Genomic DNA, 288358 nt, shown 5'->3' on the forward strand with positions numbered 1-288358 from the left:
TTGTTATGGGCTATCTTGCATATCACCATCATAATTGTGATGTCTAACTTGTAGGTCAAATGTCAGAATGCAGCCCACAGTGGGTGTGATGACATATGCATGCATCATACAGCTATATTAGATGGGATGATTACTTTGGCTTGAATGCATGCAAGAATGTGAAAGAACACTTCTAAGGAATGTTTGTGGTACTATATGTATCGCGTATTTAATGGGCATTCATGGCAAGCATTGAAAGTAAGTTCAGACAGTGTAAGAGAAAGATAATTTGAGGTGTTATAGGTGGTCAGTGTATTAATTAATGAAGGGGAAATGAATCGTCTTACCTTGCCTGAGCTGGTAAGGTCATTAAACATCTTCCTAAATTGCCTCCAGTTATGAAGTATTTGTTCATATCAATCCCACTGGTTGCCATTTCTTGCCATTCTAGTTGGGCAGTTTGCCTGAGTGTCGTGTGGCACTTCATCTCAAAGAAAGCCCACCTCCAATGCCTCACTTTCTCTCAGACTTTTTATGGCTTCAGGTAAGTTTGCCTTTCAAATCACAAAGCCCCCCCCCCCCCCACCCCCCACTTTTCAGTAGCTGCAGGTCTTTAAATCCTAGCAATTTCAGCAACAAACTGTTTCCTAGCCAGGAGCAAATGAACTCCCAATCAACAATATTTTCCACACTGGAAGCTCCCTGAGATTATGCAAATGATGTTTGCCCCAAAAATACACATGGGGTTAGTACCCTACCCCTACATGTCGGCTGGCTGCTCTTCTCTCACAGCCCCGCTTCTGGTTGGGCTTACCTCCAGTCAGAAAATCTCGACACTTGTGTTTTACATGGTACAATGCTCCTGGTTTTTTAAAGCAGCATTTAATATCAGCAATGCCTTGGGAAATATACTAGTATTTATAAATAAAAACACAAATGATTTGTAATACAAGCAAATGGTTCTGTGACTGACATTTCATATCTGTGAAGTATGTGATAATTCTGCTTTGGACATATCCAAATTCGATAAATATCAAAGTGCCCTTTACAATAATTTTATCCTGAGATTAAAATTGTTTTTGCATTAAACAGAAATAAGTCCGTGATCTACAAGTTTTCTTTTCCTGACAGAAATTGTACATTTCCTGAGGTAAATTGTGGCAAGCAGGATAATTGGAGTTCTTTCAGATATCATCAACCAACTAGATCCAGCTAAATGCCAGGGACATGACAATAATAGAGTGAAATAAGCCTGTCATGAATCTTATCTATTAAATGTCTCACTCTGGGCTGGTTTGCCTGTTTTAATTGTTTCTTTCAAAATGTGTAACATTCTCCAGCTGAGATAAACTGTGCATTTGCTGTGAGTTTGAGCACAGTCCTCTCGCAGCTGGAAACTTTATTCATAAAAACAGGCCGTGGTAAATAACAAATAGCAAGCATTTCGTTCTACAGGCCGGAATATACTGCTGTAGCATTTCAGTGATAACGGACAAGTTCTTTATTTTAAATTAAAGCACCAGATTTAGAAATGTACTATCCTAGCTACTAAATGATGACATATAATTTCAAAATTATACTATTTTAACATAATTAAAATAATTTCTAAAGTATACATCAGGGCTGATTCCCTGATCAGGTGCTTCTGGTCAGGGATGGTGATTGCAGAGTGGAAGATTACAGGCCAGGAATAGCAGGACTTGTGGCCTCATTATTTCCCAATCAGCATTCCTTGCAGGCACCACTCCTGGGAGTGCCCAATCAGGGAATTTACCCCATCATCCCTTGATTCCTGTTACTCCAATTCAGCCTTTTTCAGATTCATTTTAACCGAGACCCACCACCTGATTCCTCAACTCAATTCTAACGCAGTTCCTGACAACCAAAAGTCCCTATGCTCAATAATGCTGTTAACCTGTTCCTATCTTTTAAGCGTTGTTTTACAGTACTTTTAAAACTGTTTGTCATCACACCCCTCCTTATTAAAAGACCTTCTCCCCTTCTAACCTGCCCTTTCTCTGAGATCCACAAATGCACTATTGCCACCTAATTATGCCCTTGCTACTCCCACAATTCCATTCCCTCCAATCCAGATTCTGACCAGCCCACACGACTGCAACCGACCTGGTCAAAGACACCAATGACAGCTTGTGTGATTACTCCTATAGCTCACCGTCCCTCCTTGACTTCGCTGTGAAATTTGATACTGATAACCAGGCATTCGCCTCCATGGTCTCTCTTTCACAATCTATAGTATTACTTTCTCATGATCCCACTCCTACCTATCTCAATGCAACAATTACAACTTGTCCATGGTTTCTCTTAGCATGCCGCACAATCACTTCTGATAAGCTCCAAGGCTCAATCTTGGGTCCCTCCGATTCATCATCATCTGCACGTTATTACTCAGTGACATTATCTGCAGAAAAAGGGTCAGTTTCTCATATAGACAGATGGCATCAAACTCTCTTTTTCTGCTTCTAATGTTGACTTCAGGGCTGCTGTTGTACTATCTGACTGCCTGTTATCAAGCTCTAGATGAGTCATAACTTCCTACAGTTCAACATTGCAAAACTGTTTGGCTTATACCAGTACCTACATGGCTCAGGAAACAACTCCATCACCCTCCCTGGCTGCTTGCTGTCTCCCACGCAAAGCTCCTGTACACCATTCAACCCTCTGCTCGCTCAGCTACACTGACTCTCAGTAGCCTAGTGAATCAACTTCAAGGTCCTTGTACTCATTTACAAATACCTCCATGGTCTCACCCCACCAAGTTGGGTAATCTTTTCCAGCCCTACATCCCAGCGTGCATCTTCTGTTCCTTTGCTCCAGATTACTGCTTGTTCCCTGGCCCATCTGTTTCACCATTGGAGTCTAAGCTTTCAGTCACCATTGCCTGCCTGTGGTATCCTCTCTCAAAACAACATTGGCTTGCTGTCTTCAAAAAGCCGCTTAAAAACACATCTGTTTAACCATATCTTCCCTCTCCCCTCTCAAATTCCCTTTCTTGTACTCAATGTACAGCTCCCACCCCTCATCCTCACCTAAGGTGCTCTGGGACGGTCTTTATGAGGAGCACAATATAAATGTTGCTGAATTTTGTTAATTTTTTTCTGGTTTGCAATATCTTTTAAACTGACAGCGTGTTTTGAGATCAAGGGCATTTGTAATGTTCAGGACATACTGTTTTACAGTCACCAGTGCTTCTTAAACTGTTTCTAGCTGCTCACTAAACAATTTTCTCCCATTCTATCATTTTCAAGTAATTTCCTTCAAAGACCAATAGATTACCGAAGTGGGTTGTTACCTTGAAAAATGGCAGTTTGTTCTAAAGTACTTATCCACAGTTACTGCTGATCTTTCATAAGATGTCAGAGTTTCTTCTCCTGATGGAGCTTAGTACGTTTTGAAGTATTTTGAAAGAACAGTGCCTGAAGTTTCCACTATAACTGACACCAATTAGTTCTGCCTCTTGTAGTGCCATACTTTTGACAAATAGGACTAAAGAAGAAACATAAGTTGACTCTTTTTAACATCTCCGATAATTCCAGTCTTCCAATAGAGCTCACTGCTGTTTTGCTATTTCTTTGTAAATTAATGATCTATTTTCAAATCTATTTCAGTGGCATATTTATCTTAGTTAAGATCAACACTTCTAAATGTCTAACCACCTTCAGCACAGCAAGGAATTATTTGACAATATCAATATAGAGATGTTATTTTCACATGAATACAGTCTGCTTGTATATGAGTGGTTAGGATCTGGAATGCACTGCCCGAGGGGATGGTGGAGGCAGATTCAATCATGGCTTTCAAAAGGAAATTGGATAAGAACGTGAAAGGAAAAAATTTGCAGGGCTACGGGGAAAGGACGAAGGAGTGGGACTAGCTGGATTGCTCTTGCATACAGCCGGCACGGACTCGATGGACCGAATGGCCTCCTTCCATGCTGTAACCTTTCTATGATTTATGCTTTTAATTCAAAGTTGCTTAATTCAAATTACCTGCTGATTCAAATCTCTGTCTCGTGCAATGGTGCAGTCTTGAATCTTTCCAAGGTCCTTTTATGGTACCCATGCCAGCTCTCAGCTGGTGAAAGATTAACTGAAGCCTACCGAGGGTGTGTAGAAAGGAAGAATTTAATTTATATAGTGCCTTTCATGACCTCAGGATATCCCAAAGTGTTTCATAGCCAATTAATAACATATTGAAGTAGAATCACTGTTGCAATATAGGGAGACGGGGCAGCTGAATTGCATACAGCAAGATGCTGCAAATAGCAATGAGATAAATGATCAAATATTCCGTTATAGTGATGTTGGTTAATGGATAAATGTAGGCCAGGTCACTGATTGAACTCCCCTGCTCTTTTTCAAATAGTGCCATCGGATCTCTTATGTCTAACTGAGTGCAGGCTTGGTTTAATGTCTCATCCAAAAGAGGCCACACTCCCTCGCTACTGCAATGAAGCGGATTGATTATGTGCTCAAGGCACGCCCCCACGATGGCAGGTGGAAGATTCTCCCCGCGTCTTTTCCCCACCCCCCTCCCTCCCCACTGCAATTTTGTTGGGTTTCTAAAATGAGTTTCCTGGTCTAACCAGGTTCAGCCCCACATTCCCTCAGGAGGAAATCAGGCTTTCTATCCTTTCAATTTTAGGGGTCATAGAATCTTCAAGAAAATTTTATATCAAGTCAACTTATTGGGGTAGCATCACGCACGATATTCTGACACTAACGTTGCTTTAAACCAAAAGTAATGATGAGGAATTTGAGACAAAATACTGCAAGCTTTCACCTCGTTGTTTTCAATAGGAAGGGCTGCACTATTTCTTGGGTTTTTTTCTATCTAGTTCCTTCCCTCTCCTCCTGAAGGTGTTGACTCCTTACGACAGTATAGTTGCACCAGTTACACTCAAGTGGCCATTCTTCATTTCAGAGTCCAAAGTGAGTGACAGCAGTCTATTCAATTCTGGGGAAGGGGGGAGGGGGGACAGTCAGACCCAGTCACAATCTCACTTGAAGTAACCCAGAAGCACTGACGTCAATGGTGGAGTTCTGGAAGCACTGAGTTCAATGATAAAGCCCCAACCAGTGAGGCTGAAATCAGTTGCCTCAGCACTGACCAGGTATCAAACCTGCCACCTTATTCATAGAATCATAGAATGATACAGCACAGAAGGAGGCCATTCAGCCCATCATGCCTATGCTGGCTCTTTGAAAGAGCTATCCAATTAGTCCCATTCCCCTGAATTTTTTTCCCCTTCAAGTATTTATCCAATTCCCTTTTGAAAGTTACTATTGAATCTGCTTCCATCACCCTTTCAAGCAGTGCATTCCAGATCATTACAACTCGCTGCATTTTTAAAAAAATCCTCATCTCACCTCAGGTTCTTTTGCCAATTACCTTAAATCTGTGTCCTTCTGCCACTGGAAACAATTTCTCCTTATTCACTCTATCAAAACCTTCTTGATGCATATGATTAACTGACTTGACCATTGAGGCATTGTGGGAGCCCAGGACTGCCCTTTCTAAAAGGAAATTACTACAAATGAGCAAAAGGGTCAGACATCAAAAACTGCAATGAGACAATTCTGTGAGATATTATTGCTTTAAAAACATAATCAGTTCTTTTTAAAACTGGAAGCAGCATTTGTTTCTAAGAGTAAAGATGACATAAAATCCAATATTATAACTCTATCCTTTGAAAGATTGTATGTATTGAAAAGAAAATCCAGCTGTGTACATCATTAGTCACTATGTACAATTAATGAAAAAATATTACAATAAATTATCATTTAAAAGGTAGATGATTTTTACTGGCAACAGTAATTTTCAAGAATAGAAGGGCTGAGGGTAAGTTTTTGAAGGGAGTGATGGCAGCAGTTTTGAAAGGGAGGACAGTACATGGAGAGGGGACAATTTAAAATGTCAACTAGCCAGGGCGCTATGAATGAAGTTTAGTGGGAATGGGTCAAGAGGGCAGGAGGATGGGGCCCATGTACAAGATGAGCTCGGAGAGGGTATGGAGAAAGATAGAAGAGAAACTAGAAAGAACAGTGTGTTCAAGGCTAGGGTGTGTGGAGCCTGGGGAGAAGTTTGGTTTGTTGGGCAAGGGGAAGCAGCAGAGGCAGTGAATGGATGGTTTCAATCTTAGTAACAAATTCACAAGCTCCTCATGTGTGTTGGAGGTGAGGGTGGAGAGGGCAGAGGTTTTAAGAGGATGGTTGGTAGTAGAGAAAATAACATACGAGCGTACAAAAATGCCTGATAGCAACAGATCAGCTGGTCCATGTAACCAGTGTCATATAGTTGTGATGTCTTATGCATCATGATGCAGGCACTCCATACTCACCCGGAGCCATGTAATCTCCTGGAAGAGGCAAAAAAAAAGATTAAAAACCCAAGCCAATTGGGGAAAAAAATCTGGAAAATTCCTCTCCAACCCTTTCAGGTGATCGTAATTAGTCCAGGAGACAACATTGACCCTGCCTTATATTACAGGTGTAAACAATTTTACAACACCAAGTTATAGTCCAACGATTTTATTTTTAATCCCACAAGCTTTCGGGGGCTTTCCCCTTCCTCAGGCGGTGTGGAAAAGGTAAGCACTTCTTGTATACATAGAACGACATAAACTTACAGCACAGAAACAGGCCATTTGGCCCAATTGGTCCATGCCGTGTTTATGCTCCACACGAGCCTCCTCCCACCCTTCTTCATCTAACCATATCAGCATAACCATCTATTTCTTTCTCCCTGATATGTTTATCTAGCTTCCCCTTAAATGCATCATGTATGACGTGAAGCTTTACTCTTCCCTATTGGCTGCTGGATAGAAATCCGCTTTCTCCTGGGTCAAATTCTATTTCTCCATTGGCTTCTGAGCTTTATTGTCACCTTCACCACCGCTCTCTACTCAGACTGTATTTTCTGCTGGACTGTTTCTTTTCCAGGACCTGGCTTGCTGCTGCGGGTTCAGTTTTCTGCTCCTCTGCTGGGACTTTTCCCTTTACGCTGAGCTGGAAGGGGGTGAAAAATAATGATGTCATGGTGAAATCGCTGAAGATGAGGAATCAGTGCGGAGGCTGGGGGAGGATATCTCGGGGAGAAACACAGAAGGATGGAACTGGGTTGGGGGGTGGTGGTGTTATCTTGTGCATCCCAAGAGAAAAAAAAACTTGCATTGATATAGCGCCTTTCATAATCTCAGGATATCCCAAAGTGCTTTACAGCCAGTCAAGTACCTTTAAAGTGGAATCACTGTTGTGATATGGGGAAACACCGTGTCCAATTTGTGTACAGGAAGGATCCACAAGCAGCAATGAGATAAATGACCAGATAATCTGTTCTAGTAATGTTGGATGAGGGATAAATATTGGCAAGGACACTGGGAAGAACTCATATTTGTTCTTTGAAGCCTCTCCGCCGACTGTACTTTTCCGTACCTGCCCTGCTCAAATTCTCACGGTGGTGGTATAGCCCTTATCACTAAATCACATCTTGATCTCTCTCCTACTCTTCTGTTATCTCTTCCTTCGAGCACTTCACCTGTTCTACCTTTTTCGACTCTCTTTTAAAATCCTTAGTGCCTAATGCCACCAAACCCACCCCCTCCCCCCTCCCAAAACCACCAGTTCCATCCTCCTGTGTTTCTCCCTAAGATATCGTCCCTCAGCTTCGGCACTGACTCCTCATCTTCAGTGATTTCACCATGACATCGTTATTTTTCACCCCCTCCCAGCTCAACGTAGAGGGAAAGGTCCCAGCAGAGGAGCCGAAAACTGAACTCGTGCCAGCAAGCCAGGTCCTGGAAAAGAAACAGTCCAGCAGAGAATACAGTCTGAGTAGAGAGCGGTGGTGAAGGTGACAATAAAGCTCAGAAGCCAATGGAGAAATAGAATTTGACCCAGGAGAAAGCAGATTTCTATCCAACACCCAATGCAGCAGAGTAAAGCTGAGAGGCCAGCAATGCATTGAAGCACTGTCCTTAAGCCTAGCAATCTTCAGGGCATTTTTGCTCCCATCTCTAGTATGGACACTATAACAATCTAACAAATCTATTAGATGATTGTCCACCCAACGCGTTCACCAGTAACTGACTTTTATCTCATGGAGGTTGGAATATAGAAGTAAGGAAGTTGTATAGAGTCTTGGTCAGACCCCATCTGGAATACCATGTTCAGTTTTGAGTGCCGCACCTCAGATAGGATATATTGGCCTTGGAGTGGGTACAGTGCAGATTCAGCAGAATAATACCACGGTTTAAAGAGTTAAATTATGAGTACAGGTTGCATAAACTAGGTTTGTATTCCCTTGGGTTTGGAAGGTTGAGGGGTGATCTAATCCAGGCGTTTAAAATGATAAAGGGATACGTTAGGGTTGATAGAGATTTCTCTGGTGAAGGAATCCAGAAAAGGGGACATAATCTTAAAATTAGAGCTAGGCCTTTTAGAAGTGAAATCAGAAAACACTGTTTCATACAAAGAGCAGTGGAAATCTGGAACTCTGTCCCCCAAAAAGATGTTGAGTCAATTGAAATTTTTAAGAATGCGATCGATAGGTTTTTGATAGTTGAGGACATCGAGGCGTATGGAACAAAGCCGGGTAAATTGGGTTGAGGTGCAGATCAGCCATGATCGAGTGCCTGAATGGCCTACACCTCTTCCTATGCTCCTACAAGTGCCTGCTGATGGGTATGTGTTCTTATAATTGTCTGCTGACTGGTACATGTGCCTGCTGACCCACATAATCTAGACCAATCAATGGCCTATCTCACCAGGGCATCTCAGTGACAAAGAGAAAATAGAAGCAGTCTGCTGAATTGGATGACTTTGGGTCAAGCAGCAGCCTCCTCCTCATTGAAGTTTCTGGTCACATGCACTCATTTTGCCACACCTTTCTGGTTAAATAACCAGAGCCCATCTGTTGAACTATACCTAAAAAGTGTTTGGGTGTGATACCAAACACTTCTTCTTCAGGACCACCAATTTCCTTTTAGTTTGTTCTCAACCTCAGGATACATTCAACATGGTCTTCTTTGGAATGGAATGGAGGATGCATCTTCTATAAAGTCAGACATAATTGAGTGAATTATTAATCTCCCATTATAAAACTTTTAATAATTTCCAATTTATTTCTTTTATTTCATTTCCTCACGTGACTGTGCTAACTCATACTGGGGTGTAGTTGCATGGTCACTGACAGCTGTATAGTATCTCACCAGAGTACCCATTTTTAATGTATGATCTTAGACGGAGATCACCACCAGGCTATTCAACCACAAAGGACATCAGAATTGAGCTCGGTCCCATTATTACCTGTCATCCTCAAACACACATACACACTTTCCAGCAGAGGTCACTGGATGACAATTAGGAGTGGAACCTGAATTTCTCCCCCCTCCCCAGCCCTCACCCTGCCCCAGGCCATAGACATTGAGGCCAATTATATCACCCAACTGCTGCTGACTTAGGAATCTCTGATCTTGTATGCCTTCGTTTACACAGGATGATACCATTTACTCACTCAGCCATCAAGGGTGTTCTGTTTTTAGTCTGGACAGGAAAGAGGAGCAAGGCCATCTATAAGATAATGGGAAATTGTGTTCTGCATGGCATGAAACACGAAAGAAAGAATGTGCATTATATAGTGCCTTCCACGATCTCAGGACGTCCCAAAGCGCTTTACAGCCGATGAAGTACTTTTGAAGTGTAGTCACTGTTGTAATGTAGGAAACATGCCAGAAATAGTCAACAGATATTATAAGATATCTTCAGATGTGTCTAGACAATAACATCAAGAAATGACGTATGATATGATGTGCTTGTTTGTACATAGGGATGCAGAGATGTACAGCTGAGTCTCTGGGTAAGTCCTAAGCAAGTAATCACTGTCATAGCACCTAAAGAAGACGTGTGAGGGTATAAGTAAACAAAACACACAGGAATGACGAGCAGGCTGCCTACTGTCAGAGCTCCTTTATCCACAAGCCAACCATCAATGACTTCACTTATGTTAAATATCTCAACCAACTGGGAGTTTGCTGGGATATAGAAATCTTGATATGGGTCCAGAAACTTGGCAGTGATCACCAGTGGCTGGTATTCTTCTGTTTTGCAGTGTGTTCCACCTGAAGTTTCACAAAGTGGAAATACGTTCTGCTAAGGCAAGTATATTTTGGTCATTTCTTAACCATTTGTTTTAATTTTTTCCCTGCTGTCACATAGGTTCTCTTGGCCTTTGTGCCAAGTGTTACAAATATATTTTTTCCCCCCAGCACTATTACTGACGCCTTTGGGAAACCTATATATGATATATATACATTTGGAAGAAGCAGAAGAAGACCTACAGAGGAGTACCAGGCAGTTAGGATGTGCTCTGGGCCTGCTGCTGAGGTTCTGACACTGCATCTGTGGTCACAGACAATTAGTGCAGGCAAAGGCTCCTATTCTCAAAGGAAGCTGGCACAGACTGCTTAATCAAAGTTGGAGTCTTCCTGGTCTGTAAATGCCACACCATGCAATGCATGTACCTACTGAGACATAAGAGGAACTCTGTTATCCCCCCAAAATACTTCCTTTATTTATCATAATATGCTATGATCACTTGTCAAGAAAATGCATCCACTCTCTACACCTAATAGATCTTGCATCTGTCATTTGGAGGAATACAAGAGGAAGCCAAGATAATGTACTGCCCAATTAACTACCTTTACTCAATGCTATAAATACCAAGCTTCAGTTTCTGTGGCACCAAAGCTAAATTTGGGAATTCAGCATGTTGGGAATTGTAGGCATAAATCTAATTGTTACCAATGTGTGCCACAACATATTGGCCATGATGTGGAGATGCCGGTGATGGACTGGGGTGGACAAATGTAAGGAATCTTACAACACCAGGTTATAGTCCAACTGTTGGACTATAACCTGGTGTTGTAAGATTGCTTACAACATATTGGAGCATACAGACTACAACGTTCTTCCATCTTGATGGGGAAAAAAAGTTGGAAATAGTATGCGGAGAAGATCTGTGGTAACTTTGTGAAAGAATGCCTCAAATTTGTGGCAAAGCTGTCTTTTGATGCATGCCATGTGATTTTATGTGAATTCAGGACTGAAAATAGCTTTCTGTCACAATTCTGAAGCTGCTGCATATTGCTTTGAAAAAACACACATTTCAATTCCTGCATTGCATTTCCTAATTGAAAAATCTCACTCACCACAGATCAATTTATGCGCCCCTTAGATGAGAAAGCAGCAGGGATCATTGCTAGGGTGAACGAAGTGTAATACACTCAAATATTTTCTGTGACATAGTAAAGAAGGCTTGTTCTCATTATCCTACTGGATCTGCCTGAGCATTAGCTCAGAAAGCAGCAGCTCCCTACGCATGACCTTCTGCAACTTGGCCTTATTTCCCTAGAAACGAGTAGTATGTGGACAGACACGATAGTCTCATTATCATATAATTCTGCCTGACAGCAACAATGAACTCAATACAATAATTAGATATGCAATTGCATGGACCACTGACTTAATATGCAATAGAAATGCAGTACAAGTATAGAAACTGCCTAACTTCATAATGTTTTATACCAGATTTTCAATATGAAATACTTTGTTAAACTAACTTTTACTAATAAAAATGGCTCAGTTGATAAAAACACTGTCCATTGTGGGACTGAGTCATGCAGATTAGAAAGAAAATGAGTTAGCTGCTCTCAGCAGGGGTGATGGTGGGGTTCCACAATTGACCTTTGTGTTGCTGGCTGGGGGAGGGGAAAAATAATCAGCCTGGGTTCCTGTTCCTAATGGCTATCCAGTACCCCTGCTGGATAATGCATATGTTTAAATGTCAGGTGAGGTCAGGATCTGGCTCAACTGTGTTGCCTCCACCACAACCCTCCTCATGGTTGAACAGCTTGCCAACACTCAGGACTGGATTTTCATCTACTTCACCGCCCAATTTTGGGTTGGGTAAGTTAGAAAATGGGGTGTTGATGCAAAACACTGCCCCTAACCAGGCCATTCGAGATTTTCCATTGAATGCTTTTAATGCTTACTGCCAACATTATCTCATTCCATTGTGCCGGTACCATTCCTTTTGTAAACCGCCTTTCCATTCCCTTATTTGGCCCACTATAAACCCTACAGAGGAGTCTGAAAACTTGAGGGCACTGAATGCTCTGACCTGCTTATTTTGGTCTCCCAAGTCATTGCTCCTAGATTTTAATATACTTAAATGATGCAGCTGCACCAGGTTCCCCAACTCATGAGGCAAGCTCCCAATACATGGTGCTAATGGTGCTAATAGTGCTGGGCATCCACCCTGATCCTGCAAAATCCTGTGGGTTATGTGGTCAGGCAGAAGTCCCGCCCCAACACACTTCGAACAGGAACCATGCCAAATTGGAAAATCCAGGTCTCACTGTTCAGGTTCACACCTGAAGTGTGGACACTTGGGTGATGTACCATGGGGCTGACAGTATAAATCACTGTCTTCGGGAAAGAAATAAACAAACAAATAACACACTGCAATTATGAAAATGAAATTACACAAAGGTTACTAGCCAGAAAATAATGTACATGATGTAAATATTTTTTTATTATTCGGTCATGGGATGTGGGCATCGCTGGCAAGGCCAGCATTTAATGCCCATCCCTAACTGACCTTGAGAAGGTGGTGGTGAGCCGCCTTCTTGAATCGCTGCAGTCCATGTGTGAAGGTTCTCCCACAGTGCTGTTAGGTAGGGAGTTCCAGGATTTTGACCCAGCGACGATGAAGGAACGGCGATATATTTCCAAGTCGGGATGGTGTGTGACTTGGATGGGAACGTGCAGGTGGTGTTATTCCCATGTGCCTGCTGCCCTTGTCCTTCTAGGTGGTAGAGGTCGTGGGTTTGGGAGGTGCTGTCGAAGAAGCCTTGGCAAGTTGCTGCAGTGCATCCTGTGGATGGTACACACTGCAACCATTGTGCGTCGATGGTGGAGGGAGTGAATATTTAGGGTGGTGGATGGGGTGCCTATCAAGCGGGCTGCTTTGTCCTGGATGGTGTCGAGCTTCTTGGGTGTTGTTGGAGCTGCACTCATCCAGGCAAGTGGAGAGTATTCCATCACACTCCTGACTTGTGCCTTGTAGATGGTGCAAAGGCTTTGGGGAGTCAGGAGATGAGTCACTCGCTGCAGAATACCCAACCTCTGACCTGCTCTTGTAGCCACATTATTTATGCGGCTGATCCAGTTAAGTTTCTGGTCAATAGTGACCCCCAGGATGTTGCTGGTGGGGGATTCGGTGATGGTAATGCCGTTGAATGTCAAAGGAAGATGGTTAGATTCTCTCTTGTTGGAGATGGTCATTGCCTCGCACTTGTCTGGCGCAAATGTAACTTGCCACTTATCAGCCCAAGCCTGGATGTTGTCCAGGTCTTGCTGCATGCGGGCACGGACTGCTTCATTATCTGAGGGGTTGCGAATGGAACTGAACACTGTGCAATCATCAGCGAACATCCCCATTTCTGACCTTATGATGGAGGGAAGGTCATTGATGAAGCAGTTGAAGATGGTTGGGCCTAGGATGCTGCCCTGAGGAACTCCTGCAGCAATGTCCTGGGGCTGAGATGATTGGCCTCCAACAACCACTACCATCTTCCTTTGTGCTAGGTATGACTCCAGCCACTGAAGAGTTTTCCCCCTGATTCCCATTGACTTCAATTTTACTGGGGCTCCTTGGTGCCACACTCGGTCAAATGCTGCCTTGATGTCAAGGGCAGTTACTCTCACCTCACCTCTGGCATTCAGCTCTTTTGTCCGTGTTTGGACCAAGGCTGTAATGAGGTCTGGAGCAGAGTAGTCCTGGCAGAACCCCAACTGAGCATCGGTGAGCAGGTTATTGGTAAGTGCCACTTGATAGCACTGTCGATGAGACCTTCCATCACTTTGCTGATGATTAAGTCGGCTGATGGGGCGGTAATTGGCTGGATTGGATTTGTCCTGCTTTTTGTGGACAGGACATACCTGGGCAATTTTCCAAATTGTCGGGTAGATGCCAGTGTTGTAGCTGTACTGGACCAGTTTGGCTAGAGGCGCAGCTAGTTCTGGAGCACAAGTCTTCAGCACTACAGCCAGGATGTTGTCGGGCCCATAGCCTTTGTTGTATCCAGTGCACTCAGCCGTTTCTTGGTATCACGTGGAGCGAATTAAATTGGCTGAAGACTGGCTCCTGTGATGGTGGGGATACTGGGAGGAGGCCGAGGTGGATCATCCACTCGGCACTTCTGGCTGAAGATGGTTGCAAATACTTCAGCCTTGTCTTTTGCACTCACGTGCTGGTCTCTGCCATCATTGAGGATGGGGATGTTTACAGATCCTTCTCCTCCCGTTAGTTGTTTAACTGTCCACCACCATTCACGACTGGATGTGGCAGGACTGCAGAGCTTTGATCTGATTGGTTGTGGAATCGCTTAGCTCTGTCTATAGCATGTTGCTTCCACTGTTTAGCATGCATGTAGTCCTGTGTTGTAGCTTCATCAGGTTGGCACTTCATTTTTAGGTACACCTGGTGCTGCTCCTGGCATGCTCTTCTGTACTCCTCATTGAACCAGGGTTGATCCCCTGGCTTGTTGTTAATGGTAGAGTGAGGAATATGCTGGGCCATGAGGTCACAGATTGTGCTGGAATACAAATCTGCTGCTTCTGATGGCCCACAGCGCCTCATGGATGCCCAGTTTTGAGCTGTTAGATCTGTTCTGAATCTATCCCATTTAGCACGGTATTAATGCCACACTACACGTTGGATTGTGTCCTCAGTGCGAAGACAGGGCTTCGTCTCCACGAGGACTGTGCAGTGGTCACTCCTCCTAATACTGTCATGGACAGATGCATTTGCGACAGGTAGATTGGTGAGGACGAAGTCAAGTAGGTTTTTCCCTCGTGTTGGTTCGCTCACCACCTGCCACAGGCCCAGTCTGGCAATTATATCCTTCAGGACTCGGCCAGCTTGGTCAGTAGTGGTGCTACCGAGCTATTCTTGATGGACATTGAAATCCCCCACCCAGAGTACATTCTGTGCCCTTGCTACCCTCAGTGCTTCCTCCAAGTGGTGTTCAACATGGAGGAGGACTGATTCATCAGCCGAGGGAGGGCGGTAGGTGGTAATCAGCAGGAGGTTTCCTTGCCCATGTTTGACCTGATGCCATGAGATTTCATGAGGTCCAGAGTCAATGTTGAGGACTCCCAGGGCCACTCCCTCCTGACTGTATATCACTGTACCGCCACCTCTGGTGGTCCTGTCCTGCTGGTGGGACAGGACATACCCAGGGATGGTGATGGAAGTGTCTGGGATGTTGGCTGAAAGGTATGATTCTGTGAGTATGTCTATGTCATGCTGTTGCTTGACTAGTCTGTGGGACAGCTCTCCCAAATTTTGGCACAAGTCCCCAGATGTTAGTGAGGAGGACTTTGCATGGTTGACTGGGCTTGGTTTGTCTTTGTCGTGTCCAGTGCCTAGGGGTCCAATGCCGGGTGGTCCGTCCAGTTTTATAATATTGTAAAGTGTTCACATGGTTAAAGTAGATGTGGATTTGAAAAGGAATCTAACTTCATTCAAATGAAGAATGATAGTAATAAAATAGCATATTAAAAATTTAATTTTATTTTCTCATTAAAATTATTAAAAATTACATTATATTTGAATGTCTGGAAAAAATGTTATGCAGTTGAAATCCTTTTAAAATTAAATATTTACATTATCAGGCAGAAATTTCATGTCTATGAAAAGTCTTACATTAATGAGTCATTGCCTACTTTCACTCAAATTTTGCCCATTGGGAAATATTTGAAATTAATCCTTTATCTTGTATTATGTTGCCTTGGATATTTCCATGTCTAAGATGTGCATTTTTTTAATAATTCGATAATAATTATTGCTTTTTCAGCACACTTATTTATCAGAAGGTACAGCTTTCTACAACACAATGATTAAGTACAAAACCCACAGAGATTTTGTATAAAATATATTTCTCTCGAGTGATTTCCTTATTTCAATCCTTATTAACCTGCAGTTCCTATACATTTTTCTTTCGTTCATGGGATGTGGGTGTCGCTGGCAAGGCTAGCATTTATTGCCCATCCCTAATTGTCGTTGGTGATGAGCTGACGCCTTGAACCGCTGCAGTCCATGTGGTGAAGGTTCTCCCACAGTGCTGTTAGGAAGGGAGTTCCAGGATTTGGACCCAGTGACGATGAAGAAACGGCGATTTATTTCCAAGTCGGGATGGTGTGTGACTTGGAGGGGAACGTGCAGGTGATGTTGTTCCCATGTACCTGCTGCCCTTGTCCTTCTAGGTGGTAGAGGCCGCGGGTTTGGGAAGCACTGTCGAAGAAGCCTTGGCGAGTTGCTGCAGTGCATCCTGTAGATGGTACACACTGCAGCCACGGTGCACCGGTGGTGAAGGGAATGAATGTTTAGGGTGGTGGATGGGGTGCCAATCAAGCGGGCTGCTTTGTCCTGGATGGTGTTGAGCTTCTTGAGTGTTGTTGGAGCTGCATTCATCCAGGCAAGTGGAGAGTATTCCATCACACTCCTGACTTGTGCCTTGTAGATGGTGGAAAGGCTTTGGGGAGTCAGGAGGTGAGTCACTGGATGCAGAATACCCAGCCTCTGACCTGTTCTTGGAGCCACAGTATTTATGTGGCTGGTCCAGTTAAGTTTCTGGTCAATGGTGACCCCCAGGATGTTGATGGTGGGGGATTCGGCGATGGTAATGCCGTTGAATGTCAAGGGGAGGCGGCTAGACTCTCCCTTGTTGGAAATGGTCATTGCCTGGCACTTGTTTGGCGTGAATGTTACTTGCCACTTATCAGCCCAAGCCTGGATATTGTCCAGGTCTTGCTGCATGCAGGCACGGTCTGCTTTACTATCTGAGGGGTTGCGATTGGAACTGAACACTGTGCAATCATCAGCAAACATCCCCATTTCTGACCTTATGATGGAGGGAAGGTCATTGATGAAGCAGCTGAAGATGGTTGGGCCAAGGACACTTCCCTGAGGAACTCCTGCAGCAATGTCCTGGGGCTGAGATGATTGGCCTCCAAATACCACTACCATCTTCCTTTGTGCTAGGTATGACTGCAGCCACCGGAGAGTTTTCCCCCTGATTCCCATTGACTTCAATTTTACTAGGGCTCCTTGGTGCCACACTTGGTCAAATGCTGCCTTGATGTCAAAGGCAGTAACTCTCACCTCACCTCTGGAATTCAGCTCTTTTGTCCATGTTTGGACCAAGGCTGTAATGAGGTCTGGAGCCGAGTGGTCCTGGCGGAACCCCAACTGAGCATCGGTGAGCAGGTTATTGGTGAGTAAGTGCCGCTTGATAGCACTGTCGACGACACCTTCCATCACTTTGCTGATGATTGAGAGTGGACTGATCGGGCGGTAATTGGCCGGATTGAATTTGTCCTGCTCTTTGTGGACAGGACATATCTGGGCAATTTTCCACATTGTTGGGTAGATGCCAGTGTTGTAACTGTACTTGAACAGCCGGGATATTGTCGGGCCCCATAACCTTTGTTGTATCATGAAGGGGTGTAGCATGTTTAAATGAGTTGCATGTTGGCAAATAGAAAACATTTTTTCTTTGTATCTCCATAGTAGTATAGTATGAAACTAATATAGCAGCAGTCCCTGAACTCCAAAAGTAATCCACCGTGAGAAGCACTTCAGACATTTTCACATAAGGCACAATATAAATGCAAGTATTATTCTAGTTAAATTCCAATAATCAATGTAAACATGATGAAGTAAAAACATTAAAGAGGTTATTAGTGATTATTTTGAGTTTCTCTCCTGGGGATGTAATTTGTACCATTATTGAAGAGCAGTGAGTGAGTAAATTTAGGCAGACACTGTTCATGAAGGTAAATGCAGAGCTGGTTCTGCTTTCTATCTGTCTGTCTGCAATAAATTTATTTCAGGGGAAGAGATGAAGTGTCATTATCTCCTGCAATACTTGTATGAAAGTCGCATCAATATGACCCAATACATTCCTGTGAAAATCTTAACAAACTGATAGACAGGAGCACCCGTGGAAAACAACATTGCTAGGGAATCAGACATGCTTCCAATACTTGAATAATCAAGACCGAACATGTCATGTGTTGCGTAATCCTAAACTATCCACAAGGCCAAGAAATAGGTCGTTTTTTAGTTTTCATATTTGTGGATGTCGATTAACATAAAAGTGATTGTGGATTTAGCAAAAATGTGAAATTACATACAAAATCCAAAATAGACAAGTGAGATATTTATTTAGATCCAGCTTCATGAGACGTAAACTCACAAGTAAGTGATGAAAATAACCTTCAGTAGTCAAATATGATCATAATTTCACACTTATTAAGTATTTGATTTCTACTGCAAGTGAACACTCTTTTAACTAAACTGTAATTATCTCTATGGGTGTGGCACTTAGCCACACATACCAGGAAGGTTCAAGATTCCATCCCTGTTCTGTGCTGAGTTAGCTGATATTAGCTGGGGTGGCAATGGGAATGCTACAATTGAATCCTGCCCCCAGGCTAGGGAGGGATAAAATCACTTCTGATTGTTATGTGACCCTCCCCCCACCCTTTTTGGAAGTGCACATGTGTAGAGATTAGATAAAGACAGGATTGTTCCAGTTGTAATGTCCCCAAGCTTGAAAGCCCCGCAGTACTCACTGTAGCAGCTCATATTATGCTGAGGTTTCAAGGAGCTGCCAATGATCATGGTCACAGAACCATACTCTACCTACCATTGTCAAGGATAACCCCAGGCTCCTTTTTTCTATGACCAACCACCTCCTTAAACCCGTCTCCCCTCCCATCTTCATCTTAAATGCCAAATTTGAAGAGTTGATGGATTTCTTCATAAGAACAGGAGTAGGCCATTCATCCCCTGAAGCCTGTTCGGCAATTCAATTAGATCATGGCTGATCTGTACCTCAACTCGTATTACCCATCTTTGTTCCATATCCGTTGATACCCTTACCCAACAAAAATCTATCTATCTCTGTCTCATCACCAAGATCAGGACTACAGCTACCTCTACTGTGTCCTCCCCTTCCTCTTTCCACATAGTCCAGCCCAAACTGGATCCCACCCATTCAAGCCCTGAACCCGACTTTACAAGCTTATTTTCTCTGAGAACCGCTCCCTCAATTCCCTTCCCATTCAACTTCTCTTTCCTGCACTCTGCACTAGCTGACATTGTCAATAGTTTCCTGTCTTCAGGCATTCTATCTCTTCCTTTCAAAACTGCCATCATCACCACCCACCCCCCACCCCCACCACCAAAAAAAACCCTTTAACCTTGACCCTTTTATACTTGTCAATTGCCGCCCTATCTTCAAGCTCACTTTCCTCTCCAAGGTCCTTGAATGTGTAGTCACCTCTCAATTCCAAGCCAACTCTAGCAGTTCCACCCTTCGCAACAGCGCTAACCAAAGTCATGAACAATTTGCTACCTGTTTGTAACCATGGTGTTCTTTCCCTTCTTTATCTCCTCAACCTCTTCAAAGAATTTGACATGGTCGGCATGCCATCCTCTTCCAGTGTTTCTCCTCAATCATCCAGCTTTGTGGAACTGCCTTTGCATGGTTCCATTCATAACTATCCAAATCAGCCTCAGTATGTTTTTATTTTGCCTCTGGCAGCAGCCCTAACATAATATTTTAATATAAGTTTCACTATCATCCATTTGCTTCTAATATAATCCAAAAGGCTGTCAATTATTTCTTGAGTCACCAATGTAATATTTTCAATCACAAAAACAAGTATCTAACTGTAATGTATTCAGGGGGGAAAAAAGCTTTCATCTATGGATTTACAGACCTGCACCTGCTTCTGTTCTATTTAAGAAGGAAAAACATATCAGTCTTTGCTAAGGGGAAAAAATTGATTTTACAAATAATTGCAGAGCGCAAGACAAATAGAGGGGAGGCTACAGACCCATCATCTACAAATATAGGCTTCTATGAGCATTACAGAGCTCGGAATTTTTGAATTACTTATTTGAATTTTGCTTTCTTTAACGAGAAATAAATATTTTGTTTGTAATAGGGCCTTTTGTTGCAAAATATCCTCAAATAACTCAGTGGCAAATTTACGGAGGCAGGGAATAGCAGCTACCAGCTTGAGCGCAGGGTGACCGAAGGGGCAATCGCGTTCCTCAAAAGCACTGATAGGAAGGAGAGAGCCCTCCAGCTGCAGGGGAGCCATGTTGCCTTGGCTCTGACACGCACAGAAGTCAGTGTATCAACATGCCACTGGATGAGTTAAAGAGCCCCTTGTTTTGATTCTGAGGCAGCAATTCGCCCCAAGACTGCATCTGAGGATGGACAAGCTGCATCATTCTAATCTTGCCCCTTTCCTTCCTACAGGTCCACAGAGGTGTGATGAGCTGAGGGGAGAGGTTGATGTGGGGTATCCAGAAACTAGCTTGATCCATTCAAATCTATATCCATGAAAGAAGCTGTAGTATAATTTAGGCAGTATCCTCTCCATATGTGTTAAGTTGTTGAGTATTAGATGTGTTCCAGAAGTGGAGAATCCATACTTTGTGAGCAAACAAGTTGTGAGTGAGGTAGGTGTCCTTCACTGGTCAAACATGGCTTTCAACGTCTTTATTTTGTTTATAGGACCAGTGCATGATTTTTGTATTTACAAAATGTAAAAGATGGTTAGTATGGTATTCACCAATTGGAGCGCTGACATACGGTGCAGCATATTGAAGCGCAATGAGTAGTACCACCGTAATAGGAGACACGGGTTTGATTTCTCACTTTGTCAGCTCCTGAAATCACCTTTCCCTCAGGTGAAAGAAAAACCAGAGGGAGGGTTATTCTCTAGGATAGTCCTCTGTGCCTCCTGCTGGCTGTCTCAGAGGGGAAGGCGTGTTGACGCTCGGGGCTGAGACACTTCATTCGAACACAGTACTAGTGGAGGAGTCTGCTTCCCTTGGTATTGGCCTGTTTTAATTGTCTTTGAATGGCCAGCAGAACCCACCCTATTTTGCCGACTTCTCCCTGTTTCATTTCTGACCTGATCTACATACTTCCAATCCATCTTCTCATCTCTTCCTTGGAGTTGTCTCCCATTGCCGTAGCTATTCACACTTTCTTTGCCTATCTAATGTCTTTACACATAAAAATACAAAGAAGTTACAACATGGAAACAGGCCATTCGGTCCAACTGAAGGTGACATTTAACCTACACACAAGCAAGTAGTTCTAATCAGGAGTTTATAGTCTTGTGAAAATATTTGAATAATGTGACTAAAAAGAAAGTAATGTTATGAATGCAGTTTTGGTCCAGCATTGTGGTCTTTGTGGTGTTCTGAAAAGTTGAGTGTAGTAATTTTAAAATCATCAGTTGACATTTGGTTGTCAAAGAGATAGTTTGTATATCTGAAACATTGATTTGTCTTTTCTGTCTACAGTTGTGGACAGACCTGCTGTGTATTTCCAGCATTTACAGTTTTTGTTTTTTTATTAGGATTGTGTTTTATTAGGATGTGTATATAGGACTGAGATGAGGAGAAATTTCTTCACTCAGAGGGTGGTGAACCTGTGGAATTCTCTACCACAGAAGGCTGTGGAGGTCAAGCCATTGAATATATTTAAGAAGGAGATAGATAGATAGATAGATTTCTAGACACAAAAGGCATCAAGAGATATGGGGAGAGAGGGGAATATGGTATTGAGATAGAGGATCAGCCATGATCATATTGAATGGCGGAGCAAGCTCGAAGGGCCAAATGGCCTACTCCTGCCTCTATTTTCTATGTTTCTATGTGCGTGCACTTATGTGTGGGGAGGTGGCCGGGTGTGAGGTGGAGAAGGGGAGTGGGGTGGTGGTGGTGGTGGTGGTATTATGATATGGCCTGACAGTAAGGTTGGTTTGGTCCTTTTTTATTTTAATTCACTGATGGTGAAGTTTTCTTTTGGTACAATTAATCAGTATGCTTTCGTTAATCATTATAACGTAATCACCATGGTTGTTGCTCGTGCTTACTAATATGGATGATAACTTTTTTAACCAAGAAAGTAGTCCCAGTGAGATTTCTTGTCTCATGTTGCATCAATGATTGTTCTGCATAAGGAACATATCATGGATTGCATCCTGCTCTGGACCACATATATGGTATCGTATTTATACACACAAGATAACGGGCATTTTCTGATTTCATGATCACATAGGAACCAATTTAGGGGCAACAGGTGGCAGCTCTGTGATAATATTTTAAGATTTCTGGTGGAATTTTTCCCACCAATCCCTGTACTTCCATGAATATTGTGCTTTAATCTGCTTGAAACTTGCGCCCCTTACGCCCAGGAGTTTACCTTTTACTGTGCAATGTCTCGTCATACAATAACATGACTCAAGGCTGTAACAATGAACCCCCTTCTTGTATGATCTGGATATAATCCCACATGTGCTGCCTCATTCATTTCTCCAATCTTCTGAAAGGCAGACTGACCAACACTTTAGTGAGACAAGGACAAATGTAAATCAATGAGCTGATTTATTTTGACAAGTAATAAATGAACATGCAGAGTAACATTTGTAGTATATCTCACCTTAATACCGTAATGCCCCTCATAACATGGAAAATAACAAATAAGCCACATAGTGGGCTAAATGTAATATTCTTGCCAGTAATTCCTCTGAGCATGACCAGCTCTAGCTTAATGAGGACAGGCTGAATCCTCCCCAGTCTGTCTCCTTCACCAGCTCTTCAAACCTGACATAGCCCACGTGCTCTCCTGTCTTTTCCCAAGCTGGAAACCCCACCTTCATCAAAGAAAGAGGCAAAACGCGACGGTGACCAGTGACACCGACAACGCGCTCCAACTCCAGGAACCTGGGAGCAGCAACACCCAGCTCCAAGGCACCGGGAGCAGTGACACAACCAGCCAACCCCGACTGATCAATGTGTATGCCAAGCTCCTCAGGAGTGAGCGGATGGAGATCTTCCAGTACCTCCCAATACCGCTGGTGACCTCCAGACTGATCGTTCTCGCCAGAAACTTCAACTGCATCGTCGATGCGGCTGGACGATCCAGCAGAGGCGGCAGTATACTGGACACCACGTCCGAGCTCCTGATAGAGGCGGTGAAAGACGCAAAGCTTCGCGACCGGGAGCAGCAACGTGGAGACCAAGGTCCCCCAACTCCGGGCAACCAGGAGCAGCATGGTGGATGTGGAGAGCGAACCTCTGACATCGGACAAGGAGCCGGACCTGGTTGTGGATCTGCCGGACACACCACCCCACGAGACCCCGCCGTCAACCCCAGAGCGAGGACCCTCCCCTCAATGGAGGACAGGCCTCCTTCCTCAGCCCAAGGACTGTCCAGAAGTTCCTACACACCACATAAATGCAGAAACTGGACACAGGGTCCCAAATGGACGGTAGCGTAGACCCCAGACTGATGCAATAGTAAGACCTGAATGTTTCTGTTTTCTTTGTATTTTAAAATGGATTTAAAAATTGGGTCCATAAACGTGCGTAGCATCAAATCGACTACACGATGTGCTGCTACCCTGGACTACCTGTCCAGGGCCAAGAGGGACCTGCTGTTCTTGCAGGAGTGCAGGATCCTGCACCTCAGCAACTACAGGCAGTGGTCACGCATGTGGACCCGTGGGAAGTCAATCTGGTCGGGAGGCAACGATAATCGTTCCTCAGACCTGGGGATTCTGCTGCAAGGTGGTCAATTCACCATCATTGAGGTTAAGGAGGTGGTAGTGGGCCGCCTGCTCATAGTAGACATTCTGTATAAGCATGCCCCGCTCCGACTGATCAATGCGTGCGCCAAGCCCCTCAGGAGTGAGCGGATGGAGATCTTCCAGCACCTCCCAATACTGCTGGCGATCTCCAGGCTGATTGTTCTTGCCAGAAACTTCAACTGCATCATCGATGCGGCTGGACGATCCAGCAGAGGCGATAGTATACTGGACACCACGTCCGAACTCCTGATAGAGGCGGTGAAAGACGCAAAGCTTTGCGATGTCTTCAGCAACCCTGCAGATGGAGCACCGCAGAGATACATCTGGTCCAGGCCAGATGGGTCCATCCATTCCAGGACAGACTTTCTTTTTGTGTTCCCAACGCTCAAGTCAGATCCACCGACATCCAGCTGGTGTTCTTCTCTGACCGCTGCCTATCGCTGGACGACCAGAAGGCGGGCAGTGGGATATGGAAACTAGACGTGAGACTGTTGACCCTGGAGAATATCGAGGAACTAAAGAGGGATTACACAAGTTGGAGAACCATGAAACCCCTCTGCGACTCCACGGTGCACTGGTGGGAAGCGATCAAGGCCAACATCAAGAGGTTCTTCATCCTCAAAGGTGTTCAGAAGGTGAGAGAGAGACAGAGGGAAGTGTCACATCTCCAGAAAAGCATGCAGGATCTGCTGCAGCTGCAGTCGATAGGGGTCGATGTCAGGGAGGAACTCCGAGAGGTGAAGGTTCAGCAAGCCTTGCTCTTCGCCTCCTGAGGCCTCAAAGATCATCTTCCGGTCCAGATTCCACTCCGTGGAGCAGAGCAAGAAGTGCTCGCGCTTCTTCTTCCAGAAGCTGCACAGAGAGACCTCTGTGATCATCAGCTTGAAAGAGGAAGACATCCTTGCAGGCCGACATACTGAGGATCAGCAAATCCTTTTATGCCGGGCTGTACGACGCGAAGCCCACAGACAGCATAGCCTCCCAGTCTTTCCTGTCCTGTATCTGTAGCGCTGTCCTAATCAACGGATGGGAGTCAAAGTGCTTTCCGATCAGATCTGGAGTCAGGCAGGGCAGTGCTTTCTCCGCGGTCTTGTTTGTATGTTGTATCAGGAAGGACGTGGGTATCGGGGGTGACGATCCCAGGCAGTGGAGGCTCTCAGGTTAAGGCTTCCCTGTACATGGACGACGTCACCGTTTTCTGCTCCGATCAGCGGTCGGTCCACACACTGATGGGCATCTGCGACCACTTCGAGCTGGCCTCGGGGGCCAGAGTGAACCGAAATAAAAGCGAGGCCATGTTCTTTGGCAGGTGGAAGATCCGATCCTTTGTCCCCTTCACCGACTACCTGAAGGTGCTGGGGATCTGGTTCGGGGGACACCTGGCCTTCACATAGAACTGGGAGGAGTGGATCTCCAAGGCCAAACAGAAGCTTGGTATGTCGGTGGGGCGATCCCTCTCCATAACCGACAGGAACCTGGTGATAAAGTGCGAGGTACTCGCGATGTTGCTCTACATGGCCAGGGTCTGGCCCATTCCTCACAACTCAGCCGTCACAGTCACCGGAGCTATCTTCCACCTTGTCTGGAGGTCCAAGGTAGAACGTGTCCGCAGTACCACCATGTACAAGCCCCCAAACAAAGGGGAGAAGAGCGTTCCCAGTGCCGCTCTGACCCTGATGGCCAACTTTATGCGTGGCTGCATCAAGATATGTGTAAAGCCCCAGTATGCAAACACCAAATGTCACTACATTCTGGGTTTCTACCTGACCAACACACTGAGAGGGCTGGGCAAATACATGACAGATGCAGTATAATGTAGATAAATGTGAAGTTATCCACTTCAGAAGGAAAAACAGAAAGGCAGAGTATTATTTAAATGGTGATAGATTGGGGAATGTTGATGTACAAAGGGACCTGAGTGTCCTTGTACACCAGTCACTAAAAGCAAACATGCAGGTGCAGCAAGCAGTTAGGAAGGCAAATGGTATGTTGGCCTTCATTGCAAGAGGATTTGAGTACAGGAGCAAGGATGTCTTATAGCAATTATACAGGGCCTTGGTGAGACCACAACTGGAGTATTGTGCGCAGTTTTGGTTTTCTTACCTAAGAAAGGATATACTTGCCATAAAGGGAGTGCAGCGAAGGTTCACCAGACTGATTCCTGGGATGGCAGGACTGTCATATGAGGAGAGATTGGGTCGACTCGGCCTGGATTCACTCGAGTTTAGAAGAATGAGAGGGGATCTCATTGAAACGTATGAAATTCTGACAGGGCTAGACAGACTGGATGCAGGGAGGATGTTTCCCCTAGCTGGGGGGTTCCAGAAGGAGGGGTCACAGTCTCAAGATACGGGATAGGACATTTAGGACTGAAATGAGGAGAAATTTCTTCACTCAGGGTGGTGAACCTGTGGAATTCTCTAGCGCTGAAGGCTGTGGAGACCAAGTCACTGAATATATTTAAGAAGGAGCTAGATAGATTTCTAGACACAAAGGGCATCAAGGATATGGAAAGAGAGCAGGAATAGGGTATTGAGATAGAGGATCAGCCATGATCATACTGAATGGCAGAGCAGGCTCGAAGGGCCGAATGGCCTACTCCTGCTCCTATTTTCTATGTTTCTATGTTTCCATGTCTGGCCACACTGACCGAGCAGGTGCATGACCTCCCATCCAGCTGGACCGTATCCCCCCACCTGTCCCAGGTGGAAAAGTTCTTGAGGAGGAACCCTATCGACCACAAGGCCGTCAGACAGTGGTTGATACGAAACATTCTCAGATTCCTGCAATGACCTGAGAGGGTGGACTCGATCGGCTTCATCCCCGACCGGACGGTCGATGCCATTTGGCAGAACGTATCATTGTGGGAACTGACCAACAGGCACCAGGATGTAGCCTGGATGGCGGTCCATCCAACACGCACGGAACCTCAGTGCCACCGTGAGCTGCCCTCAAGGCTGTGGCGGGGAGGAGACCGTCTTCCACCTCCTGATGGGCTGTCCTTTTGTGTAGAGGGTGTGGAGAGCGATGTGTTGGTATCTGTCCCAGTTCATCCCTAATAGTTCAGTAACACAGGACGCTGTGCTCGATGGACTGTTCCCCGGGATGCACACCGAGACAGATGTCACTTTCAGCTGGAAGAACTCTGTGAAGGAGGCCCTCTGGTCTGCCCAAAACATACTGGTCTTCCAGTGTTGCCAACTGGCACACTCCAAGATCCAGGAGTACGTGCTGCAGGATGCACTGAAGCGAGGTGCAACTTACGCAAAGACTCTACGGGGAAAGGCCACCATTTAAGCCCTCCCGCCATTGTATACTGAGGGGCTAGAATCAGGGAAAAAACCCCTCGGGCAGAATATAAAATGATAAATGAACTTAAAGAAACGTACTGCATCTGTAACCGGTAACGACTGTAATGCAATGAGGCACCCTAGGGTGCCATGAACTGTATGTACAAGGTATGGTGTGTAACTGCATTGATTGTACCAGGACTGTTGATTTGTACTATATGTACCATTGCAAATTATATGACCTGTATTGTATTGTTTGAAGCGTGACTTGAATTGCATTGTATGTACCTTTACAAATTTTATGAATAAAGTTTATTTTCATATATTAAAAAAAAGCTGGAGAGAAAACTATGGGTTTAACCTCTGACCCTTTCCCAGTTCTCAGCAGCTGGGGATTGGTCAGTAGGATTGCCTATTGAACTGGCGACTCCTCCCATCCCACTCCCCTCCCCCACCGCCTGGGTGAGGATTGTTTGAAACTAGCTCTTGCTGAATTCAAGTGAATAGACCAGCCTTGCATAATGGAAATTCTAAATACGTTTCATTGTCTAAACTTGAAGTGCCAGATGCATCATTTCATGAACTGGTGCATCCGACTCTAATACATACCTTCTAGCACTTCTGCTCAGTGACTTTAAAGTTTTGAGAGCTAAATTTAACTTAATAATAGCATTTTACTGTTAATCATACCACAATCCTTCCACGACAAGTCAGAAATTCCAAAATGTGATGAGGGGGAAACCAAACACATTGATTAAAATTTTGAAATATTTGTAGATTAAAATAAATGTTTTCAGAATGTACAATATATACAGTATTGGCTCCAATGTCTCTTCTGCCCCATAATGAAAACATTTAATTTTTATCACTGAAATTTATTTTTTTCTCTCCTGTTTATAAACTCTTTTGAATAAAGGCATTGAATAATTGCTTTTCCTTGAAGCCAAAAGCATTTTCCAAAGTTTTTAGACTCAGGGAATTAAACTGTCCCTGTAATGATGAATAGAGGAACATATAATTTTCAACTTGCAACGAGTTACGTCCTGGAGAGATCTTGTTCTACCAATCTCCAGTTTAAAAATGTCAAGGCCTACTCAGCGGCAGGTTGGATCTGAACTCAAAAGCATGCTGCACATTATTCCTGCTCCCACAATGTTGAACACAAATCAGCCTATGCAGGCACAATACTGCTTGTCACTAATTGTAAAACTGTCAAGTCTCATGTATTAGTCATGCGCTTTGAGACTATCTAATGCACTTGGGTATAAATTTTTAATGTTGTTGCAAAACCCTGGCATAAAAAAGTTGTTGAAACAATCCAGTCAGCAGTATAGGAAAAAGATCGGAATGTCTCTGATCCACTGATATGCTCAACATTAGAGAACAGGAGGAGCCAACACTGCAAAATACAACATATACCATTACACTTACCAACATTTGTGTGGGAAAGCAAATAATCATTTTTCTTGGATGGTGTTGCAAAAATAAAATATACTGTTTTTTTTTAAAAAAAACGCAAAACATGCATTACAAATATTCCTGTAAAATTTGCTAGATATTCTGAGAAAACTTTTTTGAGTATAGTTTAAATAATGACAACAACTTGCATTTATATAGCACCTGTAACATTAGAAAATTCCTAAGGCACTTGACGTCGGTGTGAGGAAACGGACACCGATCCAAAGAAGGAGAAGTTAGGTGATCAAGCCAGGGTATCTTCAACCTCCTCCTATCAAGATTTGTTAAGTACAATATATATTAGTTTACTGATACGGTAGCATAAAAATGCGAGGTGGAATTTGAATGGGGGAAATTCCAGCTCAGTTTTAAGGGAATAAATACACTTTGAATTTCAAAGACTAGTTTTATCAGGCCTTAATGAAAATGAATGATTGTGTGATTTCCATGCAACAACCGTGGGCCTAAAGCTAATTAAAGCCTTCAGCTGTTGCCTCACCCTTATTCCAACATAGAAACTGCTGGACTATTTTGGTAAATTATCTGCTATCTGACCCAGGGGCACTGAATCTCAATATTGCCTTATGGTTTAAAACTATATATTTAGCACACAATAGTTTGCACAGTTTAGGAATATACTTAGAACGCATATTATGCTAGTTTGAATTATATCTATTAAGTGGGCTGGAATGGAAACCTTAAGCTACTAAAGTACTGGACTGTATGAATATACTTAAATCATCTTTCTGTTCCAGAATACTGCCTGTGTGCTTATTGATGGAGTCTTCTGTATCGTTTTTAATTTAGCAATGTTCAGTTTAAAGTTATTCAAGAGATAAACACATCGTGGGTCAAAATTTACTTCTGTACAGAAGTAAATTTTGCTGCTAATGTTGATGCTGAGTCCTCTTCTGAAAACTTACTTTATTTGGTGGCACAAGACAGAAGATAACACCAACAAATATAATCTCATCGCATAATTTAAATATATCTCTGCACACTGGGCTTAGAGTGGTAGACAGCAATGGCTTTCCAAAGCACAGAAAGTTTAATGGTTCCTTTCCTGTCTGAGAGTAATTTTCAGAAATAATAATTTAATATGAAAGAAACAAAGAAAGACTTGCATTTGTATAGCACCTTTCACGACCTCAGGACATCCCAAAGCGCATTACAGCCAATAAAGTACTTTTAAAGTGTAGTTACTGTCGTAATGTAGGAAACACGGCAGCCAATTTGCGCACAGCAAGGTCCCGCAAACAGTAATGTGATAATGACCAGATGATCTGTTTTTTAGGTGTTGGTTGAGGGATAAATATTGGCCAAGACACCAGGGAAAACTCACATGTTGGTCAAAATAGTGCCATGGGAACTTTTACATTCATCTGAAAAGGCAGATGGAGCTTCGTTTTAACGTCTCATCCAAAAGACAGTACCTCCGACAGTACAGCAATTACTTAGTACTGCACTGGAGTGTCAGCCTAGATAGACAAGGAAAGACCTGTATGCTTCACCAGAATTGCGGATTTCCTATAGCTCCAGGGCACTATTAATTGCACACACATTGCCCTGCGTACTAGATATGAAGACCCCAGATTATTTGTGAATAGTATGGGCTGCCATACATTGAATGTTCAGCTGATGTGTGACCATAGGCAGCATTCATGCAGGTCTGTGTTCAGTTTCCTGGTAGTATCATAATGGGTACAGCAAAGGAGGAGGCCATTCAGCCCATCGTGCCTTGCCGGCTCTTCGAAAGAGTCCCATTCCCCTGCTCTTTCCCCATAGCCCTGGTGAATTTTTTCCCTTCAAGTATTTATCTAATTTCCTTTTGAAAGTTACTATTGAATGTGCTTCCACCATCCTTTCAGGCAATGCATTCCAGATCATTACAACTCGCTGAGTAAAAAAATATTTCCTCATGTCGCCTCTGGCTCTTTTCGGATCACCTTAAATTTATGTCCTTTGGTTACCGATCCTTCTGCCACTAGAAACAGTCTGTCAAAACAATTCATGATCTTGAACATCTCTATCAAATCTCCCCTTAACCTTCTCTGTTCTAAGGAGAACAAATCCAGCTTCTCCAGTCTCTCCACATAACTGAAGTCCCTCATCCCGGATACCATTCTCGTAAATCTCTTCTGCACCCTCTCGCAGGCCTTGTCATCCTTCGTAAAGTGTGTGTCCAGAATTTAACACAATACTCCAGCTGAGGCTTAACCAGTGTTTTATAAAGGTTTAGCTTAACTTCCTTGCATTTGTTCTCTATGCCTCTATTAATAAAACCCAGGATCTCATATACTTTTTTAACAGCCTTCTCAACTTGTCCAGCCACCTGCAAAGATTTGTGTATGTGTACCCCCAGGTCTCTCTGTTCCTGCACCCCCTTTAAAATTGTACTATTTCGTTTATATTGCCTCTCCTCATTCTTCCTACCAAAATGCATCACTTCACACTTCTCTGTGTCAAATTTCATCTGCCATGCGTCTGCCCATTTCACCAGTCTGTCTATGTCCTCCTGAAGTCTGTTACTATCCTTCACATTGTTTACTACATTTCCGAGTTTTATGTCATCTGCAACCTTAGAAATTATACCCTCTATACCCAAGTCCAGGTCATTAATATATATCAAAAATAGTGGTCCTAATACTGACTCCTGGGGAACACCACTGTATACTTCCCTCCGATCTGAAAAACAACCATTCATCACTACTCTCTGCTTTCTGCCCCCTAGCTAATTTTGTATCCACGCTGCCACTGTCCCTTTAATCCCATGAGCTTTAATTTTGCTAACAAGTCTATTATGTGGTACTTTATCAAATGCCTTTTGAAAGTCCATAGACACAACATCAACCGCGCTACCCTCATCAACCCTCTCCGTTACTTCATCAAAGAACTCAATCAAGTTAGTCAATCACTATTAACAAATCCGTGCTGACTTTCCTTTATTAGTCCATACTTTTCCAAGTGCCAATTCATTTTGTCCCGGATTATTGTCTCTAAAAGTTTCCCCACCACCGATGTTAGGCTGACTGGCCTGTAATTACCGGATTTATCCGTCTCCCCTTTTTTGAACAAGGTTGTAACATTTGCAATCCTCCAGTCCTCAGGCACCACTCCCATGTCTAAGGAGGATTGGGAGATTGTAGCCAGAGCCTCGGCAATTTCCACTCTTACTTCCCTCAGTAACCAAGAATGTGTCCCATCTGGAGCCAGTGACTTTTCTACTTTGAGAACTGCCAATCTTCTAAGTACCTCCTCTTTATCTATTTTTATCCGAACCAATATCGCTATTACCTCCTCCTTTACAACAACAATGGCTGCATCCTCTCCTCCAGTGAAGACGGATGTGAAGTATTCATTTAGTAGCTCAGCCATGCCCTCTGCCTCCACAAGAAGATCTTTTTTGTCCGTGATTGGTCCCATCCTTCCTTTGACTACCCTTTTACTATTTATCTGTTCATAAAAGACTTTTGGGCTCCCTTTTATGTTACCTACTAATATATTCTCATACTCTCTTTGCCCTTCTTATTTCTTTTTTTTGATCTCCTCTGTACTTTCTGTATTCAGCCTGGTTCTCTACAGTATTATGAACTTTGCATTCATCATAAGCCTCCTTTTTCTGTTTCATTTTAATCTCTATATCTTTAGTCATCCAGGGAGCTCTAGCTTTGGATGCCCTTCCTTTCCCCCTCGCATGGATGTGTCTACTCCGTACCTGAACTAACTCCTCCTTGAAGGCCTCCCATTGTTCAATTACTGTTTTGCCCACCAATCTTTGATTCCAATCCACCTGGAACAGATCCCTGTTTAACTCACTGAAATTTGCCCTTCTCCAGTTATGCATTTTCACATTTGATTGTTCCTTGTCCTTTTCCATAACTATTCTAAACCTAATGATATAATGATCACTGTTCCCCAAATGCTCCCCCACTGAAACATGTTCCACCTGCCCCACTTCATTCCCCAGAACTAGATCCAGCACTGTTTCCTTCCTGGTTGGGCTAGAAACACATTGTTCCAGAAAGTTCTTTTGAACACATTTCAGGAATTCCTCCCCCTCTTTGCCCTTTGCACTGTTATTATTCTAGTCTATATTGGGATAATTGAAGTCCCCAATCTACTCAATCGTTCTTGCATCTTTCCGTAATTTGCCAACAAAATTGCTCTTCTTTCTCTTTCCCGCTATTTGGTGGCCTATATTATATACCCAGTAGCGTAATAGCTCCTCTATTGTTCCTTAATTCTAACCAAATAGATTCTGTCTTTGACCCCTCAACTACATCATCCCTTTCCAGTGCTATAATAGTTTTTTTGATCAATACTGCCACCTGCCCCCCTCCTCCTTTCTTTCCTTCCCAATCTTTCCTGACTACCTTGTAGCCAGGAATATCAAGTACCTAACTCTCCCCTTCTTCGAGCCAGGTCTCTGTTATTGCCACTATATCATCGTCCCATGTGGCGACTTGAGCCTGCAGCTCACCAACCTTATTTACCACGTTACTTACATTTATGCGTATGCACTCCAATCTAATTTTCGACTGCCTCGCATCTCCCTGCCATGTAATCATGATTAATCCTCCGCCAGTTCTCAATCCCCACTCCCCCCATTCTCTTCCACCCAGACTTTCGGTTGTCAGGCATTAAAAAATATTTGCCTTGGCACCTCCTGCCATCTGAAGGGATGACCTGGTCACTTCCTCTATCACCACCTCCAAAGCAGTATCAGAAAAGCAGGGCACCCTTCCTGCAGCACCTCTGTCTGCCATTTCGCTTGCACAACTTTAAATTAGTTGACAGCAGCCAAATCACACATCCCCTTTAAGAGGCGCAGGCTGCCTTTAAATGACATCACTGATGCCCAATTTTCCGACCCCACCACAATTGACGAGCTGCCAATAAACTGCGCAAGTAGCGATGGCAGCTCGTCAATCTTAAACAAATGAGGCACGGGCTCCAATTCCTCACGTGCCTCTCCCTCATGTGGTCGGACGCGCATTCAGACCACGCTGCCTCTTTTGAGCTGGAAACTAGCAGGGGTGCAATTTCTCCTCCTTTCTTCTGTGAACACCTTGGAAAATTCAGTTCTTTAAATGGCGACTGACTTTAAAGTGGATGGATCTGAGATTATAAAGTAAACTGAATTTAGTAAAACACTGCTATGGTGTGTACTTTACGATATGAATAGGTTATGCAACAGCAGTTGCTCATGCACAACTGTCATGTCTCAGAGATTAGACTCACATATTTTAAACTGTGTCATGGCAAAACATGAAAGGTTAAAAACAACAGTTTTCAGTATAGGTCATGTCAGAAATTGAAGACTACCACTGTGAAGGTAATTAGAGGTTTTGCTTTCTTGTGTGGAAGTACACCCACCAGGACCACATAAGAACAGAAGAAATAGGAGTAGGAGTAGGCCATATGACCCCTCGAGCCTGCTCCGCCATTCAATAAGATCATGGCTGATCTTCAACCTCAACTCCACTTTCCCGTCCTGTCCCCATATTCCTTGATTCCCTTAGTGTCCAAATATTCATCAATCTCAGTTTTGAATATATTCAATGACTGAGCATCCACAGCCCTCTCGGGTTGAGAATTCCAAAGATTCACAACCATCAGAGTAAAGAAATTTTTCGTCATCTCGGTCCTAAATGGCCCACCCCTTATCCTGAGACTATGACCCCTAGTTCTAGACTCTCCAGCCAGGAGAAACAACCTCTCAGCATCTACCCTGTCAAGCCCTCTCAGAAGTTTGCATATATCAATGAGATCACCTTTCGTTCTTCTGAACTCCAGAGAATATAGGCCCATTCTACTCAATAGGACAACCCTCTCGTCCCAAGAATCAATCTAATACATATAAGAAAATTGTCTGCTGTCCGTGATTTTCCATTATGCTCCTGTTGGGTGCAGTTCCCCACAAGGTGTAAGGAAGCAGGTGGGCAGTAGACTGTTTAGGGCCTACTAGAGACCAAAAAGGTAACCTATGTGTGGAGGTGAACGATGTGGATATGGTTCTTTATGAATACTTTGCGTCTGTCTTCACAAAAGAGGGGGACGATGCAAAGATTGTAGTTAAGGAGTAGTGTGAAATATTGGATGGGATAAATACAATGTGAGAGGAAGTAATAAGGGGTTTAGCATCTTTGAAAGCAGATAAATCGCCAGGCCCAAATGAAATGTATCCCAAGCTGTTAAAAGAAGCAAGGGAGGAAATAGCAGAGGATCTGACCATCATTTTCTAATCCTCTCTGCTACAGGTGTGGTGCCGGAGGATTGGAGGACTGCTACCGTTGTACCATTGTTTAAAAAGGGAGAAAAGGATAGATCTAGTAATTAAAGGCAAGTTAGTCTAACTTTGGTGGTGTGCAAATTATTGGAATCATTTAGAAAGGCACAGATTAATCAAGGACAGTCAACATGGATTTGTTAAGGGAAGGTCGTGTCTGATTAACTTGATTTAATTTTTTGAGGCGGTAACAAGGAGGATCGATGAGGGTAGTGTATTTGATGTAGTCTACATGGATTTTAGCAAGGCTTTTGACAAGGTCCCACATGGCAGATTCGTCAAAAAAGTAAAAGTAAATGGTCGACGGGTGTTTTTGTGACTGGAAGGATGTTTCCAGTGGGGTTCAGCAGGGTTCAGTATTAGATCCCTTGCCTTTTGTGGTATATATTAATGTTTTAGACTTAAATGTGGGGGGCATGATTAAGAAGTTTGCAGATGGTATAAAAATGAGGAAAGCTGTAGACTGCAGGAAGATATCAATGGACTGGTCAGGTGGGCAGAGAAGTGCCAAATGGAATTCAATCCAGAGAAGTGTGAGGTAATGCATTTGGCGAGGTCAAACAAGGCAAGGGAGCACACAATAAATGGAAGGATACTGAGAGGCGTAAAGGAAGAGAGGGACCTTGGAGTGCATGTCCGCAGATCCCCAAAGGTAGCAGGACAGGTAATTTTTTAAAATTTCTTCATGGGATGTGGGCATCACTGGCGAGGCCAGCATTTATTGCCCATCCCTAATTGCCCTTGAGAAGGTGGTGGTGAGCTGCCTTCTTGAACCGCTGCAGTCTGTGTGGTGAAGATTCTCCCACAGTGCTGTTAGGAAGGGAGTTCCAGGATTTTGACCCATCCATGATGAAGGAACGGCGATATATTTCCAAGTCGGGATGGTGTGTGACTTGGAGGGGAACGTGCAGGTGGTGTTGTTCCCATGTGCCTGCTGCCCTTGTCCGTCTAGGAACATAGGAATATAGGAACAGGAGTAGGCCATTCAGCCCCTCGTGCCTGCACCGCCATTTGATAAGATCATGGCTGATCTGTGATCGAGCTCCATATACCTGCCTTTGGCCCATATCCCTTAATACCTTTGGTTGTCAAAAAGCTATCTATCTCAGATTTAAATTTAGCAATTGAGCTAGTATCAATTGCCGTTTGGGGAAGAGAGTTCCAAACTTCTACTACCCTTTGTGTGTAGAAATGTTTTCTAATCTTGCTCCTGAAAGGTCTGGCTCTAATTTTTAGACTGTGCCCCCTACTCCTAGAATCCCCAACCAGCGGAAATAGTTTTTCTCTATCCACCCTATCTGTTCCCCTTAATATCTTATAAACTTCGATTAGATCACCCCTTAACCTTCTAAACTCTAGAGAATACAACCCCAATTTGTGTAATCTCTCCTCGTAACTTAACCCTTGAAGTCCGGGTATCATTCTAGTAATCCTGCGCTGCACTCCCTCCAAGGCCAATATGTCCTTCCGAAGGTGCGGTGCCCAGAACTGCTCGCAGTACTCCAGGTGCGGTCTAACCAGGGTTTTGTATAGCTGCAGCATAACTTCTGCCCCCTTGTACTCCAGTCCTCAAGATATAAAGGCCAGCATTCCATTAGACTTCTTGATTATTTTCTGCACCTGTTCATGACACTTCAATGATCTATGTACCTGAACCCTAAGTCCCTTTGGACATCCACAGTTTTTAACTTTTTACCAGGTGGTAGAGGTCACGGGTTTGGGAGGTGCTGTCGAAGAAGCCTTGGCGAGTTGTTGCAGTGCATCCTGTGGATGGTACACACTGCAGCCACGGTGCGCTGGTGGTGAAGAGAGTGAATGTTTAGGGTGGTGGATGGGGTGCCAATCAAGCGGGCTGCTTTGTCCTGGATGGTGTTGAGCTTCTTGAGTGTTGTTGGAGCTGCACTCATCCAGGCAAGTGGAGATTATTCCATCACACTCCTGACTTGTGCCTTGTAGATGGTGGAAAGGCTTTGGGGAGTCAGGAGGTGAGTCACTCGCCGCAGAATACCCAGCCTCTGACCTGCTCTTGTAGCCACAGTATTTATGTGGCTGGTCCAGTTAAGTTTCTGGTCAATGGTGAACCCCAGGATGTTGATGGTGGGGGATTCGGCGATGGTAATGCTGTTGAATGTCAAGGGGAGGTGGTTAGATTCTCTCTTGTTGGAGATGGTCTTTGCCTGGCACTTGTCTGGTGCGAATGTTACTTGCCACTTATCAGCCCAAGCCTGGATGTTGTCCAGGTCTTGCTGCATGCAGGCACGGACTGCTTCATTATCTGAGGGGTTGCGAATGGAACTGAACGCTGTGCAATCATCAGCGAACATCCCCATTTCTGACCTTATGATGAAAATAAGGTGGTTAAGAAGGCTTACAGTATACTTTCCTTTATTAGCTGAGGCATAGAATGTAAGAGCAGGGAGGTTATGCTAGAACTATATAAAACACTAGTTAGGCCACAGCTTGAGTACAGTGTATGGTTCTGGTCATCACATTACAGGAAAGATATCATTGCACTAGAGAGGGTACAGAGAAGATTTACGAGCATGTTGCCAGGACTGGGGAATTTTAGCTCTGTGGAAAGATTGGATAGGTTGGGGTTGTTTTCTTTGGAACAGAAGAGGCTGAGGGATGATTTAATTGAGGTGTATAAAATTATGAGGGGCCTAGATAGAGTGGACAAGAAGGACCTATTTCCCTTAGCAGAGAGGTCAATAACCAGGGGGCACAGATTTAAAGTAATTGGTAAATGGATTAGAGGGGAGCTGAGGAAAAACTTTTTCACCCAGAGGGTGATGGGGGCCTGGAACTCACTACCTGAAAGGATGATAGAGATAGAAACCCTCATCACATTTAAAAAGTACTTGGATGTGCACTTGAAGTGCCATAACCTACAAAACTACGGACCAAGTGCTGGAAAGTGGGATGAGGCTGGGTAGCTCTTTCTCGACCGGCACAGACACGATGGGCTGAATGGCCTCCTTTTGTGCCATAAATTTTCTATGTTTCTATGTTACCATGTCATACTCAGTGGAAGAGATGTAAAAATACTGAAAAGCTTTTTTTTGTATTGAGGTGTCAGTGGGGTTCTTGACGGTGAGGAGCCTGATGCACATTAATATTACAGAATCTTTCCAAAAAGACATATGGTTGGGACCTCTCCACCATTTGATTAAAGATTATGGAGATGAAATTCCACATCCATGCATTGAGGAAGCAGAAGGCTTGTGCTGATCCATGGTGCAGGCTTCATTATGAGGCTGGAAAAAGATGCAAGTGAAGGTATTCCTTCCAGCCCTGGCTTTTTCACTGGTTTGGGCTGGGAGTATATTACCATGAGGTTACACCCTTCTAACAAGGCCCACAGAAGTTGGCAGCAGTGCACAGGCATCAGAAAACACTTCCTGCTTTTCGTGAAGCTGTTTGTGCAGTGACTTGGTAATCGTTTTTTGCACTTTGAATTCCTTTTATTGCATTTGTTTAAGTGCATTGTGGGTTTTTTTGCATCATACTTCAAATTATACTTTGTAAAATACTTTATTTTCTCCCTTTATCATCTACCAGTCAGAGGAATTTCACTGTGGTATGCAAAAGCACCTGTTGGTAAGATGGGCACTCCTTTTCAAATTCCTCTTGCCCTGAGGGAGCTTGAGGACAATGAGGCTTCCTAGAGGATTCTTCAAAAGAAGGTTTGCCTTTGCCTGAGGTGGATGCCCAGGCCCACCATTATCCAGGTAGACGGGTCCACAGTCCCTGCTGGAGCACCTTGAGCAGGTCAATGGAGATGTGCCTTCAGTAAATACGCTTGATGAGGGATACCTTTCTGTAGGTTGTGATTGTGCTCTCAATTTGGAATATGGTTGCACCAGCAGAAAAATCATCTGGAGAGGTTGGAGTTGAAGAAGCACATGCACAAAGTGACAGGCATGTACACAACCTGCACATCAACCTGGATGTCAGTGCGTGACTGTGCTTCATGCAGCTAGGTTGCTCTGGAATGACTTGAGGAGTTATGGCACTGTAAAGGTAAATGTGGCAAGGTTTTTAATTCTACATTGTATCTTGAAAGTGTGACCTCCTCAGGAATGGGGATGATGAGATGTAAAGAACCAACTATAAGGTTGTGTGAGGCCTTGGTGTGGATGAGGAATACACACGAAACAGGCGATACTTTGCAGGAAGTAATCTTTGGGCTGTCCACAAGATGCATGGCCCTGTTGGCTACTGTTTCCTTGCCAGATTGTTGTTAAGTGTGTTGTCATCTCCTCTATCAATTTCTGAGTCTTGCATGTAGCGTGTACAGTTTTCAGCCTTCTACCCATGAATTGTGCTTTTGTCTCCTCCAGAGAGAGTACGGAACTACACCCACCAGGAGCACGTATCGGAAGTGACTTTTTCTCAGGGGAGGTCAGGAAGGAACTTACTGTTCTCTAAAATAGGGAATTAACAGGTTGTGTGGGAGGAAAGTCCTAGCTACAACACTGGCGTCTACCCGACAATGTGGAAAATTGCCCAGGTATGTCCTGTCCACAAAAAGCAGGACAAATCCAATCCGGCCAATTACCACCCCATCAGTCTACTCTCAATCATCGGCAAAGTGATGGACGGTGTCGTCGACAGTGCTATCAAGCGGCACTTACTCACCAATAACCTGCTCACCGTTGCTCAGTTTGGGTTCCGCCAGGACCACTCGGCTCCAGACCTCATTACAGCCTTGGTCCAAATATGGACAGAAGAGCTGAATTCCAGAGGTGAGGTGAGTGACTGTCCTTGACATCAAGGCAGCATTTGACCATCTGTGGCATCAAGGAGCCCTAGTAAAATTGAAGTCAATGGGAATCAGGGGGAAAACTCTCCATTGGCTGGAGTCATACCTAGCACAAAAGAAGATGGTAGTGGTTGTTGGAGGCCAATCATCTGAGCCCCAGGACATTGCTGCAGAAGTTCCTCAGGGCAGTGTCCTTGGCCCAACCATCATCAGCTGCTTCATGAATGACCTTTCCTCCATCATAAGGTCAGAAATGGGGATGTTCGCTGATGATTGCAGTGTTCAGTTCCATTCGCAACCCCTCAGATAATGAAGCAGTCCGAACCCGCATGCAGCACGACCTAGACAACATCCAGGCTTGGGCTGATAAGTAGCAAGTAACATTCGGGCCAGACATGCACCAGGCAATGACCATCTCCAATAAGGGAGAGTCTAACCACCTCCCCTTGACATTCAACGGCATTACCATCGCCGAATCCCCCACCATCAACATCCTGGGGGTTACCATTGACCAGAAACTTAACTGGACCAGCCACATAAATACTGTGGCTACAAGAGCAGGTCAGAGGCTGGGTATTCTGTGGCCAGTGACTCACCTCCTGATTCCCCAAAGCCTTTCCACCATCTGTAAGGCACAAGTCAGGAGTGTGATGGAATAATCTCCACTTGCCTGGATGAGTGCATCTCCAACAACACTCAAGAAGCTCGACACCATCCAGGACAAAGTAGCCCACTTGGCTGACACCCATCCACCACCCTAAACATTCATTCTCTTCACCACCGGCGCACCGTGGCTGCAGTGTGTACAGGAGGCACTGCAGCAACTCGCCAAGGCTTCTTCGACAGCACCTCCCAAACCCGTGACCTCTACCACCTAGAAGGACAATGGCAGCAGGCACATGGGAACACCACCACCTGCACGTTGCCCTCCAAGTCACACACCATTCCGACTTGAAAATATATCGCCGTTCCTTCATCGTGGCTGGGTCAAAATCCTGGAACTCCCTTCCTAACAGCACTGTGGGGAAACCTTCACTACACGGACTGCAGTGGTTCAAGAAGGCGTTTCACCACCACCTTCTCAAGAGCAATTAGTGATGGGCAATAAATGCTGGCCTTGCCAGCAACGCCCACATCCCATGAACAAATATAAAAAAATTATAATGGGCTCTGGAGGAAATGGGCTTGATGGAATGAATAACCTTTTCACACTCTGCATTTTCTTATGTTGTTCGGAAAATACCACAAAATGAAAATGATTGGTCATTGCAATAGTTCCCTGGGATCTTCCTCTAACAAAGTAACACAACATACTACATGTCAATGCTCAGAGTGTCCATTTCAGTGCACAAGAGAATAAAAGACCTAAAGTTTATAACTTTTTAATATTTTTTCAAGTTACTATTCAAATCAGATAACAGTAACAAACTCGCCTCTGTTAGCATAGCATGTGAAAATTGTAGTGTCCAATAGACGTTATAGAGTTGATTTTAACTCTCCCCGCCTAGCGGGAACAGGGCAGTAGCATTGTTAAAATTGCATTGGGAGACTTACCACCCTATTCCTGCTTGCTTCCCACCTGCTGCCATTTTAACCATGCAGTTCTTTTAGGTGCCCATCGTAAGCAGGCGGGAGCGTCTTGAAAACATGCAAATTGGGGTCCTAAGATGTCATTAGGACCTTTGTGATTTTAACGAGCAAAAAACGGAAGTCCTGCCTAGCAGCGAACGCGCTATGTAAAACCTAATGGGATTGGTTTCCATAGAGCCACTGGCCATGATATTTATAAGGGCACTCACCGGCGAGCACTCAGATCATAGGAACATGATTTTAACTTGGAGCTGGGAACTCAACGGGTGGGAAGATTTTCGTGTGGGAAACCCAGAAATCAAGTGGGTGTGTCGGAATCTGTGATCGCAACTCATTGGAGGTAATTATTTTTGCTTCCAGGTTTCCCGCGCGACAGCCAGCCAGTTTGACAAGCTGGCTGCCAGTCTCAAGGGAAAGCAGCCGGGAATCAGCGAGGAGGGAGGGGGGAGAGATTGTGGACCATGGAGGACATCGGGGCCGTCTGATGCCGTGGAGGATAGCGGGAGGATGGTCTGCCATCGGGGGGTCTCCCATCGGGGGTGTGGGGGGGGGTGGTCGGTTGATCGTGGGGGGATCGGCCGATTGCGGGGTAAGTTTTTTTTTACAATGTTTCTCTTCATTCAAAGTAATTAGAAGGATCAAATATTCTACACATATTCAAAAAGTTCTCCAATATTTCTCTGAATAATATTCAGCTTCAATTGGCAATCATACAAAATGTGCATATTTGGAAATCTGCAAAGAATACTTTTTGAGATTAATTAAGAATAATTCTTGCTACAATATTCCCAGCTTTTGGTATTTGGAAATGAAGACCTACCATAAAATAACAAATTGCTAATTTGAGCACATGAGCATTTCAATTAAATCATTGGTTGTTTCGGTAATTATATAATTTCTTTTTGAATTTTAAAGTCTGCTGAAAAGATGATTTTGCATTCCATATCTATTTCTATCTAGATTTCAGCAACTAGCTGACAATATTTTAACACTGTAAACAATCTGTATACAGAAACAATGACTAAATCGTTTCCTTTATATTAAAGTCATGTACGAGCGATATAGAGAAATTAAAACGATGCATCTCAGGTGCTCAGAGCTAACAATTGACATAACAAAAGGTACTCCATGCTACATCACACCTGCTGGTTTCAAAAGATCATTTATTTAAAAACACACACAAACAGGTCCAATCTCTTAAGGAAAAGGCAAAGCTCAAAACAATCAATCACCGATGATGTCTGCAAAGTGAATTTTTAGTCTCACATTTTATGGTTACCATAATGACAATATCTCTGCATATATTTTGCATAAGTTACAAATCTTTTACCTACTTCTGTTCTGACATTAATCATCAGCATGGTTCCACCAACAGTTTCAGTTTCTAATGTTTTGTGTAATATAAAAGGGAGTTTTCCACTGCTTGGCATTTCCTCTACACTGTGTCATTCAGTTTATGATTCTTCCCATGGTTTCAGTATGCCAAAATTCTAAAACTAGAGTTTCTATCACCTCTGAGACAATGCGATGATGAGAGGCAGCAGCAGAATTGCAAAGCAAGGTCCTAGGACCAGTACACCTCTACATTCTCTTGCATTTTCTTCAGCATGGAATGGATTACAGGCGTCCGGCCGTCTTCTGATTTTCTGAGATCTGAGGTGATCACATTTCAGGGAGTCATTATTTCTATAGGATCCATTGTAATTGGTCCAATAGTGCATTCGCAGCTGGCATCTAACACTTTCATGAAGAGGTTACTGGTTGGAATTTGCTGGATCACAAATGACTTGTGTGGCAGCCTTCACAGTTGATTGCTCCTGTAGTTTCCTTTTTGGTTCGTTCAGACACAAAGGCTGGATATTCAGTGTCACGTGGCTGGAGAACTTGCTTAGGTCTCTGTGCTCATGGATCCGGCCCTTCTCGCCTCCTTTTCATTGGCGAGATTGAGAGGCCATGGGAAACCTGTGCAGGTAAAGTAAAATTTGTTTCACATTTAGAAACAACAAAAAATTAAGTACCTCAACTATTAAAATTAGGTAAATTGCCCCTTTAACAATCTGCCGGCCGGCATTAAGTAGGGATGGGACTTCCGGGTTTTGGATGTGCGTGCGCATCCAAATGCGCCTGGGTTAAATCCGGAAGTGGGCGTGTTGGAGCCGGGTTGCGGTCGCGCTTCAAAAAGCTGCTTTTTTACTTCCCACCCACCCGTTCTTTGGGGTTAAAATTACCCCCAGGTATCTGTTTGCTATCGCGATTTTTGGATTTCCACAGGAGCGCTTGCCTTTGAAATTGCATTTTCCTAAATTTATTCTGCTGTCACACCCTCAGTAAGCACACAGCTTATGGTGGTTATCATTCTTAATGCTTTAGTACAGTCCTCAAGAGTTTTACACTGTGTAATTGTGCAACTATCTTGCAATCCAGAGAGGACTGCACTTGGAGGCGGAACAGCAAAATGATCTCCCCATATCAGGCAAAGGCGAAGAGGGGGTGCCAGTACAACACCTTGCAGGCAGAGATGCCTGGGATGAGTTGATTGTGCAGCGCTTTTTCTGACTTGTGCATTCCCCTCAAATGTTCCACAATCCGCTCCTGCATTAACAGTTCCTCATTTACCAGTCCTTCAACCCTGCAATAAAGAACACTGAGACCACTGAACCAAATTTCATATATATGACATCCTAACAATGAAAAGTTATTACCTTCTATGAAACTACACTGCAGCCAAAAGTACAGAATTAAAAAAGGTGAATTATTTAATGGCTCAAACAATAATAGTCTTAACATCATTTGTCACCTACGTGCCAACCCATAATGTGTTTTCTCAATTTTTTTTGAATCCCCGTATTCCTACGAGGTGCTCCCTCAGTGACTTCAGCATAGCTGGTGGAAGGCTGCTATTGCTGAAATGAGGACCCTTGAGATGCTCGTGTCCGGTGACCTATGGGAGCTTGAGCTATAGATGGCCCAACTGCAGACTGCAGAGCCTTGGCTGCTGCTGGGGCAGTCTGGCCTAGCCGGCTTTCTTGCACCATGATGGGCATTGGTTGAGGGGGTGGCCAAGGAGCAGACGCACTGTCATCCTGAGAGAAGGCAACATGTGCCACTCCCATTCTGCCATTGCCACTTCCATGGGGCTGCTGCTCATCAATCCCACTGATCTTCAAAAGAGCAGATGTCAAGAAATCAGTGACGCCTTTAAAGCCCCTATCCAAGTGGTCCTTCAGCTTATTTTTATCCAAAGTGTGGTAAGAATGTGGAACTTGCTACCACATGGAGTAGTTGAGGTGAATAACATAGATGCATTTAAGAAGAAGCTAGTCAAGCACAAGTGGGAGAAAGGAATAGTAAGATAGGCTGATAGAGTTAGATGTAGAGTGATGGGTGAAGGCTCATGTGGAGAATAAACGTTGGCATAGACCAGTTGGGCCGAATGGCCTGTTTCTGCACTATAAACTCTATATAACTATGTAACTATTCAAGGTGGTGCAGATGTTAGGGCCCAAAGTCTGAATGGCAGCTGTTTGAGCTTCAAATAAAGCTGCAAAAGCTGATGACAGGCTCAGCTGCAGTGTCCATGGAGGTGACTACAGAGACAGGTGACCATAGACAGCAGAGTGCTGATGCCCTGCGAAAGAACGAAAGAACGTCACACAAGCTGAAAGCGGACTCCTCCAAACTTTCTGACATGGTATGGCAACTCCTTGGCAGGCATTCCAATAGATTGTAGAATAGCACGTGTACCGAAAGGAGATTTCTTTTAAAAGCTGTGACCTTAGTTCAGGATCTTTATCCTCCTCAGCAGAGTTTGGAGGCAAGCTTGCCTTCTAACAAACCATCTCCTGGGCTGTCCTTTCCATTACTCCCTGCTCCTGTTCACTCGGGCTGAGTGTTTCACCAAATTCTGACCCCTCTAACTCACTTTCTAATCCACCTATGGTACTAACCTCTACCCTGGTGCTTGGGAAGGAAGGAGCACAAAATGATGTTTCTTCTGGAACTTTGCCCACCTCCAAATCCTCTTCCATGGGGTCCTGATGCTGAGAAGGATTTAGAGAAAAAGGAAAGGGACAAGAATTAGCATGGCACTGACAGGCTAGACAGTAGCAGATGGCAAACTTCACTATGTAGCATTAACTTGTCAAGGCATCTTACTGTGCAATTGCTCGAGACCAATGGAAGGGTACAAGTAATAGGTAGTCACCCTGCTTAGTGCCGCCCCATCCTTACAATCTCTGATGCTCTTCGCTCTGCAGAGATACCTGCTCCATCTATGTGAAGACCTGGATACTAGCTAGTCCTCTCCCGCCCGGTCTTGCTCCTCTCCTTTGCATTATGATCCATTTTGTTCTGCAGAAAGAGGGAGAGAGTTAGTGAGTGGATGTTGATAAGCGATGTGCTGATATGTGGGGCTGCTTCATATAGTGTGTATGCTGAGAGGAAGACGAAGCAAGTTGAAAGCAGGGTGGGGAAGTGTTCAATGAAATGAAAGTAGCTGGACTGTGAAGTGAGAAAACAGTCATCAGAGGTGATCAATGTTCGGCATTTGGTACCAGGTCAGAACAAAATGGTGTTAATGCCTGTTTGTGAAGGCAGCAAGCAACCAGTGTGTGTGTTATTGGAATGAAAAAAACAGGTGGTCCTCCTGATTGGTGTAGAAGGATATGTTGCAAGGAAAGGAAGTGTTTAGAGTGCTAGGGGAAGGAGGGGGTGGGGAGTACTGTTGCCAGGTGTAATGCAGAGAAATGGAGATATAGAATCATAGAATGGTTACAGCACAGAAGAAGCAGAAGAAGGCCATTAGGCCCATCAAGCCTATGCCGGCTTTTTGTAAGACCAATCCAGTTAATCCTATTCCCTGCTCTTTCCCCGTAGCGCTGCAAATTTTCTCCCTTCAAGTATTTATCCAATTCCTTTTTGAAAGCCACGATTGAATCTGCTTCCACCACCCTTTCAGGCAGCACATTCCAGATCATAACTACTCGCTGCGTAAAAAGGTTTTCCTCATGTCGTCTTTGATTCTTTTGCCAATCACCTTAAATCTGTGTCCTCTGGTTCTCGATCCTTCCACCAATGGGAACAGTTTCTCTTTATTTACTTTATCTAAACCCGTCATGATTTTGAACACTTCGATCAAATCTCCTCTTAACCTTCTCTGCTCTAAGGAGAACAACCCCAGCTTCTCCAGTCTATCCACATAACTGAAGTCCCTCATCCCTGGAACCATCCTAGTAAATCTTTTCTGCACCCTCTCTAAGGTCTTCACATCCTTCCTAGAGTGTGGTACCCAGAATTGGACACAATACTCCAGTTGTGGCTGAACCAGTGTTTTATAAAGGTTCATCATAACTTCCTTACTTTTGTACTTTATGCCTCTATTTACAAAGCCCAGGATCCTGTATGCTTTTTTAACCACTTTCTCAACCTGTCCTGTCACCTTCAAAGATTTGTGCACATATACCCCCAGGTCTCTCTGTTCCTGCATCTCCTTTAAAATTGTACCATTTAGTTATATTGCCTCTCCTCATTCTTCCTGCGAAAATGTATCACTTCGCACTTTTCTACATAAAATTTCATCTGTCATGTGTCTGCCCATTCCACCAGCTGTCTATGTCCTCTTGACGTCTATTACTATCCGCCTCACTGTTTACACATCCAAGTTTTGTGTCACCTGCAAATTTTGAAATTGTGCCCTGTACACCCAAGTCCAAGTCATTAATATATATAATCAAAAAAAGCAGCGGTCCTAATACCGACCCCTGGGGAACACCACTGTATACCTTCCTCCAGTCTGAAAAACAACTGTTCACCACTACTCTCTGTTTCCTGTCACTTAGCCAGTTTCGTATCAATGCTGCCACTGTTCCTTTTATTCTATGGGCTTCAATTTTGTTGATAAGCCTATTATGTGGCACTTTATCAAACAACTTTTGAAAGTCCATATGCACAACATATATGAAGACCTGTACTCACCCTTGCTGCTCTGGTCAGGTCATTGAAGTGTATTTTGCATTGAATCTAGGTCTTCAGGGTGATGTTTTGAGAATTCACTACCTCTGCCTCCTCTCGCTGATGTTTTGGTAGCTTCTTTCCATCAGATGGAAACAGAATATCCCCCCATGCCCTCACCTTCTCAACAAGAGCCTGGGGCCGCTTCCAATATTCAGATCCTTCCAGAGAAGCCACAGATGATTTTCAGCGATGTGAGTGCACCTTCCCTTTCAGAGGTACATTCACACTTTAAATAACAGGCCTGCAGGAAATCCCACCCTACAAGTGGCCATATACTGATTATGCCTTGCCCCTCCCAAAATCGCTGCAAGTCAAAGTTCACCCTTATATAATGATTTTAAAAGTAATTCACTGCTCTGACCTGTAGGAGCTACAGCTCAATACCAACTGATTACCGTAAGTAAACATCCTCAACATGGTAAAACAAGAGATCGTTAATATAATTCTAAATGTTGAAAAAGATTATTAAGATAATTTGAGTGTGGAAACTTGCCAAGACCTCTTATTATGATCCGGCACAATTTCTGCACAAGATGATTTGTTTAAACAAGGAATTCCTGTTGTGAACATCAAAAGGGCCTCTTGCAGTAAAATGTGATTTTGCTTTTGGGAGACATTACTTCCCTCAGCACAAACTAACTCCAATTAAGTTACAAATTCAAGGAAGCTTTGTAGCTTTGACTAATGCACTGTAGCTTTGAAGAGAGTTACATTTAATGTTGGGATTTTAAAAGCATAGAAAAAAGCACACAAGTTAAAAGAAGAGAAGGCTGAAACAATAGGTAGTAATGAGCTAGCTTTGATATTGTTTCTCTATAGACTGTAAATATTAAGTAATTTATTAGCTTGTGTTGGCAACTGAAATACACCTGACAGTCATTGTATTGGAAATTTTTGATCTTTTTTGTGGCTGTGAACAACATGATGGAAGAGAGACTCAAGAACACAGGCAGGCAGAGATGTTTTTTAAAATGAAAGCTGTGAGGGCTTTCTCTGAGACTAAGTTCAGAAATACTGGGGAACAGTTGGAAGTCACCTTGTTTAAGTCAAATAAGATAACTCCCTGATGTTGAGAAGACTGGTGTGTTTTTTATTTTGTAACTTTATGCCAAACTAAGTTGTATTGTTTACATTAAGTGAGTATGCTCATAACGGCTGTTCTATATGTTCACTTTACTGTGAAATTAAACCGTTTATTTATTTATATCAGGCCTTGTCTCACCAAGTGTTTTCTTGGTCTGCCTTCGGAGATTGAAGAAGAATCTGTGCGAAAGACATGAACACTCAACTTAGATCACAAGGGGATGTGATTGTTACATTCCTGGGTCACAGTATTGTGCAAGTAGATAAGAACATAATAACATAAGAAATAGGAGCAGGAGTAGGCCATAAGGCCCCTCGAGCCTGTTCTGCCATTCAATAAGATCATGGCTGATCTTCTACCTCAATTCCACTTTCCCACCCTGTCCCCATATCTCTTGATTCCCTTAGTGTCCAAATATCCATCGATTTCAGTCTTGAATATACTCAATGACTGAGCATCCACAGCCTCTGGGGTAGAGAATTCCAAAGATTCACAACTCTCTGAGTGAAGAAATTTTTCCTCATCTCGGTCCTAAATGGCCGACCATTTATCTTCAGACTATGACCCCTAGTTCTAGACTCTCCAGCCAGGGGAAACAGCCTCTCAGCATCTATCCTGTCAAGCCCTCTAAGAATTCCATACGTTTCAATGAGATCACCTCTCATTCTTCTAAACTCCAGAGAACATAGGCTCATTCTACTCAATCTCTCCTCATAGGACAACCCCCTCATCCCAGGAATCAATCTAGTGAACCTTCGTTGCATCCCCTCTAAGGCAAGTATATCCTTCCTTAGGTAAGGAGTCCAAAACTGTACACAGTACTCCAGGTATGGTCTCATCAGAGCCCTATATAATTGCAGCAGGACATCCTTACTCTTGTACTCCAAACCCCTTGCAATAAAGGTTAACATGCCATTGGCTTCCTAATTGCTTGCTGTATCTGCATGTTAACTTTCTGTGATTCATGTATAGGGCCACCTAAATCCCTCTGACTACCAACATTGATTAGTCTCTCACCTTATAAAAAATATTCTGCTTTTCTATTCTTCCTACCAAAGTGGATAATTTCACATTATACTCCATCTGCCACCTTCTCGCCCATTCACTTAACCTATCTATGTCCCTTTGCGGACTCTTTGTGTCCTCCTCACAGCTTACTTCCCAACCTAGCTTTGTATCATCAGCAAACTTGGATACATTACACTCGGGTCCCCTCATCTAAGTCATTGATATAGATTGTAAACAGCTGAGGCACAAGCACTGATCCTTGTGGCACCCCACTAGTTACAAACTGCCAACCTGTTTATTCCTACTCTTTGTTTTCTGTCCGTTAACCAATCCTCTATCTATGCTAATATATTACCCCAATCCCATGAGCCCTAATATTGTGTAACAACCTCATATGTGGCACCTTATCGCCTTTTGAAATTCCAAATATACCAAAGCCACTAGTTCCCCCTTATCTACCATGCTAGTTACATCCTCAAAAAACTCTAATAGATTTGTCAAACACGATTTCCCTTTCATAAAACCATGTTGAATCTGTCTAATCATATTATGATTTTCTAAGTGCCCTGTTACTAAGTCCTTAATAATAGATTCTACCATTTTCCCTACTACTGATGCCAGGCTCAGTGGCCAGTAGTTCCCTGTTTTCTCTCAATCTCCTTTCTTGAATAGCGGGGTTACATTTGCTACCTTCCAATCCATGGGGACTGTTCTAGAATATAGGGAATTCTGGAAGATCAAAACCAATGCATTCACTATCTCTGCAACCACCTCTTTTAAAACCCTAGAATGTAGGCCATCAGGTCCAGGGGATTTGTCGGCTTTTAGTCCCATTAATTTCTCTAATGCTTTTTCTTTTTTTTAATTCGTTCATGGGATGTAGGCATTGTTGGCAAGGCCAGCATTTATTGCCCATCCCTAATTGCCCTTGAGAAAGTGATGGTGAGCCGCCTTCTTGAACTGCTGCAATCCGTGTGGTGAAGGTTCTCCCACAGTGCTGTTAGGTAGGGAGTTCCAGAATTTTGACCCAGCGACAATGAAGGAATATTTACTAATATTTACTAATGTTAATTGTTTTAAGTTCCTCACTCTCATTATACCCTTGGTTCTCCATTATTTCCAGTATGTAATAGGGCAGTGTGGGTCCACATCCTTAAAAATAATATATTCAAACCATTAACAGCAGCAATTGATGGCACTGAATCCTAGAAGATATCTATGCCAAATCTGAATTTGTAACAGTGCTTTAAATTCAAACTTGTTGTCAACATGCTGGCTGTTCTTTTCTGTCATTGAATGCTTAGCAGTGTAGAGCAGATATATTTCCTGCCACATTAAGCTCCTTGTCTACCTTCTAATGGCTTTTTTCTGTTTTGGGGCATTTTGATGTTTGCAGCAATGTATCAATTAATGCCTCTGGTAGAACTTTCTCCTGATGTTTTACTAACTTGCTGGTACAGTACCTGGCTCTCTACCACTTTTTGATCTAGTGTTCTGGTTGAACATGTTTATTTTAAAGGTCAGTGGTCCCTGATGGTATTCTTCACTATGGGTCTTGCCCATATACTTCAGTTTCTCAATTTAAAAATTGGAAATGTAAATACTTGCATATTCATATCATTGGCATATTATGTTACTTATATAACATGCCCAGTAATTTCAGCAATGCACAATTTCAGCATAGTAATCATTATCTAGGCTCTTGAGTAGAACCAAATGTAGAAAACGGTCCCATTGCAAATGTAATGTAACAGGCCAGTTATACTACAGGTGCCTGTAGAATCTGATGCACTGCTGTCAAACTTTGATTCTGCTTGAAAGACTTGGATTTATATGGCACTTTAAAAAGTCTCAGATACATCTCATCACTTCACATACAATGAATCACTTTGAAGTTCAGTAACTGCTGTTACGTTGGCAAACAGAGCAGCCATTTTATGCACAAACAAAATCCCACAAATAGAAAATGTTAAGAGTGACCAGTTAATCTGTTTTTTTGCTGGTATTGGTTGAGGGAAGAATGTTGGTTAGAGTACAAGGAGCAAACCCTGCTCTTTTTCAAGTAATGTCTGGGGATTCAACCTCCATCTACACCTCCAGAACAAACAGACCAGGCCTAGATTTGCAATCTTAAAATATGGACTGCTGCCAGTTCTGCTCAGTAACACAGGAGCTCTGTGCATGTGTGCAAACATGCCTGCATAGAGTCTTGCTTGCCAGCCAGGTAATTTGTACAATGAGACAGAGCTGACATCCTCTCTGGACCTTAACATTTTACTTTATTTTTAAAGATACACTACTGGGATGGCAAAGACTTGAAGGCTGAGATCTGACTGGCTCATGGTGGCCAGGGTTTTGGCCATCATTTTCGCCCTTGTAAGCTGCCCCACAGTATAAATAGAGTAACTATACCAAAAGAACAAAATCTCAAAAACATAAAACTGCTTTAAAAGTCTGTCAGGCTGCCATTAAGTTCAAGGCAGAAGAGTTTTGAGGTTTGTCTCAGAATATCACGTGGCACACACGTGCCGTGAGAGCCCTTTGCCCGTACTTTTAATAGCTTACTGCACTTTGGGATGGTACCCATAGACTGGAAGGAGGCTAGTGTAGTACCCATCCTTAAAAAAAGGAGGCGAGACGGACCCGGGTAACTGTAGGCCCATTAGTTTGACATCAGTAATAGGAAAGATGCTTGAGGAAATAATTGGAGATGTAATATATGTGGACAGGACAAATGCTCAACATACATACACCCTTCAGGGAAAAGCATTAAAGCAGGTGGAGAAAAAAAGAGATCTGGGCATTCTAGTGCATAGATCTCTAAAGGTTCATGAGCAATGCCGTGGAGCGATAGCTTGAGTGAGTAGGGTGTTGGGGTGCATTTATAGGACAATTGACTATAAGACAAAGCATATTATGTTGTACTTGTACAAGACCTTGGTCAGGCCTCAGTTAGAATACTGTGTCCAGTTTTGGTCTTCTCACATAGTGGGTGATATTGAGGCTTTGGATAGGGTGCAGAGGAGGGTCACAAGACTAATTCCCAGTGTAAAGCATCATAGTTATCAAGATAGGCTAAAAGAACTGGGACTCCACACTTTAGAGAACGTAGACTTAGGAGTGATCTGATCAAGGTTTATAAGATGATGAAGGGAATAGGTTGTGTTTGAGTTGACAGTTTTTTCCAATTAAATAGGTTAGGGAGGGCCAAGGGTCACAATTTTAAGTTGTATAAGGCCAGATCTAGATTAGATATGTGGAGATCGTTCTTTTCCAAAGAATAGTGGACCTCTGGAACAGGCTGGCGGCTTGTGCGGTGGACGCTGATTCACTGAATTCATTCAAGCGAGAGCTGGACCTGTTTCTGGCTGGAGCGGAGATCACCTCTTACAAAAGGTAGGTAATGCATAGAATTATCAGGGCTAGAGTGATCTCCTGACTAATTTTGATCGCCTAAGTGGGGGGTCGGAGAGGAATTTCCTAGATTTTCTCCCCCCAAATTGGCCTGAGTTTTTATCTGTTTTTTTTGCTTTTCCCAGGAGATCACATAGTTTTGTGTGGGGTGGGGAGTGTACACCATTGTGTTGGACAGACTGGATAGACCAGAGGGTCTTTTCCTGTCCAACATTGTTCGTATCATCAGCCATGTTGAGCTGATTTTTGAAGAGGAAGTGATGAAGGTTGCCCTTGCAAACACTCCATTTGTCATTTGCTTGATACAAGTGTGCACTGCTGATTGGGTGGTCTGGCAGACTCTTGTAAAGGTCCAGTAGCATAAAAGCTCAATGTTGTGGTAAACTTCACTCCTGTGGGAAGAGCCATCCTTTTCTAGATTAATTGTGTGATACCTTTCCTGTGAAGAAGAGGCAGCAAAGACAGATCTGCTCTCATGTCCAGCTAGGTGTGTGTGGGGTTGTAAATTTGGATTTTGTGATAATGAATGCCGACTTCCACCCCCATAGCATTGCCAGTCTCCGCCCCTGCCTCAGCCTATCTACTGCTGAAACCCTCATCCATACTTTTATTACTTCCAGGTTTGACTATTCCAATGCTCTCGCAGCCTGCCTCCTTTAAGACATTCCTTAAAACCTACCTCTGACCAAGCTTTTAGTCAGCCCTCCTAATATTTCATTCAGTTTTTGTCTGATTATGCTCCTGTGAAGCACCTTGGGATGTTTTCCTACATTAAAGGTGCTATATAAATGCAAGTTGTTGTTGTAGTGATGGGTGTGGATATAATAGCTTGGATGTTGTTGCAATTGTAACTGTTGTCCACTCCTGAACTTGTTTTCCTCATCTAGGTCATGTAGTGCCATTGGAACCATGAAAGGAATTCCTATCCTCACCATTTCGTTTGCTGCAAATATGGGTGTGCTCAACAAAGTGGGCGGAACTGCCAAAAACACATGAAATTCAGCAAGGAATAATTTGCATAATTCCGAGCCTCTAATAAAGCTTCTGGTCATTCACAGGTCAGGCTCGGGGGCATGGGCCTGATGGTCAGATTTTACAATCGCTTCTTGCCACTAGCACAGTCTCACAAAATTGCTCCTATAAGGTGAACCTCACAGTAATTAAGTTACAAAGTCTGATTTCATGTCTGCATAAACATACTTTGCTATATTTGCAGGAAACAACATAATTAAAATATTACCATGAGAAATATACATCACATCTGAAAGTTTCACATGTGCAAATGTATGTCACATTTGTGCCTAATTGGCTCAAATATTATATTCATAAAAAAGGAACACACCACAGTTGACTGAACCATATTGATTACCCAAAATATTACTGAGTAGGTGAACCAATGAAATTACTTAAATAATTTATTTACACTTGTCAGCTGCCATTTTCCTTCATCACTCAGGTCAATGTATACAGCTAAAAATGACATAAAAAGAAATATAATGGCTCGGATTTTGCTCTGAGCCAGCCGTTCGTTAGAAATGCACTTGGCCACAGACTTTCTATGGGCTTTTGCACAGCAAGTTACTGTAAATTAGAGATCCAAACAGCACTGGTACTTTCTACAGGGCATCTGGGACCTGTGTGAACAAGGCAAACAGCTGTGTATCTCCTTAACCAATCAGATTGAAGAATTGTTAATGAGCAGCGCAGAGTCTGAACCAGGAAGTGTCAGTTAGAATAGTGAATTCAATGTCAAATTAGGTACAGAAAACAAAATAAAGAGAGGGAATAAAAGATTGGATTAAGAGAGAGAGATAAAAGAGACAAAAAAAAGTTTTTAAAAATATATTTTAAAAAAAATCTCCAACAATAATTAAAAGCTGAAGGAATGAGACTCCACGCTTGTAAAAGTTAATTTTCAGTGCCAAAGAGGTTGTATGGTAGTAATTAAGACTTAACACGCATTAAAAGGGTACTTATGCTGGAATGGACAAGCCCTAACTTTTTTTGGCGAGTTTAGTCTGTATCTATCAGGTAAGTACAGGAACTTCACGCCATTTAATACATTTGAATGGTGAGTCAGACGGTGAGATGCCGTTTTCGCGCAGCTTTTGGAGGAGCAGGACATCTCAGACAGCAACTTCCAGATTTCCACATTTAGCTGTGCATGTGCGGTCGCCAGAAGTTGCTATTTGATTTGCACATAAATAACAGTGAATGCTTTTAGCCTCATGGTCATTTTTATAGCAAAATCCGGCTCATTAAGAATTACACAAAAATCAGCAAACTTAAAATGAAAATTGATCAATTGAATTTAGAAATAGTTGTACGAAAATGTTCCTATTTTGTGTCTGAGCTGTGGGAAGTAGAACAAGAAATAAATGTTTCATAATGTAAATAACTATGAAGATGTTTTGGGGAGGGAAGAACAAAAAATTACTTCCATCATAAGCAAGTCTTGTAAAATGGTGCGTCGTGTCACGAATATTGTATCCATGAAGCCTGTTTCTTTCAGCATTAGTAAACTGTGTAACTCGTAAATTTGCTAATCGGGTTCTAAAGAGATATGTTGGCTGCCATACCATGAACCAGTAGGGTGATAGTGTGATACAGGCAGTGGGGGTATATTATGAATTTAAAAATAAAGTCAAAAGAAATGTTATATTTAAAGTAAATTAGAAAGGGCAGCCTAGAGGCCTTAGGTGTAGATGAAATGGAGACTAGCAGGAATAAGTAGGAATCCAGTTTATTAGTTTTGGAGGGGAGGCAGGAGAGTAAAAGCCAGAAAGACCCTAGAAAAGCAGGAAAAATTACATTTATCATATTTTTAAAAACCATAAAAGAAATCAAGAAAAATTAAAACTTCATTGAAGAGAAAGCAAGCTGGTGGACAGAGTCTCTGAAAATTTCCAAAAAGCTGGGGAACTGGAGCTTTTGAAGCTCTTTATTAAATGGTTGAAGTGTGCAGCTGCAGCTATGTCTGTGTGACAGGTAGCTTTATAATGGAAATTCTATTGAGGTGCCACCCAGAGGCATGACACAACAGTGATGCACAAATAAGGAGTGCGTGCCACTGTTTCTAGTGATAGGAAATGTTTTGGCTGCAGTGACTATGGTAAGAACAGTTCATTCTACCAGCTTACCCATGAGCAATGCCATGGGCGATCTATCCCTAAAGTTATAAGTTCTGATAAGATATCATACTGGAAATATTCATTTAACTTTTTCTTTTAGATGCTGACCAACTTGGTTTGCATTTCAACAATTTTTGTTTTTAATTTCTGGTATTCAAAATTGTTGTTTCAATTTCCAATTAGTTTTTAAGTAACGGTGGTAGTTCTGGAATCTACATTAATGGTGAAAAGAAATTTTCCTATAACAAATGTTGACAGTTTTGTTGTAATAGGAATAGTAATTCATTGCATTTTGTGCAATGGTGCCAGAGAGAACGTTGCCAACGCTCCATATGAAGAAGCCATGGTTGAGTTGTTCAGGATGAAGAGTTTAGAAGGTATTGGAACTGTGGAGGTTAGAGAAAGAGGCAGAACTAGCATATTAAACATTACAGTGCGTGGAATAATGATACAGTACCCAATTAGATAAATGTGCTTACGTACTTAGAAGTACGATCTGTTCTTTTCGCAGAACAAATGGACCAGCTGCACCCAAAGAAAGTAGATACGTTGATAAGGAAGCACAGGATGAGGAAGGAATAGCAGTGGTGGGAATTGATGAGGGGCCAGTTGGTACAGGGTAGAAGCGCAGTATGCTGGGCCCATATTGAGTTGTATGAGGATACAAACCTTAGCATGGAAGCTGGTAGAGCAGCAGTATGGTAGTCAGCAGTTGCTTGTCTCCTTTTGTGTAGACATTGAAAGGTGGTCTTGGTTAAATGAGGGAAATCTAATATCAGGACATATTGAAATTTTCCACCAGCGATGCTATGGAACATTGGTTGTCTGTGCTGCAGTCTATTATTGAGCATGTGGCAACATCAGTGGTGTCTGCCGTGCAAACCTCACATATGCAAACTATGAGCACAGTATCAGTTATTTCTTATGAATGCAGCAAAGACTTTGAAATCGGAATTCCAGGGCTAGCTTCAATTCACTTAGAGAATGTTTTCAGGCAACAATAACAGAGCGATTCCAAAGCCTGATTCATTCCAAAACATTATGAGAGGGCACCATGAGAAGATGCTCTCCAGAAGTGGCCTGTGTATGTAAGCACAGGAGCAGCTGATTGACACACAGGTTAGTGACAATTCTGTGCTTTCACTTAGCCCTGCAGTGGGCACTGCCTCTGAAATCACTGAGCCAACAGCAACAGGAACCCCTAGCACATAGGCAGGTCCATTAAGAGTGAATTACAGATACTGTAGAGCTAGAGAATATTCTGTAGCCATTTCAAATTGCCAAATGGAACCAACTGCCAGTGGTTTAACTCGGGGAGCACTTAATAATAGGCACATCCACAATTAACAAGAGGTTCATGACACTTGGGCCAGACAAGGTAGCAAAGCATACATAAGCATTGCATAACTTAGTAAAATTAATAATTTTTTTTATTGTCTTGCAGTCTGCCATTCTTTCAATCTGCACAAAATAAAGCATCAGTGGCCATATTTTCTGCTGATAAAATCCATGTAAATGAACGTTAATATAGGTGGAAAACCAAGATAAAAGCAGCAGCATACCTCCCGAATTTCCACTATTTCCATCTTTAACCACACCTGCTATTTCCATATCAACTTTCAGTCATGTCAAAATAGTATTAGTTTATACCAACATTCTATGTGTTCAATCTGAACTCAGGACAATTAATGGATTCTCACACTGACAGGTGCATTTTCTGATGGAAATTCTACAATTGTGTACTGTGCTTAGTAACTAACCAGGAGCTATCCTTTTGTCAAAACAGCTTTTCAGCAGAGAGCTGGCTGAAGCAATGAGTAGCAGATTTGGAGAATGCAGGGCATGTTACTATTGATATTGTTGATCTTACCTTGCAGCATTGGAAGAGCATCACATAATTTATGTCATTGCCATTAAAGTAATAGTTGTTTTTCATTCAGAACTTTGATAATTTGTCACTTATGACATCAGGCAAGTCATTCCTTTTATGGAGAAGACAGATATATTTAACAAATGGAGTTGTAAGTTTCAACTTCTTGCATTTGAGAATGAAATAGCTCACACAAGTTGAATGTATGAAAAGCTTAGCTGTCCAATGTTATTAAACTATACGAGATTAAATGTTACTTCATATAATTGTAAGAATTAATCTTTTCTACTGCCTTAGTAATGGCATATTTCAGAACCTGCTAAGAGGACTATACTTTCCAGTGCTATGTAGATGTTATGCCTCGCTATTCTTAGAGTTGACGTGTGCGGTTCACTGATAATTGCATACAACACATAATGATCCTCAGATTGCCTGGGAGTTGAGCCAAATCAGGCCAGCAATGTCAGCAGTGGCATGCCATCCATTCCCCCCTCTCCCCCAAAATCTGTCACTTGGGGATTTTTGTGGGTTGCCCCTTCAGACCAGAAAGCTCACTCACTTCTTAAATAATGAAATCCCCTAGGACATTCAAAGATGGATTTACCTAAGCTTCTTTCATAACGGGTTAAGTGCCACGCTGATGCTGCCACCTCCGAAAATGTAAATTTTGTGCAGCCAGTGGAAACTACAAAGTAAATTTGCTAGATAAGCAAAAGTTGGCAGCCGAGAAAACCGGTTTATTTAGGATTTCCCACGGCTGGCTCACTTTGGGCTTGTTGGGAGCCAGCTGCACTAGCATGAGTCTCATGCAATATAAAAGCAGTTCTAGTTTGCAGTTCATTTTGGCTAGTTGTAGTTCTGTCATTGTTTTTTACTTTCATGTGATGCTAATGGACTTTGCTATTACTTTTCTTAAGCAGCTTTTACAATGCACCCTGGATTCTCAGAAAAGTGAGTTAACTGAACCATTCCACTGCACTTAATTTTGTAATATACAGCTAGTATTCCTGTAAATTGGCTGCACTATGGGGCCCAACATTCTACCTATATGCTGAGCTAACCATGACAGTTTAATAGCATGCACATAGTAATGTTATGAGTGAGATTGGTGGCAGCCAAGAAGACCCAGTGAAAAACAACTCTTCCTTGCCGCCAGTCTAAAAAAATCTCGTAGGTTTACGCTGATGTGGCTGCTCGCAGCAGAAAACCTACACTACCGGAACCAGTGACTGAAGAGCAGTATAAAAGTAGCTCTCCTTAAATGCATGTTATGGTAGTTGAGAAATGTCACAATGGCTATATTACTGCTTTCTCTGGATTGGCCAGATTTCTGGTGCTAGCAATAGTGAAATATTGAGCAAAGAACTCTACCACTGGAAAACAGGGGTGATTTCAGTTGAACAATGTTAATGTAAAATATTTCAGAAAAAAGATCTATTAATATTTCTGTTCCTAAAACTAGAAATGTGGCCAGAATTGTCCAAAAGCTAAACAAAATGTGCGCAGTTTGCAGCAAAAATTAAACTGATAAATTTATTTTATTTTAAACAGGCGCCATTCAATACACATCTTTTAATAAAATACATCAAATATGTTGTTTGTGATACTGTTATTGATCATCAATGTGTGCAATTCATTGATTTAATTTGGAAACATACCATAAAGTTTAAACACACACTATAAATATTTTCTTCACAGTTGACCACACCATCCTCCTCCAACACCTCTCATCCATCTTCCAGCTGGGTGGGACGTCCCTCACCTGGTTCCATTCCTATCTATCCAGTCGTAGCCAGAGAATCATCTGCAGTGACTTCTCTTCCTGCTCCCGCACCATTATCTCTGGAATGTCCCAAGGATCTATCCTTGGCACCCTGCTATCAGCGACATCATTTGAAAACATAACGTCAGGTTCCACATTACGCTGATGACACCCCTGCTCTACCTCACCACCACTTTTCTTGACCCATCCACTGCTTTTGATTTGTCACGCTGCATGTCCGGCATCCAGTATTGGATAAGCAGAAATTTCCTTCAATGAAATATTGGGAAGACTGAAGCCATTGTCTTCGGCCCCCGCCACATACTCCATTCCCTAGACACAGACTCCATCCCTCTGCCTGGCCACTGTCAGAGGCTGAATTGGACCATTCTTAACCCTGGCATCCTAGTTGACCCTGAGTTAAGCTTCCGATCCCATATCCTCATATCAAGGCCATCTACTTTCACCTCCATAATATCGCCCATCTCTGCCCCTGCCTCAGCTCATCTGCTGCTGAAACCCTTATCCATGCCTTTGTTTCCTCTAGACTCGACTATTCCAATGATCTCCTGGCCAGCCTCCAACCTTGCACCTTCCGTAAACTTGAGTTCATTCGAAACTGTGTTGCCTGTATCCTAACTCACACCAAGTCCCCGTTCACCCATCAACCTTGTGCTCACTGCCCTACATTGGCTCCCAGTCCGGCAACACCTCGATTTTTAAATTATCATTGTTTTCAAAATCCCTCACCTCTTCCTATCTCTGTAACCTCCTTCATCCTATTTTTGAATAGTCACTGCCAACTACTGTCTAGGCTCACTCGGAGAGGTACAAGACAATCTGAGATCTCTGCGCTCCTCCAATGCTGGCCTCGTGCGCATTTCCGATTTTCATCACTGCACCATTGGTGGCTGTGCCTTCAGCTGCCTAGGCCCTAATGTTTGGAATTCCCACCCCATATCCCTCTGCCTTTCTCTCCTCCTTTAAGACGCTTCTTAAAACCCACCTCTTCGACCAAGCTTTTGGTCACCTGTTCTAATAATTATGTGGCTCAGTGTCAAATTTTGTTTGATAACCCTTCTGTGAAGCGCCTTCGGACATTTTTCTACATTAATATAATGTAGAAAAATGCATGTTGTTGAAAGAGTAGGGGAGTGGATAACTTTTTCAAAGAGCTGGCACGGGCTCAATGGACCAAATGGCCTCCTTCTTTGTTGTCTGATTCTATGATATTCTGTTTATCTTGAAAAGTTATCATCTTACATTAAAAAAGAAAAATCAGCCAGGATTCCGTTTCTATCATCTATCTAATGGCACGGCCGGAAAGTGCATGTGCATGGCTGTCCAGTGAGAACAAGATCAGGCTTGTCTAGGTGCACCTTATTTTTGAATAGTCGCTGCCAACTACTGTCTAGGCTCACTCGGAGAGGTACAAGACAATGCTTACAGCATATGCAACTGGCTGGAGTCATGTCCCAGCACATCAGTATCTTCTATCTTCAGGAGAGGGGGAGGGGAGATTGTAAAGACATTAAAGTGGAAGTCAACTGTTTATCTGGTATCAATCTTGGCCCTATGCATTATCCACGTGCAAATATTTTCCAGGGAACACTGACTGACATTCCTTCATTCTAGTCCAGATATCTCACAGCTGTGACTGAGATCAGCTAACTCAACATTGACTGAACTTCATTGCAGGTGAAACATTGGGATGTTTCTGGAAGAATAATAAGGATCTTAATAAAGGCAAATTCTTGCTTTCTTTTTTTAAATCCTTTCTGATCTGAATGGCTCAGGCTAACATCAAGCAGGGCATTTACCCACTGAGATAGCATAGGATCTTCACACTGCCTTTTATGATTTGTGAATCCAAGGTACAACTTACAATAGTGTAACCTGTATGGCACTTTTCAGAGTACATGGCAAAAATAAAATTATAACAATTATGAACTACTGCATTTTAAACTGTGAAGTATACTAACCTTAAACTTCAACCAGACCATCATGAAATTTATAGCAGCTCAGTAACTGGTTATCACAGAACTGTGAATATCTTAAAAATGTATTTATTTTGTCTGGGTCCTCCAAGCACCTCTATAAACATATTTGTTTGGAAACTGGTGTAATTAACACTGATGTATTTAAAGGCCATTTCTGGATACAGTACTCAGAATACAGATTTAAGGCTTTTTACAGAAAAATGTTACATGAGGTTTTGACAAACAGGATCCATTGCCAATAAGAAATGAGAAGTATGTTTGCCAACTTTGCCCTAAATTCAAAATCGCTTATTTTCCTTTTCTCTTTTATAGGATCCACTTTAGTTCACTGAATAAAAAGTAGGCTTCTGTCAGAGCTGTGAACCCTCCAGGGTGTGCACAAGAGTAGTCTGAGGGGCCTGGCTAACGATTTTTCCTCCTTCCTCCCTTGTGAGGAAACAGATGGGTTACATTTGACACTAATCAAGGTGACCTGGTCAAGATCCAAAGCACAATGTGTGGGGAATTATGGGCATAAGCCCTCATTGTACAATAGTCGGTGGTGCAGTAAGTTGGTTCACCAATCTTCTGTGCCACAGGACCACTCTAACTAAGTGCAGTGATTTAGGCCATGAAATAAATGTTTCAATTGAAAAAAAACACTTTCGCAGGCAAAATCTGGAACTGTTCGATCCCTGCAGTGAGGGGAAAATTTGGATTTGAGTTTTCTGTTTTGAACTCCTGCATGATTTAAAAAGAAACACACACACACAGTTGAACTTTAAAACGCTTAATTGTGAAAGGCAGTGGATGTGAAATGCTCAGCATGTTGTCCCCCCTCTCCCTCTCTCCCATATAGCTACACACCTGACTCCATGACACACAGCTGCTCTGGGTGTGGCGCTGAGGTCAGTTGCACTCTTCCTGCCAGTGCGCTACCCTCCCGCCGCAGCCGGTCGTACGTAGTGAACATTTTTTTTCCCACCGGCAAGGCCGCCGCCGTCTCACCGCCTGCAGAGTTCACCTCCTCGGGATATCCCGGCGACGGATTGGGGTCCACTACTTTTTTTTTTGTTTTGCACTTTTGCCCGTCGCTTCTGGTGCCCGTCCTCGCCAGGGGGTGCGGCTACTTTACTGGAAGCGCATTCTACCCTCCTCCGTTTGGTGAGTCAGAGGCTCGGGTTGAAAGTATTGCAGTTTAACTGCAGGAAGAGAAGACGAAAGGGGGGGGGGGAGAAGGAGTGGAGTGGACCGGACCGGACCTGAGTAAGAGCTTAAAAACTGTGGGTTTTTTTTTTCTGTTGTTGTGTGAACTGAGTGGGGAGGAAAGAGACTTGAACCAAGTAAGTGAGAAGCGGAAGTAAAAGAGACAAGAAATAAAACTTTTTTTGTGAATGAAGAGGAGAATGTAAAACTCACGGTTAAGTTGCCGAGGGCGGGAGGGGGCCGCGCGCTGCGACGGTTGGGAAAGTTCCGTTTGGAACTCTTTTGGAAGTTTAAATGGCTGCTGCGCGGCTCGAGCGACTCGGGACGGATCCTTATCTCGGGGGCGCCCCCATTGACTCTCCGCGGTCTGTGCTTCACTTTCGGTTCCGTTTGACATCTCACTGAGTTTTTAAAGAATTTCCTTTAACGGACCCCATGATTTCCGCGGTTGCGGTTCGAGGCACGGATTTATTTATATATATATATATATATTTTTTTTTTTCTTCGTGGTTGGAAGTGATTGTTGAGGGAGCGCAGTCACTCCGGACTCTTCCGCCCATGTTAGGCCCACATCCTCCTCCTGGTATTGTTCTCGGACACCGAGCCCTGGATAGGGAGGAGTGAGTGAGTGAGTGGATGGGTGGGCATTGGGCTGAGAGCTCGGGTCAGCCTGCCCCCGTAACAGGCACCTCTCGGGATCTGTAGACATTTAGCCTAAAACTCGGCTCAGCTTTTGGGTGCACAGTCTGACTCGTTAAGCCTTTATTTGAGGGAATCTGACTTCCTCCTCTCCCCCCCCCCCCCCCCCCCCCAAAAAAAATTCGTCTCGTTCTTTGGTGTAGAGTCCCAAAGTGCTCTATGAATTTCAAATGTGACCCATTGCTTTTAACTTTAAACCAATTAAACTGGGCTTTCAGACGCGAAACTGGACGCTTTCAAAACTGTTTTTCCTCATGTTAACTTCTTTAAAACCTAGTACACTGTAATTTTAAAGTATTTATAGAATATTCAGATAGCTGGGTTTGTAGGGATGTGCTCATAACATTGTGAAACTTGCTGTTAAAATGTTGTGGGACTTTTGAAAGGTGCTTTTTCTCCTGTTTCACTTATTACTATACTGCAGATAACAGTTTAGAAATAACATTAGTCTACTTGGTTAATGTTAGAATGTGCTATTTCCCCCCCAATAAATAGATAAAAGCTAGAGAAGGGAAACTGTTGAAACATTTTCTCTCTGATGTCAACCTGATGGGGAAATCTGGTCAATTTCTTTGTACTCATGTCACTTAATTGTTTTGTGCTCCAGTATCTCACCCAGTCAGAGATTTAAAACTTCCTGAAACTGACGTCCATTGTAGAAAGTTTAAGTCCTTTCCTTGCTTTTTGGAAGGCATTTAAGTAGATTATTATGTTGAGCATAGGGATGGGGCGGGGGAAGATTTTTGAAAGAGGAGCTGGCAAAAGGAAATGAGATTGCAACATTTCCAGGTCATACCAGCTTTTGTTAAATCTCAGTTTTGGATTTACAGTAGTGTTATATCCTGTTTATACTGTCAAAGTTCTGTAGCAGTGACTCCATTCTCAAGTGAATTTGGCAGTAGAAGTACATTGTGCAGGTAAAAAGTCATTTGGTTGCAGATTTCATGCTATGACAATATTAGTATAGTATAAATGGGTGCGCTCCTCAAAAAAAACCCACCCTTAACCCCTTTGTCTTTGCAGACTACTGCCAAATCTCCAAGCTCCCTTTCAAGACCTTGAATATGTTGTTGCCTCCCAAATCCATGCCCATCTTTCCCTCAATCCATATTTGAACCCCTCCAATCAGGTTTCTGGTCCTGCCACAGCACAAACGGCCCTCATGAAAGTCACAAATTACATCCTGTGTGACCATGGCAAAGTATCCCTCCTCATCCTCCTTGACCTCTCTGCAACCTTTGGCACAGTTGACCATACCCTCCAACACCAATGCTTCTCCGTCATCCAGCTGGGTGGAACGGCCACGCCTGGTTCCATTTGTCAGTCCAGCCATAACCAGAGAATCGCCTGCAATGGCTTCTCTTCCCGCTCCTGCACTGTTACCTCGAGTCCCCCAAGGATCTATACATGGCCTCCTCCTATTTACCATCTACATGCTGCTCCTTGGCGACATCATCCGAAAAAACTTCAGGTTCCACATGTACGCTGACGACACTCCGCTCTACCTCACCACAGCCTCTCTCAACCCCTCCACTGTCTCTGATTTGTCACACTGCTTGTCCAACATCTAGTACTGGATGAGTAGAAATTTCCTCTAACTAAATATTGGGAAGACCGAAGCCATTGTCTTTGATCCCTGCCATTGACTCCATCCCTCTGCCCGGCCACTGTCTGAGGACCGGACCATTCACAACCGTGCCGTCCTATTTGCCCCTGAGATGAGCTTCTGACCACATATCCGCTCCATCACCAAGACTGCCTACTTCCACCTCCGTGACATTCCCCGTCTCCACCCCTGCTTTAGCTCATCTGCTGCTGAAACCCTCATCCATGCATTTGTTACCTCCAGACTTGACTATTGCAGTGATCTCCTGGCTGGCCCTCCATCTTCCACCCTCCATAAACTAAAGCTCATCCAAAACTCTGCTGCCCATATCATCATAACTCATACCAAGTCCCTTTTGCCCATCACCCCTGTGCTTGCTGACCTACAATGGCTCCCAGTCTGCGATTGCCTCTTTTTAAAAAAAATTCTCATCCTTTCTTTCAAATCCCTCCATGGCCTCACCCCTACTTAATCATTGTGACCTCCTCCAGCCCTACTACTCTGAGATTTCTGTGCTCCAATTCTTGCCTCTTGCGCATCCCCAATTTTATTTGCTTCACCATTGGCGGTCGTGCATTCAGCTGCCTACTACCTAAACTCTTGAATTCCCTCTGCCTCTCTACCCTTCTCCTTAAAACCTACCTCTTGACCAAGCCTTTGGTCACTTGTCCTAATATCCCCTTGTGTGTCTTGGTGTCAAATCTTGTTTGATAATGCTCCTGTGAAGTGCCTCGTGATGTTTTACTTCATTAAAGGCACTATAAATTCAAGTTGTTGCTCAGTTTATCGGAGTTTTTGGTCACAATTGTATGATTTGAAAGTAAGTTTGAGTGGTCAAATTAGTATTTGCTGTGCACTGATGGTAGTTAGTTCAAGTATATTTGTGTAAGTAGTTTGTATGCTACAGATCACATGACATTGTATTCTGATTTGTCTTGAGGTGGAGGGGATTGAGAAAGGAACTTGAAGTGTCAGGCTTGGCTCAGTGGTAACACACTTGCTTGTGAGTCAGAGGTCGTGGGTTCAAGCCCCACACCAGAGACTTGAGCACATATTTAGGCTAACGTAGTAATTTAAATCTGAGAGAGATAGCTTTTTGGCAATCAAAGGTATTAAGGGATATGGGCCAAAGGAGGGTATATGGAGTTAGATCACAGATCAGCCATGATCTTATCAAATGGTGGAGCAGGCACGAGGGGCTGAATGGCCTACTCCTGTTCCTATGTTCCTAGATGTTAAACTGAAGCCCCATCTGATGCTCAGGTGGATGTTGATAGTCCCCATAGAACTGTTCAAAGAACAGGAGAGTTTCCCAGGTGCCCTGGCCAATATTTATCCCTCAACCAATATCTGAAAACAAATTATCTGTTCCTTTATCTCATTGCTGTTTGTGGGACATGGCTGTGTGCAAATTGGCTGCTGTGTTCCCTACATAATGATTACACTTCAGAAGTACTTAATTGGCCTGAGGTTGTGAAAGGTGTCATAAATATAAGTTTGTTAAAGTGGAAACAAAAAAAAAAGGGAAAAATACTAACTAATGCTACTTCCACTCAATTATTTTCCTCCCCTGTTCACAGCAGATATTATAATTGGTTGATATCTGAAATCTGTGCTCATTTAGAGTATCTTTGTGGGGAAAAAAAATCAAGCTGTCGTTTTTTATTTTTGAAGTGTTGTATTGATGTTCTTCATGGTGGATTTCTCCATCTGTGCAGTGCATGGTATCCCACTAAGTTGTGCAAACCTGGGTTCAATTCCTTTTTTTGAGTGAGCAAATCTCAGCTGGGGTGCTAATAGGGCCCTATCATCTCTTCCTAGCCCACAGAAGCCAAAGGCTCCTGATCAGCTAACACAACCCTCCTTCCCTGGGTGAAGAGTAGATTTTGAATGAGGAAAGCGTCAGGTTTGACTACTGGATTTTGCATGATTAATTTACACTTATGCAAGCTACTGGAGATTGCTGACTTATGGAGCCAGATCCCAGCTTGAGGAGGGGTAACAGGATGAAAATCAAAGAAATCTACAGTTTGTGCAAAACAAATTGGTTTTTACCTAAATCTGTTGTCTTGATTGGCAGAAGTTTTGAAAGGAGCATGGGTGTGCAAGTGGATTAATAGAATGTTCCTTATTTGCCCCTCAACCCATTCACTCTACAAATGGGTGAGCTGAGTTCTGACTGCAAAATAAACTTTCCCTTTATTGTCCATTTCTAGTTTCTTCAAAACTATTTTTGCTGCTTTACCTGAGACCAATTCTGTTTCAATCCACCCACTCGCATCAGGGTGATGGAAGTTGGATTGCTTTTTCTTTTGGGCACGTTACCTAATTGGCAAGTAAATTCACAAAGAAATATCCAAACAACCTTTGTCATTAATGCTAATGTTGCGATTTGTGTTATAAATCTTTCAGATCCTGACCTTTTTTATTGCTTATGAAATAAGATCTGTCAGACTCTTACAGAACATTAAGTAGGGTTTTGAAATAAGATTCTTTTTGTGGTTTTCCTCAAGTTTTTGAATTTGTTAATACTGTTACCTAGCTGATGACTTTGTGGCTTACACCAGCTGCCACCACACTACGACCAAGTCCATGATTAAAACTGGATGTTCTGCAGTCATGATCTGCTGAAATGCAGTCTTGCTTTTGTCTAAGATCTGCTTACATTTCTTCCATGTAGGAGAGGATATTATACACATTATTGATTAGGACTTTTAAACATACTATTTATGTAAATGTTCAATAGGCTCAAGTCATTTTGTCAGATTCACTGAATAATTCTGAAGTTTTGTGACCTTTGTCTCTTAGGAACATATTTTGTCACTGAAGCCAGCTGTGTCTAACTGCTGTCATTACAGGAGCTACATGCATTCCAAACAACTGATGGAATCAGTATTTGAGTATGCCCTTAGTATTGAATGATCTTGGTAACTGTACTGTGCCTCCTTTTTAATGGTCGTACACTTAACTGTCTGTAGAGTTCCAGATGTGTAGACTACATAACCTGGAGGTGCTATGATTGTATGTAGTTTGATCATCCTCATCTCTATGTAAACTTCGAGAAAAATGACTGACTGATGAGATTCCCAATCTGCAATCCCATTCCAAAGCTGAGCAAACCAGTCGTTCAGTTTTATATTCTTTGCATGGTCTTTTTAGTGGTAGCATGCTTTATGAATGGTTCTGCTTCTCTTGCTGTTGCCACAAGTACTAAAATACTTTAATGCTGAACAGAGATCTGCTACTTCAGTCTTGCTGCTTTTTATAATCAGTTTTTTTTGCTAAATCTTATTTGCCACACACATATATATTTATATGTAGATGTGTGTAGATGTGTGTAGATGTGTGTAGATGTGTGTGTGTATATGTATGTAGATGTGTGTAGATGTGTGTGTGTATATGTATGTATGTATATGTGTGTATTATAAATTCTGGAAGTTCTTTGCTTAAATTTAAGCTTCTTTTACTTTCACCAATTTAAAATCTGATCTTACTAGTCAGGGTTACCTTAAGGTAATATTCTGGGTTCAGCTTGTCTATAATCAATCTTTGCCTAACAGATTATTCCAATGAGCGAGACAGGCATTCAAGATGCTCTACTGAGATACTTGGATTACTGTCAGGTTGGCCTTTATTGGGCTGAAAGACCTTTTTTTGCACCTTGATTGTTGTAATGAATTGTATTTTTAGTATTTATGGGCCTCTGTTTTATTTTTCTGGTCATTTTCAGTATTTGAAACATTTGAACAGAAGGGTATAAGATGTATTTAAATGGGAGAATGAAAGATCATCAAATCTCGATATTCTACATGAAACAAAATCTTTTCTACATTAAATAGAACCTTGTTCTGGCCATGGCAGGAGAAGATATATTTTGATATAATGGAAACTTTTTATTTGACAGGAAATCAGACCACCAGACAGTCAATACAAAGAAAGCTATTTTGCACACATGAAGTGGAATATGAGTGAAGGCTGAAAATGTGCTGATAAAATTAAAGCTATGCCATTTAGGAGTGACGTCAGGATCCACTTTTTCACAAAGGGTAGTAGAAATCTGGAACTCTCTTCCCCTAAAAGGCTGTGGCTGCTGAGTCAATTAAATTTTTCAAGACTGAGTTAGATAGATTTTTGTTAGGTAAGGGTGTCCAGAGATATGGAGCAAAGGCCAGTTAATGGAGTTGAAGTACATGATCTAATTGAAAGGAGGAACAGGTTTGAGGGGCTGAATGACCTACTTCTGTTTGTTTTTCTGTATCCCCTTAGGGGCATCTCTTTTTCTTAAAACATAGTGTCGGCTGTCCCTTCGTACCTATATTCAATTGTAAACAATTTTACAACACCAAGTTATAGTCCAGCAATTTTATTTTAAATTCACAAGCTTTCGGAGACTTCCTCCTTCCTCAGGTAAATGTTCAAGAGCTCCTCGAAGCCTACGCATTTATACATATAGAACAATACATGGTGTTTACAGAATGCCCCTGCAACTGCCCGTTGCCAAGGCAATCACCGTGTTCAGACAGAGAGGTGTCACCTGCAGAACCCCCGAATACACATTCAACAAAAAAACAAACAGGAAAAAAAAACAGAGAGAGGCAGAAACATCCGGAAGGCAGAGAAAGCCAGCAAATGACCCATTATATTAAAAACAGATAACATTTGTTCGCTGGTGGGGTAACGTGTAGCGTGACATGAACCCAAGATCCCGGTTGAGGCCGTCCTCATGGGTGCGGAACTTGGCTATCAATTTCTGCTCGACGATTTTGCGTTGTCGTGTGTCTCGAAGGCCGCCTTGGAGTACGCTTACCCGAAGGTCGGTGGATGAATGTCCATGACTGCTGAAGTGTTCCCCGACTGGGAGGGAACCCTCCTGTTTGGCGATTGTTGCACGGTGTCCGTTCATCCGTTGTCGCAGCGTCTGCATGGTCTCGCCAATGTACCATGCTCTGGGGCATCCTTTCCTGCAACGTATGAGGTAGACAACGTTGGCCGAGTCACAGGAGTATGAACCATGCACCTGGTGGGTGGTGTCCTCTCGTGTGATGGTGGTATCTGTGTCGATGATCTGGCATGTCTTGCAGAGGTTACCGTGGCAGGGTTGTGTGGTGTCGTGGACGCTGTTCTCTTGAAAGCTAGGTAATTTGCTGCGAACGATGGTCTGTTTGAGGTTGGGTGGCTGTTTAAAGGCGAGTAGTGGAGCTGTGGGGATGGCCATAGCGAGGTTTGTCCTCATTGATGACATGTTGAAGGCTGCGGAGAACATGGCGTAGTTTCTCCGCTCCGGGGAAGTAGTTTCTCCGCTCACGGTGATTGCCTTGGCAACGGGCAGTTGCAGGGGCATTCTGTAAACACCATGTATTGTTCTATATGTATAAATGCGTAGGCTTCAAGGAGCTCCTGAACATTTACCTGAGGAAGGAGGAAGTCTCCGAAAGCTTGTGAATTTAAAATAAAATTGCTGGACTATAACTTGGTGTTGTAAAATTGTTTACAATTGTCAACCCCAGTCCATCACCGCGCATCTCCACATCATGACTACCTATATTCAAGTAACATTTTTTTGTGAGCCTAGGCATTAAGTGTTAGCAGGCTATTTCATCGAGGCAGTAACATATTGAAACCAATCCTGCCCTTGCTCAAGGTCTAGATGTGCACTTACCAACCAGAATAACTGGACAAAGTGAACATGTATGTTGTTTGATAAATTGCAGATGGAGTGGTTTGGTATAGTTAAAAGGAACTTTCTCTAAAGAGTGTAATCTTTGTGTAATCTAATTGGAGTATAAAGCAAAACAATTCTGTGCAAGACATTTTCTTTAACGGGCAACATTTTTTTAACTCTACCTATAATAGATAGAAGTACAAGAGCCTAATAAAATGGTGGACCACGTGGACTAGTATTGCATCTGTGTGGCATTCCCATTTTCTTTGCTTAAAAATCTGGGTGCAAACAGCTCCACAAATATTTGCCAAAAATAAAACTTTTTTTCCTAATATTTTGAATCTACCCATGTCTGTTAGTGTGGTATCCTTTTCAGTGGTATGTAAAGTGTTTCACTCAGTGTTACAGAAGGGATGGAAAATAATTAGGTAACAACCTGTTTCAGATGTGAAAATTGTATTTTAAGGAAGTACCTGTAGGGCAGTGATATATATATTAACTCTTAAACTACTGCCTGCCCATCTGTGAATAAGATGTGGATCTTATTGGCTTTTGTAATGTTCTTAATTTGAGCAGCCAATGCTGTCCAAACTTGAGTTTGCCTCAGTTCTGGAAGGAATTTGCTGGAGAGCCTTGCAGGTAACTTGCATTGTATCACGTAACTTGTTTACTGCACAGAAGGAGGCCATTTGGTCCATCAAGCCCATGCTGGCTCTTTGTAAGAGCAATACAGTTAGTCTCATTCCCCTGCTCTTGCTCTGTAGCCCTGCAAATTTTTTCCCTTCAAGTATTTATCCAATTCCTTTTTGAAAGTCACGATTGAATCTGCTTCCACCACCCTATCGGGCAGCACATTCCAAATCATAACTACTGGCTTTTAAAAAAAAAAGTTTCTCCTCATGTTGCCTTTGGTTCTTTTGCCAGTTTCTCCTTACTTACTTTAAAGCCTCATGCTTTTGAATATTTCTATCAAATCTCCACTCAACCTTCTCTGCTCACAGGAGAACAACCCCAGCTTCTCCAGTCTATCCAGGTAACTGAAGTCCCTCATCCCTGGATCCATTTTAATAAATCTTTTCTGCACCCTCTAAGGCCTTCACATCCTTCCTAAAGTGTGGTGCCCAGAATTGGACACAATACTCCAGTTGTGGCCAAACCAATGTTTTACAAAGGTTCAACATAACGTCCTTACTTTTGTACTCTGTGCCTCTATTTATAAAACCCAGGAACCCGTATGCTTTTTTAAACCGCTTTCTCAACCTGTCACCTTCAAAGATTTGTGAACACATACCCCCAGGTCTCTCTGTTCCTGCACCCCCTTTAGAATTGTACCGTTCAGTTTATATTGCCTCTCCTAATTTTTCCTGTGAAAATATATCACTTCGCACTTCTCTGCGTTAAATTTCATCTGCCATGTGTCCGCCCATTCCACTAGCCTGAATATGTCCTCTTGAAGTCTATTACTATCCTCCTCGCTGTTTACACCTCCAAGTTTTGTGTCATCTGCAAATTTTGAAATTGTGCCCTGTACACTCAAGTCCAAGTAATTTATTTTTTTCTATCTATCGTTCTAGTACCAACCCCTGGGGAACACCACTGTATACCTTCCTCCAGTCTGAAAAAAAAACTGTTCACCACCACTGTTTACTGTCACTTAGCCAATTTTGTATCCATGCTGCCACTGCCCCTTTTATTACATGGGTTTCAATTTTGCTGACAAGCCTATTATGTGGCACTTTATCAGATGCCTTTTGAAAGTCCATATGCACATTAACCTTCTCTGTTACCTCATCAAAAAACTCAATCAGTTTAGTTAAACTCGATTTGCTGTTAACAAATCCGTGCTGGCTTTTTTTTATTAATCCACATTTGTCCAAGTGACTCTTAATTTTGTCTCGGATTATTGTTTCTAAAAGCTTCCCAACCACCGAGATTAAATTCCAAAGCAAAATACTGTGGATGCTGGAAATCTGAAGTAAAAACAGAAAATGCTGGAGCAGCTCAGCAAGTCAGGCAGCATCCGTGGCGAAAGAACCAGAGTTCACGTTTCAGGTCGAAGACCTATTGTCAGAAGTGGAAGATGTTAGAGTTAACACTACTTAAGTAAGTACAGAGCCAGGGAAGACTGTTAACTCTAACATCTTCCAGTTCAGGATTGGAAGATTATGGCCAGGACCTCTGCAATTTCCACTCTTTCTTCCCTTAGCAACCTATCCCATCTGGACCGCAGACTTGCTGTGCTCTTTCAAAAATAAAGAAAACAGGAGAGCGGTCAGAAAAAGAGTAGGTAGTTTGTCCCTGTTCTCCTTTCTTTCTCTTTCTCCTCCCCCCCTCCCCTCTGCTTTTGTCTCTCATGCTGAGGTAAAGTTCTTTGAGGACCATTTGGTGAAGGAGTGCCAGTACCTTGCCCAAGTGACTTTGTTCTGTAAGCCTGCATGGTTAATGCCAGAGAGCTATGTAACTGTGGCGTTCATAACAGCTGTCGTGCCCTGATCCTGCCCCCTCCTAATGTCCACTTCTGTATGCTTCCTGCGGGGCTCACTGAATAGTGGTTAAGGTGGGACTGCTCGAATGTTTTGTTTCTTGATGCCAATTATACTTATCCAGTGCTGCTATAACTGAAATCACCTAATTCAACATATTCCAGGTATTGAACCTGGGATTTTGCTGGTTCATATGGCTCCGTTTGACATGTGGTTCACTTGCACTTTGCGCACTTGGGATGCTGCAATTGTTTGTTTTCGTAATTTGAAAAGCTTTACTGAGGAAGGAAATTCCAACTGTTTTGGATAAATTATTTTACTGTGGAGATTACTGTAGCATTCACTGGAATGGCATCCCATTTTGAGGACTAGCTTGGATGGTGATCTCAAATAGATTTTGTCCAGGTCCCCCTTTGGTTGAAAGGGTTAAGTACAAGTGCACCAAATGTAACTGCTTCACAAACTCAAATGTTTAATGCTTGAATTTCTCTTCTTTCGGGTGCACCTTTTTTCATTGCACTTTTCAGGTATTTTCTGTGTGCATGTTGTTGCTTTCCTTGACTGTTTGTTTGTTTTTGTTCCTCTCAATGTTACTAGGTTTCCATTTGAGAGGTTGAGCAGATGCTCTGCTGCCACTTCCAACACATTATAATGAGGTGTACAGATTACTAGGTGGTGCACAGATGCAACTTAGATTTGATTTGCCCTCCCGATTTTTATTTTGCTGTCGGAATTGTATTGCTTATATGCTGCACCTGCTGGTTGAGATTGGGAAATGTCCTGCATTCTTAACAGCATATAGATTTTTGATTTTGTTCCTGATAGATGTAATGTGGTGTCCTGATCAAACTAAAATTAATTCTAGTTGTTGAAATATTCGATGCAAAAAGACTTCTCCACCTAAGTTCCAGTTCTATTAGAAATTTAATAGTGTTAAATCTGATGGTTCAGTAATCCAATTCAAGGAGGTGATTCATTGGTCCTCTGGAGATGGCAGTGCTGAGGATTCAAACATTTCAAATCATAGTATCGTTTACATTATTAACGACAAAAAAAATTGGGGCAGAGGCAAGTAAGTTTGTGTTTATTTACTGCTGTGCTAAGTTGGATCAGCAGGTTGGTTGTACCAAAGTGTTGTACTGTTTTTATAGTCTCCTATTTTTTTTTGCAAAACTGTCACAAAAATCACCCTCAATTTTGGTGGTGCTGCTGTATGGTTGAGGCATGCTACTACTGCCAGTGGTTCAACAACCCTCTTCAATGTTGTCATTTGCTCATTTTTGAAGGTAATAGCACTGGCAATGGTAAACGTTTTGTTTTTGCTGAGTGCTTAGACCCTGTACAGGCCAGCAATCACAGCTTTCAAAGAACTCTGCATGCACAAACTTGTACGCAAGAAGTTTGTGCTTATGCCTTTACTGTGGAATCTGCTTGGCAGCATACATGAGGTGGATTCCATAGTACTGGTGGCTTCAGCATTTTTTTACAGAACCCCTTGAAATGCCACACTTTTGCCAAGTTTAATTTAAATGGGGCGAGCTGGTGTCCCACTTACCGATAATTTTTATTAAGATCATGTCTCCTTATGCCCTTTTGTTTCCATTAAAGATTCTTGACTGTTCTGTTCCTCATTGTTTTTATTCAACTTCTCAATTCTATTTTGTTGGGAAAGATCAAGAGGAAAAACTAATTTCTGTTTTTGCTTTAGAGTTCGATTATAAATGAAGGTTTTTTTGGTTGATATGGGGGTGGGGAGAAATGTCTGGAATGATGCAATTGAGATTGGGTTGGAGGTCATGTATGTGCATGTGTTGGTAACAGGGAAAAGAGAGGTTCTGTAAGGGTATTTCTCATTGATGTTGAAAAGTGTTAATATTTGAAGTGCATTATATTGTGTAATTTTTCACGTTTTCTTTAGCTAAGTGACATGAAATATCACCAGATACTCTAATCCATAAGACCTGCAGGAGACCCCTCCTCCATAAATGGTCAAAAAGTTTGACCACTGAAATACAGCCATAGAAACAGTCAGACATAAAATTCCAGATTACCAAACCACTTCCTGTTTACTCCTGAATAGAATCCTAGCTAAAATGTGACTAAATTCTTGCCTCACTCTTACAGCTTTCTCCAATTGAAACTAAAGATAAATATAGTTAGCACTTTTTTCTGATTGCTCAACTTGATTAATGCAATGAATAGTTGAGTCATAGAAGCGAGGAAGATTCCTGGTTCCATCCCAGTGTTTGCTGTCAGTGGGATAGCATTTAGAACATTATAACTTGCTTCAATGCTCCTGGGTTTGGGTGGGGAAAACCATCCAGGGTTCTGCTTCTGACCACAATCCAGTGACTCCTGCTGTAACTGTGGATATCTGGTGAGAGACTGGATTGAGCTCGGTCGTGGTGGTGTCCCTGTGCTGAGACCGTCTAGGCTAGGGATGTCCATGCTATAATTGTAGGCCAGATGTAGCACCCTAGCCCTGTCAACTCAGCCCATGAAGCTGAGGGAACCTACTCCCAATTTCTACATGTATGGCTTGTTTGTGCTGGGTTTTGTGGGCTAGAAGGTCTGTAAAGTCTATTAGTGCTGCTGCTTTGTTGGTAGGTATGTCCTAAATCGGGACGCAAAGACTGTTCGATATAAACCTTGTGACCTATGAGGCTCTATGGTATGTGCCTAAGTGGCTCAGGAAGATTAGAAGCTGGGAAATGAATAATGGTCATTTGGGGTAAAGTGTGACAGTACGATCAAAATGTGGAACTTGTTTGACACTAGATGCAACAAATTTGGATAATATTTTGAAAAGTTGAATATTTCTAGTCAGTATTTATACCTCCTTCCAGGTAGGCATTGATTTTCTGCTGGAGTATGGTTCCAAGACCTTGTTCAAATGGTCACTCTTCATGTGGGGCTAGATGGTGTTAACAGGTATAAAGTGGTATATCACAGCTGAGCTTCAATTATATTCTGGTCAGACATCAACACACATATGCTTTATAGTAGTGGGCACTGGATTGCTATTAGGAACAGAAACGCTGACTGATTCTCTGCACCCCGCTGAGCTCAGGAGGTCTGAGGTCCAACTTCTCTATTGCCTTGTGAGGCTGCTAACTCAGCATAGACCAGGAATGAAACCTTTTTTGGTATGTGGTGCAGCTACACTGCCTTTATTAACTCAGTCATCAGGAAAAGCTTAATTTCCTTTTTTTGTGCAAAATATTTTTGCCTCTTTGGATTGATTTGCTTGCTGAATGGGCTGTGTTACACAGATTTGCTTTTTTTCATCTCTAATTTTTAGAAATCCCCCTTGGCAAGCTAGTGAAACAATTTTCAGGATTAGTTTAGTATTTTTTCTGCTAAATTGTTAGATTCGGGGGGAAAAAATAATTATATTGTTGTCGCGTGGCTTTAACTGATAGCATATGGCACTGCTGGTAAAAATAAAATGCTTTTATTCCTCTTTGCTTGCTTTCACTATCTTTTTTTCATTCTCCTGCAACTAACTTTCTGCCTAGACAGGTAGGTGACTTGCTGCTTTAACAGTGCTGATTTTGTAACTGCTGGTAGGCACACACTACATGTGCCTTTCTCTGGCTGAGGAATATACTCTTCTTTTTGTCCTGTCTTTCAAAAGTCTGGTCAAAATTGAAAACTAGTCATGTGGCAATTGAGGGTAAAAACATGCAACCTAGCATGAAGTGCAGCACATTTTACCTGAATGCAAGGGAGATAATGTGAATGAAATTTCAAATTGTTTTCATTTTATGTGAATGAAAGCTAATAAAGTTTGTAGTTTTTCAACCTCTACTATTAAATGGAATAAATAGCATGGTCTTGAATTGGTGTTTCAAATAGGTGGATTTGAATCTGAAATAATTTAAATATGGATGTGCTTTGATTGGTCATTTGTCCTCCACAGTTTTAGAGGGAATGGTAGAAAAAGTCAGTGGCAAGATGAATGCCTGGTTGTTGATAAAGAACCGTGCAGTGGTCTGATTCTGTTGGGTGTATACGCTATTCAATTTTGCATACGGTGATTGAACAAGCATTGCTGTGAGGTTGTATTTGCTATCTGTTCCATTAAAGTGTTTTAATAAATTTAAAAATTGCTGTAAAAATTATGTGGCAAATGTATTGTGGCAAGTAGTCTACAAATTTTCTCTTTCCAGTCAAAATTATAAGATCTACCTAGCTCTGTTTCTAATTTTACAGATTATAAACTTCAAATATCAGTACACAGTTGTTAGTAGACCTGTTCAAAAGCTAGTACCTCTCAAATGCAGAGGCTCAAAAAGCACAATTCCTTCTGCCTGTCAGTCCTTCAAAAAAAAACTTCCCCAAAATCACTTCAATTTGCACTTTCAAGTTGCCAGTTTTAATTATTCTTTTGGCCTTCCATTCACTGCGATACTTCGGCAACTGTCGCTCTGCTTAACAACTCCCTCACCTTCACCTCTGATGCCCTTGTCACCAATAAAGAAACAACTTGCATTTATTTATATAGCGCATTTCATGAACTTGTGGTCCCAAAGTGCTTTAAAGCTAGTGAAGTATGTTTGAAGTGTAGTCCTCTTGTAATGCAGGAAAATGTGCAGCCAGTTTTGTACACCATAAGGACTCCAAAACAGCTATGAGAGAAATGACCAAATAATCTTTTTAGCAATGTTGGTTGAGAGAAAAGCGTTGGTCAGGACATTTGGGAGAACTCTTCAATTCATGGTATCTTTTACGTGCCCTGGAGAGGACAGACTGCTTCTGTTTAATGTCTCGCCCGAAAGACGGCATTTCCGATTGTGCAGCAGTTCCTTAGTACTGCTCTGAAGCGTCAGCCTTGGTTATATGTGCAGGTATCTGTAGTAGGGCTTGTACCCATGACCTTCTGATAGAGGCAAAAGTGCTATACTAAGGCAAAACTGACACCTTATTTACTCTCTCCCATCCCAGCTGTTCCCCAGGTAACACCCCCAACTTTGCCCCCTCAAGTCCGAGGGGCACAGACTTGAGCATATTTGGCATACATTTAGCCATCCAGCTCCAGATCTGGCTGGACTACATCTAGTAGTACCGGGCCTCACTATCCTCTGCCAAAACATTCCTACTTCAGGATCATCCTGGAGAGAAAAGATAATGCCCAGCTGCTTTTCTTCATTACCAAGTGTCTCCTTAAACCTCTTTCCCCTGCCCACCCCCATCCTGACATCCAACGCCAAGTGCGAGGGACGCATAGTCATCTTCGTCACTAGAATTGAGACCATCCATTTAGCTGCTGCTGCCCAGAAAGCCAAAACTTGCCCCAGATTACCACTACCCCCCGCGCACACCTCCCACCACTACCATTGCAATTTCCTCCAGTTAAACATTGGGAAGACTGAAGCTGTTATCTTTAGCCCCTGCCACAAGCTTCATATGTTTGCCACTGATTGCACCCCCTCTCTGGCCACTGTCTGGCTGAACTAGACTGTTCGCAACCTTGAGCTTAGTTTCTGACCCCATATCCTCCATCACAAGATTGCCTGCTTCCACCTCGGTAAAGCCCTCTGCTTCAGCCCATTGCTGAAACACTCACTCATGCTTTTTTCATCTCCAGACTTGACAATTCCAACACTCCTGGCTGACCTCCCCTCCCCCATGCTCTGTAGCAGAAGTAGCGCTGACTGGGTGTCGTCGGCGTATATGTGGCTCCTGATGTTGTCTTTCGATGATATCGCTGAGGGGTAGCGTGTAGATGAGACATAGGACGGGACCAAGGATAGTTCCTTGGGGGACTCCAAAGGTAATGGTGCCGGGTGGGAAGAGAAACTGTCGCTTCTGTGGGTACATTTGGATAGGTAAGAGTGGAACCAGTACATTTGAATAGGTAAGAGTGGAACTAGGTGAGGTCAATCCCACTCAGCTGGATAACGGAGGAGAGGTGTTGGAGGAGGCTAGCGTTGTCAACCATGTCAAAGGATGCAGAGAGCGAGAAAGATGAGGAGCTATTATAGACGATATAATTTGTGGCTTTGATTAGGGATATTTCAGTGCTGTGGCAGGAGTGGCAACCTAATTGGAAAGGTTCAAATATGGAGTTGTAGGAAAGATGGGCATGGATTTGGGAAGTGACAATATGTTCAAGGACTCGAGAGGAAAGGGAGGTTGGAGATGGATACAACTTGTTTTATGTAGTGGTGTGGAGATGCCGGTGATGGACTGGGGTTGACAATTGTAAACAATTTTACAACACCAAGTTATAGTCCAGCAATTTTATTTTAAATTCACAAGCTTTCGGAGATTTTCTCCTTCCTCAGGTAAATGTTTCAAGATCTCCTTGAAGCCTACGCATTTATACATAATTGAATAATACATGGTGTTTACAGACTGCCCCTGCAACTGCCCGTTGCCAAGGCAATCACCGTGTTCAGACAGAGAGGTGTCAGCTGCAGAACCCCCGAATACACATTCAACAAAAAAAAACAAACAGGGAAAAAAAACAGAGAAAAAAAAACACAGAGAGAGGCAGAAACATCCGGAAGGCAGAGAGAGCCAGCAAATGACCCATTATATTAAAAACAGACAACATTTGTTCGCTGGTGGTTGATAGCCAAGTTCCGCACCCATGAGGACGGCCTCAACCGGGATCTTGGGTTCATGTCACGCTACACGTTACCCCACCAGCGAACAAATGTTGTCTGTTTTTAATATAATGGGTCATTTGCTGGCTCTCTCTGCCTTCCGGATGTTTCTGCCTCTCTCTGTTTTTTTTTCTCTGTTTTTTTTCCCTGTTTGTTTTTTTTTGTTGAATGTGTATTCGGGGGTTCTGCAGCTGACACCTCTCTGTCTGAACACGGTGATTGCCTTGGCAACGGGCAGTTGCAGGGGCAGTCTGTAAACACCATGTATTATTCAATTATGTATAAATGCGTAGGCTTCAAGGAGATCTTGAAACATTTACCTGAGGAAGGAGAAAATCTCCGAAAGCTTGTGAATTTAAAATAAAATTGCTGGACTATAACTTGGTGTTGTAAAATTGTTTACAATTGTTTTATGTAGGTATGTTTCAGGTTGCTTATACATTCTTGGAGATAGCAGCCACTAACATTCTGTAATGACAATTGACATTATTTGGTGTGAAATTGGATTTCAGTGGCTTGTGCACACTTGTTTGGCTCAGGAGACTGGCACCCATATGCCAGCTTTCCCTGTTTACATTGCTGGATCCAGCACTTTATTCTAGTGGCAGGACTATAGACTGTAGAATTGGGGAAAATTAGAATTTAAGTACAGTCACTCAGAATATTTGGTGTATCTTTCCTGTTACTTTCACAATAATAGATGTAGAACAGTAAAGATAAAAATCAAAATACCCTGGTACTTAAAATATTTTAAAAATAAATAATCATACTATGGCTTGTTTTTCTACTGTTTTGGATTTACATTGCTAGTTTTGCTGCACTCCACGGACTTGAATCTCTGTTTAAAAATGAACAAAACTTGCTGTGGGCCATAAGCGCACAAGCAGCCTCAACTTAAATTGCCATCAGTTTAATTTGCTCTGTGCTGCCCATTTTAACTTGGTCCCCAAAAATGTATTTGGATGATTTTGTTTCATCGTGTTGTGTTCATCAGTTATCCTTGTGGTTTGGCTGCAAAATTAATCTCTGATCTAAAAATGTTATTTTGTTAGTTGGCTTTGCTTTGACTTTAATGCTTTCTTTAGTTTTTAAACTCAGCTTGTCGCTTCTGAGACTCGATGGGATTTCCACTGTTTTTCTTCAGACCTGTATGCAAATAACGCATCAATTCAGAAAATAATTAGTCTTTTTTAATCGGGCAGGCAAGCAAGCATGACGACTATCAGCACTCAAAATATTAACTTCAAATGGGATCCGAAAAATCTGGAGATAAGAACTTTGGCAGTGGAACGTCTGTTGGAACCTTTGGTCACACAGGTAAGAATGTTCCACAGGAGCAGTTAAATGGAATTCCATATTGCTCATCTTCTGGTATGGGGAAGCTATTGGTGCCTTACAATGTTATATTCTAGTGTGTTCCATGGTTTGAGAAACTCTCATGTCAACTGGTTGGGAACAATAAATCTAAAACCATGGCCCCTGTTCCTACCTGCATGACACCGTAGGGCAGAAAAATGAGCATTTTGGGAGAGATTTATTTGTCGAATCTCCAACCATTTCAACATTTCTTATACTTTCTCTCTAGCATCTTAAAGTCAAACTGCTGGAGACAATTCTGTAGTTATGTGAATTTGAGTTTCGTGCTTTTGGAGATGAGTTGCTGAATTGGTAGTGTGAAGTGGAACATAGGAACAGGAATAGGCCATTCAGCCTCTTGAACCTGTTCTGCCATTGGCTGATCTGTACCGCAACCCAATTTACCTGCCTTTGTTCCACATCCATCATTACCAGCACGTAATAAAAATCTATCGATCCCAGTCTTGAAAATTTCAAGTGACTCAACATCCATATCCTTTTGGGATTGAGCTCCAGATGTCCATTACCTGTTGTGTGAAGAAGTACTTCCTGACATCATCCCGGTACAGTCTAGCTCTAATTTTAAGGTTATGCCCTCTTGTCCTGGACACTCCCACCAGAGGAAATAGGGTAGATAGAGAAACTATCAAATCCTTTAATCATCTTAAACACTTCAATTAGGAGCACCTGGTTGTGCTGTTTCAGAAAACTGATATGTTTTCAGTGGCCACTGCGGAGTATTGCTCCTGGGAACCTTGCTGTTCCTGGTGATGAAAGAAATATTGATCTAGTTCTGGGCATTGAAGCAGTCAGTGGTTGCATATTATAGCTGTGTTGCCGGGTAGCTTTTTAAAAAAAAATGTCCTTCTCTTGGCCTACAAGGTGTAAATTAATATTTCTACAGCTATGTTGCTTAACGATTTATGAATGTGTTTTTCAAACCTTAAGTGGAAAGGGTAATGGAGTTTACTTTTTTGTATGAAATGCCATTATTCTTGGCGCTGGATAACTGGTGGATTGGATATTTTTATATTCTTGCATGATTACCCAATATTTCAGCAAACATCAACAGGAATTTTCAAGAAGCTTCTTCAGCATGGTGGTTGGCATCAGTGTGTATTGCTGAACAGAAAAGAGAAATGCTGGTGTACAGTTCCATGGGTTTTAGTAAACCTGATACCTGACCTGAAAAGCTCATGTGTGAATAATAGCCAATGTAGTGTATTGGCAGATTGTTTGTTTAACTGTGGAGGGCATCATAGCTGCATGCTAATCCTATTCTCATGCAATTTTCGCCAGGAGTCACTAGTGGCAATCTGGAGTGGAAATTCTGGGACTTTTTTTTTCTCCTCCCTCCTCCCTTCCCTAGGGCAGAAGAATCTGCTGCAGCGGATGAGATTACTAGCTCAGCATAGACCAGGGATCCAGTCTGGTTCTTTTTTGGTCTTGGGCTCAGTACGACACATTTATTTGCTCATCTCCCAGGGGAGTTTTTTTTTACATTTGAGATCTTCCACTGGTTGATGCAAGTGGTAGTCCTTTCTATTGATGCCCCTTTCCTTGTTAAGTGGTGACTGCTTGGGTTTTCCACCACTTAACATTGCATTCCTTTGCTCTTACCTCAGCCTATCTGCTGCTGAAACTCTCATTCATGCCGTTGTTACCTACAGACTTAATCTAGAACTAGGGGGGGCATAATCTTAGAATAAGGGGCTGCTCTTTCAAAACTGAGATGAGGAGGAACTTCTTCACTCAGAGGGTAGTATGTCTGTTCAATTTGCTGCCCCTGGAAGCTACATCATTAAATAAATTTAAAACAGAAATAGACAGTTTCCTAGAAGTAAAGGGAATTAGGGGTTACGGGGAGCGGGCAGGAAATTGGACATGAAGCTGAGTTTGGATCGGTCAAGGCCCTGTGGGTGGCGGAGCGGGCCCAGGGGCTGAGTGGCCGGGTCCTGCTCCTACTTGTGTTCTTTAGATTTGAGGTTAGGATTAGATCAGCCATGATCTTATTAAATGGCGGAGCAGGCTCGAGGGGCCGATTGGCCTACTCCTGCTCCTATTTTTTATGTTCTTATTTTAGTGCTCTCCTGGCTAGCCTTCCATCCTCTAAATGTCAGTTCATTTAAAATTTATTGCATGTACCCAAGTTCTGCTCACCCATCACCCCATTCTTGCTGATTCAAAATTCTATCTTCCTCTTTAAATTCCCATCTCTGAAACTTCTTCCCCTCTGAGCTTTCCATTCCTGTAACTCTGGCTTTCTGTGCACTGGCCTCCTCTGCTTTGCTCTACCATTGGCTGTGCCTTCAGCCCCATGCTCTGGAATTCTCTAAATTCTGCCAAAGCGCCTCCTTGATCACCCTTTTTTAAAACCCACCTCTCCGACCAAGTCTTGGTCACCCTTCCTAATATCTCCTGCTTTGACCTGACAGCAATTTTGTTTGTTTTTTTTTGTTCTTTTTGATTACATCTCTGTGAAGCATGTTGAAGTTGCTATATAAATGCAAGTTGCAATTCTTCCCACTGATGTTTAAGTGCAATATCCATTTGGACTTTTAAGACCAAAATTGTACTTTCAGGTGACTACCCTGGTTAACACCAGCAACAGGGGACCATCTAACAAAAAGAAAGGTCGTTCTAAGAAAGCCCATGTTTTGGCTGCCTCTGTGGAACAGGCAACACAGAATTTCCTGGAGAAGGGTGAGAAAATCGCTCATGAGAGCCAATACCTGAAGGAAGAACTAACAGCAGCTGTAGAGGATGTGCGTAAACAAGGTAGGTGTAACAACTTCTGTAGAAAAAGATAGCACATGTGCTTGGGCATGTTTGTGTTATGTGAGGCCATGCAGGCAAGGTTGCAAATATGTCTAACACCATGTGCATTTTAATCTGCAAAATATGATTTTGGCCTCAGAAAACAAATCAATACTTTCACCCAACAGATATACAATATCTTCATGGGTGAGAGAGGGCATGCAGGAAAACAGTATATTGAATGGCCCAGCTGGTACATGGGGTGACTTGATTTAAGAAGTTCATTGTTAGGCCATCTTTATATATTTCTCCTTTTGCCTCTTGTAGCTCAGAACAAGGCCACGAATACATTTATAATGCTTTCCTAGTGGCAGTTGTGATTGTTTTTGTACTTGCCTTTTGCAGACTAAAAATTTTGTAACTTCCTTGTTAAATCAAAATTTCAATCTTTCTAAATGATGCAATGTAGATGGACAAGTGTTCTTAGTTGATTAAGACCCAGCTGTGATGCCAGCACAAGTTTTTAAGAACTGCACTGAATATCATGGATGCTTGCATGTGCTTGACATTCATAGCACTTGTTTACTGACATTGTGAGATTTTTGGAAGTGTGTTAAACCTGTTCTCTTGTTTCTGTTTCTCTTTGTTCCTCTTTTGGGGATGATATGGTGTTCATTAATGCACGATGATTGAATTACATTGTAATAGTGTGGAAGGCCATCAATAATCTGGCAAGCCTCTGGAGGAAATGTAGTTCAATTTTCTGGGCTGAAGTGCTGATTGGGAGATACCTAAGCCAGAAACTTCAAATGAATCAGTGGAGGTAATGAGTATTTGACCACTAATGTTCCTGACCAAAAATTGATACTGCTTATGCTTAAATCCTTTTCTTCTGTACCCATTGAAATATCCCTGAATAATCCTCACACCCCAACTTGAAAACCTCCAACATATCTTCTCTCCAACAAGAAAAGTTTCAGTTCTATGATTGTCCTTTTTTTTTCTCACCCCCTAATCTTTTTAGTAGCTCTTCTCTATGCCTTCTCTAACCAAACCACATCCTTCCTGTAGTGAGTGTTCCAGAGTTGCACACAATATTCTGTGTGCAGCCAACAATCTATACAGTGGCAGGATGATGAATTTGGCTTTACACTCTTTATACAACCCAACATCCTTTCATGCTTTCTTAACAGCAGTCAGATATTGTCTTGAGGGATTTGTTCACTGACTTCCCTCTCACCTCCCTCTCTTGTCTGTATTTTGTTGTTATTCCTATAATTCCTCTGTTTGTTTATTTCTATTCCTAAATGCATGATTTAACACTTAGCTATGTTAAATTGCATCTGTTAGCTGTTAACCCATTTCCCCACCTTTCTTTTTGTCTGTCTTTTCCCTTTCCCACCCCCGTAGCAAGTCGCCATCTTTCACCGTATTAATCGTGTCTGCACTATAGATGGCTGCCTTGATATCTCCCATGTGAAGGCGTAGGGTCGTTTTAAGTGTGCACACTCGGGTATTTATTGTCACATACAGATGTTATGCTGAATATTAAAACGGGTGCTCCATACAAGACAGTAATGATTAATTGTAAATTAATTACTGCATGTTTGAGAAATGATTCTTTAAATTAAAAAAAAATTAAAAATGTGATTGTATTCTTTCAAGATACTATGGCATTAGGTTGTTTTGGGGGGAAGGAGAAACAAATTAGCAGGAGGTTACTACCTACTTGCTTGAGATACCGTCTTAAATCCATCTCTGGCCAGCTTTGGTTCCCATTACGCTTGTCCGAACTAATGCTGGATTGAATGGTTCTTGATCAAGGGACGTGAAAGGGATATTTCAGTTTTCTTTCGGAATCGTTTGCTCAGACATTTAAAAACTGATGTCACTTGAGTGTAGGTCCTTTCTGGGGAGGGAAAATTGTAACATGTTTTTAATTTTTTTGTTCAGAGAAGGGGGAAGATTTCCCTTTTTAAATGTATGACCAAGATCATTTCCTTTGTGTGCATGTACAATGGCAGTTTAAATAGCCTGTTTTGTAAAAGCTGAATGTGTTTAACATTGGGTATTTTTGTTATGTAATAATCTGAATTAACATATTAAAGAATTTCTGTTCCCTTTTGCAATGAATTGTGGACTATGCCAAGGACTGCTGTGTTTGTATCCCGTAACACACATCTTGTGGTTAAGATGGTGTTGCTGACCTCCTCAAAAAAATTCTTATTGGTGCCAGTAGAGTTACTAAACACAAATAAGGTCTTACAAGATAATTAATATTTCTAAAATTAATACCATTCAAAGTTTGTTGCACAAGACAGTTTCTACGCACCTTTTAAACAAAAGTCCTTTTGTGCAAGATTCAAAGTATTAAATGTTCCAGAATAGGTAGCAATCAATCATAACTTAATCTGCTTCTTAAGTACTCTGAACCATTTCAGCAAACAGTGCTCTTCAAGGAGACTGCAATTTAACTTGCTGACCATTTCAACCCACTACTTATTGCGCCAATGATCTAGACATTGGCTTAAATGGTGATATATGAACCAAAGCTTTTCTACTTTTTGACTTTAAAAGATCTTTTCTTTAAAATTGCTTTGAAAATTGTAGGAGTACTAATTGCTTCATTGTGTTCACTGCTTTGAGTACAATATTATGGAAACTAAGTTGTAGTTCAGGGGGAGGGGGGGAAACAATTGAGTGAAACTAGGTAATTTAGTGAAAATAGTGCTTTACCAAATTATGACCAGCCGCCTTCCTTTCCTGATGGGGTATTACTACCATACTATTTGGCAACCATAAGCCAAGTGGAACGTTGAGTAAAATTGATTTGATTTCGAACTTAACATCAAAAATCATGCCATGCAAACTCCAGTGACCGCATAATCATCTAGCAAAATCAGAAGTTAATTGATGAAAGGGTAAAGAGCCATAATTTCTCTCATTTTGCCTTTATTTTTACTTGAGATCCTGGATGATTACCAGTACTGTACTGGGTAAGTAAGAATGAACAGATTGAGCCTTTCAAATCAGCTTCCTGATTTTTTTTTTTCCCTCCCAATATAGTGTTAGTGGTCTTGTGTTGCTGCTATTAGGTAATATCTATAGCTTAAATCACTTGCTACATTGCTTATTTTAAAACCCCTTGTCCTTCAACCTTCAAAAACAGGTGACCTAACTAAAAACAGTTGAGAATTCCATTGTTGTTGATGCATTTCACATATTGGAGGGTACCTTATGTTTGACCTGATGATCATCATTTGATGTGGTGGTTCCTACTGGTGGCAGCAATGTGTAATAAATCAAAATAGAGGATGGATCTTTGGCCCATCTTAGGTCACCCAGCCAGAAAGAGTCTACAGCCTTTCCATCCCACTGATGATCACACCATCCAAATAATGATTCCAGGGTTTTTGCCTCCACTAACCTACCGAGAAATTCATTGCATGTGTTGATCGTGTTGTTTTTTGTGAAGAATTTTCTTAACATCCATATTTGCTTTTTGCTAGTCTGAACCCTTGCTCCCTCATCCTCTTGTCACTAGAACACTTTCCCATGGTAGGAAGAATAGAAAAATAGAATTTTTTTAAATGGTGAGAAATTATTAAATGTTGGTGCTCAGAGATTTGGGTGTCCTCGTACAAGAAACGTACAAAGTTAGCATGCAGGTACAGCAAGCAATTAGGAAGGCAAATGGCATGTTGGCTTTTATTGCAAGGGGGTTGGAGTACAAGAGTAAGGTAGTTTTACTACAATTGCACAGGGCTTTGCTGAGACCTCACCCTGGAGTACTGTGTACAATTTTGGGCTCCTTATCTGAGGAAGGATGTACTTTCCTTAGGCAGTGCAACAAAGGTTCACTAGATTGATTCCTGGGATAAGAGGGTTGTCCTATGAGGAGAGATTGAGTAGAATGGGCCTATACTCGAGTTTAGAAGAATGAGAGGTGATCTCATTGAAACATATAAGATTCTGATGGGGCTTGACATGGTAGATGCTGAGATTGTTTCCCATGGCTGGAGAATCTAGAAGTAGGGGGCATAGTTGCAGGATAAGGGATCAGCCATTTAGGACTGAGATGAGAGAAAATTTCTTCACTCAGGGTTGTGAATCTTTGGAATTCTCTACCCCAGAGGGCTGTGGATGCTCAGTCATTGAATATATTCAAGGCTGAGATCGATAGGTTTTTGGACTTATGGGGATCGGGCAGGGAAGTGGAGTTGAGATCGAAGATCAACCATAATCTTGAATGGCAGAACAGGCTCGAGGGGCCTCCTATTTCTTATGTTCTTATACCTGTAGGAAGGTCACCGTCAACTCCTTTCAAGGCAGAAAAGTCCATATTTTTCTAGTCTTTCCCTGTAATTGAGTGCTCTGATGCTCTTGATTAGTCTCATGGCTGTTCTCTGCACTGCCTTGAGGCTTGAATATCTTCTTTGTGTGAACTGCACATAGTACTCGATGTAATCTTACCAAAGCCCTCCACAATTTAATCATGACTTACCCCATTTTGTGCTCCATTACTCCACTGGATTCACTCCACAGTTCAGAATTCTGTTTGCTTGGATTGTTGCTCTAGTGATTGGATGTGTTGAGGGCTGAGTCTAATAATAGCCCTAATCTCTTCCTGTTTCACCCATAATTACCTCCACTCCATTCATGGAATATTTCTGCTGTAAACCTTTTCCCATGTGTAATATTTTACACCTGTCAATACTAAATTTAATCTGTCACTGTTCCACCCACTTAAATCTTTTTGTGGCTCCAGGGCTGCCCCTTCAAATTCAACTTCTCCTTATTTGTGACTTCTGCAGCTAAGTCATTAATGTAAATTAGAAACAGTAGGGGTTCCGATAGGGCATTCCACTCCATCCTTGCAGTAGGCCCTTTCACATTGCAGGCGCAACCTTGGGAGAGCAGCCTAAAAATACCAGCCTCCAAATTAATTCTGCAGTTATGTCCTGGATCTTGCTTTGAACTGGCAGAAAAGTGGGGGTTGTGCACTTGCAGAGCAGTTGTGACATTGGCTACTGTGCATGCACAACGTAATTGTATCATGACATCAGCGGGGCAAGCTGAAATGTTGGTGCATGCTTTGTAGCTGTAGGTGCTGAAATCAAGGGGCAAAAGGGCCTTCCTGGCTACCAGTCCAACAAAATCTGGCAACTTTGTCTCATCTGGCTTAGTTTGTCTATACAAGCCAATGATCTTTTTTTGTCTCAAAGTTGGCCTATATGCACCTTCCATCCCTCTAGAAATATCTGATGCTAGCAAATAATCTCACTGAAAATATTAACCACTCCAGATCCCAAATAAAGCCAGTTAGAAAAGATGGCTACTTCCTTGTGTCTTTAATGGGTTTCAGTCCTGGATGAGCCTAAATATCCTCCAATTAAATATTGGGAACACCTGAAGCCATTGTCTTTGGTCCCTGCCACACTTTATTCTCCAGCCACCGCTTCCATCCCCCTTCCTGGCCACTGTCTCAGGCTAAACCAAACTGATACCAAAACTCTGCTGCCTGTATCCTAATTCATACCAAGTCCCATTCACCATCACCCCTGTGCTCACTGACTTATATTGACTACTGGTCCAGCAATGCCTCGTTTATAAAAAAAAAAAAAAAAATTCTCATCCTTGTGGTCAAATCCCGCCATGACCTCACTCCTCCCTATATCTGTAACCTCATCCAGCCCTATAACCCTCTGAGAACTCTGCCTTCCTCCAATTCTGGCCTCTTGTGCATCTCCCATTCTTTCGTCCCACCATTGGTGGCAAGCTTTCAGCCGTCTAAACCCTAAGCTCTGGAATTCCTTCCCTAAACCCCTCCACCTCTCTTAATTTGCCCCTTAAAAACTACCTCTTTGACCAAGCTTTTGGACACCTGTCTTAATGTCTCCTTGGACTCGGTGTCAATTTTTGTTTGATTATGCTTGAGGAGCCTTGGGATGTTTTACTATGTTAAAGGTACTATATAATGCAAGTTATCAGATGCCAGGATAAGCATCTAGGATGCCCAGAAAATTATTTTCCATTTAATTTAGAGCACCTTGGAGAGGATGCAGAGATGATTTATCAGAATGATACCAAGGATAAGGGACTTCAGTTATGTGAAGAGACTGGAGAAGCTGGAATTCTTCAGAGAAGATTCAGGGGAGATTTGATAGAAGTGCTCAAAATAATGGGCTTTTGATAAGAGTAAATAAGGAGAAACTGTTTCCTCTGGCAAGTGGGTTGGTAACCAGAGGTCATAGATTTAAAATAATTGGCAAAAGAACTAGAGGGGAAATTAGGAGAATTTTTTTTCACTGTGGGTTGTTAAGATCGGAACACACTACCTGAAATGGTGGTGGAATTAGATTCCATAGGAATTTTCAAAAGGCAATTGGACACGTACTTGAATAGGACTAATTTGCAGGGTTATGGGGAAAAAGCTGGGGTGTGAGACTGAATTGGACAGCTTTCAATGAGGCGGCACAGGCACGACTGGCTGAATGGCAGCCTCCTGCGCTGTAAGATTCTCTGATTCTAACTGGGATTCTTGAGTAATCCAGTGAGTTTTTTATTTTACTAGTCCAGAATATTGCTGCTTTTACCTTTTTTTAAAAAAGCATGTAGCCCAGTAGTGGGAAACTGTCTCATCCCTCCAAATACAGCTCAATACTCTGGCCTTGAGAGAGATTCAAGATTCTAGCATGAGAATGTGATAGAACTATAAAGATACAGCACAGAAGGGGGCCATTCGGCCCACCGTGTCCACGCCAGCTCAAAGAACAACCACGTACCCATTCTAATCCCACCTTCCAGCACCCGGTCCGTAGCCCTGCAGCTTACAGCACTTGAGGTGCAGATCCAGGTACTTTTTAAGAGTTGAGTCCCTGCCTCTACCACCAATTCGCGCAGCAAATTCCGTACACCCACCACCCTCTGGGTAAAAAAAGTTTTTCCTCATGTCGCCTCTAATCCTTCCGCCAATCAGCTTAAATCTATGTCCTCTAGCTCTTGAACTCTCCACTAGGGGAAACAGGTACTTCCTGTCTACTCTATCTAGGCCCCTCATAATTTTGTACACCTCAATCAAGTCTCCCCTCAGCCTCCTCTGCTCCAAGGAAAACAACTCCACCCTATCCAATCTCTCCTTGTAGCTGCAATTTTCAAGCCCTGGCAACATTCTTGTAAATCTTCTCTGCACACTCCAGAGCAATTACATCCTTCCTGTAATGTGGTGACCAGAACTGCGCACAATACTGCAGCTGTGGCCTTACCAGCGTTTTATACAGTTCCATCATTACATCCCTGCTTTTGTATTCTATACCTTGGCTAATAATGGAGAGCATTCCGTATACCTTCTTCACAACCTTATCTACCTGTACTGCTACCTTCAGGGACCTGTGCACATGCACTCCAAGGTATCTCACTTCCTCTACCCCTCTCAATATATTCCCGTTTACTGCGTATTCCCTTTTTACCATTTGACCTCCCTAAGTGCATTGCCTCACACTTTTCCGGGTTGAACTCCATTTGCCACTTTTCCACCCACTCCACCAACCCATTGATACCTTCTTGGATTCTACAGCTATCCTCTTCACTATCAACTACACGGCCAATTTTTGTGTTGTCTGCAAATTTGCCAATCATGCCCCCTACATTCAAGTCCAAATCATTTAATATATACCACAAACAGCAAGGGATCCAACACTGAGCCTTGTGGCACAGCAATGGAAACGGATTTCCATTTGCAAAGACATCCATTGACTTTTACCCTTTGTTTCCTGTTACTGAACCAATTTTGGATCCAATTTGCCACATTCCCTTGTATCCCATGGGCTTTTACCTTTCTGATCCGTCTTCCATGTGGGACCTTGTCAAATGCCTTACTAAAATCCATGTAGACAACATCCACTGCACTACCCTCATCAATCCTCCTTGTCACTTCCTCAAAGAATTCAATCAGATTTGTAAGGCATGACCTTCACTGATTAAACCATGCCTTTCCAAGTGACAGTTTATCCTATCTCTCCGTATTGATTCTAATAGTTTGCCCACCACCGAGGTAAGACTGACCGGCCTATAATTGTTTGGCCTTTCCCTCGTACCTTTTTAAAACAATGGTACTACGTTTGCAGTCTTCCAGTCCTCCGGTACCTCCCCTGTATCTAGTGAGGATTGGAAAATTATCCTCAGAGCATCCGCTATTTCCTCCCTGGCTTCCTTCAATAGCCTAGGAAACAATCCATCCGGCCCTGGTGACTTACCAACTTTCAAGGATTCCAGTCCCTCTAGTACTTATTTTTATGTTTACCTTATCCAATATTTCACACCTCTTCTCTTTAACTACTACGTCAAGATCATCCCTTTCCTTTATGAATACGGAGACAAATTCATTTAAAACCCTACCCACATCCTCTGCTTCTACACACAAGTTACCCTTATCATCCCTAATATGTCCCACCTTTTCCGTTTAGCTATCCTCTTGTTCTTAATGTACTGATAAAACATCTGTGTTTTCTTTGATCTTATTAGCTAATATGTTTTCATGCCCTCTCTTTGCTCTCCTTATTTCCTTTTTTACGTCATCCCTGTACTTTCTATACTCTAGACCTTCTGCAGTATTTAGTTTTCTGTGACAGTCATTAGCTTTCTTTCTCTGCTTTATCTTGCCCCGTATACTTCTAGACAACCAGGGGGCTCTAAATTTGGCAGTGCCACCCTTCTTTGAGGGGACATGTCTGCATTGTACCTGTTGAATTTCACTTTTTAGTGCCTCTCACTGGCTTGCCACTGATTTTGCCTCAAGTAGTTGTGTGCAGTCCACTTCTGCCAAATCACCTCTTAGTTCTGTAAAATTTACCTTCCCCCAATTTAAAACGTTTACTCCTGATTTAACTCTGTCCTTTTCCATAATATTGCTAAAACTAACTGAATTGTGGTCACTATCCCCAATATGGTTACCCACTGTCACTTCACCCACTTGCCCATCTTAATTTCCCAGGACTAAATCTAGAGTTACATTCCCTGTTGGGCTTGTCATGTACTGGCTAAAGTTTTCCTGGACACCGATCAAGAATTTTGCGCCTTATGTGCCCCTCAAACTGTGAATCCCAGTTGATAGGGTAGTTGAAGTCCCCTACTATTATTGCCCTCTTATTTTTGCATTCAGAAATTTGCCTAGATATTTGTTCTTCTATCTCCCTTTTGCTATTCGGGGGTTTATAGTACACTCCCGAGTAGTGTGACTGCCCCTTTTTTATTTCTTAGCTCAACCTTAATCTAATTAGTGCAGGGGGAATGAATGCATCTTTTCAAGGAATAATATTTTCTGAGTAGGATGGTTTAGTTGGTTAGACACTGGTCTTTCATCTTTGGAACATGCGTTTAAATTCATCCTAGGCTGATGGAAGGAACACTTGCGTGAATTAAGACAGTCTTAATCCAGTTCATAGTGGGCAAGGACCTGCAGGACAGAACCAATGCCAATTTGGATTTGGTAGTCTCATTGAGGCCATGGGATAATTGATATGGGAAATAAAGCTGTTGGACTATAACTGGGTGTTGTGCGTCTCCTTACACTGGTGCAGTAGGGGATGCTCTTTGGGGCTGAGACATGTTAGGTGGAGGAGAGGGAACCTCACTGCATCTGTCTGCTGTTTTGTGATCTGGGAATGCTTGATTCTGACATTGGGTGCCTGAAATGGAAAAACTCATTCCCCAGCATTAATGGCCTTCATCTTGAGCACAAAAATGTATACATTTACAGTGTGTTCTATAATTCTGGTAAACACAAAACTTGTAAACTTTGCAAAAATGTATCTCTGGAAATGATAAACAATTGTGTATACCATCTGAAGTTGCAAAATTAGTGTAATAGTTCTAATTTTGCAGAATTATTTGAGCATATTTCTTTGCATGTGGTTCTTTTACACCGATTCTCTTGCCCTAAAAGATCTTGGAATGTGACCATATCTTGTGGATAGGGATTTCTGGTTAAGATTTTGAAGGCTTTAGGAATTATTAAAAAAAATATTTGAACATTTTTGATACATTGTAGAACAGATGAAATAGGATGCTCTTGTGTGGGTCAATTTGTAATGCAGCTCTAATGAGTGGATGTGAATCTTGTCTTCAGTTTCATGTTTGACGTTGATGTGTATTGGTTTTGTTGCGCGGAATATCTTTACTCCACTTGGAGTCTACCAGCTGTTGTGTAATGTCCAAAAGATGTTTTGTGGTAGCTGAATTTGCTATTGGAAACACATTAACCAATCCCGTTTTCTTAAAAACAAAAAAAAAATGCACATATTGCAGCTGCTTCACTATTATTTCTACCGTAACGTAGACCTGTGTCAAATCAAATTATACACTGTCTGCGACTGTTTATGCACAGAAATGCAGACTAAAACCTGGGCTTTCATTGGGCAAAGCAAGATACAGTTCTTAATGCCATGGTCTCTATTGAAATCTGCTCATTTTAAACAAATATAAAGGATATGGGGGGAGGGGAAATCCAAGCCTACTCCATCCAGTGCCTATCTGTGACATGCACCCTAGCAACACTCTTGGGAAAGGCAAAAAAAAACTGTGGCCAATTCAGGAATACTGCTGGGGAAATTCTTCAGATTCCCTTCTGCAATCCAGCAAGCTCCAGGAACCCATAATTGCTCATAACTTATTTCCATTAACTAGCGACTTGTCTCTTATGGCTAGAAATCTCATCTCTCAGGAACTTGTCAAACTCCCTTTTTAAAGGACTGTAGAAACTCCATATGCACCTGGTTCTTGGGTTGTATAATATGGGCCTAGAAACCGTGCCGTTATAGAGCCCTGGCTCATAGGAGCAAGATTTGTAGTTTACAAGCTTTTTTGTAACTATTAAGGTCTAAACATTTCACATGGTGCTAGCCAGACTTGGAGTACTTTTTTCTGAGTGAGGGTTATAGAATGAGACAAATATGGACTGAAATTTTGACTTGAAAAATGTGGCAAACTAATTTTGGGGTGGGGGTGGGGCAGTGCTTCACAGAATTTGATGTAGCAGATTGTACATTTTGGTACCATTTTAAACAGGTTCATGGTTAAGGATTTCTCCATTTATATTTAACAAAAAAAGCAGTTTCCATAAAGAAACAGTCTCATGTAAACAAACATGTTCATGTCCTGAGTGGGGTAACATGCCACAGGACTAGAAATTCCCATTTTAGCATGCTAGAGACCATGTGGGATGTCTACTATCATAGAATCTTACAGCATGGAAGGAGGCCATTCAGCCTATCGTGCCTGTACTGGCTCTTTGAAAGTGCTATCCATTTAGTCCCACTCCTCTGCTTATTCCCCATAGCCCTGCAATTTTTTTTCTTTTCAAGTATGTATCTAATTTCAATTTATAGGCATTCATTTCTTAATTTAGAATCTAGTGATATTTATGAAAGACCAGCGAAGGCAAAAAGCCCCTTATTTATTTAAGATTAAACACACATCACCCCAATCTTAATAATCAGAAATACTATTGCTATGCTAGCCTTTATTAAGTAATTTGCCATTATAACATGATATAACACTCATATCCTTAAAACAGCAAATCCGCAGACTAAAGCTTAAGCAATACCACAGGACATTTGGTAAAAAGAATAACTTGCAGAACATAAATATATGGAACAAAAAATTACCACCCAGCTCCCCTTGATGGCCTGATTGGTAAAGGCACTACCTGATGTAGAGCAAGCCTGGCCAGTGCCCTCTGGTACATTCCCAACTGGCCATTCTTCATACATGAGTATCAGCAGGGTGTTTAAGCACCCTGCTATCACAGCTGAGTCCAATCCTGCTCATTTGGCACTTTCCAGCAAGAGTTGCTGTGTAGTTACCAGGAGTCACTGATTTTTTTTTCTCTTCCCCTGCTCAGGGATGCTCAAATCAATTGTATATTTAATATTAGCTGGGGTAGTTCTTTGAAATAAAGACTGCATTTATACAATACCTTACCATGTCTATACCCCTGTATACTCCTCGTGCCTGTGTACACACACTCCAGATTCTTGTGTACACTCCCTGTATACTCTCCTCCCTTACCCATGTATACTGTTCTCTTGAACCATGTACACCAGTACTATACCTGATACATTCTCCCTATTTCCATGAATACTCCCCCATACCAGAGTTCACTACCTTATAATCCATGAACGTTATGTCCTCTATACTGTGTATGGTCCCCTATACCTGTGTACATATTCCATACTTGTGTACACTCCTCCATATCGTTTGTACACTCCCCTATACCTTGAGGGTATAGGGGAGTGTACAAAGGATACTAAGTGTACCCTTAGTATGAGACTCACTCATACTAAGGGTACACTTTTTTTCCTCCCCAATATGCCCTGTACCTGCTCCCTAGCTGGTGTATACTACCCACATCCAGCCTAAGTTTTCCTGTCCAATCTGAAAGATGGTAAACATTAGTAGACTTGCATTCAGGCTTAAACTAATATTTATTTACAAGCACGATCTTACCAGAAGCAGAGAAACACAAGAAATTAGTGGTATAATGCTTGACTTGTGTGATGGATTAATTGTATCGAAACAAATAAAAGCCTGAAATCTTTTCAGTAACTTTTTTCTCTGCATCTTTGCCACATTACGTAGATCACTCGATAGAACCTCACTTAGCCAACTGGTTTTTGATTGTATTGTTAAGGGAAGAATACTGGCTAGGATACAGGGAGAATTCTCTCCTTCAAACAGTGCCAAAGAGTTGTTTACATTCACCTCAGTCAGTAAACTAGGCCTAGATTTAATGTCTTATCCAGAAGGAAGGCATCTCTGATGCAGTAAAAAAGATTGCTGCATGATTAATAAATACATTAAAATAGTTGTCCAAAACCAGAGGCAGAAATGGGTAAGGGACTATCTTGCTGCTAAATTGAGTGAGCCTTATTGCAGATTATGTTGCAATAAGTGCTACTGTGTACTATTAACTGATACTGTAGTGGGAAGTGGGTGGGGATGTCTTATGTTTTCCATAAAAAGAAAAGTAAGGCCTTGTGGAATTTACAGCTGAGTCATTTCCTTGCTATGGAATTAGACTGACAAGAGTAGCCTTTCACTCTGTTGTTTTTGTTTCTAATTGGCTTTTAAGTCTCAGCTGAAGAAAATATTTTGCCACCATAACGAGAAGTTTCTTTGCTTTCATTGTGTCATGTCTATTCTTCGGGATCTGCTTCACTGAATAACCAACTTTCTCATTTTAAAAAAACAAGTCAAGGAAGCCTAATGATTTTTAATTGTATGCACTCTATGCAAAGGTGTATTTTAATTATCATGGTAGCTTGTCGTATTATTGGCAAGGTCACCAGTTTGCAGTTTTCACAGAAAAATGAATGGAAAGCAACCTTCAAAATATAGCTTAGCCTTGGAATGGCATGTAATGAAAATGGAATTTGAATTCTATAAAATAGCACCCTAGTTATTTGTCTTGCTTCTAGTCTGTGTTGCAGCCTTTCATTTCAAACATTTGTATTCTTGTATGCTATTTTTAACCTCCCCTCTCTTTCTTTCTCCCTCCCCCCCCCCCCCCCCATAACTTAGGAGCACTTAAATGAATTGATACTTAAGCTGCAGCAAGTATTTGTGCTTAGAACTGGGTTTCTTTTGCGAATCAATATATAAAAAAGTCTGTCTACCTGGTTCTGTGAAATCAGATTAAATTATGACTGAAGCAGGGGTTTGATTCTATTTTCTAGTTTAAATTACTTCATGTATATGAAGATGAAATCTTGGAGCATGATTTCTTTCAAAGTTGTATGGTCTAATTTATCTAGGTTCCAGGAGTATTCATAGCTCCTTTTTCAAAGATGATTATAATGGAAAATGAAAAAAAAATCATAATTTTGAACAGTAGTTGGGGGAGAAAGAGAGAAAAATCCTCCCACTTTTTCCGGGGCAGGCAGTGGGGAGAGGAGAAGGGACCCAATAACACATCCTTGACACAATTACAATTTGGCAAATAGAAAAGGTGAACTATTTTGCACTGCTGACTTTACCACAAGGAATAGTTGAGGCGGATAGTGTAGATGCATTTAAGGGGAAGCTAGATAAGCACGAGGATAGGAGGAGGCTCGTGTGGAGCACAAACGCTGGTCTAGACCAGTTGGGCCACATGGCCTGTTTCTGTGCTGTCGCCTCTATGTAATTCGACTCTGCACTTTTATGGACTTTCTGACCACTTTGATTACTCAGCAATCTTCATTTGAAAAATGTGCTCATATTCCAAGTTAGTACAGTTTTGTTTGGTGTATGTCATGGGTTGTATAGAGTTGAGGTAGAAATTGCATTTTATGAAGGGAGAATGCCTGTTTTGCTCCAACATGTGAAGAGAACTCTATTCTCTACAAGCACATGTTTCAGAGCTTTGTATTCCCTTGATGCTAGCAGTATCTAGGAGCTGTTGCATTGTATGGAGGTGAGACATTTGGCAAGACCCTGGACCTAAGGATTAGCAGGGTGGAGTGTGAAGACTAGGAAGGAGCACAAGTGGGAAGGGCATGACCTACTGGCAAAAAGGCTGGAGGTGCATTGAGAGGAGTTGAAACCCTTTATACATGCTGGAGCAGGCAGGTCTGCAGTAAGCTGTCTGTGGGAGGGAGCTTTGGTGTGGGGAGTGCCAGTACAGCAGCTCGGCACTAAGACTCAGAGCAGGAGGGAGGCCTGGCATTAGGGACTGGTTCCTGGTAGCCAGATGATTACTACAGACCACTGAGTTATTTAGAGGGGTGTCTTTGTGTATTATACTTAATTATATTTGATTTCCATTGAGTCCTGCCAGCTCCAGCTGTTTTATAGAATGGCACCTGCCAGTCAACAGTCTTCTGTTGCCTCTTCCCATGCTCTCCCGCAGTCCCAAAATGTGTCATTCTTCCCCTTGCACCCCAGCTCCCAACTCATCATAACCCTAGCCCAGACTCTTTCCCCCCCCCCCCCCCCCCCCCCCCACATTGAGAAAATCCTAAGAGCTATGTTCCTGGCTGTGACCCTGAACCAGCATTGAACACTTATTGTGCATTTGTTAGTGGTGTAAGTGTTTCAACAACTTTAAAACTGGTCATGGCTTAGAATGTAGCTTTTTTGATTTCCTGAATTATGGGCAATAGCCAAAAGAACATTGTAGTATAATTGTACTCTTAGATTTTAAGAGACTTCTCAGCTTGTTGCTAGATATTCCCTTGTGTAAAACTTCTTTGGGGAGGGGGGAGAAAAGAAAGGAGCATTTATCCTGCTTCACCATCTCTTCAATTCTCTCCTCATCCTCCTCTGTGCCAGTCCTGTACCATCCCATGCTCACTCCTACCGTCAGTTCCTGACTGACCCAACTAGCTTTACGTTCTTCAAAAATAAATGTTTTAAACTGATTGTAGAAGTAGTGCTTTTCTCAGTAACATTCCAAGACCCCCATTCCCAGGATCCACTTACCAGTATTCCTTACCAGTTTTCCCACATGCAACACCCCCTACTCCCTAACTGGCACCTCACTGCCTCCTTTTTCACCACTGACACACTCCCAACATACTACACTGAGATCCTAGAACTTACCTTGCCAATCTCCCATACCCCTTCGATCATCCTGTGCCCTGCGTCCACCCCCACTGACCAGTCTCCCACCACTACCAAACTACATCACACCCCCACCCTTTCAGTACCTGCATACTGTCCTATGCACTGGCTCCCTGGCACATCTTCCTATGACTCTTGTTCTGGATTTTTTTTTAAAATGCAATTCTGTACATAACAAACACAAGGCCACTGATTTATAGTATGGACATAACCATGTAATTTGAACCCAAAAATATTGCTCGCACTCCTATAATACCCTACATAATTAAATACAATTTAACTAAATTATCATCTTGCATTTCCTGTAAGTGTAATAATTCCTGTCATATCTGTCTGCCACACTTAAACTTGCTAGTTATACAAATTTCTTAAACTTAGATCTAGCTTATTCTTTTAACATCACTCACTCCAGGTCTGGGCTTCCCAGCTGCTGATTGTGTGTGTCTCCAATCCTTGGGTGGCACTGAGACTTTGGAACATTGAGTCTCTGACCTGACTCAAGCTGCCTCAGCCCACTACCTGGCTGCCCTTTTGCAATATTCCTGGTTAGCTCTGTCCCTGCCCATGGCTTTTTCCTGGTGCTGCCACTGCCAAATTTTGGATGAGCCATTAAACCTGTCTGCCCTCAGGTGGATGTAGAAAACCCCGTGGCACTTTTTGAAGAAGGGCAGGGGAGTTCTTGCTATATTCTGGTCAATATTTAGCTCTCAACCAATATCACTAAAATCAGATTATCTGGTCATTATCTTATTGCTGTTTGTGGAACCTTGCTGTGCACAAATTGGCTGCCATGTTTCCCTACATTACAACACTTGAAAAACGCTTCATTTGCTGTAAAGCTCTTGGGGGCATCCTGAGGTGGTGAAAACTGATTTAACTGCAAGTCTTTCTTTAGATAAATAGTGTAAAATAATGATTGTGGTCTTTAGCCTTTTGTAGTCTTGAATGTGGTGGCACTTTTGAGTGAAATTGTATAGTTTACTTTATGAATGATTCTGGCCTTTAAATTGGTATACTTATATAGCACTTGTGCTTACCCAGCATGTCCAGAAACTATTGAATACAAGTCCATGTTTATTTGCCAATTTAGTGCATGTTTCTGGTTTAAGTTTCCAGCAGGTGTGTTGTCATGTGCTTTATGTTGTAGAGATGTAATTAGCACCCAGTGGGCTTCACTTTATGGTTTTCAGGTGCACAGGCACCTGTAGTCACTTTAGGCAGATGCAAATCAGCTGCTCCATGAAGCATTGAAGCCGTTCTGATCCTGTTATGCAGATAGCCATTTTATAGTTGATTTTAGAAATAAAAATGGCTTTGGCTGCCTCTACCCCTGCTTGCTATTAGAATGGTAGCAGGAACACAGTAGCGAAGATAGCACCTCACGCACGAGTACCCAGCCAGGAATGTGTATAAGATTCGATTGATGTTCCAGGAGATGTCTGAGCGACTGCGCTTTACAAGGGAGGCCATCGGCCGATACTGCGACTTGCTCCGCGATGATTTAAATGCCTGGTCCACATACAGCAGAGCCTTAATTATAGAATTAAAGGTGACCACAGCCCTTGACTTTTACAGGTCTGGATCCTTCCTGTCATCCATGGGGGACCTAGCCAAGGGGTAGTGAGGGCCTGTGTTCAGCAGGTAACTGATTCCGTAGGGCTAGGGAGTTCCTCAGATTTGGAATGTTTGCGGTGGAGCAAAGGCAGAGGGCATTAAGTTTCTACAGGATTATTGGCTTCCCCAGAGTGCTGGGTGCAATCAGCAATTCGCACTAAAGGCCCCCCTTCAGAACCCACAAAGATACCCGAACTGAAAGGGCTACCACTCCGTCAACGTTTGTGGTCTGCACATCTTGCATCTCAAAATTCTCATGCAAATAAACCAAGTTTAATGTATTAAAATACATGGTAAATATGCATATTTATGTAGGAATTTGCATCTATAGAGCACCTTATTGTGTCTTTTGGACATTCCAAAGTGCTTTACAACTAATGGATTACATTTGGAGTGCAGTCACTCGAGTGAATGCAGCAGCTAATTTGCACACAGCAAGGCTCCACCAACAGTGAACGAATGACCAGATAATCTCGGTGATCCCAGCTATGCTGTATATTTCAATTTACTCTGGTTATTTGTTTTTCTATTTGCAAAATGTAAAAGTGTAATTTTAACCTATTAAATTAAAATATTCCAGTTTGTAAACTTGCAATATTTTTTAATACAGGGGAAATGATGAGGAATGCTTCATCGGAGTTCGCGAGTGATCCTTGTTCTGCTATGAAACGTGGCAATATGGTTCGAGCTGCACGAGCATTGCTGTCTGCAGTTACTCGTCTTCTTATCCTGGCTGACATGGCAGATGTTTACAAACTACTTGTACAACTGAAAGTGGTATGTTCTATACTGAGTTTTCCCATTTAGCTTGAACTGTCTGATTCAGTGTTAAAATATGTAGTTGCTTTTACAAAAAGAAATGTTTATGCATACAATAATTACCTGCATAGAGCAGTAAGATGTTTACTGTTCTGATGTGACTCTTGGGAATCGTATGATACAGTTCTGGAAATTTCAGGGATGTGGCAAACTTGATTTTAAAAATTGAACCGTCCACTGATTTTGACTCAGATGATTGGAAACAGTCCCTTTTTTTGCAACAGAGTCGTCGAACAGGAGTTTTGTCCTTTCAGCTGTCTCTGCCCATAAAGATTTATGTAATTTTGTATAACACTCTTCAGGGACTGGGTGGTGCTGTGGGTTAGATACTAGTCTTTTACCTCTGGGACCTAGATTCAAATCCAGCCCAGACTTTAATGCAATAATTTTAATCCCCAGATTCTGCTGAAGTACATAAATAGAACAAAGCTTGAGCAAATAGTAATTCTGAACTATTCAGTTGAATTGTTGCCTGGTAGTTCACTGACAGCCATCTATTATCCTATATTTTGCATTGTTTTGTTTTTGACAAATCTTTTTTTGCAATGAAATGAGCCAATTTAGCCATGGAACAATTACTGTTTGAAGTAAAACTGCAGTGGTAATGAATTGTACCATTCATGGGTTGACTAACTCCATTTGAGGTAAAAGTTGACCTTCAGTATTAAGTTTCACAAGTGAATTTATTGTAATGTATAGTTATTTGTTAGCTGATTTGTATTGGGAAATGATTGACAGAAAAGGGATTTGTATTTGTACAATATATGGAAGTTACAGAATCTTTTTTCACAATCTAATATTGTACATATGGCCACCTTCCACTTTCAGAAGGCACATTAGGTTATCTTTAAACCAGATTTTATTGCTTGTTTAGTTTAATTTAGATTCAGAGAGTTACACATTAGCCCATAGGAAGGTATGGGGTGGGGGAGAAGCGACACATTGCCAATTTTCAGTGTCAGTTGTCCAGTATTTTGGGTCAACTTCCGACAACCACTAAATAACCTGACTATACCCATTCTGTAAACATGACCGTCTGCAACTTGGGATGCTACCACATAGATGTAAAGGTGATTTGGCTATAGTCGCAAGAACTTATTCCTACCATTGTTCAACTTGCCTCACCCCGTAATAAGCTTGGGGAAGGGAGGGATAACGAGTGAATGAATCTTGGTGACCATTTTGGTGTTGGAGTGGGCGAAGAGGAGTTGGGGTGAGAATGAGCAGTCTGAGACTGGAAGGAGGAAATTTGCAGCATATTTCAGCATAATCATTGACTCCCAGTGAACAAGGGCCTTTTGCCAATTAATATTTCTGCTATCCCCTTTGCACTTCCAAATTACTTGCACATCAGTACAAGAATACCCCCTTCACCCAACTATCCAGCAAAAAACACAAGTTGTATGGTTGCCAATTAGTAACAGTGACTCTCCTTAGTGCTGGAAATGTGATTTTAACGCACATTGACTGTTCAGTTCACTGCTGTGCATAGGGCGAGCAGAGTGGAGAGAGACTGGGACCTAGAGGGAACAAACTATGCTGGAAAGGCCAAAATAGACAGGAGGCGACTCAGGAACAGACTCGTGAGCACGATGAACCCCCTTTAGTGTCAATTTCATGTTGACCTAAATTTCTAGTCGAGACTTTTTTTATATATTGCATTGCCTTGTATGTTTTGTTCTTTGGATGTACATGTAATCAGTCTGATTGGGTTCTAGGTTGAAGAAACCCTTGTAAAAGTGAGAAATGCCAACACCGAGCAAGAGCTTGGAATACAGTTTAAGGCACTGAAACCTGAGGTGGATAAACTGAACCTTATGGCAGCCAAAAGACAGCAGGTATGAACAATATGCTGTGATCAAAACTTTTTTTTAGGAAAAACTTACTTTGTATAACCACAAATATGGAATTGGGGAAGATGTTTTTCAAATATACAGCTCGGAAAGAGGGGGCAATGCCAAACCATTAGCACTTTTGAGTGTTTTGGTAATACTAAGTTGAGACAAGCTGCAGTGTACACTAGTAGCTGTACTAAGATATTACAATTAGTGACTGCTATAATTTAATATTTGTGTTTTAGGAAAAGTATCTTCAGTCTCTTGGCTTGACTGGCAATTTAAAACATGCACTTTGGTGTGTTTTTCTTTAAGATGCTATATCAATGCAAACAGTTAACCCACCTAAGTTTTTTCAAGATGTTTAGCATAATCAGTCCATTCATGCCTTATTCACTTGAACAAAATTTTTATTTTTAACAGTTCTTGGCTCTTTTGAAAAGCAGGCATTAGTTATTTTAGGTGCTCAGTTAAAGATTTCTCATTAAATAGGAGAAAGGTGGGAAAGGGGCTTTATTCTGCCGAACTGAAGAATTTTGATGTATTTATATTGTAGCATACTGGGTGGGAGAGGTCAAAACTAGACATGGCTAAATGTCAACTGAAACAATATTGATGCTAGTTGGGTAGTCTGCAGGTCAGACAATCCCACTCCTTGCAATATCCTTTAGATCAAGAAGTTGAATGGCTCCTGTGAAAAATTGAAGGGAGGTATCTAGAATAAAAATGCAAGAGTATAGTTTATCGCTACTGAGATCTATAGATATTCATTTTAGAATCTTGGTGTAAGTTTAAAAAAATCTTATGACTTTTTAAGGAATTGAAGGATATTCATCATAGAGACCAAATGGCTGCAGCACGAGGAGTTCTGCAGAAGAATATCCCGATGCTCTACACTGCTTCACAGGCTTGTCTCCAGCACCCAGATGTGGCTGCTTACAAAGCCAACCGGGATTTGATCTATAAGCAGTTGACGCAGGCAGTTACAGGCATTTCAAATGCAGCCCAGGCAACTACATCAGAGGATGTCAACCTTGGTCAGCAAAGTAGTGCTGGTGAGCTGGCGGATGCTCTGAATCGCTTTGATGTGAGTACTTTCAATAAAATTTGATATTTTTAAGTAGATACTAATTTTTGGAGTTAAGGAAGTCATTTTAATATAACTAGTGCTGTGAGGTTGTATTCATTGTCATATGAACTTGGTCACTGCTTTATTCTTGTTGCTTGTCAATGAGCATAATGCAAGTCAGAAACCAAAACTGGGGAAAACTGTAATTAGAGGTTTTGAAACTGGTAGAGTGTAACGATTGAGAATTATGTTGTCCAACACAGTTTGTAGGCCAAATCTTTCACATTCCTTCCATATGGCCTGTGAAGCCCCAACTGGTTCTTTTCATGTGTGTAAAGCTGATTTTTAGCTTTGGCTCAGCTTCAGCCTTTAAAACTTACCAGCACTGTGAAAGGCTGCTCCATGCTTGATGGACTTAGACTAATCAGGGAGCAGCCTTTACCAGTTATCCAGACATGGGAAATTTCCAGAGCTGAGGCTCAAGGTACCTTGTTTTCAAAGTTTAGAGAAGGATGGCAAGATATGAATTTTCTATATAGGGGATCTTGTATTTTGTGTATGGGGTGGGAAAACAGGTGCTTTCATGTGTACGGGGCGGTCTGACTTTTTGTGTATATGGCCTCAGATCTGTGTACTCGTGTGGCTCTGGCCCACTCTTGGGTTTTGATGTGTACGTGACCACCCCCCCCCCCCACCCCCGTCCTAAAACATTTGACATCCCTGTTGTAGAAGATGCAAGTTAGCTGTGGTTATCTAGTACCTGCCAAGCATGCAAATGTGGCTGTGATTGTGTTTGTGTGAGATTATCTCTTGCACACAGAAGAAATTGTCTCCATGTTCTGAGGGTTTATTGAGTGTTAACCTGTTGATGAGCTAACTAGTGCTACCGTGTCTGTCATTTCTAAGAAGTTTGAAGATAGTGCATTTAAATTTATGTAGGATGTATACTTCCCATTTGGAAGTTTATGCAAGTTTGAATCTTGCATTTAAATTTATGTAGGATGTATACTTCCCATTTGGAAGTTTATGCAAGTTTGAATTTTGCCATTTTTGTTAGTGAATATACTCTTCATGCTGTTATTTGCTTTTCATTTTACTATGTGATGTTAACTAGTGTTTTATGAAGTGCAATTAAATACGGTATTCAGCCCAGTTCAACAATCTTGTAGAACTAAAAAGCTTGATCCAGTCCTTGCCCAATGTCCATATATTCAGTGGGACCACTGAATAGTGGATTCCTGATTTACTTTCTCCTACCCCAATGCCAGGGCCTTTGTTTAATTGTTGAGCCTGCATTCTGGCATAGGCTATAATTTAACCAGGTGCTTCAGCGTCTGTGTATGTTAACTTGGCTTGTTTACACTGACTCGTAGCTTCACACTATCCAGTTTCTCCAATGCCATCGATACTTATTTAAACAAATGCAACAAAGAAGAAAATAATTTTTGCAGGTGATTACAATTTTTGAACAGTTTGAACTTTAAAGTTTGCTGACGGCACTTGTTAGCTTGAGTATTTTCACAAAAGCAGAAACAGAGTTCTTGTGGGCGGTGAGAAAACTGTAGATATATACTTAATTCAAGTCCTTTTTTAAAAAGGAATAGATCAAACTGAGTTTTCCAACTTATTAAAAACACAAAACTCAGTGCTAACTAAAGATTTCAGCAGGTGTAAGACATCAAATCTCAGGAGCTACAATGCATCAAACATATTCCTTGTAGTTGTCAACATGCAGCCTGAGCTGCAGTGCAATTTGGGGTATGAGCACAATGTGTAGGTTAGGATCCAAGTCCAAACTAATGTTCCAAGCACTTTTTTTGGCACACAAACACAATGATAGCAACAAACAGGAAGACTATGCCATCTTTTCTTTCAGACCAGCCACTTGTTTAAATCAACTGAGTGGGTATCAGTACTTCCATTGGGGTGCAGTACTTGGCTAAAAGCATCTCTAACTTTTAAATGTGTGCATTGGGATATTAACCTGGGCATGTACTTCTCGGCGCATGCCACTCCCCACTGCTTTTTCATCCTTGTAAATGCTATGATTTTCCTCAGTGTAAATGTATTTTCCTGAACACTCATGATCCTGGTTAAGATTTGGTTCTCATCTTGTAGTTTATGCTTTTCAACCTGCTGGTCAGGGGCAACCTGGGAAACGAGACATTTTGTGTAGCATTGATTTTCCTTTTACAATCTCATTGAGATTAGAAGGCTGCAGGCAGCACATAATTGTTACTGGAGAGAAGCTTAGAAATGTCTTGGGGATTCTGCACAATGTCTTTTTAAGTTGGCTGTGAGCAAGAATCTCAAACAAGGGAGACACTTTTTAAAACATTATGGATCACATGGCAATTAGTCTTTTGCACCTTTTTAAGAGTTGGTAAGCATGTAAGACTGAATTCTTGCTCACTGTTTTGACACATTTGTTTTCCAAGTTCTCAATATTAAGTGCCTAATTTCAATGTAACTTGGTGATACCAGGAGGAATTGCTATGGGAACACAATTGGAGAAGGGCTGTTAATATAATCAAAACTTCTTTTGAATCAAAGTGCTAAAGAATTTAGCTTTATACAATAATTATGCTAATTAGCTCTATTCAATAGTATCAACTGTGCAACATTGAGCAGGAGATTTAAATAATTGCTTGAAGTTTGTTTACTGAGAATTGTATTTAAAATTGCTTTTCTTTTGCACTTTTTGTCAATTGGTAGAAGGGTATGGAACACAGTTAAATGTAATTCTTTTAGCTTTGTTTCTGCTTGCACTGAGTCATCATTTTGTAGTATGAGGCAAGTACATGCACTCTTCATCTCCACACAAAATAGATGTTAATCTAGGTCTGAAAAACCATGTGCTAGGTATGCACTCTTGAGGTTTGACATTATGTCCATTAGGACATCCATCAATGTACCTGCAGAGACTGTTGTAATAGTTAGGAAAAATTACTTTTCCTAATTTACAAAATTCCTGGTTGTTTTCAATATTCCTTTCTAAGTTTGCAAATGTTAACTGGCAGTCTGATCAATAATCCTTACCTCCGGTTAGAAATTGAGGTCTACAGCAAATATTTGTTCAGGTTCAGTACTTTCAGCCATTCTCAAGCAGTCTAGTCACTTGTTTCTTATGGAAGTTGATACCTATTTGCTATATCTACTGGAGTGGTAGAGGGACTTGGAAGCGTAACAATGAAACTGCTAGGTCAGATCTGTGTCTTATGCACATGTACTTCCTCAGTCTCTCCAAAGATGGACCGAGTGAGCACTAGGGGAGATGATGTTTGATTTGTATGCTGCTTTATTCTGCAGTAGGCAAAATATACCGCACACTTGGAATAATCAGCATAACTTTCATTTGTATACGATTACAAAAATAAAGAACATGCATACTTTAGCCTGCTGCAGGTTGTCCTACCTTAATGTCAAAGGACAGACAGACAGTCAGGACAGGTAGCAGTGACAATCAGAGCAGAGGTTTTTCCTCCCTTTTTTGTAGCCTTTGAGGATTGACCAACCTTTTGTGGGGGCTGTGAGAGGCTTTTAAAAAATCAGAATAGACACAGATCAAAGAAAGAGATCCAGTACCAAGTTACAAAGTGTCTTTCTAAATAACCAGAAGTGGCTAACGAATTGTCCATTCCTCTCGGGGTCCCAATCTTGAGTTGCAATTACCATTCATCTGATTACTGATACCCAAACCAATATGGGGCTGTCTTGGCAAGCTTAATCCCTTTCGGACAACTTTTAGCTAAAAGAACACTCCATAATACATCTCGTGTCCCGGTGCTTTCTGTTGGGGGAAGAAAATGACCAAGGAATCCTGAACTGTGATGCCTCGTAAGTCAAAAAATAAGAAGGGCATTGCTTCATGTACCAATTGATTACTGAAACCTCTATCAATATAAAGAGACCATACCAAGTATCACTGCAGTGTCGACTTCAACTATGCCAAAGGCTTTAAGTATTGTACTAAATACACTAGTTCATTTAACTGGTTGTGTTGCATTTCACATTTGCCTAGGATTTTTTGACTGGACTTCGGGAATGTCTTTCAGTTGTCTCATTTAAAAAAAAATAAAGTTGATGATGAATTAGAATTTGCAGGTCGCTGACCAAAATATCAGGCCATTCATCTGATGAGTACCACCCAAATAAAGTAGAAGTTTTGTCCACCAACTATACTGATCAGCATTGATGTCAGCCCTTAAGAGACCAATAGATATTCAGCTGACATTGCCCTTCAATCAATCTAAGCATCAAAAGAGAGGTGTGGAATTTTTTTCAGTCCATGACCTGATGTGGTGTGATTGTGACTGAAGACTGGTTGCTTCCCTCTTATTTTTTGGACAAACCCCCTCATCCCACACATCTATCATACCTGTACTGGCTAAACAAAGAGAATTCCATGGCATTATCTTCAGTGGCAGGAAACTTTACATGGGATTTAGTTTCCTTACTGATTCTGGGGTCTAGTATCTTTACAAGTGAAGCTCTTTATTGCTGAGCCACAGACTGTAACGTCATGGTCAATTATTTTGTAAGATTTTGCTGTAATGCTCGTTCAGCCCCTAGTCGCCCAGGGGGAAAAATTGGGTGGGTTACTCCCTTTTGGTATCTCATCACACAAGATATTTGGAAAATAAGCCAACTAGTTCTTAATAAATTTTAACCTCTTAGCAACTCAGATTGCACATTTATACTTTTATTTTTGACAAGCCGTAACTTCTGTAGTCTTGTCTCATAAACCAGCCTTTTGATGCTGTTGGCCAGCCACAGATCTCTGCAAGGTTCCGATTATGTCTCGGTGACCAAAACCGGATTTAGATCAAGATTTGATCTGACCAGAGCACTAGGTAGTTCAAGTGGTGAGTCTGCTAACAATGCCAGATCTTTCAACCTCACCTTTTAGCTATTTCTTTACTATTCATCAAGTACATTGGCAGAATGGGCAACCTGTGTGTGTTACGCTATACTTAGTTGTATTAAATTTCTTTTGCCCCTGTCATGCCTATTTACAAATGTAACTTTTTTTAGTTCCTAACTATTTCCTCTGACTCCACTTTTTTGAATTTCTCCCTTTCCTCTTCTGCTTCCCCCTTCCCTCAAAATTAGTTTTGGGGTATCTAAATTTGTTCACTTTGCATTGAGCTTCTGAACCAGCTGTTAGATGTAGGTTAGAAACAAGTGGTCCCAACATACTTTCGCTGGCACTCCATTCAAGTTGCGTCCACCTTCCTTCAGCTGCAATGTTACTCCCTTTAACCAGTAGCTACTTTCCTTCAATGGCTTTCTTGTCTAATTTTAGATTTTGCCTGGGATTGCTCTGAGTAGAGAAGGTTGAGGGGGGATTTGCTAGAATGTATTCACGAGAGCGATATTTAAGGTGATTGGTTCTTTTGCCAAAGGTGACATGAGGAAAACCTTTTTTACACGAGTGGTTAAGATCTGGAATGCGTGAGGGGGTGATGAAGGCAGATTCAATTGTGGCTTTCAAAAGGGAATTGGATAAGTACTTGAAGGGAAAAAATTTACAAGGCTGCGGGGGAGTGGGGCTAGCTGGATTGCTGTTGCATAGAGCCGGCACGAGCTCAACGGGTCGAATGGCCCCCTACCGTGTTGTAACCACTCTGATTCTACAACTCTCTGCTTTTAGCCTTATGTCGCAGCCATCTAATGAGGTCATTATCAAGTCTGCTTCAGATTTGTCTCTCATGGCTCCCCTTACTTGCTAAATCGTGAAGCAGTCATGCAGTATAGTTACAACTTAGATGCTGAGCCACTTGGGCATTTGCAAATTATTGGATTTGGCTGAATTTCCCCCAGTTATGTAACTTCCCTGGTTTTACCTGTCCTCCTTACCTGAGTTTTCTTCATTTGTTCTGACTAGACAGTCGGCAGTACACCCTAGGCATTGCTTTTGCTCTGTTAAACATCCATCTCATAGTTTGCAATCTCTCTATCTTTTCACAGGAGCCACTGTTTCTATTTCCCAGGTGTCAATTTCAGTATAGAGCCATGCTCTGTACTGTTTGCTCATCCCTATTTGAATGACCTGTACTCTTGTATATTGTATCCGTCTCCATCTTCTGATGTTAGCAAAGATTCTGTTGCTGTTACACAACAATTCCCTATTGCTACAACAGCCTCAAGTTGAATTCTCTTTCAAAAGCTCATAGTATTTGTATCTTAATGTAGATTCCCTTTTTTGTCTTTGGTTTCTCCCTTTAGTCGAAAGCTGGGTCCAGTATTTCTCTTATGGAAAATTGTGCTGTTAGTGGTCTTGATTTTACTATGTTAAGGGCTCTATATAAATGCAAGTTGTTGGTTACAGCTTGCAGGGTTAATTTTTAATTAGTAAAAAATTATTCACTTTTAAAAAAATCTGCCTTTGCACATTGTTACTGTGGGTGCTTATGGAGCATTATTATACATAGCATACTAAATTCCTTAGGAGGAACAAGGCAGTTTGTCTTGCTAGATCTGAACAGTGCAATGCATAGCAAAATGGTTGGTGAAATGCATTCTGTACTGCCATTACCTCTGAACAAACTCTAATTGTCATTTGCAAATTCTGCTGATGTTCTGAGCATTGCTAAATTAAGTTATCAATTTCATTTGTAAAGCTGCTAAAAGGAGTAATTACCATGCTTTTACTAAGCATTATTATTTGACAGCTAGTGATGGTGATGCCTTTTGGCAAATCTGTCCTGGCATCTGGGGTTAATGGCCCCCTTCTAGGTCACCCATCCATAGAATCTCACACCACAGAAGGAGGCCACTCTAGTTGTTCTAGTACTTTTTGTTGTACTGTATAAAGAATGATGGATGCTGATAGAGAACATATCATTTAGGTTCTTCATTTTGTCAAATGATATGCATCCTCCAAATACCAATCATCCCCTTAGACCTTGCAGGAGATCAATTTCTTTTGTCTTAAGGATTTTAGATTTCTTTAGCCTGGACTGATCCTAGGTCAAAGTTAACTGATGCTTCACTGTTTAATGAGGTCTTGCATAATGTAGAAGCAAGATACCACTTAAGGTACCACATGAAATAGCTGATATACTAGGCACCCTTAAAAAGGTATTGATATGATTTCCACAGACCTAACTTAGGCCTGAGTTAACTTGTATGTGCTGTTTGGAGGATAATGACTAACCTCTATCATTACCAAAGATAAACTGGAAAAACTGAGTGCAGATGACAGGAATGCCTGCTTGGTGCTGTTTAAAAAGTGTTACGTAACTTGGCTTCTGAGTACAAGTGTTGGTTTAATATTTTGTCTTGGTGATTCAAGTGTTTTTTTTAAAAAAAACTATAAACTTCAAATTGTTGTATAGCCTGAAGTACAGGTTCTGAGACAATAGCTGCAGTCGCTGAATTTTGCTAACCTAAAAATGTAGAAAATTATTTAATAATGTACTTATAAAATACATTGAAAGAAAGTTGGAAAAACTTGGCTCCTTAAAAATGTCACACTCATAGCCTATTTAGTGCATTGTTGAAGTACTGATGTGAAACATAAGAATATTGTGTGCAGTCTGTATACTATAATCTAGAAATTCATAATATAACTTTTGTGCTGTTAAATTTAACAGCCTAACTTATTCATCTGTCCTGACTTGCAGTTTAAATTCCTATTAAGTAAATTTTATTTCTATCTGAGGAGAGAAGGGAGATAGCTCCTCCCTCCTCCGGTTTCTATCTTTTTTGCATTGCAGTACAGTTGTGTTTTGCTATCTGGTAGGTGGCAAATTATCCACAATTTCTGTATGCTGACTTCTTAATCTCAGTGAGGTTATCAAGAGGAAATGAATTGAAATGGTTCCTCAGAGTGAGAAAAGTTACAAGCAAATCAGTTTGCATCTCCTCAGCCAATCCAAGAACTATATTGATAGCCTGGGATTAAATCTTCTGTTAGAACCCTTACTCTGGGAATAGTGTGCAGCACAACAAGAACTAAGGAGTTCAGTTAGCAGTGGAGGTGGTTGGTGGGACTCTTGGAAGGAGAGTGAGAGGTACAATGTAAGCAACTGCAGGAACAGAATTCCTGAACTCTGCATGTTTCCATTGTGTTGAAAGTAAAGTAATGCAATTCAAATGTATTTTAATGCTTGTTTTTTTTAGAACAAACTGGCAGTGTGGAGTCCATCATTAAATAATACACCTAGATGATCTTGCTTTGCAAACTTTTCATGTCATGCATCAGTCCTGTCATGTCTACCTTCATCTTTTGGAAAAAAAGATAAATGTAAAAGACTGCTAAACTATAGCATGAACAATGCATTGAAGCACAGCCAAGACATACGAGACCTTGGATAATCCTATCGGTATCCTTTTACCACTGATAGTATAATGTATTCCCAGTAATGCATTTACGTATCCTTGCAGCTTTGGAAATTTGCCCATTGTTGCAAAAATCTGATCATTGACTATTTAAAGGGGATCGTTTTCGATGGCAAATAGAGAAGACAGGAACACAGTGGGTTAGAGAACACTCCTAGGTGTGCCAAGAAGAACTTGATGGAGCTTGTTTTACTGAGCTAGGAGGGTGAACTCTTTCCAGCATGCAAAATATAATTGACATGTTGGTGATCAATATAACAAAAGATGCATTAAGTATCTGGCCTGGTATTTAAGTAGGGGGAGAGAGGCGTGAACACATCTACAAAAACTTGTATGTGTATAGTGCCTTTAACATGTTAAAAAAAAAATCCCAATTGCTTCATAGAGCAGAATAAAATAAGTATAAATGGGAGGTGGCAAAGCATGGTTAAATAGGTAAATTTTGAGGCATTTAAAGTCAGGGAGAGGTGACAACATGAAGGGGTTGGGGAAAGAGTTTGAGATTACAGTTAAGGCAGCTGAGAGCTTTGCCACTGATTTATATTGGAGGTGATCAGAGATGGAGTAGGGCGAATCAATGGAAGGATTTTTTTTTGATGAGATTTTGAAATGGCTTTAGGGTGATATGGAGCTCCAGTTGGTGGGCAAACGTTGGGATGATGGACAGAGAGGACTTAGTGTGGAACAGGATGTGGGTGGAGGAGTTTTGGATTGTTTGGCGGGTGGAGTTTGAAGGAGTTTAACGAAACAATTTTGGAGGCGATCATGTGGATCAGGGCTGCAAAGATGGCAGTGTTCCGGAGGTGGGATTTGACATTTCAGTTCTGTCAAGAAAGACACGGGTTGCACACAATCTAGTACAGCCTGAACGAGCAGTTGAAGATGGAACTAGCAGTGAAGGTACAGGGTTTTTTTCTGGAGGGTGAATATGATGCTTTCAGTTTTCCTATTACATTTGAAGATGTTTTATCACATCCACAACTTGGTGTTAAACTGATAGTATTGACTGCGCAGAGGAGGAAAGTGGTAGAGAGGTGGAGCACAATGTTATCGGTGCCCATGTGGAAACTGATCCCATTTCTTCGAATTATGTGATCATTGAGGGGAAGCAGGTAAATAATGAAAAGGAGTGTACTGAGGATGGAACCTTGGGTTACACCAGAGGTGACTCTGTAGGGGTGAGAAGAAGCCATTGCTAAAGATACTCTGGCCATTCTTGGACAAGTAAAAGTGGAACCATGTAAGAGCAACATATTCCAAGGTACTTCAGCTTCACAAGGGAGTAGGATAGAGGAAGCTGAAAGAGGAGTTCATGATGTGTAAGGCTGAAAGTATGTTCAAGGATAATTTAAGGAGACTTTTGTAGGTAGTCAGAGGTGTCAAAGAAGTTGGAGCGTGGGGAGCATGATAGTTGTTGGTGATTGGGGTACAGTGTGAACGTACAGGCCAGTACAGTCTGGGGGTTTCTGCCCCCCCTGAATATAGTAAATCTTGTTTATAATAGTTTCTAATTTTGGAAATACATAGTTTGGTGAGACACTTAGACTAGTAAGAGTTTAAAAGGTGGAAGCTGATTTAATCATAAGAGGAATCATGAAGAGTTTGGAGCTAGATTAGTCTGTGAATTTCCATTTATTTTTTACTTGGTGGATTAGTCCTATAAAATATCTGTTCTGCCTCTGCACAAAACTAAAGGCTGCATTACTGCATTTAATAGAACAATTTTTGTATTTTTAGTGGCAGCAATTGAGAATTTGTTTTGTGCTTGCTGATAAAGACTATTATAGTAACTTGAAAACTAGAATCGTACAACTCGAATACAGCAAGGAGGCTGCCATTCGGCCCATCGTGCCTGTGCCACCTCTTTCAGCCAGAAGTGCCGAGTGGACGATCCATCTCTGCCTCCTCCTGATATCCCCACCATCACCGAAGCCAGTCGTCAGCCAATTCGATTCACTCCACGTGATATCAAGAAACGGCTGAGTGCACTGGATACAACAAAGGCTATGGACCCTGACAACATCCCGGCTGTCGTGCTGAAGACTTGTGCTCCAGAACTAGCTGCGCCTCTAGCCAAGCTGTTCCAGTACAGCTACAACACTGGCATCTACCCGACAATGTGGAAAATTGCCCAGGTATGTCCTGTCCACAAAAAGCAGGACAAATCCAATCTGGCTAATTACCGCCCCATCAGTCTACTCTCAATCATCAGCAAAGTGATTGAAGGTGTCGTTGACAGTGCTATCAAGCGGCACTTATTCACCAATAACCTGCTCACCGATGCTCAGTTTGGGTTCCGCCAGGACCACTCGGCTCCAGACCTCATTATAGCCGTGGTCCAAACATGGACAAAAGAGCTGAATTCCAGAGTTGAGGTGAGAGTGACTGTCCTTGACATCAATGCAGCATTTGACCAAGTGTGGCACCAAGGAGCCCTAGTAAAATTGAAGTCAATGGGAATTGGGGAAAACTCTCCAGTAGCTGGAGTCATACCTAGCACAAAGGAAGATGGTAGTGGTTGTTGGAGGCCAATCATCTCAGCCCCAGGACATTGCTGCAGGAGTTCCTCAAGGCAATGTCCTAGGCCCAACCATCTTCAGCTACTTCATGAATGACCTTCCCTCTATCATAAGGTCAGAAATGGGGATGTTCGCTGATGATTGCACAGTGTTCAGTTCCATTCGCAACCCCTCAAATAATGAAGCAGTCCGAGCCCGCATACAGCAAGATCTGGACAACATCCAGGGTTGGGCTGATAAGTGGCAAGTAACATTCGTGCCAGACAAGTGCCAGGCAATGACTATCTCCAACAAGAGTGTCTAACCACCTTCCCTTGACATCCAACGGCATTACCATTACTGAACCCCCCCCCACCATCAACATCCTGGGGGTCATCATTGACCAGAAACTTAACTGGATCAGCCATCTAAATACTGTGGCCACAAGTGCAGGTCAGAGGCTGGGTATTCTGCAGCGAGTGACTCACCACCTGACTTCCCCAAAGCCTTTCCACCATCTACAAGGCACAAGTCAGGAGTGTGGAATACTCTCCACTTGCCTGGATGAGTGCAGCTCCAACAACACTCAAGAAGCTCGACACAATCAAAGATAAAGTAGCCCGCTTGATTGGCACCCCATCCACAATCTTAAACATTCACTCCCTTCACCACCGGCGCACTGTGGCTGCAGTGTGTACCATCCACAGGATGCCCTGCAGCAACTCGCCAAGGCTTCTTCGACAGCACCTCCTAAACCCGCGACCTCTACCACCTAGAAGGACAAGAGCAGCAGGTGCATGGGAACAACACCACCTGCACATTCCCTTCCACGTCACACACCGTCCTGACTTGGAAATATATCGCCGTTCCTTCATCGTCGCTGGGTCAAAATCCTGGAACTCCCTTCCTAACAGCACTGTGGGAGAACCTTCACCACACGGACTGCAGCGGTTCAAGAAGGTGGCTCACCACCACCTTCTCGAGGGCAATTAGGGATGGGCAATAAATGCCAGCCTCGCCAGCGCGCCCACATCCCATGAACGAATTTTTAAAAGAAAGCTCTGCAACTTTTTCGCCTTCAAGTATTCAATCCCATTTTGAAGTTACTATTGAATCTGTTTCCACCACCCTTTCAGGCAGAGCACTCTAGATCACAACTCGCTGTGTAAATCATTTTTTCCTCGTGTCGCCTTTGGTTCTTTTGCCAATTACTGTAAATCTGTATCCTGAGGCTACCCACCCTTCTGCCACTGGAAACAGTTTCTCCTTATTTACTCTATCAAAATACTTTGTTATTTTGAAAACCTCCAATCAAATTTTCCTTTGATCCTTCTCTGATCTAAGGAGAACAATCCCAGCTTCTCTAATCTTTCTACATAACAAGTCCTGCATTCCTAGTACCATTGTAGTAAATCTCTGCACCCTCTTCAAGGCCTTGATATCCTTCATAAAGTATGGTGTGTGGAATTGGCCACGATATTCTAGCTGGTGACTAACCTGTGTTTCATAAAGGTTTAACATAACTTCCTTACTTTTGTACTCTGTGCCTCTCTTTATAAAGCCAAGGATCCCATATACCTTTTTAGCAGCCTTCTCAACTTGTCCTGCCACTTTCAAAGACTTGTCTACATGTACCCCCAGGTGTGTCTGTTCCTGCACCCCCTTCAAAATTGTACCATTTTAGTTTGTAATGCTTTTCATTCTTCCTACCAAAATGAATCACTTCAGACTCATCTGCATTAAATTTTATCTACCATGTGTCTGCCCATTTCACCAGCCTGTCCGTTACTGAAGTCTGTGACTATCCTCTTCATAGTTTACTACATTTCCGAGTTTTGTGTCCTCTGCAAACTTTGGAATTATGCCCTGTAAACCCAAGCCTCGGTCATTAATATATATCGAAGAGCAGTGGCCCAATACTGAACCTGGGGGGACACTACTGTATACTTTCCTCCAGTCTGATAAACAACCATTCACCACTACTCTCTGCTTTCTGTCCCTTAGCCAATTTCATATCCACACAGCCACTGCCCCTTTAATCCCATGGGCATCAATTTTGCTAACAAGTTGATTATGTGATACTTTATCAAATGCCTTTTGAAAGTCCATATGCACATCAACTGCATTACCCTAATCAACCTCCCCTGTTACTTCATTGAAGAACTCAATCAAGTTAGTCAAACATGTTTAGTTCCTGCTGACTTTCATTTATGAACCCATATTTTTCCAAATGCTAATTAATTTTGCCCCAGATTATTGTCTCCCAAAGTTTCCCCACCACCCCAGTCAGGCTGACTGGCCTGTAATTGCCAGATTTATCCCCCTCCTTATTTGAACAGGAGTGTAACATTTGAACCCTCCAGTCCTCTGGCACCACTCCCATATCTTTTTATTCGTTCATGTGGTTGTTGCCGGCAAGGCCAGTATTTATTGCCCATCCCTAATTTCCCTTGAGAAGGTGGTGGTGAGACATCTAAGGAAGATTGGAAGATTGTGGCCAGAGCCTTCACAATTTCCAGCCTTGCTTCCCTCAGCAACCTAGGATGCATCCCATCCAAACCAGACTTTTCTACTTTGAGCACTGCCAACCTTCTTAAGTGCCTCCCTTTTATCTATTTATCCTGTCCAATTTCTCTACTACCTCCTTTACTGTGACATTGGCAGCATCCTCCTTTAGTGAAGACTAATGCAAAGTATTCATTTAATACCATAGCCATACCCTCTGCCTCCCACAAGATTTTTGATCCCAAATCAGCCCCACTATTCCTTTGACTCCCTTTTTTACTATTTCTATATTATAAAAGATTTTTGGGTTCCGTTTTATGCTACCTGCTAACCTATTCTCATATGCTATCTTTCCCACTCATTTACATTTTCAGTTCTCTCTACTTTCTGTATTCAGCCTGGTTCTCTACTGTATTAGAATCTGACATTTTTCAAAAGCCTTTTTTTCTGTTTCATTTTAATGTCTATCTTTAGTCATCCAGGGAGCTCTAGCTTTGGGTGTCCTTCCTTTCCCCCTCATGAGAATAACAGTGCTATTATAATAGAATCATGCCTTGGTAATGTGAAATCTTTTTTACACCAACTCTTGTAATGAAAAGAATTGAGTGTACCTGCTGGAATCTTTAACTGTTAATTATTCATTTGCTGTTTAATTGACAGTTATAAAACAGCTGATGGATGGATTACAGCTAGCATTTCATACATGAACATTATTTACATTTATAGTGCAAGCTTTTCCTAGATACTCCAGACATGCTTTTAAGTATCTAATGAGACTACACAGTTGTATCTATTTGTTAGACAGCATTGGGACCTGGAGGCCCACTTTCTTTCATAATTATGGTTCTTTTATGATCATTTGACTTGTAACACATTGAGCATATGTTATTTAATAAAACAACATAATCCTGGAACTCCCTACCTAACAGCACTTCACAACCTTCACCACACTGACTGCAGTGGTTCAAGAAGGTGGCTCATCACCACCATCTTGGGCAATTAGGAATGGGCAATAAATGCTGGACTTGCCAGTGATGCCCACATCCCATGAATGAATTTTAAAAAAACAATAACAAAGGGTTAAGATAATTCTGAAATTTGAGATACTCTGATGTGGCTATACCCTTTTTGCTTACTTTCCAGCAGAAAGTATGCAGTAGTTGGAGGGTCCAGCACTATGCTAAATTTCAGGATTGTCTAATATGCACCTCTGGCAGTCCAACCCTCAAATCCCAGGCAACTCAGTGCTATTTGCTCTTGTAATTCATATTTTCTTTTTTGTCCTGTTGAATTTTGCAGACCTGCAGCTTTAGAAAGCCTCATTGGTAGATAATTCCTAAATCAGGACACCAAGATCTGTTTGTATTAGTGACTTAAAATATAGGCAAATTATTGAGAATGTGGATTTAAACTTATCCACAAGGACAAAACTGGGATACTTTTGGCTTAATGGAAGCTCTGAGATGGTGCAGAATTGTTTTACTAATACTGAGATTATAGAAGCCTTATGTTGACTGCCCTACAGATGTATGCCTGTTCTTTTCAAATACACAGAATACAAGAGTTGTTTCTATTGGATCCAGAATTGGGGTTAATTTCTTCTATCAATAAAATGTGCTTTATCCTGTATGAATGCATCTATTGTACATCAAAAGTATGAAGTGGTTTCAGTGAAAAAGGTCTACTGTTTTTTTAACTAACTTCATTCTGTCACTGGTTAATAGAGGCACTTTGTTTTTTCAGTAAATGCTGCACCTTCCTTTGTTGAGCTTTCATTTATTAAATTCTGAATCCAACAAAATCATGCCAAATTAATATTGACACTTTGTACATTAAGATGTACAAACTTAACCACTGATTCCAATTCAATTTAAAAAAAGATAAAATGTTATTGAGAAATGAGAGAATAATTCTTACATTTATAGCTTTGAATTCTATACATTGTGTATCAAATATACAAGGGACAATTACCATTAGTGTTTTGGTATTGGTTGAGTGTTTTTATAGAAACTAAAAGGAAGGTTATGGTTTTGTATGGTAGGTAGCTTAAGTGCTTACCATTGGAATTTGAGGTGCTGGTCTTGTTTTCAGTTGAACTAACTTGGCACAGTTGAGTTTTATCTTTTCTCAAATGGGGGTGGGGGAGCAGGAGTAAAAGGAAATAAAAAGGTCCATTATAAGAAAATTCCACCTGGTTACCTGGTCAGGCAATGAAGCTTGTTAAACTTGTATATAACCTTGGGCAAACCACACTTGGAGTATTGTGCACAGTTCTGGCCTCTATTATAGAAAGGATGTAGAGGCATTGGAGACGGTGCAAAAGAGATTGACGAGGATGATACCAGAACTGAGAGGATATACTTATCAGACAAGGCTGAACAGGCTGGGGGTCTTTTCTCTGGAAAAGAGAAGGCTGAGGGGGTGACCTGATAGAGGCCTATAAGACAATTAAAGGGTTTGATGGGATAGACATGGAGAAAATGTTCCCACTTGTGGGGGAGTCCAAAACTAGAGGTCATTAAATATAAAATAGTCGCTAATAAATCCAATAGGGAATTCAGGAGAAATTCGGTACCTAAAAAAAAAAAAAATGGTAAGATTGTGGAACGTGCTACCACAAGGAGTATTTGAGGCAAATAGCATCAACGTTTGAGGGGAAGCTCGATAAGCACATGAGGGAGAAAGGAATAAAAGATATCATGTTAGGGTTACATGAAGGAGGGAGGAGGCTCGTGTGGAGCATAAACGCTGGCATAGACCATTTGGGCCAAATGGCCTATTTCTGTACTGTAGACTCGATGTAACTCCATGAAGAAATGGCCCTTCCCATCTTAGCTGGAGGTAACGTTGTAGTAAATGAAGGGGTTGCATGGAAGAAAGCTGTTTAGTATGGAAGAAATGGGAAAATTGTTTTGTTCTCCAGACTTGGGTTGTAATATGTACATTATAAACATTTCCAGAAATATTTTGCCTCAGAGATCCAAGATCATGTCTGTTAAAATACAAATTGTTGAGTTTTCAAACAAATGTGTTCATTTATGATAAATCGTTTTAAGTTGCTTTTGTCACACAAGGCACGAATCGTGCTAATTGAGTTTGGGCCAGTTAATTAAAGGTCACGTTGCCATAAAATGTATGCCTCCTATTATGGGAATTTTTAAAGTTTAGCTGTTATGGATGAATGCCCTACCTCAATGTTAAGGTTGCAAAAGTACTCAAGCTGTCATTAAAATCTATGCTCAAGTATATAATTAAGAGAACATCCCAAAATGAATTAATGTGCCTGAACAAGTGCCAGCCAAAGATGAATTCTTGTACTGGGGCAATGGGAGATAATGCTTTTGTGAGCTCTAAGCCGTGCGGAAAGGATGACTGTTCTGTTACTTCAGATACAAGTTGGAAAATTGAGCTTTTTAAGTAATCTGTAAATGCAGGACTCTGCTCCATTTTCTCTTCCAACTTATTCCCATGTATGAACTTATTCATGGAAATTAATCTCATGACTCAATGGTAGAATGCACAAATTAAAATGAAGATATTAAAAGTAGAGTGCTTTACTAAACAGTTTTCTTTGTCCCATTAGAAACAAATAATTGTGGATCCCCTGAGCTTCAGTGAGGAACGTTTCAGACCATCTCTGGAAGAACGACTTGAGAGCATCATTAGTGGGGCTGCACTAATGGCAGACTCGTCTTGTACACGTGATGATCGACGTGAGCGCATCGTGGCTGAGTGTAATGCAGTGAGACAGGCTTTGCAGGACCTGCTTTCTGAATATATGGGAAATGTAAGTCAGTTGAAGTTCATTTTAAGAGTTAAATGTTTTGAGCCAGTGTTTATGCTCGGTCTTAACATTCAGGTTTGTGTTTTGTAAAAGTTAAGACTGGTGATCCTAATAGAATCCTATTTGAAAAAGATAATCAATGGAGCTTTATTTCTGTTAATAAATAATGCAAACACAGCAAATTGTAAAATGGAGGCATTTCACTTTTTTGAGGCGTGAACTGAGTCACTTGGATAATTAAATTATAAAAGCTTGCAGAATCCTGGGAGACAGCATGTTAAAGTAGCAAGGTTGTGCAATTAGAGTTTGTAGTTGCATTTAACACCTAGAGGTGATATAATAGTCACATCATCCTGAAGTGATCTGACGTTGAATGATTCCGAGCTTTCATTAAATGTAGCATAAAACAGCAACTGGCATGATTAACTGGTTGTTTTTAAAGAATGCTATTTTTATTTTATGCAGTCATGTTATATTCTCTTCTCATGCAATATAACTGGCCAGTAACACTAATTGGTTGGTCAATCTACTTATACTGTCAGTTTATTTTCTAGCTTCCAGTGTAAGCTGTTGCTTGTTGAAATCTTGTTTATCTAGCTTACCCTATTGTATGTTTGGAAATATTATCTTTATTTGACATCCTGTTGGTTGGAATTGTGAAGCCGAACATGTACAGCGCATAGATGTCAGCTTCTACCCATCACATTGTAAATATTGAGTAAATTGATGATTTTTATTGTGTAGGTAAATTCCATAATTATGCAGGTATATTTACCATAAATTATAACACATTTTGAATAACCAATAAATTTACTTAATTTCATCATAGACACTGGAACAATAGTTCTGTGTCTATCTTTTGTCCGTTCACGTACTCCTTTTGGCTGCTGCCCAGACCCAAGCCCATTACTTCGGTCACCCTTTTATTTTTCTTCAGTCCCTCCTCAGACTCTTCTCGTCACCCATCCATGATAAGTACTTGAAAGGCAAAAATTTGCAGGGTTACGGGGATAGGGCAGGGGAGTGGGACTAGCTAGATTGCTCTCATGTAGCCAGCGCAGACTTGATGGACCGAATGGCCTCCTGTGCTGTAAACTTTGATACCTTTCGTTTCTCACCTCTGTTACTTTGTCCCTCCCCAACCCATCACTACTCTCTACCTTCCTACTCTCTTTCCACCATCCCAGGCTTAAATAGCCCCTGAATAAGCCCATGGCTACAATCTGTGTCTCTTTGCATTCGGAAAGGTTCATCAAAGTATCCAATGATGCCTCCTTATGAGCAGCAATCCCAACTTCCCCATCATCCTGCTGGAAGCTAACCTCACCAACCTCTGACCATTTTCACCCACACCCACCGCTGGCCAACTGGCCTTCGGGGGTTGAAGGGTCACTGTCCCCATCCACATTTCCCTCCAGAATATCTATTTAATTTGCTATCCATGACGGTACTCCAATGATTGCATTGACATTCTGACTTTGAAACTCAGCTCATTGGTGGTAACACCTTGCCCCTTACCAAAGCCTGCCTGTCTTATACTTTCCATCACCTCCCCTGCCTAAACTTCTGCGTTGGCTATGCGGCCCTTATCACCAAGTAATAGTTTTAGTCTCCCCACCTACTTCTCTGGCACCTTCTCTATCAAGCACCTTGTTCTGTTTCACAATTCTCGCTTCTTTTTAAGATCATTGTTGTCTGCCAGCACTCCCCACCCCTCCCCCAAGCCTCACCCTGAATTTCTCGCCAGATATCCTTTTCCTCTCTCGGCCCCTGAGCTTAGCACCAACTTATCCTCAGTGATTTCAATTTCCAACTTGGTTTCTCCCCTCATCCTCATAATTCATTGCCCTTCTGTTCTCCCTAAATCTCTTCTGGCATATAAACTCTGCTACTCATATTTGTTGCCAACCCTCAACTTAGCCATCTCCTGTAGCCTCCCTGTTTTTGTAGTCCTGATCACTGACCAGACTATCTCTGACCACTTCCTTACTACCCCTTCCAACCTCACTTCCTTCTGCAAATCCTTCCCCCAGCTCGAGCCATAAACCCCCATCTCTCTCATCTCTCCCTCCGTGCCCTCTCCGAGCAAATGAGACCCACCTTTATGTTGCTTTTGTCTCCATTCCCACTAAAGTGCTGACCATCCAACTTCTTTTCCTACCCTTTTTACGAGCTAATGGTTTCCTCTCCAGCCGCTGCCCTTCTCCCTTTCAAAACCATTGTCATCACTCCTTTCTTCAAAAAAAACTCACCCTCTATCCTTGCAAACTACAATTTCCAAGTGGAATAGTGTAGCTAACCTTGAACTGCTCCTGCCACAAAGGTTCCACAGGATACTTTTTTGATTAAGTGTTAATTGAAAACACCTTTTTTGGAAGAAACTTTTTTTTTTGCTTGAAATTATGTCAGAAGGTTGTCACAGAAGAAGCTACAGGTGAATAGCACAGGTAGTGTTAAACAATGTGTAGGTGAAGCATTGTAGTTAGAAATGGCCTCGAGTATAGACTTTCCTAATTGTGTGGTATGCTTGCTTCTGTTGAAGTCATGATTGTGACTCTATGGGGGCTTAATCCGCAATTAAATAGTTTCAAATACATTCGTTATAATTTTTTCACCCCTCTAAATGATTTGCAGTGGATGTGTTAGATCTATTTGAGATCGATCTAGTTTTGGTTACATTTTTGAAAAGCAAAGTGTGTGCGAATTTAAAAAAGAAACTGCAGAAAGAACAAAATGCTGGAAATACACAGCAAGTCTTGTGAAAAGAAAAGCAGGCTAATGTTTTGGGTGTAGAACCTTCGTCAAAATTTGAAAATAAGTAAGCTCCTGAATAGGACTTCAAAAAAAAAAGGGTGGGGAGCAGAAGAACAAAGCACATCAGGTAAAAGTCAAATGAGGAGTGCTGACTCCTTTCAGAGGCAGTCCATGGCCTACAGTTTTTTTGCTATCCTAGAAAGAGATGAAAACTTAGATTAGAGATAATCTGTAATGCATCCTAGGTTGCTGAGGGAAGCGAGGGTCGAGATAGCAGAAGCTCGAACCATAATCTTTCAATCCACCCATGGATATGGGAGTGGTGCCAGAGGACTGGAGGATTGCAAATGTTACACCCCTATTCAAAAAAGGGGCATGGGATAAACCTGGTACCACAGGTTACCAGGCCTGCCAGTCAGTCTAACATCAGTGGTGGGAAAACTATTAGACCATTGTCAAGGGCAAAATTAATTCTCACTTGGAGAAGCATGGGTTAATCCAGCACAGATTTGTTGAAGGCAAATAGTGTCTGCCAAATTTGAATGAGTTCTTCGATGAAGTGATAGATGGTTGATGACGGTAGTGCATATGAAATAGTGTGTGTTTTCATGTAGTTAGGCTGGTGAAATGGGCAGACACATGGCAGATGCAATTTAATGTGGACAAGTGTGAAGTGATGCACTTTGGGAGGTACAACATGGAGAGGAAGTATAATCGAAATGGTATTATTTTGAGGGCTTATGGGTGCATATTCACAAACCTTTAAAGATGGCAGGGCAAGTTGATAAGGCAGTTAAGGAAGCGTATGGGATACTTGGCTTTGTAAATAGGGGCGTGAAATACAAAAATAGAGGTCATGCTAAACCTTTACAAATCACTAGTCAGGCCTCGGCTGCAGTATTGTGTACAATTCTGGACACCACACTTTAGGAAGGATGTCAAGGCTTTGGAGAGTGTATAGAGGGGGTTTACCAAGATGATACCAGGGATGAGGGACTTCAGTTATGTGGGGAGATTGGAGAAGCTGGGATTGTTCTGAGCAGAGAAGGTTAAGGTGAGACCAAACAGGTTTTCAAAATAATAGGTTTTGAAAGAGCAAATAGGGAGAAACTGTTTCCTCTGGCAAGTGGGTCAGTAACCAGAGGTCATAGATTTAAGATAATTGGCAAATGAACTAGAGGGGAAATGAGAATTTTTTTTCAGGAGGTTGTTGAGATGTGCAGCACATGACCTGAAAGGGTGATGGAAGCAGATTCCATAAGTAATTTCAAAAGGCAATTGGACATGTACTTGAAGAGGACTAATTTGCAGGGTTATGGGGAAAGAGCTGAGGTGTGGGACTAAATTTAGACAGCTTTCAACGAGCCAGCACAAACACAACGGGTCAAATGGCAGCCTCCTGTGCTGTAAGATTCTAAGATCTCGGGAATGGGAAAAATGCACACCAAAAAATCCCTTTCAAAATGGAGTAAAAGTTGGATTGCAGAAATGGGCAAGAAAATGGAAGGGAAAGATAAGATCTGAAGTTAATGTTTGGACCAGAGTGCTATCAGTGTCTCCTGAAGTTTCTGTTGAGCTTGATTGGAACAGTGTAGGAGGCCAGGTATATGCAGACATTTATTTAGTTTTTTTTTGGAGCTGTTGTCACCTGTTGGTGCACTCCATGTAAAACAATGGTAAATGGGGCAGTGATTGCACTGTCATTGCAAGTTCGTTAAAGCTGAGATGATTGCTGTTTTTATATTAATCATTTGTGTGCTTAATCAAATTATGCTGAATCTGATATTCTGATGAATTTTGCTACACATTTGATGGATGTTGCATTGTTGCAGTAAATCCTCTGGGCTGGTCCTGGCATTCTCAACCTTGGTCATGCAGTTTCCAGTAAATTCCACAGCTAATGCCTGCATTTTGGTCATGTTTTGCTTCTATTGCATATTAAACACTCATTGTATCTATCTAGAAGTTTTGCATTCTGGCGAAGTGACCAACATGTCTGTCGATGAAGCATGCTCATTAGCTGAAAAAAAATCAATGAACTCTCAAATTTCTGCTCATCAGTTGCATTCCTGCTTGTTGAAGTTTCAAAATCAAGCAGCCCTGTGTACAGCCTGCAGCTAATAGGGTGTGAAAAACATGATTAGCTCAAATGCCGTATGGCGGGAGAAGGAATCATACACCACTATCTGTTCAGCAAACCATGGTGCTTGGATAAAATCTTTGACTATAAACCAATCAGAAATGACACACTCAAAAAAAAAAAATATTATCTCTAAGAAAAAAAAATCCATTCACTGCAAAGCTACCAATGAAAAACTAGCAATTGTCACAAAACCAACAAGTCAAATTGCTTTTTTAAAAAAAAATGAGGGCCATGTTTGTTCCCCACCCATCCTCACTACCTTTTTTGAAAATTTAAATTATAGTCTAAATATGAAAGATTGTGGAAAAATGACTCAACCTTTCAATAAATTCTGTCTTCCAGTAGCTAAAACATCTGTTCAAGCAAAATGTATTTTGTATTCTCATTAGTTCTAAAATTGCAAGGAAATTTCTACCCTAATTAGCACTGGAACTATGCATCCACAACAGAGTAACTTCCAGATTTGTGCTTTATACTATTTTTAGAACCATGTACAAGATTGCAAAAGTAGCATTTTAATGCATGAACATCATCAGACCCTTATATTTACTGAAACATTCTTGCTAAATTTTGATATAGCATTAGGGTATGTGACAATATTAGTCATGTTGCCAATGTTTAGTTATCTTCATTTCTAGAAAATCCACATAAATGCAGACCAGTTTTTATATAGCTATATATTCTTGCAGATACAATGATTACAGCTGTCTTTGTAGCATCATAGAATCGTTGCAGCACAGGAGGAGGCCATTTGGCCCATCAAGCCCGTGCCAGCTCTTTGGAAGAGCAATCCAGTTAGTCCCATTCTCCTGATCTTTCCCCATAGCCCTGCAAATTTTTTCTCCAAATATTTATCCACTTCCTTTTTGAAAGCCACGATTGAATCGGTATCCACCACCCTTTCAGGCAGTGTTTTCCAGATCATAACTACTTGCTGTGTAAAGTTTTTCCTCACGTTGCCTTTGATTCTTTTACCAATCATCATAAATCTGTGTCCTCTGGTTCTTGATCCTTCTGCCAATGGGAACAGTTTCTCTTTATTTACCTAAACCCTTCATGATTTTGAACACTTCAATCAAATCTCCCCATAACCTTCTCTGCTCCAAGGAGAACAACCCCAGCTTCTCCAGTGTCTCCACATAACTGATGTCCCTTATCCCTGGAACCATTCTAATCTTTTCTACACCCTTTCTAAGGCCTTCACATTCTTCCTAAAGTGTGGTGCCCAGAATTGGTAACAATACTCCAGTTGTGGCCAAACCAATGTTTTATAAAGTTATCAACATAACTTCCTTGCTTTTGTATTCTATGCCTCTATTTATAAAACCCAGGATGCAATATGCTTTTTTAACCATAGAATGTTTATCTTGAAATGCACGAAGAGACTGGACAAGGCCCGTAAGACTAGACCCATTCTATCTGACTGAGATTTTGTTTTCACAGTGTAACACAAGAACTTAGTGAGAGTTAATGTGGTCCTAGAGAAATATATTGTAACAGATGTCATCCAAGTGCACAAGCTTATACCAGTCAAGAGTCGAGACAATTTCATTCCTAATGATTATCACGTACTACTTCATGGGGGCGCGGTGGGGGGGGGGGGTGGGTGGGAAGGAGAGCATCCTAGTCATGGATATGATTATATTCAAACCCAATGACTTCATTTATATAGTGGTCTTGTGTAGCTGGATAGGTAATGTAGTCTTTTGTCTGAATTGTCACAGACAACCCTCTTTTTAAGTTATGGTTTAATGGTTTTGTCGGTCAAGTACTGCTAAAAGGAATGCAGTTTGAAGGTCTGATTTATTATTGGTTTACATTTCTGGAAGCTACTTGGGAGTAAATTGTGAACAGTAAAACAGCACTGATTTGTTTGGTCAGCCTATGGACATACCATAGGTCAGGAGATGCTCAATTTCTGTTTTGTTGTGTCCTTGACCTTCTCCAGAGAATAGTAATTTGTGATGTTGGCTACGGTAAGTAATGAATTGCACTAAGTGTTCTGATTACTAGGACCATCTATTTCCATGCAAACATACACTACAATGCAGTATTTAATTTCAGGAACTCTCAAGGATACATGCTTTCTAGTGGCCGTTATTAGGAACATGGATGACCTAGATGAATCCTAGTCGAGTTGTTTTTGACTTCAAATAATTCTGATGTAAATTTGAAGTCCTAAATTGATACTGATAGCCATCTTAGACTGCTGTTGCCTAAAATCTAAATGTACTGTAGCTTTAAATGTTGCCATTTCTGGTTGAAACTATTAGTGCATAGAGTAAAAGTATAGAAGTTGGGAATGTCATGGGCTTGCATTTTAACTATCTGGATAGTAGTTTTCAACAATTTTTGGTTTTTTTTACCCTTTTTTCTCCTCTCAATGTTGTATCTTGGTGCAGACACACAATTGTAGGGTTAGTGCAGCTGGGTTTGTATGTATGAGTCCTCTGGATCTAATAATTTGCTGCTGTCACTGCAGTCTCCTTTACATTGGAGACACCAAAAATAAATTGGATGACACCTTTTGTGGAGCATCACCATTCAGTCCACATTTAATTCTGACCTGTATCTTCCTACTTCAACCCAACCATTCCCTTTTTGGCCTCCTATATAGTTGCAGCCAAGCTTAACACAGACTAGTCTGCAGTATACAGTATCAGTGGAGTGGCATTTGTTTTTTCCTACATTGAGCAGCGAGTTTACAAACTGTCCAGGTGGACAATAGACTTGGCAGATTTAAAATGTGGTTTTGCAAAGGGCTGGAGTTATATACCTTACGTGAACTTAAATCCGAGATGGTTTTGCTTTCAAGGCAAAGAGTCGATTTCCATAAGCCACCCTATGATTTGAAACCTTTACTCTTGCTTAGTATGGGTTAGCGTGTTCAGATTTAACAATTAATGCTTAATTGTGGTATATATTCATGTCCAATGCCCACCGTATTATCCTGTATTTTAATAACAAGGAATTTAGGCTGAAACTACTTAGTTGAATTTATTTACGTTAATAGTACAAAAGGCAAATGATGTAACCAGTTTCTGAATTGGCTCAATACAAAAATGTTTTAGAATCAGTTCACAAAGGCTTGAAATACCCTTTTTAAACTGGGAAGTGATACTTTTAGATAAAAATTAGATTTGTTTCTTTGTAGACCTCCAGATATGGTGGTGTAGGCGTATGATGCAATCTCCATCCATCCATGGAATTTGGATGTCCTGCCAGAACTGAAGTCTGAGAATTTCCCAGTACCTGATCAGTGCAAGGGTCCCTGAAGTCAGAGCTGTTAGTTAGCTATTGAGGATTCAGGATTGCTCGATGGCTGGTGACGTGCGGAAGTGGATTTTAAAAAGTCTGTAGATTATGCATTAGCTCCTACTTTGGTGCTATTTTTTTGGCCCTTCCTATATTAGACATGAGGTTGGTCTATTTCAAAATCATGTTTGCGTCCAGGTTTTCACATCTAAGTGTGATGTCCTTTCAATAATTCTTGGACTGTACAAGTAATTTCTCAACATGCTCTTGAATGCCTTTTCTAAAAAGGGCATGCATGAAATGGTCAGCATTAACTCTGTATTTGAGTACTGGTCAATTTTTAATGTAATTGAAGTGATCATTATTAGGGATATTCTTGGTTCTGTTTGATTTTGGGCAGCTAGAACCTACTGTTAGATATGTTTATGCACCCATAAATGTACTCCTGCAGTACTGCATTTAATGAAATACAGTACATATTTCAACAAGAACAACTTGCATTTATACAGTGCCTTTTAATGAAGTTGTTAATGAAGAAAAACACCCCAAGGTGCTTCACAGAAGCATAATCAGACTAAAATCAAGACTGAACCAAGAGAGGAGATATTGGGATAGGTGACAAAGCTTGGTTGGAGATAGGTTCTAAGGAAGGTCTTGAAGGAGGGGAGGGAATTCCAGAGCTTGGGGCCTAAATGGCTGAAGGTAAGTCTGCCAGTGGTGGAGAAAAGGAATTTTGTGATGCGCAAGCTGGCAGAGTTTGAGGGACTCGGTTATCTTGAGGGTTGTAGGGCTGACGGAGGTTAGATTTAGGGAGGAATGAGGCCATGAAGGGTTTTGAACACAGGGATGAAAACTTTATATTTGAGGCATTGGGGGACTGGGTGCTAATGTAGATCAGTGATGATGGGTGAGTGGGACTTGGTGCGGGTTAAGATACAGGCAGCAGAGTTTTGGATGAACTGAACTTTTTTTAAAACTTCATTCTCTCTATGGGCTTCACTGTCAAAGCCAGAATTTATTGCCTATCCCTAGTTGCCCTTAAGAAGGTCTTGGTGGACCACCTTGAACTATTGCAATCCGTGTGGTGAAGGTACTTCCACAATGCTGTTAGGTTGGGAATTCAAGGATTTTGATCCAGTGACTATGAAGGAACAGCAATTATATGTCCTAGTTGGAATGGTGTGTGACTTGGATGTGATGCTTCTTTCTATGCATCTGCTGCCTTTGTCTAGGTGGCAGAGGTCGCGGGTTTGGAAGGTGTTTCCGAAGAAGCCTTGGCGACTTGCTGCAGTGCATCCTTTGGATAGTACGCACTGCAGCCGTGGTATGCCGGTGGTGGTTTATAGAGGGTGGAGGATGGGAGGCCGGCCAGAAGAGTATTGGAATAGTCAAAGTCTGGAGGTAGCAGAGACATGGATGAGGGTTTTGATAACTGTGCTGAGGCCGGGGCGGAGACTGGCGATAATGTATTGGTGGAAGTAGGCCGTCTTTGTGATTGAGAGGATATGAAGTCGGGAGTCAAATTGGACGCTGAGGTTTTGAACAGTTTGGTTCAATCTGAGACCATGGCCAGGAAGCGGGATGGAATTTAAACTGTAGATGGCTTTTTAAATGTAGCCTGTTCCAAATGATCAAATTGCAATAAATTAAGTGAGTTTTGTGTGGTAGACTGATAAAATCAAATCACTTTTATTTTCAACTGAGGTTTAGTTTTCACTGCTTGCCAGATTAGGTTCATCTATAGAGGAGAAATAACATATTAGGCTGTCCCAATTGAAATTCAAGTCACTTTCTTCACATTTAAATCGACACTGGTAAAATTCCATTAGTCATTTTACACTGTACAGGAGACAGGGTGGTAAGACTGATGTGCTTCAATCATTATTCACTGCTGTACTGGATATGGTAGGCTTCAGTTGCCACTTCCAAATACAGTACAGATTGCTTTTTGAGAATGGATGGTTGGCAAATGAAAGCTTTCAGGTTTGTACAAAATAGTGCCATATCTGTATACTATACAACCACCTGCAGATAGATTGCTTTGATCAAGGCCCACTTTGAACACTACCAAATACTTAAAACACTTCCATTGTTGCAGCAGCATGCTAATAAGATTAATTGAGCTAACTGCCCATGTGCAGTTTTACATCAGAAATTCTGCTAATGCTGTTGCAAAGCATTGCTAAATGTGTCTGGCAGTAAATGCATTAGAAATGTATTTTGCTGATGAGAAATGAGATCAATAAGTCCTTCCCAGTAAGCATTTTCTAGATTTATTGGTGAATGGTAATGAATACTTGTGTGGTGCTGCTGCCTCAGTCCTTGACCCCTTGGGCTTTCTAAAGCCTCAGCCCAGTCTCATTTGTACAGCAAACTGTAATTTATGTTTGTTCACAAGTGGTGCAGTGTTCGTTGACTTAAACATGACAATTCGTATTTACTGAGGAAGATTTTATGTTGGTCTTCAGGCTTGAGAGGAAAATGGGCAGATCTTGAATACTTGCCCAATTGGGTAACTTTCTCTAGCATAATGAATATGCTGAAAATATTTATGGTGCCGGAGAGGTTTTGTATTGAGCATTAGCGCTACTGTATTGTGTTCAACTTTGGGATTTTAATAAATCCCCGCTATATTTGTTGACTCCTAATTAACCGTAGTGAGTACTGAGTTTCCTTTGGGAAATATTCATTACCCTTTGACAAAAGTAATAGAAAAACAACTTGCATTTATATAGCACATTTAACATAAGACGTCCCTAGGTGCTTCATAGCGTAATAAGACAAAAATTGACACCAAGGCAAAGGAGAAGATATTAGGACAGGTGTCTAAAACCTTGGTCTACGAGGTAGGTTTTAAGGAGGGTCTTGGGAGGGGGAAACAGAAATGCAGAACTTAGGGCCTAGATGGCTGAAGGCACAGCTGCCAATGGTGAGGTGAAGAGAGTGGGGGATGCACAAGAGGCCACAGTTGGAATGAGGCAGAATCTGAGGGTTGTAGTGGACAAATAGGGAGGGGCGAGGCCATGGAGGAATTTGCACACATCTTAAAAGGGATGTGATAGTTCAAATGCTGAAAGTCACTAGCAATTTTGATGAAACAATAGGGACACTTTCATGTGATACAAAATGCTTTATCTTTGATATATTTTGTGCCGTGGTAACAAAGTTAGTGCATCGTTATCATTGTCATCTGCTTAAAATGACTCTCATCCATTATTTTTATTTATATAAAAAGTTAACTGTCTCTGCAACATGAAGCTTTCATGGGTGGAAACTTACTGCTAATTTTTTTTTAAAATGGGAGGTAGAAAAATTGTAGATGGCTTTGTTTGGGGTGGGCATTGTTAGCTATATTGCTGTATATTTTATATTGTAAAGTACATTTGTTTAATGGTACTTAATCACTAGAATAATAAAGTAATTCAAATTCCTTTTTCCTCTGAATTGCATATATTTGCGTTATTGATTGCTGGAAGCTTAAAGGTATTTGCAGAAGTGAATGCCTGAGCAGTAATAACATACATTTTTGCATATTCACTTTGATTTAAAAAAAAATGAGATTGGGGCAACTTATTGTGGGCATCCAGGATTTCTAGAAATTAAATATATATTTATGCACTCCAGAAATGTATTGGTATTGGTGTGAAAAACTGAAGTGTGGTTCTTTCCCCTTTGAGCTGCACAAGCCAAATCAAATCATAACCTTGCTATCATTGGTTTGTTGAATTGGTGCTGGCTCTTATCTGGCTGATCATTGGCTAATATACCTTTTTTTATTGAGTTGGATGTGGCACTTCAAAAGGAGCAGATCACATGATTGCTCACCACTCCTTTCAACATCACTGCCCACTCAAAATGGTGAGTTGAACTTAGTCATTTTATTGCTATGGGTATGAAAAGGTCAAGTACCCAAAGATAGCACTTTGCTACATAATGATACAAATATTTTATTTTAAAAATCACCAGTCATCTGTTTATCTTTACATCCGTTTAATTTATTTCGGCCCTGTTCTCTCCACTTGCACCCCTCTCTTCCGTTCTCTTGCTCGCATGCTCTGTACCCCTCCCCACCCACTGTTCGCGCACACTCCCTTTTGGTTACTCACACGTTGGAGTAGAGCATTGGCTTCGATGTGTAGAAGGCAATAGAGCCCAAATTGCTAAGTGTTTTGTACAAAGCCATTTCAGAAATCATAAGGGTTGTTTAGTATATCAGAAAGATATTAGAAAAACGTGAGACCAAGCAGTGGATAGCTAAATAGAAGGTTGACTATGTTCTACGCTGTAAGGAAGAAGCATGTGGGTCAGTCAAGTGTCATTCCACGTATGTTATGGCTGCTTCCTGAAAATCCCTGAGGTTCCAGTTGGAGTATTTGCAAATATGCCACTTGAGTAATTCTTAGTACACTTAATAAGCATTACTATCTGGTGTTGACTGGTACATGCAATCATGTATTGGTCAAATTGATCCTGGCAGCTGATATAGCACCTCGTTAGGGCCTTCTTGATATACTCGTGTGAGGGTGGTGGAATAAAGATTTGCTTACCTTGGGTCATTTTTTCATCTGTACATCACAATCTCACCCATCACCTTGGGCCTTGCAAGATAGTATTTTTTAAGGTTAGTGGTTTTAGTTTGTTTGGGTTTAGATCAAAATAAACTGGTGCAATGGCATAGGTCCTGTTGCTTTGTAGGTACTGAAGGAGGAGGCTGCATGTGGCAGTCTGCTTAAACATAGTGACGTTCAGACGCATGTTGCTTTCAAAAGCCCATATACAGTCAATCTAGCCTTTTTACTATTATGGTATGTGGATGATGTTTATTTTTAATGTTTATGGACTTAAACTTATTTTTTGTATGGTTTTGCATTGTCTGGACCAGTAGTGAAGACAGAATAACTTATGTATTTGGATTTCATACAATTGCCCTAACCAAATTTTGACCCCTGAAAATTCTGACTATAGCAGAACTTGCAATTTTGCTTTTCCCTTAGCTTCCCAAAGCAATCTTAACTATTAATATTCCTGAGAATTTATTGCAAGTGCAAAGAATAAGCATTAAGTAAATATGTATGGTTTCAACATACACAGCAAAAATGAAAATACAACTTCGTAAAGTATAATTCATGGGAAATAGTAACCTTCAATGTAGAAATTGAAAATTAGAAATTTTATATTACTGCATAATATTTGCAGTTGATATGTGACTAGAAAGGCATAATTTTAATTCAGGTCCTAGAGCACTCCTGCAGAATTTATAGAATTCATCTTCTGGAGTGCAAGGCTATTACCCTTTTGCCTATATTACAATTTGTGCATAAACCAAGCTTAGCTGTCTAAGCAAAATGCCCAGTCCCATGTAGATATAGCAGTAAGCCTAAACATGGACATTCCTTTAAGAAAAGTAAACATCTAACACTGGCTGCAAGTCTTGTAACAGCTTACACTCTGTAGATCATAATCCTTCTTCCTCCTTCTCTCCCTCCCATTTGGAGGCACCAAAAAAACCATGAGGAATTTTCAACTGATGCCTCAGATGTTAAGTGTCACCTGTGACTTTTGGTTCACTGTTTTGAAACTGCCCATACAAGAACTGATCTTTCAGCCCATCCCTAGAGCCAGTGATGTGCTTTTTGCCTTTGCTATCTCTCCTTTTAAAAGTGTTCTCAGAATCTACTTGATCATGCTTTTTGGTCAATTTTTAAAAATTTGATCATGGGATGTGGGCGTTGCTGGCAAGGCCAGCATTTATTGCCCTTGAGAAGGTGATGGTGAGCCGCCATTTTAAACCACTGCAGTCCATGTAATGAAGGTTCGCCCACAGTAGGGAGTTCCAGGATTTTGACCCAGCGACGACAAAGGAATGGCGATGTGTTTATAAGTCGGGATGGTGTGTGACTTGGAGGGGAACTTACAGGTGGTGTTCTCAGATGCCTGCTGCCCTTGTCCTTCTAGGTGGTAGAGGTCGTGGGTTTGGGAGGTGCTGTCAAAGAAACCTTGGTGAGTTGCTGCAGTGCATCCTGTAGATGGTACACACTGCAGCCACAGTGCGCCGGTGGTGAAGAGAGTGAATGTTTAGGGTGGTGGATGGGGTGCCAATCAAGCAGGCTGCTTTGTCCTGGATGGTGTCGAGCTTCGTGAGTGCTGTTGGAGCTGCATTCATCCAGGCAAGTGGAGAGTATTCCATCACACTCCTGACTTGTGCCATGTGGAAGGTGGAAGGGATTTGGGGAGTCAGGAGGTGAGTCACTTGCCACAGAATACCCAGCCTCTGACCACCTCTTGTAGCCACAATATTTGTGGCTGGTCCAGTTAAGTTTCTGGTCACTGGTGACCCCCAGGATGTTGGTGGGGGATTTGGCGATGGTAATGCTGTTGAATGTCATGGGGATGTGGTCATTGCCTGGCATTTGTCTAGCGTGACTGTTACTTGCCACTTATCAGCCCAAGCCTGGATGTTGTCCAGGTCTTGCTGCATGTGGGCACAGACTGCTTCCTTATCTGAGGGGGCTGTGAATGGAATTGAATACCATGCAATCATCAGTGAACATCCCCATTTTTGACCTTATGATGGAGGGAAGGTCATTGATGAAGCAGCTGAAGATGGTTGGACAGAGGACACTGCCCTGAGGAACTCCTGCAGCAGTGTCCTGGGGCTGAGATGATTGGCCTCCAACAACCACTACCATCTTTGTGCTAAGTATGACTCCAGCCACTGGAGATATTTCCCCCGAATTCCCATTGACTTCAATTTTAACAGGGCTCCTTGGTGCCACACTCGGTCAAATGCTGCCTTGATGTCAAGGGCAGACACTCACCTCCCCTCTGGAATTCAGCTCTTTTTTTGTCCATGTTTGGACCAAGGCTGTAATGAGGTCTGGAGCAGTGGTCCTGGCAGAACCCAAACTGAGCATCGTTGAGCAGGTGAATAAGTGCCGCTTGATAGCACTGTCAACGACACCTTCCATCACTTTGCTGATGATTGAGAGTAGACTGATGGGGCGGATTGGATTTGTCCTGCTTTTTGTGGACAGGACGTACCTGGGCAATTTTCCACATTGTCTGGTAGATTCCAGTGTTGTAGTTATACTTGAACAGTTTGGCTAGAGGTACGGCTAGTTCTGGAGCACAAGTCTTCAGCACTACAGCCGGGATGTTGTCAGGGCCCATAGCCTTTGTTGTATCCAGTGCACTCAGCCGTTTCTTGATGTCACGTGGAGTGAATTGAATTGGCTGAAGACTGGCTTCTGTGATGGGGATATCGGGAGGAGGCTGAGATGGATCATCCACTTGGCACTTCTGGCTGAAGATGGTTGCAAACGCTTCAGCCTTGTCTTTTGCACTCAACGTGCTGGACTCTGCCATCATTGAGGATGGGGATGCTTACAGAGCCTCCTCCTTGTTTAATTGTCCACCACCATTCACGACTGGATGTGGCAGGACTGCAGAGCTTTGATCTGATCCATTGGTTGTGGAAACACTTAGCTCTGTCTATAGCATGTTGCTTCTGCTGTTTAGCATGCATGTAGTCCTGTGTTGTAGCTTCACCAGGTTGGCACCTCATTTTTAGTTATGCCTGCTGTTGCTCCTGGCATGCTCTTCTACACTCCTCGTTGAACCAGGGTTGATCCCCTGGCTTGTTGGTAATGGTGGAGTGAAGAATATGCCGGGCGATGAGGTTCCAGATTGTGCTGGAATACAACTTAGTGATGGACATTGAAGTCCCCCACCCAGAGTACATTCTGTGCCCTTGCTACCTTCAGTGCTTCCTCCAAGTGGTGGTCAACATGGAGGAGGACTGATTCATCAGCTGAGGGAGGGCTGTAGGTGGTAACCACCAGGAGGTTTCCTTGCCCATGTTTGACCTGATGCCATGAGATTTCATTAGGTCCAGAGTCAATGTTGAGGACTCCCAGGGCCACTCCCTCCTGACTTTGTTTATCACTGTACCGCCACCTCTGGTGCATCTGTCCTGCCGGTGGGACAGGACATACCCAGGGATGGTGATGGAAGAGTCTGGGATGTTGGCTGAAAGGTATGATTCTGTGAGTATGGCTATGTCAGGCTGTTGCTTGACTAGTCTGTGGGATAGCTCTCCCAATTTTGGCACAAGTTCCCAGATGTTAGTGAGGAGGACTTTGCAGGGTCGACTGGGCTTGGTTTGCCTTTGTCGTGTCCAGTGCCTAGTGGTCCGACGCCGGGTGGTCCATCCGGTTTTATTCTTATGACTTTTTGTAGTGGCATTGTACAACTGAGTGGCTTGTTAGGCCATTTCAGAGGACGACTAACAATGAACCACATTGCTGTGGGTCTGGAGTCACATATAGGCCAGACCGGGTAAGGACATTAGTGAACCAGATGGGTTTTTACGACAATCCTGTAGTTGCGTGGCCACCATTACTGATGCTAGTTCTGCTCCGACTCCATTTCTCTGCTATGAGCAGACACAGACTACATTAAAAGTTGTTTGTGTAGAGTATTTGGTTATATTGACCATTTACTTATCGACAGAAACTAGAGGAATATGACTAATTTTACTGTTCCAAACTTATTACAAAGCTATCCGTTTAAAATTCTGCTTACCCTATAGTTTTGTCGAGATTCCATGCTGGTATATAAAGGGTTATCTAGTTTTTCAAAATACGCTTGGAAACATCAGTCCCAGAGGACACTACAATACTTGTGCTCCACAGGAGGGTGGTAGGTCACAAATGTAACAACCAAGGAGTTGAACTCATCTAATTGCTCCTGTATCCTTTTCCTCTTCATTGGAAAGCATTCAGACATCTTTCTGCGTGTGAAAGGTTCTGTTGTCAGCTGTGGCTCAGTTCATAGCACACTCCTCCTGAGTCAGAAGGTTGAGAGTTCAAGTCCCATTCCAGAAACTTGAGCACGTAATCTAAGCTAACAGTCCAGTGCAGTACTGAGGGAATGCTGCACAGTCGGAGGTGCCGTCTTTCGGATGAGATGTTAAACCGTCTGCTGCCACAAGTGGACATAAAAGATCCCATGGCACTATTTCAGAGGAGCAGGGGAGTTATCCCCGGTGTCCTGGCTGATATTTATCCCTCAACCAATGTCACTTGAACAGATTATTTGGTCATTATCACATTGCTGTTTGTGGGAGCTTGCTGTGTGCAAATAGGCTGCTGAGTTTCCTACATTACAACAGTGACTACACTTCAGAAGTACTTCAGCTGTAAAGCACTTTGGGTCTTCCTGAGGTCATAGTGCTATATAAAAGCAAGTCTTTTTTCTTTTAAAGTAGTTTGTCCACTTCCTCGTTCTTACTTTTCATTTCTCTGCAGTGTACATAAAGCGGCAATTTAATACCTATTATTTAAGTATAGTGATGCATAGTCAGGGGATGGGCCCGTATCTAGAGTTCCCCCGGGCCATACAAGTGCCCCAGGGAAGGAAGAATTTGTGCACTCTCTTCCTCTCGGGCACAGTGCACTTGAAGTGTGTTCCTGTTGGACACCCACAAAGTGGACAGTGAGGAAAATTTTCTACATCATTTTCAGGCCACGGCAAGTAACACCAAGGGTACCAATCGTAAGTGGATGTTTCCTTTCAACAATCCCAGCTACAAACAGCATATTTGTGCAAAGGGTTGTAGGGTATCAGTTAACTTGTGGACTGCCAGACAATAAATATATAAAATAAAATGAATGGCCATCTTGTTCACCAACAGAGGTTTCTGTGGATTCTATTTTGTAATGTATTTGCAGGGGCCTCTTTCCAAGCATTATTGCTTTAGACCTCTTCAGAAGGATATGTATCTTGGTTACCCACTTCTGTTTTGAGCTATTGGTGTAATTGTCCAGTTGGACGATTAACAAAGCGCAAGGAAACAAACTTACCTAGTCACTGCCGTCTTTCTCTGAAATTTATTTTCTATGTACAAATCTGTCCCATTTGGACAAATTGTTCATAAAAATGCCACTTCCTTTCTTTTCTACCCATTATCTTGCTCTCTTCCACCCAGTTGTCTCCCAAAGGACTACTGTTGATACCTTTATCCAATAATAGGAATAAGAGCCTTGACCATCTTTCTTTTTCCTGCCCCTGCCCCCCCCCCCCCCCCCCCCAACCCTTTGATGCTGAGGGTAATTGTGGAGCCCCTACCATTGCCCTGTTGAATCCAGAATTGAGAGCAGACCCAGGATGGAAGCTGAAACTTTTCTTATCTATTATACTGAGCTGAGTCAGCTGAGCAATTGAACTAGCTATTACACTATCTTATCAATGTGGTATTATCTGATGAGTGAAAGCCAATTACGGACCACAAAAACAGTGTAGGAATGGGAAATATGCTGGAAAATAATATCAGTAACTGTATAAAATAGAGAATTGCCCATGGTTTTCTTGTTTGCTCGTTGCTTGACCTGTTTATGTTTGAGGGTATGCCTCATTTAAATAAAATGAGGACCTTACTGCACTAATCTCAAATCATACTTTTGTCCATGACTTGAATGTTTTCATATCCTTTGGAGCACTTAAACATACCAATACGTAATAACATCTTGTTTTCCACAAGCATAACATGTAGATTGAAAATTTGCACTTAGATTCCAATTGTCATTAATTCCATGAAAGCAGCACTCTTCTAGTGAGTATTTCAAATTGACAGTGCAAAGAAAGAAAGAAGAAACTTGTAGTTATGTCATGCTTGATCATGTCTTCAGGATGTCACAAAACTCTTAAGAACTAATGAATTTCAAAATTAGTTTGCTAAAACGATTTCAAAATGTAATTTGGAGAGGGTAGCAGTACAAAGTGCCATACTGGGTGTGCTACAACTGAAATCTGCAATCGAACTTTGAAGTGAAATCCACAAATGTGTAATCTTGATGCAAGTAAATTTCCATTTTTTAAATAAGCAGTACCAGTATAGTCATGACTTCTAGAGTAAATGAATTCTACTATAACTCATACTAAAGTAAATTTTAACATTTCCAATCAAGCATCAAAGGATATGGAATTGCATATTTTGATTTGTATTGGATAACATTCTGTCCATTTTGGATTTTTTGAATTGTGGTTGACAGCAGTTGAAATTAATTTTCCAGTGCTCAAGTTCTACCACCAGAGGATGCTGATGAGTTTTATAAAGACTGTTCAGATGTATGGAATTAATAGTAAATTGGCTAATTGTGTTGAAAATTGGCTTAGGATTGGGAAATAGCTGGCAATAATGGGGAAAAGCTTTGGCTGGAGGGCAGTGATTCTACAAGGTACTGTTCCAGGACCTCTGCTGTCAGTGCTAGTCATAAGTGTTGTGAAAAGGAATAAATCAAATGAAATTTGCTGATATGAAGCTTTAAAAGGTTTTAAAAGGTTGAACGTACAAGGGATCTGAGCCAATTAAATGGCTGAGTAAAGGTATGATAGATGGCTTTCTAATGTACATTAGTACAAGATGATATACATTGGATCCTGAAACCTGGATTGTGTGCAGAGTGTGCATTTGTCATGAATAGGAGAAAGATTTGGGTTTGAAAGAGTCATTCATATGAAGCTTTCATCAACCAGGCTAATCATGTACTGGGGTTTATCTCAAGGCATCTCACTAAATCAAGAAACAAGTTTATGGGTCATTGACAAAGCCACATTGACAGTGATGTGTGGTTTTAGGCACCCTATTGTTAAAACAGCTGATGCGGTGGAAAGATTTTAGAGTAACGCAAGTTTGAACAGAGTTGCAGAAGTGAGCTCTTTCTGTCGAGAAAGGGAGATTGGGAGGCAGTGTTATTCAGAGGAATGGATAATGTCGATTTAAGCAGCTCTTTTAGTAATATAGACAGAGTACAGAATTAAAGGACAAAATATAAAATGAAGGAGCATCACCCAAATCGTCATTGAATGATATAGCATAGAAGGCTGCCATTTGGTTCATTGGGCCTATGCCAGTTCTTTGAAAGAGCTTTCCAATTAGTCCCATTCCCCTGTCCCTTCCCCATAACCCTGCAGATTTTTCCCCTTCAAGTATTTATCTAATTCCCTTTTGAAAGTTATTATTGAATGTGCTTCCACCACCCTTTCAGGCAGTGCATTCTAGATCATCATAACTTGCTGTGTAGTTTTTTTTCTTCATGTCGCCTCTGGTTCTTTTGCCTTAAATCTGTATCCTCCAGTTACTGTCTCTCCTGCCACTGGAAACAGTTTCTCCTTATTTACTCTCATCAAACCCTTCATGATTTTGAGCACCTCTATGAAATCTCCCCTTAACCTTCTCTGTTCTAAGGAGAACAACTCCAGTTTCTTTAGTCTCTCCACATAACTGAAGTCTTTTATCCCTGATACCATTTCTAGTAAATCTCCCCTGCACCCTCTAAGTTCTTGCCATCCTTCCTACAGTGGTGCCCAAATGAATCACTTCACACTTTTGTTAAATTTCATCAGTCTGTCTGTCCTTCTGAAGTGTTACTATCCTCCTCACTGTTTACTACATTTGCAAACTTTGAAATTATGTCCTGTGTACCCAAGTCCAGGTCATTAATATGTATCAAAAAGAGCAGTGGTCCCAACACCAACCCCTGGGGGATGCCACTGCACACTTCCCTCCAATCTAAAAACAACCCTTCACCACTATTCTCTGCTTGTGAAAATGATTCATTTTGGTGGGAAGAATGAGGAGAGGTATTATAAACTAAATGGTATAATTTTAAAGGGGGTGCAGTAACAGAGACCTGAGGATGTATTTATACAAGTCTTTGAAGGTGGCAGGACAGGTTGAGAAGTCTGTTTAAAAAGGCATATGGGATCCTGGGCTTTATAAATAGAGGCAGGAAGTTATGTTAAACCTTTATAAAACACTAGTTAGGTCCCAGCTGGAGCATTGCGTTCAATTCTGGGCACCACACATTAGGAAGAATGTCGAGGCTTTGGAGAGGGTGCAGAGGAGATTCACTAGGTTAAGAGGAGATTTGATAGAGCTGGCACAGGCATGATGGCCTCCTTCTATGCTGTATGGTTCTTTGATGATAAAGCATGGAATGAGAAAATGCCATTCAACCCATTGTGCCTGCATCTTCCTCAGATTATGAAATGCCTTGAGGGAAAGTTCTGTGTACTCAGATTGCCAAAGATAATCAAGCAAAACGGTGTATTACTTATCATGCCCACACTTCTAATATCTAACTCCGTCCTTCTGCCTTTCATTTTATAGTTATCCAATCTTGCTCCAAACCAGTTTTTTTTTATATAAACACCATCTCTCTTTGAAACCCATGGTTGACAGTGCCTACAAACCTGTGGTTTGATAGTGCCTGCATGTATATCCATGCCATTTACCTTTTTAAAGATTTGGGTCGTGTTTTCCCTTTTTTTTTCCTGTTTAAAAAAAAAAGGATCAGCTCCACAGCTTCCATCAGCCTAGGGCTCCAAGTTCCAGAACTGCTGGTCACTCTTTCCTGAATTGTGCCTAATAAGTTAATGTACTTTTGATGGCATGATATCCAAAACTGCCCATACAATTCTAAATATGGCCTTAGCAATGACTTGTAGTTTCACTGAATGCTGATAAGTAGCTGCTGCAACAAAGGTTTCTAACTTAATTAAAGCTATGATTTTTTTAAAAACGTGTCCGCAGTCTGCTTAACTACCTGAGTGATAGATTTTAACTTGGGCTGCATTTAGACTGGCATTGTCGTGCTGACGTGAAGCAGTTCATATATTGTGTATGTATGTTAGTATTTTTTGCCCCCTCTTCCTAGCTTGATTTAAAATTAGGTATTTTTATAAGATGCCTATTGCATTATATCATTGATTCATCATTTTCAAAACAGGATGGTGCCTTTCCTTCGTGTCATGGGGTAGGTTTCTAGTTGCTCAAAAAAAATGAAGACCCTGGTTTGATTTTCATTAAGTCTCCTTCAGGAAAAAATGACTTGGTATTTACATGCCATTCCCCCTCCTTTTTATTTAACACAAGTTTGGGGATTCTGGTTATGTGAAGATTGACCAAGGTAGTGGGTTTGACCACTAGTTGTCAAATTATCTGAAATTCTTCTAATTTGGGATTGTAGGGCTTTTTTTCCCTAGCATGGAGGAGTGCAAGCTCAGGCACTGGTGCATTGAAAAGAACAATGGGGCAATCAAGTCTTAATTGTGGATACAGGATTTTACAAAGGACAAAGATTACTGGTTCAGTTATTGATTTTGTAATCCAATTTGATCTATAAATCTGAAGTTAATTGTCATTTAATAAAATAAGCATGTTAATAGCTAAACTTTGCACTTACTGTGTACCTGCACTACCCATCTTTTCATCTAGGTGGCGCTCACAGATAAATTTTTAAAGACCATCCCTAACAACAGTATCTAAAGTAAAATTAGTTCACAGTATTTTCAACAGTGGTGACATAACAAAAATTTTGTCGAATGCATTTCAGATCTGACGACTCAAAACACTTAGTTCAGGAAATATTCTGCTTTAAAATAACTTTTTTTTAAATGTCAGCTGCTGAAAATGCTAGTCTTTTAGGATGCTAAATGTAGTTACTTTTGTCAAACTAATTTACAGATGTTCACATTGTACCTTGACATTGTGTTCCAGTAACATTAAAATCAAACTGCAGTCAGAGTTGATCAGTTTTATACTGAAGATAAAACTAAGACATGCATTATGGTGATTATGGAGTTTTTGTCAGTGGTAGACATATCGGTCAGGTTTTTTTGTAGCATGATTTTTTTTACTCTTGATAGCACTGCAAGTTAAACAAATTGTAAATCAATTGTAAATTATCACCAGTGTAATAATTCGCTATTATACTTATTGCAAAATCCCAATTTCACACATTGGCCATTATTTAACTTTAATTTTCTATTCCAAAGTCAATTGATAACTCTTATGAATACATAACTGATTAGGATTCTAAGAGTATCTTTGCACATGAAAGTGAATTTTACATGAGTAGTACAGTAAATTATTTTTGTGGGTCTAGAGTCAAGGATCAATCTTGAGTATTGATGCATTATAATTGGGTCACAGATCTTATCTATACAAAACTATGTCGTCTTTTTGAGTAGCTTTCTACTTCTACATCTGTTTTTAGCTGAGCTTCTAAACAAAGGAGTATAATTATTGTGTATCCATCCTGTAGGACACTCCCTTTCCAAGAACAGTTTGCAGTGTACATATTTAATATTTGGAAATGGTCAAAGTTCTATGAGCTTCATACAATAGTAACCATCTGATATGAGGAAATTTAGTTTTATTACCTGAACAATCATTTTTAGTCCATTTTGTGATTGGGCCATGATTCTTTTTTTTTAAAAAAAACTTGTGCCAGTATGAATTTCACCATTTGTTGCTGATGGAATATTTAGTGAACCCTTTACTGTACTTGAGATTGGGATAGTTTTTTCAGAACTGTCCAGTTTACTTAAATGTTGCAACTAAATTATCTATTGGCATGTTCCTGTAATGCCAGGGATGAGGGGCCTAGGTTATGTGGAGAGATTAGAAAAGCTGGGATTGTTCTCAGAAGGTTAAGGGTAAATTTAAGAGGGGTTTAGAGTAGAAAGGGAGAACCACAGATTTAAGATTGGCAAAAGAACCAGGGGTGAAGTTTTTTTAAAACAGTGTGGTATTATCTGCATGCACTGCCTGAATGGGTGATTGAAGCAGATTCAAAAATAACTTTCAAAGGGGAATTGAATATATATTTGAAAAGGAAACCATTTGTAGGGCTATGGGGAAAGAGCACGTGAATGGGATTAATTGGTTAGCTCTTTCAAAGCACGGGCACGTTGGGCTGTTTGTGCTGCATGATTCTATAACTAAATTCATTTATACTGCAAAGCCATTTGTTTCCAGGTCGGTAACAAATACTGCACTGTTCATTTGTTTCAATCTATAGTTCAAAAGCGAAGGCACTGCATGCAACATTTTGGTATAAATTCATTTTTTTTTGTAGGCCTAGCAAAAGGCTTTTTAAAAACTTTTTTAAGTGTACTTTGGCCCATTAAACTTCAATCCATAACCCGCAACTTTCTATGTTCTTTAACTTGACAGGATATCTATAAAAATGTTCCCTTATACTGAATTATAGAAAGGAACAACCACCAGTCATTGCCATATTTTGTAGTGAGTTTAGCTAATGTTTTCAAATTCTAAATGCTTGTTTGCTAAACTACAGTACCACCAGTGGCAGGAGGCTGTAATTAGTGTAACAAGTTTACATGGGCAGTTCCCATTATAAATGTGAAGATAGGAATTTATAATGGAAATGCTGACAAATGTGTACAAATGTAAGATTTTAATAAAGTTTGTGTTTTGTAGGTTTTTCAACAGAACTTAATGGTATACTAAAGTTAAACAAACTATAAATGCTGTACCAAGAAATAATTTCATTGCAGATTGCTGGGTAGGATTTTTGTGGCAAACAATCTCATCTCAATCAGTTTTTTGTTTTTGGGGTGGGGAAGAGAAGAGAATTTCAGAACATTGCCATCTTTAAACACAAACCTAGTATTTGCTGCTTTTGTATTATAGAACCATTTCCCATGGAAGCAGTTCTATAATTGAGCTCCCATTGCCAAATAGCATTGTATGTACTGCAGGGCAGATTCAGTAACAACTTGGCAATTGTGCAGCTTTATCATTCTAGTCAGGTGCAGTTCCTTACAGGTCAACGGTGACACAAATATACTGGCCTGTATGGTTGGGCTGAAAATTCAGACCACCCTTGGCAAGAAGCAAGATAGTGGACCTGACACAGTTGCTGCAGGCAGAAGCCAGTCAGCTTTGCCACTGGCGCCCAGAAAAACCCTCCCGAAGATAATTTTGCTGCCTCTGATCGTGAGAGCGTTGGGTCATTTGCACGACAGGATTGCCTCAATGCTGTGGTGTTAATGGGGCATTAGTTGGGAAGTTTTAGGATGATATGGTTAACAATTAATGCAAGCAGTGGTCTCTGCCTGTTGTATTTAAACTGTAGGCACCTCCCCTGTGTTTTTATAGACCAGTCTTTTCAGAAAGCCAGCATCAAGATCTGAATGTTCCTGAGCTGATGGAACTATTCAAAGTCTAAAGAAATGGTGGATGCTCTTAATTCTATTTCTGCCTTTTGAAACTGATTTTTGGCTTTCACAGATAGATATCCATTACTTTCCTAAAGGGGAAAAACGTGAAAGAAAATCTGGGTATTAAAAATTAAAACCACATGTGTTGATTTGCCCCAGAATTCTGGAAATCTGAAGCTTCACACCAGGAATCTGAGCTGCTAACCTGACCGTGTAATACTTACTGATGGAGTGCTGCTTTGTTGGAGAAACTATCTTTTTGGATGATATATTAAGCTGAGACCCCATGTGTCTGTTCTTGTGGTGCAGCTAGACATTAAAGTTCCCATAGCATTATTCAAAGTTTGGAGTTCAGTGTTGTACCACCAAAAATAGATTAATGGGTTGTTCTTCTCAATGCTGTTTGAGGGATCTTGGTGTGTGTGAAATTATTTCTGTTTTTGCCTACATAACAGCAACATACCACAGCACTCCTAACAACATAATTCACTGCATATGAAGAGATTTGAGTCTGTATTGTTTGTTCTTTCCCCTTCCCAAATCCAGTTTCCTTTTGCTCTTCCTGTCCTGAAGATAGTAGATCATGCTAGATATTGTTCCACTGATGCTGTTCCTCTTGTGATCCCTGGACAGATGTTATGGGACACTGCAGCCTCCTCTCATTCATCGTCCACATGCAAACTCCCAGCAGAGGTCACTGGATAGCAATACAGCCTGGAACCTGAGCCATTTTTATTCCTTTCCCAATTCTAGCCTGAGGACACTTGAATCCATCTGCAGTGTCCCTACCAACTTCCCAGTTGAGATCAGCTACCACAACACAGACCAGCAATTGACCCCACAATCTTTTTGATTTTTGTTTTGTCAGCGTATTATACCTTCTGATCCATTTGGCCAGTGAGCTTTGAGGGGTCTTTGATTTTAAATTAGTGTCTAATAATGAGAACCCACAGTTTGAAAGTTCTAGTGAAGGTTTTGATTGAGAGGACAGCTGTCTACAAATTACTCTGCAGGTCAGAAATCAGTGTTAACTATTCACAGGTACAGTTTTCACAGTTGCATTTTGGACCTTGAGAGTAAAAAATATGATCAGCATACCTATAGCATTAACTATTGGCTTTGGCTTCCATTAGATGTTATTAACTGGTCTGTCAACTGCGTAAACTGGAAAAAGATTTTTGTCCTCCAAGAATGGAGGGGAAAACAGTACAGGTGAAGTAAAAACTCAACAAAGCAATTTTTAAAAAGCTTTCTGGAGGTTAATAGAGATTATGTTGCTTTTAGACTAACATTTAATGCATTAAGAAAATTGCAATATAAGGTAAGAATGAGTGAAAATTAAACAAAATAAGATTTGTCAAGTAATTTTTCAAGTTTGCACTGTTGGAGAGCCTCACCTGCCAGCTACATGCCTGTGATTTCTCAGTATTGATGCTGATGGCTGAGCTTGCACAAAATTAGGCCTTATTGTGTTCATTGATGCAGTTAAGTTGAGTCCTGTGAATGAAATGTTTTTCTATTTATTGCACTCATCAGTATTGAGTACTCCAAGATCAGATGTAACATGAGCAGGGTAATGCTTCCAAGCATGCATTAATACCAATGTAAGGAGAGCAGACTGAACGAGCCCAGTGACTTGTTCATTTCCCACATGTGACCTATCTCAGTGAAGCATCCATTCGTGTGCTGTGCACTTTGATCAATCATTGTGTTGGTTACGTTTGAGTCTTGATTTCAGAATCCTTGCTTCTGCATCTGCAGAAATTTGATGGAAATTTCGTGCAGTTCGAAGTGGGAAAAGAAGGGAGAATTCATGGCAAACTAGGGAAGCCTTCACCTAACCCAAACGTTGGGGTCTGGTGTGCCTTAGCTCTTAATCAAATTGTTGTTATGGAGGAGAGAATGCAGATTACAGCTGATCTAATGCAGATATTCAAACTTGAGTTTTAAAAACTGCAGTGATTTCAATTGGGAACCTTGCCCATGGCATAGAGAATTTAATTTCATGGGTTGGAATTCAATCCAGATCTGAGGTGAAAAACATGAGTCAGATGTAGTCACTATCTTCCTCCAGTATACTAGTTTACAGCACGTTTACAAGCTATTTAACAAAGCAAATTACATATTAACACAAAAGTCATGAGTTTGGCCATTATCATCTCGGATATACTACATAGTTTTGTAGAATTTTATTTTCAACACATTTAACAAAGGGGGCAGCATGGTACTATATCAGTGTTACATGGAATTTGTGAAGTCTCTAGTTAATAACTTGTGTGCCTTGCTTCTAACGCGTGTTCCATTTCCTACCCCACGGACACTTCAACTCTTTTCTGTTTCCCAGTGATCCTTGCTTCCTGCCTGCCCCTCTGCACCATTTGCCTTCTCATGTTTGCTCTCTTGTATCAATGGGGCATAAAGTGACTGCAGTTGTGTGCTGGATTTGCAGCAGGTAACAGTATGTGAGAGCCTACGCTGGTGGGCAACAACATGCACGAAGGGGAAGGAGAGAAGAGTGGTCAGATAGCAGCTACATCTACATTTCTTTGTATTGTCATGTTTTTTTGGTCTGGATTGGCTCATACAGCCTGCAACCTTATTTCATTTTACTGCACACTCCTGACTTATAATATCTCCTCCCGTCCCATATTCCAGGTGTTTCCCACATGCTGTCACTCTTTCTTGGGTGGAGGGCACTTTACTTAAATAAAATTGATATCAATTAAAAATGACAGTGGGTTCATTGCCCTCTATATTGCTTAGCATGTTAATTTGTCAGCTACGACACAACTGCATTTCTGTATCCTTCTGTAATTTTGTTGAAGTCCCAGCAGTAGTTTATTCCTTGAATCTAGCAAATTGAGCATTGCTGTATGTATTTTCTTAATGCAGCATTCCATGTGGGTATTGTGACAATTGACCAGAATTGCAGCTAAATTTGTTTTACTTGGCAATGTTTTTAATAATACCAACTTACTGCAAGGTGTTCCTACTGAAAGTATGAAGTGCAGATTAGTTGTAACATTTTATGATCCCTTGATCATGGTATTTGACCTTTTTAAATTTATCTTTTTATTCAAGGTTGAAGAGCAAAATTTATTATACAATTGAGTGAATTTCACAAACACATTTTATGAAAGCATAGCTATCTGTTAATCGTCTTAAGGTGCTTTGCTTAATTGTAAAGCGTGCTGATTTGCTAAATCAGCAAAAACTTCACTTACCCTGTCAATAAAAAGCCCAGAAATCTTGTTTCGATTTTGACTTTTTAAAAAAACATAAGCTCACCGTTAAATCCTTCTGATTTCTGCCTTATGAAACAGTTTGGGCACGACATCAAACTGAGCCCAATATTTAATAACAGACAGTAGCTGGCTTATCTAAAGGTCTGGTCATTAATTTTTTTGTGAAGAGGTTGATACCAAGGACATAAGACGATCGGATGTTTGATCTTTAGTGACAGACTGTCTAGCTCACTTAAAGTGGCTAAGGAAATTCCTTTTTTTTTAAAATGAGCTTGTCTTAACTATTTGTTGTGAAACCATTATTCAAGTAATTTCTTCCAACAAATAAAATAGCTATTACAAAAATAAATTTAACTCGAATGGCCTAATGCAAATCCAGATTGAGAAATACAGGCTGAATTTCATTCATAGCATCAGGTACAGTTTAGAGTAAGAGAGCCACTGCCAGAATTTTGGTAACTTTATTCTGCAAATAAAAAATATTAAAGTTCAGTTCTGTAGTTAAAAGTTGAAAGCATTTTACTCACAGATTTCCCATTTCTTAAACTGTATGTTGGTTACATGAGCTCACTAATTTATACTTCACATTCTTTATAAGGCAGCTGCTGACATTTGCATTGTCCGTAACCATTTATGATCACCAGTGCGCCTTCCTCATGGGTGGGCTCATATTCATTATAGGGTACTTGTGTAGATAAATCTGCCATAGGCTGCCTGGCTTGGTGGCGAATTTGCCGTCGGTGTTGCATCATGGAGCAATGCCGTATACGTCTCAGGGTAGGGGGGCAGCATTTCCGTGAAATGTACACCACGAGAATAATGAGGAAAAAAGAGAACAATAAAGCCATTGTTCCAGTTATTATCCTGTGAGTAAAGAGAGTATTATCGGGCTCAAGGAAGTCTTCAGCGGTTGTTTCTATAGTTGGATTTTCAGTATCCTCTGTACTGGAGTCTGTAGATGTTAATTTTGTTACATATTCAGTAGTTTCCAGCTGCTGTGTAGCATCTGTATAGCCAGTGGTTATTTGTGGGGTGGTTGCTGAAAGATTACTGCAGATTTGAAATCCATGAACAGCATCTAAGATGTCCTCGCCTTGTGTGTGCTCCGGGCTAGCACAGACCATTGAGTTCTCCCATCGACCTTGGAAATTGCTTAGCCAGGAGGCCAGGGCACATATACTTTTGTTACAAACCCACATGTTGCCAGAAAGACCGATGTGAGTTAGAGATTTCCATGAGTTAACAATCTGAGTATCCAGTGTGGTGAGCTTATTTGAATCCATCAGAAGTATCTTTAGGTTAGGCATTGTAAGGAAAACAAGAGGATCAATTGTTCTGACCTCATTTCCAGTTACATCGAGCTTTTCCAGTGTGTCCCAGGTCCATTCCATTCCACACAACAGGATACTAATTTTGTTCCACTGCAAAAATAGTGTTTGGAGACTGATTAGCCGAGGGAAATGAGCAAAATTAATCTTTGTCAGCTGGTTGTGCTCGAGGTGAAGCTCCTTGAGTTTGATTAATCCTGCAAAGCCATTACGAGCCAGACTTCGCAAACGATTGTTGCTTATATCCAAAAACTCCAGGCTTCGGCAGTCCCAGAAAACCCTTATGGGGATGGTCCTTAGCGAATTGGAACGCAGATGTAGTGTCTGAAGTTTCCGTAAGCTGTGGAATTGCTCTGGTTGTAGAGAAGTAATTTGATTAAATGACAGGTCCAGGTTCTGCAAGTTAATCAGTTGGCTGAATGTAGTATTCGCCAGACGCACAATCCTATTGTAGCTGAGGATTAATTCTTTGAGTTTGTATAGTCCTTGGAAGGCATCCTCTTGAATAACAGAAATCTGGTTGTGATCTAAATAGAGCCACGTAAGTTGGCCGAGGCTTGCAAACTGATCGTTTTGCAGTTGAACAAAACTATTGTGCCTGAGCGACAAGCCTAGAGGCCCGTGGGAGACGTTATCGGGTACTCCTTGAAAACCTTGGGAATCGCAGTAAAAGAGCAACTCCTCGCATCTGCATTTTTGTGGACACGCTGTGCCTGAGGCAGGCAGCATTTTCAACAACATGCTCATCACACACAATGCCACCGTTGTTGGCCCCCCCAATGGCCACTTCGAATGCAAACCTGTAGGTGGCAATCAAATAAAATTCATTTAGGTTTCTAGCCTAAATAGTCCATCATATCTGGTGATTTAGGTGTTTCTTCCCCCCTCCCCCACAAAAGCTGTTTAGAGCAGCTAACGATGATCGAATTGTAAGATGTGATTTTGTTTTCAAGAGGGGGAAACATTCTATTCGTTTTCAACAAAATAAGTAATTTCCTCCTCCTCCTTCCCCCTCCATCTCCTGTAACCCTTGTGCTCCCCTCCCATCAGGGTTTTGTAAATCCCACTTGAAAAGAAAACACTTACCCATTCTTTTCTGCACATTGGAGACTGCATTCAACTATCCTTCTGTTCAGACTCCTCAAGCAGTGAGCTGGAAAGAAGTTCCAGTGGAAGAGGCAGCTTTTGAAAAGACACGACACAAAAGGATTTCTATTTCCTTTCACAAGACAATGGCGAGTATTCCAGTTGGAGGCAAAAAGAAAAATGCCATAGCAATTCTTCACCTATCCCAGCTGTAACGTTTCCTCCCAAAGCTTTGCCCTTGCCTTGCTTTGATTTCCACTGGCTTAGGACTATAGTAATTTTTCTCGAGAATGAATGAAAACAAACATTTCCTTCTCTCGTCAGTTCAATTGCTTAATTGAAGTCCAAACCTTTGGCTGCACAGCTGGTGGTCCTGTCCTTAACTTGTTGATGGTAATGAAGTACTTGTGCAGAGACCAGCTCGCGGTGCGAACACATTGACTGAAAGCTTCTTTGGAAAGGAGTGCTGTGCTGGTGCTGCAAGAGCGCAGACTTGCAGATTGGTGGCAGGCTGGCGTAAGCTTGTGACGTGCAATGTTTTCAGGCTTTTCAGTAGCATGATGATGAGCTTCATGCTGCATGCAGTCTGCAAATTGGATGAAACAGACACTGAAGCATCGAAAATGACTAATAAATAAAAGGGGAAGTACTAGATATAATATTTGTCTAGAGTTGTGCCTATCAACAGAATTATAGCTGATCCCTATTCATTGTTGTACTACATATCTGTTGTCATTAAAAACCTCTAGGAAGCAAATAGCTTGACTGTGGGGAAAAAATAAAATAGCTGTCAATAAAAATGCTGCTTTCAGGTACAGGTCTTTTGACCTGAATATAAAATTTATTCTACAATCTGATGTCCCTATTTTTAATCTCTGGGTGCTGTTTTGATATTGGATAAATGACAGCATTCCTAAAGATAACAGAATGGGGAAACCTAAATAATTGCTTTGCATACATTTTGTTCAGGTTTCATGAAAGTGATATTTTCTCTTGTAATCTTAGTATAACACCAGTTTAAAAATATTTGGAAGATTGATGCAAAATATTTTCTATGCAGGATTTTGATTTTTTTAGTATTTATTGAAGATATACCTTGATTCATGTGTTCATTCCTTTTTGGGGTAATAATTTTTGTATGCCCCAGCATCTTGTTTGTATATGCTATCAGCTAATTTTAAATTGAGATTTAATGTTTAGATTTTTAAATGCGATTCTGACAAAAAAAAACTGGGGTTAAAAACTACTTTTTCTTTATTGCCATCCATCCCATTTCTCTCTTGCCATTCATTCCATTTTCGATTCCTTGCTGGTATAAGATTCTGCAAATACAGGTAGTCGTCCTCCAGTACCTACCAAAGTGATCTTATTCATGTTGTCTTGGCAGGGAATTGGATCATAGGCAGCATTGCAGCCAAACCCAATCTTGCCCTACCTTGACACTCGCAAGTTCATTTTCAGCAAAGGTCACTGCATAGTTATCAGGAACTCTGGCTGATTTTAATATTTTCCTCCTACCTCCCTAACCCAAGGTGCTACGGCCAATTGTAATGCCTCTACCGTGTCCTGGCTGGGTTCCAGAACCCAGAACAAACTGGGGATCGTATTCTGTTTTCTAAGCTCAGATACACAGTGAAGAGTTAATATTCAACATACTGTTTCAGGATCAAACACTGACCAAATTTATAGTATGTACTTCCATCAATTTGTGTTGATTTCCTATTTTCCCAATTTGGTTCCATTGTTAGTGTGTTTCTAAATTGTATAGTAATTTTCACTCTTATTAACTATGGTTAAAATATGCCAGCTTCCTAGAATGTTAAACTTAGCTTATATGAAGTCCCCACATTCTTAAAATGTATGCCACATCTGATTTGTGGCATCAGTTGGACATGAAACCAAACATGAATAGAAGATATTTGAATGCTGCAAGCGATTCATTTCGTATTCAACAAAGCCACTAATACCTCAAATTTTCTGATTCTGAAACTTTAAAATAAAATGCATGCTTTTCCTTTGCTTTAAAAAAAATGCTTCATAAACATTGTCTAGACTTTTTAAATGTATATTTGAAATAAAAGGTGCCAGCCTTGTCTCAATGGTAGCACTTTTGCCTCTGAGTTTGAAGATTGTGGGTTTAAGCCCCACTCCAGTAACTTGAAATCTGATACTTCAATACAGTACTGAGGGAGTGTTTTATTCGTGAAAATGCTATCTTTTGGATAAAGCGTTACACTGTGAGGCCCTGTCTGCCTTGTCAGATGAACGTAGACAATCCCATGGCAGTCTTTGTTGAAGAGCAGGGGAGTTCTCCTGGTGTCCTGGACAATATTTATCCCTCAACCAATATCACCAAAAACAGATTATCTGGTCATTTGCTGTTTGTGAGACCTTGCTGTGTGCAAATTGGCTGTCATGTTTACTTACATTACAACTGTGACTGCACTTCAAAAGTACTTTGTTGGTTGTGAAGCACTTTGGGATGTCCTGATGTGAAAAATACCATATAAAAGGAAAGTTTGTTCTTTCATATTTACTGTGGCAACCACATTTTGAGCAGAGGTAGGGAAATCAGATTTCACAGTAGCACCTAGCAATGTTGCCAGCACCTCTTTGGGAGAACATTGTCAGCATGCAGCTTTAGTTTATGTCTGATTCATAGATGAGTGTATCAAACCAAATTCTAGACATCCTTAGTCATTAGGTTCTTGACACAATCTTTCTTGGAGCTTGTCAGACAATTAATTTTGCAGAATGATTAGTATTGAAGGAAGCCTTTTGTTGGTAATTCAAAATGATGAACGCCACAGCAAGCTTCCAACATAGGCCATGTCACCAGGGGAAGATGCAAAGTTCTCTCTATCCAGAAAAAAGGTGGGGTGGTAAAAATTTGAAGGACCAGTTACTCTGGGATGATACTGTTTCATAGCAACTAGTTTAAAGGGTGCATTGGTGAAAACTGAGACTAGGCCATATAGCCACCCAGTTGGCTATGGATTAATACATAGAAACCAAAAAGGAAACTTTTTAAACAAATTTCAAAATGGCTACATACGCAGTAAAACCATCACAATTTAAACCACTAATAATGTGACAATTGGGAAGGAGGGGAGAAGCACATGCTCGTAAAAATGATCCTTGTGGTTGCTGCGAGAAACTAATCAGATAGCAACTCCTAGTTGAGCAAACAATAGTCCTTCACAAAAACAACTAAATAGTGGGAGAGACTGACACCAGAGATTATTAACACTCCTTGAAATTGAGGAATTATGTAGCATACAAATGGAGACTGCAAACAAAGTCTTCCGTTAGCCATTTTAGAAAACAGAACTCATCAGCATTAAAAACAGGGGTTCTGATGGAAGGTCATCGACCTGAGATATTAACCCTATCTTTCTCACGCTACAGATACTACCTGACCTGTGTGTTTCTAGAATGTTCTGTCTTTATTTCATATTTCCAGCACCTGCATAATTTTGTTTTACTGATCAGCATTGAGATTGGATTCCACCTTCCCCAAATCTCATGGTCATCCTGATACTACTTAATTGCTTGAGATCCCAATTTAGTGAATTTTGTACTGGACTGCAGCTAATTGCTAATTCTGAACCAAAATGAAGGCATGTGGACATGTCAATGGATTCAGGCAGAACAAAACATTAAAAATTGTACACATTTGCAACAAACTTTTTTGTGGAGAATTTCCAGTTGTGGTGGTCTATGTCTGTGCCCTTTTTCAGTTGAGTTTTGAACATTTGAGGTTACACTAGTATGAAATCATTTCCATACAAGAAGTTTTTTTTGGAAGTCAAGGACTAAAAAAATGTTAAATGTTTGGGAACTTATGTAGTGCAGAGTTCCAGGTAGAAGTGATAGTCCTTGCACTTGTAGCAATGTAGTGTTAAAACAATACACTAAACATTCAGTGCAGCACTGACCAAAAGTTGCATCGAGATAGCAAGAACCCAGATCATAAAGAAGTATGCAAGATGGTACCTGTAGCATTAGTGTTAACTGCGCTGACAGATGATAGTGTGTAGTTAATTTCATGAACATATTTTGCATTGAAATTGCAATTGAGTCTTGAGCCCCAGTTAAAAGCAGCAATTGATTGTAGAGCAATTATACTCAACAGTTTAAGACGCAGAATATTTTGTAATTTATCTTTGCGCGCATATGTTTGTGGTCTCTCATCGCCTTGGATATGCAAATGCCATTGAAAACCAGGTGTCTAACACTTGCTGTCTTTTGGTATAAGCATATATTGGTGTTTGGGTGCAACTTTTTTTTTCAAACATCCGAGATTCTGTTGTGCCCATTCCTGAATGCAGGGGTAGATGGACAATGTACTCTGATCTTTTCTGATGTTTAATGGTATTGCAAGTCTGATGCAACTTGCACTTTCGGTCATCTTGGTTTTAAATAATCATGTTTGTATGCACTGACATTTCAAGCAAAAGCCAAATGCTGCTTGTTCTTGTGTTGATTTACATTCATGGAATGTTTTCCAGTACATTTGTATGCCCTAATTTTAATTTTTAAACAAGTTTTAAATAAAAGGTTTAAATATTTTTTTGTTCCATTGGAGTGTAGGTATTGGTCTTTTTCCCCCGATGCTACACTTCGGAGCCCATTTTTTTATAAGGTTGCCTCTGACAGCAAATGTATGATCAGACACAACCTAGCAAAGGAGGCAATGCTGATTAGTGCCAAGATTTCCTTGTTTATTGCCTGGTGCTTCTAATTTCTATGTACCACCACCAACAAATCTAAATTAGGTTGGGTACGATACATGAAATTTGCATGTGTAGTTGCTTCAAAGTTGCCGATGTGAATTCAAAGTAATTACATTTGTGTAAATCTTGCACATGCACAGTAGTAGCCAAATGCACCCACCAGGTTAATCTGGGCAGTTTGATTTCTCCCATTGGAATTGTGTCTTAATATAAATTTGTTTTTTCACTTAAGCCCTTGATGGCTTTAATTATTTAGATCTATCTAGAATCAGTTACCTTTTCAACAGATGGCCTGATGTGTTCAGCAGCTTGCCCAGCATGTCTATCTTGCAGATAGGGTCAGCTGTACTATTCATATAAAACAAAATTCCTGTACCTGAACTTTCTACTTTCATATTGAAGTCCACCAGTGCCATAGTCTAAGGTCCCTATGTATTCTGGCTAGTGTTTTTAGCAGCTGCAAAAATTAGTTGGGGTGCTTTAATACAGAATCTTTCATTTTGAGTTGATTTAATTTTTTTCTCGAATGGGTATTGTCTGCTACTTTGTTTTGTACAGTTGTCATTCATAAGCATCAATGCTACATTGCTTGTCAGCTTTATATTTAGTCAAATTTACTGTTCAATAACTTTCTATCCTTTTTGCTGTGCTGCCCACAATGGTAGCCCTGGAGTCCATTTTAAATGGAATTTTTGCTGTGTTTGTAGTGAACCATCTTAGAGTATGGAGACTTTACTACATTCCCTAGTTTAACTCCAACATGTGTAGCAGGAACTGGCAAATGTGGTAATAGTGCAAGGTTCCATGTACATTAACTATAAATGAACCGTAAATAACTTCACCTTAAGGTGAGTTTTTGGGGTAGAAATGTTGCTTTGAAGATGATTGGAAGTTTCTTAAAAAAAAGAATAATTCAGAAGTGAATTTGTTGTAGTAATGGTTTTGATCACTTTTCTCTTTGGCCTCCCCTTTTACTTTTTTGGGGTTAGTTTCAGATGGTGATGGGTTTATAACTTTTTTGAAGAACATCAACATTTCTATTTTCATGGAAGGAAAGTCCTTTTTCATATGTTTTCCCCAGTCTGTTTTTCTACAAGAAAATAATGCACATTTGATGGCACATGTAACTGGTTTGGAGGCTTTTGAGCTGGTCTTCCTTTGCTGCTGAGTTGTTTTGGTGACATCACTGATGGGGCAAATCTATGCATCCCAGCTTCATAATGTGCGGTAGGTCTCAACTTTGAACTGATCTAAAGCCTTTTCGTGCACCCTGATCCTGGGAGAACCATGTCATCGGATGATTCAGCAATTTTATATTAAAATTTATGGTGTCTCAAGTTGTGCGAATGAATCCACAGTTAAAATAGTTCATATTACTTTTGTCCAACAATAGTATACTTTAAGATCTGTGCATTTTCCTGTGACATTTAACTTCAATAGTTACACAACAGTAAGCATTACTAAATCAAAAACAAAATACTGCAGATGCTGGAAATCTGAAATAAAAACAGAAAATGTTGGGAATGCTCAGCAGGTCAGGCAGTATCTGTGGAGAGAGGGTTAATGTTTCAGGTCGATGACAAAAGGTTGCTTTAACATTTTGATGTTTTGGATAGGAGACCACCATTGTAACCCACCTTTCCAAATCACCCATCAGCTTTCTAACTTTGATTCTGGAACTAAGATTTAACACCAATCATCCCCTTTTCTAACATTTTTAATAAAAATCTTCCATGACATGTTTGTGCTGGTAATCTGTCCTGCAATTATATTACTCTTTTACTTAGAAAATGTAGGCAACTTTTTAAAATTTCTTTTCATACCTTCAATGTTAGTGTCCCATAATCCTTGATTCCTGTACTCCACAGAAGAATTTTTCTGGGCCCAAGTTTTCTATTAGTGAAAATCTTGACGTTGATCAGTTTTTTTCCTCCTTACTCCATTCTCCTGTCCTTCTCTTCAGAAAGTAAAGTCCCAGGGAAGACTATCTTTCCTCATAACTAAGCCCTAAATATTCAGGAATCAGCTTCATAGTCCTCTCGGCGCTCTCCATTAATTCTAAATTGTTCTTGTATAGCGGAGGCCAAAGTCTTGCACGCTTCAATCGGAATTGAGTTGAAGCTCGCAAGTTTGTAATGAGTGTTTGTTTGTCCCTTGCCCTTATGGGAGTTATATATGTTACTTTACAATCCATTTGGGTGCTTTCTGGTTCCAATGAGCTTTGAAAGATGTCAAGAGGATTTGAAATCTCAAACTCCACCAGCACCCTTGGATGAAAATTGCCATAGCCCTCAGCTTCCTAAATTGTAATACTATGTGTTTTCAATCTGCTTTCTTCCTTTATGCTCTTCTCAACTGAGGCATCTTTCTGCCCTTTACCTCCCATCCCTTTCAATGTAGGGCTTTTTGATGATTCAGTAACATTACGTTTGCTAAGAAAATTCTTGAAATTTAACGTGCAATAAATTGGCAATAGTTTAGAGCTTAGCCAAATGCTATCAAGTGCTGTTAAGTAACTTTGGCTGCTGCAATATCTTGCTACACTGAGATTCTGAAAGTTGCATTGCAGTGAATAGTTTCTGATCAAGCCAGGGAATTTCCAAGTCTTAAGTCAATATTGAGCCAAATTTGAAGTTCATGGTAGTGATTGAAGCATATTATGTAGAGCTTTTCTGCTAAAAGTTTCTTGTCTTTGCAGTGAGGAGCTACTCTTTATACTTTTTTTTTGGTCCTAGATCAAATAGATATTATTAATGAACTTCAAATTAAAGATCAGTAGATCGTCATTATATTTTCCTTCTAATCATGGTGAGATTAAATTATGATTTGGATTATGGCTATTGAGAACACTGGGTGAATTCAATAGCTAAAATTGTCTACTTGTCTGATATTTGAATATATGACAGCATTTTACTTGTTTATAAACACTAGTCACGTACCACCTTGACTGTAATCACTTCGCATAAGTAAATTGTGGGAGGAGAGGGAGAAAAGCTTTGTGCATTTTTTTTTCCTGGCTAGGACATCATAGAACAACCGGAATGTTAAAATGCTATGTTGCATAAGAGTCTGACTTCTCCAGCTAAATAATGTAGTCCTGCAGTAGTAGTTCTGACTCTAGATGTTGATGGCCTCTTTAAACTTGCTGAGCAAGCTCTATAGGTAAATGCAAGATTTCTGCAAGCATGACCATGTTTTCACCTTTATTGCTTTCTTCGCTAAGTACGTTGACTTTAAGGAAAAGTAGGCTTTTCTTTTTAACTGGCTTTTAACACAAACTCTTGAATTTATAAAATTATTGCTTTTCTGTGTTCTATGAAAGAACAGAGTACTCTATTGTACATTTGGTAAATAACCCAGCAATTTAAATCAGTTACAAGGAACAAAACCTGTTTAAAATAGCAAAACAGAAATTATGTTGCTATGCAACAGTTGTGAAATGAATAATCTGAGAAGTACTAATGGGGATGGCACAGGAATTTAATCTCAAACCTTTATTTTATAATGAAGTAGAGTGTAAACTCTGAAGAATTCCATTTACTTCAATCAAAAGTGGTTAACGTTCTCTTAATTTTTATTCACTACAAAGTAATGTTTGGTAGATTTCTAGGAAGTGATATTTTCGTTCTGCCATTTTGCTACTTTGACTCCTGCATTGTATTGCTTTAAATAATTAAACAAAGTTTGTTTTGCTCTTCAATTAGAAGAGCAAGATGGTCTAAGCTGCAGACTATTCTGTGGCTGTTGTCAGTGCTTTGTAATTAATATTCTTCTGTGAAGTCTGGTTCTACTATTTTTTTTCTGTGTAAAGACCAAATGCATCACCATTTTTGATCTTCATTAACAGTCAGTAAAGAACTGGAATTTAGCCATTGAAGCTGGGTTTGAATTTGACATGCACAAAGTGTGCATTCACCATCTATAGTTCACTCATTTGAAGGATTTAAAGGATCCTAGCTCCCAAACTGCAACAACTATACATTCTTTGATGCCAATAATCTTTCATTGACCTGATACCATTAGCAAAATACTTATATGCATCCAATTATGTTTGGGCTTCTTGTTTCCCCATCTTGGCCTTATTTTTGCATGCATGGACTTCAAACTCATTTATCTGGTGTTTCATCCAGGTATTCACACCAATGAGCGCTGCATGCATATTCTGGATGATGACCATAGAGTTTTAATTGAGCTTCCTAAGTGCCATCAGAATGTTGGAGAGTCAGATGTGATTTGCTTGACCTGTGACCATCTTGGTAGCTCCATACTGGTTTGTGAATATGGTATGCATTGAAGTTCATATTCTGGGTTGCAGGATTAGGGAAGTTGCATATTTCCTTGGTGGGACAGCACCAATGAGACAGTTGTGGCTGAGTTGTTATCTTGGGTTATTCTCTACATTGTCACCTGAGCTGCAGGCTGTGCCTTCACAGGGATTGCTGATAGTACCCGGGTATCTGCTACAACAGCAATGGCTATGTTATGCAGTGTCTGGAGGGAGGCAGTGGGAGGGTTTTGTTCACATATTCAGCTTTGAGTCGGGCAGCGTGGTCACCTGGCTCTGGCTGAAGGTTTTGATTCCGGTGTTTTTCTTGTAGAATGCACTTGTTTAGGGCAGGAGGTTAAACTCTGTCCTCTTGAGCTCTGGAGCAAAATATTTCATCTTGACTTTCGACCAGCAGAATAACGCTGCAAACCTGATTAGAATTCTTGGAAGTAAGTGCATGGAGTTTTTGAGTTGACTTCAGTTGGCAAGGTGGGCCAGTTTTCTCCCTGTTACAGGTACACACTTCAATCTGCATTGTGGTGAAAGTTATTGCTAGTACATTCTGGTTTCCACTGAGTTGTATGGCTGCCATTGTGCTGGGGTGTCCAGATCAGTGGATTAAATCATGCTGGTGTTGACAGCAGGCACACTAAAGGTGAGTGCTGTAGTGATTTAGCACTCGTCATTTTACTTTGTTATGGGGCTGACTGAGGCAGCCTTTTAAATAGAGGCTGATGTAATGGTCCTTGAGCCTGCAAGCTAGGTACTCCATGTGAACAAGATGGGGAGGATGGCACCTTCAAAGCTGCAATTTTCTTGACTGGCAGTCTTTTTTTTTGAGACTCCTTAGATGGCTTGTTTCCCTGCTATTTATTCATTTCCATGAGAAATTAAGTGTCACTGGGGGGTCCCGAACTCCCTGATTTGGCTGCTGACTAGTTTCTTTCAAAAATTTAGAAAATTCTTCTCAATATTCACATGTATGTAAACAATTGGCTGATACTCTGCGCACTGATCACTTATAGAACCTGGATTTGATTCTCGTACAGACTGATAAGATTGTATGTCATCTCTTGCCGGTTGTAAGAGTGTCCTCATAAACCAGGTACTGATTTGATACCAGTATCTGCTTTGGAGTGATGAGCTGACCACACCAGGCTTTATTGCCAGCTTTGCTTGCTGGCACAGAAATGCTAGCAATTTTTTTTTAGTGTGAAGTCAACTGCCTTGTTGGCACTTAAAAATATCCAGTCTAATGCTTTTAAACTTAAGATGGCTTCATAACAGTTGCAGTTATACTGCTGGTGGTTTGCAAGCCAAGCAGTGCGACAGTTCTTGAAGTGGCATCTTACCATTATCAAAATTTGAATTGGCCTCTGATTTCAAGCCACTGTTCTAAATTTTGTCCACATAACTGTTTTTCAAGTCCTGTTGCACAGCACAGTGTAATTGGTCCATTAGAATCCCACGTGAGCATTCTTAACCAAGTTCCCAGTGGACGTAAGCTCGTAGAGGAAAACTCATGAGTAATGTTTTCGGTGGCCTGGCAGCTGAATTTTGTCCTGTTGAGAAGCACGTTGGCTACGTTTCAAGGATTAAGTTGCTCAACACATCACTTTCAGTACTTGCAAAATCATCAGTCATCTTTACTAATAGCCAGCAATATTTCATGAGGAAAGTTCCATGAAAAACACACTTGGAACCATTCCTGTCTTAAAAGGCAGTGAGCAGACATGCTGCAATCCTTCTGCCACTAGGAGGAGCACAAGAATGGCCCAGAAAACTTTACACAAGCTTTTCCTCCCTGCTTATGGGGAGATGCAGTTTCTCACAACAGCACAGCTATCATTTGGAAATTGTTGGCAAGAATCGGATCGCACTTTTCCATGGCACAAATGCAGCTGCTGCACACTATACCATCTAACTTGTCAAATTTCTGATTTTAAATGTAACTTGTTTTCCTCAAGGAATATCATGTGCTGTACTAAAAGTTGATTGTTTCACATCTAATCATAAAATTCAATTTTAAAAAGCATACACCTCAAAACAGTAACAACTACTTGCATTTATATAGTGCCTTTTAAAGTAGTAAAATGCTCCCAAGGTGCTTCACAGGAGTGTTATTGAATAAAGGTTGATTTATAGAAAATTGAATGTTCTCATTTGTTTTAGTGGGACACAGTGCAACTTTTTTGACAACTGATGCTGAGTATGGAACAAATAAGTTGGGGGAAAAAACCCCAAATTATTCATAATTTAAATGGTTTTATTCTAAGATTGCTCTAATTCACTCACTTTGTGGAACAGGTTAAATAGAGTAGTATTTCTGCCTCATATTCGCTGGTATTTACTTTTGGGCTGCTAGCGAATAAATAAAGTGCCCAAGATTAAGAATGTGAATGTAGTGTATATGTCGAATACAATTCCCAAATGTGTTGCAGCAATGATGTATAGAGGATGGGACACCAGCAGAGGCAGTATTAGAGCATGGAGTTATGTTTTACTGTTTAGAGCAGCAGAGTACCACTTAATCTCATCTTTATATATATCTTGACATCTCCAAATCCTCAATTTGTGACTTGGACATTATATTTTTACAATTTCAGATTTTAATCATCAAAAAACAGGGTTCATAGTTTAGAAAAATTGTAATTGTGCAAAAGTATTATACAGACAAAATAATTATCACCCTTTTAAAATGGTGTGTAATTATTTTTTCAAATAATGGACACAGTTTGATTTGGAATATGTCGTGTGCTGGAAGACTTTTTTGAAACCGCACATCCTTTTTGAGCTGGTTGGACAGTACTTTTAAATCTTGCTGACAAAAGCTATCAATGTGCCATAGCAGATTAAAAGAAGTTGTTCAGTGGCTTTCTCTTCTGTTGCACTTCTAATTTGGTTTGCAGTTTACTATGCTGATTAGGTTTCTGAGCATTGTCTGACAATTTAATGAGGTTTTGAAAACTACATTTTGTGGGATTTTTAAATTCTAAAGTTTTGAAGTTGATTTTATGGGTGTTAATTATCCAAGCATGAAAATGCAATGTACTTTTAAGTAGAGCAATAATATGGAATGGATAATCTAGTTCTTTTGAGGTGCAATTCTTCATGCTCTGTTTCTACAGATGAACTAGTTACCTTTTTAAAGATACTGTGGGGTTATTTTTCACCTTCACTGCTTGGGCATAATCTGGTGCGCTGTAAATCGGGCAGGTTTTACAGCCGGCAGGTGACCTGCTCCGCCAGATTATCACTCAAGGTGAACATTACCCCCTATCTATTTACCCAAAGCATGCATACTTGGGATATTTGGGTATTCAGCAAGTTTTATATAAAATTGTTTTCTCTATATACTTCTGTTCAATGGTACCTGCAAAAGTTTGAACCAAGTGTAAGTTGAGTGGGAGGAAGAAAGCAGAAAATCTATGCTTGTAACATCCTAACTGCATTGGAAAAGGGATAACTGGGGATTTTTCTGCATTGCTGAACAATTCAGTTTACAGGTATTTTCAGTTACTGAAACTTGAAATAATGCAGTGAAGTTAACGTGGTTGAAATTGGAGGATTTCCTTTAAAGCATATATCTTTGGAAAAGTTCTGTTTTGTGTTGCAATGTTTTAGTTTTTTTTCACTAATGGGCATTCCAGATTTTAAGGACTATTGAAGTGTAATTTCAAAAATGAAATGTTTTACATCAAAACTACAGCACAGAAACAGGCCATTCAGCCCAACTAGCCTATGCTGGCGTTTATGCTCCACATGAGCCTCCTCCCTCTACTTCATCTAACCCTGTCAGAACACCCTTCTATTTCTCCCTCATGCTTATCTAGCTTCCCCTTAAATACATCTATGCTATTTGCCTCAACTACTCCTTGTGGTAGCATGTTCCACATTCTTACCACTTTGAATAAAAAAGTTTCTCCTGATTTCCCTATTAGTGACTATTTTACATTTATGACCTCTAGCTTTGGACTCTCCCACAAGTGGAAGCATTTTCTCTACGTCTACCCTTTATCTTAAAGATGTCTATCAGGTCACCCCTCAGCCACCTCTTTTCTAGAGTAGAATCCCAGCCTTTCCTGAAAAGGATATCCTCTAAGTTCTGGTATCATCCATATGAATCTTTTTTGCATCCCCTCCAAATGCCTCTATATCCTTCCTATTATATGGAGACCAGAACTGTGCCCAATACTCAGTGTGATCTAATAAAGGTTCTATACAAATTTAACATAACTGCTTTTCAATTCTACTCCTCTTAAAAATGAACCCCAGTGTCTGATTTGCCTTTTTTATGGCCTTAATGACCTGTGTTGCTTCTTTGTGATTTGTGTATCTGTACCCTTAGATTTCTTTGCTCCTCTATCCTGTTTAGACTCTCATTATCCCAGCAGTGTGTGGCCTCCTTATTCTTCCTACCAAAATGCACCGCTTCGCACTTATCTGTATTGAAATTCATTTGCCAATTACACACCTAGTCTGCAAGTTTATTAATGTCCTCTTGCATTTTGACGCATTCTTCCTTTGTATTAACTACACTCCCCAATTTGGTGTTATCTGCAAATTTTGAAATTGTACTTCTTGCGATACTCATTACTCAATCAGGTATTGGTGTCTTAAGCTAGATCTAATTGATGTACTTTTGAATAAACATTTATGTTGGAAATTTAAAAGTACTGAACTGTTGCACTTAACTATCAGCTTGTTTCATTTCCATAGATGCACACATACTCTTTCACTTTTTAATGTAATGTCACTGCTTACTAGATTAAACTTTATTTTTCTTTTCAGGCCGGTCGAAAAGAAAGGGGTGATGCTCTCAATGCTGCGATTGACAAAATGACTAAAAAGACGAGGGACTTGCGCAGACAGGTACAGTAAATCATGGAAGTAAAGGTTAAAGTTTTTCTTTATACTGACACTATTTAAATGTAGACACTTCAAAATAAAAATTTTCAGGAAAGTGGTGAGTTCATACTTATGCACAAAACCAGTTAAAGTTACTTTAAATGAACATGTATTAACATACTGAACCATGTTAACCAGATGTCTAGGGATTCTGCAGTTAAATTCTTTTGTGGCATTTGTAAATGTATAGTATGAGGTTAAACTTCATGGGGCCAATTCTCATCCCCTCTGCCTGGCGGGAATCATTTTAGTGGAGATCTTCATATCTGCGGCCCAGGCAATTGCCGAAAACAGGTACAGCCCTCATTAGCCCATGCAAATTGGGGTCCTGTGTTGCTTGTAGGACCCTGATGAAATTTGCGTTGGCGCTCTGAACAGAAGCATATTAAAATAAGTTTATCTAAATCTGAGGTGGTTTGTCTTTATGCAGACGTAACAAAACTAAAGAAGATTTCTACCTTGGTGTCTGCATCAAAAGTTGCCAGAGTTAAAAGAAAATTATTTCAAAATAGATTAAGTACAAATAGTTATTTTAAATTACCCTGATTTCTGGGTTTAAATGCATGTGTATTTTTTAACATGTAATTTATAGGATATCCAGCTTTGAAAATGGCCTGGTACAGCACAGATATCGTGTCTCTTGACTCTTGTTCTAAAATTACCGCTTGCACTAAATGTTAAACTAAAGCAAGTGAATGTGGTAGTAATTATTTTTGATGTGCACTAACAACGATGCACCAACAGCATGTAATATAACATGGCAGTCTTACCACCAGAGTATGCGTTCAGAGAACAGGTTGAGGTTAGAGAATGGTCAGCTATTCAAATTGATACTTTTTTTTAAAAAAAAGCACTTCCAAGAGCTAGAAGTCCTCAGGCTGGTTTAATTTAAACAGACTTTTAAAGAAAATGTGTAATTCTGAACATGTCATTATATTGCCATGATTTTTCAAAGTCCCTACAGTCCTTTTAGATTTCGAGAAATTTAAAACACTTATGCGATTAGAAGCAGCATTTATTATCTCAAACTGTTATGTAAGTTGGCAGTTAAATTCCTTTGCTTGGAAACTTTAATGAGTGATCAACCTGAAAACTTTCTGTTCCAGACAAAAATTAAATAATACAACTGAAGTCAGTCATTGGTCATTTTCAATTTTCTGTTATGCAGTGCAGAAGGTTAACGAAACTATATGTTTAAATTATAGTCAAATAGTGAAATCAGTTTGAATATTGAGTACAGCTCAACTGTTCTATAAATGGCAGTGGAACTAATGATTAGTTACTTGAATTGCAACACTGTTTATTTTAAAGAATAGATCAACTTTATTTCTGAAATAAAACATACCACTATCCAGTACTGGAAAGAGAATGTTCAAAATGGTGCTTTAGTCCAGATTGAAGGGATGACTTTTTCAAATTGGGTAATGTCACTGCAGTTCCTAGTGGGTATGGATTCATGGCACAAAATTGCCTCTAATTCAGCAGCCTCACTTGAATTGGTGTGAAGTGGTGACAAAACGTCATTGTTGTTGTAGGGGCTGATCTGAGGTTGAGGCTAAGGCGAACCATCCAGGCCTGGTGACTTTTCTACTTTCCATCCTATTAACTTTTAATAGTTTCCTTATGAATGTTTATCTCCTGTAGTGTCTCTTCCTTGTCCTCAGGTACTGTTGCCATCCCACTTCATATTTCTTTAGAAACTGAAACAAAAAGATTGGGCAGAGTAGATGGAACATTACTCTGCATTTATCTGTGCTACACCAGATTGATACTAATGGGTGCCTGGACAAAAAAAAGTGTTCCTATTAAACACCTCTTACTTGATCATAAAATTCACAAATATAGAAACCCTGCTGCAGAGATAGTCGCAAGAATAAAATTAGAGCCCATCAAGAATCAAAGGAAAGTATCTTTTTTAAATTATTGGTCATTGACGGGATTATGTAGGTGTTATATTGTTGACATTTAAATAGCAACTTAATTCAGTTTTTCTGAAAGATAATATTTGGATGTTATAGAATCATACAAATTACAGTAGAGAAGGAAGCCCTGGTAAAGCATTCCATGTTCTAATAACATTTTGTGAAAAATGTTTCTTGTAACCATCTAATAATAATCCTGAGTTTATGCCCCCTTGTTATCAATTTGTGAACCAGTGGAAATAATCTATCTAGTTACCCTCTCAAAAGCTAACTTAGTTTGGAGAACCTCTATTAGATTCCCATTATCTTTCTCTCTCCCACTGAAGAAAGCCTCCAATTTTTTTCTGATATTGTAATGAATTTTTGCTGTACACTTTCTATGACTATTATACTTTCTATAATGGGGTGCTCAGAACGGGACACAATACTCCAACTATGTCTTAGCCAATTCCTTGTACAAATTCAACATCACTTCCTTGCTTGTATTCAATGCTGTCACATTTTGTGTTTTTTTACCACAGAATGATGTTTGTGTAATTTTATATTAAAATGTTACTAGAAGTTAAATGTAGTTCACAAAGGATTAAATCCCAAAGCAGGCATGTGCTGGACATACAGATTAGATCTGAAATTATGTTTCCTGCATACCACTTTAAATGAACTTGCATTGTCTCAAGTTAGATACTGCAGTAAACACACCGATTCTGTTGGGATGGTCCCATTCATTAAAGCCCAGCAGGGAGCAGCTGCCAAGGAACCCTCACCTAGAACGACTGTATTTGGCTATTGACCAATCCCAGGACAAGGAGAGCTGGGGGTGGGTTAGAGGTCAAGCCTTGGGAATCCTGTCTATCCAAGGGACAAATAAAAATGTGGTTTGAAGGAACTGTTTGCAAAATCTGGTAGGGAAGCCTGACCTGAAGAGAGAAATTTCTCTCTCTGGCACCGATTAGATTTGGTAAGATTGCTAGTCAGAGAAGTATTTAGCCACATTATGGTGGTGTTTTCCATATTACAAGGAAATACTTTAATTCATTTTAATCATCACTCTTTTCATTCACCTATTATGGGGAAAAATAAATGAGCTTACTGATTTTTATATTTGCCCTCGTCACACTAAAGTGTTTATCAAATTGCCTTTCAGGAGATAGAAGAAATGTGATGGCATGTGATATTGCAGTATTCTGCTCCATAATAAATAGAAAGAACTTGCATTTATATAGTGCCTTTTCACAACTTCCAAATATTTTGACTATTTATCTCCACGTTTTCCTTGGATACTCCTACCATCCCACTTCAAATTTCACTCAATTTTTGGGGCAGAAATACTTATTAGGCATCTTTGCCATTCCTTAATTCTCAAGTGTAAGATGGCACTCTTCCACTTTAAGTGGCTTCACCCCTTTGACTATCCTTGGACATTTTAGGTGCTTATGAAAGTCCTTCTTATTTTCTGTTACGTTGATTGCTGGTCTTTTTTCTGGCTGCCTCTTGGCCTTCCAAATCTTCATTTTTGCTTCCCTTCTAATCTTTTTGTAAGCCTAATGTTTGGTCACTATTTCCCAAGTGTTCTCCTACCATCATGTTCCTTGTTTGTCCTGGCATGTGCAAAATTATCACTGAGGCCTGATCAGTAAGAACCTTCTTTGTTTGACATGTAACATATTGATTTAAGGAATCAGCCTGCATATATTAAGACTTCCTCCCCATTTTTCACCACTAATTTGTCTTATCCCAGTCTACCTTACGATAGTTGTAGTATTGCATTATTATAATTCGGTTACTACAGCAAACGTCACTAAATTGCCCATTATCCTATTGTCTATTTCTTTTCCACTATTTGGTCATCTACAAGGTCCTCCCAATACGGCAACTGATCTTAGTTTCTTAACTCAATCCAGATGGACTCTAAATACCACCATCCATGAAAAATGTTCCTTGCTGTGGCTGTTATTCTGTCCTTAATAATGCCAACTCTCATCCATTTTTTCCCTCTTTGGCTCTCCTGAAAATATTAGTCAGGAATATTTAGATCTTAGCCAAATTTCTTCCAAGACTAAAATATCATATACTTCTCATACCCTGGCTTTATTTCTAATGCTTTCTTTCTATATTTTCTTATTCATTCTTCTATTTGCTATAAATTAAGTCTTGAGACCTCCCGACAGGTATGCCACTTAGACTGCCACTTCACTATACTTTTTCTTACTTCAAAATATACAGTTGAGAAGTTAAGTTTCTCCATTCCATGCCCAAGCTTTATTTATTTTTGATGTCAGGACATCAGCACCAGTTTGCTTCAGAAGGATTCTGCGTCACTTCTTTGCAGTCACCACCTTTCCTAAATTTATTTCAATGCCAACAACAGCAACTTGCATTTATATAGCATGTTTAACATAGTAAAATGTCCCAAGGCACTTTACAGGAATGTTATCAAACAAAGTTTGACAACGAGCCACATAAGGGGTACGGTAGCATAGTGGTTATGTTACTGGACTAGTAATCCGAAGTCATGAGTTCAAATCCCGCCACGGCAGCTGGGGAATTTAAATTCAATTAATTAAATAAAATATGGAATTAAAATACTAGTATCAGTAATGGTGGGCATGAAACTACCGGATTGTCGTAAAAACCCAACTGGTTCACTAATGCCCTTTAGGGAAGGAAACCTGCTGTCCTTACCTGGTCTGGTCTATATGTGACTCCAGACCCACTGCAATGTGGTTGATTCTTAATTGCCTTCTGAAATGGCCTAGCAAGCCACTCAGTTGTAAAATCTCACTAAAAAAAGTCATAAGAAGAATAAAACCAGACGGACCACCCGGCATCGGACCACTAGGCACAGGACACGACAAAGGCAAACCAAGCCCAGTCGACCCTGCAAAGTCCTCCCCACTAACATCTGGGGACATGTGCCAAAATTGGGAGAGCTGTCCCACAGACTAGTCAAGCCATACTCACAGCCTGACAAAGCCATACTCACAGAATCATACCTTTCAGCCAACATCCCAGACTCTTCCATCACCATCCCTGGGTGTGTCCTGTCCCACCGGCAGGACAGACCGACCAGAGGTGGCGGTACGGAGATATACAGTCAGGAGGGAGTGGCCCTGGGAGTCCTCAACATTGACTCTGGACCCCATGAAATCTCATGACATCAGGTCAAACATGGGCAAGGAAACCTCCTGCTGATTACCACCTACCGCCCTCCCTCAGCTGATGAATCAGTCTTCCTCCATGTTGAGCACCACTTGGAGGAAGTACTGAGGGTAGCAAGGACACAGAATGTACTCTGGGTGGGGGACTTCAATGTCCGTCACCAAGAGTGGCTCAGTAGCACCACTACAGACCGAGCTGGCCGAGTCTTCGCACTGAGGACACCATCCAAAGTGTTGTGTGGCACTACCACTGTGCTAAATGGGATAGATTCAGAACAGATCTAGCAGCTCAAAACTGGGCATCCATGAGGTGCTGTGGGCCATCAGCAGCAGAATTATATTCCAGCACAATCTGTAACCTCATGGCCTGGCATATTTCTCACTGTACCATTACCAACAAGCCAGGGGATCGACCCTGGTTCAATGAGGAGTGTAGAAGAGCATGCCAGGAGCAGCACCAGGCGTACCTAACAATGAGGTGCCAACCTGGTGAGGCTACAACTCAGGACTACATGCATGCTAAACAGCAGAAGCAACATGCTATAGACAGAGCTAAGCGATTCCACAACCAATGGATCAGATCAAAGCTCTGCAGTCCTGCCACATCCAGTCGTGAATGGTGGTGGACAATTCAACAACTAACGGGAGGAGGAGGATCTGTAAACATCCCCATCCTCAATGGTGGCAGAGTCCAGCACGTTGAGTGCAAAAGACAAGGCTGAAGCGTTTGCAACCATCTTCAGCCAGAAGTGCTGAGTGGATGATCCATCTTGGCCTCCTCCCGATATCCCCACCATCACAGGAGCCAGTCTTCAGCCAATTCGATTCACTCCATGTGATATCAAGAAACGGCTGAGTGCACTGGATACAGCAAAGGCTATGGGCCCCGACAACATCCCAGCTGTCGTGCTGAAGACTTGTGCTCCAGAACTGGCTGCCGCTCTAGCCAAGCTGTTCCAGTACAGCTGCAACACTGGCATCTACCTGACAATGTGGGATATTGCCCAGGTATGTCCTGTCCACAAAAAGCAGGACAAATCCAATCCTGCCAATTATCGCCTCATCAGCCTACTCTCAGTGATGGAAGGTGTCGTCGACAGTGCTATCAAGCGACACTTACTCACCAATAACCTGCTCACCGATTCTCAGTTTGGGTTCCGCCAGCACTACTCTGCTCCAGACCTCATTGCAGCCTTCGTCCAAACATGGACAAAAGAGCTGAATTCCAGAGGTGAGGTGAGAGTGACTGCCCTTAACATCATGGCAGCATTTGACCGAGTGTGGCACCAAGGAGCCCTAGTAAAGTTGAAGTCAGTGGGAATCGGGGAAAACTCTCCAGTGGCTGGAGTCATACCTAGTACAAAGGAAGATGGTGGTGTTTGTTGGAGGCCAATCATCTCAGCCCCAGGACATTGCTGCAGGAGTTCCTCAGGGCAGTGTCCTAGGCCCAACCATCTTCAGCTGCTTCAGCAATGACCTTCCCTCCATCAAATAAGGTCCGAAATGGGGATGTTCGCTGATGACTGCACAGTGTTCAGTTTCATTCGTAACCTCTCAAATAATGAAGTAGTCTGTGCCCGCATGCAGCAAAACCTGGACAACATCCAGGCTTGGGCTGATGAGTGGCAAGTACCATGCGTGCCAGACAAGCGCCAGGCAATGACCATCTCCAACAAGAGAGTCTAACAACCTCCCCCATGACATTCAATGGCATTAGCATCGTTGAATACCCCACCATCGACATCCTGGGGATCTCCATTGACCAGAAACTTAACTGAGCCAGCCATATAAATACTGTGGCTGCAAGAACAGGTCAGAGGCTGGGTATTCTGTGGCAAGTAACTCACCTGACTCCCCAAAGCCTTTCCACCATCTACAAGGCACAAGTCAGGAGTGTGATGGAATACTCTCCACTTGCCTGGATGAGTGCAGCTCCAACAACACTCAAGAAGCTCGACACCATCCAGGATAAAGCAGCCCACTTGATTGGCACCCCATCCACCACCCTAAACATTCACCCGCTTCACCACCAGCACACTGTGGCTGCAGTGTGTACCATCCATTGCAGCAACTCCCAAACCCGCGGCCTCTACCACCTCGAAGGACAAGGGCAGCAGGCACATGGGAACACCACCACCTGCACGTTCCCTTCCAAGTCACGCACCATCCCAACTTGGAAATATATTGCTGTTCCTTCATCGTCGCTGGGTCAAAATCCTGGAACTCCTTTCTTGACAGCACTGTGGGAGAACCTTCACCACACAGACTTCAGCGGTTCAAGAAGGCAGCTCACCACCACCTTCTTGAGATCAATTAGGGATGGGCAATAAATGCTGGCCTCGCCAGCAACACCCACATCCCACGAACAAATATTAAAAAAAAATATTCGGGCAGGTGGCCAAAAGCTTGGTCAAAGAGGTAGGTTTCAAGGAGTGTCTTAAAGGAGGAGAGGGAGGTGAGAGGTTTAGGGAGGGAATTGAAGAGCTTACAGCCGAGGCAGCTATAGGCACAGCCGCCAATGGTGGAGCGATTAAAATCGGGGATGCGCAAGAGGCAAGAATTGGAGGAGCGCATAGATCTCGTAGGGCTGGAGAAGGTTGCAGAGATAGGGAGGGGCGAGGCCATGGAGGGATTTGAAAACAAGGATGAGAATTTTAAAGTTGAGGTGTTTCCGGAGCCAATATAGGTCAGCAAGCACAAGTGTTGGGTGAACAGGACTTGGCGCGAGTTAGGATATGGGCAGCAGAGTTTTGTAGGAGCTCAAGTTTATGGAGGGTGGAAGATGGGAGGCCGGCCAGCAGAGCATTGGAATAGTCGAGTCTGTAGATAATACAGGCATGGCTGAAGGATTTCAGCAACAGATGAGCTGAGGCAGGGGCAGACACTCGCAATGTTACAGAAGTGGAAGTAGGTGGACTTGGTGATGGAGCAGATATGTGGTCAGAAGCTCATCTCGGGGTCAAATAGGACGTCAAGGTTGCGAATGGTCTGGTTCAGCCTCAGTGGCCAGGGATAGTCATGGAGTTTGTGGTAGAGACCGAAGATAACTGCTTCAATCTTCCCAATATTTAGTTGGAGGAAATTTTTGCTCGAGTACTGGATGTTGGACAAGCAGCATGACAAATCATAGTGGAGGGGTCGAGAGGGGTGGTGATGAGGTAGAACTGGGTGTAATCAGCATACATGTGTATCCTCCCTCCTGCACCACCCTTCCAGCCTCGTATTCAACTGCTTTATCTCTGGCTTTGCATGTGGCACAGGTGGTGTTCTTGAATATTAAGTGAGATCTTTTTAGCGCTCATTCTCTGCCCGAGACCAACATCATGATTTCTCACATTTCCATCAGCTGATCACCCAAAAGTGTGTCTGCGCCCTTATTAACTGAAAAGGTTGTTTATATATTTTCCCCTTTTAACTGGCACCCATAGAAGTTGCTTACTGATCAGGCTTCAGTGATAATTTTGCACATGCCAGGATGCTGATTCAGCCTAATTCAGGAAATTACACATGTTGAAGATAACTAGAACAGAGCAGAAAAATGCAAATTTAGATGTGAGCTGACCAGTTTCACCAGATCACAATATATTGTAGCTTTTATTTTAAATATATATATTCAGTTGACTTGCAGTTGAGCATAAACAATGCAGTGTGCAGTTGCTTGCATGTCTGAAAAATGGAAGCAACTGCTTGCTACAAAGCAAGGTGGAAGGTATGGGTCTTTTGAGCAGGTAGATAGTAGATCTGCTCCCAAAATCTTCCATATAACTACAGTTTATGCTACAGTCGCTGTTTCTCTTGACTGCTGCTAATGTGCACTGTGGAAGGCCCATGAGCATTGTGACTTTGCTTTTTGTTTTTCACTGAAATGTGGCAGGAAGTCATTGAATTCTCAGTCACTTCGGATACATAATAGATGTACTGTGGCTAGAATAAAGGCCAGCCTCACTGCATGAAACTCCAGGCCAGAATTGATGAGGAAATTTTGCTGGCCATCTATGATCATAGAAAGCATCTTTCTAAAACTGGTCAAAAAAGCTCTTGAGCAATAAAATGTTGGGAGCTGAGGAAGCTGTTGTGGGAAAGCCATTTTGGCACATGATGCATTTGGTGCTGAACAAGTTTTCTGTAATTCTTTGCTAAGGGAAGAAGAAATGTCACAAGGAACTCTTTATCAACTGGCATTTTGGTCATGAAGGTTGAAAAGTATAAAATGTAAAACTCAATCTGCTTATGAATACAGGGAGTTTGCGATACGAAACTAGCGTATCTGTTCAACTTAATTTTAGTTAAACATAATGCATGGTTACTGAAAGTGAGTACTGCAACATTTACATTGCTTGAACATTGATTTCAATTACTGTTAACAGCTGAGGAAAGCTGTCATGGATCATGTATCAGACTCTTTCTTGGAGACCAATGTTCCTCTTCTGGTTTTGATTGAAGCAGCCAAGAATGGTAATGAAAAGGAAGTGAAGGAGTACGCCCAAGTATTCCGCGACCACGCCAGCAAATTGGTTGAGGTAAGTACAGATTTTCATCGTTGCTGAATCAAGCATATCAATCTGTTTAACAGCAATCATTTTTACATTTAGTTTTTTTTTGTCTATCCATGTGTGTAGGCTAGAAATATCTGGTGAAGGAGAGATTCTGAATTTTATTATGTTTTACCTTTTAGCTATTTATTTAGATTTTGTATGGAATAATTAAACATTTCAGTGGAGAATGATCTTTTGGGTTTCATTTTGAGAGTTAATTTTGAGTGCATGGAAGAAAAGGAAGAGATTGGAGAGGTAGTTAGCTCTAGAGAATCATTGGTGTAAAACTACAAATGTGTTATGCTTACTCTTCAGTGGGGAATGATAGAGATTAAAAGGGACTAAAAGAAGACTGACTGCCTTAAAAATGTTCTGAATACTTATAAGATTTTTTCTGTTGGATGAGTTTGCAGGACTAAATTGTTTGATTCAGTGTGCCAGTTCTTAATCTATCTCTCTAATTTAAATCAACCTAATCTGATGTATAGAGTTGATAACTCAACCCATGTAGTACCAGTAGCTTATCTAAAAATCAGATTACATGCTGAGAACTGTGACTGACTAAATATTTTTTTATTCTTGTAGGTTGCCAACCTTGCTTGCTCTATTTCCAACAATGAAGAAGGTGTGAAACTAGTTCGCATGGCAGCCACCCAGCTTGAAGGCCTTTGTCCACAGGTTTGACAATAATAGCCTGTTTAGTATAAAATTTAATCATAAGTGATTTTCTTTGCTCTTAAGTGTTTTGTCTACTAAAAAGAAAAGTCACGTTTTTTTTTAAACACTCCTGTTAGAATGCATTTGTACACTTAAGTGGCTCCAAGTGTTGTCTTTTATCCCTGTTCAATATTCAGCCACAAATACTTCATATTGGCCCGTAACAAATTTCAACAACTGAAAGATAACACCTGCAGTCGTCTTGAATGCTGTTGGCTTTGTTGACTGGTGATTGTTGCCTCACTAATGTTTGCCCTATTGATTTAAACTAGTATGTGGCAAGTTTAAAGTTAAGATTTTCTGGAAATTTCATGGACTTGTAAATAACTTTGACTTCATTATTTATACATATAATTGATTCTTTAAAATGATAATGCAAATACAGTGGTAACTCAATTATTTGCGCTGTCCTTTTTAGGTCATAAATGCTGCATTGGCCCTGGCTGCTAAACCTCAGAGTAAAGTGGCTCAGGACAACATGGATCTCTTCAAAGAATTATGGGAGAAACAAGTGCGTGTGCTGACAGATGCTGTTGATGACATTACTTCCATTGATGACTTCCTATGTGTTTCAGGTATTTGTGTTACTATAATGAAGCAGTTTAATATAGTTAAGGAACATCCATGCTGGCTGATTACAAAATAAACCAGGATTAACAATTATTCACTGCCTAAGTTAAGTGGCCACACTAAGTACATTTGAGTTATATTTGTTAATGTTGGATGTGAGTTGTGAATCTTTGGAATTCGCTGCTCCAGAGGACTGTGAATGCTGAGTCGTTGAGTATATTCAAGGCTGAGATTTTTGGACTCTAGGGGAATCGAGGGATATGGGGATCAGGCAGGAAAGTGGAGTTGAGGTTGAAGATCAGCAATGATCTGATTGAATGGCGGAGCAGGCTCGAGGGGCCGTATGGCCTATTCCTGCTCCTTTTCTTATGTTCTTTTGACATGTATGCTGTTAAAGCATATATTAGTGCTTAAAAGTTTACTCAGCAAAGTAATAGGTGTTTGTCACTATTCTGGTTGCTCTGCATTAATTCCATATATGCTCAAATCCTGCTAAATCCCTGGTGTGACTGGGCTTGATATTTTCCATACAGTGTGACCTAACAAACAGCAAATTTAGAACCCTTTGTAAATTTTATAATCTTTGTTAAATTGAGTGTCATTGACTAATCCAGTACCATGTGCATGAAACTTCACTAATCTGTATGATCCCACATGTTTTACTAAAATAGCCATTATGCTGGGGTTGGGGTTGGGGTTGGGGTGGGGGGGGGGAGGGGATGGGAAGTAACGCAAGTTTATTCTAAATGCCAAAAGGTTAAATGGCTTACAGTAGAACTCTGCTGATCTACTTTGAAACTAAGTCCCTCCATAGTTCACTTACATCCACCTACACAAATTACAGGACAAATTTTAACAGGAGTGCTTTCCTGTCTTCTCTCATCAAATACCTGAAATTGGGTTTTAAAAAAATTATTGATCTCAAATTATCATTTTTTTCAAAAGACTAGCCATTTTGATCTTTTTCCTCTTCTACCAATATCAGCGAGCTGTTCTGAATTAAGTCAATTACAAGCCCATCAAATAATGTCGTTATTATGGAAAACTTGAAAATCAGCCTGCGTTATGGTTTTAAGGGGTTTATGGAGTAAGTGGAAGATAAGTACAGAGCAGTGTCCACTTAGTACTGACTATCTAAACTCAGGCACCAAAGCATTATCATTTTTGAGATTTTAAAACTCATTTTGATAGGGTATGCAGTAAGGTCATTTGTGCCCATATTATCGAACCCTTTTTAAAAAAAAAATTAACAGGTCTGTCATAATTGATCACATGTAAAACTTGTATTTCAAATAGTGAAAACTTGGATAAAGTAGTTTCAAAAATTCTGTTTACTCAGCATTGCAGCTTTGACATTGTACTCCAGCAATAATGATGTAGTTTAACAGGTGCAAGTTTGTGCCATGGAGTTGGCACTTTAAAATTACATTGAAATGTGTTAGATTTCTTTGCATTTAAATGTTTCTGAAATTTACACTGTGAATAGCAGAAGCAGTGGTATGCATGTTTTTTAGTTGTATTCCCAGTTTCATAATTCTGCAAAGAAAAGACTTGCATTTAAGAATCTCCAAGGCATCTCAGAACAAACAATTTCAAGTGTTATGCAGGCAAGTGCGACGGCCATTTTATACACAAGAAGGTCTCACAAACAGCTGTAAGATAAATAATCTGCTAATCTGTTTTGGGTGGGGTTAGTTGAGAGAAAAATGTTGACCACTACACCAGTAGAACTCCCTATCCTGTTTAAATACTATGGGATCTTTAACACCCATCTGAAGCATTGGAATGGGTAGACATTTTGTCCAGAGGGCAGCACCTCTAACAATGCTCCAGTACTGAACTAGAATGTCAGCCTAGATTCTACACGAGTCCTGGAGTTGGGTTCAACCCATAACTTGAAAGAGAGAGAGTATAAACTGAATCGAGCTGATGAGCCTTATTTAAAGTTAGATTTGATTTGAAGAGTTGAATTTAATTTTAAGCCAGTTTTACATTAATCCATACATGTCTTTCTTTTAACAGAGAATCACATCCTCGAAGATGTAAATAAATGTGTTATCGCACTCCAGGAAAAAGATGTAGATGGACTAGACCGTACAGCTGGTGCAATTAGAGGACGTGCTGCAAGAGTTGTTCATGTTGTCACTTCAGAAATGGACAATTATGAACCTGGAGTCTACACTGAAAAAGTTCTGGAAGCAACCAAGCTGTTGTCTGATACAGGTAATGTCTGTTTCTTACTGCAAAACTTCTCTTCATTCCACACACTAACAAGTATAGCCTAGCTTGATAGGGTATAAACAAACCATGTGCTAAATATGCGTCAGCTGTCTCCTACTCCCATGTCATATAAAGCAGCAGGACGTACCACATTGCACCAATTCACTTCTCTCTAGTTAAAAGGCTATTGTGCCATGTTCTCATCAAAATATGGGACAAAGTCCCTAGTGTTTCTACAGGAGTAAGTTAGATGTGGGGGCTGGAAGATAGGGGATGAGTTGCTGAAGGGCAGAACTCCAAATATATGGTGCTTTATATGAAGCCTCAGTGTACCAGCTCCAAGTGTCCCAGTCTGCATAGTACAGTATTCCACCCAGATCTTCTATAGATCACAACACGCTTTCATGGGATTCCTTACGGCCAGAATGTCTCAAATCTGGGCTGACGTATGTAAATTATCTACATTTTTACTTCTATAGTGACTGAGCAGTCAAGACCCATGAGACTTGGTGCAACTCTTGTGTGGCATGGTGGTCGCAGATATTCTGTGGAAGGCCATTATGCAACACATGAGCCCTGAGCCTTGTATCCAAGTCCAAATAAATGAACACAATCAGCCAATGAATTTACAAAAAGCTAAAGATTAGGATGGCATGCCACCACACCTATTAGATGTGATTTGTTCAGCAAAGAACCACATTGTTCCAGGCAGTTGCTAAAACAGATTGGGCATTTTATTAAGTCGGTTGCTGCTCCTGATTGACTGCCCACATTTAGTCTTCATTCTGTCTGTGGTGCGTACTTAACAGCTGTGGTTTTCAGTGTACTCCTCTGCAAACTGGCATGTCTGCCTTTTAGTGGTGCTTGTGAAAAATCTATCTAAGTTCAATTAATGAATTAGTGGAGCTAATTTACTCTTAATGTCACTAATGACAATTTTTCTGAAGAAAGGCCGTCGCTCTGCTTAGTGAAAGTAAATAGCGATGAGCAATTTTGGGTGACAGTAGCAATAGCACAAAGGAAGTTCAGTAACTTTGGATATAGAGCACTTGTATAAAATGTTCAAACCATTGAAATTGTGCATATGATTAATGTGTGTATTAATGAAATCATCCATTTTCCCCCATCTAGTTATGCCACGATTTACCGAACAAGTGGAAGCGGCTGTGGAGGCGCTGAGTGCCAATCCTGCTCAACAGCTTGATGAAAATGAGTTCATCGATGCTTCACGCCTGGTCTATGATGGCATTCGTGACATTAGGAAAGCTGTTTTGATGATCAGAGTGAGTACATTTGTGTTCATGGGAAGCTTTGTTGAAAATGTGCTGTTTTGATATTTTTTGTGACTAGCTTATTTAAAAACTTACAGCTGCCACAAACCTTAAGTACATGAAATAGTTGGAGCCAGTTGTTGCATTCTACCACTGCAGCAGCTGAGATCACCTAACTCATTGCAGAGCAGAGTCTGTACTTTGGACATTCCTGGTTTGTCAGTCTCAGCTGATCAATGGTAAACCTGCTGAGCTGTTGGAGAGGTTGTACACTATTTAATTGTAGGCAGCTCTGTTTATTTTCAGGCCCTACATAGTATGTGCAGTAGGGGTGTTCTTCATCATTTTTCTTTTCAAAAGTCGTTGTTTACTAAACATGATGGAAATGGACCTTAATTATCTTGTGAATCTTTTATTTTGTGTACAGGCTTTCAACAGTCATTTTGAAAAAATAATTCTTGCATGGCTGTGTGTTTTTGTCTGAAATCTTCTTGTGTATCAACTGTTGTCTCAAATCAGTAAACGGTGTTTCCCCTGATTTAGGATTTTATGCTCACCAGCAATATGGTCAGTCACTACTTTGAGAGTTTGGGAAAGGTTGATAGTAATTAACCCTAGCAAATAGAAATGTTAGTCATGTGAATTGCTGCACTGGGTGACTATCACTACAGAGGTGAAGTGGTTGCCTGACACTCGGGTTGAAGTCTATAACAGTGTGTTCAATGCAGCAATTAATTTATCCATGGAGCTAATACATTTTGTTTGCTACAAAATTACCCCTTCCCATGAGAAACAACAGGACATCACAATTAGCCAAGCATTCATTACAGTATTGATATTTCACAGATGTAGCTATGTGTCGGAGTTAGTGTTTAAAATGCAAAAAGGTGTTGTTAATCATAAGTTAAGGAATCTAAAAATCAAACTACTGATTAACTTTTTCTATTGTGTTTTTGTTAATTTTTCTTAAACATCAGATGCTATTATTGAGGGAATGGCTTTATAGAATTAAAAGTTTGATGGAGAAACCGAATAGATTGTGTTCAAGTACATTAGCAAAGCCGAACTACTGGTGCTTATAGTGGCAAAGAGGAGAGGTTTGTGGTCATGGTGGCTAAATCTTCCTTTAGTCATTCTCAACTTCAAAAAGAATGGCTTTGGCCAGATAGTATGAGTCATAAGGGTACATTACTCTACAATCAGTAGTCATTTTCCCCAGGGCAGTCAGATGCTTTTTGTTTTTGTTTCTCTCTCATTCACTCGCTCTCTTGTGCCCTCGGACTCAGATAATAGTAATTATTGTATGTCACCGAGTGTGATTATCTTTAACACCAGAAAGGCCTATCATAGTGCCACCAACAGAAATTAAAGGTATTGCAGATATTTGAGCTTTCAATGAAATGCACACCCATGTACTAAATTTAATATACAATGTTAAAAATCTATTGAGGCCAGCATGAATTTCTCAGCTTTCCCAAAGATTACATGTTAATACTACCTTTTTTCCTCCCTCTAGACTCCTGAAGAATTGGATGACTCTGACTTTGAAACTGAAGACTTTGATGTGCAAAGTAGAACTAGTGTCCAGACACAGGAAGATCAGCTTATTAATGGACAGAGCGCAAGGGTAACTTTATCGTTGATACTTGTGCTAGTACTTACAGCTTTCAAATACCAAAATGTATGCTGGTGAGAGTGTAGCATTGTATGCTTAATAGGAAGTGACTGGCACCTGTACAAAGTTATTAATCAGACTAAAATTTACCAACTGTTAACTCAGTGGGATGGTTAATAAACTGCTGCATAGCTAATTGAAGGAAAAGATATGCAAGCCAAAGCATGGTGGTAAATTCCTTGTAACAACTGATTTTTGTCTGGTTGGAATAGAAATCTTTGTTTAAAAGAAATTATATTTGAAAAAATTTTTGTTTCACTTTTTGCATGATGGCTTTTTAAAAAGTGGCAGTGGGAAATAGGGTGTAGAATATTGTCCTTATCTACTGGGAGTTTGGTTTAAATGCAGCCAAGGCAGATGGAATGTCAGTGACAGCTGTTAGGATCCAAAGAATGAGTTTGGGCAGTTTTAGTACAGTTCCCAGTGGACAAGTCCACCGTGCTCAGCTGCTCTGATTTTTGGCATTATCTACCACTATTGGAAAATGGCTGTTTTGAAGTCTATGGGAAATGAAAATATCATAAGTGCTGCGTTTCTGAACTCGGGATTGAGGTATCTTATCCAAATGAGGGGAGTACTGTAAAACATCAAGACATTGGCTTAAGCAGTTTTAGAGACTAATGTAGTGGTACAGAGCTGCTTTGAAAAGTGGTTCTGTTCATTTGTGGTTTTCTTGCTGCTAAAACTCCATTATTTATTGCGCTGACTTATACCAGCCTAAATGGATAAAACCTTAACACTTTCAGCTTCTGCCTATATCCTTCATAGAAGCTAGCAGCATATTACTCATTAGTGGAAATCGTAGAAGGCAGCAAAAAACTGCACATGCAGGTATGCTGCATATATATGAAGTGTACACGCAACATATGGAGTGGTGTACACAACACCTGTGTACAATTTTTTAAATCTTAAAATTGTAATTCAGTTTGTTTATTAATGGTGAAGCACTATGGACAGAAATTGTGAGTGAAACCATCACACTGCCAGCGCAGGGAAGCATTAACCATTCTGGCTGGCAGCAGCTGGCATTGTAAACTTTTGGAAACTGTTGGGTTGTGCAAAATTGAACCATTTACAGTGGTAAATGGGAGCCAAACAATGCATTCATTCAACTTTCATTTGCTGCTGTAAATGGGGCATGAGTGGAATATAGAAAAGCAGCCAGTCCCAGCAACAGAATAGATTATGCAAATGAAATATTGAATGGATGTGTATTGCTTTATGTCTTAAGTATTAAACTGATGTCCAATGTGTATCCTGGATTTATCAAGTGAAGATTTCTAACTCATTGTTTCCTATTGTGTTTTTTTTAAATTCAAGAATAATTTTGAGTAACTCTTTGATTGTGAGCAGGGCAAGCATGATGATTCTTCAAAAGTGTTGTAGGGATTGCATAGAAGGTGTTAAATTTGTATGTTGAAAACAGTTCAAAAATTTAGTACTAAAAGGTCTTTATAAGTTGCCTTTTGCTAATGATAGATGAGGAGGGAAGGTTGTTAAATAAAATAAGCTAAAACTGACCATACTTTTAGAAAAACACTAGGTAGCTGGTGAATGGGGAGTAGATATGAACATAAAGTAGTTAGTTATTATCTAGTAGTAATTTAAACTTTACTGAATGGTATGCTCAAAAGGATGGACCAGTGTGCTGGAGAAGTGAATATTTTCCCACTATTCCTCTATTGGACAGCTTAAAAATTCTTGGGTCAGGTATGGAATGTGTTGTTTGAAAGGTATTGTTCAATCTATGCTGCCTTAACACTGTACCTAGACCCCAACCTCAAAAGCAACCCTGTTACATCAGTGTGACGCTTCTATTCACAAACTCCTTCCTAATGGTCTGCTAAAGTGAGTTTGCCAAATTGGTACCAATTAGTGTGAAATGTGGGGCAGTTCAATGCTATGTTCTCTTCCATTGGGAATTAGATTAAGTGTGCTCCTTGTAACCCTTACCAGCCTTCAGTAAGAAGATTTCTTTTTATTGCTTCAGGGTTTAAAATACTAAAGCAATTCATAGGGCTTCTGTGGCAATTGGAATGTTAATATTGAAGAATAAAATTCATTAGGGTCATTGAATAATTGTTTTAAACTTCAATTTTTTTTTTTGTCAAGCAAAAGTTTAAAGCAGTCATTTCTTGCAACATTTGGGCAGCCATTTACCATTTACTTTTGGATCTGATCTAGCTGAATGTCTGTCTGTGTTTTTCAGGCCATTATGGCTCAGCTTCCACAGGAACAAAAAGCAAAGATTGCTGAGCAGGTAGCCAGCTTTGAGGAAGAGAAGATCAAACTGGATGCTGAAGTTTCTAAATGGGATGACAGTGGAAATGATATCATTGTCCTAGCTAAGCAGATGTGTATGATTATGATGGAGATGACAGACTTCACCAGGTGTGCAGTTCAGTCCTTAATCGTAACTGAGATCAGTGATGTATTTGGCTAATGCTGCAGTTCAACATTAGTAAACCTATAAGTTGACACAAGCATTATTATGTGAAAATTGTATTATATTCCAGAGTATGGTGAGTTCAAAACAGCTTCTTAGTTTTTATATCCTCTTAGTAACTTGAGATCTTTGACCGATTTTTAAAACCTGAATTATGATCAGTGCCATTGGGTAAGTATCCAAAATGATAGCCAGCAGCACTCCAGATTTTGAGAATCTGAAAACTTCTAGACTATTGGATCATCCTTTGCTTCTTTGAAACCACTCATTCTGATGAAATTAGACATTTTCTACTGCCAGAATGATGAGTACAAATTTTGTATTTGCCTTTGTAAAACTGATACTTTATTTCATTTGGAACTAGATAAGAAATGACAACAGTCAGTTACTGTTCCATTTCTTTTGTAACCACACTGCAAAATTTCTTCATGTGATACACTTGAATAGCTCAATTTTTGCTTTTTTAATTGCAAATGGGTAAATATAACATGCATCTTTTAAACAATTTGGAGAAATTAATGTCCCCATAAATAGTGTTTAAGCTGTGCATTTAAACCCATTAATGTAAAACACTCATCAGTATAATAACATAGAAGTTAAATTGGTTACTCACAGGGAGTGTTGCAGGCATAATGAAGTCTTTTTTTTAAAAAAACTTTCTACCAGCTCACGGTCCCATTGATGATTTAATGAAAATTTTAGACATGGCTTCATTTGGGAATAGGTGTCCTTGAAAGGAATACTTTTTGGAGTTAATGCTGTACACTGAGATTGTCAAATGATGTATCCAGGTCCATTTCTTCCATCCTGCAGTTCAGTAAACAGGCATTACTACTCAATCAGAAGGAATGTTGTTTTCCCACCAGCATCAGTGATTTGTTCCAGATGTTGTTACCCTTTTAGCTGAAGGCCCACCCTGACTGTTCATGAGGTGGTTTTTAGATAACCAAGTATGGGTAAATTTCTTCTTGGTGAGGTGATTTTTAATAAGTCTTTTTGTATGAAGTAACAATGTGGACAGTATTTCCTCCTATCAATGAATTCACTTTTCTGAATGGTACCCCCTCTTTCTCCACTGCCCATTTAGTGCACTGTCTTAATTGCACAATATAGGGCTAATTATGTTGTAGTTAAAAATTGCTTCATACTAACCAGAATATTCAATGTTTATACTTATGTACATTTGTTCATTTATTGTGATCTAAGCATTTAACCAAGGCTTTAGTCATTAAAAAAAAAACTTTTTATTGCAGAGGCTTTAGTCAGAACCGCTGCTTTGACAGCCTCCCAATTTCAGAATAGTGGCAATAAATGTTCATTTTTTTAAAAATGCCCCAGTACAACCATCTTTGTTCATGGTTGCAATTGCGACTTTGAATAATGGTTTTTCCCCTCTTAATGCTCCTTTGCTGCCCCCCCACCCCCACCCCCCCAAAACCTGTATAAATGTTATGGTTAACTGACTGATTTGGGAGGGGTGTTGGGCAGTGGTACTCAAGTAGGGGAATTCAGTTTGATTTTGGTTTAGTTAAGTAAGCTGACACTGATGGTCTCCTTTGCAGAGGAAAAGGCCCACTAAAGAATACATCTGATGTAATCAGTGCAGCCAAGAAAATTGCTGAAGCCGGATCAAGGATGGATAAACTTGGTCGTACTATTGCTGATCATGTGAGTCTTTACTGCAGACGTAATGTGAAATACTAGTGTGTAAACAGTACCGGTAGCAGGACTGTAATTTTGTCCAAATATGTTTTTGGTGCAATATGTAACTGCTAGCTTGGAAATATTTTAATTTATCTGTGAGTAGCTTTTTTTTTTGAGAACAGTGGTTTCTGAAATATTGACTGGTGATGTGGTATTGCCTTTTTTCTCTGTCCAGTTTCTCTCTCCCAATGGTCCAGCTTGCTTTTGATACTGTAGCCCAGGAATAGATGCTGAGTTTAAATTCATCATTTTGGAGGTTTTGATTGAATTTATATAACACATCTAAATTTCAGTTGTCCTGGTGATTTTTTTTTAAGTATGTGTCCACCTGCCTTTGTTAAATTGAGTTGTTCATCTGAACTGATCAGAGGGGCAATGTGAATGCTCAGCAGCAAACTGTCATGTAATATTCAGGGACCTTGTGTAGTCCAGTTTACATTGCAGTTCAATGCAGCAGATGTATTTCATGCTTCTGTTCATTTATCCATTTACTGGTTAATCTGTTTGGCAGTTTACAACCTAAGCCACAGTCGACTGAAGTGTTTGTGTTACCGCCTTCTGAAGTCAAGAAGGTCATGTGACATAACCAGTAGCCAAAATACAGTAATGAATTTTTTTTGATTCCTGGGCTCACTACAAATTACCTGGATATTCGGGTCATGACACGTGAGGGCTTGTCTATAGCTGTGATCTGAGGTGCTGAGCCCGAGAAATGAACTGGTAAAAGCACAAACGTATGTTTCCGAAATGTTGACTGATGTATAAAGCTGGTATTAATCGGCTGCTTCTGTTTAAATAGGGTAAGTGAAGTGAGAATGAGATGTTAACTACTGGTGGATGGGGCGAGGAATGCAGAAGGAAGCGCATTCTGGCCTGTTTGTTCTCTGAAAATGAATTTACTCCCCAACTACATAAATTGATTGGGATTAAATTTGAAAAATGAAAATTTATAATCTATAAAACTCTTCCTGAAGCAGTTGAGGTTCCACAAATGACGAGGCAGTTATAAGCTGATAGGCTACAATGTGAATAATGGATGAGTTTTTAAAAGTTTTATATTTAGCTTAATATTTAAATAGAACTTTAAGGATTTGATACAGTAACCAAAAATACATTTTTAGACATTTTTTCCAACAGTCCTTGGGTTAAAAGGGAGGTTTTTATACTTTTTAAAAATTGGATTTTGGATTAATTCATGGGTTATGCTGAATTCTTTCCCAAATACAGTCAGAATTATCCTGACCCTGTCACACTATCCACTGCATAAAAATAGCTGTTTATACATTTTTTTAAAATTATGAATTAGCCTTGGATTAGGCATTTGTCTTGCTGTCAAACGTTGCGATGCTTGCAGTTACTGTTCCATTTTACTGTGAAAGTGTTCTTGTAGTATGGAGGACGTTTTCTTATTTTGCAACAACTGTTTTGGACTTTACAAGGGTCTGAGCAGCATAGATTCGGCACCAATATTAAAGTCAACTTAAATTCTATAATAGCAGCCATTTAGATTACGTGGGAGCTTTTGAGAAGGAATAAATTTTGGATAGAACAATAATACTTTCTTTGTATTTCAATTTCAAACTGTAGGATACTGCAGCTTCAATTCTCAGTAATTGCAGAGTGCAATTAAGCACAAGAGGCAAACTTGTATTCTGATTGGTATTTGTAGCTAAATATTTGCGAAAACTTCTCTCTAACGTTGCTGTAGGGTTTGATATTCAAGGTGCTTTGATACTGGTTGCACATCATTGTGTTAAACAGGTTATTCTGATGGCAGCATAGACCCACATAAATTTTAGTCTACCGTTCTGCTATCAGAATTAGGCTTTAGCAATGTAAATGCAGACGAACAACACTGTCACGCTGTCCTGCAGAAGCACCTAATGTAATAGTGCCTTTAAGACATTAGCACGGTTTGTTCTTCAGGTTGTGTAGACTCTTGCTCTAAGCCAAACCTATGGATATATATTCGAGTTAATAAAAATAGCCTGCTAGACCTATTCTAGTTCACAGAATAGCAATAAAGTGGAATTGGGGTCAAAGATTAGCAGTCTGACAGACTTTATATATTTGTGCTAAACTGCCAAGATCTCTCATTTTGTTCTAGAAATTTAAGCTTCATTATACAAAATCATAATTACCCTTTTTATACAAAAGTAAATGAGATTTTAAAAGTCTCAAAAGGTTATCGTACAGCTAATTTGAGGAGTTCTTGCAAATTATACAAATCATTTCTTCACAAACAGTTGTTTAAACAGTTTTAATAAGATTGATATCTGCAACAAGCTGACACATAGAGTTAAAGCCTGTTGTAAGTGTTTACACATTAATGAATAGTTATCACAATTTCAAGTGAATATGGCCTTCCATTTATAGTTATTCAGCTTGAATCATACATAGTTTAAAAAAAACTCTGAATACCTGTAGACAGTGATATTTTACTGATTTGTTGCTTAGCCAACCCTGACAAACTGTTAATTCCATCTAACTTCTAAACTATCAATCAGCCTGTACAAAATGTCTTTTTTAATGGAATCCATATTATTGAACATTATTTTGAACTTTAGATTAACTATTGCTTGCACCATCTCAACTAATTTTTAGATCAAATGTCAATAATTGTCTAGTTCCTATTCATCACTGATATTGAATGTAATATTAACAGGTTGCTGTGCTAAAATTATTGGACACAATTGACTCCTAATAGAAGTTGTGGCTACAAAACAATGCTTTGGATGGTTTACTATTTTAGTTTTGGAAGCTGGCAATGGAAGTGGTGGTCAGTAGAATGAAATCTGAACAACCACACATTGTGTAGAGTAGTGCACCATGACCATACAGAAAACCCAGGTGATAGCTTAATGCTGCCTACCTAATGAAGAATCAACAGTTTTCATCTATATTATACTGCGTGCCTACTTGGCCTTGTATACTGAATGAATCCAATCCTATAAATTTTCAATCCTACTTGAAAATCTGCAATACTTGCACCTGATGCTGTTGATGTCAATAGTCTTGGTCAGAGGTTAATCCCTGCTGACAGCCGAGGCCATGTTTGATATTTCCTTACAATGACCCTTCACTTACCGTCAAGTTATATAGGTGAGGGGAAAGCTCTTGCTTTGTGCTCATGTTCTCAAAAGGCTTCCTGAGCAGCCAAATGCCTTTTAATTATTAATTAGGAAATTCAAAAGTTGAATGATCAAGGTTTTTAAAACTTTGCTTCCTTTGTCACTTGCTTACTGTCCCTAGCCTGACCTGACTTTCACTAGCAGCGCCTTAAATACAAGCACTTTTGTGGTAAGAATCAGAGTACAGTCTACTCCTGTTAGTTAATATTGTTTTTTGGCTTGGAAAAAATCTTTTTATCCAGTAGCTTGTTAAGCAATTTTAACAAAACAGCACAGCAAAACACAAGAATGCAGTAAAAACTATGAAATTTCAGAGCAACCATTAAACTGTACATAATGGAAATGTGATCGTATACAAGCTGCAATGCAAAGCTTAGTCATTTCATAAAATTTTCTGTAGTTTTGCTTCCTGCCAACAGTACATTTGTCCACAAAATTGTCTATTTAGCGCGGAGAAAAGTTCCATTGACACATCTGATTTAGTTGTCAGCCACTTCCTCAGCAATCACACAGAATTGGATGCTATGGCTTTGGTAGGGAGCTTGTTCCTCCAGCGCCATCTGCTTGCTGGACCCACTCCTTCGAGTCTATTCCTTGCGTGCAATCCCAGTGCCAGAAACATCCTCCCACACAGCATCAACAATTTCCGTGTTGATCAGCAATGCTGACATAACTTGCTTCTCACCAGTAGTGGATTCAAACCTTGTGTACTGGCAATCACAACATGACTCATAACCAGTATCCATTGGCTGAACCACAGACTTTGTGCTTGGTGATTAAAAATATTAATTCCATTGCATTCATAACAGTTCTACAGTTGTCAACTTTTCTACCCTGCAATTCCATGCTCAACTAAAGTGTCACATCCACTCCTTATCCATGACTTTTTGTTTCTGTAGGTTACAGGCAGAGTAACACTACAAAAACATTGGGAAAGGGTTTGAAATTCCCAGTCACCAGAAGTATTTTTTTCTTTCCCTAGTCGAAGCTATGGCAGTAATTCGCTGCTTGGCTTGTTCCCAACTGAACAATTTTGTTAAGCTAGTGTTCTATTTGGCTGCAGCTTGTAAAAACGGGCCCATTTCATCAGCATGAAAAGGATCTTTGGACATGTAACAAGATAAAAGGGTCAATTTTAACTCTGCCTGCCCAGTGGGAATGGTATGGGCAGAAGCTGCTGCATTCTCACCCACCCCCAACATTTTAACTTCCTGGTTCCTTGGGAGCTTGCAGACTGCCTGCCACAGGCAGATGGGGGTCTCATAGATATTGAAATGTTGGGGTCTGATGTCCTTTTCTGTGACTCAAGTCAGCTTTCAATTTGGTCATATACCTTATGAAAATGTACAAATAATCTGAAATTGCCATTACAAAAAAAGTCACCGGATGCATGGTTTAAAAATAGTAATATTGCTGTTTTCTACTGCACCTATTTCATAAATGTTTGATTAATTAGTTTGCTTCTGTCAGTGCAGTAAGATGCACTCTGCTTGTATATAGAATTTTAAATATATCTTGCAATTGTAACTGACAGCTGATTTACTGTATCCATCCACAGCTACTGAAATCTTTTGTCCCTCAGGTTCCAGGAATGTCTATTATTGGAATATTTTAATGTTGATATTACATGGTGATTATCAAATTGCTTAGTTAAACCATAATGTCACTGCTACAGATGTTTCATTTCTATTTGTAGGAGTGGGCTTAAGGTTTCATGTGTCCTTTGTACATGATTTTTTTTGAAGGCAACAAGATATATATACTTCGGGATCAAGGCAAATTGTTATGGAATAGTTGGAGTTCTGTATTTTTGACCTGAAAATATTTGACGATGGATGCCCAAAGTAGAAATCTTCTCCATTCCCCAGCACACAAAATTACTTAGACTTTTTGTAAAATTTATCATTGCAGGTTTCCTGTTTGCTTTCCAGATAGTCCAGCAGTCATCAATTAGATTGCAGCACCAGAAGGTTAAAGCAATAGCAGCGGATGTGGAAGACTGGAGCAGTAGTAGAATGAGATGAGCTTTGAGCCACTTTCTGAACTAGCAGGATGTGCTTGTCTATTCAGGACCTCCAAAGTAGAGCATCCGAAGCCTCTGTCCATGCCCCAAACTACCTGTGAACACCGCCATAGGAAGTGTAGGCTGCAGGTAGTGACACCACTGTTTCTGGCCAGAATGGAGATGATTGGGTAATTGCCCCGTCAATCACACAGAGACCACACTGCTGTAGTTTTTACGTATATAATTTGTAAGAACTATCCTCCATTCGCTGCATTTTGCTGAAGAAGTCACTCAGCTTTAATTGGGAGATGTTGCTGCAGTTTGGTCATGAGTTCTGTTTGCTATAGTTTGTGGAGACTTTTTTTTAAATAGACTCTAGACTTTTTGCTGTAGTGTGCTGTTTAAACAGACTCTACTGAGTAAATACACAGTGGTGTCAATAGACACTCTGGAAGTGTACAGGTTATTTTTTAAAACATCATGGGCTCTTGAATTGGGCTTCTGTACCCAACAAAGTTTGTTTTTTTTGTATTCACATCAATAGTTTTTTTTCCTCATTTGTTCAGTCTTGAGTAACACATGGTTTGTTGCAATCAGTGCTCGGATAAATCCAGACATGGGATAGTAGAAAATATTCATGGGTATGTAATTGCTGCATGAAACTGAGTTTAGTATTAATTTATATAGAGCGTGTTTTTTTAAAATTCGTTCATGGGATGTGGGCGTCGCTGACGAGGCCAGCATTTATTGCCCATCCCTAATTGCCCTCGAGATTGTAAGAAACAACCTTCTTAGTAAGGTACTTTTATAGGATTTCTTCTGGCAACAGCTTAGTACAGGATACGAAAATGTAACTAGCATTTTAAATAGGATTTTATCAGCTAGATGTCAGTTTTGAAAGCAGTACACTAACTACAATTCTGAGTCTCTTAGCAAATGGAAAGCAACATACAACTGCAGTAAATTAGAAATTCTAGTGTATAATTGCTGTAATTTATACTATTCAAAATTTAAAAACAGAACTGCAATTTTGTAAATCTCAAGAGTAAACAGGTGCAGACCGTCTGAACTTTCTTGCTGCTTGTTTCACTCAGCATTGCAGGAGTACTCTGTAATCCACGTGGTGCAAGGTTACGGAAGCTCACTATATGTCTCCAGTGTAATATCTGCAGATGTTTCAGTTGCAAATTCCTCCAGACCGTAACTCCGAATAAACACGGCTACATAAGAATTTGGGCCATTAAATATTAACAACTCAATCCATTTCAGGATTGATATAATTGAGGTGCTAAAATTCACTTGTTTTGTGTATGGGGTCAAACTGTCAATTTCCAGTGTTTGGCACTTTTAATTTGATATTTTTAATTCATTTGGAGAAGTTGACCAGGAGAATCAAATTGCCTGCTAAATGAAATTAGAAAAATATTCCATCTGTAGCACTCCTCCTAGAATTAGGCCAGTATAAGGTGGAATGTGCCTTTCTGCCAAAATGCAATTTGCGAAATTTCAGTGTACCTTTTTGTCTGTCATATGCTTAATCTTAAAAATAAAACTTAGACTTTTTTGAAAATCTGTTATTTTCTTTGACAAGTAATCTTTCATCTGACAGTATTTTTATTAATCTTATTGTAGAAAATTATTAGGTACAATATGAAGTGAATGTCATGGAAAAAGGATAACAGGTTTTCCTATAATTTTGCATTAGCTACTTGATATTTGTCCCCACTTAGCCAGTCTAGGTTTATCATGCACATTCTTGTGCATTCAGGAAGACGCTCAAGCTGCATTGTTTGTAAAATTCAGTTCTGAGTTGCTTTGAACAACTAGCTAATTATCTGCATGTTTAATTACCCAGCTTGGCCATATATCCACCCATTAATGGAAAAACACAAATCCTTACCGTGTTTAATACACAAAACTGTTTATCTTTACTAGTTGTGAATGGGGAATAAAAATTGTGAAGATAGAGTAATAGATTGGAGCAAGTATTATCCTGTGTAGGATTGAGTCAAAAAACCAGCTGCAGAGGTCGATCTAGCCATAGGGTTTTTTGTATTGGGTGGGGGGAGAAAGAAGGGGCAGCATAAGGAATGTTTCATTTTTAAAGTGGCTTATTCCAAAGTAGGATTAAAATTCCTGTTGTAACCCAGTTTCATTTGTAATTTAAAAACCCAATTGAAGGGGAAGGCAGGGGCTTCAGAATGCACTGTCCTTTTAAAATATTTTTGATCTGTTGGTCGCAAGAACTTCCTACATTGTGTATGTACCCTGCACTTGTGTTTCCAGTTCTTTTCTCCTCCTTTTATAAAGGTCCCAGGCTTCAGTCCAGCTGTATTGGTAAGAGATAACACTGCATGTTTAACCTACTAACTCGTGCAAGAGAAGCATTTAATTAATGCAGTTTCAGTAGGCCTGAAGCATTGATCAATCAGCTTTGTCTCCCATTCAAGAGGGCTTTTCAACAATGAGCTTAATCGTCAGACATGAAGACAAAAATGGCAGACTAAATCAGTTGATGCTTCAGCATTGTTTGTTTTGGTTTCACTTGGTTATTAATGTAGAGACTTCCTCTAAAGGGGGGAACCAAGCAGAAGGTTGGTTAGCTACTCCTGGTTCAATGTGAAAAATAAGATGACTGGCCCATAGATGTCTGGGTCAAGTATCTGCTGGCATTTATTTCTGTATTTGTGAAAGTTTCAGTGAGGGACCAGTTTTTAATTTGGTCCAAAGACTTGCAACATAAGCATTTCTAAACTTTTCACTTGGTCAACATTGAATCTGTATCCGGAGTGTTGGAGGCTGAACAATGTACACAGTCCCATTGATAAATATATAGTTAGCTGCAAACATCAATGTCTGACTGACAAACTGCAATGTGTTTTTTTTAGAACCCTTTTTTAAATCCTAACAGTTTCATTCAGTGGATTTATTTTGCCAGTGTTTTTGTTGGGATAATGCAGATATACTGTTCTTGTTATCTAATCACAGGAGGTTGATTCTAATTTAAAGTTAGGTCTGCTGTTCAAGCAGATTTATAGATGCCCCAATTGCAGTAGTTATAACAGTTATGTTGCTTTTTTATGTACATGGAAAAAGCAAGTAGTCTCCTGTAAATTACAACTGCCAGCTTGGCTCCATGAAGAAGCCACCAGATTTACCACCCCCACGCCCAAATTAGCACTAGCAGCTCGAGATTTTATTAAGGCATTACCATGCAAATTGCTTGGGCGGACATTCGGCTCACCCTGCCTCCCCGATGAAAGGGGGTCGCAAGAAAATTGACCCCAAAGTGCCTAATGCCAAGAAAGCTCAGATATAAATATGGCTTTCATGTGCCAATATTAGATCTCAATCATTTCAACCCACTCCCCATCTGCTTTCCAGTCAACCAGCCTTTTGTTTGTACTTGCTGCAAACTCCTATTTAAATAGGATCATAATTTATCATTAGCCATCTATAACACATTACATAATAAGGTTTAATATGTTTGTGGCTAGTTCGTACTACAAAAACACAGTTCTCTTGCTGGTCACAATTATTTTCACCTTGGAACTTTGTTCATGTTTCCAGGGTCCCTCTGCACAAAGTCCAAGAAGCTTACCCTCATCTTCAGAAGGTCAAGTGATGGTGCTTGGCCCACTGTTTTAGATTGGCCGCAGTTGAATTTTGTCAGTAGCAACCATCTGTAATTTTGGCTTTAGATCACGGGGAATGAAACTGCAGGGGAAAATAGTGGCAATATTGAGAAACACTGAGGAAATTAAACTTTTGGGGTAGAGATTTCAAAGCAGCTTAAAAATAAAAACTGAGGGAAAATAAAAGCAGTAACGAGTAGCAAAGAAGTGTTTAAAGGAGAAGAGGCAAAGATACAGTATACTTTCCAATTTAAATAACTTCTATTAAATCAAAGAAGCTTCTCAACCGCTATACTTCACTATGTTCTTATCTATTTTGTTTTACGTATGAGGAGCAATTATGTAAATTGGACATCTCTCTAGAAAAGAGAAGGTTGAGAGGTGATATTGCTGTTTTTAGGATTCTAAAGTGACGAGATAATATAGACCATGACATGCTCTTTCACCTTGTCCAGAACAGTAGAACTAGAGGACACAGCCTGAACTTGAAGGTAAATTCAAAACTAAACTGCCAAAGCAATATTTTGATGAGCAAATGGTCAATTTATGGAACAGGCTCCCTCGGGAGACAGTGGAAGTTGTTAGTATTGAATCATTCAAATACAAATTTAATAGATTTTCCAGAATAACATTTAGGATACAGTACGAGTAATTGGAGACATGACTTAAGTGCAGCATGCTTGAGGAACAGGTGATTTTGGATCTATTCACAAAGTTCTCTCTCTGGTGTTTTCCTTGTCGTGTCTGGGTCTGTTGTAGACTAATTGATAGAGATTGATTGCTATGATTAGTCAACAGCTCCATTATTGCATCATGTGACTACCAGGATAGTGGAAGTCAAACTAGATAGACATTGGTCTCTTTTCAACTAGCAATTCTTGTGTTCCTATGTAACAGTCCTCTGTTACCTCAGACAGCTGACTTTTCTTCATGAGCTAGCACGATGTTTTATAATGGGGTGGGGGCAGCTGAGGGAGCACCACAGCTAAGTTTAATCCTATTATCATACAACTTCCACACATGACTACTTTCCAATAGGTATTGCCTGTAAGTGATTTAAACTCTTTGACCTTCTCAAAGACTAAGGCCAACTGTAGCATCATACCATTGCCTGAGATCAGTTTCAGTTTGAGCTATGAGATTGATAGCCCCCTAAAGTTTTACTCTTTAAAAAATTGAAACAACTGAAAATGTTTGTAGGAATTGTGTGACTATTAACTGAATTTTTTTTTGCAGTGCCCAGATTCCAGCTGTAAGCAAGATTTATTGGCCTATCTGCAGCGCATTGCCTTGTACTGCCACCAGCTGAACATTTGCAGCAAAGTGAAGGCAGAAGTCCAAAACCTGGGTGGAGAGCTCATTGTATCTGGGGTAAGTGGTCTGCACTGAGTGTTTTCCCATCGCCTTCTATCCATTCAGCAATTAGTAAAGAAAATGTGGCCCCAAAAATCCAAGCAAAGTAATGCTGGGATTGTGTAAGCTGATGACCTTCCGCTCTACACTGCAGGAATTATGCAGGGCCAGCAGGAGTGCACCTCATTTGCATGGGCCACTGTAGGTGCATACCTGATGCCCATGATCCTATGCAGTCAGAAAATCTTGTCTGTCTGAATTTGGGGTGGGGCAGAGGTACCCCAGGCCCTATAGTCTTCCATCAGCTCCCTGAGTGAGGGGTCCAATCTTTTTTTGTTCTTTAGAGATCTAGACCAGGGAGAAGGTCTGAACCTACATGGTGGAGCCCCCAACTGCTCATTTGGAGGCTGGTAACCTACTCCCTTGGACAAACTGAGCCAGGGACATGGTGTCATTTTCCTTGTAAGGGGTGGGAAGAGGTTCCAGCCCTAATAAAACTAGCCAGAAAATCCAGAGGCTGCTGAGACTTGGCACAATCAGGTCCTTACCTTTTTCCGGTGTGTTCAGCCAGTATAATGGTTGGAGTCTGGCAGAACCTGTTATAATCGGATAGCCATGTGGTGAAGGATAGAATACTAGAGCTTGGTCTTTAGTTGGTTCCAAGCCTTTATTCATTGATTTTTTTTTCCTCTCTCTCTCTCATGCAAGAGGGTCCCCAATTGATACCCACCACCTGAATACAATTAATGCTCATTTAACATTGTATTAAATACAAACATTTTTTCAAAAAAATCAAAAACTTCCATACCCTTTACAACTTTTTCTATTCACACCATTACATTGTGAGGCGATCTTTCTCCAGGAACCCTAATAATTCCTTCTTACACATGTACCTCTTTCACTAAAACAATCTGACAATTGATGGCTTGAATCCACCCATTTAATTTGAGATTTCTTTTCTCTCCAGCATTTGTTTCAAGCCAGAAAAGGTCAGTCTGTAATCTTTTCTCACTCACTTTTCATAGTGTACGTTATCCCACAATGAATGATTGTCTACATAACATTCAATGGGTGTACTACCTTCAGTACTCCCATTGTACAGGATGTCACTCAAAATATTTTCCAAAAAGAATCCCATATCCACTGTGTCAACAGCCAATGTTTCAGCAGCCAGAGTACTTTTAACAACTTTTTTTTTCTTAGCTTCCTAAGCTATAGGGACAATATTTCTCATTCTCACCCATAAGAAACACTTTGAAAGCAGCTGCACTAGAATACCAGTCAGGAAGATTAACAAATGAAGCATCGCTAAAGATAACCAGATTCATTTTCTTTGGGTCACCTAAGCATGGGAACTTAAGTACCCATTTATCTATATTTAATTTTTGTAATGTTCTATTTGCCCTTAAAACATTCTCTACCATGGGTTTTCATTGAAGTACTTAACTCCAACACATCAAAAATAGTATCTGGTCTAGTCTGAGTGCACAACCACTTCAACTGACCAATCAAGCTTCATAATTGCTCTGTCTCCTCCTTAGATATAACATCACCTTTCTGTGATGACCTAGTACGATTCACCGGGTTGAGAGTAACACTCTAAATAGGACTGTTGATTTAAAGTTACACCAGACCTGCTCTGCTTAATATTTAAACCAATATATTTAAAAGCCCTACAGGCCTGACTCCCAATTTTAAATTCTACTCTAATCTTACTAATGACTAGTTTCTCAAATTCCACGTTACCACCCCATAAGAAATCGTGAAGATGCCTGAGAGTTTTCTGCTAAGGTACCAATAAAACATTGCGGGATCTACTTTTAGTTGAACACCTATTTTCAGCAGAACAGGTCTCACTGAAAAATACCATATCCTGGAAGCATCATTCAGGCCACAGATGCACATGTTTAGTTTCCATAGTTTTCCTTCTGCATCTGCTGCCTCTTTAGGCAGTTTCAGAAGTATTGCCCTGCAGAAATACAGCTTTTACGTCAATTGACCTACGCTCCCATGAAAATGTTGTCGAAAGAGCCAAAAAGATTTTTAAGATTACTTTTCCAGGAGTGGGAAAATCCACTCAAACATCTATCACCTAGTTTCTCTTCAAAACCCCTAGCTACTAACCTCGCTTTAGCCTTGAGCCCCATTTGCAAGGACTTTCTCAGTACAAACCCATCTGTGACAAAGCTGGTTGACCCTTATCTGATACCTCAGAATAAACTCCTAATTCTTTCCAACTATCTAACTCCTTGTTTTGCTTCTTTTACTCATTTGCCATCAATTTTATTGGCAGCCACAAACTTTCACAATCATGTGGACTTCTGCTCTTAGTTCTGTTATGTAACTGTTCTGTGGTTTGTTTCATTGTCTGACCTAGTCAATCTATGTCCTTTTACTTCAACTTCTGTGTCTGTAGGGACTACTACTGCAAGATCACCCTCTTTCATCTCTTAACTAGTGGTCATTTTCTGAGTCCCTATCACTACCTGTACTCCGCTTTCATACACTTCATTCTTTTACCCCATTCTACCAGTCCATGGACCTCGCTTCATGGCCATCATCCTGAACATTCAACCAATATTTAAACCTACCAGTAGCTTTGCACGCCCCAAAATTGTTGCATCCCTCCATTCATTAGTCCCTTCTGGAACATGTCACCCATGTACCCATTGTGGGTAATTGTTCTATGGATGTGATAGCTGTCACGTGTTGATCACTGACATTACCACTGTCCAGCCCTTGATCTACCTCACTCTGTTCCTTAGGCACCTCATCAAAAAATCATGAACATCTGAGGCACAAGGTTGCCTCGTTTACTTCTATCAACTGCTCAGAGTCTGAGATTTTATAATTCCAATTAATCATGAGGAATGAACCTTAATAATTTCCCAACATGGCAATCAAACTGTTGTCTTACCATCATGACCTATGACCCATTACCTATGACCCTCTTTTTACAGTATACCAAATATCCTGAATTGAACACTCAGATGATCTAATACAATGCCTTAGTGCTGTATGAATTTTTTGATGCCTCAGCCTTGATAAAAGCCTGTCTCCCTGCATGCATAGCATTTAAATGCTCAGAAAAAAATGGCACGCATTATAGTACCTTCTAGAGCAGGAGGATTATCACAAAGACCAGAAAGTAATTTGGGATTGCGTCCATAGACTAGTTGGTAAGGACTATATCCTCCAACCATCTGAAGAGAATTCTTTGCATGAACTGCCTATGCTGGGGAATGTAAGGAATCTTACAACACCAGGTTATAGTCCAACTGTTTTATTTGAAAATCACAAGCTTTCGGAGGCTTTCTCCTTCATCAGGTGAGTGTGGGATTCGGATTCCATGGAAGGTTGCCGCATTTACAGTCAGAGAACAATACCTGGTGATTACAAATAATCTTTCCAACTGCCCGTTGTCAAGGCAATCAAAGTGTTCAGACAGAGTGATGTTACCTACAGGACCACCAAATACACAAACGGCCAGAACAAAAGACAGACACAGAGAGAGAGAAACATCCGAAAGGAAGAGAAAGACAGAGAATGACCCGTTGTATTAAAAACAGATAACTTTTTTTCGCTGGTGGGGTTACGTGTAGCGTGACATGAACAATTGAAGTTGACAATTTACACTCTGTTCGATCAGCCAAAATTTTATGCACCATGCTATCAATCACAGCATGATTTCTTTCACAAAGACCATTGCTAAAAGGCTCTCAGCTGCTGTATTCATGACAATTATATTCATATTCTCACACACATCTCTGAACTCCACGTTAGCGAATTCACCTCAATTATTGGTCAAAAACGTTGGTGTCCCAAATCCAGTCCCTATCCATTTTTCCATAGTTTTATTTAGAATAATAACCTCCTTACTATATATTAGTGTAGAAATACTAAATCTCAGCCATGTCAATAAAATGTAAGAAGAAAACATTTGTCTTTGTCCCATACCTTTAGACCAATGGCAACTACCTCATTAAAGTCATGTACGAATGGAATACTTACAATAGGATGTGGGGGTGTCTGTTTATAATACAGATTTCACAGTTCTTACTAATCTCATCTATTAGCCTTGTATACTCATCATCTACACCTGCATCTTTTAGCAGGATTTTTAAATGTTGACAAGTGGGCAAATTGTCTATGTAACTTTAAGACTATTTGTTTTTGTCTCCCTCATCCTCATTGTCTGATGCCATTAATACTTGTCTAACACACTGATAAAAAACAGGTTTTATTAAGGGGATACAATAATGCCCTGACTAGGTAAACTGCAGATAAACCGATTTCCCAAGAATGATTCTCATTGTGTTCTGTGTCAAATTTCAATTTTTGCCTTTTTCATGGAAGGTTTACCCAAAAACATAGGTATCTCACTACTTATAAAATGGCTTACTCCAGCTAGCTTACATGGAATTACCACTCAAGTAACTGCAAGGTGTTGTCATCTCCAAACCTAAAACATTTAGAACTTTTATATTCCTTAACCTTGCTTTGATTCCCCACTACTTAGTGAATCAAGATAACATTTTAACCAATCCACCCCACATACAGTTGAAGTACATGCACGAGCACCAAACAATTTAAGGAATCTGTGACTAATACATTCATCACAGGATTAAAACTCCTTGTGACCAGTATAATCTGATCATGTTCATAATTATCTTCATCCTCTTCCTCAGAACTACTTTCTTCATGCATCTTCGCTCTAGGCAATTCACCTCAGTGATACTTAGTCACATCTAAAGCGTCTGATTTTTCCTTGGGCATTCCTGGAATTCATTTGCCTGTTATTACTGTCCCAATTTTGTCTTCTGATATAACTGGATTTGTTGTACCTGCCTTCATCACCAATCTGGCTGTGTTTAATCCTTTCGTCATATTGACGCCTGAGTCTGGTCTCTTAAATTTTGAAACGTGGTCTGGCGCCTGTGTTTAGTATCTGAAATATTTTGAAACCTGGTAACCATTGAATCTTCTATTCTTTGTGTCACAGCGGAAGGCCTCATGTTTGTTCCATGACAGCTGAAGGGAATGACTTTCCCCAGGAATTTAAGGCAGCAGACTTATAATCCGACAGAGTCTCCTTTTCCGAGAACTGGATGCCAGTTAGGACCAGTTGCCTGTCCAAATGAAACACCTTAGCACAATCTAGTAATTTAAACGCTAGTACCGATCCAGGGATTTCCAATTTGAACTTTGTCAACCTTTTGTACAATTTGTTAAAGTCCATAATGTACTCTTCCATTGAATGACAGATTTCGGAAAACAGACTATCAAATGCTGACCAGGTGTCATAGGCACTTAACAGGTCATCTCATAGATTTGATCCAGAAATTTTATTAGAAAGGCAAAACCTTCATTTTCCAAAAGATCTGCATCCATCTCAGAAAATACCTTACTTCTGATTTTACTTTGTTTGGGAAGCGGCAAGGCCATGCCTTGTTATCCCTTTGGCAGAGTAGCAACCAGTGTCCACATATCAACCTCGTTGTTCCACTGGTCATAGAGTTCAAACTCCGAGAACATCGGAGGGAAATCGTACCTCGACAATTTAAACTTGCTTTCTTTCATTTTCCATTGGCTGCTAGGCTTTCAAGTTTTTCTTTGTCCAAAAAAAAATTGTAGTTTCCAACATCCACCTTTAGGCAACCATCCTCTACTACCATGTTATAATTGGATAGCCATGTGGTGAAGGATAGAATGAGCATGGTCTTCAGTTTTGTTTCCGAGCCTTTATTCATGAAAGAAACACAGACCAGCTCCCCTATAAAAAGGATACAAGATGGTCCCCAATTGATACCCACCACCTGAATACAATTAACATTCATTGATCTAAATCATACAATTAACAGAACCCCAGCAGATTTTCAGGGCCTCTATCTCTTGTATGTTTACATTTAAAATTGGTATGTCTCTCCTAGATTTTACTGAGTTAACTTTTAAACCTATTACAGTGGATAAATTCAATGATTTGTAATGGAATATTAGAGATGTGTTGCTGTGATGCAGGAGGTTCTTTACAAAATTAAAATTAGAAATATGTTTGTAGGATCAGTGGCTTCTTTTTAAGTGAACTAAATGGTCTGTTTTATTGCTGGATATTAATGTTAAATTGCTGAAGGCAAATGACAATACCCTGAATTAATCTGCAGTTTAGTTTTCAAGTATTTTGAGTTATTTCCCCTTTAATGTACACTAACTACAGGATCATGTAACTGAATTGAATAATTAGTGATATTTACTGAAAACATTTTAAACCAAAAGATCCTGCCTTATAACATGGTAGTTATCATTTTTCTTGATGCAGCTAAAGCTTTAGCTTTGTAATATATATAATAATTTCAGTTCTTGGCTGAGTCACTAAGTCAGCTGGGGAGGAAGAGATGATGTGAACCAATCATATTTCATGAATGCATGCCAGCAATCCGTGGAGCACTCAAAATGTCAAGACCAGCAAGAATACCCAGGCAGACAGGCAGGCATCTTCAGTTTTATTAGGGAAATTGAGAAGGATGAAACAGCACAAATGTATTTCACCTAATTTAACTCTTCATTCTCACTATTAGATTTTCTTTGGCAGCCAATTGCTCAGGTACATTTGTGATCTTATGGAAAAATCTCTTTCTTCCTTGTATGTGATTGTTACAAAGTACATTAGCAAACAGCTGTATAGCTTTTTTTAAAGAATTGAAAACTCATGCATAGTTTAGCATGAAGAAATTATGTTAAACTTGTATAGAACTTTGGTTAGATCACACTTGGAGTATTGTGCACAGTTCTGGTGTCTCTTATAGAAAGGATATAGGGGCATTGGACAAGATGTAAAAAAGATTGACAAGGATGATACCAGAACTGGGAGGATATCCTTATCATGAAAGGCTGAACAGATTGGGACTCTTCTCTAGAAAAGAGAAGGCTGAGGGATGCCCTGATAGAGGCCTTTAAGAGAACAGGGTTTGATAGGGTATTTGTCGAGAAAATGTTTCCACTTGTGGGGAGTCCAAAATTAGAGGTCATAAATATAAAGCTGTCGCTAATAAATCCAATGGGGAATTCAGGAGAAACTTCTTTATTCAAAGAGTAGTAAGAATGTGGAACTCGCTACCACGAGTAGTTGAGGCAAATAACACAGATGCATTTAAGGGGAAGCTAGATAAGCACATGAGGGAGAAAGGAATAGAAGGGTATCCAGATAGGGTTAGCTGAAGTAGGGAGGGAGGAGGATCGTGTGGAGCATAAAGACTGGCATAAACCAGTTGGGCTGAATGGCCTGTTTCTGTGCTGTAGTTTTGATGTAACTCGATGGTTACTGCTGTGGAATGCAAATTGAGGTGTATGGTTTACATGTGAAAGGTGGCTTTTAAACATTTGTTAGATGATGCTGTACTGATCTAAGAGTTAGGTGATCTGATTAGTCTTACCTCCCCGTACTAGGATTGGGGGGGGGGGGGGGGGGAGAAAAGAAATCAGCTAGATCTCCTACTGCTCATAGCCATCCAGTGAACCTTCTGGAAAGTGTACACAGGTGGCTGTTAGTTAAGCACAGGATCAGACTCAGCTAAAATACCCTTTACAGTTGGATGGTCTGCTGACACTTGCTATCTCAGCTCACACATGAAGATCGGCCACTTGTTAAGTTATTGGACAGCTGTCAGCGCTCATGAGGCTGTACCTCCGTAAGAGCCAGTAACTTCAGGAGAGTAAGGGAGAAATTAGAAAATAATGGTGTGCAAGCATCAATTTTAGAATAAAAATTGTGCAGTGTGAATATAATGTTTAATGTTAAGTGACTGGTATTGGAGAGTAGTATCTATTGTGCATTATAATTTGGGTGAAAATTAAGCAATAAACGAATTGAGTCATAATAAACTTGACCTCTAGAAGAAAATGGCAAGAGTGCCCCCCCCACCAAGCGATATTGTGGTCTTGACATCCATTTTTAGCACAGCGCAGTATTTTGCATAAATATTTTTGCTGTAGTTCATAAGGGAATTATGTTTCAAAAGAAATTGTATCCCACATACCCAGTTGCATTAGAGTGGAAGGATAGAGCTCTATCCCACAATTCCATAATTGTAAATTTCCAATGTAGGACAAAAGTTTGAAATTTTACACAAGGGGCTCGATATTAGCACCCGCTATTGGGTGCGTTCGTGGCGGGGGGGCTCCGAAAATCGGGACTTCCCGGGACGGGTCGGGAGCCCAGCTCCAACCCACCCATTTCTGGGTCTCCCACAGATGCGCTGACGTGTGCGTGCAGCCCCCGCATGTGGGACTCCCACAGGCAATTAAAGCCAGCGGGGTGCCACTTGAAGTATTTATTTAGGTATTTCAGGTCATTTACAGACCTGATTAAGGAGATATTTTACATGGGGTGGGATTTTGCAAACAACTGGGACTGTTTCCTGTACTGGGGGAAACACTCCCAGTTGAAATGGACATGTTGCAGCCATCAACCTGTGACAGCTGCAAAGGTCCATTTGACAGGTGTGTGGGGCGGGGCGGGGGGGGGGGGGAAGACCACTCTGTCACTTTGGGCAAAGTTTGGCCTCCACCACCCTCCTCCTAACAATCAAATTCACCAACTTGCACACTTACCCCGGTGTCCAGACACATGTACCTACCTTGCGGACCCCCTCAGATGTACATCTCCCAGATGGGGGCCGCCGTAGCTGCAGTCATGACCTCTGAGGGCGAACGGCCACGCCGTCTACCTCTAACACGTGGAGCTCCACAACGCAGTGCTGTGACGCATCCATCTGCACAGCAGGAGGGAGGGCAACCGCAGAGAGATGCGTCGCAGAGGGCACTACCCTCGCCACAGGGTCCACAGACCGAGGCTCAGTTTCCTGGAACAATCTGAGCAGCAGTGCACGTAGAGGCTGAGTCACTCGACATGTAGTCGTGGACATCTGCAGCCTCCTTCATGCCGAGCTGCTCCCGGCTGTCCGGCACACCATCTTCTTACCTGTCGCTGTCAAAGTCACCCCTGCCCTCAACAACTTCTCCGCATCCTTCCAGGGTGCCACCGGGGACATCGCCAACGTCTGTCGTCTGCACAAAAGAGCCCTGCAAATACACCTACACCCACTCTGCAGTGACACAATGGGTGGCATGAGTTGTGGGTCTTCATTGTGGTCCTCAGGAAAGGGCATTATTGCACAAACCAGACAAGATTTGCAAAGACGTGGCAGTAGTAGTGCCAATATAATTTGTGATGAGTTGCTCAGAAATTAAATATAAGTAAAAACCATGACAAACCCTCAAACACCCTTGTGCATCCCCTTCATGCTCACGACACGTTTGCCTTACGCTGCCTACTGCACATATGTGATGCATGCCCTGTGGCTGCAGCACAGGTAGTGGCAGGTTGAGTGAGGCTGACCGTGAAAGAGATGCATCAGAGGGGGAGTATGAGATAGAGCCATGAGATTGTATGAGGATTGGGTTGAGTGGTAGTGGCGGGATGAGTATTGGTGAGGTGAGTAAGTGCAGGTAAGATGAGGATGAGGTTTGAGTGGGTGTGAGGAGTGATGTGACAAAGTAGTGTTGGCAGTGCAGAAGGTGGTGTGGGGTGGGGGTGGTGATGTGGCAGATGGAGTGTAGGGGAATGAGTAAGTGTACTCACTTTGGCTGACCTACTTGGGTCATTGCAGCACCTCCTGCATTGTATGCAGGTGGGCGATATGTTGGTGCAGGTGACCCCCTCTGCCACCTCGAGCCAGGCCTTCCTGGTGGCAGAGGCAGGCCGCTTCCTCCCGCCCGCCGGGGGAGGAAGATCTCTGTCCTCCCCCTCCTCCTCACCCCATCCAATGATACCTGGAGTGAGGTATCATTAAACCTGGGAGCAGCCTTCCCCCTGGGCTGCCCCATGCTGTAATTTTTCCTATTTCTTGCAGCATCAGTCAGTGGAGGATTACCCCTTTAAATAGAGCTCCTCCAGCTGACAGACCTTACTGCGCATGCCCCGTCCGCCCGACGCGCAGCTCAGCAGCGGGGAACCCGGAAGACCAGGTAAGTGGATCCAATTAGTCTGTGCTCGCGGGGCGGACTGATTTCACCGGGCGCGTTACCCACGTGCCCAATAGGCCCTCCGCCGCGAACCCACCACCCTGGTAATATTGAGCCCAAGGAGTTTGATATATTGGGCATATAATTTGAATAATCCACCACAATTTTTGAGAGACATCACATCATTGCATAGCGCGCCAACACTAATCGCCTGTCTGACATTAATCAGCCACAATAAAAAGAAATATTATATGCACTTGTTTTCATTCCTGTGCCTAGGATACTGCTGTACCATACATGTAACATCAATATCTGGGAATGCTATTGATTTCCATTATCCATTTGGGAAGTCAACTTTATTCTTGTGGTTTCAGTCTTTTTTTAGGGTAAAGTTGTATTTAGTATACTTTTTCTCTACCTCTTTGTACCACACATTATTTGTAGTTTTCAGTTAGGTAAGCAATCTGTCTCCCACTGCTGCTCTGAAATTGAACACTTAAGTGCTGTCGTCTGGTTAGGAGCAATATAGAAACAGCACATGTTGGTTTTCCTACATTCAGGAAAGAGCCGTACATTTACACAACTTCCCAGATGGCACAGATCAACTGAAGAACTCTCTGACTCAAATTGTAAGGTAGCATCTGCGAACTTCTTACATAGGCTGGTTTAGCTTGCACACTAAAATAAATCATCAGGGTCACTGAATAGTACTTTATAATCTTTAATTTAATGACCAAAATTGCACTGAGCCTGTATTAACTGCAGGTTCCCAGAAAATTGTACTGCAATCTACTTGTAATTCTCAGAATCCTGTCTTTGGTGTCTCATTTCCAGGTGGATAGCGCAATGTCTCTGATCCAAGCTGCAAAGAACTTAATGAATGCTGTTGTGCAAACAGTAAAGGCTTCCTACGTGGCATCCACTAAATATCAGAGATCTCTGGGCATGGCATCGCTGAACATGCCTGCTGTGTCATGGAAGATGAGGGCTCCAGAGAAGAAACCCCTGGTAAAGAGGGAGAAAAATGATGATATTCACAAAGTTAAAAGAGCATCTCAGAAAAAGCACGTCTCTCCAGTGCAGGCTCTCAGCGAGTTCAAGGCTATGGATAGCATTTAAAATAAAAAGCATTCCTCTATATTACCACTGGTAAAAGTACATTTGAGTGGCTTCAAGAACTCCTTCTATAACTTGCTCAACTTTTTAAAATAAAATGTAAGCTTTTAATATACACACACAAATGTGGGTCATAGCGAGTTGCAGATTGTCTTTCATAAGAGTTAAATAAAGTTAGTCTCCATTCCATAATTGGTATGGGAAGTTGGAATGCTGTGCAGATTAGGTCAAATTCAAGCCTTGTTTGGCCCTCTGGTAACGGACTGACAATAACAAAGTGCTTTAATACTTTAAAATAATCAAGAAACTTTAACTTTGAGGGATGTGCAGCCTGGCTGATGAATTTTAAAGCCCAAAGTTCTTAAAAAAAAAAAGAAACAACCGAATGAAACTGCCAGCTATTCTACAGTGAAGAAACTGTGCAATAAACTGATTTTAAATCACTTTCCATAAGCAACCACATTTGTATGATAATGAAAGACTTTAAACCATTGGTCATTAAATGCATGTAGAGGTTTCTGTTGGTTTAGTTGTTGCTTTAGTTAGATTGTTAATATGTGGAGTGGTTTGCAATTTTGATTTTCAACCCATTTATATATTCTCCACGTCTTCCTCCCGCACCATCCCCCCCCCACCCCCACAACCCGCCCAAGCAAAAAGGAACTTTGCCCCCTTTTTCTGTTCTCCCTCCCTCAAAAATAATACATACGGCCAAGTTATTCACACATCCCTTGATATTAATATGCTCTCTGGTTGTGGTTAATAGAATTTAAATAGCCAAACTATTATTGTGCTACGCAATCATGCTATATATCAAGGTACAATGTAATGGGTATGATAATCATTGGAAGACAATCCTAAATTAGTAACTGTAGAGATATACTGTACCACACTTAAGGACTTTTTTAATCATTTTTCATGATTTAAATACTTGTTGAAGCATAAATTTATCTCTGTACTAGCTATAACTCAAATAAAGTTGCTGCTTTGACAGACCTTGTAGCTTTTGGCATTCTGAAATTACAATTCTCCTCTTGCAGTCATAACCAAAATATATCACTCTTTCTATTCTGTATAATTGCAATACAAAATAGAGACTGCTTGCCTTCTGCAGCCTTGGGCAAAACTCTAGCATTGCATTATGCCAAGACACATTTGAAAAATATTTTTAATTCCAAATATAGATTTAGCTCCATGTATTTTTAGGGAGGGGGAAGTTATATCCATGGGGTTCAATTATGTTGAAATATACATTTATTGATTAGGAAATGGTGCACTTGCCAATGGTATTTTATAACTTGAATGATTCAGACATTGGCATTGTAAAAAAGCAATAGGCATACTTTGGTTTCTATGAAATGTGGTTATATTTTAATAGGTTCATGACTAATTTATCACTTCAAAGGCATTAGACACTTGTAAAGTTTACCAAAAAAAAAGCATTTTCTTGTTCTTGTGAAAGTAAATCTTCACTATCATTTGGACCGATGCTGCATCATAGTTCACTAGGCCGTGATATATCAGATGTGTTTAATTATGTTGCATCTTTGGCACACTACTATGAAGGCCACATGACTGGTCCATTCGACAAAGTGCAGAATGAAGACCTTCAGGGATGCACCACAGACGGTTGTATAATGTTTTTGTATTGCTACTGTATTTTCGTTTGCCAAAATGCAACATACGCATGACATAAATCAAAAATGGTCTCTGTCAACATTTTTATGAAGGACAGGCAACGAGCAGCTGGTATATCAAGCCTGTGTTGTCATAGTGTCACTTCTACACACCAGCTAGGCAATCTTCCTCAGGGGCAAAAAAGGAAAATTTAGGGGAAAAAATCTGGGAAATTCCTCTCCGATCCCAAAGGTAGTTAAACATGTTCCAGGATACTATGGTGACTGGGAGACACCCCTACCAATCCCCACCTACCGTCTGTGTGATATGTTGGCCACACTCAGAAAACTGTTTGTCACCCTTTTGAATGCTTGCAGCAAATCTGTGCTCACTGCACGTGCTGGCAACTTGTTCCAGTGGTGGACGACTGCAAAAAGAAATGCCTCCTAATGTATAACCTAGTTTTACGGTTACGTAACCTATACTAGTGTTCCCTAGTTCTTCCTAACCTGTCTAGCTCGAATAGCCTATCAATGTAAGTTGAGTAATTCTTTCAATATTTTCAAGACCTCAAATCAAATCTTCTGTCTACACTTTTCTAGGGTAAAAAGCTGCAGCTTTGAACTTCATATGGTTGCTGAGTGCTTTTAAACTAGGTATCGATCTAGTGGCTCTCCTTTTGGATCTTTTTCAGTGCTTCTATCTCGTCCACCATGTGAAAAATTGGATACTGTATCGTAGCTGAGGCCTGACCAATGGTTTGTACAGACAGAGTAGTATTTCTTTTGTATTTAACTGTCTTGGCAATACATCTTATCACTTTGATTTTGTAATAGCATTAGCACTAGTCATGGACCTTCAAAGATTCATGCAGTATAACTCCTAGGTCCTTCACTCGCTCAGCAACTTTAAGCATTCAACCCTGCAGGATGTATATATGCTTGTTGCTCATACCTGAGTGCATAATATTTATGTAAAAAGATATTCCAGATAAGGGCCCACTTCCCCCAGTGCATCTAGACCTTCCTGCAAACTATATTTTTCTCATCCAAGGTCCTTCCACCCACACATACTATCTGCAAATTTGTAGACATTTTGCCTGAATTCTTCATAGTCATTGAGAAAAAGATGAAGAGTAACGGCCCTAACAGCAGTTCTTGTGGAATTTCACTAGTGACTGGCCCCCTCAGAACCACTAGTATTAATAACTGCTTTCTGTCTACAAAAGTCCAACCAGTTCTGTATCCAAGCCAAAATCTGCATACGAATCTCAGGACTCTGTCTACAGAAAAGGATACTAAATAAGACAAAGACAACTCCAAATATGTTTTGGAATTGTAATTCATTTTGTTCCTCCTCCATATCTTATATCACCTCCAGCTTGACTTCTCCAATGATTTCTTCATTGGCCTCCTGCGATAAGAAAGTAAGAAATAGGAGCAGGAGTAGACTATCCGGCCCCTTGAGCCTATTTCAGCATTCAATCAGATCATGGATGATCTAGCTCAACTCCACATACCTGCCCTATCCCCATATCCCTTGATTCCCTCAGTGTCCAACTATCCATCGATCTGAGTCTTGAATATACTGGACGACTGAGCATTCACAGCCCTCTGGGGTAGAGAATGGCAAAGGTTCACAACCCTCAAGAAATTTTTCCTTATCTTGGTCCTAAATGGCTGACCCCTTATCTTGAGACTATGACCTCCAGTTCTAGACTCTCCAGCCAGGGGAAACAACCTCTCAGCATCTACCCAGTGAAGCCCTCTAAGAATTTTATACATATCAATGAGATCACCTCTCATTCTTCTAAACTCCAGAGAACATAGGCCCAGTCTACTCAATCTCTTATAGGACAAACCTCTCATCCCAGGAATCAATCTTCATTGCACTGCCTTTAAGGCAAGTATATCATTCCTTAGGTAAAGAGACCAAAACTGTACACAGTACTCCAGGTGTGGTCTCACCAGCCCTTTATAATTGCAACAAGACCTCCTTACTTTTATACTCCAATTCCCTTGCAATAAAGGCTAACATACCATTTGCCTTCCTAATTGCTTGCTGTACCTGCATGTTGACTTTGTTTCATGTACAAGGACACCCAAATCCCTCTGACTAGCAACATTTTGTAGTCTTTTTAAAAAAAAAATTCTGTTTTTCCAACCAAAGTGGATAATTTCACATTTCCCCACATTACACTCCATCTGCCACCTGTCTATATCCCTTTGCAGCCTCTTCATGTCCTCTGGTTACTTTCCCACCTAGTTTTGTATCATCAGTAAACTTGGATACAGTACACTCTATCCCCACATCTAATTCATTGATATAGATTGTAAACAGCTGAAGCCCAAGCACTGCTCCTTGCGGCACCCCACTAATTACAACCTGCCAACCTGAAAATAACCTTTTTATTCCTACTGTTTTCTGTCCGTTAACCAATCCTCAATCCACACTAATATATTACATAAGATTAGGGCTCATGGGATTGGGGAGTAACAACCTCTTATGTAGCACCTTATCGACTGCCTTTTGAAAATCCAAATATACTACATCCATTGGTTCCTCCTTATCTACCCTACTAGTTACAGCCTTAAAAAAAACTCTAATGGATTTGTCAAACACAATTTCCCTTTCATAAAATAGTGTTCACTCTGCCTAATCACGTTATGATTTTCTAAGTGCCCTGTTAATATGTCCTTAATAATAGATTCAAGCATTTTCCCTACTACTGATGTCAGGCTAACTGGCCTAGAGTTCCCTGTTTTCTCTCTCCTCCCTTTCTTGAATAGCGGGGTTACATTTGCTACCTTCCAATCCACAGGGACCGTCCCAGAATCTAGGGAATTCTGGAAGATCAAAACCAATGCATCCACTATCTCTGCAGCCACCTCTTTTAAAACCCTAGGACGTAGGCCATCAGGTCCAGGAGATTTGTTGGCTTTTAGTCCCATTAATTTCTCCAGTACTTTTTCTTTACCAATCTTAATTACTTTAAGTTCCTCACCCTCATTAGACCCTTGGTTCCCCACTATTTACAGTATGTTTTTTGTGTCTTCTGCTGTGAAGACAGATATAAAATATTTGTTTAATATCTCTACCATTTCTTTATACCCTATTTTAATTTCTCCTGTCTCTGCCTATAAGGAACCCACATTTATTTTTGCCAATCTCTTCCTTTTTACATACTTGTAGAAGCTCATACAATCTGTTTTTATATTTCTTGCTAGTTTACTTTCATATTCAGTTTTCTCTATCAATTTCTTAGTCATCCTTTGCTGATTTCTAAAACCCTCCCAATCCTCAGGCTTACTCCTTTTTGGCAACATTGTAAGCCTCTTCTTTTAATCTAGTACTATCCTTAACTTCTCTAGTTAGCTACGGTTGGATCACTTTTTCCATGGAGGTTTTATTCCTCAAGGGAATGTTGAGAATTATGAATTATTTCTTTAGATGATAGTCATTGCTTATCCAAGGTCATGCCTTTTAATCTAATTTCCCAATCTACCTTAGCCAACTCGCCCCTCATACCTATGTGATTGGCTTTGTTTAAATTTAAGACCCTAGTTTTGGACTTAACTACATCACTCTCAAGCTCAATATGAAATTGATCATATTATGATCACTCTACCCCAGAGGATCCTTAACTGTAAGATTACTAATTAACCCTCACTCGTTACACAATACTTGATCTAAAATAACCTGTTCCCTAGTTGGTTCCTTGACACATTGACACAACTCATCCTCCAAACTACTTTTGCCAATTTGGTTTGCCCAGTCTATATGAAGATTAAAGTCCCCCATGATTATTGCATTACCCTTGTTACATGTTCCTCTAATTTCCTGATTTATACTCAGTCCAACATTATAACTACTGTTAGATGGCATATAAACTACTACCACCAATGTTTTCTGCCCCTTGTTATTTCTTACCTCTACCCTTGTTATTTCTTACCTCTACCCATTCTACATCCTGATTTTCTGAGCTAAGATCCTTTCTCACTACTGCCTTTATCTCATCCTTGATGTAGATCCACTCTACATCAAGTCCATACATTCTAAAACTCTACCATCAGTATGTTGTGTAGATGGGAGCAGAAAGTTGCATCGGGACAAAGACAGACTAAGTGGGCAAAACTATGTCAGATGGAGTTCAGTGTGGGGAAGTGAGGGTTCATCCACTTTGGATTGGAGAAAGATAAATCAGAATATTTTCTTAACAATAATAGACAAGGAGCTTCAGAGGCGTAAAGGGATGTTAGCCTTTATCTCAAGGAGGTTAGAATACAAAAGTGAGGAAGTGATGTTTCAGTTGTATAGAGCCTTGGTCAGACCCCACCTGGAGTACTGAATTCAGCTTTGGGCACCAAACCTCGAAGATATATTAGCTTTGGACGGGGAGCAGCAGAGATTTACCAGGGCTTAAAAGGTTAAATCGAGGACAGGTTACAAAAACTTGGTTTACGTTCACTTGAGCTTAGAAGGTTGAGGGGTGATCTAATCGAGGTATTTAAAATGATAAAGGGATTTGATAGGGTAGAAGCAGAGAAACTATTTCCTCTCATGGGGGAATGTAGAACCTGGGGGTGGAATAAAATTAGAACTAAGCCATTTAGGAGTTCTTTTACCCCACCCCTCCAAAAAGGCTGGATGCTGGGTCAATTGAAATTTTCAACACTGAGATTGATGGATTTTTGTTGGATAAGGGTATTAAAGATTGGTAAATGGAGTTGAGGTACGGATCAGCCATGGTTTAACTGAATGGTGAAACAGGCTTGAGGGGTAAAATGGCCTACTCTTGTTCCTGTTCCACAGAAACTCCCACTTCCCTATCAAACCTGTCCTCACCAGCTTCCATTGGCTCCCCATCTCCCAGTGACTCACATTCAAAAATCGCCCTCCCTGTTTACCGATCCCTCTATAGTCTCACCTCATCCTGTCTCTAGAACCTCCTCCAGCCCTATGTGCTAGCATGCATGCTTCGCTCTTCCAAGTGTAGCCTCCTCTCCTCTGCCTTCAGTGTCGGAGCTTTCAGCCTTTTGTCCCTACCATCTGGAACTCTCCTTAAACTCCTCCACTTTACTATGCCCCACCCCTCCTCAAATTTATCTCTTCAACCATGCCTTTGGTTATCTCACTACTTCTGTTGTACCTTGGGGCTTGTTTTCATTTTTGAAGTGCCTTGGGATGTTTTCCTATATTAAATGTTCCATATGAATGCAAGTTCTTGTTGAGTGCATTAAGAGTTTGGATTATAATAGTTTTTCACTCCACTTTTACTTTAAACTTTAGATTGAAATTAGATAACAAGTGGTGGTGCTTCTTCCTTTGTCCTCCACATTACCATGGGTAAAGAGCCATCCCTTTAAACTTTACATTGGAATGACCGCCTCTAAGATTTGCATCCTTTCAACTCTGACTTTCTTCCCACATCCTGAAAATGGTACTGCTTGATAAAATGAGAACACATTTGACTGGTACCATGTCTGGTTTTGGCATGTGGTCTTGAGCTTTTTTTTTAAGCAGGAGAGTGAGTACTCAGAGGAAAGAAAAAAGTTTTTCCTTGTTGAGCTTGGGTGGGAGGAGGGCTGGTAAGTCAATTTTAAGAGACAGCTATTTTGTTCTGTCATAGGGTAAATTTACAATTTAAAAATTAGCTTCAGCCAGCTATGTGTCTCATTCTTTTGTGACACTGGTGATCAAAATACATAATTGGTTGCACACTTCAGATCAGTTCAACAGTATTCAATGGGAAACAGCTGTCCTAAATGGATTTTATTTGTTTCAATACCTTTGTTCAGAAACCAAGCCACAAAGTTGCTTGGTGTTTGGAATAGTTATGAACATTGACATATGAAGATTGGCAGACTGGAATAGATTGTTGTGGTCTCTTCAACTATTAGGAGAATGTATAAAGGTAAGGTGAGACATTAACAGCTCACCTTACAAAGGTGAACAGGCAACTAAATGGTCACAGCAATTGAAAAAAGCAGCTGCTGTCACTATTTAGAATCATTATAAAATGTAAAGATTCCACTTTGAAATTTGACATCCCTTAAAAGTTTCATTTCTCACTCATGGAGCATGCTGTAAACAACTTTTGAATAGATTTTTCTGGAAGAGTTTATGCTTTACTTTGAGGAGATTGCAGCAATGGGGGAGAGGAGCAGTAAATCAATGCCTGCTTTATCAACATTAATTGTATAAACAAATAGCTTTGTTACATTTACTTCAGAAAAAGTCCAAAAATTAATGTTTTACAGCTTGAGACAAGGACATGGCCTTGCTGTGATTGACATGAATTAGGAGAAACATTTACGGAAGGAAAAATGGTCAGCAAATCCCAATTCAATAATTCAAACTTTGATCAAGTACTCCAATCTGAGTCTCAGGTTTGCAACAGGGGAATAAGCCTCTCCAAGGAAAAAAAATTGCAGGGATTTACAATGTAGAAAAAGCAACTCTGAATAAGAAACATTTTATGTGGAACTGGTTAACTTTTTATGGGTTTCTTGAAATGTTAGGTTTATCTGTAAATTTTCAGCTGGCGAAAATTCAAGATTGTCAAAACAACTGCACAACTTTTAGTGCCATTTGATTGGTTCATCTTCTCCTTTCTTTCATTGGTGGCTGTTACTGACTCTCCATTTTTGACTGACTGTTTTGAACTTAATTGAGAGTTTTTTGGTTCCTGCTTGCAGATAAGTATGTTTTCTTGCTCTTGGGTTGTAATTTGTTACTGATTTATGAACACACAATTTAATCGAGCCAATCAAGATGCAGAAATTTGCCATATATATGCACCTGATGCCGGAAGTGAAACAAGCAAAATGCATGCTTGATATCCTCTTGATTAAATTGGATGATGGGCTGTTTTATATAGAGCATGTAGTGCTGAATACATTTTGATGCTGCCAAGGCAAAGCTGTTTTCTGTTATGGCCACAGTCTATCTCCTAAGTTTAAAAACTCAGCGAGATCAAAGTTTAATTACTTTTGAGGTTTAAGGTCTCTATCATGGTATGTTTTTGTGATTTGTAAAACCACTCAGATTCTGGTTCCTGTGCCAACTCACAATCTTTGGTGAATTCACTGGGGGTAGAGATTCTAGCTCCTGTGACAAATTAATGCAATTGTTTCTTTTTGCTTTTTGTTTTGGAGAGTGTTACAGAAAAGTGTGACTGAGGGGAAATGTGTGCTAGGCATACCGTTTTAGTAGATCTCCTGCGGCAATGCTCATCGTAAGTTAGAGGATATGGTGATTTGTAATGAGTTATGCAGAACGTATTATTGAGGCCATTAACTTACAGTGGCTGAAGAAGTTAAATTGTGCACTTCTCGCATGATATTCAGGGATTTTTACCACTGTTAATGTCAAATTCCCTGATAATTTTTCCATGAAATCTGCACAGTGCCTTGATAATTATATGTTCCTTAACCTATGCCATCAATTTTTAAAGCCCTGGACATAGAGCAAGATAATAGGTCAGATGTACCAGGATGGAGGTAGAAGCCAGGCATTTAGCAGCCCTGGGAGGGAGTACTTGGTCTTTTGTAGTCATGAAGTGGACCGGGGTCCTGAGGTTTGATAGAACTGAGGTAGGGGTCCTAAAGTTTTGCAACACTAGGGAGGGGTCTTGAGGTTTAGCAGTGCATATCATACTGTTTGGCAGCAATGGGGGATAGTCCTGTAATTTGGCAACACTACAGTGGGTGTCTTGGGATTTTGTAGCACTGATTTGAGTGATCCTGGAATTTGGCAGCACTGAGATGGTGTTTTTCTTCATCCTAATTGGAGTTTGGTTTTATAAAACACAAGGGCCCAAAAATTGCTCACCAAACAATGAGGCACCTCAACAGTATCCTCTGTCTCCAACGGCGAATCGAAGGAGCAAGTTCGTGCATTTGCACAGGCATACTAAAATCCGGAAAACGTGAGCTTGCTCCTATTAGTTCACCAGCGATTTGATAGCTGTGAATTAAAGGGGAATCGTACGCTTCAATCATGAAATCACTGAAAAATCGTAAACTTGCCCATCTGCACAGCTTGCACATAACTACTTACATTACCAAAAGGTACGCTGAAAAATACCAGGTGTGCACTACTTTTTTAAAGCATGATGACTCTTAACTGCCAAACAATTAAAAATTATTTTTTAAAATGTGGAGTCTCATATTACTCATTGTAGTATTTTTGGTCATTAAAAATAAATTAAAAATTAAAATATTAAAGTAAAAAAAATTTTTTTTTACTTTTCACTTCTGTCTCTACTTCCTTGGCTTTTTATGTATAAAAAATAATTTTATTTATAATGCAGAATATTACTTTAAGTGAATGAACTTTGCCTGCTTGTGGGCGTGACTTCTCTTTCTGACAGATTTTGTGGGCCTGTCTTCCATTCTCACAGATATTTCCCGTGCGAATCAACCCACACTGTTCAGAGGCTGGGTTGATGTCGCGCATTTTTTGAAAACTTTGAAATCACGCACGCCTACGCCACGGAGCCCGTAGTAAATAAATTTGTACATTTAATTCGCAGGAGCTGCTGCGAACGTTGCCACACCACTCTGAGCAAGTTCCGGCTCAACGTCTGGGACAGGCCCCCACCCCTCCTCCCTCCACCAGTGCTGTCAGATCTGGGACAGCTCCTGTCCCCCCATCCTGCTTCCTAAACCAGTGCTGTCAGATCTGGGACAGCATCCCCCCTGCCTCCCAACCCACACTGGTGCTGTCAGATCTGAGACAGGCCCCCACCCCTCCCCAAACCATTGCTGTCAGATCTGGGACAGCTCCCCTCCACCCCCCCCCAACCCTGATTCCTATACCAGTGCTGTCAGATCTGGGACAGGCCCCCCTCCCTACACCAGCGCTGTCAGATCTGGGGCAGGCCCCCACCCCGCCCTACCCCAGCGCTGTCGGATCTGGGACAGGCCCCTACCCCAGCGCTGTCTGATCTGGGACAGGCCCCCACCCCGCCCTACCCCAGCGCTGTCGGATCTGGGACAGGCCCCCACCCCGCCCTACCCCAGCGCTGTCGGATCTGGGACAGGCCCCCACCCCGCCCTACCCCAGCGCTGTCGGATCTGGGACAGGCCCCCACCCCGCCCTACCCCAGCGCTGTCGGATCTGGGACAGGCCCCCACCCCGCCCTACCCCAGCGCTGTCGGATCTGGGACAGGCCCCCACCCCGCCCTACCCCAGCGCTGTCGGATCTGGGACAGGCCCCCACCCCGCCCTACCCCAGCGCTGTCGGATCTGGGACAGGCCCCCACCCCGCCCTACCCCAGCGCTGTCGGATCTGGGACAGGCCCCTACCCCAGCGCTGTCGGATCTGGGACAGGCCCCCACCCCGCCCTACCCCAGCGCTGTCGGATCTGGGACAGGCCCCTACCCCAGCGCTGTCGGATCTGGGGCAGGCCCCCACCCCGCCCTACCCCAGCGCTGTCGGATCTGGGGCAGGCCCCCACCCCGCCCTACCCCAGCGCTGTCGGATCTGGGGCAGGCCCCCACCCCGTCCTACACCAGCGCTGTCGGATCTGGGGCAGGCTCCCACCCCGCCCTACACCAGCGCTGTCGGATCTGGGGCTGACTGACTACATTAATCTCCCAGTGAGTCAATCCCCACATCTCGCATGTTCTGCCAAACTGCAGATTCCCCTCCAGTGATGCCAGACCAAAGAATCCCCCCATCCTGATAAACCCCCACAAACTCACTACAGCGCTGCCCAAATTCTAGCACCCTCATCCTAGTGCTGCCAAAGCTCAGGATCATTCCTCCTGTGTTACCAAAGCCCAGAATTGTCCTCCGTGCAATCAAAGCTCAGGGCCATTCCCACTGTAGCTAAACCTCAGTTCCCCTTTCCATAACTACTGAATATCAAACCTCCATCTCCCACTGGTACATCTTGTAAGGCATCTGAGCTTTCTAATGGTAGGGAATAAAAATTAAATATGTAGGTAAAGAAATGAAAATAAAGACTATTCATTTTAGTTTTCACAGAATAATGGAGAATTGTGTAATTTAATCCAAAGCACCAGTAAAAAAAAAATCTCAGTACCAATTAATAAAAATGGAATTTGTCTTATTCAGTCAGTGTAAATTCATGGTCCTGATGTTATCCGCAAAATGGCATAAACACTTCCATTGTTATTAAAATATATCTTCTGTGAGCAACACCAAGGGACATCTGCTAGTACATAATTATTTAATCTTGATGTATCATAACATTCTCTGAGAGCTGAAAATTGTCTAATTTTTCCTCATAGTTCTTCATCTTTACATCAGGGATTATTCCTATTGATCTTTGCACCCTCATCAATGTGTGTTTGTCCCTTTTGAAGTGTGATGACCAAAATTGGACACTGCTCCCAAATATGATCTAATCAGTATTATTAAAGCCTTGGCTCAAAATATATAGACTTATGCACCCTTGATATGATATGTACTCCAATGTTCTATTTGCTTTTTTCATTTAGTCTCCACATTGTGATGAAAGTGATTAGCCTAGGCCCCTTTCTAAGTTTCCATGTGCTAATACTATTCCTTTCATTGTATACCAGTGTTGCTCATTTCTTCATCCAGTATGCAATATTTCACATATGTCTATATTAAATTACATTCCCCATTTATCTATCCAATTGCATGTCTGATCTAAATCTTTCTACAAATCTTTAAGGACACACTACAGTGGGATAGCTATCGTCCATATGTGGATTTTCAGCAAAAATATTATTCAGTTTAGAGTTTCCTGTTAGCGTCATACTGATGAACCACAATTAAATAAACATGGTTTATAATGAGATGTTCATTCTAACACATTGTAATTAGTTTAGTAAATTTAAATCGGTATTTATCTTTAGTTATCAAAGTTTACACTGCAGTGCAGAATTTGAAACCTGGATGTCTTATCTACCTGTCAAAAATTTCAGTCAGTGTAGAATGACGTGGTAGATTATTTCAGCGGCAGATAGAGTGAATATATCAATAGATGTGTATTTTTATGAGAAAAATATAATTGTTTAGAACCTTTTCTAAAGTAAATTTAATTGACAGTTTACGAGGGCTGTAATTTTTATAAAAAACTGGTGAATACATTTGAGCTGAAGAAGGAGATGTTGCTTTTGTGATCAAAAATAGTTGCAAATGTAATTTCAAACAATTTTGCCTTAAGTTTGAAAATCTGCCTAGGATGAATGTAATCAGAATTAACTACTGGACCAGGCAATTTAGTGGGTCTCCCTCTTTCAGTTTTGAATTCACTATTAAATAGCATAGACAGAAGTTGTTTCATAGTAGAACTATCAGAATAATTTGAATTTTATTGCTGTGCAACCCATTTGGGAGACTGCTGCCTTTGATATCAAACTTATGACAGATTTTATAAATGAGGTATTATTTCAGTCATTGGACTGAAAGACCTTTAATAATTATTTTGTTTAATTCCATCAGTGAGTTATTCTATATTGTTGTAAAGACTGCTGTTTAATCTAAACAGATAATTCTTGAAAGCGGTGCTATTGTTTGAGAGGAAGCTGACATTTTAATGCTTTACTTAAAATTAATGCAGTATAACTTTTGTATCCCCTCTTTCTTCTCTTAACCCCCCCCTTCCCCCCCCCCCCTTTTTGGGGTAATGTAAACAGACCTTAGGTGTCAAGTGGGTTTTTTTTTAATGTCTTTAGCTAGATAGAGTACTGAGAGTTCAAGATTGGCTGCAGATTAGCAGTATCCCAACTTGCACCTTATATAGTGTGTTTAAAGCCAAAAACATCCCAAGGTGATTCACACAAAAGAAAATACATAGACCAGTAGTGAAAGCATGATTGTAAAGATAAGTTTTCAGGGGGCTATTAAAGGCGGGCAAAGAAGTAATAATGAAGAGGGGTAAGTCTGAATGGTCTGCTACTAATGGAGTAGAGGGAGAGGGGAATCACAGGAGACCAGAGTCAGAAGATCTAAGTGCAGTGGTTGGAGCAGGTTGCAGAGATCGTGTAACACAAGCAATAGAAGAACTCATAATGAAGATTTAAAATTTGATGTGTTGATTGATAGGAAGTCTTTGAGTTTGGAATGAAGCATGAGCGTGACTTTGGGATAGGATGCAAGCAGTGGAGCTTTGGTCGAGCTGGAGTTTATATGGGGTGGAGCTCAGGAGGTTGGCTGGAAAGGCATTGGAGAAGTAGAGTCTGTAGCTAATGAAAGCATAGGGGTAAACGTGGAGGCAGAAAATGAGATGGAAGTAAGTGGTCTTGGTGATGGATAGGATATGGCGTTTCAAGCTCAGCTCAGTATTGAACAGGATAGAGGTTGAAAAGTGTCATTCAGCCTGACCAAGCAGCTGGGAAGAGGGACTGGACTCTGAGCATGGAGGTTTTGGGAAGAGCCAAATAAAATGGCTTCACTTTTTTCAGTGTTCAATTGAAAGAAGTTCTGGCACATCCACAACTGAACACAAGCAGTTTGTCAACACAGAAGTACTTGTGGAGTTGAGGGTGGTGGTCAAAAGGTAGTGAATGTCATCAGCATTCATGTGGAAACTGATTCCATGCACACAGACAATGTTGAGGAGCAACATGTAAAAGAGAAAAAAGGGAGGCCAAGGATGGGATCTTGGGGTATCCCAAGATGTGCTCAAAATTATGAACAAGTATAGGAGTGGGACCACACGAGGGTAGTCCCATAGAGGTGGACTATGGAGGAGAATGGAATGGTCGACCAAAAGAGAGTTCTTTTGACTTTGTGGCCAGGAGTTGTAAGTAAAACAAAACTGTCCAGATAATATTGACAGTTTCTGAGAGAGACCAACTGGCTAGATGACGCCAGCAGATTGTTTGATATGTAAGTCAGCCAGGATGCAGTAGCTTGGTTCCAATAGGATAATTGAATTAGTGGTCCTTGGAAGGGCAATGACTATTTTATTTGCAGACCCTTAATCAGATGTTAAGAATGTCTGGTTATGAGCAGATGGCAAAAGTAAATGAATCACCAGATGGCAAAGAGAAGGTGTTCACATATTTTCTCTAGTTTTAGAAAAGATTAATATCTTTATTGCCTGCCCACTAAAGAATGTTTGATTTTTCAAAGAGCCTGCTTCAATTAAAAGGCCAGACATATAACTGGGCACCAGCCCTGGCATCATCAGTTCCCTGCTTCATACTACCTATTTCACGAGGTAGCTAAAAGAGGCTCCATTGAGGCAATTCCCACCTAACATTTCCTCAGAGACTGTGTTTAAAAACTACTGAAAGGAAGGCAGAATATTTCTCGTTTTGAAAGTGTCTATGAATAAGTCAAGTATTGTAAGACTGATATCCTGCTGTGCTTTTCTTCTGTGTGATTATTAATCTTGTAAATAAATCTATTAGTATGAATTTGATGGTCTGACAATGTAGTTTCTGTTTTTTGTATTCATAGAATCATAGAAGTTACAACATGGAAACAGGCCCTTCGGCCCAACATGTCCATGTCGCCCAGTTTATACCACTAAGCTAGTCCCAATTGCCTGCACTTGGCCCATATCCCTCGATACCCATCTTCCCCATGTAACTGTCCAAATGCTTTTTAAAAGACAAAATTGTACCCGCCTCTACTACTGCCTCTGGCAGCTCGTTCCAGACACTCACCACCCTTTGAGTGAAAAAATTGCCCCTCTGGATCCTTTTGTATCTCTCCCCTCTCACCTTAAATCTGTGCCCCCTCGTTATAGACTCCCCTACCTTTGGGAAAAGATTTTGACTATCGACCTTATCTATGCCCCTCATTATTTTATAGACTTCTATAAGATCACCCCTTAACCTCCTACTCTCCAGGGAATAAAGTCCCAGTCTGTCTAACCTCTCCCTGTAAGTCAAACCATCAAGTCCCGGTAGCATCCTAGTAAATCTTTTCTGCACTCTTTCTAGTTTAATAATATCCTTTCTATAATAGGGTGACCAGAACTGTACACAGTACTCCAAGTGTGGCCTCACCAATGCCCTGTACAACTTCAACAAGACATCCCAACTCCTGCATTCAATGTTCTGACCAATGAAACCAAGCATGCTGAATGCCTTCTTCACCACCCTATCCACCTGTGACTCCACTTTCAAGGAGCTATGAATCTGTACTCCTAGATCTCTTTGTTCTATAACTCTCCCCAACGCCCTACCATTAACGGAGTAGGTCCTGGCCCGATTCGATCTACCAAAATGCATCACCTCACATTTATCTAAATTAAACTCCATCTGCCATTCATCGGCCCACTGGCCCAATTTATCAAGATCCCGTTGCAATCCTAGATAACCTTCTTCACTGTCCACAATGCCACCAATTTTGGTGTCATCTGCAAACTTACTAACCATGCCTCCTAAATTCTCATCCAAATCATTAATATAAATAACAAATAACAGCGGACCCAGCACGGATCCCTGAGGCACACCGCTGGACACAGGCATCCAGTTTGAAAAACAACCCTCGACAACCACCCTCTGTCTTCTGTCGTCAAGCCAATTTTGTATCCAATTGGCTACCTCACCTTGGATCCCATGAGATTTAACCTTATGTAACAACCTACCGTGCGGTACCTTGTCAAATGCTTTGCTGAAGTCCATGTAGACCACGTCTACTGCACAGCCCTCATCTATCTTCTTGGTTACCCCTTCAAAAAACTCAATCAAATTCGTGAGACATGATTTTCCTCTCACAAAACCATGCTGACTGTTCCTAATTAGTCCCTGCCTCTCCAAATGCCTGTAGATTCTGTCCCTCAGAATACCCTCTAACAACTTACCCACTACAGATGTCAGGCTCACTGGTCTGTAGTTCCCAGGCTTTTCCCTGCCGCCCTTCTTAAACAAAGGCACAACATTTGCTACCCTCCAATCTTCAGGCACCTCACCTGTAGCGGTGGATGATTCAAATATCTCTGCTAGGGGACCCGCAATTTCCTCCCTAACCTCCCATAACGTCCTGGGATACATTTCATCAGGTCCCGGAGATTTATCTACCTTGATGCGCGTTAAGACTTCCAGCACCTCCCTCTCTGTAATATGTACACTCCTCAAGACATCACTATTTATTTCCCCAAGTTCCCTAACATCCATGCCTTTCTCAACCGTAAATACCGATGTGAAATATTCATTCAGGATCTCACCCATCTCTTGTGGTTCCGCACATAGATGACCTTGTTGATCCTTAAGAGGCCCTACTCTCTCCCTAGTTACCCTTTTGCCCTTTATGTATTTGTAGAAGCTCTTTGGATTCACCTTTGCCTGATCTGCCAAAGCAATCTCATATCCCCTTTTTGCCCTCCTGATTTCTCTCTTAACTCTACTCCGGCAATCTCTATACTCTTCAAGGGATCCACTTGATCCCAGCTGCCTATGCATGTCATATGCCTCCTTCTTATTTTTGACTAGTGCCTCAATCTCCCGAGTCATCCAAGGTTCCCTACTTCTACCAGCCTTGCCCTTCACTTTATAAGGAATGTGCTTACACTGAACCCTGGTTAACACACTTTTGAAAGCCTCCCACTTACCAGACGTCCCTTTGCCTGCCAACAGACTCTCCCAATCAACTTCTGAAAGTTCCTGTCTAATACCATCAAAATTGGCCTTTCCCCAATTTAGAATTTTAACTTTTGGGCCAGACCTATCCTTCTCCATAGCTATCTTAAAACTAATGGAATTATGATCACTGGTCCCAAAGTGATCCCTCACTAACACTTCTGTCACCTGCCCTTCCTTATTTCCCAAGAGGAGGTCAAGTTTTGCCCCCTCTCTAGTCGGGCCATCCACATACTGAATGAGAAATTCCTCCTGAATACACTCAACAAATTTCTCTCCATCCAAGCCCCTAATGCTATGGCTGTCCCAGTCAATGTTGGGAAAGTTAAAGTCCCCTACTATTACCACCCTATTTTTCTTGCAGCTGTCTGTAATCTCCTTACATATTTGCTCCTCAATTTCCCGTTGACTATTTGGGGGTCTGTAGTACAATCCTATCAAAGTGATCTCTCCCTTCTTATTTTTCAGTTCTACCCATATGGACTCAGTGGGCGAACCCTCGGATATATCCCCTCTCACTACTGCCGTGATGTTCTCCCTAATCAAGAACGCAACTCCCCCTCCTCTCTTACCTCCTGCTCTATCTTTCCTATAGCATCTGTACCCTGGAACATTGAGCTGCCAGTCCTGCCCCTCCCTTAGCCATGTTTCAGTAATAGCTATAACATCCCAGTCCCATGTACCCATCCATGCCCTGAGTTCATCTGCCTTGCCCATCAGACTTCTTGCATTGAAATAAATGCAGTTTAATCTAGTCTTCCCTTGGTCTTTGCCCTGCTTTCTCAGACCATCTGTCCGGTCATGTTCTGTACACTCTCCCTTACTGCCTTTTGTTTCTGTCACCACTTTATTTCCCACTGACTTCCTGCATCGGTTCCCATCCCCCTGCCACATTAGTTTAAACCCTCCCCAACAGCACTGGCAAACACTCCCCCTAGGACATTGGTTCCAGTCCTGCCCAGATGCAGACCGTCCAATTTGTACTGGTCCCACCTCCCCCAGAACCGGTTCCAATGGCCCAGGAATTTGAATCCCTCCCTCTTGCACCATCTCTCAAGCCACGTATTCATCTTAGCTATCCTGTCATTCCTACTCTGACTAGCCCGTGGCACTGGTAGCAATCCTGAGATTACTACCTTTGAGGTCCTACTCTTTAGTTTAACTCCTAACTCCCTAAATTCAGCTTGTAGGACCTCATCCTGTTTTTTACCTATATCGTTGGTGCCTATATGCACCACGACAACTGGCTGTTCACCCTCCCCCTCCAGAATGTCCTGCAGCCGCTCCGAGACATCCTTGACCCTTGCACCAGGGAGGCAACATACCATCCTGGAGTCTCGGTTGCGTCCGCAGAAACGCCTGTCTATTCCCCTTACAATCGAGTCCCCTATCACTATAGCTCTGCCACTCTTTTTCCTGCCCTCCTGTGCAGCAGAGCCAGCCACGGTGCCATGAACCTGGCCACTGCCACCTTCCCCTGGTGAGCCATCTCCGCCAACAGTATCCAAAACGGTATACCTGTTTTGGAGGGAGATGACCGCAGGGGACCCCTGCACTGCCTTCCTACTCTTCCTCTGTCTGTTGGTCACCCATTCACTATCTCCCTCAGTAATTTTTATCTGCGGTGTGACCAACTCACTGAACGTGCTATCCACGACTTTCTCAGCATCGCGGATGCTCCAAAGTGAGTCCATCCGCAGCTCCAGAGCCGTCAAGCGGTCAAACAATAGCTGCAGCTGGACACACTTCCCGCAGGTGAAGGAATCAGGGATACAGGAAGGAGCCCTGAATTCCCACATCCCACAAGAGGAACATGACACGGCGCTGGGATCTCCTGCCATGACTTAACCCTTAAATTAGCTTAAGAACAACTACAATGTCAAGAGAAAAAAAAAGGAAAGAAAAACTACTTACCACTCCCTTTAAGGAGTTTACTCCTTTAAATTGTTCTCAATTTAGAGAATGTTAACTACACTAGGGACCTTGATTCACTAAAAAATAAACGCTACTTCCTATAAGACCTGCAGACCTTCCCTTTCCTTTTACTTCAGTTACTGTAGATAAGGAGAAATACTCACCTGAACCTACTCACCAATCAGGTGCCTCCCCTGTGTCGCGTCCCGATCTGATTCCTGACGTCACTTCGAACTCGGTCGCAGCTCCGCTCGGCTCCTCTCAGCGCTCTGAAATCCCGCCTTTTATCGGACGCTCCCTCCGCTCGGCTCGGCTCCTCTCAGCGTATTGGGCAGTGTGGTGGGCTTACATGTGATCTCCAGTACATGGTGCTGTATTTAAAGTGTAATTATTTCTGCTAGCCCGTGCCACACTCTCCCATTCACTGCTATCAAGTATCAGTTCATAAGAAACTTGGACTGCTTATGAAAACTACCTTTTTGCTGTGAACGTGGGTGGTGAGAGAAGGTCTAAATTGTAACCCATCCCCTGAAAGTCTTTGAAGCTGCTAACTCCAAAATTTGGAATACACAAAAAATTCATGGGAGTTGCACCTGAAGCAACTTTAAAAAGAACACTTCTGAAATAGGTTTAGTCAACTGGCTACCAGCTCAAACAGAGTATCATTTTTTACAGAATGACTGCCTGTTCCACTTAGGGTTGTCATGAACTTTTTTAGTGGCCATTTGTTCAGTCAACCATAGAGAATAAGAATACTGTCCAACTCCTGAAAATGAATCCAGGCACTGAGCTAAGAAAGGTATACTTTCAGAAGATGCTTTCAATGAGATCAGATCTACTGAGCCAGCCTTGTTCACCTGTGGCTAGGGCCCCTCAGACATATATTAATACTCGTAGACAACCTGATCCAGACTGTTAAACTGCAGTAACTGCTCAGTGAATACGTTTGCAGGTGTAAGGACTGCTGCTCTGGCTGTCCTGCTCCACAATAATAAGTGGGTTCAGTTCTGTGGTTTGCTAATCAAATTTGCAAATCGAGCTGTCGAGTTTCCCGTTAATTGGACCAGTCTTTGGGTAAATGATTGCGGTGTAATCTTTATAAACAATGGCTGCAGAACATTAATGGCATTTACTCACGGTATGATTTCTAAGTATGAGCCGACCACTGAAAGAATCAGCTTATCCCCCACATGAATAAAATTAAGCTTGATTTCAGGTAAATAAATGTTCCTCTACCCTCGGAATAAAACCCCATAATCCTGCGAACATCGAACATAAATCAAAAAAAGCAGCATAATAGTCGTACCTGATGCACAAAAATTATACCAGTGGGACAAACTCTTAAAGGAAGTGGATGCCATCAAAAACAGTACACTTTTACCACATAATTTGCTTTCCCAAGTTACAGAACAATATTCATAGATACTTTTGCAACTAGCAATGATCCCATAGCTAAATCAATGAGCGAATAGTATGCACCCCCACCCCCGGCTGAAAATCATGTGCTCAGCACATGGGGAGTTTCCCCGGCGTCCTCCAGCTTGTTCACTGTAACTTCGACTTGAGAGATGTGGAAACCTTAGAAATCCACCCGCACTGTTTCTAGAAGTTGTTTAGGTTCTGATACAATCAAATGTCACACGTTCTTTGAAGGAGAATGGAGGGCAGGCAACTTGAACATATGAGCTATACAATAAATAGGCATTACAAGATGCATATGTAAACCAGATGGCCCCTTGAATATTTGGGAAGCTAGAACAACAAACCAAATGCTTTGACTGGTTGGAGAAGTGAGGACCATACAATATGCCTCAGAAAAGATTTGCAAAATGTATAACTGCTACACATTGCACATCGTTGCCATGGATCAAGGCTTCATCATATACTTGGATGCAGAGCAGCAACACGAAGACCAGGAGGACCCAATGCACAAGAGTCATCAGCAGCTGAGCAACCACTTTAGGCAGGGAGGCTGCAGTTTTGGGGCTTGAAAGTGGAGCTCACCAATAGAACTGGACAGTCAGCTCCTGTGACTTTCTATTGGGCATATTTATAGTAATGAGGTGATTTGCTTTAACTTTTTTTTTCTCGCAAACTGCATATATTTTGTAAGATTTCATTTTGGAGAAATGGCATGTTGTTCAATGAAAGAAGCGCAGACAGTACATGTGAAAAATGACTAAAATATCAATAAATGTGTTTATTTTATGTATTTACTGTGATTTGCTATTGTGCTGTATCCTTCTGGTCTGAACAGTATTGAAATGTGCTGTCTGCTAATTGCTCCATTAGAAAAAGAATGATTAAAGAAGGGCAGGGGTTGTACCTACAAAAGGCACTAAAGAGCCCCAGTGGCCACAGAAGACCTGCTACGTCTATCTAAACCAAATGGGCCTGCATCAGTGGCAAGGTGCTCCCATATCTATATAATTTGGGGGAAAAAATTGAACTGTATCCCTATACTTCATTGGCCTGCTTTTTCTGCCCTTCAGTCCTACCATTTCAGGCCTTTGCTTGACATCTTGAGACACTCCCGTGGCGCATTAAAGGGACGATTTGAACACCTCTCAGATCTCCTCCAGTCACCTTCAATAGAAGGGGAAAAAATGACGCTTCAGACTAACCTGGAGGCCGATCCAGAAGAGCCCAAGCTGGGAGATTTTCACACCACTAAATGCTGCTGTGTGCTCAGCAAAAACTAGCATTTCCACAATAGTCTATCTGCCAAAGAGCAAGTGTTTTCTACCAATATGCATTGGTAGCCATCACTGAATCAATTTAAAAACAAGAACAAATTAATTTTGTGATTAACCTATACGGGGACTCCTCGTTTATCCTTGTTTTCTTGCTGTCTTGTAATTTGTGTTGAAATTTATGTATTGTTGATATATTCCTGGGGGTGCGTCCCACTATTTGAAGCTCAGCAGATTCCACGGGTGAACTGCTTGAGAATTCTTCACCTCTGGGTTAATTGTTAGAGGATTGTAGTTTTCTCACTCAAGGCTGTTCGTCCCTGAGACAAAAACATTTATTGCATTACACTTTCATAAAATCATAACATTTTGCAGCATAGGAGGCCATTCAGTTGCTCTGACCTCTATTGTTTCTATGATGGGGGTCTATTGCCACTTTGCAGGGCTTCATCATGGCACAGAACTGCCAACGTGCCATTCTGCATTATCCCATGCACGCCACTGGTGAGCTTCTATGAATTCTCAGGATTATTTTAAATCATTCCACAAACTGATTGTGACAGCTTCTAGCACTTGTATGAGCATTCATGAGATTCTCCTACTGTGCCTATATTCTGTAATTGAGGTTGCCATTGCAGGTGCCACAGCTGCTGGCATTCGCTCGATGCCAGACTACAGTGATGATATCAATCATGAGGATGATAGCAATGCATAGCTGTGTGTTGGGCTCCTTCAAATTACCCACTCTTCCAAAGTTGTGTGTAAGGAGCCAAGCAGCTCAACAACAACCTTCTTGTGTCCTCTGACCATATTTTTTTTGTGAAAAGATCAATTTGCTACCACACATGGATACTCTTCACGTACATGTCCTGCTACATCACTGTTATGTTATTAGACTCTTCTTGAGGGTGTGAAACTTTTTCTCAATCTCTTTCCTGGCCTGGGCTATTGTCAGGACTAACTTTACTCGGTCTCTGACCTGCAGCCCTGCACTTTGATGATGGGCCATGGTAGTTACCATGTGGCTCACTTCTGACTGCTACAGAATCGATCACTATTTCAGTGGCTATGTTGGTGAACTGGACTATACTTTGAGACAAAATTGCTACAATTGTGCATGCTTCAGTTGTCTCATGGCCCTTGTCATTATTCATACTTGTTGAGAAATGGGCATATCACAGGTCTGTCATTATTGGCTGGGTTTCTGGTGCCAGCCCTCTTAAAAATGTATTTTAAGAAATCATCCAGCAGAAAATGGAGGTGAGATACCATTTTAATTTGTTCCTCTTTAATTCTACAAAAAGATCGGAGATTAACACCTTCCCTACCAAAAGCACAAAATATACCCCCTTGAGCCAACAATTGCTCATAATAGAGACGGTTAAGAGTAGATTGGTGTTGATCCAGAGAATGGAGGCCTGGCTAAATGTTCGATCCATGTAATTTTTTTTAACCTAACATGTTTGAGCTATAAGACGTGGAAAACAACAAAGCAGGAGGAGAAACAACTTGAACGATTTCACCACAAGAACAGGGGCTACAAGCTAACTATCTCTATGGTTCTGGTAAGAATAGCATGGAGCAATTCAGGTATTTAGTGGATATGAACTGAATGTGTTCCTTTATGTGTTCTTGAATGTTCAATTGGATTGAAAAGTCAAAGATGATGTATTGAACTAAAGCACAGTGATAAGAGTTCAACTCATTGCTTGAGATAATATGTAGACAGTACTCAACATTAAGCTATTGAATCAAAATTGTTATTGCACAAATGAGCAGGACCAATTCATAAGGGGCATTAGTACAATTTTCAGTTACAAGTGCATTCATATTTCACCTCTCTTCAGATGATTAAAACTGAGAAAAAAGTTCTTTACACAGAGAATGGTTAGAATTTGGAATTCTCTGCCCAAACTGTTGTTTAAGTAGAGCCTGTAAATAACTTTATAAGGAATTAAATGGTTGCTTGTGAAAGAGGAATATTTATAGGATATGGGGAGTGAGCAGGAGAGTGGGATTGGATTCGATGGTTCATGTGGAGAAAAACACCAGCACTGATGGAACGATTGTCTTGTATCTCACTTCAAACGTTCTTTGATTATTGTCTGTATTCTTGAAAATGCTGCTTGTGGGAATTGAAGAGAGAAATTATGGGCAGCTGCAACTCTAACTATGTTTTAATAACCTCTAATATTTAGAGCTTGAAACCTGAACCAGAACCATGGTAAAGATATAAGTAAATGTTCTCAGTGTTAGTAGATGGCATTACTCCTAACTGTTTGTAACAGAAATACCCTCCCCTTTTCAGTTCATTTTCAGAGTGCTGATTTTTAACTCTCCCACCTCTACAAAAGCATTTGATGTGCTGGGCTATGGTCACTCAGTGATGAGCACTTGTTAATATTGAAGCAATTTTTGTATCAAATATTGACTCAGTCTACAATGGGACTACATTCATTTTCACAATCTAGGTAAAAAGCCTTTTTAAAAAAAATGTTTTCTTCTCCAAAATGGCAGAAGAAGAAAGTTAAGTGAAACATTTTAAACCTCAAAATGTATAAAGGTTTGAATAGACATAACAAAAAGAGTAAAATGAAAAGAAAAAGAAGAGAATAGGGCTGAAGGCAGTATAGGGGTGGGGGGCGGGGATGTAGGCTAAGCAATAACTGGTAAGGTATTTACATTTTTAAATAAAATTATATTTTACATCAATCAGTTTAAATTTATTGTTGCAGTAATTGTTCTGTTTGAGTGACTTAATTATTGTAATTATGTAAAAGTATTACTCTCTTCTTCCAACTCCCAATCCACTACTGACTCCACTACTTGGTCAGTGGCTGCACCAAGTTAACCCCATGCTGATATAAGTGGATTTCATTCCACCACAGGCTAGTGGCCCTCGGACCTCAACTTTGGGTTATTTCACATTGTCTCCTGCCTACCCTCTGATTATAACTGCAACATATCTAATCTCTGCCATGCCAAATTTCCTTTATCTCCACTTGTGTGTTCATTTTGGCTGCCACTCTGGACCCAAGCCCATTACTTCCACCTCCCTTTTTCATTTTTGGCTGCTTTTAGGCCCTCCTCTCTTCCTTCCCCTCACCCGGTTATACCATTTTCTGCCCTTACCTCAGCCCATCACTATTACTCATACTTCCTTCTCGCATGCTGCCATCCAAAGCTTGAATCCACCTTGAACAAGCCCACAGATATCCTCTGTGCCTGTCTTGGCATTCTGCAATAGGCCCATTGTGGCACCTGTTGCTGCCTACTGAAGAACAGCAATGCTAACTGCTCCATCGTCATCTCTCACTGATTTTCCCAGCCAGCATGCCTGCTAGGACCAGCCTCTTTTTCCCCCGTCCAGCTCACTCCAGTCACTAATGCCCCACTGGAATTTTCTGGTGCAGCATCAATCATTGCCCCTTTCCAAATTTCCATCAAGAATGTCCACTTACCTGCGAACAAGGCCCCGTGCCATCCATGGCCTCATTCTGAATGATCATATTGACATTTTGGCATTGACTGAAACCTGGCTCACGGGTGGCAAAATCAATGAACCCCTTACAAAAACCTCCCCACAGGCTATACTTTCCACCACCCACTCTGCCCAAACCACCACGGTGGTGGCATGGCCCTTACCAGCAAGTCACACTTTGGACATTCTCCCTACTCTGGCACCTTATGATCCTCGGGTCAATTCATTCATTTCCATCCCTCTCACCTCTCCTTTAAAATCCTCATGGTCTTACCACTCCGAGGCCCAACTCTGAGTTTCTCCCCGAGATATCCTTCTTTCTCCTTTCCCTCGACCTCTGTACCATGACCCTTCATCCTCAGTGAGTTCAATCTCCATCTCAGTTGAACTTCCTCTTTCTCTTTCGAATTTCCTGTCCTCCTGTCTTCCTTAAATCTCTCCTTCCATATAAATTCTCCTGCCCATATTCAAGGCTATCCCCTCAACCTCACCGTCTCCCGTTGCCTCTCCATTCCCGTAGTCTCGATCATCGATGAGGCTATCTCCAACCATTTCCTTGTATTCTTCATCACCAAGATCCCCTTATTCTTTAATAACCCCACTTCTTTCTGCATCAGCTCCTGGAAAAACTATTTTTCCAAGTTGCCTACAACTGTGCCCTTGACCTCTGCTCTGCCTAACCTTTGACTTTCAGTTTGCCACAATACTTCTGCAGCTGTTTTGCTCAAGCACTCCCTCACTTACACCTTTTATGCCGTTGTCCATATCGAAACCATCACTGACTTTTATCCTTGACATTTCACCTGATGCAGCCCCAATCTTTGATCCCTCAAGTCCAAGGGATGAACATTTGAGAGTACCTGACACACAAGCCATCCACTGCCAGATCGGGTTTGACAAATCAAACTGTGCCAGGCCTTGCTGTCCTCTGCCAAAGTAGCCCACTACTCTAGGGTCATCCTGAAGGGCAAAGATAACCCCAGCCTTCTTTTCCCCACTACCAACCACCTCCTATACCCTCTTAAAAAGTATGAGAAGCTCATGGCTTTCACCCCACCGTTGGCATCAATGCCTTCAGCCGTCTAGGTTCCATTCTCTGGAATTCCCTTCCTAAACCCCTCCACTTCTATACATACCTCTCCTCCTTAAAGACTCTCCTTAAAACCCATCTCTTTGACAAAGAGTTTGGTCACACCTCTAATCCCTCTCTCTTTTTGGCTCGGTGCCTGTATTCCTCCCTCCGGGTGAATCGCCTTGGGACCTTTTTCTACATTAAAGGCATTACATAAATCCATGTTTTTGTTATTGTAGTGATTATTTCAGCATCAGAACTGAAAGGGAACAATATTGGTCAGCTTAAGTAGGCAGGAGTTTCCCTGAATCACCCAGGAGCCTAAGGGTTAAATATATATTTCAATTTAAAGTCGAGACTTGTCTCAGAGGAAAACTTAGACTAACATTAAGACAAATTATTAAAAAATATTGTTTTCAGAGATTTAGTTGAGTCAGTCTTGGGACTGAGTGGGGGAGGAAACTAGACCCAGTTACCAGATCTTAAGCAAATGACCATTCAAGCATTTATTCAACAGTTTGTACCCTCAGAAGAGTGGAATAAATATTACGTCGAAAGCCATAATACTATCAGGAGAATACCTCATCAGCTGGTCCAAAGCGGTATTGATGGACACCTAAACAAACACTATATGTAGAGCTTCCCAGTAACGTACAGCAAATTATTTTCTGATAACGGGTTAATGATTGTTACCATGATCTTACCACAACAGTAAGTGCTGAAATTCCTATTTTAAAGAAAAATGGGAGAATGTCTATTTTTGTAAACAAATCATAGGAATTTGTAACTTTGAAACGTACAGTTTCTGAGAAGGTAATTTTGTTTGCTTATCTCTGTAATTAACAGGACACTGTCTTTCCACCATTTTAGTTGAGAGAATTCCACCCACCTAAGAAATTGGAATTCTTCTAAAGAAAAAAGAAATGGAAATAGTGTGTAGTTAAGAAAAAAATGAGATGTACATACATTACATAAAATTGTCATGAAGCATTTCACTGTTTAAACCAAGATGAAAGCTTAACTCTAACCGTAGTGTTGAGACATTTATAAACAGCTCGAGATTTAATTTTCTCAGGCTACAATAACATCTAAACCCCTTGATTAGTTTACAGTTATGCAGCACTCACTAGTATCAATTATTCTATATGTATGTGTATATATTTATAGTAAATAATGGATAGTTCATGGGTACCACTTTTTATAGTTGGTCACCCAACTGCCATCGGTTGATACAATACTCACAACCTTACTATTTCATCAGCTAGTTTGAAAATAAAAAGTACCATGATGTTGGAAATAGCGACCTTATTTATGTAAAATTTACAGCACAGAAACAAGCCATTAGGCCTAACTGGTTTATGCCGGTGTTTCTGCTCCACATGAGCCTCCTCCCACCCTACTTCATCTAACCTTATCAGCATACTCTTCTATTCATTTCTCCCTCATGTACTTATCTAGCTTCCCCTTAAATGCAGCTATTCACCTCAACTACTCCATGTGGTAGCTGGGTAAAGATGTTTCTCCTGAATTCCTTATTGGATTTTTAGTGACTATCTTATATTTATGAGCCCTAGTTTTGGACTCCCCCACAAGTAGAAATACCTTTTCTACGTCTACCATATCAAACCCCTTCCTATTTTAAGGGGTCGATACGGTAGACGTCTTCCCTTCTCCAATCATCTCAGCTCCAAGGACATCACTGTAGGTGTTCCTCAGGGCAGTGTCCTAGGCGCAACCATCTTCCCTCCATCATAAGGTCAGAAGTGGGGATGTTCGCTAATGATTGCACAGTATTCAGTTCCATTCACAACCCCTCAGATAATGAAGCAGTCCGAGCCCGCATGCAGCAAGATCTGGATAACATCCAGGCTTGGGCTGATAAGTGGCAAGTAACATTCGTGCCAGACAAGTGCCAGGCAATGACCATCTCCAACAAGAGAGAGTCTAACCACCTCCCCTTGACATTCAACGACATTACCATTGCCGAATCCCCCACCATCAACATCCTGGGGATCACCATTGACCACAAACTTAACTGGACCAGCCACATAAATACTGTAGCTACAAGAGCAGGTCAGAGACAGGGTATTCTGCGGTGAATGACTCATCTCCTGACTCCCCAAAGCTTTCCACCATCTATAAGGCACAAGTCAGGAGTGTGATGGAATAATCTCCATTTGCCTGGATGAGTGCAGCTCCAACAACACTCAAGAAGCTCGACACCATCCAGGACAAAGCAGCCCGCTTGATTGGCACCCCATCCACCACGTTAAACATTCACTCCCTCCACCACCGGCGCACAGTGGCTGCAGTGTGTACCATCCACAGGATGCACTGCAGCAACTCGCCAAGGCTTCTTCGACAGCACCTCCCAAACCCGTGACCTCCACCACCTAGAAGAACAAGGGCAGCAGGCACATGGGAACATCACCACCTGCATGTTCCCCTCTAGGTCACACACCATCCTGACCTGGACATATATCGCAGTTACTTCTTCATCGCTGGGTCAAAATTCTGGAACTCTCTACCTAACAGCACTGTGGGAGAACCTTCACCACACAGACTGCAGCGGTTCAAGAAGGCGGCTCATCACCACCTTCTCAAGGGCAATTAGGGATGGGCAACAAATGTTGACTTTGCCAGCGATGCCCACAACCCATGAATGAATAAAAAAAAAAGAACCCCAGCCTGTTCAGTCTTCCCTGATAGGTATAACCTTTCAGTTCTGGTATATGTGATGTTTATACCAGTGTTGAGGAAATGTTGCACTTTTGTACTATTTAAGAGATTATTCAAAGAAAAATATTAACTTCAAGATCACTTTTAAAAAGTCAAACACTTACAAACTTTTATTTTAACAGGTTAGAGAATACTGATTTGGAAGTGTTACTGAGCCTGACTCTGTGAGGGAGCTGGATTGACATACATAGTTGATGCTGAATCATCCCAGGGTTTATGACTGTATCTCAACTAATAATACTTTAGCTCCAGTTGGACTGAGTAATTCCTTCGTGATTCAAGTTAGTTAGCACCCCTGAGGTTCAAAATTCAATAGAAATGGATGGAAAAAAAATGTAAGAGGATGCTGGTGTTAATCAGAATTCTTTGCAGCTACTATGTTTGTAAAGGGGATCCAGATAATGAGATTTGCTCTTTAAGTAAAATTTCAGTGTATTTTCCTTCCATGGAGACATCCTGGTGTGTGCCACAGTGCAGTAATGTGCTCTCATGAGCTGTGCCCTTGCCAGTCATAGGCCACTTATACAGTATAATTACAACTCTGCCATTCATATAAATGTGGAAACAGTACCCTGGTTGCATACTTTAATCATTCTTACATTTAATACTGTGAAAAGGGAAGTATATTTACTGAATTGCCCTATAATCCTTCAATATTTAAAAGCAGATCTCTCTGTGCAGACATTGTAGAACACAAAAAGAGTCTGTTTGGTCCATTACACCAGTGCTGGTTCCCTGAAAGAGCTATCCGTTTGGTCCCATTCCCCTGCCCTTTCCTCGTATTTTTTTTTTTATTCGTTCACGGGATGTGGGCGTCGCTGGCAAGGCCGGCATTTATTGCCCATCCCTAATTGCCCTTGAGAAGGTGGTGGTGAACCGCCTTCTTGAACCGCTGCAGTCCGTGTGGTGACGGTTCTCCCACAGTGCTGTTAGGAAGGGAGTTCCAGGATTTTGACCCAGCGACAATGAAGGAATGGCGATATATTTCCAAGTCGGGATGGTGTGTGACTTGGAGGGGAATGTGCAGGTGGTGTTGTTCCCATGCGCCTGCTGCCCTTGTCCTTCTAGGTGGTAGAGGTCGCGGGTTTGGGAGGTGCTGTCGAAGAAGCCTTGGCGAGTTGCTGCAGTGCATTCTGTGGATGGTACACACTGCAGCCACAGTGCGCCGGTGGTGAAGGGAGTGAATGTTTAGGGTGGTGGATGGGGTGCCAATCAAGCGGGCTGCTTTATCTTGGATGGTGTCGAGCTTCTTGAGTGTTGTTGGAGCTGCACTCATCCAGGCAGGTGGAGAGTATTCCATCACACTCCTGACTTTAAAATTTTTCTTTTTCCAATATTTATACACTTCCCTTTTAAAAGTTATTATGGATTCTCCTTCCATCACTGTTTCTGATATGGCATTCCATGTCCTACCAACTGTCTGCATAAAAAAAATTCTCCTGACATCTCCCTTCGTTCTTTTGGTGATGATAAATTTATGTCCTCTAGTTATTGACTCATCAACCAGCGGAAAAACCTTTTCCCCATTTATCTTATCAAAACCCTTTATAATTCTGAATACTTTTATCACTTCTCCTTTTAACCTACTCTGCCCTAATGAAAAAAGGCCCTGTTTCTGAAGTCTCTCCGACAATTGAAGCCTCGCATCCCTGGTATCATCCTGTTCAATCTCTTCTGTATTCTTTTCATGGCCTTGCACCTTTCTTAAAATAGGGTGCCAAAGCTGGATATAATCGGGTGCGATATTAAACATATGCCTAAAACGGTTGTCAACGGGGAGTCCAGAACCAGGAGTATGCCATTTAGAACAGAGATGAGGAGAAATTTCTTCACTCAGAGGGTGGTGAACGCTGGTGACCACATCTACAAAGGACCCCAAACCTCATTTTTCTTTTATTTTTGTGGGGCAAGGAGGAGCGGGAGTGTGACTCCCCACTTCACAAAAATACTGCGGCCAGCTGCCAGCCTGTGCTCGCACTCCCCACCTTCCCAGGCCCCTCCTGCCAGCTGGCTCAGCACAAGAGCTGGCCAATTTCCTGCCCTCCCACAACTGGCGGGCTGGAGCAGAGTATTTTAAAGGATACGAGGAAAGGGCAGGGGAATGGGACCAAACGGATAGCTCTTTCAGGGAACCAGCACTGGTGTAATGGACCAAACAGACTCTTTTTGTGTTCTACAATGTCTGCACAGAGAGATCTGCTTTTAAATATTGAAAGATTATAGGGCAATTCAGTAAATATACTTCCCTCTACCACAGAAAGCAGTGGAGGCCGAGTCATTAGATGTATTCAAGAAGGAGATTGATATATTTCTTAATGCTAAAGGGATCAAGGGATATGGGGAAAAAGCGGGAACAGGTTACTGAGTTAGACAATTAGCCATGATCATTTTGAATGGCGGAGCAGGGCCGAATGGCCTACTCTTGCTCCTATTTTCTATGTTTCTATGTTTCTAAGTCAGTGGAGTGGCCTTGTGGCCCACCTGAAGCCGGTGCAGGATGCCCAAACAATTTTCAGGTTTGGGTCTCATTTGAATGCAGATGCTAAACGGGCACTCTGCTCCAGCCTGCCAGTTGTGGGAGGGCAGGAAATTGGCCAGCTCTTGTGCTGAGCCAGCTGGCAGGAGGGGCCTGGGAAGGTGGGGAGTGCGAGCACAGGCTGGCAGCTGGCCGCAGTATTTTTGTGAAGTGGGGAGTCAGACACCCGCTCCTCCTTGCCCCACAAAAATAAAATAAAAATGAGGTTTGGGGTCCTTTGTAGATGTGGTCACCAGCGATCCCATTAAGGAGTGCTGGTTAGACCTGGCTTCACCGCCTGGTACAAATGGTCAAAGTGTGCGCGGTGCCGCTCTGCCCGTTTGTACTTCAGAATTGCAGGCAGGGTCCTACAACAGCGTTAGACCCAATCTGCATATTTAAATAGTCTCCCGCCTGAGATAGGTGCGCCCATTTACAGGCATGCCTGAAAATTACATCAGGTGGGCCGTAGACATCCGAGGGGCAGTCAAGGTTACCCATCCCCCAATTCTCTTTTGCTGGCTGCCCATTTCTATCCGGAGTTGAAAATTACTTCCGATATTTCAACTACCCATATATTTGTATAAGTGTAGCGTTAACTCTTTGCTTTTTTTACTCCATGCCCCTATTGAAAAAACCTACGATCCTATATGCTGTTGTCTATAAAGTACCCCTTATTATCTTGTTGAATGTCTTGTTAGAGATGTGGAACCAGGCAATTTGTATGAACACCCCCAGTATGTGATATTGTAAAGCTCCACTGCGGCAATGGGGAACGCTGCCTGCAGCTCGGTGCCCCTTTCATGACGTTAGTGTAGTGGATGCCATGATGTACCATAAGACGAAGATCTACACCACCTCTAACCAGGAGTTTTTGAAGTAAATACTGAAATAAGATGCATCAATAACATTTCAGACACCTGCCTTTATACCGGGCAATACTTCCCTTTTAAATGTTATTCGGTGAAAATGAAGTTGGCTCCTTATATATTTCATAGTGTTAAAATATTATTAATGAAAAATTTCAGTGGATTTTAAAGTGCTTCATTCCAGCTTGTATTTAAAACTTTTACTCTCAAGGTGGTTTTAATGCGAACGGCACCAGTTGTCATGCCGCTGTACAGTGATCTGTGTACTTAAAGTAGCGATTTCTTTGGCACAATGTCAACGCTTCAATTTGGCTGAATGTGTTTGCCAGTAAAGTCATCTGCTTATTGACAGACCTCCTGAGGTGCTGTGCCTCACAGACTACCTTGCTAGTATTCCAAAGGATGTAACCTTTGTCTACTGCTGAGAGAAAATGTTAACAGAATGTATTTGCCAATGCTTAATGAATTTACAGAAAAGATAACTGTGCAAGTGGCAGACTTGCCAGTGAAAGTTTGGCAGGTGTTTCTGCTGTGAGCTACATGTTCCTTATCCTGTATACTTGGTTTTCTAGCTGCTTATAATCATAATCACACTGAGATTGTCCATATGTCTCACTTCAAACTAATAGTGGAAAATAAATTAGACTTTAAGTAACGCAAAGATATAACACTAAGAGTTGTAATTATCTACTTTGTTTTTGAAACTGAGATGTTGAATTTGTTTTAAATAAATATAAAATGACCAGCATTAAAGAAACTATGAGAAAATAACTTAATAGTCTATTCTCACTTTGCTGTATTTTCTGAAGTTCTGACCTTTTAATAATTTTTAAACTTCCATGATATTCTTGCAGCACAGACAAATAAAAGTGTGTACAACTCCTGGTTAATAAATAGGTGATGTAGTCAAAATCTACACAAAGTTCAGTAACAATGGTTTTATCAAGGAATACTTCATTTTTTGTTTGAGAAGAATGAGAACATACTGGATGAAACACTTCTTGCTCCATGGCTATGTTGAGTATATATTGTTCATACTGATCCCTGTCGTAATCTGGGCTCAGTATTCAAACGGAAGATGCCTGATTCAGCAGAGTTGTTCTGTTTGCACTGCTGGCTCTCAGTGGTGAGAGGGCTCTCAGTGGGACACCCCTGCTGCCAAATAACATTTTTCCTGCACCTGTGCCTGTACAAATGGTGATGTCTGTACACTAATGGCAGGACATTGATGTGAAGACAACAGAATGTTGTTATGATGTGGGAGGGAAACCATAGTGTCACCTTTGTGCAATGCATTGTGGGGAAGCAGGTCATATGATGCTAGGCTATATGCAGCAGAAGAAAAAAGTGCTTTCTAATCCAACTTTATTCTGGTTAAACTCCTATGTTCCGTTTTCCAACTGAAATTTTATAACTTACGCTTCAGGAATCTGCATAACTCAGGTACGGTTTCAATGAAAATGCTCTCTTTAAAAAAAAACAAATTCAGAATAAGTGAGTAAGGTGTCATATCACACAGGGATCTTGATCGGTACTAATGGCGGAAGATAGTTTTCACCTGTTTTCTACAAAAGTGGAGGATAAAATGAACAGCTTGGTTAAGGTAAAGGTTGCATAGATTAACATCAATCCTGCAGAGATTTGGTGATGCAGAGTAGTATATTTTAAACATGGAAAATTACCTGAATGTTACTGAAAAGGTCAAGGAGAGAGAGGTGGACAATTTAAATTCCTTACTAAAAAAAAATGATGACCTCCACAAGGAATAATAAGTAGGCTGAAGGAATAGTCCACGTGGATCCTTGAGTTTCTACAATTCTACCATCTTACTGGAAATTGATACAATAAATTATGTTTGAAACCCTAGAGATTTTTGTTGGAGGTAAGTGAATTTAATCTTTTTCTCATAGACCTGTCCACTGGTTTAATTAAACACAGAGCATTCAATCTAGCCAAGAAACTGCTGCAAGACAGGATCTAGAATTACAGAAAGGTTACAGCATGGAAGGAGGTCATTTGGCCCATCGAGTCCGTGCTGGTTCTATGCAAGAGCAATCCAGCTAGTCCCACTCCCCTGCCCTATCCCCGTAGCCCTGCAATTTTTTTCCTTTCAGTTCCCTTTTGAAGGCCATGATTGAATCTGCCTCCACCACCCCCTCAGGTAATGCATTCCAGATCATAACCACTCGCTGTGTAAAAAAGTTTTTCTTCTTGTCGCCTTTGGTTCTTTTGCCAAGCACCTTAAATCTATGTCCACTGGTTCTTGACCCTTCCGCCAATGGGAACAGTTTCTCTCTATCTACTCTGTCTAGACCCTTCATGAGTTTGAATATCTCTATCAAATCTCCTCGCAACCTTCTCTGTTCCAAGGAGAACAACCCAAGCTTCTCCAGTCTATCCACGTAACTAAAGTCCCTCATCCCTGGAATATCTTTTCCCCCCTCTAAGGTCATCACATCTTTCCTAAAGCACGGTGCCCAGAACTGGATGTAATACTCCAGTTGTGGCCGAACCAGTGTTTTATAAAGGTTCATCGTGACTTCCATACTTTTGTACTCTATGCCTCTATTTATAAAGCCCAGGATCCCGTATACTTTTTTAACCACTTTCTCAACCTGCCCTGCCACCTTCAATGATTTGTGCACATATACCCCCAGATCTCTCTGTTACTTTACCCCTTTTAGAATTGTGCCCTTTAATTTATATTTCCTCTCCTCATTTTTCCTACTGAAATGCATCACCTTGCATTTTTCTGCGTTAAATTTCATCTGCCATATGTCCACCCATGCCACCAGCGTGTTTATATCCTCTTGAAGTCTATCACTATCCTCCTCACTAGTTCAATACACTTCCAAGTTTTGTGTCACCTGCAAATTTTTTAATTGTGCCCTGTAAACCTAAGTCCAAGTCATTAATATATATCAAGAAAAGCAGTGGTTCCAGCACCGACCCCTGGGGAACACTACTGTACACCTCCCTCCAGTCCGAAAAACAGCCGTTCACCACTACTCTCTGTTTCCTGTCACTTAGCCAATACTGCCCCCTTTATTCCATGGGCCGCAATCTTGATGACAAGCCTACCATGCGGCACTTTATCAAACGTCTTTTGAAAGTCCATATACACCACATCAACTGCATTGCCTTCATCTACCCTCTCTGTTACCTCATCAAAAAACTCTTATTAAGTTTGTTAAACATGATTTGCCTTTAACAACTCCGTGCTGGCTTTCCCTAATCAATCCACACTCATCCAAGTGACTGTTAATTCTGTCCCGGATTAGCGTTTCTAAAAGTTTCCCCACCACCGAAGGTAAACTGACTGGTTTATAGTTGCTGGGTTTATCCTTGCGCCCTTTTTTGAACAAGGGTGTAACATTTATAATTCTGCAGTCCTCTGGCACCACTCCCTTATCTACGGATGTTTGGAAGATTACCTCCATGGCCAGTACCTCCGCAATTTTCACCCTTACTTCCCTCAGCAATCTAAGATGCATCCCATCTGGACCAGGTGACGTATCTACTTTAAGTACAGCTAGCCTTTCTAGTACCTGTTCTTTATCAATTTTTAACCCATCCAGTATCTCAACTATATCTTCCTTTACTGTGACTCTGAAAGCATCTTCTTCCTTGGTAAAGACAGCTGTAAGTACTCATTTAGTACATTTACAATATAGAAATGCCAGACATAGAGTGTACTATGCCTAAAGGAGCTTGTCTCTGTGCCTTACCAGTAAAATTCTAGAAACTATTGAAGGAACTTGAAAGAAGTGTGGACTGACTGTTTTGAATAGAACAAATCTTTCAAAGTCACTGATCTGGACTGTATAACATTTACGTTTCTTTAATAAGGAATTTTCTTTGCTGATTGATTTGCAACATAACTGAGGGAGGGAATTTTGGTGTTCTAGATTAACTAGTGAAACATGAATTCCTTCAATGTGCCTTTTCAGTCTGTGCTGCACTTCTGTTTGTTAAGGCTGGTGGAATCGTGGCCTAAAACTACCTGTAAGGTGAGTTTAACTTTTAGTTTACATTACATTAGAATTAATTTTGGAACGGGCAGAGGGGAGAGTCATTGTTTAGGTTTTGATTGAAGTGTTTTCTGACTGACTGGCTTGTCATTTTTTTTTGGTATATTCCGTGTAGTATTCAATAACTTTTGATTGAAAAATAATCTCAAAATGAGAAATTTGAAATTCGATGAAGCACTCAGCACATGACAGAAATCAGGCTGGGGATTTACCCTTTGCGAAATGAGTGAAAGAATAAGTGAAATGTTAAGAGTGAAAAAAGTTTAGGACGTTTAATATTGCGTTCCCAAAAAGTCGACATGGGAAGCATAGATTTCCAACTGAGTTCTGCGATATATTGTACAGAACTGTCCACTATTAGAAGTATAAACAAAATGTATGATCATACTTAACAGAATGTAAAGTAGAGCAAAGATTTTGTGTTTGTTTTTCTGAATGCAACACCTGAACCATCTACACCCATGGGCCTTTTAAACAGAGAACAGAGCTGGCAGTCCAAATAATAAACACACCCACTTATAGTTAGCACACAATAAGCACGATTATTCTGAATCCATAGAGGCAACTTTGAGTAAACGGAGATGGGATGTTATCCGAGCTTTGACATCCAGGACAAATGTGAAAATTTCCAGTGATAACTAAATGTTCAGGTCTAAGTCTGAGAGTAGGTGAAGATTAATGGGGAGTCTTTCTGTGCTGCACAAAATAAACTCCATCAGAGGGGCATTGTTTCTCCATCCGAAAAGCACACACTTGGGTGCAAGTAACGTATCAAAGGACATTAAACAGCTTTTGTGAGATTGTGTAGTTTAAAGTCAGGCAAGGTAGTGTGCTATGTGCATGATCTAACAACTACTGTGCCCCACCACAGAGAGATTGAGAAAGGTTTCACTGGGTTAGGCCAATTCCTTGACACGTGATTATCCCCTTCCAACAGTGACCGACACATTTCTGCTCACCCAACTGTGCAGTTTCTGCTCCCTCTGAGTTAAACTTTTCTTCCTGGATCCAGCCATATTTCTAAAATTCTGAGGTGAATCATCCCCTCCACCTTACCTGCCCCTGTGATAAAATGAATCATCTCCCCCCACACCGAAAAAAGCATCTGTAGGACACATGCCAATTGTCCAGTCTCTGCCTGGAGCTTTGGGGATACCAGTCAGGTAGAGTGCAGCCATTTCCTGTAAGTTCACACAACCCAATGCTCCTTTCACAATTAGATAACCTATCAGAAGGTAAGAATGGGGTTATAAGCTAACAATAGTTCCCTTCTAAAATCAACATCTGATTGCAAAATTGCTTTCTATTTAGGCAGGAACCCTGATACTCCAATGACCAAGCTGAACCTCAGAGACTGTCAGCAGTCCAGTAGTCTAGTGGTTTTGGTTCATACCTCACGATAACAATTTGTAAAACTGAATTCAATAAATCTAGTAAATTATGGACTGGCACCAGGAAATGACCATGAAAGTTATCAATTGTCATAAAAACTCACCTGGTTCACTAATGTCCTTCTGGGAAGCAAACACTACCTGCTCTGGCCTACATATGACTCCAGTTCCACATTATGCGGTTGACTCATAATGCCTTCAGGGCATTTAGGGATGGGCAGTAACGGGTCCCCAAATCCCAAGAATAAAAAAACCATGCAACAGCATATTATTCCCAGAATGTGTATAACTGCACTAACAATCTCACTGTGCCAGTGTATTGTTCTGTAGCTACTGTCTGACAAATCTGTACTGAGATCTCACAAATATGTGTACATATTCTTTTTTCCAAATGAAAATGTTAAAAACCCTAAATTCTATATTACTTAGCACTTGAGACACTTTAGATCCAACTCTAGTCCAGAAAGTCTTAGGTTTGGAACAAGACTTGAAATACTTAATAGAAAACATCTTCTCCTGTATTGTCTTCAGGAGTTTAGCATTTTCAGGTAGTGGTGAACTATCTTTTGTTCAACAATGTTGTATGAAGAATACTCATTTTTTTAAATAATTGACTCCTTGGGGATCATTTTAACTTTTGGCGATATTGTATTGGCTGCCCGTTATACACCTCACCCAATTTTCCTTCCTCATCAGAAAGATTACCATAAGATCCTGGATAACTGGCAACTTAAGGAGGAAGTTACGTCTCTTTTCATCCATCTACAGGCCAATCCAGTTTACATTCCTAACAGCTATGGATTATCAAATCTCTAATCTATAGTCCTGTGCAAATCTGTATCATACTCACTGCAGCACTCTGTAATTTGACTTTGTGTCTGTTTGTTTTGCCATTTCTTATGTTCAGAAATCCTTAAAAAGGATTAAGGTTTTAATTTCTTTTGGGAAATATTAGAGGAAGACCCCCCCACCATCTCATTCTACAACACACACCCATACACAGAGGAGTAGTCTGACATATGAGGGAAAATGGCTATATACCCTCAATCTGCACAGACGCCACAGGAATAGTAATTCAATCTCAACTGCATTCTTAGATGTGCAGAATGTCCTCTGAGTGCTCCCCCACATTACAGATTGTCCTATGATAAATAATGTGCAACATTTAAAATTATTTTTTCTTCCACCTATTTAACGTAAATACTAATTTATGGATAAATTTAAAATCCTCAGTTATTTAAGATTGGCAAACTGTAATTAAACAATTATATTCACTGTAGTTATGTGTGTATGTATGTACACACATATGTCTGGTAACTACAGGCCAATCAGCCTAACATCAGCGGTGGGGAAACTTTAGAGACCAGAATCTGGGACAAAATTAGTTGTCACCTGGAAAAAACATGGATTAATAAATGATGGCCAACAGGGATTTGTTAAAGGCAAATTGTGTCTGACAAACTTTATTGAGCTTTTTGAAGTAACAGAGAGGGTTAATGAGGGTGGTGCGGTTGATGTTGTGTATATGGACTTTCAAAAGGTGTTTGATAATGTGCCATATAATAGACTTGTTAGCAAAATTGAAATCCAGGGATTTTAAGGACAGTGGCAGCATGGATATGAAATTGGCTAAGAAACAATACAGTGAACGGTTGTTTTTCGGATTGGAGGAAAGTATACAGTGCTGTCCCCCAGGGGTCTGTATTAGGGCCACTGCTCTTTTTGATATATATTAATGACCTGGGCTTGGGCATACAGGGCATATTTCAAAGTTTGGAGATGACAGAAAGCTCAAATGTAGTAAACAGTGAAGAGGATAGTATCAGACTTAAGGAGGACATAGACAGACTGGTGAAATGGGCAGACACATGGCAGATGAAATTTAATGCAGAGAAGTGTGAAGTGATACATTTTGGAAGGAAGAATGAGTAGAGGCAATATAAACGAAATGGAACAATTTTAAAGGGGATGCAGGAACAGAGAGACCTGGGGGTACACATACACAAATCTTTGCAGGTGGCAGGACAAGTTGATAAAGCTGTTAAAAAGGCATATAGGATTCTGGGCTTCATAAATAGAGGTTTGGAGTACAAAAATAAGGAAGTTATGCTAAACCTTTATATATCACTGGATAGACCTCAGCTGGAGTATTGTGTTCAATTCTAGGCACCACACTTTAGGAAGGGTGGAGAGGGTGCAGAAGAGATTTACTGGAATGATACCAGGGATGAGGGACTTCAATTATATTGAGAGACTGGAGAAGCTGGGGTTGTTCTCCTTAGAACAGAGAAGGTTAAGGGGAGATTTAATAGAGGTGTTCAAAATTATATGAAGAGTTTTGATAGAGTAAATAAGAAGGAACTGTATTCACTGGCAGGAGGGTTAGTAACCAGAGGACACAGATTTAAGGTAATTGGCAAAAGAACCAGAGCGAAGATGAGAATTGTTTTTAATGCAACAAATTTTAATGATCTGGAATGCACGGCCTGAAAGGGTGGTGGAAGCAGATTCTTTTGAAGCTCAGCTCATCTGCACTATGTGCGTGATGTGGATAAACAATAATTACGTAGCATTTTATTTGTTCAGTATCATTGTAGAATGTCTTGATCTTTTCTATATACAGAAATGATGCAAGATTTTGCTTTGGTTGGATTTGAGTTTTGAAAAGCAAAGCTTGGCTCAAGTAGGATCCATCCAAATAACTCCTCAAATTCAACCTGCTTTAATCGCTTGCCATGAAGATTTTGCTTGTTCTCAATCTCAACCCTCAACTTCTGATCACTTCTGTATAATACAGCAGGAGAATCCGAGGCCTCGGAACAGACACAGGTAAGGAAACTGTGTGGGTGGGGGGGAGTTGAAGAGTCAAAACACTGTTCTGGAACATTCTGGACCACTGGATTCAGTAAGCAAGAAACACAACACATTGCTGAGAGGTGAAGTGCCGAAACAATTTGTGACTATGCGTTTCTTTCTATTATGTTCTCTTCCCCTTCCCAGTTCTTACTTGAATTTGTTTTTGCACTTTACTTCTTCCCTTTCAGACTGATGCACACAAAAATATTTCACTGCAATCCATTATCTTTCCTTCCACAGTTCTTCTGTTTTTGGTTTAGTCCCACTAGTCCCACTCCCCTGCTCTTTGCCCAGAGCCATGAAATTTTTTTCCTCTTCACAGTAAATGAGCAATGGCAGACCTTCAAGGCGGAGGTAGTTCGGGTACAAACCAAACATATTCCCATAAGGAGGAAAGGTGGGGCATCCAAAGCTAGAGCTCCATGGATGACAAAAGAAATAGAGGTTAAAATAAAATGGAAAAAGGAGGTTTGACAAATGTCAGGCACAGAATGCAATTGAAAATCAGGCAGAATACAGAGAATGCAGGGGGAAATTGAAAAGGGGATACAAGAAGGGCAAAGAGAGAATATGAGAAAGGATTAGTGGGTAACATAAAAGGGAACCCAAAAATCTTTTATAAATATATAAAAAGTAAAAGGATAGTTAAAGGAATGGTAGGGTCGATTATGAACAAAGAAGGAAATCTTCTTGTGGAGGCAGAGGGCATGACCGAGGTACTGAATGAATACTTTGCATCTGTCTTCACAAAAGAAGAGGATGAAGTTAATGTCACAGTAGAGGAGGAGGGAGTAGAGATATTAGACAATATAAAAATAGGTAGAAAGGAGGCGCTAAATAGGTTGGCATCACTCAAAGTTAACAAGTCACCCGGACCAGATGGGATGCATCCTAGATTGCTGAGGGAAGCAAGGATGGAAATAGCAGAAGCTCTGACCACAATCTTTCAATCCACCTTGGATATGGGAGTGGTGCCAGAGGACTGGAGCATTGCAAATGTTACACCCCTATTCAAAAAAGGGGAGAGGGATAAACCTGGTAACTACAGGCCAACGAGTCTAACGTTAGTGGTGGGAAAACTACTAGAGACCATTGTCAAGGACAAAATTAATTCTTGCTTGGAGAAGCATGGGTTAATAATGGACAGCCAGCATGGATTTGTTAAAGGCAAATCATGTCTGACTAACCTGATTGAGTTCTTTGATGAAGTAACAGAGAGGGTTGATGAAGGTAATGTAGTAGATGTTGTATATATGGACTTTCAAAAGGCATTTGGAACCACATAACAGACTTATTCAGAAAATAGAAGCACGTGAAATTAAAGAGATGGTAGTAACTTGGGTACGTAATTGACTAAGGGACAGGAGGCAGAAAGTAGTGGTGAATGGATGTTTTTCTGACTGGAGAGAAGTATATGGTTCCCCAAGGATTAGTATTAGGACCACTACTTTTCTTGTTATATATAAATGATCTGGATTGGGTATAGGAAATACAATTTCAAAGCTTGCAGATGATACAAAACTTGGCAATGTAGTAAATAGTGAGGAGGATAGTAGCAGACTTCAGGAGAATATAGACAGACTGGTGAAATGGGCAGACACGTGGCAATTTAATGCGGATTGTGATGTGATGAACTTTGGGAGGAACAACATGGAGAGGTAGTATAACCTAAGAAGTACTATTTTGAGGGGGATACAAGAGCAGAGGGACCTGGGGGTGTATATCCACAAACCTTTGAAGATGGCAGGGCAAGTTGATAAGGCAGTTAAGAAAGCATAAGGGATACTTGGCTTTGTAAATAGGGGCATTAAATACAAAAACAAGGAAGTCATACTGAACCTTTACCAATCAGTGGTTAAGCAACAACTTGCATTTATTTAGCACCTTTAATGTAGTAAAACGTCCCAAGGCGCTTCACAGGAGCGATTATCAAACAAAGTTTGACACCGAGCCACATAAGGATATATTAGGACAGGTGACCAAAAGCTTGGTCAAAGAGGTCGGTTTTAAGGAGCCTCTTAAAAGAGGAGAGGGAGGTAGAGAGGCGGAGAAGTTTAAGGAGGGAATTCCAGAGCTTAGGACCTTAGCAGCTGAAGGCACGGCCACCAATGGTGGACTGATTAAAATCGGAGATGCGCAAGAGGCAAGAATTGGAGGAGCACAGAGATCTTGGAGGGTTGTGGTGCTGGAGGAGGTTACAGAGATAGGGAGGAGCGAGGCCATGGAGGGATTTGAAAACAACTCAGCTGGAGTATTGGGTAAATTCTGGGCACCACACTTTACGAAGGATGTCACTACCTTAGAGAGGGTACACAGGAGGTTTACCAGGATGATATCAGGGATGAGGGACTTCAGTTATGTGGAGCGATTTGAGAAGCTGGGATTATTCTCCATAGAGCAGAGAAGGTTAAGGGGAGACCTAATGGAGTTATTCAAAATTATGAGGGGTTTTGATTGAGCAAATAGGGAGAAACTGTTTCCTCTGGCCAGTGGGTCGGGAACCAGAGGCCATAGATTTAAAATAATTGGCAAAAGAACTAGAGGGGAAATGAGGAGAAGTGTTTTCACACAGAGGGTTGTTAAGATCTGGAACGCACTTCCTGAAAGGGTGGTGGAAGCAGATTCAATAGGAACTTTCAAAAGTCAATTGGACATGTACTTGAAGAGGACTAATCTGCAAGATTATGGGGAAAAAGCATGGTAGTGGGACTAATTGGATAGCTCTTTCAAAGAGTTGGCACAGGCACAATGGGCCGAATGGCCGCCTCCTGTGTTGTAAGACTCTATCATTCTATGATTTATCCAATTCCCTTTTGAAAGTTATGATTGAATCTGCTTCTCCCACCCTTTCAGGCAGTGCATTCCAGATCATTATAACTTGCTGCGTAAATTTTTTTCCCCCCCCCGTCGCCTCTGGTTCTTTTGCCAATTACCTTAAATGTGTGTTGTCTGGTTACCGACCGCTCTACCACTGGAAACAGTTTCTCCTTATATACTCTACCAAAGCCCTTCATGATTTTGAACACGTCTATCAAACTTCCCTATAACCTTTTCTGCTCTAAGGAGAACAACCCTAGTTTCTTTCATCTCTCCACGCAACCGAGATAAATGTAATGTATGTGCAAAGGTTTTCCAGGATATGGGACTGCATGTACTGTAGATGGGATATTTTATATCTCACTCTGCGCTTTGGGAAGCTACAGCCACCATGGCTACATCGAGCCTGGGTGTCACATTGCTCTGGTAGCTATATCTGGAACTGAGCCTGAGGAGAGCGCAAAGAGCCTGGATTCAAACAGAAATGTCAGGAAACACCAACAGGTAAGAATGCAATCAGAAGTTGGGAATTAAAAGGCAGAGAGCAACAGCAGCAAGGAGTAATATAGGGAGTGCGAGACTGGCTGGAGGTGGGAATTAACTTGAGACTTGGGAATGATGGGAACCAAGGAGGCTGGGAGAGAAAGTCATGCTTTTCACTGTTGCAGAGTGTTCCAGCTTACCGAGACCACTGGCTGCATTGCTCGTTGTCTGGCTGCACAGCGCCCGTTTTTCAGGTGTTAACCGGCATATTAAATCGCCATGATGGTGGGCAGGAAGCGAGCGCACATTTAGGGCCGGTAGTGCACGCCCGCCATATTGGGAAAGGGAAAAAATATATAATTGTGTGGTGTCCACACCTGCAACATAAGCAAATAAGGGACCTAACGCCTGTTTGAGGCACTCACTGCCAGATTGGTTTGCCCTGAGGCAGCTGGTGCTGCCGTTTGCTGCACTTAGTAAAATCAGACCTTGGTAAGGTTTTGAAATGGTCTTACCTGAATGTGGAGCCGGGAGGAGCTGGAGTGCTCCTTCCGACCCCACATCGAAAGAATGCAGGCCGCCGTTCCTCTTCCCTCAATCGCTGCTGCTCTCCCCAACCTGGCCCTCCTGTTTCCTCCCACTCTGGTCCTCACTCACCTAAAGGGCCGCTACAAAGCCAGTAGTAGCCTCACTATTCCGGTGCAGGAATCGTGCCCTGTTTCCCCCCACCCCCGTCCCCCCGTGTGCCCGAAAGTGGGCGCACCTGAATTTCTACCCCTATGTGTCTTAAAACCCTAGGGCTCGTGGAGCTGAGGCTCCAAAATAAATCATTTAGGGGTGAATAGGGAACCAAGCCAAAATACATCTTAACTGATCTATGCACTCCAGGGCCTAGATGTAATTAGCTTGGTAATTATATTTCATAAAAAGCTGCAGAGTTGCTAGTTTTACAAAACCGCTATGTTCTGTTGGGTTGCTTGCTGTCTTTGGGAGTCAGATTTAGTTGAACTTTGATAGCTTGGGTCAAAGTGATCTGAAAATTCAAAAACCAACATTGTCAAATCCCTTCAATTATTATATTAGTGCTGTTCAGTGTTGAAAGTTGCGTAACGTGATCTGCATATTTCTGAACTCACAGTGCAACATGGTCATTTAAACTGCCATTATTGATAACAAAAAATCTGCATGGAGCACAGCAAAGACACTTCTAACATGTGAAGGAAGATGTTTTCAAAATTTCTCTTTTCAATTATAGTTTATGTAAAGTGGGAGGAAGAAATACCCAGGCTATCTCTTCATGAAGTAGATGTAATCTGCGCCATTAAAATCATACTTTCCTTCAATAATAGCATACCGTATGTAGCACTTAGCAACCATAATGTCATTTTAACTACCTTTAATTTACTTGCAGTATGCAGCTCCTATTTTTACCCTTGTGTAACCACATGGTAAGCAGCTGCCTTGGAAAAAAAATATGACCACGATTCCTGAGTGAAGAATATGAAAATGTTCACTTTTACCAATAGCGAATTGCAGTATTTACATGACAGTCCATAATCCAGCCTTTAAGGAATAGCGTTCTGCTAAAAACAGTTGTGACATTTAACAGTTCATCTACCATCACAGTGGGATGTTAAAAGTTAAATTAGACTTTAATTCAAGTGACATCTGTGTTCCACATTATAATTATCACTTGACTAGACCAGCGTATTGCCGTCATGCACTTTGTACACTAGCCCAATGCTGCATTTAAAGGGGTGCATCTGTCTCTTACGATCAAGGCTATTTTTCAAGATTATAAAAGTCACTTTAAATTGGGTACTTGGCTCTGATCCAGCCCAGCTTGATTGAATAAGAGTATCCCCTTGCTATCAATTGTATGGGTTTTATATAAAGTGAGCCTTTCAGTCTCAACCAAGTGGGCATGGGCCAATTACCCACCAATTGTGGTGAATAGTGCCATGGGGTCTTTTACATCCACCTGAAAGGGCAGTCAGGGCCTTGGTTTCAGTGTGAATGTTGGCCTAGATTCTGTGCTCAAGTCTTGGCATGAGGCTTAAATCCACAACCTTCTGACTTAGAGGTGAGAGTGCTACCACTGAGCCAAGGTTAACATGCAGTTTAAATAGAAGAGCGCTGCGGTGCCTGACGTGGTAATCTTTATGTGGACTTTTTGGTGAATCTGTGCCAGGAAACTCAAATTCAATGATTGTAGGTTCATGATACAACCAGACTCCATCATATTGTAATAAATGCTGGACACCTAAGGGTAAAACCGGGAAGAGAGCAGATGAGAAACCCGGAAGTAGGGGTTTCCCGGACGCCCTTATGATTTTGACTTAAGGACGTCTTTCAATTTTTTTCAGTAGGTTTCCTGCCTGACACCCAGCCAGATTGACAAGCAGCTAGGGGGTGGATGCCAGCAGGTAGGTCTTAGATTGGGGGGTGGGTTCGGTCACCAGGGGCTCAGTCATGGGCGGGGTTGGACACAGGGTAGTGGGAGCTTGTGGGGGGACGGTGCTTAGATCATTGGTGGGGGTCAGAGATCGTGGGGGGATCGGGGCAGGTTGGCCTGTTGGGCCTGGAGGAAACACTCCTGCTCTTCCTGGCCCACAAGCAGTGCAATAAAGGCACTTTCATGTTGATCCGGGCCTTCTCGCCTCCTCTTACATGGCGTGAAACAGAAGACCCGGGAATCCCGGCCCCCAGGAGTTGAAAATCAAAAAAACTATTAAAATGGAGGCCTGCAGCCTCCATAAAAGATTTTACTGACCGACCCGCCTCCTGAGAGCGGTTGATTGCCTGCCCCTCGTTAAAACCGGACGTGGGCGGGTTGGAGTCGGGTTTTACTTTTTTACAATTTTGAACTGCCAACCCACCCGTTCGGGGGGTTAAAATTCACCCCCTAATCTCCATGTAATCATGTGCCACCCACACCACAAGCCGCTTTTAATACTATTGTTTGCACATATATTTCAGCACTCTCAGCTGCTCATTTGTCACAGGAAACCAAGAGTGGTACAGGTAATTCAGAAGCTACAGCATTTCAAAAAATGAACTGGGCTTCTGTCAACGCTTGACAGCAATGTTACTAATGAAGGCACAGAAATTTTTTTTAAAACAACATGCAATCCATGCTCCCGAAACAGACTTTTGATTAACATGACACATCCACACAATCCTTGCCTCACATGTTTACGAAGAAAGTACCCTTCCTGAAAAAAGTAAGCATATTGACTAGGTTTAAATGCAGTATATGCGATAACAAATAGAAGGCGATCATTTTAAGACAGTAATCTAACTTTGGCGTTCAAGTGACCTTCATAAAAGCTTAATATGGTTTATGATGATAACTGAATTTGTCAAGTAGATTATGGTCTTCAAATCATTCTCTGCTGCATGCACTATTATATATTGACCTTTATAGTTATCTTGCACGTTGTAAATTGCTTTTTCTTTCTTTCTTTTATTAAATGTGTTTATCCAGCTAAAATAGTTGCTGTAATGGAGAAAGACTGATTAAAACTTATGTCCGAGTTGCAAAGCACACAAAAAAGCCTTGCAGGTGATTTGCAGGCAGGAGCAGATGTTGCCTAATGAAGCTAATGCACCTATAGCAGTTTGCAGTTGGGCAGGTTTTTGCTGTTAGGCAAAGCCTGCAGGTTTTCAACCAGTGTCCTTTTTCACAGAGAGAAGACTTCCCACTGAAAGAGGAAACATTTCATGAGCATATTATGATGCCAATTCCTAATTATTGCTAATGCGCGCCTTTCCACGAGAATGACTCTCCACTTTATTTACCTGCACCATCAGGAAATGCAGCTTGTGCTTCAGATATGTTATTAAAGGTGAAGGTAAATTAATCATGCACAAAATGCACTTCAAATGGACATAGTATTAGCTTCTTAACAGAGACACTCCCACAGCAGTAAAACATTCTTCAATTGTTCATATTAAAGGTGTATTGCCCTGAGATACTCTCTGTCCCTTCTCTGCCACATTTGTTCCTTTTTCTCACTTCCTGTTCTTACTGTGCCCCCTCCCTCCCAGTCACTGGCTCTCATACACCCCTCTGCACTATGCCTTCATTGATCTTCTAACCCATCTGTCAGTAGTTCCCTATTGGAATTCCATTGTGGCACTGTCCCAGGCTCTTGATTCTCTTGGATAGACCCATGGCAACCTTGACTCTAATCTGGACATCCTCCATCATGCCAAACATACCACATGCTGCTGGTTCTCTCCAATTAGCCCTCTGAAGTGCCTTTCTGGGCATTTACCTTCTCTTTATGTTTCCTGTCAGTCGATTTCTCCAACTCCAACTCCATCTCCACTCTGCATTCCTCCCTGAACCTCACAATGAGTCTCCCGCACCCCCTCCAAATCCTTCTATAAGTCTTCAGCTACATATCCTACTCTTTGGAGCAGCAAAATATCCCCTTTTGTGATCAAGGCCTTCCCTATCCAAAGCTTCATCCTGACTGAAACCTGGCTGTTGATGGTGACTCCTTGCCTCTCAACAAGGTAACTCTGCACAGCAACAAATCTTGTTTGAATCGCCTTGGATGCAATATGGCTCTCATCTCTAGGGCCCATAACCCCATATTCTTGTACCACATTCAAATGCTTCAAAGGTGACCTGAGGAAAAACTTTTTTACACAGCGAGTGGTCGGGATCTGGAATGCACTGCCCGAGGGGGTGGAGGAGGCAGATTCAATCATGGGAACTGGATAAGTACTTGAAAGTAAAAAATTTGCAGGGTTACGAGGATAGGGCGGGGGAGTGGGACTAGCTGGATTTCTCTTGCATAGAACCGGCGTGGACTCGATGGGCTGAATGGCCTCCTTCTGTGCTGTAACCTTTCTATGATTCTATGAAATTCCTCCAAAGCCTCACTGCATCCTATTTGAGTGATCTTCTCCAGCCTATCGTGCGTTCCCACATCCTCTGTTCCTCTGCCTCCAGATTACTGCTTATTCTCTGCCTTGTTACTTCACTCCCTGTCTTCAAAAGCTTCCTAAAAATCCTTCTCTTGGACCATGTGCTGGTCTTCCCCCCACCCCCCCCCCCCAACCTCCCCCCTACCCCTTGAAATTTCCTCTTTTCCTGCTGCTAGACACTTTTCCATTTTGTTGAACACTCGGAGACACCCTGTTTCTCTGATGGTTGCATATAAAATCAATATTATTGGTTATGTTTTCCTCTGTTAATGTTAACCAAAAGATCACCAAAGTCTTTTCACCAATGTTAGTGAGCAGAAGGAAATAAACCCAAACATTTTTTCAAAATTATGAGTGGAACCAAGAGAAGTTAACTATTAGAAAGCAGCTTATTTGTGTGTTTTTAAAATTGTATTCCTTGTTCTATCCATCATAAAGATGTTTCAATTTTCATACAATTTCAATAACCCATGGTTTCCATATTCTGTTAACCTCTGTCTTTTGCCTCTGGGTTCCTGATAATTACAGAATTGGTCCTTGGGACAAAGAGAAGAGTTCAGCTATACGAGCACACAAACAGTAACTCCTTGAAATTGATACATTCCTCTAAAATGTTGTTGTCTTTGATGGGTGGTGTTAGGAAGATCTATTGACTTCTCTTTACCCAGGTTCCTTTAGTTCTCATCTGTATGGCAGAATGGAAAGCATTTTGCAACAACTCAGGGATATTATAGCTTTAAGCAAGCACTGTCGAAGGGTTGGTGAATGGATTGGTGGCTGACAAATGTTCTCTTTAAATAGCCATTTCCATTAACAGCTTTCTGCTGTAACACACTTTAATAGATGCAAACTTGTCTGCCAAACACTGAGATGCACAATAGTCCCTGTAGTACTGTATGCTGTTCCACAGCCTGTGATATAAATGTGCCTTGTTTAGATATCTTTCTTCAGTAGAAAAAACATATAAAACACCAGTCTTTAAAATTTCCCATGGTATAACATTACATGCTTTTTTTTTTGCATGGCATCTCAAAAGACAGTTACAAATTTTCATGTATTAATAGTTCCCCTGTATTAATGTTCTGAATTCGAATTGCCTATCCCACACATTACACAGACATCGTTCATTTAACAGTTTCCCACAGCACTGGAATCTGCTTTCTCACTTCTTAAAAACTCTGTTGATTATCATCAGAATTACTTGAGTCAGTCAGAAATTTGAAGCAGCTCACCACCTTTCTGTATGCTCCCCAGTCCATCCATACTGTTTTGGGATGTTGTTAGAAAAGCCTCATTTTTATTATATTACAAACATATGCATATTTTTGTCGTGAAATTCGGGTGAAGGGACAAAACTTGTATTGCATCACCAAGATGGAAAAGAGTAGATAAGTAAGGTCTTAGTAGTGGGTGGCGCCAAGCCTGGATTTTAGAAGCCTGTAGATTGTAAAAAGAAGGAAAGGCTGAGGGATTGTCATGATTATTGTGGTAACGCCGTTTATAGTTTTCTGTGATTTTTCCAAAAATGTTTGGGTTAAAAACCAACGAGATACAAGACCAATTTCAGCTGGGTTCTAATCGGCTATTAGTGAGAGATCCTCGTATCAAGTAAGATTGTAAAATAAGTAGGTTCTCAGGAAGAAGCCGGCATGAAATCATTAAGGTATTAGGAGTGGTTACTCTCCCCAATGTTAAAAATATTTGAATGAAAATCATGCTTTCTGCTTTGTTTAATAATCACTAGTTCAAATGATTATTTGGCCACAGCTTGTGGAATTATGGATAAGAATTTGTACTGTGTCTGGTGCACTCATTCATTGTAAAAATTAATCAGTAATTCATTCACAACTTGTTCATTGTTGCTTTAAGTTATAGTTCACAAGTGAGACACGGACATTTGACAAACTTAATATTACCAACTGTCATTCATAGTGAATACATTGAAAGGACAATATGGGAAGGGAAGGCAATGATAAAACTCTCAAACTCTATTTTCACTTATTGTCAGCTGGTTAACAGTTTGTATGAAGAAGAAAGGTTTACTCGTGTATTAGCTAAGATTGTATTGTGCACTTCTGATTGAAAATGTTTCAGATTGCCTTCTGGACCTCATTTCCACGTGTCATTAATAATAAATTGATGTCATCAATCTTACTGATGACTTTTCATTTTCTTTTGTATTAAATTACTTTGCACACATGATCTTAGTTTTGATCACTCCTGTATAATTTAGTGTCTCTGTACTGTATTCAGGTATTATGACATTGAGATCAATGGCATTGCTGAGAAACTTTTTTTTTTAACTTAATTGATAATCTCTTCATTTGAAGCTTTTTTTCTAGGGTGAATGAAGGATTAAAGTTGCGATGTATGTGTCATATTCTTAAATTAATCTTTCACAAGGATCGATATAACGTGGTTGAAATATTACAGAGGGTCTGTTCTATAATGGTGTCTGTCTCTCTATTATAAAAACATTTTGGCCTAGTAATTCGACGATGTGGGCGCCAAAGCATCAAATATGGCAGCTGACACGTGCATGCACACATTCTGAGCTTTTAGTGTGCAACCCGCCATGTTGCTATAGGCATCAAAAAAGACATCCAGGGCCTGCGACTGAAACAGGAGTTAGGTTCTTTTGCATATGCAAATAAGGTGCCCAACGCCTGTTTGATGCCTCATTTAACAAATTAGTTTTCCCTGAATGTAGTCGGCACCGGGCTGGCTATGTTCAGGTAAACCAGATCTACATATGTCCTAATCAGCAATCAATAACGGGACCGCTGCAGGCCGCCACCAAAAAAGTAAGTTTTTAAAAAAACCCTCCCGGCTCTACATTAACACCACCACCCTGCTCCCAATTATCCCCCCCCTCCAGCCTAACCTACATGAGGGTTGTTGCCAGCGATGCTGCGGCCCAAAATTCAAATGGTCTTCGCTGGCGATATTGGGTGGGCCTTAGGCCTACGCACTCCAACGCAGGGATCGATCCCTGCACCCAGTTCACGTGGCCTGCCAATTTCTAGGCCTTCCTGTCTGTCACACGCTATCAAATAAGATTTGGAAATAATATAAAGAAACAAAGGCAGTCATTTGAAATGTACAGGCAAACTCTCCAGAAAACCAGAGCCTCTTAATTGATCTGTGCACCAACTTCCATAATGTTTACTTGACAATTGATTAAATTTTATAGCCTTAAAGGAACATGTTAGCAGCAGAATAATACATTGGTGCGATTTTCAACTGCGGCCTGCCCCGTTTAAGAGACATTCAGCAGTTGAAGACGGCAGGGAAACAACAACCTCCCCTTGGACACCCAAGGTCCACCTGTTGTTATTTTCAGGCAGGCTTGTAAATGGGCAGCCAGTACTCCTGCCAGAAACAGGGTGGGAGTCTGTTTGCATATGCAAATCCTAGACCCATTTGTACCAGCAGCCTGACCAGCGGTCCTTAAAGGGATCGTTGGAGGCCGCTCTAAAACCAGAATGTTTCTTCGGGGGAATTTCTGTGGGGCCAAGAGGAACAGGAATGTCCGTGTGCTTTTGCGAGTGTGGTTCCCTCAACATCTAAGAGAGGTTAAATCTGATTTACTTGTCGCAAAAAAAATGCTTAGAAAATTGCAAGAGGGTTAATGTTTTGGCTGTAAAGTTGTAGACCCATGGTCAGATCTCTGTATTGATAATCCAGTGAAGCATCACCACCTGAAACATTCTTTTACCTGATGCTGATGGACCTGATGTGTATTTCCAGGATTTTCTGTTTCTATTTTAGATTTTTAGCATTTTTATGCTTGTGTTCTATTTAATTTCTTAATTAATAAGGGAACCATAACTGAAGTGTGCTAAATTGGAGGTCTTGGTATTTACAGATGAAAGGTTGTGGGCAGATGTGAAATATGATTTATATTTCACAAATGAGGCTGGCTGAATAACTCATGTATGTCAAAGTCACAAATTAGTTCTATCCATCTTAAGAAGTGGACTATAAATCACATTTTACAGTTATCTTTAACCTTTTTTTATGCTACCTGGTTTAATATTATTTGTGATTTTGTTGCATTAAAATGAGGGCTATTACAATGGAGCATTGTGTACTAACATGCAACATTTATGACTGATTAAACTCTGGTACAGATGACTGACTGCACTCCCTGAAATTTACAAAGCAGGAAGTGAAGCTACAATTATTTAATTATTTGTGACAAAAGTAGCTTAATAATTCCAGGACTGAACTTAAAATGCCTTTTTCTTAAAAGTATGAATTATTGTAGGTTTTCTTCCTTAACAGGATCAATTCCTCCTCTCTAGTTGATCATGCAGTCTTTACTAAGGTACTGAATGAGGCAATGGAGAGGAGAGTCATTACTGGTAAGACAGTGATCTTTATAACAGGACGTACTACTGATTATTGAGGGTTCACTGGAAATGATACAGCATGAAAATATATTGACATCAGGGAGGTGTGGTGAGGGGTTACTGTACTGTCAAGGTGAGATAGAAGACACATGCTGGAATACACTAACACAAATGTTGGATTAGATCTCAGAGCTGACCCCATTTGAAAATATATATTTTTTTCTCTTTATTAGCCCAGTTCCTCCCCCATCGTTTTAAAAAAAAAACCTTTTGCTGTTCTGTAATTGCACAGGAGCGCTGTTTATTAACTATTCCTCTGATCTTTTACTTTCAACTCCACTTTCCACCTCGCCGAAAACTCGCTATGTAAGTAAGTAGGTGTGAAGCCATATCCTGTCAGTTCATTGATCAGTGTGTTGGCACGGCAAAGTATTAACTCACTTGTCGGCTTTCTTCAGTCTGATCATTTCACCAAAGAATGTCATTGAGTACTCTGTCCCTGCTCCTTGCATTCAGTGGTCTACAGATCTTTTCTAGGATATCGTGTCGCTCATATTTTGCCAACACCTATATTTTGATTCAAGTACCTAACACAAATCTGTTCATATTTCCGCAGGGAAAAACTTTGGGAGTAGGAATCAGAATGTGTGTAATTTAAATTGTATACAATTCAGCACCTCTCCTTCCTTCCCCAGAAATTTCTGGCCTATTTCATATTTGATATTTACATTTTAAAATACCGTTTGACAGCTTTCTACTTGGAATTTTTGATTGAGCACAAATATTCAGGTTAATGGCAGTTGTAATTGGGTTGATTGCAGGTTGTGATCAAATGTAAGGAGTCTTGCAACACTAGGTTATAGTCCAACAGCAAAGCTGTTGGACTATAACCTGGTGTTGTAAGACTCCTTACATTTGTCCACCTCAGTCCATCACCGGCATCTCCACATCAAGGTTGTGATCAGGTTGATGTTAAGTTGTAATGGGGGTTAGTAGTTTTAATTGTGTTGATGGCAGGTTGTGATTGAGTTTTAATCGGATTTATAGGGGGAAAAGTTCGATGGGGCCGTTTTTGGACATGGGTAGTGTGATGTGCTAGTACCTCGTGCCAAATGGCCCCTGCGCAGGCAGGACTCAAATTTGGACCCACCGGAGCACTTACCTGAATTGAACGTTCCTTTCCAGGCCTTGCATGTGGAATCAATGCAATTTGCACTTTCTACCACCAGAGGGAGCTCAATCTCTTAAAGGGAAGATGTTGCTTAGAAATCTCTTAAAGGTAGCTGGTACCTGTTATTTGCTGAAAATAACAGTCTACTGTCTGCACGGAGTCTGAATGGAGATCAGAAATTGCACACGTAAAACAAAAATGCAAGTCCCATCCCTATGTTTACACACGGATGAGTTATGTTAAAACATTGAATAAAGGTTGCGCACTACTAAATCCCACATCCTCCAATCTGCATGCCAGACCTCACCAATCTGCCGATCTGAGTTAGTACCAGGCCTGCGAGAGTGCATGCACCAAGGTTCTCTGCTGATGCACTAGAGAACTTGGGTGCAAGAGGTGGACAGAAGGAGGGACATCCTATATCCGTTGGGGTGGGGCGGGGGGCGGTGCAAGAGGCCCTCCAGACATATACTCAAAATGCAGTGTGAGGCAGCGGGGGACCAAGTCAATGCCAGGCGCACAGCATCATGAACATGGATGCAGTGCAGGAAGAAGTTCAATGCTTTGACATGAGTGGTCAAGGTGAGTGAGGTCAACTGTCAAGTGGTGTCTCCTACCAACTGCACCACGTACTCCACCCCCATCACCCACATACCAATAAACTCTTTCCATCAGTACTCAACTCTTCCAATCAGATGTTTCCTCTCACCCTTACACATTACCACTGTTTCAAGCCGCCTACCCACAATTCACAGGCCACACACACTGGCAGCTATTCAACAATGACAGGCACATCATCCAGACACACGTCCCGCTTTCTTGCAGGAGAAGGTGGCACATATCAAGAGGCAGCAAGTGGCAGTGGCATTTAGCCCTTCGAGCCTTTTTCACCATTCAACGAGATCATGGTGGACGTGTGACCTAACTCCATATACCTGCCATAGCCCCATATCCCTTGGTTCACAGAAATCTATCAATCTCAGATTTAACATTTACAGGTGAGCTAGCATAAATTGCTATTTGCAGAAGAGCGTTCCAAACATCTCCCACCCTTTGCGTGTAGAAGCATTTCCTAACTTCACTCTTGCACATCCTGGCTCTAAATGTTAGGCTAAGTCCCCGCATCCTAGTATTGAAGTCTAGGAGACCTCCAAAAACAGTTACAAATGTCTCTGCAGCCAGAAGCAATAATCCAGCCACTAACCTGTAAATCCTGCATGGTCACTTTAAATAGCGCTGGTGGGGGGGTCCTCCAGGCACTCTGTCACGTTCAGATGGTCGGGGTTAAGACTGCGCATTGAGTTGAGTGTTAAGTCCCAAAATGGTGTCTATCACTTTAAATCAGTGTTGCACACTGATTGAAGCCATTTTCTCCCTACTTTACATGATACCAGCTTTGTTATCTGTGCCTGCGCTAATTTCTATACCAAGATGACGTTTGGCCGTGTAGCACCGAAACAACGGGCGCTACACGGCCCAATTTAGTTGATGGCAGCCTGTCATTGGGTTGATGGCAGCCTGTCATTGGGTTGATGGCAGCCTGTCATTGGGTTGGTGGCAGGGTGTAATTGGGCTGATGCTAAATTGTAATCAGGTTGATGGTAGTTATACAGGAACAAGAGTAGACCATTCAGCCCCTTAAGCGAGGTAGTATTACGTTCTGGAAATGATCACAATACCTAAATAGAAACAAAATGACCTGATTGGGTTTATTTTAGTTTAATTTGCCAATACCCAAATTCGGACTCATTTAGATCACTTCGGGTTTGTGTATGCCTTTATTTTTAAAAAGAAACATAATGCAGACTGAGCAGCAGTGTCGTTATGTACATATAGAGCTTATAACCTGCCCTATTTTGTAACAGCATCTGTGGAGAGAGAAAGGTAGGGTTTACGTTTCAGGTCAATACCCTTTTGTCAGAACCAAATTATGCTGCCTGACCTGCTGAATGTTTCCAGCATATTCTGTTTTTTATTTCAGATTTCCGGTGTCTGCTTTAGTTTGCTTTTTACTTTATTTTCTAGTTATAATTGTTGGATATTTGGGCAGAGGATTATTCTTCTGTTGAGATTGTACTGTAGCTTTGGAAATGTTCATATTTTAGGGCCTTTGAAGATGAAATCGGAAGAAAAGCTGAATGCTCCTTGTTATCTGCAACACATACAAAATAAATTAGAGACAACAATTAAAAAGGGAAGGCAAAAGCAGGCTAGCCATGTCCAACTCATAGGAAGTGACCGTGAATCACTTTGACTTAAAAAAAAATTACCTATTTTATGTATATCGCTCTTAAAAAAAAAATAAACTCAGCTCTAGATTTAAATGGATTAGCAATCTATCCCACTCTTGCTGATTATAAATCTCTTTGCTAACATGTCACTGATGTTGAGTGCTCTGGGCAGTGACTGGTTTGCACATACAAGCCCAACTTGTTTCATTGTGAATTGTGGTTTCCTCAGAAAATTATTCGGAGCATGGGTCAGATGTAGAAAGGAGTCTTCTGGTTCTGTTAACATCAGAATGGAACTCTCTCAGCTGAGTTATCCAATAGTAGCTGGCCAAACATTTATTTGTGGTGTGGTGATATGGTTTGAATAGAAAATATGACCATATAGATAGGTCACCTTAAAGTGGTATTGCAACAGTTGGAATTTCTTATCTGAAATACTTCAACAAGGGCAGTGCTACAATGGACATATCACTGCATATTTTGGAGACCAACCAACCTGATTTTTAGGGTCCTCTCATCCATCGCTACTCTGCCTCTAGGTGGGCAGTGTTCCAAAAAGGGCTTGAAGGATTTACAAGTAGTTACTCAGACCGGAGATACCAACAACAAGCTCGTACACTGAAGCAAACTAACCTTCTGGCAAGAAATGTCGATGTCCAAGGCCTGGCAAAGGGTCTTTGTTTTTTTGTTACATTCAGCACAACAAATTAACCTCTGTTCAGGACACAGTCGAATGAAAATTGTACACAATTCAAATAGAATCTGTTTAGAGCTCTTTATTACTCCAAGAATTAAGTATTTATTGCTGATACGAAGCATTTCCATAAATGAAGACTTTCATCTCACCAGAATGAGCTGAATAAAACAGAATAGCCATTCTAAACCGCATTTCATGGCTCTTAATATTCTTATCCAGTTCAATGTAATCATATATAAAAGTTATCTTTTTATAAATGGGATAAAATTTGTTGATGGACTACAAGAACCTAAGCTCTTTTAAATAATCATTTTGAAAGCCAAATAATCCTTTTGTTTAACCTCCATCGACTGTTATAAAACAGGTTTAAGGCTTTTATCCACTCTTATTCACAGTTAGCCGCTGGATTGTTTATTTAGCGATATCAGGGAATAAGTTTTTTATCATCATACCTCAAAGTCCCCTGTCTCCAGTCACCTTCGGTATTTTGCCAGCGGTGGTGCTTCTGCAGCAAGGCTATTTTAATCAAATGGGACACACGCAGAGATTCGGAGTGCATCTCTGCTATGAAGTAGAGAGTGTTACAACATACACCCAAAGATTCCCATTACATCTTGTTTCAATACTGGGGGAGAATGAGAATAAGGTGAAGCTAACGCATGTATTTTTGAACAACACAATTTCTAAAATCCTTACAGTGATTCACATTGGCACTTAGTGCAGTTTTGGCGTGTTACCTCTTGAGACTATATATAATGGAATTTCTCAGCCTGTGGCTTTGCAGTCCCATTACATACTCACTGCTCGTGTCAACATGTAAAAATCTTGCACAGTGACAGTTTGCATCTTCATAAAAGTATGTTTGATCCACATTGCTTTTTGCAATAGACTTTACTTTAGGGGAAAAGCTATGATACTGTACCTTTTGTTTTTATTACTGAGAAACTAAATACCGGCAGAGGAGAATATGATACTGTACCCTTCCCTCATATTTTAAAACTTATTACCTTGCACTTTTGGGAGATCATCTCAATGGAAGAATGCTCAAATGGCGATTTTTGTGACACTGCCACCCTGTTTATGCTTAAAAACGGGTCAGTAGTGGAACCAAGACCTTTTTTGCAGCCAAGTATTACCCCTTTAACAGATGACTTCAATCTCCAATTTAGACAGATTCTATTGGAAGCTATCAACTTTTTTAACCAGGTGATCTGTCCTCTCCATCTTTCTGACTCAACGTTGGTGGATTGCTTTGTTTGGTATAAGAATCATGGAAGCTCTCCTGAAGTGGAACTGTTTATCTTTTTGATACTTACAATATTCACAGTTCCGGATTGAGTTTGTCATCTTAATATTCTCCTCTGCCGGTATTTAGTTTTTCAATATTAAAAACAAAAAATGCTGGAAAACACTCAGCTGGTCAGGCAGCATCTGTGGAGAGAGAACCAGAGTTAATGAATAATTAAACAGAGTCAACGTTTCAGGTCGATGACCTTTCAGATTTCCAGCATCTGCGGTATTTTGCTTTTGTTTCAGTTTTTCAGTGCCTGTGTACCCAGTGCTTTTGGATGTAATTGGAAGTTTGCAGGAGCCCTCTGGAGCAGTTGTCATACCAGTTGACTGGAAACTGCTACAGCAGTTTGGAAATTACATTAAACAATTGCATATTAGGATAAAATAAGGATTCTACTTGACGGAGAACATCGTAGGAAACTCAATATTTAGGATACAAGTTAACTTTGGGAGATTTTAGGGATATGCATTTATAGACTGATATTTATGTTTTCTGGCCCCAGGCTCCCACATCTATTGCCCTCCTCTAATTGTGTTTTTTTTTAAATAGACCATGGTCTCCAAGATTGCCATAGAAGCTCACTGCGCAGAAGGAAGTTATTCGGCCCATTGTGCCTGTACCATCTCTTTACTAGAGCAATCCAAAACTAATCCTATCTCTTTGCTCTCTCCCCACAGCCCTGTTTGCTTCAAATATTTATCAACATTTCCCTTAAAAATTGCAATAGTCTCTGCAATGGTCTCTGCCTTAAGTACTCCCTGCGCCAAACCATTCCATGATCCATTAGCTTTGTGCATAAAGGAACTTCTCCTGACCTCTTGAGTGACCATTTTAAATTGATGACCCCTCATCACTGGTTACCCTACCAGAGCAACTAGTCTTTCCTTTTTCACCCTATTAAAACCCTTCATAATTTTAAAACCTCTATTAAATTTTCTCTTAGTCTTCTCAGCTCCAGTGGAATAAGCCATCTTACACCTTTAACAAACACAAAACGTCAAACATATCATAATGTAATATTTACCAAAGGTCGATCCTTTCTTAAAAGGTTTCAGTCAAATGTATGAGTAGTACAATTATAATTAATGAATCAAAGAATGTAACAGCAGAGAAACAGACTCTTTGTCCTATTAAGTCTACTTGGGAGTTTTTTTTCCATGTGAATCATCTAGTTTAATATAACCTCCTGCCCACTCCACTAACTCTTTTTAATAGTTCTCTTTTGCCAAGAGACCATCTAATTCCCTTTTAGGATAATTTATGCACGCTACCTCACCAATGGTTTGTGGCAGTGAATTCCAAATCCTAACCCCTCCCCCTCCACCCTGTCAAGAATTTATTTTCCAATTTTTTATTTTTGGTAAAGAGGTGAAATATGATTGCATTTGATTTAGATTTAAACTTAAACTAGTGCCCTTGTGAATTGGCCCTGCTCTTTTTGCAATAACAATTTAGCATTCAACAGCTTTCCATTTGATACTGTCTACATATTATAATCTGAAGCACTGAGTTGAATTCTCATCATTTTGCTTTAGTCTTGATCTTTCAATCCAACTCAACATTCAAAAACATGTAAAGGAACACATTCAGTTCATACCCACTAAATACCTGAATTGCTAGATGCTATTTGACCCTGGAGATAGTTAGCTTGTAGCCCCTGTTTTTGCGGTGGAATCGTTCAAGTTGTTTCTCCTCCTGCTTTGTTGTTTTCTATGTTTTCAAACAAATTTGGTTAAAAATTCCTTTGCAGATCCAACATTTTATGTCAGGCCTCCATTCTCTGGATCAACACCATGCCTATTACTATGACAATATCTGCTCCTTGAGCAATTATCTGGTCAATCTACTCTTAATTATCTCTATTATGTGCAACTGCAGACTCAAGAGGGTATATTTTGTGCTTATAGTGGGGAAGGTATTCATCTCCCGTCTTTTTGTAGAATTAAACAGCAACAAATTAAAATGGTGTTTCACCTCCATCTTCTGCGGGATGATTTTATTGAAATACATTTCCACTAGGGTTAGCGCCAGAATCAGCCAATAATGACACACCTGTAGCAATGCTCATTTATCAACAAATATAAATAATGACAAAGGCCATTAAGAGATCAGGAGTGCAGAAAATTGTAGCAATTTTGGGCCCAATATTAGGAGGGCGGGGGGTAACTCACCCGGTGAAATCAGTGTGCTCCGCACGGAATCGCAGGTTAATTGGAGCCACATACCTGTGCTTCCGGGTTTCCCGCTGGTAAGCTGCGCGGCGGGCGGACTGCGCATGCGCAGTAAGGTCTGTCAGCTGGAGGAGCCCTATTTAAAGGGGCAGTCCACCAATGCTCCTCCTGCAGCAAACAACCAATGCTGAACCATGGAGGAGGCCAGAGGGAAGGCTGCCCCAAGATTTTCGGACTCCTCAATCCAGGTGCTGCTGGATGGGGTGAGGAGGAGGAGGGAAATCCTTTTCCCGTCCGATGGGAGGAAGTGCCCTCCCTCCGCCACAAAGAAGGCCTGGCTGGAGGTAGCCGAGGAGGTCAGCAGCAGTGGCAATGTGCCACGAACCTGGGTCCAGTGCAGGAAGAGATTTAATGACCTAACCAGGTCAGCCAAAGTGAGTATACTTACGCATTCTCCCACACTCCGTCTTCCACATCACCTCCACCACCACACAACTCCTTCTGCACTGCCACCACAACGCTCTCGCATCACTCCTCACATCCACTCAACTATCATCCTCACCTTACCTGCATGTACTCACCGCCCCTGTCCCCATTCGAACACTACCACGCAACCCAATCTTCATACAATATCATGGTTATGTTGCACACGCGCCCTCCCATGCATCTCCCTCACGCTCAACCCCACCCACACCAATGCATGCAGCGGGTCACCGTGCAACCATCACTCAATCATGCCTCTGTGTTTTGCCTTGATAGGAGAAGAGATGCCAGAACACCCGGGGGAGGGCAAGGACGGGAAGGGGCCCACCACACCAGGTGGCATTAACCGATGCGGAGCAGCAGGCACTGGAGATCAGATGCATGCTGGAGTGCCTGTCCGTGGCGGATGCCGAGACTGAGATTGCACAAGCGGCCGGTGACAGAAAGCTAACACTCAGCACTCATGATAGTAATTGATCTTAGCATCACTTGGCATCTGCAGCACCTCAACATCTGTCCACATGCCTAATATTGCTTTCTGTTCTCTTGCAGGACCATCTACGAGCGCTGTGACCGTGGAGGGCGATTCCTCAGAGGACCTGCCAGCCTCTGAGGGTCCATCGTCACATCTGAGCCATGCATCCACCAGCGCAGATACAAACACCTCGGTGGGTCCCCGTCCTCACTTAATTGGGCTTGCACATGATGAGTCACCACGCACATGTGAGCACAAGCAGACCCTGGTGGCAGGGGCAGCCGTGGAGAGTCTGCGTCGGTGGGAGCACTCTTCTCCAGGCTTTGCTCAGCTGGACCCAGATGCTGAAACCTGGGGGCCAGCCGTGAAAAGGAGAGTCGTCGAGGGGCAGCAGCACATTGCCGAGGTACTGGAACAGGTGCCACGTGCACTCTCCACAATCGCGCAGGTGATGGAGGAGTCCAACTCCTGCATGAGGGGAATGGTGGCACAGGTACAGGAGGGTATCTCCGAGATAGTGTCGCAGGGACGTGAAGGCATCTCTGAGATAGTGTCGTGGGTAAGTGCGGGAATGTCTGCAATGGAGGAAAGGCTAGCCTCCCTCGAGCATCAAGCATGGCTCAACAATGAGTCCATTCAGGCCCTGACAACGGCCGTTCGGATTCAGGGTGAGCAACATTCTGCCACCTTGAACAGGCTGACAGATACTTTACAGGTGGCCATCTAACGCCTCACACAAGCCCTCCAAACTGCCTTCCAGCAGGGTGGAAGGAGTGATGTGGGCCTGGGCCACGAGAGGGATGATGGTGAAAGGGGATATGGAAGTGGGGACACCACTCAAAACGCTCCCACATCTCACCCATTGCCCCCCTCTCAACCAGTACCCGCAATGCTGCCCCCTCTCCAGGTGGCCGAGGCTGTCCCTGCACAGGTGCAGGTGGAGCAGTCTTTGGAGGGGCCCTCACGGGCACCCAAACCCAGAGGGCATCGGCCCAAAGCATCTCATCGGTCAGGGCATGGACAAGAGCAACCTGCCACTACCTCTGCTGAAGCCACAGGGGTAGCACCACATAAGGGTTCCCGTAAACGCAAGGCGAAGGTATTGTGAGCACAAAGGGAATGCACAAGGGTGTCTGACGCTTTGTCATGTTATTTATTTATATCTGTTTTCTTTCACATGCACAATAAATATTATTATTATCACCATGACTGCCACGTCTTGCCCATTCTTGACTGGCTTGTGGAATAGGTCCCTTTCATGGGGTTCACCATGAACACCCACACTTGATGTCACCCATTGTGTCACTGCAGAGTGGGTGTAGGTGTATTTGCAGGGCTCTTTTGTGCAGACGACTGAGAGACGTCGGCGATGTCCCTGGTGACACCCTGGAAGGATGAGGAGGAGAAGTTGTTGAAGGCAGTGGTGACTTTGACGGCGACAGGTAAGAAGATGGTGCTCGGGCCAGCCGGGAGCAGCTCGGCATGAAGGAGGCTGCAGATGTCCACGACTACATGTCGAGTGACTCTGAGCCTCCGTGTGCATTGCTGTTCAGAGAGATCCAGGAAGCTGAGCCTCAGTCTGTAGACCCTGTGGCGAGGGTAGTGCCTTCTGCGACGCATCTCTCTCTGTGGTTGCCCTCCCTCCTGCTGTGCAGGTGGATTGTCACAGCACTGTGTTGTGGTGCTCCACGTGTCAGAGGTGGACAGCGTGGCCGGCGAGGCTGGTGATGCTGTTCGCCCTCCGAGGAGGTCATGACTGAAGCTACAGCGGCCCTCACCTGGAAGATGTACATCTGAGGTGGTCCACAAGGTACGTACATGTGTCTGGATACTGGCGTAAGTGTGCAAGTTGGTGAATTTTGTTGTTAGGAGGAGGGTGGTGGAGGCCAAACTTTGTCCAAAGTGACAGAGTGGCCTCCTGCAATGAGTGAGGGTCTCCCCCCACCACCTGTCAAATGGACCTTTGCAGCTGCCACAGGCTGGTGGCTGCAACACGTCCATTTGAACTGGGAGTGTTTCCCCCAGTACGGGAAACAGTCTCAGTTAATTTCAAAATCCCAGCCCTCCTAAAATATCAGGTCAATCAGGTCTGTAAACGACCTGAAGTACCTGGTTAAGTAGTTTAAGTGGCAACCCGCCGGCTTTAATTGCCGGCGGGAGTCCCACACGCATGTCAGCGCGTCAGTGGGGAACCCGAAAGTGGGTGGGTTGGAGCCAGGCTCCAGACCCGTCCCGGGAATCCCCGATTTTCGCAGCCCCCCCCCACCCGCCGCGAACGCACCCGATCGGGGGTGCGAAAATCGAGCCCTTTGTCTCAAAAGTCCAGTCCAGTTCAATAACATGGCCATTGAACTAGTGATTGATTCTGTGGTAGAGAGAAGGAATGAGCCACAATGATCCATTGTCAAAGTGCAGTGCTGCCTCTTAGTAACTGGATAAATTTTGGTTCAGACAGTGGCTCAGGTCAGGAAGGAAACTGGAAAAAGTTTCACATTCTCAATAAGAGCACTAATGACATGATAGTAATGTAGTAGGACATGTACGTAAATGATATCCGTATGTTGTAGCAAATTTATGTTTTTGCTGTGAAGACAGAAAATTATGGGGTTAAATTGGTCTTCGACCGTAGCACAAAATGGCCGATAGCGAATCCCAGCCCATCTTCTTTTCCATCAAATTCAATGGAAAATAAAATCGGATGGAGTATAAAACAGGCTGCCGATTCACTAGAGCCCGTTTTGCACTATCGCCGAAGATCAATTTCACCCCTTCTGAGTGTACAGTTACCATTACATCCTTTCTAAATATGCTGATGAAATCTGAAAGGGAGAGTAAGTTAAATAGCTTTGTATCTTTTTTTCTCTGTGGGAAAGAACTAAAGACAAATACGCAATTCAAATGGAATCTGTTTAAATGGCGAAGAAGCTGTACATTTGCAGCAAATTTAAATGCTTTTGACTTATTCACACAGATTTTAATGTAACTGTGCTATTTAGATCCATACGATTCTCAAGTGGATCCAACATCTGTTTGGCCATGTTATGAAACTTGGAATAATGTAGGGATGTTTACTAGTATTTATATATGACAACCCCCATTGCTCGACATTTCAACAGGGCACAAACTCTCTTTGGGCTGCTGCATATAAGAGTTTTATCTGGATAAATTTCACATGGCCTTTTCTTGTTTCTATAAACATTGTCTGATTGCCCTGAGGCAAGGAAAGGATCGATAATGGTCATTCACTAATGCCATTGCATCACTAAATTCAATTGAACCTTCAATTAATTTAGATACATGTTAAAAAAAATTGAAGTGAAGATTATGCTCCAGTTCAGATCTCCTCAAGCATTTCAAATCACAACTGAAATGATTTCAAAAATTAATTCAAATATGGGACATAGTTGAAAATGTGTTACTGATATCATCTTTGTGGTAACAGGCGGAGCTATAAACATGTCCGAACAGGCATCATTCACCAACCCTAATTGTAATAACAAAAGAAAGCTACCAGCATCAGTTTACACAGCTGCACTATTAACTGTACAAACTTTGGGCCTGAGACAATGTTACTTCTGGTATCCTGCAGGTAATAGTTCCCTGAGAGTAAAGCTACTATTTGTAAAACCATTACCTGTCCTTGACACGAAAGGCAGAGAATGCCCCCCCTGATCAAAATCCCATTAAAGAACTCCAGTTAAAAAGATAATAACTCGTTCCATTCTCAGATCCACCTACATTGATTCCAATAGCAAATTCAACCAGTGCTAATATGAGGCTGGACCATGAAACATGATGAAATAAAGGAGACTTTCACTTTTCCAGAACACAAATGCTTCACTTTCACTTTTTCAATTAAAGCAATCGATGGTAAAAAGTCTACAAACCAGTGACCTGAACTGCAGAAAATTTTCAATTCATGAATGACCTGCCTAACTAACTTGGAATGTCATTGTTTAGACACAACAGGGAGAAGATATCTTTCTCCTCCATGTGTTTAAATCCCTTCATGGCCTTGCCCCTCCCTATTTCTAATCTTCTCTAGCCCTTCACCCAGAACTCCCTGTTCCTCTGGCCTAGTGCATACACATCTGCCTCCTTCGCCCCGATATTAGTGGCCGTACTGTCAGACGTCTAGGCTGCACGCTCTGGAATTCCCTCCCTAAACTCCACTGTGTTTCCACCTCCCTCTCCTCCTTTAATAACCTCCTTATAACCCAATTCTTTGATCAAGCTTTTGGTCACCCTTCCCAATACCTCCTCCTTTTCTCAGCATCTACTTTTATCTGATTACACTTCTGTGACGTGCCTTGGGACGTTTTTCTTCATTACAGGCGCTACATAAATGCATGTTGTTGTGTGCTTGCTGTAGCAAAATCATAAACCCGTTTATGAATAATAGATTTATGATTTTGCTGCATGCAGCACACAGGGGAAATCTTCGACTCACCCATAGTATCTGTTATTCAGGAATATGAAAGTTAATGGGGGTTAAATTGGACAAGGCCAATAATCGGGTGCGGGTAGCGCGATCCGCGACTAACCTACGCCCGGTGCTTCCTGCGCAGGCAGGACGAGATATTCGTCCAGCCTGTGGACTTAACTGACAGCAGCGTTAAAAACCAGGGCTGATATGAGGATTCAAGGAAATGAGTACCTTCCACCCACAGGGGGAGCCTGAATCTCTTAAAGGGAGGATGTCTCATAAAATCTCTTAAAGGTAGCCGGTACCTGTTATTTGCTGAAAATAACAATCTGCTATCTGCAGGGAGTCTGAACAGAGAACAGACATTGCACAGGCAAAACACAGATGCAGCTCCCATCCCTATGTTTACAAACTGATGAGTTATGTTAAAAAATTGAATAAACATTGTGCACTACTAAATCACACAACCTCCAATCTGTATGCCAGACCTCACCAATCTGCCGATCTGAGTTGGTACCAGGCCTGCGAGAGAGCATGCACTAAGGTTCTCTGTTGATACACTAGAGACCTTGGTGCAAGAGGCAGACAGAAAGAGGGACATCCTATATCCGCAGTGGGGGGCAAGAGGCCTTCCAGACATATGTTCAAAAGGCAGTGGGAGGCAACAGGAGATGAAGTCAATGCCAGGCGCATAGCACCACCAACATGGATGCAGTTCAGGAACAAGTTCCATGCTTTGACACAAGTCGTCAAGGTGAGTGAGGTCAACTGTCGAGTGGCATCTCCTACCAACTGCACCACTAGCCGCACCCATTGCTCCACACACTACACCCCTCATCACCCACATATCAACAAACTCTTTCCATCAGTACTCAACTCTGCCAATCAGATGCTTCCTCTCACCACTGTTACAAGCCGCCCACCACAACTCACAGGCCACGTACACTTTTTTTTTCTTATTCGTTCATGGGATGTGGGCGTCGCTGGCGAGGCCAGCATTTATTGCCCATCCCTAATTGCCCTTGAGAAGGTGGTGGTGAGCTGCCGCCTTGAACCGCTGCAGTCCGTGTGGTGAAGGTTCTCCCACAGTGCTGTTAGGAAGGGAATTCCAGGATTTTGACCCAGCGACGATGAAGGAACGGTCGGGATGGTGTGTGACTTGGAGGGGAACGTGCAGGTGGTGGTGTTCTCATGTGCCTGCTGCTGTTGTCCTTTAGGTGGTAGCTGGGTTTGGGAGGTGCTGTCGAAGAAGCCTTGGCAAGTTGCTGCAGTGCATCCTGTGCTTGGTACACACTGCAGCCACGGTGCGCCGGTGGTGAAGGGAGGGAATGTTTAAGGTGGTGAATGGGGTGCCAATCAAGCGGGCTGCTTTGTCCTGGATGGTATCGAGCTTCGTGAGTATTGTTGGAGCTGCACTCATCCAGGCAAGTGGAGAGTATTCCATCACACTCCTGACTTGTGCCTTGTAGATGGTGGAAAGGCTTTGGGGAGTCAGGAGGTGAGTCACTCACCGCAGAATACCCAGCCTCTGACCTGCTTTTGTAGCCACAGTATTTATATGGCTGGTCCAGTTAAGTTTCTGGTCAATGTTGACCCCCAGGATGTTGATGGTGGGGGATTCGGCGATGGTAATGCCGTTGGATGTCAAGGGGCGGTGGTTAGACTCTCTCTTGTTGGAGATGGTCATTGCCTGGCACTTGTCTGGCGTGAATGTTACTTGCCACTTATCAGCCCAAGCCTGGATGCTGTCCAGGTCTTGCTGCATGCGGGCTCGGACTGCTTCATTATCTGAGGGATTGCGAATGGAACTGAACACTGTTCAATCATCAGCGAACATCCCCATTTCTGACCTCATGTTGAGGGAAGGTCATTGATGAAGCAGCTGAAGATGGTTGGGCCTGGGACACTGCCCTGAGGAACTCCTGCAGCAGTGTCCTGGGGCTGAGATGATTGGCCTCCAACAACCACTGCCATCTTCCTTTGTGCTAGGTATGACTCCAGCCACTGAAGAGATTTCCCCCTGATTTCCATTGACTTCAATTTTACTCGGGTTCCTTGGTGCCACACTCGGTCAAATGCTGCCTTGATGTCAAGGGCAGTTACTCTCACCTCACCTCTGGAATTCAGCTCTTTTGTCCATGTTTTGGACCAAGGCTGTAATGAGGTCTGGAGTCGAGTGGTCCTGGCGGAACCCAACCTGAGCATCGGTGAGCAGGTTATTGGTGAGTAAGTGCCGCTTGATAGCACTGTCGACAACACCTTCCATCACTTTGCTGATGATTGAGAGTAGACTGATGGGGCGGTAATTGGCTGGATTGGATTTGTTCTGCTTTTTGTGGACAGGACATACCTGGGCAATTTTCTACATTGTTGGGTAGATGCCAGTGTTGTAGCTGTACTGGAACAGCTTGGCTAGAGGCGCAGCTAGTTCTGGAGCACAAGTCTTCAGCACTACAGCCGGGATGTTATGGGGGCCTATAGCCTTTGCTGTATCCAGTGCACTCAGCCATTTCTTGATATCACGTGGAGTGAATCGAATTGGCTGAAGACCGGCTTTCGTGATGGTGGGGATATCGGGAGGAGGCCGAGATGGATTATCCACCATGATCTTCAGCCTTGTCCTTTGCACTCACGTGCTGGACTCCACCATCATTGAGGATGGGGATGTTTACAGAGCTGCCTCCTCCCGTTAGTTGTTTAATTGTCCACCACCATTCACGACTGGATGTGGCAGGACTGCAGAGCTTTGATCTTATCCGTTGGTTGTGGATTCACTTAGCTCTATCTTTGGCATGTTGCTTCCGCTGTTTAGCATGTATGTAGTCCTGAGTTGTAGCTTCACTAGGTTGGCACCTCATTTTTAGGTATGCCTGGTGCTGCTCCTGGCATGCTCTTCTGCACTCCTCATTGAACCAGGGTTGATCCCCTGGCTTGTTGGTAATGGTACAGTGAGGAATATGCCTGGCCATGAGGTTACAGATTGTGCTGGAATACAATTCTGCTGCTGCTGATGGCCCACACTGCCTCATGGATGCCCAGTTTTGAGCTGCTAGATCTGTTCTGAATCTATCCTATTTAGCACGGTGATAGTGCCAGAGAACATGTTGGATGGTGTCCTCAATGCGAAGGTGGGACTTCGTCTCCACGAGGACCGTGCGGTGGTCACTCCTACCAATACTGTCATGGACAGATGCATCTGCGACAGGTAGATTGGTGAGGATGAGGTCAAGTAGGTTTATCTCTCGTGTTGGTTCGCTCACCACCTCCCGCAGGCCCAGTCTGGCAGCTATGTCCTTTAGGACTCGGCCATCTCTGTCAGTAGTGGTGCTAGTGAGCCACTCTTGGTGATGGACATTGAATCCCTCACTCACAGTACATTCTGTGCCCTTGCTACCCTCAGTGCTTCCTCCAAGTGGTGCTCAACATGGAGGAGGACTGATTCATCAGCTGAGGGAGGACGGTAGGTGGTAATCAGCAGGAGGTTTCCTTGTCCATGTTTGACCTGATGCCATGAGATTTCATGTGGTCTGGGGTCAGTGTTGAGGACTCTCAGGGCCACTCCCTCCTGACTGTATATCACTGTACCGCCACCTCTGGTCGGTCTGTCCTGCTGGTGGGACAGGACATACCCAGGGATGGTGATGGAAGAGTCTGGGACATTGGCTGAAAGGTATGATTCTGTGAGAATGGCTATGTCGGGCTGACAGCCAGCTATTCAACCATGACAGGCACATCACCCGGACACATGCCCCGCTTTCTCGCAGGCTAAGATGGTGCATAACAGGAGGCAGCAAGTGGCAGTGGCATTTAGCCCCTCAAGGCTGTTCCGCCATTCAATGAGATCATGGTTGACCTGTGACCTAACTCCATATACCCGCCTTAGCCCCATATCCCTTAATACCCTTGGTTCACAGAAATCTATCAATCTCAGATTTAAAATTCAGAATTGAGCTAGCATTGACAGCCGTTTGCAGAAGAGCGTTCCAAACATCTCCCACCCTTTGCGTGTAGAAGCGTTTCCTAACTTCACTCCTGCTCATCCTGGCTCTAAATGTTAGGCTATGTCCCCTCATCCTAGTATTCAAGTATAGAAGACCTCCATAAACAGTTACAAATGCATTGGCAGCCAGAAGCAATAATCCAGCAATTAACCTGTAAATCCTGCATGGTCCCTTTAAACAGCGCTGGTGGGGGCTCCTCCCGGCTCTCTAAGACATGTTCAGATGGTTGCGGTTAAGACCGTTGAGTGGAGCGTTAAGTCCCAAAATGGTGTCTATCACTTTAAATCAGCGTTGCACACTGATTGTATCCATTTCTCCTTTACATGCTGCCGGCGTTCGTTATTTGCGCATGCACTACTACCTTTACCAAGATGGCGTTTGGCGCACGTCACACTAGAAACGTGTGTGCGCAGCCAAGACGCCATCTTGGCACTTCAAGAGGCCGCGTAGCGCTGAAATAATGGATGCTAATCGGCCCAATTTCAAGCCCAGCGTGTTTTTCCTGGAAACCAATATTTAAGAAAAAGTCACACAAATTTTTGGGTGGACTTATACTCTTTATTCTGTTCATTTTCTAAACCTGAAAGACTTTCATCAGCCCTTTTGGCAGGTTTATTGTTTAAACACAAGAGGTATAAGGAACAAGCAGTGAACAATAGCCTGCGAGCACAAAAGGTAAAACAGGATATAACAAGTAGATATCACATGGAAACATTTGGCAATATTTTCTTCTTTTGATGGTTCATCGCCAAAGAGTAAATTTTCAAAGATTGATGGATAGAAAATCAGGGATAACTGGTCTGCAGTTTTCCAAGACGTAATGACGGCAGTTGAGGTACCTCATGGATCGGAAATCATATATATAAAAATATAGATCATGCACAAACGTCACACTCCAAATACTGCAATTTGTTACCAGATGCAAAGCAATCGTAAAATGCTGGGTACTTCTGACCTGCAGCCTGAAACTGACCAGTACAATCCAATCTGCAAGATTTCCTGACTGTACAACATTTCAACTCTGACCTGTACCTATGTCTACATTACAGGATGATTTTACAAAATTGCACCCCAAGAGGGGAGACTTGCCCACCAACATTGTGATTTTGTAAAATCAGCTCGAAGAGGGATGCAGCTGCACCTTAACAAAATACTTTGTGCATTGCATGGAATAACGTTTCCTGCTCTGATAAAACAGTGCATCATCTGACTTAATATGAGCAACAGCATGGGAGATCTAGCATATATAAAATTCTTGCAGCTCGCACATGTTTTGTTTATAATGCTTCCTGTGTCACATTTCATGTCACACCTGTATATATAAAAACGTCTTACGTTTATGCTGATTGGCATCAATTTTGTCTTTGTAAAAGGGGATCAGAGCTAAAGAGGCAGAGATGAACAAATCAAAAGACAGAAAAGACATTAGATAAACTATTAACAAGAAACTACCAAGGATGTGTGAAAGTAATGAATCATAAATGAAAGGAGAAGGGGAATTGATTTGAAAGTCCTATCACCTACAATATAGTTTTCTCCATTAAGCAAAGGATATACTATTAGATGTAAGGCTTGTAACCTAATAAAGACAACAAAAAATGGATCTGAAGATTATGAACTTGCCTATATAACAGCATTTCCTATGTTTGAAATGCCCGTGTGTCCCTGACAAGCCTGACGCTTGAGTTCATGGGGCTTCCCAAAGCTATCACTCTGCCATGTAAAGAAACTCAGCAAAGCAGCAGACTTTATTTCCCAACACATTTAAATCCCTAAAACCTCCAAAATTTTGATGTACCGCACAATAAGCTTTCCACAGAATATGCCAGTTGCTGTTGGTACGCTTTTCAATGTGGAACATGTCCAATTCAAACAATGGAATTGGCTCCCTTTTCTATACGCAATTCTTTATAACTTTACTGTATTGGCCAGGATAGATATTCACACAGAGATAAATGATGTTTACTCTGACAGCTAGCAGGATATTGTTGGGCCATTTCATTAATGATGCTGTGGTAATGTTGGAGTTTCTCACATTTTTTAGGGATTCTTAATTAGCTTGGGTTACCCAATATACAGGCAAACATTTTAAACTGTGCTGTCTTCGAAACTTTCTGACCAATGGGTTTTCAAGAAATTAACATGCAGAATGCTAATTTTACCAATCTCGAAAATAAGTCATTTGGAGGGATGAGTTATTGCACGCTGGAGATTTAAGGTAAAGTGTGTAATGTTTGCCAAGTATCTGTGGGTCTCCAATGACTCCATAGCTGTCTTAGCAGCACTTAATTTCATTAAAATGTACTTTTCTTTAACAATTAGGTGGTATAACAGGTTGTACGTAGACGGGACTGCAACAAGCACAGAGGTCTCACAAATATAGTTTGTGATTGGCAGGAGCTGAGTAAAGTTGGAGAAATTGTACCAGGTAGTCTAATGAATGCTCCAGCAGATTTTTTTCAGCAAGTGATGGTAACCATTCATTTGAAGTTCTACGTGTAAGGAGCAGAGGTCCAGGAAATGAGATTGCTTGCGAGAGAGTTCAACAGAAAAGGAGCAGCAATATGCTTGTGAAGCTTTCTCATTGGTATTCTGTGTGGACATTGTGGATTGATGCAGAATGTTGACATGCGATTTGGAAACATGAAGGTTTGGCTTAAGCATAGGCAACTCTCCTAGTACTGCCCTATTCAGGATCTTACAGAAGACTAAGGGGTAAATTTGAACATACCAGTGGGAACTCAGCGTGGGGGGGGGGGGTAATGCGTGCATGGGAAACCTGGAATTAGTTCCGGATTTTGCGTCTTCAAACTGCGCAGCAGGCGCACCGCACACCCAAATGATGTGCTAGGAGCTGGATTATTTAAAGGGCCATTGCAACCATGGATTTTGAGGGAGAAAGGAGGAATTGAGCCAAATGAAGCAACAAAGGATGAGGCCAGTACTCGGTTCAGTGACTGTTCGCTGGAGTTGTTACTAGCCGGTGTGAGGAGCAGGAGGGATGCATTGTACCCAGCTGATAGGAGGAATCGCCCTGCCTCTGCCACCAAGAAGGCATGGCTCAAGGTGGCAGAGGAGCTGAGCAGCAGGAGCACCGTCTCAAAGTCCTGGGTGCACTGCAGGAAGTGCTTTAATGATCTATCCAGATCAAGAAAAATGAATGCAGTTATTGATTCACCTACATCCTGTGGTGCAAATCACCCCCCGCCCCCCCTCTCACTCTGCCCTGACAAGCCTACTCCATCACATCACTCCTCACACCCACTTAAGTCTCATCATCAACTTAACTTCACTTTCTGTGTACTTCCTCACCTTCCCACTTGTGCACTCATCACTCCCACTCACCCCAGTCCTGATGCAATGTCATGAATCTGTCTGATACTCACCCTTTAATGCATCTCTTTCATTGGCAGCCTCACCCAGAGCAATGCATCTCTTGGGGGACCCTGTCACACTCACTCACGTGCAAGTCTGTTCTTTCTCCCCTTCCTTAAGAACATGAGATATAGGAGCAGGGTTAGGCCATATGGCCCTTCGAGCCTGCTCCGCCATATCACGGCCGATCTTCAACCTCAAATCTACTTTCTTGCCTGATCCCCATATCTCCTGATTCCCTTAGAGTCCAAAAATCTATCGATCTCAGTCTTGAATATTCTTAACGACTGAGCATCCACAGCTCTCTGGGGTAGTGAATTCCAAAGATTCACACCCCTCTGAGTGAAGAAATTTTTCCTCATCACAGTCCTAAATGGCCGACCCCTTATCTTGAGACTATGCCCCTAGTTCTAGACTCTCCAGCCAGGGGAAACAGCCTCTCAGCATCTACCCTGTCAAGCCCTCTCAGAATCTTATATGTTTCAATGAGATCACCTCTCATTCTTCTAAACTCCAGAGAGTATAGGCCCATTCTACTCAATCTCTCCCCACAGGACAACCCTCTCATCCCAGGAATCAATCTAGTGAACCTTCGTTGCACCGCCTCTAAGGTAAGTATATCCTTCCTTAGGAAAGGAGACCAAAACTGTACACAGTTCTCCAATTGGTGGTCTCACCAAAGCCCTGTACAATTGCAGTAAGACTTCCTTACTCTTGTACTCCAACTCCCTTGCAATAAAGGCCAACATACCATTTGCCTTCCTAGTTGCTTGCTGTACCTGCACGTTAACTTCCTGTGTTTTGTGTACGAGGACACCCAATTCTCTCTGAACATTAACATTTAATAGTTTCTCACCATTTAAAAAATGTTCTGCTTTTCAATTCTTCTTACCAAAGTGAATAACCTCATATTTCCTCACATTAAACTCCATCTGCCACCTTCTTGCCCACTCACTTCACCTGTCTATATCCCTTTGCAGACTCTTTGTGTCCTCCTCACAGCTTACTTTCCCACCTAACTTTGTATCTTCAGCAAACTTGGAAACATTACACTCGGTCACTTCATCTAATTCATTAATATAGATTGTAAATAGCTGAGGCCCAAGCACTGATCTTTGCGGCACCCCACTAATTACAGCCTGCCAACCTGAAAATGACCTGTTTATCCCTACTCTCTGTTTTCTCTCTGTTAACCAATCCTCTATCCATGCTAATACATTACCCCCAACCACATGAGCCCTTATCTTGTGTAACAACCTTTTGTGTGGCAATTTATCGAATGCCTTTTGAAAATCCAAATATACTACATCCACCAGTTCCCCTTTATCTACCCTACTAATTACATCCGCAAAATACTCTAGTAGATTTGTCAAACTCTATTTCCCTTTCATAAAATCATGTTGACTCTGCCTAATCATATTATAATTTTCTAAGTGCCCCATTACCACGTCCTTAATAATAGATTTCAGCATTTTCCTGACAACTGATGTAGGCTAACTGGCCTGTAGTTCCCTGTTTTCTCTCTCCCTCCTTTCTTGAATAGCAGTGTTACATTTACTATCTTCCAATCCACTGGGACCGTTCTAGAATCTAGGGAATTTTGGAGGATCACAGCCAATGCATCCACTATCTCTGCAGCCACCTCTTTTAGAACCCAAGGATGTAGGCCATCAGGTCCAGGGTATTTGTTGGCTTTTAGTCCCTTTCAGTTGATGAACAGTCCTGGCTCATGTGCACGTCCTCAGATTGCTATGTGTGTGCAATCAATTATCCCCTGCATCCATGGGAAGCCAGCCAGAGAGTGGAAACCCACTGCCTTCTCAGTCTGGCTGATGTCGTCGCAGGGGAAGTTGACGTAGTCGGATGCCTTGGCAAACAAGCCATCTGTGACCTGTCATATACACTTATGTGCAGACGACTGAGAGATCCTGGAGATGTCACCGGTGGCACCCTGGAAGGATGCAGAGGTGAAGAAATTGAGGGCAGTTGTGACTTTAACTGTGATAGGCAATGCGTGGCCACCAGGCCCAGCCGGGAGCAGCTCTGCTCGAAGGAGGCTGCAGCTGTCTGCGACCACCTGGTGACTCAATCTGAGCCTGCATAGGCATTGCTGCTCAGTGAGGTCCAGAAAGTTCAGCCTCTGCCTGTACACACTCACATGGGTAGTGCCTCCTGTGACATCAGCCCCTCCGTTGGTCCCCTCTCTGCTCTTCTGGTCCTGGTGGTTCACCTCTGCCTTGTGCACCTGCAACTCCCAGAATTGCCGTGAAGGGAGATGTGGCTCTTCCTCAGATGTACTGTTGATAAATCCATTGCCCTCCCACCCACCCATCCTGATGTTGTCAGTTTGAGGGGGGCCAAAATGTAAGTAAATATGTCTGAACACAAAAATTCTGAGTGTGAACAAAGAAATTTCAGTCCAAACACACACAACTCCCAGCTGAAAGGTTTGTCTGAGAGAACTGAGTGTCCAGATGCAAAAACTCACCTTTTCTTCACATGTGTCAATCACTGGTTTAAAAGTCCAAATGAGGGCTGGCTACAACTCGCCTCTGTTTCCATGGTATGTTTCAGAGGCCACAGGAGTCATGTTCATAAGCAGTTAAAATGGTTTGTGTTAGTCAATACTGAAAAATTTAACAGCTTTAAGGACTCTAAGTACCTCAATTGGCCCTTTAAATATTGTCCTGCCGGCTTTAAGTGTTGGCAGGAGTTCCGGATGTCAGAAGCGCACGCACACCCAATCGCATCTGGGTCAAACCTGGAAGTTGGCGAGTTGTAGCCGGGATGCGCTCCCGTTCTGAAATAGGAGAATTTTGTCTGCCCACCCGCCCCCAACCCACTTGCTCTTGGGGGTTAAAATTTACCCCTAAATACCTGATCACATCCCAGTGAGGCTGCACAGGAACAACTCTAGCACAGAGTATTCAATCTTCATCGGGCCTTCATGGCTTATAGACTTGCACTGACTCGCAAGAGGAACTGGGTGAGTTTTCTCCGCAGCTTGCCAAACATGTTTACAGTATTCTTTCATTGAGTTAATGCAGGCTTTAATAGAGCATTGAAGTTTGTTATTATGATGAGCAGGGCTGGGCCTTCTTGAGGATTCTTACTCTATCATCTTTCTTGATCGTTTTTGTCACTTGTTTTTCTCGGTAATTTGGATGTGATTCAGCAAGACAAAGAGCTGAAGAGAAATTGCTGTAATTACTATGATTTTGGCCAAAATTCACAATAAATTAAGGCTGAGTTAGATAGATTCCTTACTGACGAGGGAGTCAAAGGTTATAGTAGGTAGACTGGAAAATAGGGTTGAGGTCACAATCAGATCAGCCATGATCTTATCAAATGGCAGAGCAGGCTCGAGGGGCCGAATGGCCTACTCCTGCTCTTAATTCGTATGTTCGTATGAAGCACCAAAATGGGGAATAAAGAATACATAGTAAAAACTGGACATGTGTCACCCAGGCCACCATCAGGGGCAGAACTGGAAGAGGCATGGGAATAAGTTGCCTTTAGGATTGATGAAGAGAAAATCCTCTTGAAAGCTGTAACATTTAATTTTCCCTCAGATTTTTAGACACCTAAATATGGTATAATTTATAGCACAGGTTTTAAATTCCATTTCAAAAAGAGTTTTGATCTTCTTTTCTGCAATGACCTTAACCTTTGTTTGAAGTCCTATTCGTAACTAGCTCATAAAAGTATCAAACTTGCTCTTTTTGATGGGCTGTGCACATAAACATTCTTTAGCTTTTAATCACTGGGGACTACATTAATGTTGTTTTGATTTGTTCCAGTTGAAGATTTTTTTATCGTTAAGAAAATCTGCTTCCTTTTCTCATTTAAGGCTATCACTAATTACTTTGTTTTGGATGGATTGAACACTAAGCCAATTATAGTTTGAATGTCATTCTGAAATCTCTCCACTGAGACAGTTGAGCTCAAATGTATCAATGCAGTACCCACACTATACAATTGTTTCTTTTAAACCAATAATGTTTTTAAAAGTAATATTACTTCTCTTGCACAAGAATCAGCACCAGTCATTGCCATGTAAGATACAATGAAGGTTGTTAGATGCAAGTTAAATTTCACTGTAAACAACCCCAACAATACATCTTAACCTCAGATTGAGATGAGCAACCTCTGGTGCATCAGTGAAACATTTCTATTCCATCCCTCACTCAGCCTTATGGCCTTATAATGGTATCTTGGCTCTGTTCCAACTGTATTAGTTCATATATTTCAAAGTGCTCTGTATTCCATTTAGGGCTTTATGGGGAGAGGGATTTATCTTGCATGCTTGCCAGCGCCTGGGCTGAATCAAATTCAAATTCCAGCCCTGACCTGGCCATTTTCTCCCAAACCAAGAGGTTGTTACTTGTCCTCAGCCAATGAAAGAATGGGAGGATGCCACAAATTAAAAGAAGGGGTTATGCTTCATAAGATGGGAGTCACTTTAAAGAAATCTGATCCGACAAGGTTGGGTTAGTGTATGTGTGCGTCAAACACAGAAGTGCCTCACACAAGTCCCAAAACCCATGCAATACATGTTGGCTGCCTATGATAGGGGAACAAAGCACACGACTGGCAATGGGTTAGTGGTATTCTTGTGTCAATTGAGCCATTAGTTTTAAGTCTGTGGTGGCATTGTTTGCTCATTTGGCCCAGCAAAGATCTGCAAGTTCTCCCATACACATCACAGTAATATTTTATGTCCCAGTGATCCCACGTTGGTACATGATTCCTGAGCTTTCACTTGGTCTTGATGTTGGAAAATCTGGTTTCTTCGAATTGCCAAACTCCATCATAGATTGTATCTCCCCAAACCCTTCTGTCGTGACTTCGCAGGAGTTGAGCAATATTTTGCAGTACATAAAATTCTGTTTCAGAATTTCTAAATGCTTTTGTTGGCCACCAGGGGAGTGTTTTCCTTCCTTCAGCTCTGAGGTCAGTACAGTCTTGGGAGTCTGTCATTTAACATTCTCATCAAGTGTCCAGCGATGTGATTTGGAGCTTCTCCAGCATGGCCTCAATCCCAATTATTCATTCTATAGACAGGATGTCAGTGTTGGGGGCCTCGTGCTACCATTTGATATTAAGAATGATATGGAAGTACCTCACATGGACCCTCTTTAGTTTCTTGATCCACTTATACTGTCCATAGTCAAAGACTAGGACCATCGGCATGATAAGAAGGCAGATTTTGTTGGTATGAAACAATGTTGGGCGCTAAATTGGACCGTGTAGCGCCCATTGTTTTGGCACTATGCGGCCTCTTCGACATCCAAGATAGCGTCTTGGATGCGCACGCACGTTTCCAGCATGACGTGTGCCAGACACCATCTTGGTATAGGAGTTAGCGCAGGTGCAGATAACGCACGCTGAAGACATGTAAAGTAGGGAGAAAATGGCTTCAATCAGTGTGCAATGCTGATTTAAAGTGATAGACACCATTTTCGGACTTTACGCTCAACTTAACGCACAGTCTTAACCCCGACCATCTGAACGTGTCTTACAGTACCTAGAAGACCCACTACCGGTGTTATTTAAAGGGACCATGCAGGATTTACAGGTTAGTGGCTAGATTATTGCTTCTGGCTGCTGAGATATTTGTAACTGTTTTTGGTGGCCTCCTACACTTGAATACTAGGACGCAGGGACAGAGCCTAACATTTAGAGCCAGGACATGCAGGAGTGAGGTTAGAAAATGCTTCTACAGGCAAAGGGTGAGAGACGTTTGGAACGCTCTTCTGCAGTCGGCAGTTGGTGCTAGCTCACTTGTGAAAGTTAAACCTGAGATTGATAGATTTCTGTGAACCAAGGGTATTAAGGGATGTGGGGCTAAGGCGGGTATATGGAGTTAGGTCACATGTCCACCATGATCTCATTGAATGGTGGAACAGGCTCGAGGGGCTAAATGCCACATCCGCTTGCTGCCTCTTGATACGTGCCACCTTCTCCTGCAAGAAATCAGGATGTGTGTTTGGGTGATGTGCCTGTTATGTTTGAATAGCTGCCAGCATGTGTGACCTGTGGGTGGGCGGCTTGAAACAGTGGTAATGTTTAAGGGTGAGAAGAAGCATCTGGTTGGAAGAGTTGAGTACTGATGGAAAAAGTTTATTGGTATGTGGGGGATGGGGGCTGTAGTGTATGGTGCAGTTGGTAGGAGACACCACTTGACAGTTGACCTCACTCACCTTGACCACTCATGTCAAAGCATTGAACTTCTTCCTGCACTGCATCCGTGTTCATGATGCTGTACGTCTGGCATTGACTTCATCCCCCGCTGCCTCCCACTGCCTTTTGAGTATATGTCTGGAGAGCCTCTTGTGCCCCCCCCGGGGATATAGGATGTCTCCCCTTCTGTCCACCTCTTGCACCCAAGGTCTTCAGTGCATCATCAGAGAACCTTGGTGCATGCACTCTCGCAGGCCTGGTACTAACTCAGATCGGCAGATTGGTGAGGTCTGGCGTGCAGATTGGAGGATGTGGGATTTAGTAGTGCGCAACCTTTATTCAATGTTTTAACATAACTCATCAGTGTGTGAACATAGGGATGGGACCTGCATCTGTGTTTTACGTGTGCGATGTCTGATCTCCGTTCAGACTCCGTGCAGACAGTAGACTGTTA

The 288358-nt window shown here is 41.5% G+C and overlaps 2 protein-coding genes and 1 long non-coding RNA gene across 6 annotated transcripts; 1 reads left to right on the forward strand and 2 right to left on the reverse strand.

Moving 5' to 3' along the window:
* Nucleotides 1-42320: 42320 nt before the first annotated feature.
* Nucleotides 42321-63057, reverse strand: LOC137332539 (uncharacterized). The gene is made up of 4 exons (XR_010965692.1): nt 62819-63057; nt 45344-45489; nt 45087-45179; nt 42321-43101 (listed from the first exon to the last, which is right to left on the reverse strand). It is a non-coding gene; the product is annotated as an uncharacterized lncRNA (long non-coding RNA).
* ctnna1 (catenin (cadherin-associated protein), alpha 1) lies at nt 62370-209079 on the forward strand. 4 transcript variants are annotated; one of them, XM_067996449.1, is made up of 18 exons: nt 62370-62563; nt 80872-80986; nt 83608-83803; nt 101607-101773; nt 103534-103653; nt 104468-104737; nt 121652-121855; nt 166489-166569; nt 176053-176205; nt 176806-176898; nt 177356-177512; nt 179530-179730; nt 180859-181010; nt 182515-182625; nt 184883-185064; nt 186682-186787; nt 196831-196965; nt 207802-209079. In XM_067996449.1, the coding sequence occupies exons 2-18, from the start codon at nt 80882-80884 to the stop codon at nt 208084-208086; spliced, it is 2718 nt and encodes a 905-aa protein (XP_067852550.1). In that variant the 5' UTR covers nt 62370-62563; nt 80872-80881; the 3' UTR covers nt 208087-209079. The 4 variants fall into 4 exon arrangements, with proteins under 4 accessions (XP_067852550.1, XP_067852549.1, XP_067852548.1 ...); XM_067996448.1 differs by lacking the exon at nt 62370-62563 and adding an exon at nt 62570-62665; XM_067996447.1 differs by lacking the exon at nt 62370-62563 and adding an exon at nt 62604-62742.
* On the reverse strand, nt 150726-153146 carry lrrtm2 (leucine rich repeat transmembrane neuronal 2). The gene is made up of 2 exons (XM_067995862.1): nt 152695-153146; nt 150726-152408 (listed from the first exon to the last, which is right to left on the reverse strand). Exons 1-2 carry the CDS (start codon nt 152696-152698, stop codon nt 150856-150858), a joined length of 1557 nt encoding a protein of 518 aa, XP_067851963.1. The 5' UTR covers nt 152699-153146; the 3' UTR covers nt 150726-150855.
* Nucleotides 209080-288358: the final 79279 nt, after the last annotated feature.

Source organism: Heptranchias perlo, chromosome 14 (assembly GCF_035084215.1).
Source record: "Heptranchias perlo isolate sHepPer1 chromosome 14, sHepPer1.hap1, whole genome shotgun sequence".
Taxonomy (NCBI): Eukaryota; Metazoa; Chordata; class Chondrichthyes; order Hexanchiformes; family Hexanchidae; genus Heptranchias; species Heptranchias perlo.

Excerpts from the sequence above, each read along its gene's own strand:
- ctnna1 (XM_067996449.1), top strand. The coding sequence starts at position 80,882 with ATGACGACTATCAGCACTCAAAATATTAACTTCAAATGGGATCCGAAA. Across the intron at positions 80,987-83,607 it reads TGGAACCTTTGGTCACACAG|GTGACTACCCTGGTTAACAC; the intron begins GTAAGAATGTTC and ends TTGTACTTTCAG. Across the intron at positions 177,513-179,529 it reads TGACTTCCTATGTGTTTCAG|AGAATCACATCCTCGAAGAT; the intron begins GTATTTGTGTTA and ends TTCTTTTAACAG.